The following is a 243,793-nucleotide window of genomic DNA, read 5'->3' as shown; positions in this document are numbered from 1 at the left end:
GGGAGAAAGGGAAAGATAGCATGGGGTAAATTATCTCACATAAAAGTGGCAAGAAATAGCAGTTCTGTTGAGAGGGAAGAGGGTGCAGGTGAGGGTGGAATGAGTGAATCTTGCTCTCATCATATTTGACATGAGGATGGAATAACATACACACTCAATTTGGTATCTTACCCCACAGGAAAGAAGGAATAAGGAGATGAAAAAGGGGGGGATGATAGAAGGGGCGGCAGATAGAAGGAGGAGGTAATCAAAAGCAAACACTTTCGAAAAGGGACAGGGTCAAGGGAGAAAACTGGATAAAGGGTGATAGGATAGGAAGGAGCAAAATATAGTTAGTCTTTCACAACATGAGTATTGTGGAAGGGTTTTGCATAGTGATACATTTGTGACCTATGTTGAATTGCTTGCCTTCTTAGGGAGGGTGGGTGGGGAGGGAAAAGGGGAGAGAATTTGGAACTCAAAGTTTTAAAAGAAGATGTTCAAAAAAGAAGTTTTTGCATGTAACTAGGAAATAAGATATACAGGCAATGGGGCATAGAAATCTATCTTGCCCTACAAGAAAGTAAGGGAAAAGGGGATGGGGGGAGTGGGGTGACAGAAGGAAGGGCTGACTGGGGAATGGGGCTATCAGAATATAAGTCATCTTAGAGTGGGGGGAGGGTAGAAATGGGGAGAAAATTTGTAATTCAAACTCTTGTGAAAATCAATGCTGAAAACTAAAAATATTAAATAAATAAATAATGAAGAAAAAAAATCAACTCTGGGTTCTGCATACCAGAACCTAAGCAGACAAGAATTGATTTATGTTATGGTCAAAGAAGATGAAAGTGAGTCCAAATCCGTGAGACTATAAACCTTAAAAAAGAGTCACCTACTGAGTCAGTTGATATTTACAGTATTGACCCAAGCAATTCAAGAACATTTGAGGAGTTGACCTTTACTGTTCATTGGGGAAGGCATTTCTAATGGTTGGTGAGGTAAAGGGAAGGGCCTACATCTTTATGTTCATTGGTAGAGTGCCTAGGCTTAGAGATGCTGGAGGAGCTGGATAAGCAAACAAGGAATATGATTTCAGTGATCGTGATTTTGCCCCCTCTGCACCATAGGAATCAAGCAGGAGGGCTGCTTCCTAGGCTGGAGGATGTATTGTGTTTATTTAGGGCAGCCTAGATTCTACAGCAAAAATAACCTACCATTGGAGTTCTGTTGCTTATCTAGGGATGGAGAATTCCACAGCAACTGGTAGCTTAATTATGTGATTCACAAGCATTTTAAAATGAATTCACCGAGACCTCAGCATGGTACAGAAAGAAGCAGGTGGTATCCTTATATTTTTAAGGCTGGGGAAACATTTAATCAGCTCCTAGGCCCAGAAGTTAATATGATTGGAATGGAATGGAAAGTCATCTATTAGGCACTCAACCATGTGGCTTTCAAACACTCTGCTAAGCTCTGGGGATATGAATAGAAAACTGAGAGTCTTTACTCTCAAGGAACTGTAATATCAATTAAGTTAGGTGTCTTTGATTGAGTCTTACTAGGTGCTAAACCCCAGGCCCAAACCCCTATCCACTAGGTGCTAAGCCTGTGTGGGTGTGAAGCCCTCAGGGTCCTAAGAGGAGTTGCTAAGACCAGAGCCAATAGTAGAAGCCTGACTTCTGGTCACTCAGATGACATTTGATGACGGCTAAAGAGTGTATAAAAAGAGAGAGCAGAGCTATTTGCTTAGAGCTCACACTCTTGGCAGTGTGCTGACGTGGAGACTCTGGGCAGCTGTAGTTAAGAACCCTCCAGCTTGTAAACTCGGATGTTCAGACTTTGTTAAACTCTGGTAACCATGCATTGAGATTTGAATAAGACAAGGTCTGTCTGTTGATGTTTGTAATTTGTTTATATTTGCTCTGAAGTTCAGGGTACTGGCTTTTTCCCCTGAACTAAGTGAATGATATTTGTATGCTGGATTAAGATTGTTAACCCCTTAACGTTGCTTTCCTTAGTAAAGCAGATCAAAAGAACCTGTGCTGGCAGCTTTCTGTTTGCTGGTTGTTGGTGGGTCTTACACCTCTTCAGCAGCTGCTAGCAGATTGTTGCAACAGGAACTCACATTCTAATTTGGGGAGAGGGAGTGGAACACATATAGTTATGTTTCTCTTCAGTTCATGATAGGTAGAAAAGCTAAGTAGTACTTAGGCAGAAGTAGCTGGGCAGATAGTAAGGGATTTGAGGCATAATGGTAGGGCAAATGGTCTCCTTCAAGAGGACAGTGGGTTTAACAATGAGAATGGAGTGGAACTGTGGGAAACCCCCATCAGAGATTGGTACGAGTCAGCATCTAGAGACAGTGGACATCTAGTAGGAACTAGGGCGATGAGGGTCACTTGGGATTTTTAGTTAGTTGGTTTAACAATTTTTTTCAACAAACAGAAATCTATTTTCTCTCTCCCACCTTCATCCATTGGAAAAACAAAAACAAACCCATTGTAACAAGAAGACACAGTAAAAATAAATTCTTACATTGTCCATGTCAAAAAACCAACTTATTAAGCACACTGAATCTGTCATCTCTGTCAGAAGGTGGGTCCTATTCTTCTTCACTGTTCCTCCACAATCAGGGGTGGTCGTTGCATTGATCACAATTCTTAGGTTGTTCAAAGTCAGTTCCAATTCCAGTGGTGTAGTTATTGTCCTCCTGGATCTGCTTATTCACTCTGTATCAGTTCATACAAGTCTTTCCAGACTTCTCTGAAACCATCCCTTTTAGCATTTTTATGATATGCCAGTATTTCATTCCATCCATATGCCACAATTTGTTCAGCTATTCCATAATTAATTGGCATCCCTTTGGTTTCTAGCTCTTAGCCACTACAAAAAAGAGTTACTATAAATACTTTTGAGCATATGGGTCCTTTTTTGGGGATGAATGAATGAGGAAAAACCAACATTCATTAAGCTTCACTTTGTACCAAGCAGCTGAGCATATAAATACAAAAGTGAAGACAATTTATATTCTAATAGAGGGCTTCAGGGAGGGATGCTTTGGTCCTCAAAGTTACAGGGATGCTGGGCCTAGCCTAGTGCAGGGAACACCATAGTTATTCCTAAATAGTTGGGAAATGCAACTGCTTTCTCTCTCTTCCTTCACAATCCTGTTCAGCACATTCCCTCCTTGAAACTTTGCCTGATTTATTTCACCTGTCTGGCCTCATTCCTTTACTCAATCAGTCAGAAAACATTTATTAAGCACTTACTATGTGTTAGGTACTCCACCTATCACTTAGTAATCTGATTTACAGGAAAATTTAGTGTCCTTATGGTTAAGTGGTCTTTCTTTTTTTCCAAGTGTATACTATGTCACCCCATGTAGACTGTAATATCTTTTAGAGCAGGGATCCATAACCAGACTATTCCTTCTGGTCAGTAAATACTCTTGTCTATCTGCTTTTGCTTTTAAGATGCTGCTTCAGACTCACCAGGCCTTCAGAATAGAGGTTGTCTTCAGTAAAGAAATCCAGTCAAGGTCAGTAGAAGACAAGTGAACTTAGTTGAACAATCCCTTTTTATTGGTAATATTTACTTTTAGGATTAGGAGGATGTATTTCCCCTCCCAGGCAAGCTGGGTTGTCGCCACTAAAAAAATGTGAACAAGTAACAATGTCAAATGGAAAACAGATGTAAAACATAGGTTCATATCTTTGAACTTGTGCCTCCTAGGGAGTGTTATTGGAGTTGTTTCAGAGCGATTGATTGTTCCTCTTAGTTCTTGGAGAAAAACCCTAAGACCTCTTCCAAATTGCATTTAAAAACTTCCTTAAAATTCTGGTAGTTTCTTCCTGTCCATAAGTCTTTGTTTTACCCTGTATGAGGAGAGATAAAGAGCGTCTTCTCCTTCCAACTTATCTCACTCAGCCTATAGCATCATTGATTTACAGCTGGAAGGAAATTTAAGGCCACTTGGTCCAACCCTCTCACTTTACAGTGAGGAAGTAGGCCCAGAGAGGTTAGGTCACTTGCCTCACAAGATGTAGGTAGAATAGCTGGGACTCCACTTACAGGCTTCTTTCCATTTCACCAAGCTGGCAGTCTTTAGCCAATTAGCAAGCATTTATTAAGTACCAATTGTATGCCAGTCACTGTATTCAGTTCTGGGGATACAAACACAAAATGGTATAGTCACAAACTTCAAGGAGTATATATTCTATGGTAACATCCCACAGAAGGAACAGCAAGAAGGCTTGTTTGGGTCAACCACACAGTGCAGGGAAAAGGAACAATGTGTAGAAGTTCATATTTTATCCCAGAGCTACCGAAATTTATTGATTTGGAGTTGACATGGTGTTATAACACACAGGAGGCACTGGAGGTTCTGGATTCCAGCCTCTAACAGGTTTATTCTTGATCTGGCCAGAAAGGAAAACAGCATCAAAGGTGTTCATAATCAGCTTTATTCTAGTCTAGTCTTCTCTAATCTCTATTGCGAGGTAATGGAAGCACCACAAACTCCTACAACATTCTCTAATCACCCTTCTCACAACTACCCCTATGTCTCGATGGGGTCAATCGAGATAGGCACAACTTGTGCATTCAACCCTAAAGGGTTCCCCTAAATCCCCTCAAGCCTCAATGGGGGCCAGTTGAGGCAAACACAGATTCCCCCCTCCCAAGCCTTGATGGGGTCTTTCAACCATAAATGTTCCCCAACTCACTGACCAATGCCCACCTGTTTTATGGGGCATCAGACAAAGAAGGCATATTGCCAGCAATAGCTCACAAGTTTACATCACCTCATCCCTGTATCTCACTGTGCAGTCGCAGTGGATATTTACAATTTCAGCACACATATTTATATTATTTATCATTATATAATGCTGCGCAAGCATGGTCGAGATGTTTTGAACTCTGAGCCTGGGAAACAGATTGTTATGGTCACGGATCCTGGGAAACTGAACCTTAAGAAATAATAACAAAAAAAATCCACCTTATACACACTAAAATCCACCTTACTTACACTAAAATTCATCTTACTGACACTTGGCTAGTCCTGCACTTAAGTAAAATCACTTTGGCCCTGTGTGGCAGATGGATTGGAGTGGAGAAAGACTTAAGGAAGGGAGAATCAATTAAAAGGTAGGCCAGCCAGGTGCCGTGAGGGCCTGAACGAGGTCCAAGAAAGAGGTGAAAAAGGGAAGATTTTAAAAATGTCATTAAAATAAACAAGATTTAGTGATGGATTTCCAGTGTTTAGCAAAATGCCTGTCAGATAGAAAACACTTACTAAATGTTTGTTGACTTACTGACTGACTGATTGGATATGTGGAGTGAAAGTGGAAATCAGAAGGATGGTGTGCCATAGACATAAATAGGAAAGTTTGGAAGAGAAGTGACTTGTATTTTGGACATGTTGAGTTTGAGATGCTTGTGAGACAATAAGCATTTGATGATGTTGGGCCTGAACCTCAGGAGGGAAACTAAGACTAGATGTATAGTCTGGATTCATTTGCTTAGAGCTAGTAATTAAACACTTGGGAGCTATATCAAAGTGTAGAGAAAGAAGAAAAGAGGGTCCAAGACAGAGCTTTGGGGTGCTTCCACAGTTAGGCACTGTGATATGGGTGATGACCCAGCATAGGATGGAAGTCAGATAAAGGAATGGGAAGAGAGGAGGGTCATCAGTAATGTCAGATGCTGCAGAGGCCAAGAAAGATGAGGACTGAGAAAAGAAGAGATCATCAGTAACTCTGGAGAAAGCAGTAGCAGCTGAATGATGAGGTCAGAGCCACATTGCAAAGACTGAGAAGTGAATGAAAGCAGAAGTAGAGGCAATCAGTGTAGAGGATTTTTTTCTAGGAATTTAGCTCAGAAAATGAGAGATAGGAAAATGGTAGGAGATAGTAGGGCTTAGTGAATATTTTTTAAGGAGGAGCAACCTGGAGTATTTTTAGGCAGCAGGGAAGGAACCATTATATAAGGAGAGATTGACAATTATCAAGAGAAAGATGTAATTGAGGGGCTCTTTGCTGGAGGTCAGCGGGAATGGGGTCAAGAGCATACATAAAGAGGTTATCCTTGGTGAGAAGATAGGCCATCTCATTTTCAGAGACTGGAGTAGAAGACAAAAAAGTGGAGAGAAGTGAATAGGTTTTAGAATTCAGCAAAGTGGAGAAAAGGGAGCTCAAAAAAGAGAAAATAGCCTCTATAGTCTTGGTTAATTATGAGGCAAACATCTTTACCTGAGAAGGTGGTGGAGGTGGTTTGAGGTGAGAGATGCAAATCTGGAACAAATTCTGTGGGGAGTGGACTAGAGAATTAGAGAGGAGGAGAAGTATAGCCTCATTGCAGAGTGCCTGGCTGAGATGAAATGGGTGGCAGACCCAGTGAGCTCCATTTCAAGACTTCTTCGTGCGCCATTCAGCAGCATGTTGGTAGCAGTAGAGGTGGCAGCTGGTGGGAGTAATCCAGAGTTAAGGTTAGGCAAGTCGTGAGCAGAGATGGGGAGGGGGGGTGGGCAGCAAGGTATTTGAGAGCAGAGGACAGTATGTTGTTGAACTAGTTCACTTTAAGATTGAAACTAGAAAGTGAGCAAAGTGAAATTGGAGGAGACTAATGGTCTGAGAAAATATGGAAGAGAGGAGGGATTGGCGGTACCACTGAGGACAAAATAGGTTTGGGAAGGTGAGTCATAGGGAAAGATGCAATGATATATAACTCCGAGTCTCTTGCTTGGTAGGCTTGGACACTCAGACCATTCATGTTTTCATTTTCTGTCAATGGTCACACTTTTGTTCTGTGGAGTCCCCAGCACCAGGATCTGGCAGTCCTTCCCAATGCCTTTTCCAAACAACCTTTGAAATCACTTGCCAGTGGTGCAGTGCCAGGAAAGGTCCAGGAGCTAATTACTTTCCGTGCTTTCTTGGCAAGAAACCGCAGAAGACCGGGCAGACACACAGGTAATGCATTGACCCCAAACTGCAGGAAGTGCCTGTAACAATATTCAACTGTCTTATTATTTTGTCTTTAATTGCTAACTAACTGTGTGACCTTGGCCAGGTCCCTTATCCTTTGGAATTTATTTTCTTTAACAGTAAAGGAAGGAGATAGGGTAGAAGGGTAAATGGTCTCTTTATCCTATAACACTCTGTAATCCCTTGGTTTCTGTGACTGCAGTGTCAATTCAGAAATATTAGGTTGGGAACCACCCAATGCAAACCAATTAGCTGGAAAATCTAGGCTGCTTCTTTGAAGGCTTTAATGCTATGTAAACAAACAGCTTCTTTACTTGTTCACCTTCAATTTCCCTTAGGCATGCAAACAAATTGCTGTTTTCTAGTCCATTTTTCCATGCTCTTAGCGGTAGATGGGATTGCCTATGCTATTGGTGCAAGACCATCTTACTGAGAAAATGAGATTATACAAAGATTTCTTCCATAGTTTGTGGTTGTTGCCATCACAAAAAGGGAGCTAACTGGAAAGATTGCAGCAAAATTCATCAATGCACTCATTTTCACCTTTATTATTGCTAGCAAGTACACCTGGAGCCCTTGCTAACATACTGCCCTGAGAGTTTGTTATGGGCTCAATGCACCTGAGATATGTATAGATGTAGATGTAGATAGATATAGATATATGAGATATATAAGATTTATATATATATATACACATATACATATATATGATATATGTGAGATCTCATGCTAAGGAGACCCTTTTACTTCTCTTGCTAGACTGGCAGGCTGAGAGTCTAGTGATTCCTTCCACAGACCTGGCTTGGGAATTGCCCAACCCAACCTTTGGCTCACCACGCTGTGATTTGTTTGAGTTGGTCACTGGATCTTTCTGTTATCTTTTTTTCCCCAACACCTTCCATTTTTCTCTCTCTGTTCTCTGCTTCATTCCATGTAGTGTTAAAGTTGCCTTCCTGTCTCCCTCTTCCCCAACCCCTAGTATCTCCTCCCTGACATTACCCCTCCACTTCTCCTGTAAGCATCGCCTATGTATTTTCCAAGTTGTCTCTCCATTGAAATATGAGTTCTTCGAGATCATTGGACGATGTTTTTGCCTTGCTTTGTATCTTGCTCCCTCAACACAGTCCCAAGTGTAAAGTGCTGATTATTTAATCAGCTCATTAACTAACATAGAGTTAAGTGACTTGACCAGGGTCATGCAGTCAGAAACAGGGTGTGAATCCAGATCTTCCTAACTCTGAGACCAGCTTTCTATTCATGATACCATTCTGCCTCTAATGCTCACTGTTAAACTAAAACCTGAAAACTGTATTTCAAGAGAAGACTAGTGGTCTTATCAATGTGGATAATCCCTACATTGGTACAAATTCCAACCTCTCCTGGCCTTCTCAGCTTGTGCAGTTCTTTCATAAATTTTCCATAGAATATCTACTCGTTTTGATGTAGATCTCTCTCTGGCCTCTTTAATATTTTGTGCAGCACTGGTAAGGATCCAATGTCTTTAGGTGTTATTTCTTGCTCACAAAACATAAAAGGCCCACCTTTCCTTTCTGGTGAAGTTATTGGTGAGTTTTTAATGCCAAATCCTGCACACGTCATTATTGGCAGTATGCTTTGGTTGGCTTATGAGCACTATTCAATTAACATTTCTTAAGCAGGTTCTATGTACAGTACTAGGCCTGGGGAACATAAACTTAATAACAAATGCTGGTCTTTGCTCTCAGGGAGTTTATATTTCTATTGAGCACAAGAAACACACCAATAAAGTATAATCCAGGGACAAAGGAGAGACTGAAACAAAATGCCCTAAAAAATTTGAGAAGGAACATCTTCAACAGGGAAAATGGGAAAGCTTCCCAATGGAGGTGACATCTGAGGTAAGCTTAAAAGGAAGAGAAGGATTTTCTGAGATGTAGAAAAGTGAGGGAAGATTTATACATGGCTGAGGGTTTCAAGCCTAGCTAAGAGAGAAGGTGGTCCTGTCAACAAGAACAGCCAAAATGGGAAGAGAGGTGGGTTTTGGTTTTTTTTTTGGAGGGTCAGGGGAAGGCAAGAGGATGAGTTTTGTGTAATCTGAACTTCAGGTGTTGTTAGAAAATCCTGGTGATGTCTATGAGGAAGTAGAATTGCAGAAATAGAATTGAAGTGAGAGATAAGGAACAAGTATAGAGATACTTTTAGTGATTTGCATAGAGGTGAACAGATAAGATCACTGTGTGAGAGAAGAGAGAAAAATCCAGAACTAACCCTTGGAGAACACCCAAATTTAAGGTATGGGAAATAAACAAGGAAGTAGAGAATTGGGCAAAGAGGTCAATAGAGAGACAAGGACATAAGTGTCAGAGTAGGCAAAGAAGAAGAGTGTATTGAGGAGAGGGTGGTGAATAGTGTCCAACACTTTAGAAATGTCAAGGAGGATGAAGAACGGACTTTGGATTTTACAATTAAGCTGTCGGTGATGAAGTGTGAATGTGTGAGAGAGAGGTTTCTGTAGAGGCACATGGCAAGCTACTGAGGAGAAAATGAGGGTGTGGAGGCAGGGAGTAAAGGAATAATGTTTCTAGGAGTTTAAAAATAGAAAAGAGAGATAAGAGAGGTTGCAGGAATGATAGGGTCAAGTGAAAGATTTTTCAGGTTAGAGGAGACTGGAATATATTCATGGAACAGCTAGGTGGCACAGTGGATAGAGTGCTGGGCCTGGAGTCTGGAAGGCTCATCTTCCTGAGTTCACATCTGGCCACAGACACTTCCTAGCTGTGTGACCCTGGGTAAGTCACTTAACGCTGTTTGCCTTCATTTCCTCATCTGTAAAATGAGCTGGAGAAGGAAATGGCAAGCCACTCCAATATCTTTGTGAAGTAATCTCCAACTAGGGTCATGAAGAGTCAGACAAACTGAAACAACTGACCAAACAACAATAGACCATGTTTGTGGGCAGAAGGGAAGGAGGTAGTAGATAAAGAGAAATGGGGTCAGCTCCTAAAGAAAATGGGAATCAGAGGCACAAGTGGAGAGGTTTGTTTTGGCAAGGAGAAAGGCTACATCATCCTATGGAGATTACAGTAAATCAAGAGGTGAATGGGTGAAAGAGCTGAGGAACTTCTTGATGGATAGCCTCAAAGGTACTGCAAAACAGACAAGGCCATTTGCTGAAAGTTGGAATTGTGAGTTGTGAGGAGTAGAAGGAAGGTTTAATGAAAGAAAGGTCGTAATGGTTGCTGTGGAGAGTTTGAGAGTCCATCAGAGACAAACATACTCTTTATGTAGCCTTTTGAGTCATTTCCAACTTAAAGACTGTGAAGACTTTAGGAACATAAAATCACAGCTTTAGAACTGAAAGAGAAAAAAGAGATCATATTGGCGAACTCCCTATTTTCCAGAGATGGCTATGAATCATCCAGTTGCAGATGCCTCCAAAAGCAATTGGTGATGCAGGACTATACCTAGGGAGAGAGACAAGGGCAGGATAGGAAACTTGGGAATCATTTTCAGTTCCCAACCAATTTCTTTTAGAAATACTCACAGAATGATCTGCATTACATCACAAACCAGGTTTTCTACAAGTCTATTTTTCCCATTCTTTAATTTTTAAAAATATACTTTATTGATATCTTTTTATTATATCATCATAGTTTCCCCCAGGATACTTCTTCCTTCACCTTCCAGAGAGCCAATCTATATAGCAGTAGTATTTTTTTTTTCTTGGAGGGGGGAAGGCAGGGCAGTTGGAGTTAAGTGACTTGCCCAAGGTCACACAACTAGTAAGTGTATCAAGTGTCTGAGGCTGGATTTGAACTCAGGTCCTCCTGACTCCAGGGCTGGTGCTCTACTCACTGCACCTCCTAGCTGCCCCAACAAGTAGTATTTTTTAAAAGAGAAAAAAGGAAGAGGAAGAAATGAGCATATCAGATCTATAAATTGGAAAAGTCTGAAAACATGTGTAATGTATAAGGCTTGTATTGGGAATATCCTCTTATGTCTTCTTTTGAGTCATGTTTATTCTTTATAAGTTTGCAATTGAACAATGTAAATAAAAAGAACAACCAACCATACAAAAAAATCAAAATGTTCTTTTGGTTGTTCTTTCCATATACATTTTTCCAAATATTACAATTTTTTTGAGATTTTTTTTTTTCAATTTTACTTTTAGTTCCAAATTCTCTACCACTATCCTTCCCTGCCCCACCCATTAATGAGGCAAGAAAGATAAAATGCATTAAAGATATGTATAGGCATGCAAAGCAAAAACCCACATAGTCATTTTCCAAAACAAAAAAAAAATAAAAAAGAAAGAAATAGAAGAAAATATATTTCAGTCTATACTCTGAACCCGTCAGTTCTGTATCTGGAGGTACATAGCGTGTTTCACCATGAGTCCAGTGGAATTGTCGTTGGTTATTATGTTGATCGGTGTTACTAAGTCTTTCAAAGTTGATTGCTGTTATAATATTGCTGTTATTGTATAAATTATTACCCTGGTTCTGTTCACATCACTTTGCATCAGCTCATACAAGTTTTCCTAGGTTTTTCTGCAACTATTCCCTTCATCATGGCTTTTTCTTTCTTCCTTCCTTCCTTTCTTTCTTTTTCTTTCTTTCTTTTTTTTAAACTATATTAGCTCAGCCTACCCATGAGCAACTGATATTTTTCCCACAGGCACTTTTTTTATTATTTTTTTTTGGGGGGGGAAGGTAGGGCAATTGGGGTTAAGTGACTTGCCCAAGGTCACACAGCTAGTAAGTGTGTTAAGTGTCTGAGGCCAGATTTGAACTCAAGTCTTCCTGACTCCAGGGCTGGTGCTCTACTCACTGCGCCACCTAGCTGCCCGCCTTGATCATTTCTTGCAGCACAATCATATTCATAAACTATAACTTGTTCATTCATACTTCAACTGATAGGTATCCTCATCAGTTTCCATTTTTTGGCATCACAAAAAGAGCTGCTATAAATACTTTTTATGCATGTGGGTCCTTTTTCTCTTCCAAAGAAAAAAAACCCCAACTCTTTGGAGTGTATACCTAGTAGCAGTATCACTGGGTAGAAAGGTAAATAGCTTTTTGTACGTAGTTCCAAATTGATTTCCAGAATGATCGGACTACTTCGCAACTCTAACAGAAGTGTATCCATCTACCTATTTTCCTCTGGCATTTGTCATTTACCTTTTTTGTCACCCTAGCCAATCTGAGGGGTGTTAGATGGTACCTCAGAATGGTTTTCATTTGCATTTATTTAATTATTAGTGATTTAGAGCAGTTTGTCACGTGGTGATTGATAGCTTTGATTTCTTCATTTGAAAACTACCTATTTATATCCTTTGACCATTTACTAATTAGGAATATTTACATTGTTGTAGTCATTATATATATTGTTTTCTAGGCTCTTCTTATTTTGCTCTGCATCAGTACATGAATATCTTCCCATGCTTCTCTGTATTCATAACATTGATGATTTCTTCCAGTATAGTAACATTCCATTGCATTCACACTCACAGTTTGTTAAGCTATTTCCCAATCTATAGGCATCTATTTTATTTCCTTTTTTTTCCTGCTAAATGTATTTTGGTGTATGTGGGAACTTTCTTCTTATCAATGGCTTCCTTGAGGTATAAACCCAGTATAGAATCTCTGGTTCAAAGAAAATAGACATTTTAATCACTTTATTTACATAATTTTACATTGCTTTCCAAAAAGGGTTGTATCAATTCACAGCTCTACCAACAATGCATCAGCGTGCTTATCTTTCTACAATACCTCCAACACTGACTACTAATCTAAGTGCATTAAATTTTGTCTGTGTAGAAGTTTTAAGTGTCAAGTTTCACATGATTAATGTTATCTGTTTCATCTTTTGTAATTGCTTCTTTCCCTTGTTGGTTAAGAATACATCTCCTACCCTGAACTATGAGATATAAGTGCAATCTGCTTCTCATCTAAATTTTATATAGCATAATCTTTATTGTTAAAGTTATGTATTCATTTTGAACTTCTAGTGGAATATTGTATAAGGTTAAGGTGTTCATCTAAGTCTAATTTCTTCCAGGCTGCATTAGTTTTCCCTGGATTTTTTTAAATCAACTACGGAATCCTTTATTAAGAAATAGAAGTTTTTTCTTTATCTAACACTGGGCTATTGAGTTCCATTGTTTCTAAATCTCATTTGTCTAGTCTGTTCCATTGGCCTTTCATTTGTAATTTTTTAACCGATCAAAGCAAAACCAGACGATTTTGATGATTTCTGTTTTATAATGCAGTTTGAGGTCTAGAAGTACTGTTCCTCCTTTATCCCTACCTCATTGCATTGATATTGTAGATCTTTTGTTTTTCTAAATGCATTTTGTCATTATTTTATCAAATTCTATAAAGTATCTCTTTGATAATTTTATATAGTATTAAAAGTGTAAATTGCCTTTGGTAGGATTGTCATTTTTATTATGTTGGCATGATTGAGCCATGAGCACTGAATATTCCTCCAGCCACTTAAATTGTTCTTTATTTTCTTAAGGAGCACTTTGTAATTGCATCATAAAATTCTTTTGTGTGTTTTGGTGGATTGTGTAAGGGCAAGCAAAGTGGGACTTTTTGCTTTATGTTTGTATTTTCTCTGAAGTTCAGGGTGCTGACTTTTTCCCCTGAACTAAGTGAATGATATATGTATGTTTAACTAAAGTAAGATTGTAAACCCCCTAAAGTTGCTTTCCTTAAAAAAGCAGATCGAAGAACCTGTGCTAGCAGCCCTCCTGTGTGCTGGTGTTATTGGTCTTACACAGCCACAGTAGTGGCAAGTATCATTGTTGTTACACCAGATTCCTTCTTGCATGAGCACTTCTACTTTTGATTTTGGCAAGAATTAGTGATCTCTACAGATATTCATTTGGTTTCATAAAGCTGAAGGATCCTTCATTTCCAGACAGGTCTTTTTTTTTCTTCTGTAGACATATAAGTATTACACTTCAGTGTCCATAACATTAAATGGACCAGGTTCATCCCATATATTAGTATTTTAACTACTTTATTTTGCTCCCAATGGAAATGGAGCAAAGCCCAAAGTCATTGTAGTAGCTAGAAGTCTGATGATGTCTCTAATCTGCCCCTAAAGTCTGTGTGAGCATATAAAAATCACTGACCCTCTCTGGGACTCAGTTGTCGAAACTATAAGATAAAAAATAGATCTAGCAGGGATAATGTGAGCATCCACTTTGTAACAAACCAAGTTGGCCCTGGACAGATGGGGAAGTAGATACTTCTGAACTTAAGAAGGCATTGGCCTGTTCTGAGACAGAAGAAAAAAAAGTACTCCCTCCCCCAACTGACATGACTTCCCAACAGTCTTCTTTACACAAAGGATTATGTGGTACTGTAATATCCTCCAAGTACATTAGGCAAATATTAGCTTGAACACAAGAGTTAGTTAGTGTAAATTATTTATAAGATTAAATGAGGTATCACTCAATTTTTTAAGACTTCAAAGTGAAAGAGAAAAGAAGATGATGTCCCACTGCTGTAGGAATCTGGCAAAGATCCCTGTGATCTTACTTTTGGAGAAAACTCGTGGTTAGTTGGTTGAGTACCCACTAGAGATATGGCAGAGGGTGTTGGAATAGTGGTGGTGTTCATTTACTGCATGGATGGCTAACGAAAGTGGTAGTGGTGGAGGAGACTGAGTCTTGCTTCCAGTGCAGATAGTCAAGGAAATAGAAAAAGAGTCCTGGGTCTGTCTTCCAAATCTGCCTCCTTACTCTGTTCCCCCCACCTCCCTCAGTGTTTTCAGATCCTGTATATTGCATGTCTGAGAAAAAGGTTAAAGTTAGATCTATTTCCATGCCCTTGACATGGAAAATAGGTGGCCCATTGGATAGAACATTGGACCTAGAATCAAGGAGACCTGAGTTTGAATGTAGCTTCTAGACAATTGGTAGTTGTGAGACCCTGGGCAATTCACTTAACCTCTCAGTCTACCTCAGTTTCCTCCTCTGTAAAATGAAGATAATAAGAGCCCTTTTCTTTCCAGAGTTGTTATGAGGATAAAATGAGATGGTAACTATAAAGCAGTTTGCAAAGCTCAAAGTGGTATATAAGTGTTAGCTGCTATTATGCTAGCTGTTGTATCTTGACACCCTTGCTGGAAGCTAGCTGTCCAGCTAGCTCTTTAGCCATTCTGTGAAAGGTCTTGATTGTTGTGACACCTGAGAAAGGGAAACTATTAGGCCAAGCTGGGAACTACTCCTAAGCCGGACTCCTGGCATTGGCCATGGCGCATTGTCCTTGTTCTGACAGAAAAGACGCTCCCTGATTAATAATGTTCTGGCCCATTGGTGTTGTCTCTCAAAAGCTTCTTAGTCTCAGAGGGTTCTCAGGCTGTTTGTGTTCCCTTGCCTTTAGTAAACAGCTTGGTGAAATCTGTAAATGAAGCCAGCATCTTCCTCCTCCTTGGTATTTGAGCTTTGAGTTATCAGCTAGCTTCAGGGGCAGTTGTAGAGGAAACCGGGCAAGAGGCAGGTAGAGACAGGAGCGGCTCACAGAGCAAAGAGTAGCAGGCAGAGCAGGGGGAATAAGAGTCCACCTGTCTCGATAGGGCCATGTTTAGTGGAGGTGAGACGTCAGATAGCTGATGAACAACAGTTCCTCCCAAAGATGCTGGGTGCAAATGTCTCAGTGACGCAACCCCAAATGATGAACCAGGGAAAACCTTGAGGAGGATAAGAGACAGGGATTGGCAAAGGTCTCAAGGGGTTGCAGCCACAGGTTAGCAGTACCTGCCTGGCTTTCCTGGTCTTCGTGGTTTTCCACTGTGGAAAACATGTAAACTTGAAGTATGGCACCAAGACCCAGACCACATCTTAGACACTGATGCTCTAAGGGACCATAGGGATAGAGTCTTGTCAGTTTTTTCTTCTGAAATATCTTTCTTATCTTTTTTCTTCTGTACTTTCACCTACTATTAGGTTTACTAAAAAAGGGATAGGGGCCTAGGACAAATTGTAGCATATGGCCTAATTTACAAAAAAAATGACAATGTTTCACATTTCTATTATATTTTGAGGCTCATAAAGCTCTTTTCTTAAAACCATGAAAAAGGGCATGGATTAGGCACTCCATTTCACAGATGAGAAAATTTGAGATTCAGAGGTGAAGGTGTCGTAAGAGAATTAGGCAACTAGGTGGAGCAGGGGAAGGAGTGATGGATCAGAGTCAGGAACACCCAAATTCAAAACTGCCCTCCTATACTTACTAGCTGTGTGACCTCGGGCAAGTCACTTAATCTCATCTGTAAAATGGGGTTAATAATTGCACCTACCTACCAGGGTTTTTGTAAGGATCAAATGATAAAGTGTTTTGCAAACCTCGAAGTGCTATTTTAAATGCTAGCCTATTCCTGTTCCCAGGGGTTGGCCAGCCAGAAGGCAGAACTGCTGGCATTCAAACCCCAAGCCTTTCCTGATGCCAAGTCTAGTTCTCTTTCTCTTATATCATATTATCCCTTATCATCCCTCCTCTACTCAAAATGATACCATGGAAAGAGTCCTGAATTTGGAATCTGAGGACCTGGATTCAAATTTTGATTTGGTTCGAATTTACAAGTGGTACGTCCCTGGTACATCACCAAACCTCTCTGGGTTTTGATTCTTTCATTTGTAACATGAGAATGATAATGCTTGTGAGTACATATTCTCATCAGGCATAATTGCCAAATTCTCAGCTAAAACTTTCTTCAGCTACCCCCAAAAGCCACAGATTAACCACAAGTGGGTATAGTACAGTGCCTGGCACATAGTAAGAGCTATATAAATGTTAGCTCCTTTTTTATATTAGATTTTTTATATTAGCTCTTTTTTTAATGTTGGGCTTCTTTCTCCCTCCCCTCTCCCCCACTTTATGTACTTCTCTCTTCCTCTTTTAAATAACCCTGTCTATTGTCTCCATTGAGACCCCCCTTGACTGCCTGGGGTCCCCTGACTCAGCACCAGTACTACCCAGGTTGCTGATTCAGACCTTTCTAGAACCTTCCTCTCCCCTAAAGCTTATTTTCCCTTTTCCAGTTCTCTTAGGTCTCTGGATGGTGAGAGGCAGAATGTGACAAGAACAAGCACACTTCAATGATGCACTTAGTAATTGTGGGTACTTCCTTCATGTCTAGGCCTTATGAGAGAACTTTAACAAAGTGCTGTGGAAAAGCAAAAAAAAATTCTTCTGCCCAACCTGGTGAAGAGCTTCTCTGAATTTAGCTAGGTTGGTAGCTGGATAAAACATTCAGTCTCTCATGGGGAGCTACCCTGGAAATTTTTCCAGTTGCTGGGTCTCAGCAAAACTTCAGCTCCCCAGAAGTCTTGCAGACCCCAGGGATGCTTCCACTCTTTTGGTGAAGCATTATAGGAGGATTTGAGTGGAAGTGTTAGGGGGTGACTGGCTACACTGTTTGGTTGTGGGTGTTCAGTCGTTTTCAGTTGAATCCCACTCTTTGTGACCCCATTTAGGGTTTTCTTGGCAAAGATACTAGAGTGGTTTGCCACTTCCTTCTCTAGCTTATTTCACACATGAGGAAACTGAGGCAAACAGGGTTAAGTGACTTGTGGAGGGTGTGGCGGTTAATTAATAATAACCGAGGAAACAAGGGCCATACAGCTAGTTAGGTGTCTGAAGCCATATTTGAACTTGAAGATGTTTCTTCCTGACTCCAGGCCGGGCACCCTCTCCACAGTGCCACCTAGCTGCCCCTTACCACTATTTACTGCATTTCTATGTCCTTAACACATTTACATTTTCACAAAAGCTTCACTTACCCAGACAGTTGAATAGGAGAGATGAGTTAAGGCACAAAGGTCCTTTCCCATAGCCACTGAAATCTCATCACACACATGATCATATCATTTCCTATTCTCAAGGCCAAGCTTGGATGTAGCACTCACATGTCCAATAGAGGGAGGATTTTTCTTAGTCTGGGCTTTCAGGGCTGTTACCTCCCTGGTCAGCTTTTATTAGTGTGTCTTTTCAAACACAAAGAGAAAAGGATTCAGGGAACAGTTCTGAAAATTTTGGGAGAAAGGCAACTGACAGTGGGATCTGCAAGGCAAGTTTGTTTGGCAAAGCTGATGCTGGTTCTGCTTAAAAAAATTTTCAATGAAAATATTATTATATTTGGACTTAAACACCCCCTGAAGGATTTGTGAGGCAGACACTGAGGCATTGTCTGGACTCTCCACCACCAGGAAGTCTGGGGCCCTGAAAACAAAAGGGACTTGATCAGTCTGTTTTCACTACCCAAAAAGAGTGAAGTGCCCAAAATATATGAAATGATACCGGGGGGGCAGTGCCAGGTTTTGAACCGGGATGGTTGGCTAGGTATCCCTTCGCTACATTTCCGATTCAAGAGAACCAACCAGATTCCTCTAATTCCTCCTGAATTAGAGTGGAAGTCAGGTGTGGCACACCATTGTCCTAAATACACAGACCATGTGTATTCCTTAGGTAAGAGGCAAGAAATGCCCAAGCTGAACAATAGGCTCTTGTCCACCCCATCTTCGTAGGATCTGGAATCCCTGTGAGAAGAGAGTCAGTGCTTGTCAGCCTCAGTTCTACAGACCTAGCAAACTCCAATTTCCCCAGTTACTGCTGCTTATTTGGGTAGGATTGAGCATTAAAAACACCTTTATAGAAAACGATTTGAATTGTCTGAATGATTTGAGAAATGATGGTCTCATGATCCAGAAGGAGATAAAGATTTTTGCAAATTTGCCTAGCTTGACTATGTCTATTTATAAGGATTTCCTTTTCTTTTTTTTTTTTTTTAAGGAGGGTGTAATTGTGAGAGGCGAGAGAAATTAAATGCTTATTAATTGAAAAAAATGTAAAAGATACCCTTCCTCCTTGCTAGAGGTGTGGGACTAATGTCTTGACAATTGAAAAGCCTTCAAACATAGGCAGCTGGACAGTACAGTGGATAGAGCATAGAGTTCAGTTCTGGCCTCAGACACTTAATACCACTGTGATCCAGAGTAAAATGATTTAACCATTTGCCTCAGTTCCTCATCTCAGGAAATGGCAAACCACTCCATTATCTTTGCCAAGAAAACCCCAAATGGGGTCACAAAGAGTTCGGCACGATCAGAAAAATGCCAAAACAAGAATTTCTTTCCAGCATAAAATTTTGAAGCTACTTTCTAAAGATTCTTTTTAACTAGTCTTCCAAATTTTATGAGAACAGGAATAAAGTCTCAGGTTAAACTCTTCATAGTTTTAATACTTTCTTGAACACCTGCTATTTTTAATAAGGAGGTCCTGTTCTCTCCCTGAAGGCAGCAGATAAATTAGAGTAACAGAAAGAGGAAACAGCAAATATTCAAAATGGAAAATACTGAACCTCAAAATGCTTTCTAATAGGTTTTTCCTATAATGACGAATTTCTCTGTTCTGTACACATTAAATAAATATTTGTTTGTCATAATTAGATGCCATTGCCAAATATCAGTGAAGGAGGCTGAGAAAATCTTTTGATAGTTCTGATAATTATTATTTTCTTTTTAAAGAAAGTGAATGAGCAGTCCTGTGGGATGGGAAGGGGACTGAACTCGATAGCCTATTGAGGCATCTCCATGCATGTTATTCCATTATAAAAATTTTATTTGGTGTTGTGGGTAAAAGGCCAACCTTGGGGTAGGGAAAACTAAGGCCTCACCTTGGGCCCAAGATATTTCTCTAAAAGTAAATTGCTAAAAGTTGCCCATTTGGGTGCAAGAGTTTATATATTGGGAGTTCCCTATACCATTATGTGGACAGGCAGATCCCCAATAGTTGCTATATATAACTATGTATATGTGCAGATACAGAATTTACTATAGGTGATCGCTTTGTACCTTGAAAACAGTAGATTTTATTGTATTACTACTCCTGCAGCCTAAATGCATCAAAGACCCATAGCTTTGCCTAAGGGCCAAATATTAATTTTAGTCACTAACATTATTCTGAAATGTGATTATGTGTCTGTGAATTCCTAGAGAAGTGCCAGTGCCATGTTTACCAAAATATATTGGTTGCTTGGTTTGGATAAAGATGCCAAGTTTTAACTAAAAGTGCTTTCTCTTGTGGTAGCATCTGAAGGATATATGTGCTCTGGAACACATGGATCCCTTTACTTACACCAAGGGGGATGCCACCCCTGAACTTTAGGTCCTCCCCAACACTTCATCTCTCTTTTTGCCCTGTTCCATAGCCTTTGCCAGAAGGTGAGGCTATGTACCTCACCCTTATTTTTACATACTGGTGAGGCTTCAATAACTGAATTGCCGAGGTGGTACTTCTGGGCCCAAAGGGAGATCCCTTTTTGCTTCAACTTTTTTTGTTGAACACTTAAAGTACATGTTTTTACCAGATGCATGGGTAATGATTCTTTGTAGAGGTCAATCCAATATTGGTGAAGCTACATGTGTTTAAATATAAACCTATGCTTTTCATCCATATTAACATTCCAAGAATAACCTGACAGTACAGTTCATTATTCCTACATATGTTTCAGACTTAATTTTATAAAGGAAATGGAGAAACCAAGTATGAGAAAATAAATTAGGCATGAGATTTCCATTTGCACAGAAAACAGAAAAATATATGGTTACTACTAAAACTGTGAACATGTTAAGTGCAAATAGGTTTTAAGTACTTCTGACCAAATGCATCAATCAGAACAGGAAATTGAATGTTTCCTAGTAAATAAGTATAGAATTATGAAAGAACGTGGTTTGCCTTCTACATTTTATATTCAGAGTTAATAGCTATTGGAAGAAAGCCACTGGAAAGCTGTTCTAAGAGAAGGCATAAAAACCCAGGCAAAAGAAGGAAATTCACTTCTCCATTTGTCTGTCTCCTGAATGGCTAATGAAGTACCATTAGAAGAGCGCAAAGAGAAATAATAAAAATAATAGAAGTAATAAGAACTTGTGTTTATATGGTGTTCAAAAGTCTGCAAAGGGCTTTACAACTATCATCTCCTTTTATCTTCACAACAAACCTGAAAGGTAAGCATTTTTATTATCCCCCTTTTACCAAGCAGGGAGAGGTTAAGTGACTTACCCCGGGTCACTCAACTAGTAAATGTCTCAGGCTAGATTCGAACTTGGATCTTCCTGCCTTGAAGTCCCAGGCTTTATTTACTGTGCCACCTAGCTCCCTCAATATAAATACAAATAGGTACAAAGGGTTTTACATGTGTTAACTTACCGGCAGAAAAGTAAAGCTTGGTATGAAATGGGCCAAGATGAGAAGTTAATTATCTGTCTTGGGAACAAACATAATCATGTGCAATACATTTTTGTATTTCTCATTGCTGATGCTAAAAAAAAACCTTGTTGAATAAATGAACTAAGAGCAGCATGTTTAAAGTAGGAAAATAATTTAACTTAATGAATGGATATGGGTAAAACATTTATTTTAATTTTTGTGCAATAGATATTTCATTAGGAATTCCAGAAGAAAAAAAAACTAGCATATTTTCTTTAAGTTGTCATTAGCTTTCCTTTTACTAGACCTAATGTAGATACTGAAGATACTTCCTAGAGTTATTAAATTGCTTTTTAAATATACTGGGGAAATATAGGCATTTTCGTATCCATTGGAGAGCAGAAATTTTATAAAAAAGATAACATATTTATTGCATTAGAATTTCATTCTTTACAGGAGTCATAATGCAAACTTATAGCATTAATATACATGATGCAACCAAATAGCAATATAAGAAAAACACAAAACCAGAATTTAACAGGCAGAGTTTGTGATTAATCAAAATATTTAATATGGCTTGTAATGGAAAGAAATTGTATTTTCAAATAGTTTGTTATTGCCACATTCCATTCACTCCCCATCAAGTGAAGATAAAATCATCATCTCCACCTTTAAATTGCATGTACATTTGCTCTACACTAATGCTATACATATTTTGCACCACATAGTATGCAATGATATATGAACTTCATTGAGTATGTATATACAGTATACAGATAATTCTGTGGCAATACCCCTGAATATCTTCAATTTAAGCGATTACAATTTTCATAATAGAAAACTACTTGAAAAGTTGGTGTAACTTCTTGATATTGAAGTTCAATCCTATCAGAATTTCCAGAAAAAAAGCAATAAAACATTGGTTATAAACAAGTTCTTTACATAAAAATTGAATTGTGGTCCCATACGCATACAATATGTTACAACAAAGCAGTTTGTTAAAAAGCTATTTACATCTATTTTCCTTGGTTTTTATATGAAATATACAGAGTAAGTAAATGGTGAGAAAATTGTAGGCAGATCTATTTGTTTGTTTTTTCTATTTGCACACTTTTGCGTAAGTTCCAAATTTCTTCTTTTGAGTTGTTATTTACTTCTATTTGCCTTGTATTACTGCTGCTGCTGCTGTTTCTTTTGGTGTTCTGAGAACATTGGGTGACTTTATTTCTAGGTACAGGGAGAAAAGATTTTACTCTTGAAACACCCAACTCAGTTTTTGGTTTGCTGTTGCTGCATTCTACAGTTGGACTGCTGCTGAGAGGACAGACATCCTATGAGGAAGAGAAGAAAATGAAACAGGTCTTAGTGACAGTAGAAACTCAGTTGTGAACAGGTACAGATTAGAGGGAGGAAAAATTAACCAGAATTCACCAGAAGCATTTTTTTTTTTACTTTTAAATTTATTTTTCAGTTTCTGATTTCTTCACTTCTTCCTCCCCCCTTCGAGAAAGCAAGGGAAACAAAACCCATTACAAATTGGTATAGTCAAGCAAAACAAATTCCAATGTGTCCAAGAAAAAAAAAGCCTCAGTTCACTCCGAGTCCATCACCTCTTGAGCTGGAGGTAGAGAGCGTGCTTCATCATGAGTCCTCTGGTACTATGGTTGGTCATTGTACTGATCAGAGCTCCTAAGTCTTTCCAAGTTTTTTTGTCTCTATAATATTGTTGTTATTGTATAAACCGTGCTCCTGGTTCTACTCTTTTCCTTTTCACTTTTCACAACTTCATGGGCAGCCCCTAAATTTCCAGGTCTTTGCCACCACAAAAAGAACTGCTATTTTTATACATGTGGGTCCTTTCTTTTTTTTTCTTTGTTCTCTTTGGAGCTATAGTTACTCAAGCATTTGTCATTTTCCTCTTTTGTAATCTTAGCCAATTGGATGGGTATGAGGTGGTACCAGGTACTTATTGTCTGGTACCTCAGGTACCATTTCATCTCTCTAATTATTAGTGATACAGAACATTTTTTTCATATGGCTATTGATAACTAGGATTTATTTCTCTAAAAATTGCCTATTCATATCCTTTGACTATTTCACATTTGGGAAATGGCTCTTATATTCTTACAAATTTGACTTGGTTCCTTATACATCTTAGAAATGAGACCTTTATCAGAGAAACTTCATATAAAGACTCCCTGGCCTCACACACACCAACTTCCTGCTTCTCTTCTAATTTTAGCTTTAGTGGTTTTGTTTGTGCAAACATTTTAAAATCTTATATAACAGAAACTGTCCATTTTACCTCTTGTGAACCTTTCGATTCTTCCCTTATCCATAGATCTGACAGGTAATTTCTTCCATGATCCTTTAATGCTGTCACCCTTTATGCCTAAATCAATGTAAGCACTTGGACTTTATCTTGGTATATATGGTATAAGGTGTTGGTCTATACCTAGTTTCTTCTGGACTGTTTTCTAATTTTCCCAACAGTTTTTATCAAATAATGAGTTCTTGTATCAACAGCTGGGACCTTTGGGTTTATGAAACACTAAAGCTACTATGCACATTTGTTTCTGTATACTGTGGACCTTCCTATGCCATTCCATTGATCAACCTCTCTATTTTTTACCCAGTACTGAACTGTTTGAGGATTGTAGTATAGTTTGAGATCTGGTACTGCCAGGACCCCCTCCTTCTTACTTTAAAATATCCATTCCCTTGATATTCTTGATCTTTGTTAGAGATTCATCCATATCACACCTGCTAAACGTAGGTGTCCTACAGAGCGTTTCAACAATCTGGCTAGCAGCTCTTGTGGGGGTGAAAGACCAACAGAAGCCCAACAACAAGCACGCTACCAGTATGCTGCAAAAGCACAGGTTCTTTTGATCTGCTTTAGTAAGGAAAGCAACATTAAGGTGTTGACAAGCTTACTTTAATTCAGCATACAAATACCATTCACTTAGCTCGTAACAAGGGCTGGCCCAGAGTCACGCATGCCACCACTGCTGTGGGTAAGAGCTCCGAAAATGAGAAAGCCAACCTCTGGTTTTATATCTTTTTCAGGCTCAAGGGTGAGTCACACATGTGACTCACCCATGTGACCTAGAATCATCACAAAGAGGCAACTTAAACCCACGTGGTCTAAAAGCCTCTGATGTCCCAAACATGTCACTCAAACTCATGTGTAAACTAGATCCTCCCCTGAGGCAAGGAGGTCATCAAGGACTCCCAAATCTAATCAAGGAAACAAAGGCCAAACTCTTCAAGGGCACTTGGTTGAACTGAGTGCTAAGAGCCCATTTTGTTTACCAACACACAGAATTTTCTTTTCTCTTCTCTTACTACATTACTTCACTTGGTCAACAGCTCACATGCATTTAATTACCATTTCTATAATGATGATTTTCAAATTTATCTAACCTTCCTTGACTTCTCTGTTGATGTCCAATCTCACATCTTCATCTGCCTTTCAGACACTGGAGCTGGTTGCCTTGTATACATCTTATTCTCAACATGACCAAAAATGAACTCATCACATTTTCCCCTAACACCCCTCCTAATTTCTCTATTACTGTCAACACCATCTTCTCAGTCCCTTGGGCTCACAAGGGAGGTGTCATCTTTGACTCCTCACTATCTCTCATCCCCCATATCCAATCTGTCGCCAAGGCCCGCCAATTTCACCTTTTCAACATCTTTCCAATATGTCCCTTTCTCTCTTCTGATGCTGCAACCACCCTAGTGCAGACTCTCATCACACCCTGTAGCCTACTGGTGGGTTTGCCTGCTTCAAGTTTCTCCCTACTCTAGTCCTACACATCCTCCATTCAGCCACAAAGTGATTTTCCTAAAGACCATGTCACCTTCCCTACTCAGTAAACTCCATTGGCTCCATATAACCCCCATTATCAAATACAAAATCTTATGGCACTCAAAACCCAATATAACCTTCTCTCAAACTCCCCCCACCCCTGCCAAACACACATTAAGCACATAGTAGGTGCTTAATAAATACTTGTTTTCTTCTTTCTTCCACCAGACTCTAACCATGTCTTCATTAGACTACTGTAATGTGTTTCCTGCTTCAATTCTTTTTGCCCTTCCAATCCAACCTCAATGCAGCTACCAAAATATCCTTCCTAACACAGAGATCAGTTCTGAACATGTCACTCCCTATTCAAATACTTTTAATGGCTCCTTTTGGTTTCTTGGATTAAATAACCACTTCATCAGCATAGCATTTACGACCTTCCATAATCCATATTACCTTTCCAGCCTGTTCCATTCAAGTGTACTATTTTTCAACCAAACTGGACCATTCTGTCTCCCACCTCCACAAATTTGTACAGACCATTGCGTATAGGGCCCAAGAGGACTGACACCTTAGTCCCTGCTACATACTCTTTGATCAATGACACTGGACTCTTGATGTTCCTAGAACAAGACATTCCATCTCTCTCATCTCTGGGTACCCCCCATGCCTGGAATGCTCTCTCTCTCTACATCTCTGCCTCCTAGCTTCCTTCAAGTCATGTCACCAGGAAGCTAGGCTATACTTCTTCCTGATATTCTGCCATTTGGACTATACCTCCTCTAGTAGTGTTTTAGATGAGCATCTCTTCCTAGGGACTCAAAAGGAGAAATTTTTTGCTATGCATGAAAAGTCTATATAGTCTTTGCTTCTAGCAAATGTAGATTGAGTATTAAGATGGAGATTTTAACTTAAGCTGGTAACAGGACCTAAAAACTGTTCTAACATTTGCCATCCTTCCCCTCCCTGATTAGCCCTGTTTCCTTTCCTGAAATAGGCTAATAAGCAATAGCTTAAAATATACTTACATAGTATGTTAAGGCTTACAAATCACTTAAAAATAACACTCTGATGTATGTAGCGCACATATGTCTGTCTCTCTATGTTACAAGTAAAAAAGAAATGACATTTAGGGAGGCTGAATTGTCTAGGTTCATCAAGCTGGTAAAGTTCTAGAACTGGGATTCTGAAGCAGGTTTCCTGATTCCAAGCCTAAGGTTAAACGTTTACCTGCATCATCCTGCCTGGCCATAAACACTGTTGCAAGGAAACCAAAATAAAATGGGAACACAAAGAAGTATGGCATCTGAGAACCCCTTTATACATACCACTTGCTTTCATTAGGGCCAAACTGTTTTCATCTCTCCAGGCATCCATACTTATGTGTTGAGAACAGATATGCTTTGTTCACTACCAAGGTGGTGAGGAGAAGAGGAAAACAAATGAGTTCCTTTCCTCAGCACTAATATTTTACAAGAAAGATTCAATCTGTGCACAAATGATCCTGATTTAAGGTAGCTAGAGGAGAGAGTACTTCAAGGAGCTACTGCCACCCAAGCTAAGCCTGAAAAAGACAAATATTAAGAGGCAGGGGTGACAGAATGCATGCCATGCATGGGCAATGGTCTATATAAATGCATGGAGGTGGGAGACAGAATGGTCCATCTGGGGAACTAGTGGCCTAGTTTGGTTGAAATATAGCACACTTGAATGGAATAGGTTGGAAAGGTAATATGGATTATGGAAGATCTTAAGTGCTATGCTGATGAGGTAGTATTTCATCCACGAAACAAAAAAGAGCCATTAAAAGTATTTGAATAGAGAGTGACGTGTTCAGAACTGATATCTGTATTAGGAAGGATATTTTGATAGCTGCATTGAGGTTGGATTGGAAGGTGTTTCAACAATTTGGCTAGCAGCTACTGTGGCTGTGTAAAACCAGCAACAACCAGCACACAGAATGCTGCAAGCCCAGGTTCTTTTGATCTGCTTTACTAAGGAAAGCAACATTAAGGAGTTAACAAGCTTACTTTAATCCAGCATACAAATATCATTCACTTAGTTCAGGGGGAAGAGCCAGCACCTTGAACTTCAGAGCAAATACAAATAAATTACAAACATCAACAGACAGACCTTGTCTGATTCAAATCTCAACGCATAGTTACCAGAGCTTAACAAAGTCCGAACATCCGGGTTTACAAGCTGGAGGGCTCTTAACCTACAGCTGCCCAGAGTCTCCACATAAGCACACTGCCAAGAGTGAGAGCCCTAAGCAAATAGCTCTGTCTTCCTTTTTTATGCACTCTTTTTTTTTGTTTCTTTTTTTAAAATTTATTTAATATATTTAGTTTTCAGCATTGTTTTTCACAAAAGTTTGAATTACGAAATTTTTCCCCATTTCTACCCTCCCCCCACTCCAAGATGGCGTATATTCTGGTTGCCCCGTTCACCCCACTCCCCTCCCATTCCCCTTTCCCTTCTTCTCTTGTAGGGCAAGATAAATTTCTATGCCCCATTGCCTGTGTATCTTATTTCCTAGTTGCATGTAAAAACTTTTTTGTTGTTGTTTTTGAACGTCTGTTTTTAAAACTTTGAGTTCCAAATTCTCTCCCCTCTTCCCTCTCTACCCACCCTCCCTAAGAAGGCAAGCAATTCAACATAGGCCACATGCGTATCATTATGTAAAACCCTTCCACAATACTCATGTTGTGAAAGATTAACTATGTTTTGCTCCTTCCTAACCTATCCCCCTTTATTGAATTTTCTCCCTTGACCCTGTCCCTTTTTGAAAGTATTCGTTTTTGATTACCTCCTCCCCCTGTCTGCCCTCCCTTCTATCATCCCCCCTTTTTTCAGAGCCATTTTTATAGGTTTTTGGAGGGATGTGGTGGGGAGCTCACGCAAGTCCCTGCTTTCCAGCCGCCATCTTGGTTCCACCCCCCTTTTTATGCACTCTTTAGCTGTCATCAAACATCATCTGAGGGACCAGAAATTAAGCTCTTACTATTGGCTCTGGTCTTAGCAATTCCCCTTAGGATCCTGAGGGCTTCACGTCCACACAGGCTTAGCACCTAGTAGCTAGGGGTTTTGGGCCTACTTGGGAGTGAAGATATAATCTGACCTCCCTTCATTGGCCCCACCTGGAGCCCCACCTTAGTTACCAATGCAGAAGGGCAAAAAGAATTGAATCAGGAAACACAGTAAGAGGCTATTACAGTAGTCTAAGAAAGATGGTAGAAGAAGAAAGGAAACAGATATTAAACAACTACTCTATGTTTACCCTACACTGTGCTAAGCACTTTACAAATATCTCATTTTGTCCTAACAACAACCCTAGGAGGAAGGTGCTATTTTTATCCCCATTTTACAGTTGAGGAAACAGAGGATAAGTGAGAGTCACATAGTTACTAGATGTTTGAGGCCAGATTTGAACTGGGGTCTTATTGACTTCAGCTTTAGGCACTGCTCTACCTAGATGCCTCTCTTGAATGCTGTGTGAGTGGAGAGGAAAGAGATGGAAGAAATGTGGAGGAAGAATCCATAAGGTGTTCCTGACTGGTTGTGGGGTCATCGAGGGAGAAGAAAGAAGCCAAGACGACTGTGAGGTTATGAATCTGGATGGTGAGGAGGTGGGTGATGACCACAAAAGAGAGAGAGAAGGATGAAGAAGGGACAGCCTTATTGGGGAAGATAACCAGTTCCATTTGGGATGTTAACATACCTACTCTGCTGGCTTCAAATAAGCTTAGATCCTGGAGAAATCCCTTGAGGTCTTTTAGTCTGTCAATTCCTAGGCAAATGATGTAACCTTGAATGTCTCTTAATTTCTCAGGTTCCCTCATGTGTAAAATGATGGGATGAAACCAGATGCGCTAAAAGATCATCTTTTCCCCTACCTCCTCAAAATAATATAAATTCCATAAGGGCATCATAGTCTTTTTTTGGGGGGGGGGATAATCAATGAGAATTAAGTGACTTGCTCAGGGTCACACAGCTAGTAAGTATCTGAGGCAGGATTTGAACTCAGGTCCTCCTGACTCCACAGCTGGTGCTCTATCCATTGCACCACCTAGCTGCCCAGGCTATTTGTCTTTGTATTTCCAGAACCTACCACAGTGCCTGGCATATTATAAGCAATTAGTAAATAATTACCTCTTGACTGACTGAAGGTCCTTTCCAGCTCTAAAATCCTATGATTGGACAATTATATTTTACATTTATTAGCTCTCTGATGATATGGTAAAAGTTCTTCAGTGATAGAAAGTCAATGACCTTCTGGTTTTGGGTTCTCAGTGACCCTGACTGTAATGTACCTGTAATCACAAGGTCTAGGTTTAAATCCTGACCCTGCTGTTTACTTCCTGGGTGACTAAGCAAATCACTTTTCTCAGCCCCCATGTGCTCATCTGTAAAATGAAGGCATTGGCCTAGCTGTCTCAGTCCTTGTTCACCTCTGTGATTCTATCTACGAGTGCCCGACATAGGTCATCCTGAAAGATGATGGGGGGATGCTCTTCCTGAGATCCCTTCCAGAGGTAAAGATTCCTCCTTGCTTTCCTTACGTAAATGGATTCAGGAAGGACACCAACCTAAGGCTCCTTGAATTGACACAGAGCTTGCATTTGCCTCAATCTCAACTAGGTTAAAAATGCATTATCTTTTGGAGGCACTGCTTTGGAAAAGAATAGATAGGTAAATGAATGAATGACACCTTCCTACCCACCCCATCCCCTACCTCCCCATGCAAGTATTTAATAAGCACCTAATATGTGCCAGGCACTGCACTTTACAAATATTATTTCATTTTGTTTTAACAACAATCCTTGGAGGTAGGTATCATTGTATGCCCTATTTCACAGTTAAGAAACACAAGGCATACAGAGGTTTGCCCAGTCTCATGCAGCTAATGATTTGTCTTAGGCCAGATTTTAACTTGGGTTTTCCTGATGCCAAGCCCAGTACTCTATCCGCTGTGCTGCTTGGTGGACTTTTTGTATTGCTCCCTTCTTCCTATATTGGATCAAATGCAATTTTCCTTACCTAGCTCATCACCAACAAGGAAGCTTTCAGCAGAATAGAATCTAGGCTTTTTATGTTCACCATTTTGTGAATGCAATTTGTTATCTTTAAGGAGAAACCTCCTTCTTCAATTGATGAATATAAACAAGGTTTTTTGGGTTGTTATTGTTATCGTATTCTGTGAAACAGGGACCTAAATGAGGCTTGCCACCTCTTTGAAGGTAGGAGCTGTTTTATTGTAGTTTCTGAATCTCGAACATCTAGCCCAGTACCTACTACACAGGAGTGGAATAAATACTTGTTTGTTCATTGGCCAATTTTCTGGACACTTTTAGGTGAAAACTGAGTTGTATATACATTTGCACAAAATGTTATGGTAAACCAGAAGCTGACATGGATAAGAATTGCCTTATGTTTTAGGAGAAAATTGCCTCTAGCTGGAGACACCCACTATGCTTCAAGAGTTCCACATGGTAGAGGGGAAAAAATCACTGGCTTTGGCATCAGAAACATGGGTATCCTGCCTACGATCCATGTGTTACTCTGGGCCAGTCACTTCACTGCCAGAGGTCTCAAATTCCTTATCTGTAAAATGAGGCAGTTAAATCAGGTGGCCTCTGAGGTCTCTCCCAACACTAGGGTGACACAGTGGAAAGGACACTGGACTTGGAATTAAGAATATCTGAGTTGGCTGGGTAACCCTACTGGGTAAGTCACTTAACTGCACTCTGACTCAGTTTCCTCATCTGTAAAATGAGGATAGTACCTATGTCACAAGGTTATCGGGAGACTCAAATGAGATTATACACACACACACACACACACACACACACACATGCGCGCGGGCGCGCGCACGTCTATCTCACTGCAAACTTCAAACTGCTACATAAATGTTAGTTATTCTTATCATTATCTGATTCAAAAAAGAAAAAAAAATACCTTGGATCAAAATCGGGGTAATTTCTCCTAAAGAAAAGCAAAGCATATTTATGTGGAAGTTCTAGCAACCCTTAAAAGTCTGCCCCATAAAGGCAGGGAGCAGTCTAGTCAGCACATTCCTCAAAGGGAGCTCTAGAGCAAGTAGAGTTCTAAGTTCTGGAGTGGAGCCCAAATCAGTCAATGCTCACTAAAAAGTTAAAGAGTTCCTCTCCAGGGCAGGGCTAAGGAGGAGATGGGTGGGAGGGCTCCAGACGGTGAATCTAGGAAGAAGGTCATATATACTGTGGAGTACCTTGGCTGAAGCAGGCCCTTTGCCCAGAAGGAGCACACCCCATGCAAATAAACAGCTTTCAGAACAATACCCAGGAAGGACTGATTATCTTCTCAGAGGCATAAAGTTGTGAAAATTGGGCAGCCGTTGTAATACAAAAGTGCATTATTGCTTTCAATCTCTTGCCAGTTCTGGCCAATTGAGTTTCAAAGTTCAGGAGATAGTGTTAATACCGTTCCCCTTAAATTTGTACAGTGACTTAGAGGTTTCCAAAGCATTTTTATAAACAATTTCTCATTTTTTTTTCCTCATAGCAATCCTATGAAGTAGACAGGGCACATACTTACAATCTCTAGTTACAGCCAATAACACTGTTATCATATGTGACTTATCCAAAGCTATATAGCTAACTAGGACTAAAAAATGCACCAAGGTCGGGAAGGGATAGGCTTTGCTGGTCACATGACATGGAGTATTGTATTCAGTTCTGGGAACTATCTGAAGGGAGTACTAAGTTGAAGTTTGCTGAGAAGGAAACAAGCATAATGACAAAAGCTTTAGAATGCATTCCATATGAGGAATTGGGGATGTTTAGTCTGCGGAGAATAGCACTTAAGGTAGAACATGATTATTCAGTCGTTTCAGTCATGTCTGACTCTGTGATCTCATTCAGGGTTTTCTTTGCAAAGATACTGGAGTGGTTTGACATTTTCTTCTCCAGCTCATTTTACAGATGAGGAAACCGAGGCAAACAAGGTTAAGTGATTTGCCTGGTAGTAGTCACCCAGCTAGGCTGGATTTGAATTTAAGCTCTTTGGGGCCTCAGTTTCTTCATCTGTAAAATGAGGGGATTAGATTATTCCTTCTAGATGTAGACCTATAATGACCCTCCAGTGATACAGATCACAACCAACCCATGCCTGCCCTTCCTGGTTACTCTTGCTCACATCTTCTTATAAATGTACCACAGGAGGTTGTTCGACCAAGCTAAGGACTTTACATAAGAACCCTTCAACTTGGGTGGAAACCAATGTAGCACAGCTCCCAGGCTGTGCAAGGATCATCTCTATCTTGCTATGTGACTGACCCATCTTTTTTTCCCTAATCTCCAGAAAGGCAGTCCCATGAGAGCTACAAAGAAGAAATGCTATCCCTATCTTAATATTCCTAATATCTAGCGGGCAGAATAAAAGAAGCCTGGCACAGATTATCTGATAAAGGAGATTTTGCCTTAAATCTACTTGAAAACAGCTATCATGTTCTAGGAGCAGATAGGTGGCACAGTGGATAGAGTGCAGGGCCTGGAGTCAGGAAGACTCATCTTCCTGAGTTCAAATCTGGCCTCAGGGACTTACTAACTGTGTCACCCTGGGCAAGTCATTTTATAGTTGAAGAAACTGAGGCCCCAGAAAGCTTAAGTGATGACCAAGGTCACACAGCTAGCGAGTACTAGAGACAGTATTTGAATCCCTGTCTTATAGAACCCAAGTTTGGTTTTTGTTGACTACATTAAACTTCCTCTTGAAGGGGTGGATGGAATGACATAGTCATGGGATTACTGGAATAATGGGGAGCTTCATACAACACAATTAGTACTCAGGGATGGAAGTTACAAGAAGGCAAATTGGATTAGACTGAGCCCCTGAGGCCCTAGATACTTGCTTCCTAAAACCAGTCCAGGACCAGAGAGTCAGAGAGACACCTGGGGACCTCATCTGTAGGGCTGCTGGAGCCATACATATGTACATAAGTGATAGAGAACTGCTGGCTATTTAAATGAAAACCACGGCCTCCCCCCTTCCTGATGCTCTCTTACTCAAAACCATATCAGTCATACCTCTTCCCAGGATCCATCTGGCTCTTTGCTCCCCTGTTCCATTTAATTACAGAATTTCACTTTATCCTAGACTATTTCTTCTTGCACATCTTCCATCGCCTTTCACTTATACAGATCCAGCTCCCACAGAAGACATTACTTCTCAGCTCATCCTGTCCTGGATGCACATTCGTGCATGCCACCTCAACACACTGGCCTTAGAAGAGGACAAGGCACACTCCTTTCCCTCCATTGCCACTTCTAGATCCTCAGCTGCTATCACTCAACAATCTTTCCTTCTTGTCCAAGTTTTAATGGAGTGGAGATGTTCAGAGAGTAGTGTCCAGGGGATCGCAATCTTCCTCTCCATCCCAACCCCTGCCTGTGTGCTGCAGGACATCAGTTTTCATGTTAATGTCCCCTCAGTCACTTTGGACTTCCTGTTCATCAACTTCATCTCCATTCACCTAATCCCTCACTCCACCTCAGCCACACACAAGGGACAGTCAGGACTTTGTTCTCATCATTGTATTCTACTTCCAGGATGAAGAACTCTAAAATTCTTTTAACTATAACCTCCTCTCCATCCATCTCTCTGTCTTTTATTTCTACTTAATAACTTTCTGTCCTCACCATGACCTTCACTCCCTCTGGCTTTTAGTACTGTTCCAGTCTCTGCTCTGGCTTCCTTCTTCTCCCCTCCCAAGCTTCAATTATACCATTGTCCTCTGTGCTCAAAGCACTTTGTAACTTTGTCTTATCATTTAGTCATGGCTTGCCAAATCCTCACCTTGGAATACTCTTACCATTTGCTTTTTCCATTCTTACTGGTATGTTGCTGAATGGTACTGGAGGAAATCGTAATCATGCTGATTGAATCTATTAAACATGTACATTATATAACCCCAGCACAGTCCTTATTTCCACCAGGCCTCTCTTTCCCAATTAACTTTCTAATATAGAAGTGTCAAACATAGTGCCTGATATCCAAATGTGTCCCAAACCAGATTAAAATGTAACCGGAAAATATTTAACAAAATAAATAAAAATACAGCAACAAAGATAATATTACATTCAATTCTGGGAACCATTTTAAAAGGAACATTGAGCTGGAGTTTGTCCCTGGTATATAAATCCAGCCTTAATCTCTCTCCTGATGGACATTTCAAACCAGAGGCTCTACTGACATCTTCAACTCAGCACATATAAACCAGAACTCATCTTTCCCCCAAAACTCTTCCCTCTTTCTAACTTCTCTATTTCTGCTGAGCGTAGCACCAAACACCCAGCTTCCCAGTCTCCAAAGCATCCTCCACACTTCCCTGTGCCTTATTTCCTCCCCATATCAAACCAGATGCCCAATATCCTTGAGCCTGTCACACCTATACATAGAGTATGGCCTGCTCCACATTCACTGCATGCCTGTCTACACCCATCTCCATAACATTTCTTGCATCAGTCACCTTAGTTTCCACATCTTTCCTAGTTGAGCTCCTTGTCCTGTCTAGCTCCTTGTCCTGCAGCAGCCTTTTAATTGGTATTTGTATGCCAAGTTTCTCCTCCATCCCCTATACAGCTGGCAAACTGATATTCTTAAACTACAGGTCTGACAATGGAACTTGACTACTCAGGAAGCTCCCAATTGCCTCTAATATAAAATAAACAATCCTGCGTTTGACACCAAAAGCCCTTAGAAAGGCTCCAGCTTCCCTTTTCACACTTACTGCGCCTAATTGCTGTTTTTTTTGTATATTTTTTCTCCTTTTTCCAGGCCTTTTCCAGGTCACAAATACCCACTGTTGTTTTTGTGTTTATTTGCTTTGTTTTTAAGCCTTGCGCCACCCCTGCCCCCCCCAAATCTTAGCTGCCTTCAAAGTTCTGCTTGATTGTCATGTCCTACACGCAGGTCTTTCTGGATTTCCCACAGCAACTGGTGCCTCTGCAAATTACTTTCTATTTTACATGGCATATATTTAAATTTGCTTATTTGCATCTGTTACCTCCCAACAGAATGTAAGCTTTTTGAGAGTGAGGGCTATTTCATTTTTGTCTTTGTATACTCACTGCCTAACATGGTGCCTGGGGCAGATGCTTAAAAATGTTTACTGAATGAATTTCTAGCCATTAGAGCTGATTATAAATCAAGGAGGTAAGCACCACATCACCAGAAATATTCTAGAGATTCCTGAATAATGATCTGTCAGAGATGTTTTGGAGAAGTCTCCTCCATAGGGGGCAAGGTGTAATAAGGTTCATTTAAAAAACTGATTTATAAACCAACATATTTGTTTTTTTTTCTAACATTCTCAAGCTACATGGTTTCTATAACTTTCTGATTAAATAAATATTAAGTATCTCTTATGTATAATGCATTTTTTCCAGCCTCAGACAGTTACTGGCTGTGTGACCATGAACAAGTCACTTAAGCTGGGATAATAGGAACAGATATCTCTCAGAGTTTTTATGAGGATCAAATGATAACATATTTAAAATGTCTTGTGAGTTTTAAAATGCTATGTAAATTACAGCTATTATTATTTCTAAGGAATGTTTCATTTTGCTTAAACAGAAAAAGTTAGGCACAGCAGCTTCCAAACTAAGGGGAAAGGCCGCTATATCCCTCAAGCTGTGTATCGTCCACCACAGGAAAGTCATTAAACACTCGTCATCCCAGCTCTTCCTTCAATTATGAGACCAGCCAAGGAAAATAACCAGATTGCATCAAACTTCTGGAAAAAAATTGGGCTCTGACCTTACCCAAACCTACACTATTGGAAACGTGAGCTGGCATGAACATCTAACTAGAAAGCTCCTGAGGGCTGACCTGACATATTGGATAGCCAAGATGGAGAGATCAATCAACACAATACATGGCAGATCCAGAAGGGAAGGGGAAAAAAATCTAAGGGCAGACTTGAGCATACTTACACCTCTTTCTGTCTCCCTGACAGGGAACAAAAGGGAAAACAACAGATGGAAGTTTTGTTAACGAAAATACAGGGCATCTGGTACTGCCCTAGGTATTGTAAAGAATGCTCCTACGTCAAGAATGAGGCAAGTACTTTCCCCCAAGAAGTTTATTATCCAGATAGAGAGACCAAATTGATACAAAGGAATAATTGGAGAAGGATGAAGCCGTAGACTGGATGGTACTGTGAGATTTCAGGAGAAGGAGAGAACCACTGCCGCCCTAAGTGGTCAAGGTCCTTCATAGAGGGCTAAAACTTGCCTTTGGATGCCAGGAGTTACATAAGGGGGAGCCATGAAGGAAGTGTATTCTTGGCAGATAAGAAGCAGCTGCAGAAATACAAGTGTGAGTTGAGGAGGAACTTCTCTGGCTCTTTGACAACAGGTTGGGAATATAAAAAAAACCTAAAGGCATCTAGAAAGTCTTACAAAGCCCAGGATGTCTTTGCCTAAGAGCAAAGAAAGGGAGATTGCTCCCTGGTACTGTGAAAACAGTGAAGTTAGAACACTTTGAGGGAGGCAAGAATCCATGGACTGGCTAAGCCAGTTGGTGGCTAGTTTTGCCTAGGACCCATGACATTTCAGGTAAAAGAAGGAGGCCCCCTTTTTGCGTGTCAATTTTAAGAAGAAGGAGCATCTTCATTTCCATCCTAGCCCAGGATTGGGGAACCTGCGGCCTTGAGGCCTCCTATGTCCTTGGATGGGGGCCTTTGAACTAAGTCCAACTTTTACAAAACAAATCCTTTCTTAAGGAGATTTGTTCTGTGGAGTTTGGATTCAGTCAAAGGGGCACCCTTGAGGACCTAGAGGGCCACATGTGGCCTTGAGGCCAAAGGTTCCCCACCCCTATAGCCCCTTTCACAATATCTAACCCAAGGGAAGTGGCAACTCTTGGATTTGCAGTTAAGATGGCAGGTGAATTTACTTTCCACTCTTAGTTTCTTTAGCTTGCCATAGTTTCTCATTTGTAAAGAAGACATGTTGCACTAAATTAAGTTATAGAGGAGGTGTGATCTGCATTACTGGAGAAAATATCTAGAAATTACAGATAATGGAAGTATTAAAGAAATGTACTAGGTAGTTAGATAAACCAGGAATGAACAAGACATTGAATTCCTTTGCCCAAATAAAACACAGGATTACTAATTCCACAATCAGTAGATGAGATTAAAAAGAAGGGTTTGGTGGCAGCTAGGTGGCACAGTGAGTAGAGTCAGGAGGACCTGAGTTCAAATCCAGCCTTAGACACTTGACACACTTACTAGCTGTGTGACCTTGGGCAAGTCACTTAACCCCAATTGCCCTGCCTTCCCCCCGCAAAAAAAAGAAGGGTTTGAAGATTTACCCATTGTAAATCCCAGCTCTTTTGCTCCTGCCTAGGTGATCTGAGTACGTTATTCAACGTCTTTGGCACTCATGCCTAAGATGAGAGTCTTCAACACTTGATCTCTGAGGTCCCTCCAGCTCTCAGTCTTATGATCTGGTTAAAGATCTGGTGTTTAATGATCTTGGAAGGATGGGTGCTCCGATATCTATGTTAGAGTTAGAGTAAAGGCTATTTCTATGAATGCTCACCGCCACTCCAGCAGAAATGAACATATTCTGAGTGAATTGCTTTAGGCAGAGGAAAGGTAAGCCTCTGGTCAAAAGGAATTCTACTCGTAAAAAAAAAACCAACAAAATGATTTTTAGCTTCAAATAGTTAAAAGAAATTTAGTGATAGACACATAAATACGCTTCCTTTATCTAGAACAGAGGTTCTTAGTTTGGAGTCGGTGAACTTGTTTTTATAAATATTTTGGTAACCATTTCAATAAAATTCATCTTTGTTGTAATCTATGTATTTTGCTTTATATGCTTAAAAACCATTATTCTAAAAATGAGTCTTCAGGCTTTACCAGATGGCCAATGAGGTCTATCATATAAACGAATTTAAAAACCACTGATCTTGAGGGCACTTTCTGTGTCTTGAATGTAACACAATTTTTTATGCACAGTGAAAAGGCTAATAACTTCCATGCGCACTGAGATTGCTGAGTAGTTCTCACTGAGGATAGAGGAGTCCAATGATAACTCATGGAAGACAAAGTTCCCAGTCATTAACAGCTGTGAGTTTAAAGGGAGAAGATAGTATACAAGATCACAGGATTTAGAGTTATAAAAACCTTATGAGTAATTTAGTGCCACCCTACTTACCCTGCTTCCTCCCCCCCAGCCCACCTTCTTTTATAGTTAAGAAAACGGAGACCTAAGAAGGCAAGGTGATTTACCCAGTGGCTTAGAGGTATGGGCAAAGTCTAGTGAAATTTAAGAAAAAAATATCTTAAAGGGACTGCCAATACTGAGAGAATATAAATCAAAAGAAATTAGGTAGGCTATTTTGGAATACAGAAAAGAAGCAGAAAAAGTGGATGGACTTTAGAAAGCTGGAGGTTATAGAAAAGGATAGAAGGGATCCAGGGGATGGCTATGGGATTCAGCTGTGGGTGGCGGAGAACATGCAAAGCACCTGGATTCAAATCCTGCCTTCCTCCCAACTTGTGTGACCTTGGGAAAGTCATATGATTTCCCAGGGAGTCAGTTTCCTTGTCTTTAAAATGGAGGAGTTGTACTAGGTCTCTCCTGGAGATCCCCTGCATCCGTAGATCAATGCCTTTCAGTTAATAAGGTGCACACACACAGACTTCAGCTGTGATCAGCTTCTATTCGTCTTGATCTTTGTTAGGAAAGTGTTCATTGCTCACCAAAAACAGGTCATCAAGCTAGTCACCCTGCGCAAGAAAAGGTGTAAAGACTGCTGTGAATCAAGTCTCACTTAGATTCCCCATGAGGCAGTGTCTGGTCTGAGAGTTTGGAAACAAGAGCTAACCCAAAGGAACACCGGAGGACTTGAGCCACCATGGAGGCTAGACCTGTTCTGAGTAGAAGATGACATCTGTAAAAGAAAGGGGCTGGCCCTGATGACCTCTACGGTCACCTTTAGCTCTAAATCTATGATCACATGATCGGATGTTTGCCTTTCAGTTATTGCCAAGTAACTTCTATGCTTACACAAGGTCATGCAAGAGGAAGAAGAAGGGTAAAGGAAGACATCACCGCTTTATCAAAGAGAATGAAATGTTTCTTGAAAATATGGAAAAGCTTCAAGGTAAACACAAAGAAAAAGGAGGATCTTAAGAGGCAGAAGGGAATCCTGACCTGTCGGAAGGTTAAGTAGTAGAAGAATATGATGATACACAGTGGATGACAGGGGAATAAGGTCCACTGAGCAGCTGGAGGTAGCTATACCAGCATTTGGGCAATGCAATGTCTATACTTCTTGCTGTTGTTTTTCAGTTGTGTTCTATTCTATGACTGGATTTGGGGTTTTCTTGAAAAAGAGACTGGAGTCATTTGCCATTTCCTTTTCCAGCTCATTTTTACAGATGAGGAAACTGAGGCAAATAGGGTTAAATGACTTGCTCAGGGTCATATACCTAGTAAGTATCTGAGGCCAGATTTGAACTCAAGTCTTCCAGACTCCAGGCCTGCCACTCTATCCACTGTGCCACCTATACAGCATTCACTAATACAGCCAACAGTATATAAATGTTCAATGAATCAACAAATGAAAAAGCATTCAAAAAACATCTCCAAAAGAACTGAGGGCAGTGAACACTGGGGAAAGCAACAACAATAAATCCAGCTGTATATTTACAGCTCTAGTGGATTGAAAAACAAAACATCCCTCCAAAGTAACATCAGCCATGAGGGGTTAATCTTTAAGTCCAATCAGACAACCAGTGCAGAATTTGCTGAAGGTGGAGAATTATTCCAGGAGGTCCCTATGAGTGCAAAAGGCCCAATTCTAGTATAGACAAGTCCCTACATGTTGTGAGTATTCTGGCCTCATTCTCCCAGAGACTGAGGTAGTGTAGGGGATATTGTGTCCCTGGGTATTAGAAGTAGGAAATGCTGGCATTTCTGTTCTTTCTATATCTTTGAACTAAATATCCTATTGCGAAAGATAACATGGTTCAATGGAATTAGTTTGATAATCACTGGCAGTTAGTAGGGGAAACAAAACAGGGGTTCTATGGAGAAATACATCGCATTCTCTTAGGTATATCCCTAGATAGCTGAGTTCTTAGACAGTATTTTGTTTTAATGTGGCTTAGTGAAATAGGGAAACCAAATGAACAATGGTTTTGGAGTCAGGAGAACTGGGTTCAAATCTCTGCACTCATGTGCTATCCTCATGACCCTGGGTAAGTTATAACCTCTCTGGGCTTCAGTTTCCCCATTTGTATAACCAGAGCATTGGACTACATGACCTCTCAAGTCCCTTCCCACCTTTAGACCTGCCTCGATTTCAATAAAGCATCTGGCAAAATCTCTCGCTATTTCCTTCTGGACAAAATGGAGACATATGCTAAGAAAGTTAGGTGAATTCTGGGATAAATTTACTGATGATAGTCATAATATGCTTAGTCCAATTTGTCTGTTTTTCCATTCTTTGTTATTTTTTAATGTCAATTCTCTTTATGTACCCATGAGGCTGTGATGTTAGAATTAAAGTGTGGTTCTACCACCACTGTTAAAATGATTTTTGCGAATGTCTTCCATTTTTCTTGTGTTGGTAATTCTCTGTTTTCCTTCTTGATTGCCCTTGGGATGGCTTTGCAAGGGTATCATGCCAAGCTTTCTTTAAACTTGTTTTACCCTCCATTGCTTCTATCTGCTTTATGAGTCAGTACTACTAAGAACCATCCATCACCCTTCATAAGATTATAGAGAAGTTTATGTAGCATTGTCTTTGGCAGTCATCTCTTTCTGTTGGGCAAGTTTACTGACTAAGGCACTGTCTGGGTTTTTCTGATGACCTTGTTGTGACAGTTAATTTATATTAGTTTAACTTCTGGATGAAATTATTAGTATTACTGTTGTGATTTCTGTTGTCCATATCTAACTTTTGATTTTCAATAACTTTTAAAAATAATTCAAGATTAAATTGTTTGGCTATACGGAGAACCATGTTTGAGATGATACACTTGCGAGGGCGTTGACTGACATAAAAGGTATCTGAAAGAAGATAAGACACTAAAGGCATATGAAAAATCTTGAATCTCATAAAAAAACCCAACTGACTCAGAGGACATCAGTAACTACCAACCTACATACTTATTCTTTGACCTGTTCAAACTCTTTGTGACAATTATATATACATTTAGGGCAACTTTGATGAGGGTGTTAGTAGGGAACAAGGAAGAACTTGCAAGAAATATTCAACAATAGTCCACATCTTTACCACTTCACAATTAATGGAAAAAGGTAGAGAATATAAGATCTTTGATTACAAAAAAGAAACAAACAAAATCCCACCTTGATTTGGTAGAACAAAATACTATCTACAGAGTCTTTTATAGCAAGGCATCTCCCACCTAAAGATCATGATAATTCAGAATTTCTTTGAAGATGTGACATCAGAAATTACCTTGTTCAATAATCCTCTGATTCCAAGCAAGGGATAAAACAGGGAAATATATGCGTGCCAAAGCTTTGTGTCAGTGTGGAGGAAAGCCAGCATAGATTCTAGGGCAAGGAGGGATTCCCTAGGTGAGGTCCTCCAGATACTTGCATTTATAAATGACATTCTGTTGGTTACATCAAGCCTCAAGACACTAAAGAGAATTTGGAAGAAATCTATAATTATTCCAAGGAATTCAACCTCTCCATCCCAAAGGGAAAGGCCAAATGGATGATGGATACCTATTGTCCAAATTTCAACATGTATTTAGAAGACCATTCTCCAGAGCCCATCCAAATATGTCTATGGGGAGAGATAGCACAGATGGAGAATGAGGTGGGCCCAGAGTTGAAAATGATGGGCAAAATGGGTTGGATTGTTTTCAGGAAATCACATAGTTTTTATTAACCTCAAGCTTTCTATGAAAGTAAAACTCCATCTTTACATTACTAATATCTTATCAGTTTTACTATATAGCAAAGAAACATGGCAAAGGAACAGTATTACTCTTGATGAACAACTAAAAATGAGTCCACACACTCAGAGGGGCTCATGGTAGGTTTCAACACATAAATGATAAGTAATTCATTAGAAGAATAGAAGTAAAAGACATCATACCCATCATTCCCATCATATGATGGGAAGACAAGACAGGCTGGTCACATGACAAGAGCAAAGGATGACAAAGTGTACAACTGGGATGCTCTATAAGCACTCGCAAGATTTTGGGAAGGATACTTCTGACATGATGCCAACTGATGAACTTTTCCAGGAATACAGACAGGAGTCAAAGAGGATGGATTGTTATTTGTGTCACTGGCAAATCAATGAGAACCATAAGGAAATTATCCATTGGTAGAGTAATTTATAAATGATGATGTCAAATATCTCATAACCTTTTACCTTTTCTTAAATTAGGAACCAACTATAAAAGATAGTTTTATCTGGAGTGTTAAAAACAAAAGGCACCAGGCCCTTTGTGAGTAGGACAAAACAAGCTGAAACTAAAGCACCAATTAGGAGAAAAAGAGCTAAACTCTGGCCTTTCATGTTCAAACGAAAATAAAATCATGAATTTAGATCTACAGGGGACCTTATTAGAGATAATCTAGTCTCACCCTCTCATTTTATAGATAAAGAAACCAAGGCCCAAAAGGTAAAATGACTCTCCTGGAGGCAAACTTAGTAGTAGGTAGCAGTAGCAGTGGTAGAAGTGGCAGCAGTGGCAGCAGCGGCAGCGGCAGCAGCAGCAGCAGCAGCAGCAGTAAAGCATCAGCTCAAGTTGTTAGACTGCAAATCCATTGCTCTTTCTGAGGTAATACATTGCTTCAACATACTTCTGCTAACTTAGAGCAAAGTCTGCCAGGGTGTGGCTGGGATGCCCTCTGATATGTACGGTAACTAAGATGAAAACTGATAATGGGGATGGAACGATGCGGAAAAATGAAGTGTTTAACCACTAGCTATTTAATGTGTTTATATGGCCACAAGAAAGATACTTATAAACATAAAGGCAAGAACTACATGATATAAAATGCCAGATACCCATTGAAGCTTTTTTTTTAAAGGATGATATTCATTACTTCATTTCACTATAACTCACTGAACAGCACAAAACATGACTTATGGGTCTTCTGAATGTTTCTCAAATATCTAAAAAAAACCAGACCAGCTGAATGAAAAAAAGGGAATTAATTTGTTGTAGTTTTATTTTGCAGGCAGACATTATGGAGGGGGTTGGGTCACAGCAATGAAAATATATGAAAGGAGGTAATTATTATGTGTCTTGTGATTATCTGGACATAGTGAATAATAAAGTTAAAGTGAAGGGAATGACCCATCTGCTAAGGCATTATTGAGAAACAGATGGTACAGAAACTGAGACCAATTAAATTCCCTCCATGCTTGAATTCCCATAAGAAATTACAGCTTCTTAAAATGTAACTAGCCTCTTGGACTTAGCAGTATCACCCCAACTTGGAGTTCTATTGGGAAAAGCCGCAAATAAAAATGATTATAAAACACTTTAAAAATATGATGGGCCACAAAATGACAGGCTGAAGTGGGGGTTCATCACTGGGAGCAACAGGAAGGAAGCATGGTGAGTCTTGGGTAAAGAATCCTGCCATTATCTTTATATGTCCTCAGGAAATTGGTATTGGTGATGACAAGGAAATGTATCAAAGAAAGGAAAATAATTGCTCTGTGCAGTCTGTACATATTATTCCTCAGGGCAGAAACTGTATGAGGTAAAGCACACAAAAATCCCTCTCCTTCAATGGATCAACTATCCCTTCAATGTAGGTATTCCCTGTTCTGGGGCATGTTTCAACAACCCATCCACGCCTTCCCGTCCTGGGTAATTTGTGTCCATGTCTCCAACAAATCCTCCACAGAAGGTCCACCTAAAAGGCTACGGGCTTTTTGTATTTCGTGGGTACAATGTAGCATTCAGGCTGTCCACTGGTCATCCCTTTTTCCTCAAATGAATGGCTCCAAAGCTAGTGTATGTGTCTATATTCCTGAGTCAGATTTATAAGGTCTGAAGATAATGATGAGTAAAAGGCTGTCACCCCTCTGCCTGGAATACATTCTCCTTTCACTTGTTTTGTTTCTTTGTTTCATTTCAATCCTTTGTTTCATTGTTACTCAATGCTCAGATCAGATAATATCTCCAAATGAAGTCTTTCTTGATCCTCCAGCTTCAATTTTCCTATGCCCTGCAATAATTACCTTATATTTACTCTGTATATATTTTGCATACACTTAAATGTATGCATGTTGTTTCCCCCACGGGAAGTAAGCTCCTGGAAGGTAGGGACTGTTCCCTTTTCATTATGGCTTCTGTATCCCCTGGGCTAAACATACTGTAGGTGACTGAAAATGCCTCCTGACTGATAACAATGGAAATAAACTAGGCCTAGGTCAGTGAGGGACAGCAGCAGTGAAAAGAAGTACAGAATATGACTGGTGCACTGTCCATTAAATATGAAGGAGAACTACTTACTGAAAAGTAAAACACATTTGGAATAGTGTATCATTAGAAAACCCAGAAATGGGAAAGTTAAATAATAATGCTTCTTAAAATTCCTAATACTCCTTAGACCTAAGACTCAAATGTTACCAGAAACATAAGATCATAGATTAAGAGCCTGGAGATCTTCTTGATTAGAGGTTTCAACCTCCCAAGTACAGCTGGAACCAGTTGAAAATGTAAGTGAGAGATGTTTAACTCAATAAATAAAAATATTATACAATACAGTTCATGGTAATTAGTGGTTTTCTAAGTCAATATGCAGCCCTCATGAGGTTTCTGTTTCTATTTGACACCATTGATCTAGACTAACCTCTTCATTTTGCAGACTAGGAAACGGAGACCCAGAGAGTTAATGACTAGTTCAAGGTCAAACAGATTGTGGCAGAGCTGAGAGATAAACTTAGGTTGTTTGATTCTAAATCCAGTGTGTTTCTTTTATTCTTTGCTATTTTTTGCAGGGGGTGGCAGGGAATAAACTCATGATTTTGGTGGTGGAGAACACTCTAAAAGAGGAAGCTCCTTCTAATAAGTGAATGAAAAAACATTTATCTTAAGTGTTTACTATGGGAAATCATTGTGTGAAACACCAGGAAACACAAAAGAAAAACAAAAGAAGGAGCTCACATTCTGCTCAGACACTTACTAGTCTGAGAGAGTTGCTTAGGGACATTGCAAGGGGGAATGACTTTGATCAGAGTCACACAGCCATTATCTTGGACTTGAACACAGGACTTCCTAACTCTGAGGAAGGCTTTCTGTCCAGAATGCTGCACCCACCTCTCTCCTTTCCTAATACACTGTTTAACAGTTGTATGATTACTGTCAATCATTTATATTTATGAAATCAGAAACATGTAGATAGTGGATATCTAAGTGGATTGTGGATAGTGGAATATAAGAGGCAAAGAGGGAGTGAGTTCAGCAGCAGCTTGTGCTAAGAAATGTAGATAGGAGATAGAATTCTATGTAGGAGGAACAGCAAACAGGCCAGACTGGCTAAAACATAGTATGTGAAAGGAAGTAATAACATGTGATAGGTCTAGAAAGGTAGGCTAGTGCCAACCAATCTATGGGGACAGTCAAAATGGGCAGGGTGTCAGGACAAGGTATGAGATTCAAGGATCTCTCATATAAGAGTATGAACATTTATAGTATCTGAACATTTTTGTAAATACTGACCATGGTGTACAGACAGTTTAGGTAGAGAGTCAAAGAAATTCAGAAAGGGACCACCAAATTTGAAGACTACAATGATGAAGGGACTAAAGGTTACTATGAAAAGAGAAAGCAGATATACTAAGAACGAGAATGTAGAAAAGTGGAAATATTGTGATTAAAGGGAAATTTCAGTTTGATTATCTTGAATGCAAAATATTTCTGAGTGATAAATTCTCAGGTTTGGCTATGTCTATGAATGACTAATGTGAAAAGTAGATGGAGGTCATTGGAGCTGAAGAGGTTTAGGAATTGATGATGATCTTATAAAAGATGATGGTAGAAGATGAAGTTGAGAAAAGAAATGTGAGCCAGGTGTTATAATTACTGAGGAAACTGGAAGACTGTCCTAGAAGATGCTGGACAGTAGAAGCAGAAAGGAGAGTATCATTTTAGTCTATCATCCATAGTGTGATACTTACAAACACTGCCCCTCTCCAAAAACACCCCTGTGACTTGAATTTTAAGGTTTTCTTCCAGCCCTAAAAAAACTAGGTTTATAAGCAGGGAGGACAAGGAAACTGAATTCCTCTTTTTGAAGTCTACTAGTGGCTCCATAATCATTTTCTAGTCAAGAACATAAAGGAAGAGAAAATAATTTCAATGAAATCAAAAATCTTTTATCCCTGAAGAGGAAGGACAAAAGAAAAAAAAAGGCATTCAACCAAGAAGACGCTGGTTTAGTCAGAGTCACCTCGACTTTCTAGAAGAAAGGAAAACAAAGGTGTAATAGCTAGTGCCCTTACACACACCCACACACACCCACACACACACACACACACACATTGATGACAAAAGAGTGTCACTTTGCCACCTGCTGGCTGGTGATATTATATGTTCCAAAGCCTGGACTAAAGCATAGGGGAAAACCCATGCTATAATCTTTTCTGGAAATTTTTTAAAATTTTTTTTTGGGGGAGGGAGGAATAAAATGGATATTTGTTCATTAATTATTGTCTTAGTTTACATTCTTTCAATTTCCCCCTTAAAATAGCCATGATGGTAAAGTGATGGGCTGATTGCCAGCAGGTAAAAGGCTATTATTATAAATTTCCTTTTAAGGCAAAGTAAGTTGTCCTGACCTGCACTGGGTTTAGCCTACCTCCAATAATATCCTATTTAGATAACACCTTATTGTAGCAATTCCATGATAAAGCTCAAAAGGAACTTGAATACCTTAGATTGTCCAATGAGGTCATCCACAATCAATTCTGTATGTGGGGCCCTGTAGTAGGTACAGAAATCAAAGGTCTACAAAGAACTGTCTTAGACTAATCTGTGGCCTTCAAAGCTAGGGCCTTAGACACTGCCATTTCAAGCTACCACTTTGCTTATATTTAGATCACAGTATCATGGAGCTAAAAGGGACTTGAGAAATCATCAAGCCCAACTGCCTTAATTTACAGGTGAGGAAACAGGATCAAAGAAACTTGCCTATGGTCCCATTGCAAGTTGGGGGGCATGGTTAGTACTAGAACTTAGGTTATTCTCTGCTGCCCCGAGTGGACATCTCACATAGGGTAAGTCTATTCCAAATACTGGAAGGAGACTCTGGAATTTTCATATTCTCTGAAATCACCTCGTCCAATTTACTTCATTTTTATTGTGTCCTTAGTCAAAATTTTGCTAACACAAAGTATGATAGAACATCACGGAACATCACATTCCTACTCACCAAATAGCATTTAAAGAAGGAAAAAGAAGTCTACATTTTAAATAAAACAACACGGGGGGAAAAAAAACCTCTTCACGCTTTGATGCTAAAAATAACTCACTGAAATCATTTCAGTTGCATCCTACTGGGACTTAAGCCTAATGAAGGAGTGAGAAAGCATGGTGCTTTGGAGTCATGGTGATGTTATGGGAACAGATAAGCATTAATAAATGATTATTCTCTCAATGACCAGTTCATAGTCAATTCTACTCTTCTATATTGTTCTTTGTGTGACCTATGGGGACGTAAAAGAATAGAACAAGAAGTAAACTGAAACTAGCAAAACCCAGTGTGCAATCTGAGCATACCGAATGACTCTTAAGGCTACGCTCCCACAAGTGATTTTGTGCCACGTTCATTCATGGTTTCTATAAGAAATCACATCTAACCTTTCAGTAACTAAATCCAAAAGCTTCCCAGTAGCCCAGTCACGGAAACTACCTGAAGTTAACTCTACTTAAATCCTTACTTTGCCTGCTTTTCATTCAAGCCTCCATTATTAGTGCATGTTAACATATGCTTTGATATTGAGTGATTTCAGTGTAAAATTGTGGGCAGGTGTGTGAGAGGATGTGAAATGTGTAGGAAAATATGGTTCAGAAGTAATAAACAAGAGGGCTTAAAGGCTTGTATATCATGAATACATCTAGAAAAGGTTGAGAATGGGTTGGACATGGCAAAGACCAAATAACTAACGTGAAATCAATATATTTGAATAGAAAGGAAATAACTTATTACTGATGTGGGAATCATTCCTGAATAAACTGTCCACTTACAGTCAGACGACCAATGTGTTAGAACAAAGATCAGAATTAATAACCAAACTTGAAGAAAGAACAAAAATGGCTAAGAAATGAGATAATGAATAAGGGGGGAAAAGGCAAGGAATGAGAATAAAATGAAAATTAGATATTTCATGAATGTAAATGGAAAACAATGATCTCACTCTTAAGTATGTTTTTTGTTGTTGCGGTCATTATCTCTAATCTCACCTAATTCTAAGAAGCAGGACAGTACATTCCAAAAAAGAAGCAGGTGAGAACATGATGATGGCTACAATACATCCCTCTCTAAAGTCTATCACTCAATCCACAAGCCCATTTGACTTTTTAAGCTCCATTAAATGCATCCCTAAAACATCAGAAAAAAATTATCCAAAATAAAAACACATAAACATAAACCAAAGTTCTCTCTCCTTCTTTTGATTTCATAGCACTTTGCAATCGGATACATTGTTTTACTGGTTCTGCTCACAACACTTTGCATCATCAGTTCATGTAAGTCTTTCCCGCTATAAATATTTTTTAATACATATGGATCCCTTTCCTTTTTCTCTGCTCTCTCCAGGGTCCAGGCCTAATAGTGCTGTTAATGGATAAAAGAGTATGCACAGATATGGGGGTGGGGAAAGTGTTCCAAATTGCTTTCTAGAATGGCTGGACCAAGTCACAGCTCCATTGACAAGGCATTAATTAGGGTGCTTGTACTACATTCCCTCAAACAATTGTCACTTTCCTTTTCTTTGCCAATATAATGGGGGGAGGGGACCTTAGAGTTGTTTTAATTTGAATTTCGATAATTATTAGTGATTTGGACTATTTAAAAAATAAAGTTGTCGATAGTTTTGATTTCTTCCTTTGAGAAGGACTTGGAGATATCCTTTGATTGTTTAGTGGGGAATGGGCCTTGTTCTAATATATCTGAATCAGTTCCTTTTATATATCTTGGATAGGAAATATTTACTACAGAAAATAATTTTAAAACTTCCTGCAAAGACTTTTTCATAGTTGACTGTTTCCCTTCTAATTTTAGCTGCATTTCTTTTGTTTGTGTTAAAATGTTTTAATATCATATAGTTAAAATTGTCTATTTTATCCTCAGTGATCTCTGCTAGCTCTATCACTGACTGCATAGAGCATTGGGCCCGGAGACAGGAAAACCTGAGGTCAGGTTTAGACACTAGCTGTGATGGATGGTGGCCAATCACAGCTGAACTATTCTTATTCCTATCCCTTTCAGCTGGGTGCAATCGGTGCCCATTCCTAAGCATTTAACTTTACTTTGCTTTACTTAACTAGTTTTATTTCTCATAAACACTTGTGATAGGCTCAGATGTGTATTTCCTCATATTAGTGGAGAGTGTGCTGGACCTGGAGTGAGGAAAACCTGAAGGTTCAACTCCAGCCTCAGACACTCACTGGTTGTGTAACCCTGGACAAGTAACTAATCTGAGTTTGCCTCAGTTTCCTCAACTATAAATGGGGATAATAATAGCACCACCTTCCTCCAGGGTTGTTGTGAGGGTCAAATGAGAAGTACTGAGTATAGCACCTGATGCATAATTAGGTATTTAAATGTTTGTTCCCTTCCCTCCCCTTCTATAGCTCATGTTTGGTCATGAACTCTTCCCTTTCCATAGCTGTGAATAGTATTTCCTTTTTCATTCCTTTAATTTGTTCACTTTGTGACCTTTTATATCTATCTCCTGCCTCTGAGCATTCAGTTAAGCAGCCCTTTCTCGAACTAAACTGTCAAGCATTCAAAGTCTATTCCAGAGAACGCAACTCCCATGGGCTGGCCACATTGTTTGAATGCAAAATGTATGCTTGCCTAAAAGACTATTCTATGGAGAACTCACACAGGGCAAACCCTCACATGGTGGTCAGAAGAAGCAATACAAGGACACTCTTAAGGTCTCTTTTAAGAAATTTGGAATTATTGTGTGACATAGGAGACACTGGCATAGGACTGCTCAGCACAGCCTGCCCTCATAAAAGAAGGTGCTGTGCTCTATGAGCAAAGCAGAATTGAAGTAGCTCAAAAGAAATATGAGATGTGCAAATTTAAAGAATCCACCTCAAATGTTCACATGGACTGTTTGTGCCCGACCTGTGGTAGAGCATCCCGAACTCATATTGGTCTGATCGGCCACAGTCGAGTGCACTGTAACTTCACTCTAACATAGTGATGTCATTTTGGTCCTCTTTGAGAACATAGGACAACCACCACCCCTACCCCCAGGTCTGGAATACATTTCCTTCTCAACCCTGCCTCTTGGACTCCTTATCTTTCTTCAAAGATAGTTCAGGAGCAGTCTCTTTTGAAGACTGCCCAGACCTCCCTAGTCTTCTTCCATTTTTGCCTTTGTTTTTCCAGTACCTAACAAAATAAAACTTGGGCATTCTATGTGTACGATAAATTTTATTTTTCTGAATTAAACTGAAATTCTTAGTCTTTTTTCATTTCTCCTCCCTATCCCCTACCCCCAGGGTAGGCAGTATATATAGGAATAGAATGCCAGACTTAGAAATAGGAAGAGCCGCCTATGAATCTTACTATAGATATTTTTGTAGTTGTGGGACTCAGCCTCAGTTTCCTCATCTGTAAAAAAAGATAACAACAGCACTTGCCTCAAAGGGTTCTTGTGAAGACCAAATGAGATGATGTACGTGAAGGTTTTTTCGCAAACCTTTAAGGGGCTATAAACTTCAGGCATTATTTTTGTTATTATCCTATCTTGCATATATATATGTGTGTGTGTGTGTGTGTGTGTGTGTGTATACATATGTGTCTATATATATAGACACATATGTGTATGTATATATACACATATGTGTATATATATATATATAGTTAATTATTTTGAGATGTATACATCTGCATATGTATTTATATTGTCTTCTCTCATTAGATCTTCCTCATGGCTCTAGCCCACTCACATCTTTTTGTATTCTGTTTCTGTCAGCCAACGTCATAGCTCTCCATTAGAGATCCAAGTCATCCACAATTTCAGTAAGCATGACAACTATAAATTCACTTCTTTCAGCTATCTGTAGCTTCCATTCTTAGTCATGTCTGTTCTACTTTTTTTCCAATCTGAAGACCACTCTCGGAGAGAAGGTGGAATTGAAATAGCTATTGATTTGTTCTGATTTCTCTGTCATCTGTTAACATTGAAGTTACACTTACATCCCACAACTGTTGGGTTATTATTCTTTCTAAGAGAACAGTGCATAGAGAATTGGCCTGTAGCCAGGAAAAGCTGAGATCAAATTCTGCCTCTGATATATACTGGTTCTATAACCTAGGTATGTCACTTAACTTTTCTGTGTTCTAAGCAACTGTCTAAGACTAATAGTACTAGTAAATGTGCTGGCCTGAATGGGTAGCAGGAGTTGTTTCCTCTGGGAATGCCCTTATACCAAGGTAATGACAGGTACAGTACCTATCCACTGTTCTCTCTGAACACAGTTTTCATTTAAAACTAATTTACAGATTGTAGGGGTCTCTAAAACTACCCTAGCAACCTTTCCATGAGATACTAAGAATATATGATGCCATCAGGTCAAAAGCTTGGATAATAAATAATAAATATGTAATATAATAATAAATCACAAGACTTAAGATTTCATTGGGATAGGGAACTTCCAGGAGAGGCAATGTCCTCTACCAGTGCAGCCTGACAGCTTCTCTGTAACGTATAGCTTTAGAAAATTGTCCAGAACACTCGGAGGTTAAGTGACTTGTCTAGGATTACTCAGCTTGTACGTGTCAGAGAGGCAGGGGGTAAAACCAGCTCCAAGGCCGTCAGATCTTTATGTACTATACAACGCTCCCACTGCTGTGTCAAAGGAAAACATGTAAAATGTCCTACTGCTTTCTATGTGAAACGTGACTCAAGCCATCACCCAGAAAGTGATTACAGTACAATGATGTTTCCTGACAAGTTGGTCTCTTGTGGTATAGCATTGTTTCAACCTCCTTCCTAAAGCTTCCAGAGAGTTTTTTTTTCGGTCACACAATCAACAAGCATGAATTATATGCTTACTGTGTGTCAGGTACTGGGATATGTGATGGAGATATAAAGTAAGGGAAAAACAGTTTCTGCCCTCAATGAACTCATTTCCTAAAAGAGGACACAACATGTAATTAGTAAATCTCTAGAGTAAATGGAACACTGTTGTTGTTTGTAATTTGAATTGAAGAGGACCATGACATCAGAAAGGTGATTCCATGACTTGCAAGTGAACTGGATTTAAGTGTAGGAGGGCTGTGCAAAGTCATCTCCTGCAAAGCCATCTGGGTCCAGTGGCAAGATATAGATCAGGATGACTGGAGATGGCCCCAAATGAAACGTAATTTCAGAACTGAAGGCACTAGAAGCTGGGGGGATTGAGAAAAAATTCACAAAGAAAGCAGAACTTGAGCTGAGTGTTGAAGGAAGCCAAGGACACAAAGAGACAGAGGTGAGGAAGTAGAGAATTCCAGGCAAGGGGGACAGTCTGGAGCAAAGACAGGAGATGAAATATTGTATGTAAGGAACAGTAAGGAGGCTGGTATAGCTAGTTCAAAGAGTTTGTGGTGGGGAGTAAATTGTAAAAAGACTGGAAAGGTAGGAATAGGTCAGAGTGTGAACAAATTTAAATATCAGAAGACTTTATATTAAATGCTGGATGTAAGAGGGAGCTGCCCAAGTTGATTGTGTGGGTGGGGGTGGGGTGGGGTGGGAGATGACATGGTCAGAGCTGCACTTTAAGAAAAACACTTTGGCAGTTGAGTGGGGAGAGACCAATTAGGAGGCTATTGTGACAGCTCAAGTGAAAGATGATCAGTGCCTTACTGGGAGGTTGTGTGAATGAGAAGAATAGGATGTTTATGAAAAACATCGTGAAGAAGACAGAAAGGACAAGGTTTGGAAAACACATGCAAACCTGGTATTATGGGGATGCAGTGATGTATGCTGTGTAACTATTCTGAGGAATGCTATAAGATATACTGAATGATATGTTTTCTTTAAGACTATGTGGCCACCTTAGTAATAAGTTATGTTATGTTGTTGTGAATGTTATGCTCTAGTTTTCTGAATAAGGTTTGGTTCTGAATACATACAGAGTTCATTATACTGTGTGATTAAACCCTTGAAATTATTCACAGCAGCAGTTCTCAGGTGTGCTGCCGTGATTGGCGTTACACCTGGGTGACTGGCAATATGGTGGTGCCTTCAGCAGTAATAGAGAAGATGGGAAGAAGATTTAGAGGGAAAAGACAATGAATTCTGTTTTGGACATGTTGAGTTTAAGATGTCTATACATCACCCCTTTCAAGATTGTGACACAAAGCTAATGATAACTTTTCAAACCATTCCCAAGGTTTCCTACTAAGGGGTGGTGGTGGTAGGGACAAAGGGGTCCTTACCTTTTGTGACACTGGCCTGCTTGGCTTAGTAATGGCTGCTGAAAATCCAGGGTTATTTCGTGAGCAACCAAATATCCGTAAATCATCCCTGGAATCTGCAATCTGGAAAAAGTATACTACCAGTTAAAATACACCCTTATGTAAATACAATGTACATGCCTCATTATAAAATAGCTGAGTTAAAAGAAGGGTAATTGACCTGATCCAGCTAGATTATGCAGTGGATAGAGTACTGTGTCTGGGATCAAGAAGATCTGAGTTCAAATCCAGGCTCTGACACTTACTAGCTATGTGACCTTGGGCAAGTCAGTTCAACTGTTTCAGTTTCTTTAACTGCAAAATGGGGATAATAACGGCACCTACCTCCCAGGTTCTTATGAAGATGAAATGAGAGACTTTGTAAAGTTTCTAGTATAGTAGCAGCACATAGTAGAGGCATGTGAATGCTAGCTATTATTACTACTCACTATTACTAATTCCCTAATGCCCTTGGCATTCTTCTGTACATAGAAAGTGTATTTGGATCCATGAAAATTTTATTTTAATGACTTTAAGGCTCAATGAGAATTAAAGGAATGAACTGAAGACTTTACAAATGGCATTCTCCATGGAAAGATTCTGATTTAAATGGAAGACAATAGATTTATAGTTAGAAGGGATCCCAGAAGCCATTTTACAGATGAGAAAACTGGAGCCCTCAATACCTTGCCCACAGTCACATAGTTAGCAAAGATTGGAGTTGGGATGTGAACTCAGGACTTGAACGTCATCACTCTTTCCACTCTTCTACATGGCTACTTTACATGAAAGATTAAAATTCACTTAGTAGATACTGAAGGTGGTAAATTGCAAGGTTATTTAACAAAAGCTTTTCTCCCCATTAGATTCTTTTGCTTTGGTTAAACTCATATAACATTTCCAATAAGGACTACTCTGGTTTGCACTAGAGATTGCATCTATCAGAAAGAAATAGCTACTTTTGTGTAACCCAGCAAAGTCATTTTATCTCAGCTCTACCTGCTTACATTCCCTCCCTGGCTTAAAGACTTTTTCTTGATAGGCTGGCAGATGGAAAATCTTAATCCCTAGAAACAATGGGTGAATGTGGAACTTATATACCTTTGTGAGATTCCAGGATTAAGAATGACAATTTTTGTATGTCAAATTTTGTGTTGATTAAAAAGGTTACAGAGACACAGTTTCTGGGTAATTTAATCATTTTATTAATAAGACCAGCAGGGTGTTAATAACAGGATGGTCATTTGGCCATCTCTCTTAGACCAAAGATAATCATGGAAGTGGGTTCACAGCTTACATACCTTTGCAATATGAGCTGATGTCACCCTATCACTATGTTACCCATGGACAGAGAAAATATCTCTATACTAGATGATTCCCAGCTGTACCAGACCACTCCCAGCTATCTAGACAAAAGGCTCTGTCTCCACCCAAGCTAGAATGGAACATAATGAGGTTCCTCACCCTAGATTAAATTCATTACAAGGCTGGGTAGGGTCAGACCAAGACCTGGAGAGTCAATGCAATCTTATTATCAATACAGTCCTTCAAAAAAACTGAACTTTTAAAAATGAGATATTTAGAAAAAGGAGAGACCTCTGGATCTCTCCAAGACACTGGTTATTAATAATAATTTCTCTTATTCCTCCACTTGATTCTTGAGAAGAGTGGCCTTCTCAGTGAGTCACCAACTGATATGACAAACACTTCATCAAGGGTTTCTAACTATGGGACTTATAAGGGGAGACAATGTGAGGGGAAAAATGGGGAGAAACTGATTGATGCATTGACAAAACCAAAGGGGGCAGTCCCCTTTAGTAAGCAGATCTTACAGATAAAAGCCGCAAAGGGAAAAAGTAAACAGTAAAAAAAATCATAGATATAAAATTATGCTTACTGGAATATGGCTGATGTTCCATCACATGATGTTCCACACATCCATTAATCTTTTAGGTACACAAAACCTCAGCAACTCAAATCCATTCATGACCTACCTTGCTGATATCAGATTCAGATTTGCTGGAACACATACTCTGAAGTTCTCTCACAAGGTCTACCTCATCATCTGAGCTAAGAGACAATCGCTGATCCAGATTCAATCCTTGTGGTTGGTCATTCTCTAAAGAGCTATAAGAAATTTAAAAATTAAAAAAAAATTTTAAAGTGAGAAGCTTTGTTTTCCAATACAAGTCATGAAAAATGGTACCACTTTTCTGTATTAGGTGGGAAACTTTTATAAGTAATTTATAATAATCTTACAAATTCTATCCATCACCTTTCAACCTATTCCTAAGCCTTTAGGCTCATCCAAGAAAATCAGCAAGAAGTCAGAACAAAATCAAGGAGGATGGTGGTCTTACAGATCTATCACTTGTCCTTGGTAGCAGTATCAACTGAATTCCAAACTGGTTTGGACACAGAGTTCAATTTGAAGACAATGTAAAAGTAGGTTTTTTAATGGAATGCCTCAAGAATCTATTATTGGCCTTGTGTTAACCTTTTTATTAGTGGCTCAGATAAAGGCAAAAATAGCATACTTACTGAATTTTCAGATTAAACAAAGCTAGGAGGGACAGGCAGTAAGTTATATGATGGAGTCAGGATCTAAAAAGCTAACGTGTTACTTTATTTTCTTTTACTATTTGTTACAAAGTATTCCAAAAGAAAGTTAATACAAATCTTAAGCTTCATCAAGAAGCATAGTGTCCAAAACAAGGGAGACTATAATCATTCTGTACTCTGCCCTTGTCAGACCACATCTAGAGGACCGTGTTCAGTTCTGGATGCCACATTTCAAGAACATCAATAAGCTGAAGAGAACCCACAGAAGGGTGATCAGGACTGTGAACATCCCCAAGATCATTCATAGTAGGATTTTTCAAGGGAATTTAGGATGTCAACTGGGAGCAGAGAATTTAAGGAAGAACATTAAAGCTACCTTAAAATATTTAAAGGATTGTTAAAGAGGGATTAGACTTATTCTACTTGGCCTAGTAAGGCAGAACTAGTCATACTGTGTCTGAATTGTAGAGAAGCAGATTTAGGATTGATAAAAGGAACCTTACTGGACAATTAGGGCTACCCCAAAATGGAATGGACACGAAGTTAGACCTCAAAAGTCATCTTTGACTAAGGCCTGCATGATCACTTGTTGCAGCTGTGCAGGAGATTTTGTTTCAAACACTTTCTTACTCAGATTCCATAATTGAGGTTCTTCCTTTCATAACTGATTCCAATTAAAATTTTTTCCCCTATAGACATTCCTGTTACAACAGCCTCTACTTTCTTCTATTCTGAGTTGTCCTTTGTGGCCTCTTGTGGAACAAACAATAAATACATCTGCTCTCTAAAGCTGATCATAACAAAAAAGGAAAATGTTGGATGTTGGAGCGATTGTGGGAAAACTAGGACACTAATGCATTGTTGGTGAAGTTGTAAACTGATGCAACCATTCTGGAGAACAATTTGGAACTGTGCTGAAAGGGCTATAAAACTATGCATGCCCTTTGATCTAGCAATACCAAAGACATCCGAAAAAGGGGAAAGGACTTATTTGTACAAAAATATTTATAGCAGCTCTTTTTGTGGTGACAAAGAATTAGAAATGAAAGGGATACTCATCAGTTGAAGAATGGCTGAGCAAGTCATGGTATATGATTGTAACAAAATACCATTGTGCTGTTGCAAATGACAAACAGGATGATTTCAGAAAAACATGGAAAGACTTGCATGAACTGATGCATAATGAAATGAACAGAACCAGGAGAACATTGTACACAGTAACAGCAATATTGTTTGATGAACTGTGAATGACTTTGCTATTCTCAGTAATACAATGATCCAAGACAAATGCAAAGGACTAATGATGAAGCATACTATCCACCTCCCGAGAAAGAACTGATATTGATTGAATTCAGACTGAAGCAGGCTATTTTTTACTTTCTTTGATTTTTTTTCTTTTATTCAAGTCTTCTAGTACAAAATGACCAATATGGAAATGTTTTACATAATTGTACATCTTTTACCTATATCTAATTGCTTACCATCTCAGGGAGAGGAAAGGGAAGGGAGTGAGGAATAGAACTTGAAACTCCAAACTTTAAATAAAAATGTTTAAAAAATTGGGAAAAATAAAATTCATCATAATCCAAAATTATATCTACTATGTGACATGGAATCAAAATGACCAGTATAAGGTGGTACAATAACTTGCTTGTAAAAGGTCCACATTTTAGGTTGCAATATACATACTCCCCAACACAGAGGCTTTGTAATCCATTTTGTAGGCTTTGAGAAATCAGAGGTCCTGTAAAGACAGCTCCTTTTCCTAAATTCTGAACTTTCTGCTTGGCATGAGAAAAACAAGAGGACCACATACCTCTATACCTTCAGGAAAATAACAGCAAAAAAAAAAAGAACAACCCTGACACAAAACCAAACAACCCACCTACTCCAAAACTACTTTAAATCTTAGGTAAATATAACACAATTCTATATCATCATTTAAAAATGCATTAAGAATCTTTCCCAAATTTGATATTAAAAAATGAAGCCAATGCTAATTCACATAGCTCCAGGAAACTAACAACAAGAAAACCATTGCCCAAAACCTACTTTAACTCTTAAGTAATGGTAACACAATTCTTATATTATCCCTTAAAAATGCATTAAGAATATATCTCAAATTTGGAGTAAAAAAATAAAGCCAAAGCCATTTCTGACCTGGTTGAAATGGACTAAATACAGTAACACTTGATTATATTAAGTATAACAAATTTCTGAATGCTTCACACTGCATTTTTACTAACACAGAATTATTAGGTTAATGAAATATAGTCACAGCATAAATTAGTAACAAGAAAGAACAGCCTCTCCATCTATGCTATCTTTTTTCTTTTTCATCTTGCAAACAGACTCTATGACAAACCAGGTTAATCTTTCATCTTTGCTAAAGGCCTGCAATTTTGACAATGTACTCACTTTTGTTTCATTAGAGAAGCAATTCGGTTGCAATTTGGCTGCAATGTGTTCTTACTCTTTGTACCTGTGAAGGGGAAAAAGCCATTTACCAATCTTCAACAGCATTTCACTGTTTGTCTCCACCACCAAAAATAGATCACGGTGACCTTGGCACTTAAGAAAGAGCTCACAGAACTTGCCGTGCCTCCTGCTCATTGTCATATGAACAGCCTCTTCTTTTAAGTTTCCTCTCAAGACAGAGGATTTCAATAGAAATTGTAAATTACTGGGTATAGGTATTACATGTGATGGGCTCACCATAATTTATCACTTATTTTTGATTATTATAAAAAAAAACAGGACAACAAAAGCCTATGAAGATAGGCTAGAGAAATGACTTTTTTTGTTCCTGATCAAATAATTTTTGTTAGTTAAGTGCCCATTTTCTAACCAACAGCTATTTTTAGTATGACCATGACATCATTAACATGTTTTTAACAAAATTTTTTATGACGTCAATCTTTCTTTCTCTGGTGGTTGACCTAATGGCCAATGAAATCTGTTGGCTCTCTAAGATTGCTACAAGATCTCTTCAATTGAATTAGATCACCCAATCTCTTTGTGGTTTTCATCCCAAAAAGAGCCTCTTAAAATAATCTGCGTCTAGAAAAAAATTGGTCTTAACCAATTTTTTAGGAAAATGTTCACCTGTGAGGTTTTTTTTCTCTCTCTCTGCCACTGCAGAGACTGTCCCTCCATGCCTGGAATGCACTCCTTTCTTAGAATCTCTAGTTACCTTCATGTATCCCAACATCATAGGTTTAGATGAAGAACTTAAGTGACTTGTCCATAACTATTAGTCTGGCTCAGGAATTAGATTAGATTGACAGTATTATGAAGAATGGATTGGAGAAGGAATAGAGTGGCAGAAAACACTTTCCTCTTAAAGTCCCCCAAACTCTCTGGGCATCCTGTACTGACCTGAACTAAAAAGGACAAAACAAAAATAGCTAATAGGGACGCTGATATCCAAGATTCATTTCAATTATCACATATTGCCTTTTCTAATCTTTTAAGCTGCTAATGCTTAATACTTAAAATTTTTTTTACCTTATGTTTTCTTTGTATGTACTTATACATGTACATATTTTCATTCTAGATAGAATGTAAGCTCCCCAAAGGCAGGAACAACTTTATTTATCTATTTCTTTATTGGTCTTCCCAGTACCTTGGCTGATTGAGCTTCCTAGTCTGGTCAAGAAGTTTAAGGATGTTAAAGATGGAAGATAGCTATGATTGACTGAAATGACTAAAAATATTATTAAACATAAAAGAGAAGAAACTGATACCTGGGTCACTATTCTGACAACACCAAGAAAATACTGAGATTGTCTGAAAACTGTTAGGAATTCTGGGTGCAACCCTTTTCCTTCCAGGTCAGCAGGGAACATGGGATCATTAGGACATAATAAGAAAGGGGCATGAGAAGAGGCACTAGATGTGTGTGTTGGTAAGCAAAATGGGCTTTTAGCATTCAGTTCAACCAAGTGCCCTTGAAGAGTTTGGCTTTTGTTTCCTTTGATTAATTCAGTGTATTTCATTGAGTCTTACTAGGTGGTAAGCCCCAGGCCCAAACCCCTACTAGGTGCTTAGCCCATGTGGGTGTGAAGCTCCCAGGGTACTAAGGGGAAGTGCTAACTCAAGAGCCAATCATAGGAGCCTAAGTTCTGGTCATTCAGATGATGTTTGATGACATCTGAAAAGGTATAAGAAGAGAAGACAGAGCTATTTGTGCAGGGCTCTAACTCTTGGTGGCATGTAGACTCCAGGCAGCTGTAGCTAAGAGCCCTCCAGCTTGTAACCCAGATGTTGGGACTTTGTTAAACTCTGGTAACTATGTATTGGGATTTGAATGAAACAAGCTCTGTCCGTCGATGTTTGTAATTTGTATTTTGCTCTGAAGTTCAGGGTGCTGGCTTTTTCCGCCTGAACTAAGTGAATGATGTTTGTATGCTGGATTAGAGTAAACTTGTCAACCCCTTAACGTTGCTTTCCTTAGTAAAGCAGATCAAAAGAACCTGGACTTTGGCAGCGTGCATGTTGCTGGGCTTGTGTTGGTCTTTCACCCCCACAACAGCTGCTAGCCAGACTGTTGAAACAATGTGAAGCAAGAAGCCATGGCCTTGAATTTGAACACTGCTACGTGAACCTTTCCTAATCTTTTTGGCTGCTAAATATCCTAAGTTATTCATAATTATTTTGTTTATATTATGTATATTTGATGTTTCTCCCAATAGGATATAAGCTTCTTGAGGGCAGGGACAGTTTCATTTATATCTTTGTATCCTCAACACCTAGACTGGTGCCTGGCACATAGGAGATATTGAAAAATGTACAAGTTGTTTCAACTCTCTTAACCTCAGTCTCCCTATATGTAAAATGGGAGTGATAGAATAGACAAAAAAAAGACAAACATTAAGAACCTCTGTGTCAAGCACTATTATATACTGTGGAAATCAAGATGTAATCCATTCCCTGAAGGACCTTACAATGAGAAGGGAATGAAAAGTTTTAATAGAAATAGTTAATAATACATGTTATTATAAGTCAAGAATATTAAAGAGTTAGGAGACTGAGTTAAGTCATAATAGGAAGAAATGTTAAGTTAGTTCTGAGGTTTTGTTTACAGTTCTATCATTCTTGGGTTCTATGGCTCTAAGCTTATCTTCAAAGAGATTATATGACAAAAACCTCCATAGAACATGCAAATCCGTCATTTTGGTTTTCAAATCTAATAATCTACCCCCTTACCAAAGTTGTTAAGAAAGGATTCTTAAACTATAAAGCATTATATACATGTCAGCTATTATTACATAATCAATATTCAAGTTTTATGATAATTAATATTTCACAGCTCATGTATCAATTTTAGTGTGAGCAGGTGGTAAGAACCATTTTTCATCAACAGAAATGTCTAAATTAATGATGCATTAGAGGAGTTTTAATATTTTAAAAGCATCACACTATTGTAGCTGTTTTAACATGACCTACATGTTTTTTAAAATGAAATAACTGCCTAGAATTTATACGGAATGTTTTAGGGTTTTTTTATTTCATATTTGGCAACCAGTGTGTTGTTTTGAATCCTCTCAATTTACATGTCTATTTAATGTAATTTTCTTATGATTTGTGTTTTTTTACTTCTCTTTTTTATTCTGTTACCCTTTACACCAATGTGTTACAGTAAGTAAGATCAGCTATTACTGTAAAGCCCAATATACATTTGAAACGACTTTAGTAACTTCTTAATGAATGTACCTATGTAGTGCTTTGGCTAGCACAGTCCCTTGTACCTCCCATGTGCCTAAATTACTAGTCTATATGCTCTTGCTCAGAGGAGTAAAAAAGTTATTCAGGGAAGCTAAGAAATTATGAAAATTGCACACCATAGCTAGTAGTCAGGTTTTTTTTTTCCTAAGAACATGATTGAAGGCAAAAAACATCATTTACATTTTTAACCCCTGCTGCCCATCCTAGGTAGCAAAGTCTCTGAAATTTCAAAGTAGTTAAACAATAGCATGTCTGCAAGGATAAGAAATCTCTACCCTGTTATGGAAGCTTAAGACACAGCATCCAATATTTCAGTATATCACATTGTAGATTTTTATGAAAATTTATGAAACATGTTTGATCATAAACTCCTTAAGGGCAGGCACTGTTTTGCCTCTATGTGTATGACCAGCACACTGCCTGCACATAGTAGGCATTTAATAAACATTTATTGATCAACTGACTGAAAATGGCTATTTTGAATGCATTATAAAGACTACATCTTCATTTGGATATGAAAAGAAATCAACTTATTTACTATCATTTTTTTCTTGTCAAGCTTCCATTTTCACCCAGGAATATATGTTCAAGTATAGAGCTGGACACTATTTAAAAAGGTATATTTAGGAGTAGTAAATTTAAAAAAAAATAAGATAAGACAATATTCTGACAACCTCAGAGTCAATAGGGAGCCTGCCCCAAGAGTTTAAAAAGAGAATGACATGGTCAGATCTATACTTTAAGAAAATCTCTGGTGGCTGTATGGAACATGGCTTGGAGAGAGGAGAAACTTTTGAAAGGGAGACCAGTTAGTCTAAATGAGAGGAGATAAGCTCCTTAACTAGGGCAGTGACTATGTCAGCAGAGAAGGGGATCGATGTAAGAAATGTGGAGGAAGAAGCACCAACTCTGAAAACATGGGATAATGTGGAAGTGGGTGAGGGAGCGTGGAGTGGCAAAGATGACATGGAGGTTGTGATGAGAAAGATGGTGATGCTTTTAACAACAAGGAAGATTTGAAGAACGGTGGGTTTAGAGGAAAAGAGAATGTAATGAGTTCTGCAAATCCTTTCCTGCCTGACCATGCTGTTTGTCTTACTCTGTCCCACCCAAAAGAAAAAAGTGAGGAGGCAGGCAGGACTCTTACTCATAGGCCACTGCCCAGAAAGCCAAGGGCACCTACCACAGACACAAGAGAGTGGCTGTGGAGTTTTTCCAATGGCACCTACACAGATGCTGTGGCCAGTAGTTTGCATTATATCTGCCTTTAGGGGCTGGCAATTAGGTGGTACAATTGATAGAATGCTGGGCCTGGAGTCAGGAAGTCCTAAGTTCAAATCTGGCCTCAGACACTTACTGGTTATGTGACCTCAAGTCATTTAACCTCTATCTTCCTCAGTTTCCTCATCTGTAACATGGGGATCATAATAGCACTACCCCTCAGGGTTGTGAGGATCAAATTAGATAATATTTATAAAGTGTCTGGCACATATTAAGCTCTTAATAAATGTTTCTTCCCTTTCCCCTCCTCCTTCTTTTGACACCTAACTCAGAAATGAGAGGGAGGAAGGAAAGCAGCATAGGAGAGTGCTGGGGATTAAGGGTAGATAAAATTGTGTTGTTGATAAGCCCTACAATTAACTCGCTATTCTAGTGAGGCTAAGATGCTGCCAGTCTTCCCACCATGCAGTTGGTTGATTACACTCTGCCACAATGGCTTCTACTGCTGTAGTCAATGAATCCACTGAAGCTTCAAAGACAAGGTGGCATCTGAGTTGAGTCCTGAAGGAAGATGGGGATCCTGAAGGTCACAGATTAGGAGGGAGTACATTCCAGGAACAGGGAACAGCTTTATGAATGTACAGAGACAAGAGACAGAACGTCAAACTCATATGATGAAGTCTTCTCTAGGAAACCAGAATTTTAGGAAAATCACTTTGGAAGCTATGTGGAGGTTATTTATTCCAACCCTATTATTTTTCAGAGAAGCATCATGGAATGGTGGAGAGAGCTAGCTTTGAATTATCAAGATCTGAGTTCAAGTCTTTCTTCTGACAAATAGTAGCTGTGTGACTCTGAAACTTTATCTCAGTCATCTAGGCAACTTTCTAAGACTACAAAATGGAAAGTAGGTGCTGGCCTCAACTGGTAAAGCAAGCTTCCTCACCTGGCACTTACCAATACGAATGAAATCACAGCTCTGCTGTCTATCCTTCTCCCTAATTCTAGAGATAAAGCAATGGAGACCCAGAGAATTTCAGGGATTGACTTCAGGTCACAGAATAGAGCTAAGACTAGAAGCCAAGTCTCCTGCATATCAGGCTAGTGTTCTTTCTACATTTCATTTATCTATTTCATAATTTTGATATTATATGCACTAAGAAAATATAAATGGTTAAGAACAGAGAAGATAGTTAACAAAAACAAAGATAAAATTTAGGCTTCTAAATACCAGAATGAATGTGATATTTTCTAATACTTAGATTACTAAATAGCATTTTAAAAAATGCTGTATATTAAATTGAGGGGATGCCCATCAATTGGGGAATGGCTGAACAAGTTGTGGTATATGATTGTAATGGAATATAGCTGTGCTATAACAAATGATGAGCAGGTGGATTTCAGGAAAACCTGGAAAGACTTATATGAACTGATGCAAAGTGAGATAAGCAGAACCAGGAGAACACTAAACATGGTAACAGCGATACTGTACAATGATCAACTGTGAATGACTTAGCTATTCTCAGCAATACAATGATCCAAGACAATTCCAAAGGACTCATGATGAATGCTATCCACCTCTAGAGAAAGAATTGATGGAGTCTAAATGTAGATCAAAGTGTACTATTTTTTGCTTTCTGTATTTTTTCTGTTTTTTCTCCCCTTTGAGTCTGTGTTTTCTTTCACAACATGACTAATATGGTAATATATTTTGCATAATTGAACATGTATAACCTAAATCAAATTGCTTACTGCTTCAGGGAGGGGGGACATGAAGGAGGGAGAGAGAAAATTTGGAACTCAAACATTTAAAAAATGAATGTTAAAAATTGTCTTTACGTGTAACTGGGGAAAAATAAAATATTATCAAGATTTAAAAAGAATGTAAGAATACTGTATAATAAAAGCTCTATATGTAAGATGAGAATTCAAGAAAATGAGGATGGGAAATTGTAGAAGTTTTTCTAAGTTGGCATGTAACTATAATAACAAAGGAATATTTTTATATAGAGAAAAGAAGCTCTTTGCAACACATCATGTCACATTCCCTGAGGAAGCTCCTTACCTTCTGGATTTATCTCTTGTTTGCTCCAGGCTTGTGACACGGAATGGCCAGACTTCTTTCGGGGACTAGTGTTCACCTTTCTCCAAGAGTTGCTATCCCCTTTCTTCTTGGTACAATTGTAACTTGAAACCATGGAGAGAGGGAAGCTTCCTCCTTTGAAATCAGCTATATACTGATCTAGCTCTGAAACAACATATTTTGCAATGTGAAGGACTCTTCATAACATACGTACAGAATTCTGGAACATTTCCCAAAGAACTTGATTCCCCAAAGCATAGGTACAGATATTACCCAAACAGTAAGAGGTCCCTGGGAGTACATGAGAGGGAAGTGATTTAGAAATAGGCAAAATGGATAAAGAATATAAGGATGTTGAAAGGCAAAGATTAGAAAAGAGTTCGTTCCCTCCTAATACAGGACAGTTTGCAAAATTTTGCTTTTATGTCTAGAAGCTAAATTAAATTTCTGTCACCAGTCAAAAATGCTGTTTCTTTATAATTAACTGGCTGACCGCGAAGACAAACAACAATATCAAAGAGCGATGGAAATGGTGAGCACAAGTACTTCCGCGATCATATTTGGTAACTGGGAACTGTTGTGTCCTGTGATTCATTTAGTAGGAACAAATAAATGAGAACTTGTACCTGTTCTGGGGAGAGGACAGCCATGCAGAACTGCCTTATTTAGCAAAATACTGAGAGCAGCCTTCACTACAGCTTGCTGTCCTTGGCTGGGATGCTTTCGAGCAGCTGTCTGTCCCAGGCCAATCTGCCTTTTCACAGATGCTCTTGACAATATCGCTTCTTGAACTCTGGGAGCAATGACAGCATTCCACAATTTGGACATCCACCTGGGAAAGCAGAGAGAAGTCACCATTTGGCTTTGGCTAAGACAGCAACCACAGTTTTTTATTCACATGGTTATGATTGTTCCATACCACAGTGGTAAAAAGGTTAACTCGTAAGGAACCAGAAGTGTTGTTCTGGAGATTTCGTTACCTTTTCCAGTGTTGCTTTCATTTTGGAGTAAGTGGGCATATTTAATACTTCAAATTGCAGAAGTGGTATTTTTTTATCGGTGTGCAGCCAGGAAGACAATGGCATAATGAGCTGTTGATTTCCATAATTTCAAATAACATGTTGATGTCAAATATTAATTATGTTTGCTTAAGTGCCAATATTTCCCGGAATGTTAAAATGCTGTGTCTGTATTTTTACTTATGGATGAATGTGACAGACAATCACTTCATGATAAATTTTCTTCTTCAGCCCATCAGTGAGAAGAAAGGCTTGCTCTTATTCATGAGGCATTTAGGTGGCTCAGTGGATAGAGCTATGGGGCCGGAGTCAGGAAGACCTGAGTTCACATCCCTCCTCAGACACTTAATACCTGTGTGACTTAGGGTAAGTCACTTGACATCTGTTTGCCTCAACTTACTTAACTGTCAAATGGGGATAATAATATCACCTACCTCTTAGGGTATCAAATAAGATCAGGACAAGATGAGATAATATTTGTAGATATCAGCACAGTGTCTAGCACATAATAGATGCTATGTGAACGTTAACTATTACCGTTGTTCTTGCTGTTTCTCAAATATTCTACATGTAAGTAGGCTGAACAGTGTTTTACACCATACAGAATTACATTATGGTGCACAAATGTAGGCTTGAAAAACTGTGTAAATAATGCCATAGAAAGAGCATTTATCAAACACTTCCTATGTGCCAGGCACCATAAACATTCACATAATTGTTAAATAAATGAATCAAACTGGGAACTTACTTGCAGACCAAAGCCCGTTTAAAAAAAACCCAAACAACAAAACCATGAATCTTTTTGCAAGGTTAATTAGTCATCCTATAATTTCCTTTTCTGTTTCTCTAAGTTGGATTTTCACATATCTGATTTTATAAATGTAGGATATGCTTATGGTTATTGTCATAAGTAGGGAATGGAAGATGTAGCTTCTCCTTAGGGTGCTAAATTTAGAGGGTACCAAAGTACAGAAATAACTGTCTTAGCAAAAACAATTAGTTCAGAAGTAGGAAGCTACTGGTGAGCCTACCCATCACCACCCAGCAGTGTTCTCACACCAGCATCCCAGCATCTGTGTCTCTGCCATCACAGGTCTCTTACTCCATGACCCTTCACAGAGGGTGCATTTTGTGCATTTCCCATAAGAGCAGCAGATGATGATTCCCCAAAGCATAACAAATTTTAGTTATGGTTCTGCACATACCAAAGAATTAGAACATATCTTGCTTCAATTGTCCATAGTAATGAGGGACAGGGAAATAATGAATAAATTAAGCCCATAGATCATTTACAGCTTCATTTTAGCCAATAATTTCTATCTCCTTCTCAACCAAATGTCTTAGGAGAGTCTTTCATAACCGACTAATATGAATTTTGCTTTCTATAATTTTTCTGTCCACACTCAAAGCTGGAGATGTTCACGAGTAGGCGGAAAACAGAAGAGAGGAAGTGAAGAGGGGTCCATACATTGAGATTTTAATTAGTGGGTTTTAAAAAAATAATGTAAATATCTTCAACCTTAACTACAGTTAGAGGAGAAGACCTTTTCTGAGACTTAAGATTATCTGAACTGTATTTTCCAAGCATGAAAAAACTATGTCATTTATATTTATTAATAAATATTCTTTCAATATTTAAATGCAAACTGAATGGCTTGTCAAAGCCACAGAGGATCTGGACACAAAACACAATTAGACCTTTAATTATAATAAGGAACTCAGAGGAAGTTTTTTGAGAGACAGTTTAGGGAACTAGATAGAATGCTAGACTTGGAATCAGGGCAACCGGGGGTTGAATCCCATATCAGCCACTTAGAGCTCTTTGACCCTAGGTAAACCACATTACCTGTCTAGGCTTCATCAGTAAAATAAGGGGGCTGGGGCTAAATGCCCTCTAAGGTCCCTCCTACTTCTATCTCCAGCTCCCATGACTGTTGTCAATTCAGATATAAAAGAAGTAGGTTCCCGCTGACACATTTCCTCTAAGTTCCTCGATAAGAAAAAAAAAAACATTTCTCCTCATTAAAATGATTCTGTTTTTTATATATGAAGAGTCTGAAATTCTAAATTCAGCAAGAAAAGTAAAAAGTGAGTACTGATGATTCCCACATAAATACATCTCAACATAGGCCTACAGTTCCCCACCCACCTCAAATATCACAATTTCTCTCTAGAAGCATCCATATCCACACCTTTGAACTTGAAAACAAAGAAAAAAGTCACTTACCTCACTGTTGCCTGGGCATGTCCTGGAACTACTGGACAAGACAGGAAATATTTTGGCCCAATCAGTGCTTCAGGTGTGCCTAACCGAGACAAGCAGGAGTTCAGCTGGTGCCAGACAGTGAGAGTCCAGTCTATGACCTTGCACACGGGGTCACAGGGTGAGGGCACTTTACCTCTGAACTAGAAAGAGAAGAAAACAACTCAGGTTTTAGCCTAGTATTGGCTTTGGAAGGTCCCTTTCACTTATTTGTGAAGAAATTTGTAAAACTATTAGTTAACAAGACTCAACCAATAAAAATGTGACTAATACCCTTTGATTGATATAGTTATATCTTTATTGGGCCCATGCCTAGAAGAGGAAGAAAGACCCATGTGTATAAAAATATTCAAAGCATCTTTTTTTTGTAGTAGCAAAGAAGTGGAGACCAAAGGTGTCTCTATCAATTGGGGGATGGCTGAAAAGATTATGGTATATGAATATAATGGAATAATATTATGCTATTTAAAAAAGACAAAAAAGTTCAGAGAAACATGGGAAGACTTACATGAATTGATATAAAGTAAAGTGAGCAGAACCAGAACAATTTATACCATAATAAGACTGAAAGACAAACAACTTTTAAAGACTTCGGAACTTTGATCAATGCAATGGCCAGCCACAATTCCAGGGGGCTGGGGATGATGTATGCTACAGATTTTGTAACAGAGAAATTTTGGATTCAAGATGGAGAATGAGACATGTTTTTGAACATGTCCAATGTGGGAATTTTATTATATATGTATATATATATATATATATACACACACACACACACACACACACACACATACATACATACACATATACATATATATATATACATATATATGTTAAAGGTTAAAGGTTTTGTGGGGTTTTGTTTTGTTTCTTTTTAAATTGAAGGTAGGGCAGGGTTGGAGAGAGGGAGGGAAAATAAATATCTGTTAATTGAAAAAAATAAAAACAAAACAAAATGAAATAAAAACATGGCTGAGTTTCAACTTGTCTATCACCAGACTGAAAGTGGATTGGGTACAGCAGGCATGAGAAGGATGGTAGGAGGGAGTCAATGATTAACATTTATTAAGTCCCCACTGGGTCTAGAACTTGGTGCTAGGTACAGAGGGAGCTATAAATTTTAAATAAGACATGGTCCCTGTCTTCTTGGAACTTAAAGAGTCTAGAAGGGATGGATAGGAAAACAAGTATAGAACAATAATGCAAAAATATTACATGATAAGATTATTAGAGAAGTACAGAATGAAAGATACAGAATGAAGTTTTATGGGAGGTCTTGGAAGGCCCTTCCCTTTCAGTCTGAAATGAATGATATTAAGTGATGATCCTTCTCCCAACAATAATGAACTACTGGTGGAGGAGGCAGGAAGGATAAAGTACTCTAAAGACTCTCAAGCTCCTCCTTAAACCAAAACCCTAGCTTTCTGACTAAATAAGGCCCTAGAAAAAGTAAGTGAGAGAGACATTATAGTGTTTCTTTCTCTTTTGTGTTCAGGAAACACCACACATTTCCTAGCATGATTGCGGAGACTGGATTGAGTGTAACTCCCGTTTAATTTTTTAAAAATTATCTTTTAATTTCTAAAAATTTTCTTTATTACATATTTGACAAACATGAACATTACCTTATACTAAAAAAAAGAAAAAAACAGAAAAATATTATATACGATACGGTGAAACTCTTGTCTTTTTCCCCTTCTGAACTTCATTCTGATTGATCTTTTTAATGTATTTTTAATGTTTCATTGATGTTATTTTTTCTTCTTTTTTCGTATCACTATCATGATCCCCCCCCCCCAAATCTCTCTCCTTCCTCAATAAAAAAAGCTTTTCATTGTACCAAATAAGTGTTCTAGGCAAAACAAATCTATACATTGGTCATGTCTGAAAACACATGCCTCATTTGGCACCTCTAGTCCACCACCTTTATTAGGAGGTGGAAAGCGGGATTCTTCATGGGTTTTCAGGACTCATGATTGGTGTTCTTATAAATCGATCATAGTTGTCTTCCTTTATAATATTGTTGTCATGGTATAAATAGTTTTGCTCATTTTACTCTGAATTCATTCATATTCCTAGGTTACTATGAATTCATTCATTTTGCCATTTCATACAGCATAGTTTCATTCCATTACATTCATTTACCAACACTTGTACAGTTATTTCCCAGCTGACAAGCACTCATTTTCCAGTTCTTTGCTATAACAAAATAGTTGCTATAAATATTTTTGTGCATATTCATCCCTTCCCTCTTTCCTTGGTCTTGTTGAGGTATCTCCAGTAATGGCATCACTGGGTCAAAGGATATGCACAGTTTAATTTACATCTTTGGGTACAGTGCCAAGTTGTTTTGGAGCAATTCACAATTCTACCAACAGGACATGCCTATCTCCTCCCAACAACTGTCCTTTTTCTTTTCTGTCATCTTTGTCTACCTGACATGAGTAAGGTAGAACTTCAAATTCATTTTAATTTGCATTTGTATTATTAGTAGTAATCTGGAGCATTCTAAATTGTGATTGTTGATCGCTTCTGTTTTTTCTTTTGAGAAATCACCTTTAACCATTTCTTCTACTAAGGAATAGCTGTTCTACTCTCATACCTTACTGTGATTTGGAGGTAACCCTGGGCTCCTAAAAGATCTGTCTGGAATGTGTAAAGCTCTGAAAAGGTTTACCAAGATGGAAAAGATCAACATGCAGGGACAGAGATGTCTCAGCTGAGTACCAACCCATCTAAGTTCAAAGAAGCTCATTAATAGAGGGTGTAGTAGCAATTTTGATTTGAAGATTTTTTTCCAGCCCATTAATAGGCCATGTGACCTGCTTACCAGGAAGCCTAAGACACATGTGGTGGGAGGAGCTTCCTGACAGAAAGAAGAAGTTATGTCACAGGAAATGGAGAGAGAGAGATGTCACGGCTGCTGGTGGCTGCCCTCATGATTGTTAGAACTGAACTGAACAGGCTGACTTAGCTGTACTGTGTGTTTGTTCTGGGGAGGACCCCAGCATGGGGTTGGAGGATGTTGAGACTCCATGTTATGATATTCTGTTTTGAATATTTTGGGTTCCTTGCTTTTATGGTCAAGTGGACTGACTGGCTGTGGAGTTGAGCATTTGGTTATGGGATATGGTTCTCTGGCGTCTGAATAAATGTTTTACGTCTTCTACCCTCTACGTGGGGAGTCTCATATACTTTGTGATACAGAACTACATAGGCATTTTGACAATTATCACCTACATTGTTATTATTGCCTTACTGTTTCAGAGGGTTAGCTATCAAGTGGATAACATTTTTGGCCCAAGAAATGAATAAAAGCTGTCTTCTATTTACAGTTTATTCCAATGTATCATGTACATTTTTTGTACCTAATTATCTGCATATTGTCTTTCCCACTAGACTGTGAACTGTTTGAGAGCAGGGACTATCCTTTACCTTCCTTTGCGTCCTCAGTGCTTAGCACATAGTAACCACTAAATAAATGTTTACTAATATGAAGGATTTGTGATTTTTATCAATGGAAGTAATGCCCATGTGGACAAAACCTCAGTTTTTTTGGAGTACTGGGAGTTCAAGGAAGGAGAAGTTACTGTAGGATTGGCAGGGTAAGTTTGACGTAACATGTTGAATTTGGAATAACCTGACCTTAATATAGATTTACAGATTTACAACACAATGAATTCAGGAAATCTTATTTTTTTTCTTAAATAGGGAAACATTTAAATTAATGGATTCAAAGTAGAAATAATAACATTGAATATTCCTGAGTACCTGTAATATGTTGGCCTTAGATTACAGTTACTGGTTAAGCTTTTTAAAAAAATGATCTAAAGTAGTGATATCTATAAATTTAAGGAGTTAAGAATGAATAAGAATGCAAAGCAGCTCTTCTAGATTGAAGGGACTTATATTCACTTGGAAAAAATGTGCTAATTTTCAGTAATATTCCACATAATCCTTATGGTGGTACCACAATATTCAGTAATATACCACATAATCTTTATGGTAGTACCATTTTTTTTGGAAATTGTATTGGTTGAGATTCAATTTTTTTCCTATATCTTGTTCCGCTAAGGTCATGAATTAGACTATTCATTGTTTAAAGAACTCCAAACTTTTAAACTGTTGTGAAATATGATATAGTAGCTGCCTTTTCTTTCATTTTTGATGAAATGAAATCTCTACAATGCCAAGTAACTAGGATTAAATTTTGAGAAGGAAATGTGAAATGTAGTTATGGCAAAGCAAATTAAGAGACCTGGGAGGTGAGGGGAGGAACATGGCTACCATGAAAACTCAGGTTTTTTTTTATAGTTAAATACTTTTGTTTCTAAATATAACTTCTACCTACAGCTACCCTATTTTTATAATCTTTCCCATGGAAATGTTCCCATATGAATTCTGAGATCAAGGCCTATAAATGATGAATATTATAGTATCTAGACATTGATGAAAATCAATTTATGGTTTTAAGTCACACTCCATGGTGTGGAGGTGACCTGGGATTCCCAGAGGCCAAGCCAGCAGAGTAACAACTCTGGCAGATAGTCAGCCAGTAACAGACCCAGAAATGGACTCTGTCAGCTTTAGAAAAACACATCACCAAAAAGTTGGCTACCAAGTGATTTTTTTGGAGGAATCATAACAACTCATGAAGCCATCTACCAAGGTGCAGAAATAATAATGATGATGACGATAATGATAAACATTTATGTAGCACTTTAAGTTTTATAAAGCTCTTTACAAATATTATCTCATTGTATGGTCACAACAACCCATAAGGTATATATTCTTATTATCCTCATAATTATCGAGATAAGGAAAATGAGACAGGCAGAAGTTAAGTGACTTTCCCAGGCTCACACAGTTAATAAATGTTTGAGGCTTCATTTGAACTCAGGTCTTCCTGACTCCATGTCTACTGCTCTATTGATCTGCATGGCTGAAAGGAATTCCAGAAATCAATGAGATTAAAAACCATGTGTAGTATCAAATTATGCAAACAGTTAAAGTGAAAAATTTAAAAGAATTACAGGGAAAAATTATCTTTTTTAAAACCCCAGCTTTCTTACATGATGGTGAGAGAGTGAAAAAAGAAATTAATACCAAGAAGCAGTTAAATGCCATTAAGTTTTGTTCTGTTTACCTTAATGTAGAGTTCTTAATCTGAGGTCTATGAACTTTTAAAAAAATTTTGATAATTGTATTTCAATATAATTGGCTTCCTTTGTAATACTATATGTTTTATTTTATGCAGTTAAAAACATGAATCTGAGAAGGGCTCCACAGACTTTGCCAGACTGCCAATGGGGTCCAGGACCCAGAAAAGTTTAAGCCCCCTCCCCACTTCCACCCCATATCACCATCTAAGGTTGCTGATATGCTATAGTTGCCTTTCATTCTTATATGTTTTCCTCCAGAATGAATTTTTATTAATCTATCTGATATGCTTCTTTTGTAAATGAAAAACCCTTCTGGTCTCTCTCTTGCCCCTTCTTCCCCCCTTTCATCCTCCAATCATTCAGACACAAGGGAAAAGAGAGCAGTATTATGAAGCATGGAGCTGTCTTTTCCTAAAAAAAGGCCAGCACTTCGCTTATTGCCTGAAATAATGCCAACGCTGCAGGATGAAATCTGGCCTATTCCATATGTGGGCATGTGACTTGAAGCAATGTAATTCATATTTTAATCATGATGAGGCTGTATGACTATCAATAATAGGGGGAGCTCAGACACATGCTACTAATCTCTGCCCACCTGGTTGGTAGGCTTGCAATGCCTTTGGTCATAAGCAATAAAATCCTCATTGGGCAATCAATCTTCTGGTGGGAAGAACTTTTTAATAAAAATGCTAATTTTCGAGGAGTAACTGTATCTTTTTCATGATGCCTAAGACTAAGAGAACTGCAGAACTCTTAGCTCACATAACAAAATCTTACTTTCATTGTTGATATAGCAGAATCCTGCCCTGTACCCTCAGGCTATATATCCTCCAAGGATATATAGCCCCTTCCTATAACATTCAGTGTCATTTTTTATGGAATGCTAAAATATGACATTTTATAAAAATGGATTTCATTGAGGGGGCTATATAATTTCTGTTCATATTACTGCAGATCACAAAACAAACTGAATGGTGATCAAATATAACAAAACTAGCTGGCTTAAATAGTAATTTCAAATTCACAGCCAAGAGGACATGATAAAAATGCTACTCAAAACTTAATGTACACATGTAATGTGTATTTTTAAATTTTTACTTTTTGGTCCAAATCTGTGATTTTTATCAATGTAGGGAACTCTATCAAGAGACGCAGAGAAGTAATCTCTTTGCAACTTCTAGTCCAGGGCTGGGGGATCTTCAGCCCTTAGGCTGAATCTGAACTTCACAGAACAAATCCCCTTAATAAAAGGATTTGTTCTGTAAAACTTGGACTCAGTCAAAAGGCCCCACCCAAGGACCTAGAAGACCACATGTGGCCTCCAGGTCCTAGGTTCCCCATCCTTGTCTAGTCTAACAAATCTACCTGAAGCACTGAGGAGTTAAGTGAATAGTAAGTGCCCATAGTTATCAGAACCTGAATTTGAATCCATGTCTTCTTGCCTCTAAGACTGGCTCCCTAACAACAATGCTATGATGCTTCTCAAGTAGTGTGTGTGTGCATGTGGGTTAGGTGGGTGTGTAAGTTACTTACATCATTTCTGTATATGTATAGAAATGTATTTTATACACATGTATAAATCTATACACATGCATGTATATACATGGTGCAATTCACATATTAAAATAAAGGAAATATAGTACAACCTTTCTTATGATTTGGTCAATTAGAGATCACGGGCCTCATTAAGCTTCATTCAGAAATCTGGACAGATAGGCCAATGTGTTAGCTGCTCCTTCTCTGTTACCTTATTTATAACTTTCCTTCTTAAAAACCTCTGTAGCAAGCCATGCATTGGCTCTCCATCCCATCTTAGCTGAACCCAGCGGAAATGTTGCTGGACCAACAAATCAGAGCCCTGGAGACGGGATTTGGCAATTGTCCCCATCAGAAAGCAGTTCTCATGAAAGTAATAGGACTCAGAGGTTCCATTTCCTAAAAATGAACCAAAAGTAACAGGGATATGACAATCAAGTTTCACACAGGCCACGATATGTAACAAATGCAAGCTTAGCCATTAAAATAAGAATAGGCATTTAAATTTTCACACGGACTGTTAAGAGCCAAATACAAGGAGATGCAGGCTTCCTGATTTGTTCTCCCTTTACCTTTTAAAAAAGTACAGGGGTTTTCAGTGCTACGATTTTCAAGTGGTGCCAGAAAGTCTCCCAATAGCTCAGATAATGAAGCTTTTTCCAAATTCTCCAAGACAATGATGACTTTCTTACTTAGAGGAGGCTGTTTCACTGGGATAAGACAAGCTATGAGAGAAGGAACAATGGAGGAATTAAAGATTTAATAAATTGGAGAGCAAAAAAAAGTATATAAGAGAAAAAAAAAACGATGCAAAAATACAATTGTTTGACCTCCCCCCACCCCACATAGAATAAACAAATACTATGGTAGAGTAAGAGGCACAGGGCATAGAGCACTTGCCTTGGAGTCAAGAAGACTCATCTTTCTGAGTTCAAATCCGGGCTCAGACACTTACTAGCTGTGTGACCCTGGGCAAATCACTTAACCATGTTTGTTTCAGCTCTTCATCCGTAAAATGAGCTGGAAAAGGAAATGGCAAACCACTCCAGCATCTCTGCCAAGAAAACCCCAAATGGGGTCACAAAGAGTTGGATACTACTGAAATGACTCAACAACAACATGGTGTAGTAGGAAGAGCATTCGGTTTTAAATCACAAGACTTAAGTTCATTACCCAATTCTGCTGCTATATATGTGACATGAGACTCTGAGAAATCTCATAATCGGGCTGGTGTCAATTTCCTTATCTGTAAAATGAATGGAGTTCAGAGCCAATTAATAAAAAAAAAATATTAAGGATTTACTATGTTCTAGGGACTGTGCTTTATAAAGATGATCTCATTTAATCCTTCCAATCACCCTGGGAGGTAGGGAATGTTATTATCTTCATTTTACAGTGGAAGAAACTGAGGCAAACACAGGTTAAGTGACTTGCTGAGGTTCGCAGAGCTGGTGTCTGACACTGGATTTGATCTCAGGTGGTACTGACTCCAGGCCCAGCACTGTGTTATCTAGCGGCCTAGGTGTGGGTGGGGAAACATGACAGTGTATGAGATACCATCAGATCTGTGCTTTAGGAAAACCACCTTGGCAGCTGAGTGGAGCATAGTTCGAGGAGGGGAAATATTTGGTGCAGGCAGACCAATAAAGAGGTTACTGCAACGATCCAGGTGAGAGGTGATGAGGGCTGGTACCACTAGGGTAATGCCCATGTGAGTGGAGAAATGGGGACACATATGAAAACTGCAGATTTAGAGCTGGAAGGGGCCTCTGAGGTCACCTACTTCTGTCTCATTTTACAAATGATGAAATGGAGACTTGGGGTGGAGAATTAAGTGATTTTTTTTTCAAACTCTTATTGATAGTAAGAGGCAGAGGTAGGATTGAAATCCCAGCAGATCCTCTGACTTCTAATCCATCACTGAGTTGAATAAGATGAAATCCATTTTAATTTATAATCTTTTCAATACATTCAGTTAAATTTACCATGCACTGACTAAGGGAAAGGCACTGTGCTAAGCACTGAGGGTACAAAGTATCAAGGCAGAAATAAAACAGTACTCGGAATTTAAGTTTCTTGAAGCCAGAAGCTGTTTGGTTTTTGTCTTTGTACTTTGTATCCCAGGGAACTAAGAATCAGAGAAACTAAGAGATCACCATTAAGCCATACAACTAGTTTTGGTAGAGGCAGGATTAGATTTTGCATTCCAATGGTATTTTTGCTATTGTATGCATTAATAAACATATATGCTTATGCATGTATGTACGTACATGTATATATGTAATTCATCAGAAAGAGGGAAGAAAACCTGATACATATTAATTCAAAATGAGACTGTTAAATAATTTCAAAATTAATACTTTATGTAGGAAACAGATTAGCTGAAAATACAACATGTAAGTTTATTATTTATGTAATAAAACAGCTTTCTTATCAGTGAAGATTCTGAAAAAAAAATTAAAAATTTTGTTTTGAAACTTGAGAGCCTAATGCTCTCTAATAAAAAGAAAAGAAAGACCCATTTGAAGATGTGAAGGATCATCCTGCATTATCTCAAGAAGCCAATAACCACCTATTCTCTATTCTTGATATTGTGCTAATAATTCACTTTCACATTCAGAAGAACTCCTTGGGCCTGAGCCTGAAATAGCTTTTTGAATTTTATCAAATTCCCAGAAAAAAATCTTCCACAATCTCAAAAAAATGCTTGGCTGCTTCCAAATTTGATTTGTATTCTGCAGTGGGCCATCACATGAGTATCTGCTATGCTCCTGACGAAATTATTTTCATCATAAACACTACAGCAGTGAGGCTGCTGTAAGGTTCTAATTCTCAAGAGACCATGATATTTTCCAAAGATAACATTCATTACAAAGGTGCAATGAACCTGTAGGTATAAATAAGCTATTAATTTTAATTAATTTTAAGCACACACATACTGTTTTTTAAACCTCCTAGTGACAAAACAAATCGACTAGACTCAAGGGATATGATATTTGTTCATTTTGCCATTTATTTACTTGTTCCTGGCAGATCTCAGCTTGGTTTCCTCTCTCTGTACAAATGTATGTGTCCAGTTCTCCTGGCTTATTTTCAAAGGAGAATGGAGCTGCTAGAAGTTAGGTGAATAGACCCATCTGGAACATGTCTATAGAAGTCATAGAAATGGATGATTCATTCTAATGGTGCCCACAATAAATCAAGAAGCATCTATGGCTTGCTATGTGCCAAGTGCTAGAGATACAAAGAAAGGCAAAAGCACAAAAAAGTCTTTGCCCTCAAGGTGCTTATATGCTAATGGTGGAGACAACCTATAAATAAATAGGTGCAGATGCAATAAATATAGGATAGAAAGCAGATAACCTTAGATCAAGGAGTTTTTATTTGTGTCATGGATACAAATTGGGTCATTCTTTATTTGTGTCATGGTCCCCTTTGGCAGCTTGTGATACCCACAGACCCATTCTCCAAAGAAGGCTTTAAATGCACTAAATAAAATACATAGGGGATTACTAAGGAAATCAGTTATACTGAAAGAGTTATCAATCTAAAAAAAACAGCTTACAGACCCCCAGGTTAAGAACCCCTGCCTTACAGCAATGCCAATGACCTACAAGCTTAATCCAAAAATTCTAAATTAAAATTGTTCTCCTCTCTTCCTCAGGATCCCACCCCAACCTCACATTCTTATAGGAGATGACATCTTATTTAAGAAAACACTGAGGCTATATGACCTGAACACCCTCAGCTCCTCAATGCCTTCTTCTCCCTCTTTTTTGCTAGTCTCAAAAGAGATAACCTCTATGCAGGCAGTCTTGAAGCTACTTTTTCTTCCTGGGCCCTTCCTTGCCCTCACTCCCTTTTCCTGGGTCATGCTCCAGCAATCAAATAAATCATCCCCCTGCTCTCCAGCTTCTTTATTTTCTTTCTTTTATTTGGCTTTTTTTCAGCTGATTTATAAACACCTTGGTGACCCCAACCCAAAATAAATGAATAAAAGCCTTCTCTTGACCCTTCTACCACTCCTAGACAATGTATTATCTAAACTTCTCGAAAAAGATGTCTATACCCCATGTCTCCATGCCATTACTAGCCTCTTTTCCCTTTTAACACCTTACATTTGGGTGTTATCTCCACCTTCAACCCCCCTCCAACTCCCAGCACTCAACTGAAATCAAATTTTCAAAGATCAGCAAACTTAATGACATTTGATCTCCATGTAGCTTTTGACAATATCTATCACTACTTTCTTGGCTTGAGAAAAGCTACCCTCCTGGTTCTCCTCTTGTCTTTTTTAACTGGTTCCAAGGTTCTGTCAGTGTCTGTCTCTTTCTCTTCTTTTCCTCAGCAATCTCACTGACTTCCAGCACTTCAGTGATCATCTATGCAAATGCCTCCCAAGTCTCTATTCTTGGAGCTGACTTCTCCACCAAGCTGAAGGCCTGTGTCTTTACCTGCCTATAGGTTATCTCTACCTGACTGTGTAAAGGGACCCCAAAATATAAGTTTATAATCTTTCCTCCTAAAGATGTTCTTCTTTATTACTTCATTATTTGCCTGTGGTACCTGTTTTTAACCTGTTTCTCTTTCTTAACTTTGGAGTTATCTTTTACATTTCCTTCTCTCTCACCCCTCATATCTAATGGATTATCAAGTCCTACCTACTTCTAAACATCTTTCCCTATGTTGCCTCCTCCTTTCCCCCAATACTACAAACCTAGAAGAGATCCTCATTACCATCTGCCTGGATTTGGCCAGGTCTTCATGCTTTGACTCTCTCCTTTCCAATTCATCTTTGAAACTTGTGTTAGCTTTAACTTTCTCACACAGAGATCTGGTCATATCAGTCCTCTGCTAAAAAATCTTCAATTGCTACCTACTGTGTCAAGAGTTCTGCTTGATATTCAAGGTCCTTCATTAATATTTGGTTATTCCGTCTTTTTAAACATCATCTCAAATTACTCTATGCTCAAATGAACTGACTACTTTCCTGTCCTAATCTCCCACTTTGGTACCTTTTGAGGTTTTCTTCCTGAATCCCTAGGATTATATAATTCAGATCCAGAAGAGATCTCAGAGATCAAATAACCTAAGCTTCTAATTTTACACATCAAAAATCTGATGCTTAAGAAGGTGAAGACAACTTGTTCAAGATGAGAGAGGAAAGAATGGCAGAGCTGAGGTTCTAATCCAGGTCTTCTGACTCCAAATACACAGATCTTTACCTGTGCAACCCATAACTGCTTTTGGATTGTGACAAAGATTTCTGTTAGACTGCCTCCTTAGCCTGTTCTATTTTTCCTGTCAAATTTTCAGACTTCCACAGGCCCCACTTTATCCATTTCACAATGGGCAACACTCCCTCCTAGTTCTGTGACCTAGACTCATAAGTGATGCATATCAGTTCCATGCACACCATATATTTAAATGTTTTCTTTATGACATCTCCCTAATAATTTACATCTTGATATTTCAAAAACAACTTTTATTGGGTTGGTGGTACCTTCAAAAGTATGGATGATGGCATACTTACTGGTGAAGAGAAAACTCTGCCCCACTTTTGTCTGTGGGGGAAGGGAGTGTCAAGTCCATCTGAAGCTCCACTAGCCTTGGGGGAATGGACTTTTTTAAAATCACACTCTAGAAATGGAGTCACTGAATTTAGGGTGCTAAGAATTTTTGAGGGATAAACTTAAAAAATTAAAGAGAATCAAACATCCATTTTAGACTAAAAAAAAGACCAGTACAATATTTCCTTTCCTTACCCAGTGAAGCAGGGAGAGAAGCCTCAAGGGATTCTCATTTCAGATGCTAAGATCCCAGCATGCTTGCATTCCTACAAGCTCTCCCCCATACCTGGAATGTACTTCCTCCTCATATCTACCTGTCAGTCCTTGTCTTTCTCCAAAGCTCAGCAGAGTCCATCTGAAGCTCCAGTAGCACTGGGGGAGTGGCCGTTTTTTTAAAATCACACTCCAGAAATGGAGTCGCTGAATTTAGGGTGATAAGAATTTTTGAGGGATAAACTTAAAAAATTAAAGAGAATCAAGCATCTATTGATGCAGGATCAAAAAATGTAGTTTCACTCTAAGTTGATTCTAATAATATAATTATATATAATTACTAAAACATTAACTATTCTCACAAAATTTGGTTATTTCATAATTTCAAATTCAAATTTTTATTCTCTTTCCCCTTCTCTTTTTCTCCCTATTTCCACATGTGCCCTACTCTACATGCACACAGTTAGCATTTCAACAAAATAACTTAGTTATCATTCACTTCATGCTGTTGTGCAGGCATTCAGTCATGTTGGACACTTTCTGACCCCACAGACCATTCTGTCTATTAATGGAGTTTTCTTGGCAAAGATGCTGGAGTGGTTTGCTATTTCCTTCTCCAGTGGATTAAGGCAAACAGAGGTTAAGTCATTTGCCCAGGTCACACAGCTAGTAAGTGTCTGAGGCCAGATTTGAATTCTGACTCCCAGCTCTCTAGCCACTGAACCACCTAGCTGCCCCTTTATCATTTACTGTTGTATTTGATTAAGAAAAAGTATCATTAACTGTTGCATTTTATTTTTTTTTAAATCTGCCCTACTAACCTAATTCCTTTCTTAGCCTTGGGTAGAAATCTGACTCAACTCTATCATGTTAGCATCTTACCCAAAATGACAGAGCCATATTATTATCTCCAGACAATAGCAATGTGAGAAACCAGATGTATTAAAAAACTGAATCTTATTAGCTTAAATGCTGTTTTACATTTTCCTAGAGTTTATCTTTTCCATTTTTAGTTTTCCCCCCTCACTTTCTCAATTTTTCACTCCATCCATTTTAGATTAAAAAAAAAAAGACCAGTACAATATTCTCTTTCCTTACCCAGTGAAGCAGGGAGACAAGCCTCAAGGGGTTCTCATTTCAGTCACTAAGATCCCAGCATGCTTGCATTCCTACAAGCTGTCCCCCATACCTGGCATGTACTCCCTCCTCATATCTACCTGTCAGTCCTTGTCCTTCTCCAAAGCTAAGCTGAGGTCCTATCAATTTCATGATGTCTTCTCCATTCTTCATTACTAGTGCTCATGCCTTCGAATATATGTATATTTATCCCTATGCCCATTAAAATTAAGATCCTTGATTTTTGTCTGTGTCTCCAATATATTGAGCATGATAGATACAATGTTGAAATGAATTCCTGAAATACTGTTATTACCTGTTTTTTCCCCATCCTAATCTTCTTCTCCCAGTCACTTTCCTTCCTTTCTTCTAGGTTCTTCCTTTCTCCTTTCTTCCTTACTCATTCCCTTTCTCTCCCTCCTTTCATGCCTAAGGCACTCTCTTTAGATGAATTAAGAATAAAGGCCAGATGTTTCTGATACAAATAGGTTTCAAATACACCCATTTGTATTCATGCTTCCAACTACGTTGGGTATCACTATGACTAAGTGAGATTGGACTAGCTCTTCCTCCAGAGTGCAATTTAAGACCAAAATGAAAAGGATTTCTAAGTCAATTCTCAGTGTTTCACCACTGCCTCCCAATAAATACACCCGATGGAGACATAAAGTTTAAGATAAATCAAGTCCACTAGCATTTACTAAGTGCCTACTAGGTGCTAGGCATTTTACTGAGCATAAGCCAGCAGTCGATCAGTAGAGGGTAATACTTAGTGGGTGCCTACAGAATCACAAGATCACAGGAAGGGAAGGAACAAATACACGCAGCCAAATGAACTGACTTTAAGTAATCAATCAATCAATATTTATTAGGCAACTACTATGTTCCAGGCACTGTGCTAAGCACTGTAAATAGTGCAGATTTCTAGAAAAATTATAGTAGGATTCTTTTTTTTCCCTTTAAGATCCTGTTCAAATGCCACCCTTCTAGATGAATTCTTTTTTGATCCATCTAAATGGATAGATTCCCTCCACCTGAAATTGTCATGTATCTATTTTACATAATCCTGCAGTGTATATTCATAAATATTGTCTTCTCTAATAGAATGTAAGCTCCTTGAGGGCAGGGACTGTCTATTGACTTTGTATCCCAATATTTGACCCAGAGCAGGCACATAATAAATGCTTGCTGAATTGTCTGAAACTTAGTTGGGCTCTGGCTTACCATAGGATTTGATCACTTATTATAATGCTGAGAAAAAAAAATTAAAATAGGGCAATCCAATGAGGTTTTCCTAGCTCTGTTATTACACAGAGTGGGTTAGGAAATCTGGAGTTCCCCTTTCTCAGGAAGACCTAAAAAAGCCTGTCCTGAGTTCAAATTCTACCTCAGATGTGCCCTGAGCCCATCATTTAACTTCACCTTCCTCATCTGTAAAATGAGGCTAATAACAGATAATAAAGGAGATAATAAAAGCACTTCACAGAGTGGTTGTCAAGATGAAAGGAAATAACATGTAAGGCAGTTTGCCAACTTTAAAGCTCCATGTAAATTCTACCTATTATTATTATTATTGTTATTTTATTTTCATTATGCAGCCTTAAGAAATTCATTTTTACCATCAGGCTGACATTATTTTTTAGTGTGTTGCTATCCTACACTTTGAGCCTGTGCTCAACAGGATCTAGGAGGAAGAAGGCAATTCCAATTCTCTTACTGGTTTTGAACTTAGCTTCTACCGAATAGTCCCTCAAATTTAACTGGCTTGCAATACTCCTAAGACTCCTGCCTTTAGCATTTGTTTCTTGCTAACAGCAATGAGTCCCTGACACCTACTCTTGTGGCTCACTTAATAAAGCAAGAGAGTCAATGATCCATTCCTGCATCTCATAGCCCTTGGAAGTACTTTACCAATTTATTCCCTTTTCCCTTCAGCGTAGGAAGGTAAAGAAAGGTATACTAAGAATTTCATCAAGTCTGTGCTAGAGCCTCAATTAAAATTTATAGCCCCTAAAATTCCAGTCTGTGGTTTCATCACTCTCAGTTTCTGTGAAACTTTCTTTACTCTGCAGTTAACTTTACTGCACAAAAGACTGACTTGAAGTTTCCTTTATAGACAGAAAAAAGAATGGTGATGTTTGGCACCTGTTATATTGCTGAGATAAATATAGAATGTTGGACTTGGAGTCATGAAAGACCAGAGTTCAAATCATATCTTCAACATTCATCAGTTACGATGCTTAGCAAGTCACTTAACCTCCATCAACCTCAGTTTCTTTATTTGTAAAAAGGGGATAACAGTTGTACCTGTTATCAGGTAATAGCAAACAGGATTGCTGTGAAGTTCAGATGAGATAATGTATATAAAGTGCTTTACACATCTTACAGACCTATAAAAATATTCTCCATTATTATTAATAAAACACCTATATCCTATCCTTGTGTGTAAAATCTATAATTTTGCTGCACAAATAATGAAATCAAAGGTTGGAGATTTTTTCCATTATGTTACCCCTCTCCTCCCCCCACCAAAATTCACTAGATCCAATTCATGAAGGTCTGCCAAGGCCTCCAGGCTTTGCATCAGCGTTTCTATGAGAAGCAGCATGGTTCATTGGAAAGGAAACTGGACTTGGAATCTGATGCCCATCTCTGCCATTTAACTAGTTGTGTGACCTTGGGCAAGTGACATAACCTCTTTGGGCCTTAATTCATTATCTGTAAAATGAAAAGGGTTAAACTAGATGGCCTCTGAAGGCCATTGCAGCTCTCCTAGACTTCTCCAATATTATTTCTCAATATCCTTCCATATGGTTTCTTTGTTCTAGTGAGGCTTACTGTCCCAAACACCATGAGCTGATGCTTTTTCTGGAAAGTCTTTCTTCCATTGTCTTTACTAATATTGTCCATTGAATCCTTTAAAGTTTAGCTTATTCATCATATATCCCAGGAAACTGTCCCCAATTAACTCTATCCCAAAGAAATACCATTCAATTAATTTGCATATTCTGTTTTGTTTTACTTTGTAATAGTTCTTAAGTTCATAGGATCATAGCTAGAGAGCTAGAAAGGCCCTTAGAGACATCAGACTCATTTTCTAGGATTTATTAGCAGAATGGTTTCACGATCTCATCATTCAACAAGCATTTATTGAGTGCCTACTATATGCCAAGCACTAAAAAAAAACCAGGTGCTGGGGATACAACAACAACAAAAATAATCCCATCAAAATGAGTAGTCCTTCCAACAGGTCATTTCACAATGTCTTTATGTATTCCATCTCAACCATGTGACTCTTACTACGTGGCCTTCTCAATGTACTTGAGGTCTTCCTCTAGTTCTTTTAACATAGGGCTACCAGTATACCATTAGGGTAGTGTATTTATTATTGATCATTCTCAAGACATGATCAACCTCCTCTTCCAATCACAAATTTCTTGGATCCTATCTTTCATATTACTTCTTACGCAGAAGTTGTCATTGGTCATATATTTCAGGTTGATCCCACGATACTTTTCTCTAATTACCTTTGGATCTCCTGCATTTTGATTCTTGGTCTAACTATCATGTACCATAATTAGTAGCCATATAAAATCATCCAAAGAATACTGGTGTTAAAAAGATAGGTTCTGCTTTGAAGAAGCAACTTAAGATTGTTGGCAGCTACTATGTCATTTCTAATCTCTCTTCCACCTGTCCAGAGGAGGGAGCAAGATGTAGAAGAAAGAACACTCAAATTCTGAGTCAGAGAAACTATGAATCCTGCCTCTGCTATCTATTATCTATGTGACCTTGGGCAAGTTACTTAATCTCTTTAGGCCTCAGTTCCCACATTTGTAAAACCGTATTGCTAATTTTCCTTCTAATGCTAGATTTATGATCCCATTCAATATTGCCCACCTGAAGTGTCTTTTCAAGATTCATGTATCAGTGAACCAGCTTAGTGGACATCCTCATCCAACTGCATATCCTAGACTGGACAGTAAGAATGCAAGTCAAAGCATATTATTTTCACTTTCTTTATTTTTTTCTTTTGGTCTGTTTCTTCTTCCACAATATGATTCATATGGAAACATGCTTTACATGATTGTACATCTATAACCTATATCAGTGAAGGATGGAGGGAGAAAATTTGGAATTCAATTTTTTAAATGAACATTAAAATTGTCTTTACATGTAATTGAAAAAATTAAATACTATTTAAAAAGAAAAAAATATAGTATTGTTTTTGCTTAATACTGTTAAACTACTAGAAGAGCTTATGGAAGGCTCAACTTGGTAGAAATTGTGGGGAGAGATATGGAATAAAAGCTGAATACTTAGTAAGGGATGACAAGTGTGAAAGTGATTCAAAAAGTGGTTAGATCATGAAAAAAAGACTGTGGTACCAATGGCCAAATTGTGCTAAAGAGTATTGGTTCAGTGGAAGTTGAGGGAGAATTAAATTTAATAATCTACAGAAAACAGAGCTCCCATTTGAAGTAGGGTCTTTGTCTGTTTTTGCTAAGTTTGCTTGGACTTTTTGAACTTTCAGGTGAAGTTAACATATATTATGTGCAGATGACCATTCCCAATGGCATTAGCACAAATTGGTGAGAAGTTAACTGTGATGGGATATATACGAGGATGAAAGACAAAGTGCTGTGCTAGATTGAGACATGAGGAGGGTTTTTAGATTCAAATTCATCTTGGGGAAGGTACTTCCCTCTGGATGGCATGCAGAGGATGGTGATCGAGATGTTGAAGGGCTTTGAAATCACACATAAGAAGACTATTTGAAGTAATTGGGGATGTTCAACCTAGGGAATAGAAGACTTAGATGGACAAATGCCAGCATCTTAAAGTATTGAAAGGACTATGAATGAGAGATCATTAGTTTGTTGTATTTGGCCCCAGACAGCAGAATTAGAGCGATGGATGAATGTTGGAAAGAGGCAAGTTTAAGAAAAAGCAAAACAAAATACAATTACTCCATACTAATCTAAGCAGAGTAGGCTCCTCCTCACTGGAGTTCTTTTGAGCAAAGGTTGGATGGGCATTCATTACGAATGTTAGAGTGTGGGATTCTTATTCAGATTTCAGTTGGACTAGATTTCTTCTGAAGTCCTTTTCAACTTGGACTGTGATTTACTCTCCTATCTACTTGAAACGTACTGGACAAGTATGATGTTATGCATTTTCCTTAAAAAGTATCAGGAATATAAAGGCACATCTTTCCCATTTAGGAATTAAAACACATTTTTAAAAACAATTGAGACTTACAATTTTACTCTCTTATTCTACCACCAGTCATATCGAATGGTAGTATAATCCCAGATTAAGTAGCTCTTCTCATAAAGATACTAGATTTTTTTTACTGTATCTTTAAAAAAATGGAATCTAGGGATTGACAATTATATGTCATCTTTGGGGGGATCTGTATGAGTCACTGAGAGAGAAAAACAATTAGTTCTTGAAGAGACCTAGACAGTTAATTGTCATGAAGAAAGAATATGTGAGAGACTTGGACAGTTAACTCTTAAAAAGAGTTTGTGAGAGACTGGTGGTTAACTGACATTGGAGAAAGAGTGACTTGGAAAGTTTATTGCCATCCCTGAAAGAGTCCGAAGAGGAAAGTGAATGCAACATTTTCATTTCTGCTGAGAATTGAACTGTGCTAATTTTTATTCTTTAGAGGAGGAAGATATTTTTATGGGGAAGACATTCTGAGGGGGATTTCTGAGGGAAACCAAGACATATTAACTTCCATTCAAACCCAAACAAACCCAAGTGCTGTATTCTTAGGAGAAATGAGTAGTTAACTGACAATTCTAAGCAAAACTGAGTATGATGACATTTTGAGAAGACATGCATTAACTATATTTTAAAGAGAATGAATTATATGACTGCAGTGCCAATATTTTGGAGTCAGCAGTGATAGCCAATGGTGAGAGAATTCTAGTTAACAACTTCTTTCACTTACTTTTCGAAGGCACAAAAGTGACTCTGGCTGTGACTTTTCTCACAGGCGCTAAATGATTTCAATATTTATTTCTGCCTTTGCATTATTTATAATCATTAACATGGCACTGTTAAAATCAAACTATGCATACCAGTACTAGCTCTATATTCCAAAGAGATCATAAAAAACATAAAAGAACCTAAATGTACAAAGATATTTATAGCAGCTCTTATCGTGGTGCAAAGAATTGGAAATTGGGAAATGGCTGATCAAGTTGTAACCTATGAATGTAATGGAATACTAATGTCCTATAAGAAATAATGAGCAGGTGGATTTCAGAAAAACCTGGAAAAATTTACACGAACTGATGCAAAGTGAGCAGAACGAGGAGAACATTGTACATAGGAGTAGCGACATTGTGTCATGATCGACTATGAATGACTTAGCTCTTCTCAGCAAGACGATGATCCCCAACAATTCCAAGGGACTCATCATGGAAAATGCCATCCACCTCCAAAGAACTGATGGAGTCTGAATGCAGGTTGAAGCATACTCTTTTCATTTTTTTTATTTTCTTCATGTTTTTTCCTTTTGGTCTTTTTCTTTTTTCACAACATGACTAATATAGAAATATGCTTTACATGATTGCTCATATATAACCTATTTCAAGTTGCTTATCACTCACAGAGGAGGAAAGTAAGGGAAGGAGAAAATTTTGAACTCAAATTTTAAAAAAAAATGAACATTAAAATTGTCTTTACATGTAATTGGAAAAATTAAATACTATTTTTAAAATGGTATTGTTTTTACTTTTTCTTCATATCCCTAGCACTTAGCCCAAAGTCTTTCACATACTAAGTACTTCATAAATGTTTGCTGATCGATGTTTATCTAAGCCTAGGCATTTTTAGTTTGGGTTTGAGAAAGGGAGACACTTTATGGGAAAAGAAGTTTCTATAGTTTTATGAGGGTAGTAACATGGAGCTGATTACTTAATGAGAGTTTTAAAGAAATATCTGATTTTTATTATCATATATTAATATTATCAATAATAATATAATTGTATTATCATAAATGATATAGATCACATTCACTAAAAATTCATTGAGAGAAAAAAGATGCAGAAAGTAGTAAGTCAGTAGCAGAATGAAGGGAAGGTATTTGGCATATTTGTCCCAGAGAATAATGGAGAGGTTTTGGTCATACTCTATATCACAATATCCCCATACCTACAAAAAAGCTCTCATCTATGGAATTGATAGATGTTAATATTAAGTATGTCTGCTATGACAGCTTTGCAAATACTTTAATTATCCACGAAGTGTTAAATAAAAGAATTAAGGGACTGACGAGAGAATAAATGAAGCATTTTTCTTCACAGAAAGGAATCCAAGTTCAATTTTCAAATAAATAGCCTACTTTGGAAGCCAAATGCAATAGTGAGTATTATTATAAAAATAGTATTCAGAGTGACTGGGCTTATGAAGCAACATTATGCAGGGGGAAAAGCACTGGTTTTGAAGTAGGAAGATGTGAGTTTGAATTCTAGCTTGGTTACTTAATAAGGACCCACTGGAGCCTTAGTCTCTTCAATTTTAAAATGGCGTTCATATGCTTGTCCAACATGTGTTACAGTGTTATTTATCAAATAAGATAAATAATGTAACATTTCAATGGAATGGAAAATCCCATGGGAAAACCTGCCACCCAAACCTGAATGAGATTAATCTGCAAAATCTGAAAAGGCCAAAAAAAAAAAAGAAAAGGCAAACAGGTGTGTAACTGGTAAAGAAAATTATATGTACACAGATCTAGTCTGTTATTTTTCTTAAGAGCTCACATGACACAGGCTGAAGGGCCTCTGAATAGCTAAAAACGTTATTAAAATCTTCTGGGGGCTACAGAAGGTTTTTCTGTCAGTCATTAAAAAAACCCCAAAACATTGAAATCTACTGAAATGGTCTTACCACTGCTGATGAATAATTCTACTAGCCGATGCTTGGAGAAATCAGCATCCACTTCAGCTCTCACTATTTCACAGGTGAATCCTGCTGCTGTTTGTTTTTGCTATGTTCAAAAACAAAAGACAAATTGAGTTTCACTAATGCTGCATACCTTCTAATTTCTGAAGGAAGATGGACTAGTATGTGAATTGTCATTACCTTCATGCAGAGTGCAATCTGATGTGCTATGTAGTCTTGTAAGCTTCCTTCTGGGCCATGAAAGATAACATTATGATATTGCTCAACCTGTTAAGAAAATTAAGGGAAGACCACTTATTAAAATTCCACATTGGAAGCAAATACATATGTATGTAAACAAAACACTTATTATACATAGATTTATAGATATCTATTTTTATGTGTAATATTGGCCCTTTGTAGTCTTTAGATATGGAGGAGGATAGAAAGAAAAGTAGAGCCTGCCTCATTTTTCCTTTCCTACCCTATTTTTAAGACCAAAATGTAAGTCCTGGTTCAGTCCCTTTCGGGCACCAAACAGATGTTTGTTGACTTAATCTCAAATTATGATAAAGAAATTCTACTTTGGTATCCTACAAGTATAAGGCAGACACAGTGAAAATAATGTCAACAAGTGAAATCAGGGACAGGTTTCCAAGATTTGCTATACAGCTTACCCCTGAGATTTACAAATATATTGCTTAGTTTATCTTGGTTGCCCTTTATCTGAATTGATGAGGGTGTCTCAGTAGAGAAAACAAGAGTGTTCCATTCATTATCGCCATCCTGTCACATTGCTTTCAGAGGCTGAAGATTGATGCTGGGATGATATAACAGCAAGGCATCCAATCTCAGAGATAAGATGTCTTCAATTTCAACACCTCATTTGTTCTCAGATTGTAGGTTGGCTGGCATTGCAGGCTGACAACATTCAATTCGGATTTTCAATAAAAGGGTCATTGAGGAACAGCAAGCCCTTTGTGTTTACATAAAGGGTGTACACTTTCAGAATACTCACTAAGTCATACAAGCTATTATTGGACACTCTCTTCAACTCACACAATTGTTATACAGAACAGTGCCTTCTCTCTTATCAAACATCTATGTATGTATGTTGAACAGGGTTCAAGATCTCACACAGAGCCCTCAGTTTACTAGTGGGCAGTTACTTTCCTGCAACAAAAATGGTCCTCAATTATATTTCCCTGACCAGGGAACAGATCTACAATTACCACATTACTTCCGAAGGGTTGATATACTGGGCACACGGAATGCAAACAGTTCATGCAGCCAGCAGGGGGAATCTTATGATTAAGCATCTGAATGCCTTAATTGCATGCCCAAATCGATTTATATCTCTGTACAAATGATCACGTCAAAAAATCTGAATTCCTGTTGTTCAATTGTCCTATCATCTGTCTGATGACATGCTTCTATGTCTGTAACACACTGCATGTGTTTTCCATTATTCTGTGCATTATTGCTAGATTCACTGTCATGATCTGTACTGATTACTTTTATTTGGATATCTTTAGAGTCTATTCACAAACACTTTATCTCATTTCAATCGGTTTTGTGAGTCAAATGGCTTCTGGAATAAAAGGAACAGGTTGACACCAACACTATGTTCTCTTCGGTTTTGTTTTCCCTCTTTCCCTGCAATCAATGGCTTCCTTTTGAATAGATGCTATTAGAGAACATAACACATTTGCAACTCTTTTGGATTTCGTGTTCACAATGTTTCAGGACTCCAAATATTTTTGAACAAAACCTTGCTGTTCAAGAGGCAGAATTAGGTTGAATTTTGAAGACTAAGAAAGCTCGAAAAATAAGAACAGAAAATGGATTTTTCAAAGCCAATAAAAGTGAGACAATAACCTAATGTCTCATGTTTTATATATAGCAATTTCATTCCAAACATGTCTGACATTCCAATTTAAAGAACTAATTTATTCATTACTTGAAATCTACACAGAAACAAAAAATACAATGGATTCATGTAAAATTCCCCTATAAAAAATTCAAACAGCTAGAGTTTAGGAAACAAACAAGCAGAATGCCTTACATTTGAAAACGCTGAAGCCACATTTCTGCTGCTGAGAATCTAATTTCATCCAACAAACATTTATTAAGTATCTATCCCTATAAGGCGCTATTCTAGGTCTCTGAGATACAAAGACAAATGCTGAATGATCCATGCCTTCAAGAAGCTTACAATTTATGAAGCAATCACAAAGGCAAACTACTGTGACTGGACACTGGAGTTTTAACGTGGGAAGGGAGTTTCTGCCTTGATAGCCTAGGCCTTTGAATCATGGGGATTTGAAGATAAGACCACAACTTGCTAGCCAAATAATGGTAGATTGTCTCACCTTTTGCCACCTCACACCTCCCCTCCCTGTCAAATGCATTTGCCACAGGTACCAAAATGTCTAGTTACAGCACTGCTAACAGAACTGCCCTTCTAAGTTCTAAAAAGGCAAAACAAAATTGTCAATTAAAAGTTTTACAATTATTGTGGCTAGCGTATCACTCTTTGAAACAGTTAGGTGGCACGGTGGATAGAGTGCTGGGCCTAGAGTCAGGCAGACTCATCTCCCTGAGTTCAAATCTGGCCTCAGACACTTACTAGCTTTGCAAGTCACTTAAGCCTTCGCCTCAGTTTCCTCATCTGTAAAATGAGCTAGAGAAGGAAATGGCAAACCACTCTAGGGGTCAGGAAGACTGAACTGAAATGACTGAACAACAATTACTCTTTAATATGTCACTTTTTTAAAAGGTGTTTTCTGTCCTATATGTCCATTTTATATAGACCCAGAGTGGCACTGTGAATAAAGTGCTATCACCAGAGCTTCTACAGAAAGCCTTTCCGGATTCCTCTTAATTCTAATGCCTTGTTTCTGTTGATAGCTTCCAATTTATCCTCTCTATAACTTGTTTGTACATAGCTGTTCCCTCCCCCATTAGAGTGTGAGGTAGGGACTGCCTTTTGCTTTTCTTTGTATCCCAGCCGCTTAACACAGTGCCTGGAACACAGTATGGAACACCTTTAATGCTTATTGACTGACCGTGCAACAGCAGCGTGAAAATAACAATTTCCATTTTTGCAACACTTTAAAGTTTATCAAGCGCTTCCCTTAAAATAACCCTGTGAGGTAGGCCATCCAAGTCTTAATCTGCCCATTTTACAGATGAGGAAACTGAGGCTCTGGCCTTAGATCACACAGCTACTAAATGTTGGTGCTGAAATTCAACACCAGGCCATCCGACCCCAAGATGCTTTCTGTTCGCCTCATCAACAGAGTTAACGCATTGCAGCAGACGCTGAGCACAAGAACTGCGTACGGGACATTGTGCAGCACACCTACCAATCGGAGGTAGTTCTGTAGCATCTGGAGAGGGATCGTGGATGCATAAGTCACACTGCAGAGGCAGCCTTCTTGAGGTCCTTTGGGAAATAATACATAGCAGGGATATCAACTCTTTCTTGATAGGGAAAAAAATTATGAGGAGAAGCACAAAAGATTTTAAATCTTTTCTAATGACAAAAGTGGTACCCAACTATATATCTATATCTATGTATGCCTACAGATATAGATATATAGAGATACATAGGGGCAGCTAGGTGGCACAGGGAATAGAGCACTGGCCCTGGAGTCAGGAGGACCTGAGTTCAAATCCGGCCTCAGACACTTGACACACTAGCTGTGTGACCTTGGGCAAGTCACTTAACCCACAACTGCCTGGCCTCCTCTGCAAAAAAAAAAAAAGAAAAAAAGATATATAGATATGTATATATCTATATCTATAATATACAAGAATTTTATCAGCATAACATTACAAAGCACTTTGCATACATTCTCTCATGTGAGCCCACAGCAACCCTGTGGTATAGGTGCTACTGTTAACCCCATTTTATAGGGTAGGGAAACTGAGAGAAAGGGAAGGTGATTTACTTGTCCAGAGTCCTACAGCCAGTAATTTTCTGAGGCCAGGTTTGAAATAAAGTCACTCCAATTCAAAGTCCAGCATTCAGTCTACAAAGCTATGTAACTTCCTTATATCAGACAATGCCAATTTTATAACAAACATTGCTTCCCTACTAGGAGGTCTGAGTTCAGGATCTGCCACATACGTGGGGAGCTCAGCGTTAATTTTCCTCATGGTTTTCACGAGGTACTTCTACTCCTTTCATGTAAGAGCTCAAGGTAAGTACCAAATCTATTTCACCTTAGGACAGTCTTACAGAATATTTGTTTATTTCAGTGATTTTTTAAAAAAATATATTAAAATTTCACTAAGTAGAACTCTGAAATTTACAATAAATCTGAGGTATTTCTGATTCTTTGACTACTTAAGGTTTTAGTGAGGAATATACTCTGAAATGAGCTGCTTTAAGTCTCAAGAAATTCATGATTTTATCAGTGTGTTTTCACTTGCAGTCTAGTAATTAATGCTTATTGCTTACCAGTCAACAGTTATCAAATACCTACCTACTACATGCCATGTACCTTAGACATAGACAAAAGCAACTGACTGTGGAATATTATTGTGAATTGCATTTCTAAAAATTAACTTGTGAATAATACTACAAAGTATTATATTTGGAAATGTTATTAACTTGAGTACAGATATGTAGGCTTTAGTTTATAACATGGTATATACTTGGAGGTAAAAACAAACGGTATTTTTAAGAATATGTTCTATGATTCGTTCTTCACGAGGTCCTATTGGCCTTCCTCTAATTATCCCAAATGAAGGAGGTTTTACTGTAATGAGAGACTAAAGAGTAAAGCATCATGCAAAGTCTCAGGACTGCAGGCTTTTCCTTTTTGCTTTCTTTTAACTAAATATCTTAGATGCCCCCTTTCCATAGCAGAACCATAAGAAACATGTCAGGTATAATATAAAAACTCAGATTAAAATCTTTTTTACAGAGTGTAAGCCATTCAAGGGCAGGGACTGTCTCACTTCCATATTTGTAGCCCCACTCAATTCCAAGTATATAACTGGCAATTAATGAATGCTTTTTGATTTACTAACAAATTGCTGCAAAAAAAAGTCACGTAGGAAACATTTTTCAACCATTTGATCTGTATCAAGAAACTTTACCTGACAAAAACACAGTTATATGGTCAGTTTTATTTTTCCTCATAAAATCCCATGGTGACTGGGGCAAAATCTGGCCTGGTGACCATGACATATTTCCTGGTTGAAAAATAAAATAAAATAAATGTTGAAGAGAAAATGTATTATTGTTATCATCATAAATTATTATTATTATTCACAATGTAGTCAAATTTATGAATCCATTTAACATTTAAAGGTAGGTTAATGATCAAATTCTCAGTCATACAAAAGTAAGCTATGTTAAGTGCCAGGCAAATGGTGTCCCCACCTAACAAGGTGATGCCATTGTCACTAAGTTTGGCTCCTTCAGCTTCCTAATAATTCAAGACTCATTATTCACTGAATGAGCTGCCCCCTCAAGTCTTAGATAGTGCTTAGAGTAACACACTACATTTTCTGCCCCATCAACCACTTCTGGGTGGGGGACGCTAAAAATGGTGGCTCCATACCTTCAGTCAGATGGGGCATAACTCAAAATGGCTGTGGCTACAGTTAATAACCAGAGGTATAGGGCTCAGAAGAGCACTCACTCTGGTCCGAGAGTCCGAGAACATGGGCAAACCAAAAGAGGAGCTCAGAGGCAGATTTTGAACCTAGGTCTTCCTGACTCCAGTTTGAGAAACCTATTTCCACCATGAGCCTCCTCAAAAATCTGGAATTGGAGCTAGATTTTGAGACTTTGTTTTCAGGTTTATAAGATAGCACCTGTAACGTGATCACTCGGTTTATAATAAACTAGAAAAGCAAATACATTGCAAAGCCTCAAAAGTATTACTTTTTAAGTATCATTGGAGGCATAACAACATCTTTAATAGGAAGAACCTACTTTATGTAACAGACATATCATACAAGCTCAAACTGCTCAGAGCCAGCAGCTGCCCTAAACAGGCACTGAATGTATTTAATTAACAAATTATGCACTATACTTCACACCCCACAGATACAAAAGAGGCCCTAGATTTAACTTTTTTTTTCTTCTTGCAAGACTTCAGCTACCTAGTTTGATGGATTGGATGCTGCTCAGATTTAGGCCGATGCTGGATTCAGTAGTGTTATTAAGTGTCAAGTCCTCCAGACTTCTCCATCCATCAGAAGAGATTGCCTGGAAATGGTTTGTCAGAGCCTGACTCACTGCTTTTGAAAGATCATCCCATGTTGTCTGTTTGCGGATATTTAAAGCGCATATTGTGTTTTCTGTTTCAAAGTCATCGGATTCATAGTTGGCTGGCTGTTTTTCACTAATTGAGATCCTTAAAGGTATTTTAAGAGCATCTGTTAAGACAATCAGAGAATGTAAAGACAAAATATGACAGGAAAAAAATAACAGTGAAAAAGATTAAGTCTTAATAAAATTGGTTATTCAAAAAAATTCAGCTATCACGAAGTTTTAAATACTGTTCAGTTTATTTATTATTCAATTTTAATTCATTTATTTACTGTTCAATTAATTTATATGGAACTGTGTGTACTGTTTGCCTCCTTCCCTTTAAATTGGACTTTCTCTCTAGAGTTACTTCTCCTACACTGAAATCTGCCGGGCACACTATTACTTATACATAGATGACTCTCATCTATATTCTCATCCTCATCGTTTCACCTGCATTCCAGTAACAAAATCATAGATCTTAGAGCTAGAAGGGGTTTCAAAAGAGAATCTACCATAGGTCTTAGCATTCAGACATGTATTACTCACATGTTTTTAGATGCGAGTTTAAACTGCTTGCCAAGATTGCACAAATAAGAAATAGAGGAAAGGAACAAGCACTCAAGTCTCCTGCTTCCTTGTATAGTTTTCTCTGTCATTACAACCCCTCTTTGTTATTCCCAAGCCCTCTTAATTCTAGTGCTTTCCCTCTGGTAATTATTTTCTATTTATCCTGTATATGGCTTGTTTTATATATTTGTTTGCATGTTGTATTGCAAGCTCCTTGAAGGCAAGGACTGTCTTTTTCCTCCTTTGGTATCTCTTGCTTTTAGCACAGTGTCTAGCACATAGTAGGTACTTAATATTTATTGATTGATTATACTGTTATTTAACTTACAGTTGCCTACAACTACATATGAATTATCTTGCCAATATCTCCAAAGGTGATCATCATCTTTCACAATTTCATACTCATTTTCTGTATTAACACCCATCCTTTTGATCTCAAAGATTTCATAAATTTAGGGATTCATATGACTCCTTTCTTGCTGTAGCCAAAGGCATTATTCATACAGCTTTTTTTCCTCCCAGATTTGCTTTTTTTTACTTTACCCCCTAAGTTGAGTGCTCTATAACCTCATACCCAAATTGCTTATAATAGCTTCTTGATAATCTCTCTTGGCTTCCAATCTCTCCCCATTCCAATCCATCCTATAGAGGTACCTAAATAATTTTCTTCTAACGCCATCTTCATCATATACTTCTCCCATTCAATACATAATCTACAATGGTTTCCTTTGGTGATCATATTAAATCTAGGATTCAAAACCTGCAATTCTCACTCTTCCATCAACTGGCCCCCTCGCACCTCTCTGACTTCATATCACTTTATTATTCTTCAACAGCCCTTCAACAACTCCCTTTCTCCTATACCCTAAGCCAAATCACCTGCCACCTTCTATACAAACAACTAGCTAATAGCTTTCTTTGCTCACTCTTGTTTCCTCACTCACAATTCACTTTCTCCTCTGTTCCATTGACCCAGTTGTATGACCTCATTCAAAACCCACTTTTCCCAGAAATCCTGGATTCATTCTACCACAGCCTTGGATCAACGCTTCTCTCTGCCATCTCCTCAGTCTTAATTTAGTTTTCACTGTACTGTTGTAACAATGCTATGGAGGTGTAAGGCTAATAACACCAGCATACAGGAGGGCTGCTAGCACAGGTTCTTTGATCTGCTCTTCTAAGGAAAGCAACTTTAAGGGGTTTACAATCTTGCTTTAATTAAAGATACATATATCATTCACTTAGTTCAGGGGAAAAAGTCAGCACCCTGAACTTCAGAGAAAACACAAACAGAAATTATACCAACAGAGAAAATAACACATATCAGCAGACAGGGCTTCTAGCTCTTTGTCCATAGTAATACACAGTTACCAGAGAGAGAAGCACCAACATCTGGGTTTTCAAAGCCAGGGGCTACCCAAAGTCTCTGGCCAAATCACAGGAATACTTTTCCAATGAGTGAGCCCCAAAGCAAAATGCTAACCTCAGAGTACATATATACTTCTTCAGGGTCGGTCCACAGAGGGCGTCACAACCATGTGACTCAAACTCATGTGACATAAGCTTTCTTGTGACTTAAGCAGGTCATCAAAGACTCTTGATTCAAGGCAAGACTCAATCAAAGGCACTTAATTGCCTTAGTGCTGAGAAGCACTCCAAAAGAAAAAACAGCAAAAAGTCTCATTTGCTTGCCATTACAACCACACTGTAGGTACTGACTGTTGTTTGCTTTATGTTTTAGTTGTTGCATGTTGATTATTCCCAAATGGATTGTATGCTTTGAGGTCCAAAGATTCCTGACTTTTGCTTTTCCTTTGTAATTCTCCCATAATACGGTACAATGCACATGGGAAGTGCTCAGCAAATACTTGCTGACTTAATTTGTTCTTCATATGGCATAATTTAAATAATGAATTTTTAAAGTATCAAGAATAAGTTATTAGATAGTCACATGGTGGTTTCCCTATTTTTCATTTTCTTTCTTGGGTGAGCTTTAGACTACACTTGCTAAAAAGCTGACATCTGAATAGGAGAATCATTGCTTCTGAATAGAGGTTACTATTTATATAAAAGGCTTACTCAGCTTCTAAAGATGAACAATGGCATAAATGTGTAGGACCTAGAAATCTAGATTTCAAAAACATTTTTAAAGAAAGCTTTTCTAATAGCAAAACTAAAAATTTAAAAAAAGAGAATCTTGCATTCTTTCCCTATTATTAGTCCCCAAGTAAAGTAGTTTATTTTTATGTATTCTGTACTTTCTCTTTAATAAGACAAAATCCTCTTGTCTTGAAATGTTTTATTACATACTTAACGTTGGAACATAAACCTTGAAAAACAAGTAAAAGATTAAAGAACTATATTTAAAATCTAACTTCTACCATTTATAGCTTAATAAAATTGTGAAAATTAACTTCAGCAAATATCAAACTCATTTGTTTATATGTCCTCTTATTTTCTGAATATTTTATCGATTTTGTTAGTCACTGTGGTCATTATTTATATGGTTATAATTTGTAAATTTTGAATGTGCTTTCCTCATTCGACATTACTTTGTATAGCTCTAAACTTATCACCTTGAATAGGTTTGACCTCATCTTTTACTCACTAAAAGAACAAAAGAATAAAAACCTTATGCTTACTTAGGGTGAAGATGAGAACATGGGCTCATTAGTTTTGCCTGCTGCTAAATTACAGAAATTAGAGAAATATTACAGATACTTATGATTGACAGGGATATGACAAACATTGGGAGGGCAATTACAAAAGATTAAGATATTCTTCCATATTGTGCAGATTAAAGGAAAAAAAAGAACCAAGTGATCCAGAAAATAACCATGTATTGGTATGCAAGTATAATGCTGGTACCAAAGAGCCTAAATAAACATGTTAAATAAAATTAAATAATTAAAATAAGTAATTAAATAAATAAATGTTGAGGACTGAGAGACCCTGGTCAAATCACTTAACTCCTCACCTTTGAAGGCAATTCCCTAGGATATATTTACTAAATCAAAGACTGGTTCGGAGGTACATAGGAGGAGGGAGTTTCCACACTGGGACTCTGCTGAACACAGGGTTTCTTAATGTATTCCTATTAGGGACTTTATAGATTATGTAGTCCAGCCCTTTCATTCTAAAGATAAGGAAACTGAGGCTTGGAAGAGCAACTTGGCCAAGGTTATTCAGTGAGTCAGTGGCAAGCTGCTCAGCCGTTGTTGCTGTCATACTACAGATCTGAACATTTATTAAGAAACCTGAATAGGAACAAGGAATAAAATATGTTGAGGTCAAATTTTGGATTACTGAAAAAATTACCCAGCCCTGCACGAATAGCAGGAACGTATCCTAATAGAGTCATTTCATAATATTCTAATAGAGTCATTTTATAATTTCAGAATGGAAAGTGATTGCCATATTTAAAAATCAACAAGAAGCAAATGAGACAACTGTGGTTAAATCAATATCCTTTCCATTCTTCCCTAGGCTCCAGGATTGTAAATATTTTATCGTCAGAAAGAAATAAAGTGTCACTCACTCAAGTTCTCTAGGAGATGTTTGCAGTCATCAGTAGCAACATCATGCACAGTCCGATTGCACTTATCTCTCTTTTCAGCCTCAAGTCCACCGTGGCTACATAAGATTTCTAGGCAGTTCTGCAATTATAAGAGCTCAATTACTTGCTAGTCTAATGAAATTAGCTTGACCTACGTTCCTAATAGAAATGCTAATTGCTTGCGAGAAGTCACTGATAATCTCTTATTTTCAGCTTGCCAAAATAAGCAGAATAAGTCGGCGTCAACAAAGGCTAGGGGTGAAAAGGCAAGGGGTACTTCGTTGGGATATGAATTATTGGATCAAATGAATTACTCAAGAAAAGTCTCTCAGGTTTCAAGTGATTAAAAAAAAGATTAAGTGAGAATAGGTAATAATTTATTTATGAGAAAACTTAAGTGAAGAAAGCAAGCAAAGACTCCAGGCAGAACTCTCTAGATCTGTGGTACTGTAGCAATGCAAAGCTGAAGGCTGGAGGCAGCAGCATACGCCTCTACTGCCACTGTCCCTGCTACCTGGTCGTGGTGGTTCTCTATACAACTACTATAAAAATATCTACATTTGTCAGACAAAACCCAACAACACTATGTTTCAGATTCACATGCCTTCTGAAAGCTACCACAGACCGGGAAACAAGATGTTGCTTGTACTCATGAAGGTATAAACTATGGCTTACTGAATTGGCTGTGCTCCCCCCATCACTTATAAGGATGTTCTCTGTATATTGTCTTGATATTGCTCAGTCGTTTCAGTTGTGTCTGACTCTTCATGACCCTATTTGGGGTGTTCTTGGCAAAGAGCTGGAGTTATTTGCCATTTCCTTCTCTAGCTCATTTCACAGATAAGAAGGCAGTTAAATTTGATAAACATTTTAAAATCTCATAACTTTTGGATCGATGACACCAGCATGCTATTATCATGAATTTCACATTTACTCTGAATGTTTGGTGAATTATAATGAATTATATTATCTTTCTCTTGTATGATGCCTGAAGCAACAGCAAAAGTTTAATCTTATGCATAGGCCAAGTAAAGGACTACCTGTATGGTGGCATTTTAAGGCTGTGCACTCCGCCCCCCTCCAAAAGGTCCCTCTTCAAGGGACTAGATGATCATTGGAATTTCTCCATCGATGGACCACAATCTCTATGGTTAAAAAGGCTTGTAAGTGTATGGCAATTTGGGGAACTCATGAACTTTTTTGAGATTCTAGTGAAGAATTTTCTTTTCCATATGTTTTGTTCCCTTTAGAAATCATAGGGTCTCAGTTTTAGCGCAGGAAGATATCCTAGATATCATGTAGAACAATACTAATAATAATAGCTAATATTGATTGATTGGCCAACAATGGCCCCCAGGCCAACCCACACTTGGTCACTGTCTGGGCCCTGATTGTCTCAGAGTGAATGTAAATAGAAATTGTTTCTGTTTTAGCCAGGAACCCTGAGGGTCTTTCCCTAGCAGATTGATTTTGGCTGTGGGGTGGGGGGTGGAATAAGAGGGGACTGGGTAAAGGGGCCATTCTCTGCTTCATTTCTTACCTAGCCTTAAGCAATGAATTTCCTCAGTTAAACTGAGATCAGTTAAAGACTTTCGCTTAAAAAAGCCAAGGTCTTCCACTGTAACCAGGGCCATCTCCAGTCATCCTGATCTATATTTCGCCCCTGGACCCAGATGGCTCTGGAGGAGAAAGCAAGGCTAGTGACTTTGCTCTCTCCCTGATGTCATCATGGTCCTCTTTGAGAACAAAGGACAAACAACAACAACAGATGGGACAGGGTCACATAACTAGTAAGTGTCTGAGGCCAGATTTGAACTCAGGCAGATGAGTGTTCCTGTCTCCAGACTCAGTACTCTATCCACTGCACCACCTGGGTGCGCAAAGGTATTGGAGCGGTTCATCATTTCCTTCTCTAGCTCATTTTACAGATGAGGAAACTGAAGCAAACAGGGTAAAGTGACTTGCCCAGGGTCAAACAGGAGCATCTGTAGTCACATTTGAATTCAGGTCATCCTAACTCAGGCCTGGTGCTATATTCACTGTGCCACCTAGTTGCCCATCTCAATATCGTAAGTTGCTTAATTAACATTTAAGGCTGAAGATAGTCCTGAGTGGTGTCCCTTCAAATGTGAACAGAAAGGATAGAAGATGAATCTCTATATGAAGACTAACATCTTTAAGTTCCAAGTGGTTAACTTTCTTTTTTATAAAATTCTAGTAGGTTGAAGAGATCTCATTACAAGCTAAGAAACAGTCAGAGAGGTATAAATATCTTGATCTCTCCCAGCTGCTAAATCCTTACCCTCTAAGTTTATATTTTATCTACTCTATTTATCTTTTATGTGCCTTTTATTTAGTGTTGTCTCTCTCATTAGAATCTAAATTCTTTGAGGGCAAGGGGCTGTTTTTGCCTTCCTTTGTACCTCCAGAGCTTAGTTCTGGCACATAATAAGTTAATTCATAATAAGTTGCTTGTTAATTTATTAACCGATTAGATACAGCTTAAAAAGTCAGTGGTAGAGATGGAAACACATCTAAATTTCAAAACCTGTTATCATCATCAACTGTCCTCTACCGATTGTGCTTCAGCCATGTCCAACTCCTGATGACTTCATTTGAGGTGTTCGTGGCAAGGATACTAAAGTGGTTTCCATTTCCTTCTCCAGGTCATTTTACAAATGAGGAAACTGAGGTCAACAGGGTTAAGTGACTTGCCCAGGGTCACTCAGCTAGTAAGTGTCTGAAACCAGTTTGAACTCAGGAAGATGAGCCTTCCTGACTCCAAGCCCAGCGCTCTATCTACTGTATCACCTCACTGCTGAACAAATATTTCTTGATTGATGTAGCACTAATGTATCCATCACCTCTCCTGGCTCTATTGGATGTACAAAAATACCACAAAGTGTCTATCCACCCTCACAATATTATGATCTAGTTGGAAAAACAATGCTTACACATGAAAAAGAAAAAAAAACGCAGGCTAAATTTCAGACACTGATTCATAACAGGAGTTTAAGGAAGAGAGAGGAAGTCAGTATGGACTCAAATAGTTGGTGACTGATATATAGAGAGGCAGAATTTGAGTTACAGGTAGGACTTCAGTGGCCAGATAGGAAGGGCATAGCATTCCAGGGGGTGACAGATTCTAAAGCAAAAATGTGGATATGGAAATGAGCATAACATGCAGAGAAGACCGTTTTTTAAAAATGTAGATTCTTCTTTTCTTTCTTTCCTCAGTAGAGATGTGTCATTGTGTTAGGATCACTGCCAATTACAAGTCGTACGAGCTGCTATGTGCGAATCAGTCAGAAATACTTTACACTTAAGAATGCAGGGTGATGACGATAATATTAATCATCATCGTCATCATCATCATCATCTTTGTCACCAGTTTTATATAGTGCTTAAAGTTTGGAAAGTCCTTTCTAGCCACTATTTCATCTTATTCTCACAACTGCTCTGGGTGGTAGCTATGGTTATTATCCCTATTTTTACATTAGAGGAGACTTACCCAGGGTCACTCTGAAGACTGTAACTCAGATCTTCCCGACTCTAGGTATAACTTTCTATCCACTGTGCAGGAGTGGCAAATAAATTTAGATAAGATAGTATGGGGACAAATTACAGAGGAGTTTTGAAGACCACACAAAGAAGTATGAATTCAGTACACAAGGCAACAGGGAACAACCACAGACTCAATTCAAAAACACATTTATTGAGCACTAGCTCTACGTAAGGTAATGTGTCAGGAGCTGGTTCGAGAAGAGAAGAGCAACACGATGAAAACAATGGTTAATAAATCTTAGGTTATCAGTGATCTGGAGGATGGGTTGGGAGGGAGAAGAGAAAAAAAAACTGTGATGTCGGCTAGGGGACTGCTCTAGCAAGTTAGACATGCAGTGAAAGGCTGGTCTAAGTTGGTTCAATTCAATTTGATAAGCATCTGACAAGTATTTATTAAATGCCTACTATGTGCCAAGCACTGTCCTAGGTTCTGCGGATAGAAAGACAAAAAGAAAATAAAGACCAGCCCCTGCCGTCAGCAACTTTGCATTCTACTAGGAGATAGAAGATAGAAAAAAGATCCAGAATAGAAAGGGAGAAATGGGTCCAAGATATATATTGGGAGGGAAAGGTAAGAACAATTGAAGTCGAGGTTGAATGTAAAGGATAAGAGAAAGGGGAAAGTCAAAAGAGAGGGAGCTATAGTACAGTAGAAACAGCATTGGCTGTGGAGTTCAAAAATCTGGGTTTGGATCCTGCCTCTGCCCTTACTGGTCACATCGATTTTTCAAGGCATTTCATCTCTTCCCATCATTAAGCATTCATTAAACACCTACTACTGCATCTGCCAGGTACTGGGGATACATCAGTGAAACACTCCCTGCTCTTAAGGAGCTTACATTCTATATAAAATCTATGCATGTGGTAATATGTGGTAATTTTTTTTAGAGGAACATGCCAGCAGCTGGAGAGAATCAGGGAAGACTTCATGTAGAACATACCACCCAAATCCTCTTTTCAAGGAAATTAGAGAACCTAAGAGGTGGCGATGAGGAGGGAATGCATTCTAGGCATAGAACCTCTCTGTGCCTCAGTTTCCATAACTGCAAAATCCAAAAATACAGATTCATAGCTTTTTAGAGCTGCAAAGCACCTTACAGTGATGTAGTCTAACCTCTTGGTTTTTCATAAAAGTAAACTGGTATGCAAAGAAGTCACAGACAGCTAGTTAGTAGCAGAGCCAAAATTCAAACTCAAGTCTCCACAACCTTAGCTTGGCTATTCTATCTCCCATATTCCATTACTTATACTCACAGAACTGAATGAAATGAAATAATTAATGTAAGGCACTCTAAAAATGCCAACTGTTATTAGTCTTTCAAGGTATCTTACTTGGAAGGCTGGAAAAAACAATCACCCCTCTGGCAGAAAGCTGGAGTTAAGTTAGGGCTCTGCCTCGATGGATTGGGGTTCTGAAAAATGATGGATTTTGTTTGGGGCACATCGAGTCTGAGGTAGCAACAGGCTAAGCCTAGAGTTCTCTCTAGACAACTGGAAATGTGTGTTTGAAGCATGAATCAGATTTTAGTTCTAGAGATACAAAGATCTGAGACTCATTAGCACTGAGCAGCTAACTGAAACCACAGGAGTGGAAAGATCTCTCTGCAAAGGAGTGATAGGTGAGATGGAGAAAATCATGGAATTGAGAAGAGTACCCATGGAGGCAAGCTGAGTAAGGAAGTCAGAGGAAGAAGAGCAAAAGGAATGGAATATGTTCAGAGATGAGAGAATTTTTTAAATTGTTATGTAAAGCTAAAAAAAAGTGAGCTTAAAAGAGTAAGTGCTCAATAGAAACAAGAAGGGAATGAAGAAGGAAGAAAGGAAGGAAACAAGCATTTATTAAGTGACTACTGTGTGTTACATGCTTTACAAATATTATCTAATTTGATCCCCAAAATAACCCTGGGAGATAAGTGCTATTTTTATCCACATTTTTACAGTTGAGGAAACTGAAGCAGGCAAAGTTTAAGTGACTTGCTCAGGGTCATACAGCTAGTGATTGTCTAAGGATAGATTTGATCTCATGTCTTCCCAACTCCAAGCCCACTGTTCTATCTAGCATGTCTCTGAGGCACTAAAAGACTGAAGACCCAAGACTGAGAAGAGGCAAGTGAATTTGGCAAAATGAAATCCTGAGGACTCCATTCCAATGGTTTGACATCAGGAAACACATAAACAAACCAGAAGGTACAGAATGTACTGTAACTTCCTCAAGGGAGAAGTTAAAACTCTAAAGCATCTGCCCAATCTGCTTCTCTTACTAGAAATGATATTATCAGAGTGCTGGTAATTAAACATATAATCATATAGCTATGCCTGCTTTCCATTTAAGTGAGGCGAAGGATTGCCATTACCAGATCTCTCTACAATAGTAATGGTACAGTTATTACCAAACATCATGTTATTTGGTATATCCAAATATAATTTGGTATATCCATACCCCAAGAAATGCAAACAATGGCTCGAAAATGAGGAGAGTAACTAGCAACTAAATCACCTGAAAATCTGGTTCTTGGGTTTATAGCATAAAACCTGATAGATATGAAAGAATGCACGTTATACAGAAGAATAATGTTTTCAACTTGCCATGCTATCCAACTAAGATATTTTAGTTATGTCCAGCCAGAAATGTAAGATATTTAATTTTCCAGAAGAGTGGCACTTAGTTCTAGATAAATTATTCTTGAGCTGCTAAAGCTTTCTTACTTCAGCCCAATCAGAATTTTTTCCTAGGAGAGGCAGTGTGTTGGTACTTTTCTGTTAAATCAACATGGAAGGCGGTGGGAATCCATGGAAATAGTTCTAGAAAGAGCCAAGATTTTAGCTCCTTCTCTGCCACTCTCTGTGATCTCAGGCAAGTTAGAACCTTGTTGGACTTTCCCTTTTTGTTTGTGAAACAATCATCAAGGTTCCTGCCAACTCTGAAATTTTATGATGCTTCAAGCTTTTAGGCTCTATGGTGTTCAAATTCTACCATTTACATCCCTCCTTTCTCTCTCTTACAAAGTTGTATAACATAGCTATTTCAAGGTAGATGTATTTTATAATCCTATGTATTTTATTTTATAATCCTATGAATTTAAAAACATTGTTCTGAGAAAGGGCTCAGAGTTTTCAGCAGACTATGAAATGGGTTCAGAACCCACCCCCTCCACCCCCCAAAAGAATAAGAACCTCTGATGTTGAAGGGGAAATATTTTCACAGTAAAAGAGTTATTATGTATCACCATCACAAGATTTATGCAATAGTAAAGGGAATTTAGGTGGCACAGTGGATAGAATGCTGGGCCTGAGTTCAAATGTGACTCCAGACACTAGCTGTGTGACCCTGGACAAATCACTTAACCCTGCTTGCCTCAGTTTCCTCAACTGTAAAATGAACTGGAGAAGGAAACAGCAAACCATTCCAGTTATGTCTATCAAGAAACCACCAAATAGAGTCACAAAGAGTCAGATAAGACAAAAACTACTGAACAACAACAATAGTTTAAAAATTCTGCTCCCAAAACTACAAATATGGTAACCTTCTAATGAACCTCACAGACTTGTGGAAAATGCTACACAGGAGTAGAACTGATCATCATTATTGAATCAGTATGTATTTTCATACTAATTCCCTCCTCCCAAAACATCACTTGGATCTTCTGACACTTACACAACTGAATTATTCTACATTCAATTATGTGGGCATCTACTGATGACCTACCATTTTCATGACTTTTGGTCTTAAAGAATGACTAAAGAATGGACTGCTGTCAACTAATACCAACACCTTAAACCAAACCACTGCTTTTCTTCCACATTGCTCATGGAACTTCTCATAATAACAACCAACTCACCTGGGAAGAGAGATCATCTGCATTTTTACTGAATCCCTGTAAAGATATGTAACTAGGCTCAGAAACACACAACCAGAGAGTGATGGAATGAGAAGGAAGGAAAACAGCCTCCAATCCAGGTGGAATCCTTCTATTCAGCCACATCATAATCCTATTGTCAGGAATCTCAACTTCTAAAAACCAATCTCAGTCTGATTTGGATATTTTTTCCTATGTTACGAACATTAGGAAATATTTCCAAATAGCCCATACATTTCCTACTGAAAACTCTACCCACAAATTCCAAGAAGAGGAGGAGATTTAAGAAAAGGCTCTGCTTCTTATTCCCTTTCCTCCATGTTCCCACCTCCATAAATGTCTGTTGGATGCCAAGAAGGGAAATTTTCTTTAACTCCTAATAGTAACCTGCAAAAACACCCTCTCTAATTATTCAACATAAACATGTAAAAATATTTTATCTCCAAGTCACCTTAGTCTAAGAGAAGAAGGTTTAAATGAACACACCTTAAAGCCTTTTGATGCAGCAATGTGGGCAGCAGTCCAGCCTTCTTTGTCAGCATGGTTGATGAGATCTGTAGGAACAACAGGCTTGGCTCGACAGTTGGAATTCTCCTCTCTGCAATCCAAGTCAAAAAAGCCTGAATCGGGCTCCATATCACTCATAAGGTTTCCATTATCAGGTACCCTATAGTACATAAGGAGCTTCAAGCCATCCACATTACCAGAATCCACAGCAGCATGAATTGGGGTCCAACCATCCTGCAAATTCAAGGTGAAGAAAATTTACAAAATAGTGTATTATATTATTTATAACAGCCCTGTTCCAAGTTCACCTTTAATGAGCTTTTAGGATGAGTTTGCAAGCTGGAAAAGGCACAAATTCCAATCACATCTAGCAGGATGGGTTGAAGGAAAGTGATTTGACCTTGGTTAGTTGTATTTCCCATTTTGCTATGATACAAATTGTCTACTACTTCCACTTCAGACAAAGAGGCCTATTATAGAACAATTTGATAAGCAAAGGCATTTTTCTGACACTGAGTTTGTCTGGTATATGTTGCATATGGCATACTGGAATCTCACCCTATTTAAAAAGCAAAATTTGGTATTAAGACTGGATTATTAGGTTCTATCCAAGGGGTATTTGTATCATTTACTCATGGATGAAAATTCTCCATTGTTATAAGCTAGTTTCTTCTATAAATAATGAGTGACAGGATATCCCAAAGATAGTTTTATAGTAAAGTTCCAAGACACTTGATTTATTTATGGCTATATGTACATATATTCCATTTGCAAAGTAAAGATAAATTTCACAACTGAAACTAATTGCAACACAAAGGGCAAGGGAGAGATGCACCATATTGTCAATGATTACTTGTATGTGAGAACTGGAATAGAATATTTCATTGAGGCAAGTATGGCAAGAAAAGGAGGTGGGCTTCCAATAAAAGTAAAGGATTACAGTCAGTCTGCTTATTTAAGTAATATGCGCAAAATGTTAAAAGGCCTAGGTGAAGGACACTAGGAGCATATTAGGTGGACCCTCTTTGGAAGCTTGAGCAAAGGATGTGGACAATAATTACACAGGAATAGAAGACATCCTTCTCATGGGCTTTGATATTGCTTCACTAGTGGAGAGAACACCCATATAAGATTATACACTTGACATGTCAAACCCCAGGGGATGGTGATTGGATTGCTTTCTCACAACACTCTAAGTATGAAGAACCCTTGACATGGTATGCTAGAATTTAAGAGGATAATGTACCTATACAAGAAAAATAATACCCTCTCTGAGAGAGAGAGAGAGAGAGAGAGAGAGAGAGAGAGAGAGAGAGAGAGAGAGAGAGAGAGAGAGAGAACAATGAATCTGAATTAGCCCTGATGTACTGAGTTGAGGGTAGCTATGTGGCACAAGGGATAGAAAGCTGAGCCAGGAGTCAGGAAGGCCCGTCTTCCTAAATTCTAATCCAGCCTCAGACACTTACTAGCTGTGTGACCCTTAGAAAGTCACTCAATCCTCTTTGCCTCAATTTCCTCATCTGTAAAATGAGCTGGAGAAAGAAATGGCAAAGCAGTCCAGTATCTTTGCCAAGGAAACCCCATAAATGAGGTCACGAAGAGTTGGACACAACTGAAATGACTCAACAACAACTGTGTTCAGTTCTAAGTGCCGCAAATATTTTCAAATGAGAACACAACCAGAGGAATGCAACCGGGATGCTGAAGGGATTGGAAACCATACAGCCTAAGAAGCAGTTGAAGGAACTGTGGAAGTTTAGCCTGAACAAAAGACGGTATTGATGTGCGGTGGGGGGATCAAATATCAAATAGTTGTCTTCAAATATCTGAAGGGTAATTAAGGATTGGGCTGATTTTATTTGGCCCCAAAAGACAGAATTAAGAGCAATAAATATACTTTTTTTTAACATAAGGAAAATCTCCCTAAGAATGAGAACTATATACAAATGGAATGAGCAGCTGGAATGAAGGACTTTTCTATCTCTGAATGTCTTCAAGAAGAAGATTTCTGTTCAGGTATAGGTTAGATTTGATGACCTCTGAGGCCCCTTCCAAGACTCTAAAACACTGTGATCCACCTTCACTTCTTCATTCATAATATCTTCTTATTATTTATCTGGGCACATCTTGTATTCTTCCCCAAAGTAGAATCTAAGCTCTTTGAGGGAGGGAACTGTTTTTTCTTTAAGTCTCTATCAGCCAGTACAGCACCTGGCACATATTAGGTGATTAATAAATGCTCATTAATAAAAACTGAAAATGGATGTTTTTATCTCTCGGGTCCTTTCAGCTGATAATCCCTGATGAAGTCAGCAGATAAGAAAAGATCAAAGCAAAAGGGAACTAAATAAATGAGTCAACATCCCTCATGCTCCAGGCAATTAATAAAACTTGGTGACTCAGTCACTGTTCTCAGAAGTGTGGCACAGTGCACAGAGCATTTGGAGTGACCCGGTCTCGAGGCTTACACTTATGGCAGTGTGAGTTGCATCCTTTCTGCGAGCCTCAGTTTCCACATCTATATATAAGATGTAGGTAGTATCTGCAGGATCTACCTTAGCAGAGAGTTATATGAATGAAATAGTGTACACCAAGTGTTTTGTAAATCCTCGAGATTTATAGAAATATAATCTATTATTTTTTGGGGGAGGGGTGAGAGATCCTTATTCATTAGCAGTTTTCTTTCAAAAAGGTACTATGTTAACTCTGCCTTGAAGGTAACACAGCTGCTCCTACAAAATATTCCATCTTCCAACATCCTTTGATGTCCTTATATTAAAAGGCCAAAGTAAGAGCTCATTGCTTCCTTCAGCCCCATTGCTTACACTGCCTCATGTCTCTGGACGCTTCAGCTTCTTTACCTTCAAGCTGCCCAACACCTCATTAATATCTTATGTGATTGTATAGGTTGACCCCTTGCTTTCCAAAACTAAGAGAGCTTGATAATGGATAATTTTTCACATAATCATCATATCATTAATTTACTTTTCTTTTGCAAAGCAGAATTAACAGGGCAGGTAGGTGATGCAGTAGATAGAGTCGTTGCTTGTTGGGAGTTGTTTTTCAGTCATGTCCGACTCTGTGACCCCATTTGGATTTTCTTGGCAAAGATACTTGAGTGAGGCAAACAGGATTAAGTGACCTGCCCAAGGGCACACAGCTAGCTGAGTGCCAGGCCTGAAATCAAGAAGACTCATCATTCAGACACTAGTTATGTGACCCTGGCAATACTACTCTATGTATCTCTCTTAACCCTATTTGCCTCAGTTCCTCATCTGTAAAATAAGCTGGAGAAGGAAACTGCAAACCACTCCAGTATCTCTGCTAAGGGCAACCCCAAACAGGGTCACAAAGACTGAAATGACTGAACAGCAAAAGCAACCTCCTGAAGTAAACATCACAGACTAGATCACAAAAGAAAAAGAATAAAATGAAGTGAGATCACCAAAATCCTAAAAATCCTATTCAAAGACATGTACAGAATATGTGAATATACAGTTCAGCCCTGACTTCTCCCCCTAGCACCACCCACTTCCCATTAGCTTAGAACTTGATACCACATAATCACTTGGGACTTTTCTTTATCCCTCACTTCCCACATTCAATCAATTATCAAGACCCATTAATTCTACCTCTAATGTTTCATCTCTGCTCCACTCCTCATCTCCCTTCGCTACTTCATTAGCTTAGGGTCTCATCACTTGTACTATTGCAATAGTTTGCTAATTAGCCGCCCTTTCTTTAGTTCATCCTTTACAACACAGTTACCAAAATAATCTCCTAAATGTACATGCGTGACCATGTAACCTCACAGGATCACAGATTTAGAGCTGGAAGGGATAGAAGAGAACACTGAGTCCAATTCTCTCATTTTACAGGTAAGAAAATTGAAGCCCAGAAAGATTAAATAACTTGCTCAGGGTCATGCATCTAGCAAGTATCTGACACAGGATTTTAATCCAGGTCTTCTCAACTCTATATCCAGTGTTTTAACCATTACATGCCATGCTCACGCATTCTACCTTTGGTTTCCTTTGGGGCCACGAACAAAATCCCTAAGTTAATGTTTAAGCACAGTTTTTAGTCTCTTCTGTCAACGATCCAGCTTTATTTCACAAACTTTGTGCACTGTTCATTCCAGTAATAGTGAACTTCTGGTAGCTGCCCCAACATATCATTCTGTCTCCTCTTTTCTTTGTGCATTCAGGGAAGTTAAGCCTCATACCTGGAAATTACCCCTTCCCTCTCTCTAGCTTCTGTTCCTTAAAAGGACAGGTCAGACCAGCTCCTTCATGAAATCTTCCCTGATTACCCCAGCTGAAGAGGATCTGTCCTTCACTGAATTTTCCCAGAACAATTAACAACAACAACAATACTGTTCCATGTATCTCTCTTTCGCTTCTATTATATTTTACCTTGTTTCATACTTAGATTTCTTCATGTTGCATTCTCACTAGAGGTTCCCACGTTTATTTGGCCTACCTCCCCCTTTTCAAAAAAAATTACTCAGCACCTCCCTGCTCGAAATTTACTTTTTTTAAAACTGTTTAGCAGTTTTTTTTTTGAAATTTGCATCATTTTCAAAAAATATCATTTTTTTAAAATGATGCATCTTAAATCTAATAATTTATTATAAATTTGTGGGTTTTTTTTCCTGCATTGAAATTCTGATGACACAATATTGCATCACATAACCATACAGTATTGTATTGTAAAGAAGTCATTACACGCACATATTCCTGCCAATGCATGCTGATCTTGCTGACAACCTGACCTGCTTGCCTGCCAACAACTGCTTGTTGAGACCTGCTGGCAGACTTGACCACTGATCAGTTATAATTTGCATTTTGTGTTTATTTGGAAAATAATGTAATCACTACTACTTTAACTCTGTTACACAACAGATGAAACATGTATGAAAGGTTTTTTAAAATTTTCTTATCTTCTTTCTTTCCTTATGCTTCTACTACCCCCTTATTTTTATTCAACATTCCTCAATTGCACTTGAGTCTACTACTGAACCCCCTCCTCCAACAGATCCACCACCTCCCCAGGGGGTGGTATCGCCCACTTTGGGAACCTAAGGGACTGTCAGTTTTGTTAAAGGGGGACGGGGGGGACAGTGGAATATTGTTTGATCTTTGTGCACATTGCCTTGCACATACAAGGTATCCAATAAATATTTTCTTATTTGAATTAGTATGGCACAATGACATCCTCCAAGGTGCCCAAGACACATCACTAAACTCTTGGTAAGGAGGCGTGGTGATGCATCCTACAATTCAAAATTTTTTATAACACTCATCCCAGGGACAGCTAGGTGATGTAGTGGATAGAGAGCTGGGCCTGGAGTCAGGGAGACCTGAATTCAAATCCAACCTCAGACACTTACTAGCTGCGTAGACCCTAGGCAAATCACTTCTACTCGCCTCGGTTGCCTCATTTGTAAAATGAGGAGAATAATATATGTACTACTCACCTTATTAGGAAAGAACTTTGTAAACCCTATGTAAATGAGAAGAGTAATAATGATTTTTACTTACACTGGTTTTTACATTTCGGTCTGTTCCAGCTTCCAACAACACTTTAATACATTCATTATTTCCATTTCTACAGGCCAGGTATAGAGGTGTTTGTCCTCCTTCAGCAGCATGGTTAATGTCAGCATGATATGCAATTAGTAATTCTGCACACCTAAACACAAAAATGGAATGAAAAAAAATTCTGTCTTTGAAAGCAAATGCATCATATGGTAAGGGCATTAAAATGAAAAAGCAATGGCAAATAATGGTGTATTAAAATGTATTCATTATTAATATGATGCTTATGGTGAGATATACCATGTGATCAAATCCATACTACCAGTTAATAGGCACACAATAATTATAAACAGAAATGAAACTGAAGAATGTACTTTATTCAAGCTTGGGAAAAAAATCTCAAAAAAATTAGAGTTGTAAAAGTTTAAAAAAAAAACCAACCTGTGAAATTAGTAGCTTTGATAAAGTGTGATGATCTGGCCAAAAACTTTAGGATCATAACTTTTTGTAATTTCTTCCAATACTTAAAACAGTAGTCTTTGGAGGAAAAAATCTTTTCATGTTCAATTTGTGATTATTATGTGAAATAGTTTATGGTTTGTAATTCAAAATAATAAAGCCTCTAAAGAAGTCAGTGTGCTGATTATATCACTTGAGAGATGGGGATGGGGGATAAGGAGTGACACCATATGACTGCACTATAAAAGGGAAAGGACATTTGCTCCATAATGATTAGGGCTGAGTTCTTAGAATCAAGAGAAAATAAGACCAAGTAAATTCTAGATGGGGTGCCTCTTATAAAGTCGAAAAGACATGCACTAAACCTTTTTGGTACCAACACTACCTCCAGCCAAACCTCTTTACTTGGCATTGTTTAGTTTATTGATTAATGCTTGACACATAAGCTGTTTAATGTCCTACTGTTATAAATATATTTATTTTCGTAACACAATAGGGTGGGCATTTTTTGCCCTAGTCCTAAATATAACTGCACCAAGGCTTCTGTGCCTGCTACAGAGATCACAGGCCACCTGGAGGCAGTAACTAAATCTAAAATCACATTCTGGAGGAGATTAGAAAGTCCCATTTGGGACAGAAATCACTAGCTTCTTTTCAAACACAGATCAGATGACACCTTCCTAATGGTCTTTTCCTAGATCTGCCTAATTATTAGTACTCTTTCTCTTTGAAAATTGCTTTCTACTTACTGTAACCCCCTTCAGTAGAAGGTACAATCTTTGAAGGTAGGAGCCATTTTAGTTTTTGCCTTTGTACTCCCAGAGACCTAGAAGTATCTTGCACATAGTAGGAAATTAATAAATGTTTGTTAAGTGAGTTGACTTTTTATGTCCCCAACATCCCAGTGACCTTTCTCTGTGACTGATTTTCAAAGTCTCTGTAAGGTCAATTTCAATAAGGCAGGATATATTAGAAGGGCTGAAAAATAACTCAAGATAGACCTTAAAGGAACTACCTTTTGAAATCTTCATGAAGTTAAAAATATTAGTTAATACACACAGGAAATAAGAATTTGTACATCAAATTCAAAATTTCAAATTGCACAAATAAAATGGTTCTAAAGCAATCTTTAGCAAACTTAAAGAACAGAAAAGTTTATGTTCCCATTATTTCTCATAATAAGGAGCATCAGTTTTAGAACCAGAATATACAGAAAAAGCTGGGTGAATAACTGTATTCTATTTTCAACATGAAAATATTGTACCCTAAATTATACCAGTTATTCAACTGGCCTAATAAGCTTACAGAGGCAATCACTCCTAAGGTCATATGTATTTTGGGGAATGCATAATTATTGCTTCTGGCTTTATGCTGACCCCCTTTCAGAACAGTCAAGTTCCTGTTTCATGGTTTAAAAATAAAAGCTCAAAATAGGGTGAGTATTTGGGATGTAATTCTGAATAAAATATCTATTACCATAAGTTCTCATCAACTGCTGCCCCACAATCACAAGTTCTTTGAAGGTCAAGTTAAGTGCAAATAAATATCTTTCTTTTCCTTAAAAAAAAGATGACACTGCAAGTGATTTTAACCTGACAAGTCCTTTCAATATCTTTCAGTGCTTACTATAAAACAGAAAATACTAAGATAAAATACTTATGGTAGGAATGACTCTAGAAATGTTCAATTCATATTAAATTCTGAACTAAGACATCTATGTACTCTGTACATAACACTATTATTCAAATACTACAGTAGAAGGAGTTTCGGTTCCTTTCGGTACATATCTTTGAATTTAAGCCCTCATTTAGTTAACATATTTGTTTGGTATTGACTCACATTTGGCCAGAACTCAAATGTGTATGTAAATTGAAGGAAGGGGCTCTTTTCATAAAAGAGAGAAATCTTAGAATATCACTTACTTGAAATGTCCCTGAGCAGCTGCTGAACACAAGGGTGTGAAGCCATTTTTATCAGCAGTATTAACTTGTGCTTCTGCATTCAGCAGCAATCTCACACAGTCTAAGGATTTTAACAGAAAACCGCTTTAATGCTTCTAATTTGGTAGTTAAAAAGAAAATTCCCCCCACCCCCAAAGATATCCAAGCTAAGGATATTTTTCTAAAGCCCACAGGGCCTGTGGATAAGCTGTTAGTCTGATAAACATGTCATGATGGATTTCTCATAACCTACTTAGCAGTAGTTTCCAGGGACACCCAAATTCTCTTCCCCAATGTAAGGACAGACTTGAGCATTAAATCAAAATGGGAGTATTCTGTTTAAATCTGAAACAATTCCCTCTGGTTTTAATTACTTTTCTTAAAGATTATGATGATAGTTGAAAGTACTAAGGACTCAAAAATAAAGGCTCAACTAAAAACCCTGCCTCCCCCATCCCTACCTCCCACCCTCATCTTGACATATTTTTCTGGTTGCTTCAGCTGTCACCTAAACTGAAAAGTCCTCCTTTCACATAATGGTTTAATAGATTTTTATCACAATCATCTCATCAAAAATGTCTTAGTGTACACAAGTAAACCTCTTCACTAAGTATAAGTACTTGTGTTGTGGCATTCCTTGAAGTATTTGACATTTATCTAGAAAACATTTAGAGTTGTTTCTTATATTTGTTTATATTGTGTCTTGTTTCCCTAGCAGACTAAGAGTTCCCTAAAGTCAAGGACTGGCCTCTTAAATTTCTAATTCCCTCAGTGCCCAGCACAGCACACTACACAGAGTGAACACTTAATAAATACTTGTTGCCACATGCATATCCTCTATCAAAGTGCTTGCCTTCTCAAGGTGGGGGGAGGACATGGAGGGAGAGAATATTGAACTCAAAAAAATACAAAAAAAACCCAAATGTTAAAAATTGTTTTTACATGTAATTGAGGAAAAAAATAAAACCATTTTAAAAAATAATTACTTGTTGACTATTGTATTGCAACAAAGTCCTAGGCACTGTAAAAATAGTTCGACATCAGAGGCCGATATGATTTTATCAGTGGAAATGACACTAAAGAAGGATTAATATCTACTTTGTCACTGTACCCTAAGGACCCTGAGACCTTTCCATCTGACTTTTAGCTGAAACCTTCTTTCTATGTTTTCTCCCTTAAGAGCAGAGACTGTCTTGCTTTTCTATCATCAGTGCCTAGCACACTGTAAATGCTTCATAACTGCTTTATTCATTAATTTGTTCATAACAAGAGCTTACTAAAGATCACCTGGGTCAGGCACAACTAAAAAGTCAGGTGTCTTGCTCCTCCAGTTTAAAGCTCTGTTTAGTAACAACAGCCTTATTTATTCTGAGAAGTCTCTTGAATGAGTTTATGATGCACAGATGAGCTCCAACATTATTAAAAACTCTTTCCTGGTTGGATGCCCTAAAATACTGGGGTGAAAAAAAGCTTAAAAAAACCCTTCCCAGTTATCTGAATTATATTGTAATCCTTTGAACTGGATAGTTAATGTTAATTTAAATGGCCATGAATGCAGCATCAGTAGCCAAATACTATTTTACCCCCACACTAACACAGTATAGTGTGATATACTTGACTATGGGATTCTTATTTTAAGAACAAAAATAATTCACAGATTTTATCACTATGCCATTTTGACTAATCATCACATTCAATCCTCTTTAAAAAAACCAAACCAAACATCTAATTAACCATCCCCTTTGCCAAGCTGCTCTAAGACTCTAGGTCTAAGATGTTTTCTAACCTTTAAAAATGATATAATTGAATCAGAAGTTAGTGAGGGCCTAAAGCCTCTTCTTTAGTATGCATCAGTTGCTTGTTGTGTAAATTCTGGCTGTTTATCCATGCCAAATCAAAGACATCACTGATAGAATGATTTACTGAACTAGAAACATACTTTGCATTGATAAGTAACTAAAGTTAGTCATACAGAATTCATTGGTGTTGGGAATTAAGAGGACAGAACTTGTTTTTCATTAATTGAGAAATATCCTCATCAGGAAAGGCATTTGGGGATATGTATATACATGTATACACACATATACATATGCATACATATGTAATATATAGATACTTAATTTGATTCTCTTCCACAGAATTTGTTACAATGTTCAAGTGTTTAAAAGTACTCTAAACTAACAATATGAGAGTAGTAACAAAAAGTGCTCTTTTATATCTAAGTTGTTCCATTCCTTTGAGATGTGCCAGAGGGAAGCATTGAGATATCGCATTCTTTACCTGTATGTCCATTCTTAGCAGCAGAATACAAGGCAGAAGAGCCATCTTCACAGGAGTAATTAATGTCCAGTCCTTCTTCATTAAGCAGCATTGATAATAAAGTGACATTTCCCTGGGCAGCAGCTTGCTGAAGAAGGGTGGACCTGCCAGCCAGGGAGGCAGGACCACCACTCATTAGCAAAGGGGTTAGGGAGGGTGACCAGCCTGTGAGTTAAAGTGACCCAAGTTAGATGGGGAGGTGAAAGAAAATGAATATTATCCTCTTCTCTTTTAATCATACATACACACTCATTCACACACACACACACACACCATGGGGGTACACAATTTCTAACACTAATTGGTCTGTTAAGATTTAGTCTCTATTGTTATTTCACTCCTTTCTATCAGTCATTAATTTAATCTGCACACAGTGGTGATAGGTTATTTTTAGTTAAGACAGTCGCTCAGTTTATTATCACAGGTTAATGTAATGAGCAATTTTAGAAACCATCACAGATGCTAATTCTAAAATTCCTTTTCCAAATTCCAGTGCTAATCAAATATAAAAAACTGTATGTTTGTGTCTGTTCTATTTTTTTAATTCAAGATTTTAAAATAAAGTGATATTGCAGATATCAAAAATATAATTGCAATATGAAATTGAAGGGCCTTTTCCTCCCTTTGCCTTAGCCCCTCATAATAATTGAGAAATGTGACATTATCCACGAAAAGGCACCATGCACTGCTAAGGACTTCAAATATATGCTTTTAAATTCTCAGTTTGGAAATAAGATCTAATTAAGGTAGGACATGATACCATAGCAATCATCAATGGAATACATGTGATCTACAACTTAATAAAACATACGTTCACTGTATCTCAAAAATATATAAAAAGAATTACTTTGTCAGCTGATCACTGTCTGGAAAAAGCTTACGTCACCCAACAAAACAGGACAGAGTATAGAAAAGAGTTTTAATAGAAATTTCAAGAGTTATCTTAGTTAGGTAGTCTTTATCAGTATTTTGCCGCCTTAGAAAAGAATTTGTTGAGTATGTGAAGTCTGCTATAAATGCTATGGAAAACTTTCTGAACTCTTCCTTGGTCAAAAGGCTGTAAAAAAAAAGGAAAGTATAAATGCTTAATGTGAAACTAGTATTTATTAACTCAGTGCAAACTTCCAAATGAATAATTTTACAGTTATTCTCCTAGAAAACTCAATGAACCACACCCCTAACCAATGTGTGTATGTGTTATTTTCATATGTATGACTGAGATTCCCTGACAAAATACAAAATATACTATTGAATTTTATGCTTCCATTATATTAACACTAGGATAATGGTATGCCTATGTATGCAGACATTGTATCTATTTGGTTCTTACACTTGACTAGTTGATTTAATGAGCTTCCCACGTGGGATTTTTTTTAAACATAGTTTCTATTTTCAACAGAATTTAGTAAAACTGAAACTAATTTATTTTCCTAGCTAGAAAACACAAAGAAACAGAAGCTATATGTATAATTTAAGCTACTGTACTACCTCAAATTTAAAATCTGGGTATTAATGTAGGTACATTAATTATGTATGGCTTTAATCTTTACTAGATTACAATGCCCATACACAACTTATGTATTTGTGAAATTAAATATTTATGAAAACACTATAGTCCTTTCTCCATATTTATACCTTAACAATTTTGCCCCTCCAGAATTCTCCTCTTTGTGGAGTTATCTATTTATGTATTTTTTAAAAGCCACAAAATTAAATCAGGTAGAACTTTTACTGATTCACAAACTTTGCAGAGATTAAAGTTATGCACTAGAGACATTAACTATGAAACAGGATACAAACAATAGCAGGAGTACCTTGGCCTCAAACCAGATTCCTTGGACTATCTCACTATAATCATCTTTAATAAACTGTAGAATTTAGTCCAAGCTCTCTTGGACCTAATCCCAGGGGCTTTCGTTACTAAAGTCCTGTTATGAACCCGAAGGCTCCTCTAGAGCACTAACATTATGCCAAGCTTTTTTTTGAACTACTACAAAATAAACATTTTAACAACGGCCTTTTAATGTAAACTACTCTGAACCTTTTAGTTGTGGTTTCTGGGGAAGACAGTGCATTTCAAATGTAAGCATCAGAAAGATAAAAGGGGATTTTTTTTGTTTTGTTTTAAGAAGCAGTGTTTTTTATGAGTCTTTGGATAAATGAACAGTCTCACAATTAGCAGCCAGGCAGGTTTGAAAGATGAATATATTTTAATCATACTCTCTAATTTTTTTGAAGGCAGAAGCACATTTTCAAAACCTTTTTACAAAGTAATTAAAAAATATCCAGGCTGACTATTATGTTTTAACAGAAGGTGAAATTTCATACCTTTACTATTTTTTTGAGAAAGTGGATAAATGTTTAAGTTATTTAATGAAACCCACTGAAACATAATAGATGGAACCCTTCTAAAGAATAAAGTAAAAGACCACCACAGAAAGTTTATTTTCCACTTAAAATTCCTATACATTGTAAAAAAATGGTAGGCCTTAACTGATTTGTAAATAATATCTAGGAAATGACAGAACAGGACTGTGTTCATCCAGGATATTTTAGTAGTGTTAGGAAAGGTCAGTTTCATACTGGAAAGTTAGTAAACGTGAAGCCACTGTGAAAGCTTGCAAAGCATGCAATGAGGAAGGGCATGAGGACAGAAAACAGCTTCTGGCACCAGCTTCAGAATGTGGAGGTGGTTAATTCCATAGCCCACACTGATTCCCCTTTTTTCTGATTTAGTCCCTAAGCCAATCACATACAAAGAATAAATTATAATGAACTAAATCGAGATACAGAAGAATACCAAACAAAGAAAATGGAAAGGAAAAAAAATGCCAAGGGTATGGAAATTCAGCTGCCTGCAGTAATTTCTATTTTAAACATTTGTTCATCTGTCAAATCAAACATGATTATTGGAGGAGGGGGGGGTGCTGAACCATAAGAACTTTCATTCTCCTCACAAATGTTTCAACTATTTTCCCCCTGAGAATATTGTTGATAAAGAATTACATTAATTTGCAGTAAACTGTGTTCATTATGAATGCTGTAGTTTTATTTCATCTGGCCATATGATAAATATGACTGTATATCCTATTGTAAAATGACCTTCTGGGGCTAAAAAATACTAATTAGGGTCAAAATATAATGGAGTATAGTGGAATAGCTGTTCTCAGTAATGATTTCATAAGCAGTATTTAGCAGGCTCCCATCTGGGGAAGGGAGGGAGAAAAGGCAGAATGTTCCCTAGTTAAAACAGTAGGCTGGAGGAAGCTAGCTATGCTGCCTTGTTTCTTGGAGCAGTAAGAAAGGGACTGAACTATTTGGGTAGCATATGAGAAAACCTAGATTTCATACAGAAAATTTCAAATAAGCTTACGTGCAGGGATGATTTCTATCCTATAATGCATGGTGGCAAGGAGAGTAATTCCCATCCTTTCATTACTAAACACAACAAAAGAGTGCCATTCTCTGCCTTGCAATCCTGTCCTTCTGGGAATACCAAAAAAAAAGGAGGGCATCGATGGAGAAACTAGTTTGGCTAATCTTGAGCTGCTGCTGCTGCTGTTCTGGCCCTCTCCCTCCTAAGTTCTGTTCTTAAGCTCTAAGTGAGGCAGTTTTTCAAAGGCTGGAGAATTGAAGCCCTGCAGGTGACGTCTGCAGTCCAGTGCTGCACCCTATCATTTACAAAAGCCATTCTTAGAGCCTAATGCCCACTTGGTGAAAGTCATCACTTTGAGAGAACAAACACTCAAAGACTTATAGCTCTTGAGACCTCGCTAAAAAAAAAAAACAACAACACTTCTACAACGTGAGGTCAGATCACAGACAGCTTGGGCCACCTATCCTCCAGGGCCACAGGAATAACATCGGAGAGACCAGGCAAAAGTGCAAAATCTGGCTAGAGCAATGAGATTACCTATATGGCACAATAGAGAGAACACTGGGTTTTATTCCAGGCTATGACACTTAATACCTGTGTAACCCTGGGAAGTCAGCTAACCTCTAAAGACCCTATGTCCTTCCTGTATCATGTCATTGTTGGACTAGATGCTTCCTTAGACACCTATAATGTTAAACATATAAGAGTATTATCCTTTAAAGTAATAACCTTGGGAAGCTAAGTAATTTTTCTAGGGGTGAGGGGTGCCAGAAATAAAAAAATATTATAAATGTAACTGTTCACAAATACAAACATTTTAATGTACAAAGAACACAAAGAGCAGTTCCATTACCACCTGGCTAAATAAATTGAGTAGATATATAGGATCATAATTCTAAAGCTGGATAGGATCCCAAGCCTTCTAGATTACCTGTGCTATTTTACAGATCAATACACTGAGGCCTAGGGAAGTAAGATGACTTGCCTTAGGTCAAACAGCTAATGACTGTCAGATACAGAATTTGAACCCAGGTCCTTTGACTCTTACAACAGTGTTCTTTCCACTACATCATGCTGCTTCTTAAGAAGCTATACACTTCTTCCAAAAACGCTACCTACCATGGCTCAAAGTATTTTCAGAATGTCTCTTGGGAACCTGCCCCTACAGTCTTAGGATCTTATTTTGCATATCTCATTGGTGGCAAACTTTCATAATCAAGGCCTGGGGGGATGGGGGTGGGAGGTGGGTGGGTTTAGATATTGAGAAACACCAAAGTGGTGCCTAGAACCATGTTTGACACACACTATAGATCAATCCAGGGAATGAAAAACTGGGGCCAAAAATGGGATACACTATCATAAAAAGAGACAGATTTTCTCTGTGGATCATCACTAACTAGCAGATATTTCTTCCAAAGAGTCAGTCGCAAAAGTACTGTGAACAATGGCATCAATGCATTAAATCCATTACCGCCCGTGATCTGAAAGGGGTAATACTCATTTGGATATACAAATTCTGATATACTTTTTGAAATCCTATCTCACCACCTTCTCATTTCTTAAAGGAGCAATACAGGACAATGTAGACCTAGACCAAGAAGGGCCTTGGAAGTAACTGAATCTAACTCCCTCATTTTACAGACTAGAAACAGGCCCAGAGAGGCTAACCTATCTGCTTAAGACCAAACAAACTCAGCTAGAGAGGGTCTGAGGAAAGATTTAGACGTACATCTTTCTAGTTCCAAGGCCAGCGCTGCATCTGGTTACTCCTAAGCTTTTCCCCGAGTCCCCATAATATTATATAATGAGTTTGGAAGGGACTAGATAGAATTTTAACTTTCCTTCAATCCCACAAATTGCCCAGAAATGGTGATTTTTCTTGATATATTCCCAAATATCAGGAAGTCTATCTGTCACGAATTATTAGGAAGAATGCAGTGCCAAGTTAGATAAACAGCATTTGAAATAATCTAAACTTAAACCAAAGGTGTGCGAATATACTATACTTCCCTTTAAAAATATAAAAATTACAATAAAGGAGAAATAAATAGTGAAACTTAAATGTTCAAAGACATTAATACTGCCCCATAAATAAATGAATTATGGAGTATTGGCCTCAGAATCTGGGAAAACTGGGTTTACACCCTGCCTTTAACATAAGCTATGAGACCCTGGACAATCTCTAACCTCTCATTTCTGCCGTATAACGTTTTAGTATTATTACTTGTTGATCTGCATTGGTAGAAGGAGTTTTCTAACCACGAGCTCTCTAAAGTGATAAAATTAAAGACTTAGGCAAAAATAAATAAATAAAAACAGAACTAGTCAAATTTCTAAACAAATCTAGTTGATATTTTCTAGTTGGTAATAGTGGAAAGTGCCGTTATAATCCACTTTTAGAATTCAAAGACATGTCAATATATTAACTTAAGGTATCCTACTAAAATTCAAGGCTTGCAAAATAAATATTTGTTAAGGAAAACTTTTCATCTTTCCTGCTGTCTGAAGTACCCAAAACAAACATCTCTGTGCACTCCAAACCACTATTTTTAGATCTTTGTTTTTAAAGAAAAAGTTTATGAGAAAGCTAGATTTTATTTGGCATGATGAATCACCATATCCTTGAACCTTCAAGGAATAAAAGAAATAAGAAAAAGTAAGAAAGAAGGAAAAAGGAAGAAAAGAAAAAATGTCACAAATGTCAACTTAAATCAAAAAGGAAAGATTTCAAGACATTGTAAAGGAAGTTGAAGCAACTGAGAGACCAATTGTACAGGACAGAAAACATTCTCAGGAGAGGTTGCAACATTTCAATCCCTTTACCTGATGCTGTTACCAGGAGGCTGTCTGAGGCACATGGTCTACAGGATGAGGCACTAACGGGGTTTATGGAGGAGCTACAGGCAATGGTGGTGGGAATGACAAGGGGATTTTCTGAACATGCAGGTTGGCTCAGTCCAGGGGTTTCGGAAGGCCAGGCACCCACCTGAGAAGTGGCCATGGCTGAAATGGCACAGCCTGCAGGTGCCACAGTTAAATCTATGGTTGGTTTTGGTGGCAGCTGAGGGGTGGGTGACTTAGAGAGATTTTCCTCATTGATTACCCTAATTCCTTGTGGTGAACTGGAAGGAGATGAAGCCGTGGTTTTGTTATCAACTTTGGCCCCAGAGTTAGAGGATCTGCTGCTATCCATAATAACTTTGATTTGAGGGTGTGGTGGTGAAGGAGTTTGGGAGAGCCCTGGCTTTTTTGGAGGGATGGGAGGAGGATTTCCTCGGTCAACTCTTGGTACACTGGGAGTCTTTAAACTCATTCTACCAACAGGGGGACAGGTGCCAGCATCTACTGGATGGGGTGCTCCAGGTCTCACTGGAGTCCCTGCTTGAGGGCTTGTAAATCTTGACAGTGCTTGGGTTACAGTATTTCGAGCTAGCTGTTTGGCTACTAGGTTGTCGCGACTCGTGGGAGAGACATCTCTTGATGGAGGGCTTTGGGTAGTATTTCCATTTTGGTCCTGGTCATTGGCATTGCCCTGAAACCTAAATCTAGCTGCTTGGACACGTGGGTTTGGACCTGGATGCAAAGATGTATTGGCACATGGTGAATGTGAACTGTGCATAGATGAAGCTAGTGAATAGTTCTGAGAAGCTATGCTTGGTGCTGGAGAAGTGGGAGGGGCAGCATTACTGGGAAGGGGGGATGTGCTACTTGGTAAAACTGGTGTTGAGCCAGTACTTGGTCCATTTTCCTCCATTCTGTTTGGACTTGGAGGTGGGATAGTAGGTGTAGGGGGAGCAATCAAATCACCGTAGGAAGACTGCCTGTCAATAACTGGCTTTACAAAAGCTGCATTGGTGCAAACACTCCCTTTTGCACTGCCAGAAACGAGAGGACTTGCTGTTGAAGGCTTTATGGGTACAGTCAAAGGCACCTTCTTAACAGGGTCAGTACTATCCACCACTGTGTCGGTCTGACAAGCAACCGACCTTGACGTAGATCCTTCCGTCCCCACAGATATAGAAACCAAACGTTTGTCCTTTGTCTTGCGGGGAAGAGAAAGGCTTGGTTTGCTATCACTCCCCCTCTTCAGCTGCTCGATCATTCTTTTCATCTTGTCAATCTCTTCTTTGAGGTCAGTTGTGTGTGCTTCTTCTCGATTCAGCTTGGCTCGCAGTTGTTCCCTCTCTGTGTCAAATTCGGAGAGTTGTTTCTCCATCTGTGCTTCCATCTCGGCACTTCTTTGTTTCTCTGCAGAAAGTGCTTCCTCTAATTGATTTGTCTTTTTCTTTTCCTCTTCAAGACTGGCCATGACTTCTTCCAGCTTCTGGGCTTCCTCTATGATTTTGCCGGATAACTGTTTGCACTCCTTGACCAGCATTAAGACGACATGCTTATTTTTGCCACGTTCATCCTCGAGGCGAGCAGATAACTTCTTGTGCTCCTGCTCCAGTGTCTGTAATTGCAGCTTTTCCATTTCCAGCTGAAAGAGAAGGAGAAAAGTAGACTTTTAGTTAAGGCATAGAAAATTATGGAGCTGAATGTGTAGGAAGGACTATATACTTGCATATGTGTGTACTGTACATGAATTTATTTTTACATGGTATGAGTGATTTTTGGTAGACTGGAGGTTTTTTTGTTGTTGTTGTTTTTTGGCTACAGGAGTAACTCCTGAAAAACTGACAATATTAATTGGCAACTTCAAAGCAAAAAATTGAGGTCAGGAATATATTTCTCATTCCTAACTTAAAAAAGTGGCTGTAAATAAAGGATTTTTCTGCCTTACTTTGACATATCTGATATTGCCTAGTATAGGTGAAGGCTGTTTCACTGTATTAAGATACTGTAATAGGACATTAGGACATGCAAACAAACAACTGATTCAAAGGTAAACATTTTAAAGCAAAAATGACATATAAAAAGGAGAGTTTCCCTGTTAACTACATGTAGGTGCCTGAAATGTATTATGTGGAATTTATTTTCTAGCCAACTCTAGAGGAAAATATTGGTATTAAAAAGGGTAAACAGTCCACCCAGCTGGTTCAGAGTATAGCTCTATGATCAGCAACAGCAAAAATAAAGAAGCTCTCACATTTCCTTAGCACTTTAAAATTTACAAAGGATTTTCTTCACAACATGCCTGCTAGGGAAGTGGCATAGATGTTATTATCCCATTTTATGGATGAAGAAACATGCTCAGGGAGCTCTTAACTGAATCACACATCATCACATGGCAAGGAAATGTAAAATCTGGGAAGAAAACCCAGATCCTCTGAAACTGTTTATTCTTTCCACCACACTGCAAATCTAAGTCAGTATTATGGTAGCTGATTGCTAATTCAACCACAAAGAATGTTAGATATACTCAAAAGGTAATAATTAATGATTTAATGTCAACATTTTAGGGAAAAAGTCCTCAGTGGAGTGCACCAGCAACCTATGCTTGGCCCTGTGTGGTTTTAAAATTTTTATCAATTTTGTGGATAAAAACAAAGATGGCACACTTATCAAAAGTCTGTAGACAACACAAAAGTAGGAGGGATAGCTAACACCCTGAAGGACAAAGCCTGGACACAAAAAGATCACTGAGCTAGATCTTATAGAGTTCTATTTAACAGGGACAAATGAAAGGTCTTGAATTAAACTAAGGTTTAACTTGAGTTTTAAAAATTAACTAAAGTGTAAGATGGAAGAAACATGGCTTGAGAAGTTTGTCTAAAAATATGAGGCAGGTGAGGAGGGGGGCAAGATTATGGAATTTTATATTCATTATGTATTAACTTTGTGCATCAACAGTTGAAGAAGCCAATGTGTTCTTGGGCTTACAGTCAATCTGATTAATTCAATTCAACCCAATAAGCACCTATTTGTTGTTGTGGTTTGGTTGTTATTCAGTTGTGTCTGACTCTTTGTGAACCCATTTGGGGTTTTCTTGGCAAAGATACTGGAGTGGTTTGCCATTTCCTTCTCCAGCTCATTTTACAAGTGAGGAAACTGAGGCAAACAGGGTTAAGTGAATTGCCCAGAGTCCTATAGCTAGTAAATGTCCAAGGGCACATTTAAACTCAGGAAGATGAGTCTTCCTGACTCCAGGTGCAGTACTCTATCCACTGTGCCACCTGGCTGCCCCAGGAATTTTACAAGCCACAAATAAAAATAATCTTCCTTATCCTTTCAAAAAGAAAAAAAAAAGACAGAAATTGTACAGCACATTTAAAGAAGACATTTAACTCACGGAAAAGTATATCTACAGTACATGTAGAGAACAAAGTACATATTTTTTTCCTTTAAAGGATGCTATAAAATCTATATTTATTTATTTTTTACAGAGACAGTCTATCTTTGATTTATTTGATCGTGATGACAATCATAGTAGTAGTAGCTAGAATTTATGTAGAACTTCAAGGTTTACAAAGCACATTACAAATATCATCTCATTTTATCCTCACAAAAACTCTGGGAGGTAGGTGATATTTTGTCTGTGTTTTTTCTTAACAGTATTTTTCTCCCAATTACATGAGATAGTTTTCAACAGTCATTTTTTTTGTTTGTTTTTTTAATTTAAATTTATTTATTTAACATATTTGGTTTTCAGCATTGATTTTCACAACAGTTTGAATTACAAATTTTCTCCCCATTTCTACCCTCCCCCCCACTCCAAGATGGCTTATATTCTGGTTGCCCTGTTCCCCAGTCAGCCCTCCCCTCTATCACCCCGCTCCCCTCTCATCCCCTTTTCCCTTCCTTTCTTGTAGGGCAAGATAAATTTCTACCCCCCATTGCCTGTGTATCTTATTTTTTAGTTGCATGCAAAAACTTTTTTTTGTTTTTGAACATCTGATTTTAAAACTTTGAGTTCCAAATTCTCTCCCCTCTTCCCTTCCCACCCACCCTCCCTAAGAAGTCGAGCAATTCAACCTAGGCCACACATGTATCATTATGTATAACCCTTCCACAATACTCATGTTGTAAAAGAGAGAGAGCAGACACAGGGTGAGTTGAAGATGAAGGGAAGATATCTAAAAGAAATAAAATGAAATTAAGGGATGAGAGAGCAACATACTGAGAGAGGGAGATAGGGAGAGATAGAATGGGGTGGATTATCTCGCATAAAGGTGGCAAGAGGAAGCAGTTCTGTGGGAGGAGGGGAGAGGGCAGGTGAGGGGGGAATGAGTGAACCTTGCTCCCATCAGATCTGGCCTGAGGGGGAATACCATACATACTCAGTTGGGTATCTTACCCCACAGGAAAGAAGAGGGAGGAAGATAAAAGAAAATAAAAGGGGGGGGATGATGGAGGGGAGGGCAGATGGGGGTGGAGGTAATCAAAACAAACACTTTGGAAAGGGGACAGGGTCAAGGGAGAAAATTCAATAAAGCGGGATGGGTTGGGAAGGAGCAAAATGTAGTTAGCCTTTCACAACAGTCATTTTTTGTAACATTTTAAGCTCCAAATTTTTTTCCCTCCTTCGCTTCCCAAGCCAGCAAGCAATCTGATATAGGTTATACAGGTGCAATCATGTTAAACATATTTCCACATTAGTCATGCTATGAAGGAGAATCAGAATAAAAGGAGGAAAACCACAAGAAAGAAAAAAAAGTGAAAATAGTATGCTTCGATCTGTATTCAGACTCCATAGTTCTTTCTCCGGATGTGGATAGCATTTTCCATCACCAGTCTCTTGGAATTGTCTTAGATCATTGTATTGCTAAGAAGAGCTAAGTCTATCATAGTTAATCATCGCACAATGTTGCTGTTACGCTGTTACTGTGTACAGTGTTACTGTGTACATTACTTCATGTAAATCTATCCCAGCTTTTCTGAAATTCACCTGCTAATCATTTCTTATAGTGCAATGGCATTCCATTACATTCATATACCACAACTTGTTGGTATTGATGGGCATCCCCTCAATTTCCAATTCTTGGCCACCACAAAAAGCACTGCTATAAATATCTTTGAACATGTAGATCCTTTTTCCCTTTTTATGATCTCTTTAGGATACAGACTTAGTAGTGGAGTGGTATTACTGGATCAAAGGGCTTCATAGCTCTTTGGGCATAGTTCCAAATTACTCTCCAGAATGGCTGGATCAGTTCACAACTCCACCAACAATGCATTGGTGTTCCCATTTTCCCACATCTCCAACATTTATCATTTTCCTTTTCCATCATATTAACCAATGTGATAGGTATGAGGTGGTACATCAGAGTTGTTTTGATTTGCATTTCTCTAATCAATAGTGATTTAGAGCATTTTTTTATATGCCTATATATAGCTTTAACTTCTTCATCTGAAAACTGCCTATTTATATCCTGTGACCATTTATCGATCAGGGAATGACTTGTATTCTTATAAATTTGACCCAGTTTTCCATGTTTTCTAGAAATGAAGCCTTTATCAGAAACACTGGCTATAAAAATTGTTTCCCAGCTTTCTGAATTCCGAAGTACGTATTTTTAAATTGTTGTGTAAAAAGCAACACCCTGATCTGGAAACTATTTGGAAGTAGGAGGGAAGGGGAGGCACAGAAGGAGACAGTATATTTGTAGGACAGAGATTTTGGCTACAGTCAAGTGCTGATAATAGATTCGCCTATTTTGACACAGCAGCTAATTTCCTGTATGTTTGTCTTCCACAGCACTATGCATATATTAGTCTTTTAACAGTTTCCAGTGTCACTATTTCTAGCACTGTTTTTTAAAGTGCATCTACTTCTCTTTTCCTGAATGCTAGAAGTCACCGTTTTAAGGTACTATTTATATATGGTCTAATTAATAGAGGCCAATTTTCCTGCTAAAGGCTGTTTAAGGAAACGATCCCTCAAAATGCACCTTAGGAGAGTTTTTAATATATTTTAACTTTTCTAAAATTCCAATGGCTAATTTGATTGTAGAGAAATGAAAGAACAGGCAAAAACCTCAAGTCATGCAGCACAGAGCAAGCATTTAAAGAAATAGCTTGGTTTGTTAAGTAGAAAAGTATATATTATTCATGTATTCTTTTCACTTTTTCTAGCATTAAGGTTACAGAAAAAGGCTGGGAGAGAGCAGACCAGAGCTCTAGTTCTGGTTCTAATATTAATTAGCTGTATAATTTAGACAAGTGAATTTACTCCTTTGGGCTTCAGTTCCCACTTCTGTAAAAGGATGAGGTTGGCCTACATAATCAATAAGGTTTCCTTCAATTCTCAAAGCCCATGACCAGGTGACTGCTAAGATCTCTTCTACCTCCAACATTCAATGATTTCATGAACTGTCATTTCGTCTTTCCTAAAAATAATTAACCAGCATTCAAGTCAACCAATGTGTGTTAAATGCCTATGTGTAAACTGGCACTGAAGATTTCAAAATCAAAATGTCATACAGTTTCTACCTCCAAATAACTTGAATTGGGGGAGGTGTGGGGATGGAGAAGAGGGCCCAGAGAGAACAAATGGTAGCACAAAGAACTTGATAAAGGTAGCGAGCATAGGAGGCAAAAGATCAAAGTATCCTCATTTCACAGTTGTCATGAACACATTTCTTTGTTGTACTGTTCAGGTAAAATATTAGGAGGCTATCTACATTTGGTTCAGATATCTAGATTTGGTTCAAAATAATTTCAGTATTCTGTTTGTATATACTCTCTAAACAATGTTTAAAAGGAGTAATTTCTCCATTTATTCAATTTGGAATTCCTCATTAAAAAGAATAATTTCTCCATTCATTCAGTACCTATTTCCTTATCTTAAGGAAGTCAGGGGATTTCATTTCAATTCAGCAAGCATGAGCGATAATGATGACAACGAAGTTGATGTTAACAACTAGCATTTAAAGAGCATTTTAAAATTTGCGAAATGCTTCATAAATATTATCTCACTTGACCCTCGTAACAACCCTGGAAGGCAGATGCTATTATTATCTTCATTTTACAGATAAAGTGACTGAGGCAGAGTTTTGTAAAGTGACTTGCCATGGGTGATACAACTAGCAAATCTGAGGACAGATCTGAACTCATCTTCCTTCTTCCAAGTCTAGTAGCCTATCCACTGTCCACCATGTGCAAAGTGAAAGGCAGTATAGCATAGTGGAGAGAGAACTGGCCACAGAGAGGTTCCACAGATCTGGGTTCAAGTCCCACCTTTGGCATCTACTGGGTGTGTGACCCTGGGAAAGTCATTTAAGTCTTTTCAATGCTCAGATAACCCACTAGGACTTTAAATTATGGAGAAGGTGCAGATTGGTATTGGTAGAGGGAGTTACTCATCAGGCACTCTCTACACTGGTCTAATCACAGGACTAATTTTTTTTTAATTGTGCAAAGCACTTTTGGCACTGGGTAAACACAAACGTAAAAATGAACAATGATACTGGGATAAAGTGATGAATAAAACATGGTCAGTGCCCTCCAGGGGTAATAAAATCTAGGTGGGGGAACGAAACATATATTTGAGTACAGACCAATGTGGTATGTGAATGACAGAGTATAGGGCTATATTTGAAAGAGATGGTAAAGGGGATTTTGGAAGAACTAGCTTTCTTTTCAAATGTGCTTACTATTCTATTTTCAAAGAGCCAGAACTATCAACCTTGGTATGGCTTACTGCTAACAGCTCTCCCTCAATATAGTATCCTTCTGTATAGTTTATGCTATCCCACAGATCTGTCAAATGTGCAGCCTGTGGGCCACATGCAGCACTCAACACTCCTGAGTGCAGTCTGAACTAGATTAAACTGTAATTGGGAAATATTTAACAAAATAAATAAAAATTTAATACAACACAGATAACATTAGTAAATTAATATGTGGCATGCAAGGATCCTTATGTATAGATGAAGGGTCGCTTTTTCTATTTGAGTTTGACACTACTGCTATGAAGTGTTTCTAAAAAACTTGTCACCATAGAAGGATGCTTGGCTAGAGAGAGGGAGCAAGGAAAGTTATGACACTGACAGTGGGAAGCACTGGTTCTTAATGAATTAAAAACATTCTTTCCTACAGTTGCAGAACGTCATTCGGTATAGGTATAATGAGACTATAGCTTAGACATATGATTGCCTTCAATGTCAGGTCAAAGCAACAAACATTTATTAAGCACCTACTTTATGCCAGGCACTGTACAAAGAACTGGCGATAAAAAGATAGGCAAAAAAACCAGTCCCTGTTCTCAAGGAATTCACAGTTTAATGGAGGACACAACGTAAAAAAGCTACATACAGACAAGATACACACACAGACATACATACACACATATATACAAATATACAAATATACATACAAGATAAACTGGAAATAATCTGAGAAGGAAGACACTACCATTAGAAGGGAAGGGGAGGGAAAAGCTTATTTTAGAGAATGGGATATTAAGAGGGATTTGAAAGAAGTCAGGAGATGGAAATGAAAATTGCCTTTGTTACACTGTACTGTTAATGTCTCACTGAGGTATGTCTACCCACAACTACTTCTAGGTAGTGGTTTAGGGTGGTTTTTGTGGTATGGGCCTTCACAAAAGAAAGAGATTTTGCAGAAGGATTTGTGAGAATAAATGTTAAGTAGGTTGGAAGGAACGAAGTGGGTGGTTGTTTCAAGAATAGCTCACAAAGCCAAAGTGGGAGAAATGAATGAAGAGGAACACTGAACACATGCTGTTGCAAAACCAAGAAAGAAAACTACGTAGGTGGATATATAGCAGTAAATGCAAAGCCAATTAATTTCAACTCAATGTGGAATACAAAGGAGAAGCTATAGACAAACTAAAGAAAGTGAAATGATGTGGCCATTTATAGACTAAGAAAACATGAAGAATATTCTTAAAAGTAAGTCATAACTGTAAAAGAGTCTTAATAATAATTGCACAAACTTATTTTATTATTTGCATGTGTTTATGTTATAAGTTGCTCTCTCCTGCCACCCAACAATTTTCCAGTTGTTTGCATAGGTCTTATGGCCAATCAGGTCAGAATTAAGCCTTCCCACACTGTGTATTGCTATTATTGAGGAATTTCAGCGATGGAAAGGAGAGATACAGGAGAAAGGGTCAGGAGGTAGAAGAAGTGTTTCCTTTCTTCATTTATACAGCACGTAACTGTTTAGAGCTAAATGTCGGTGTCTCTACTGTATCCTCAAAGGAACTCTAACAAGCCCCTTGGGGTTCCAATCTTCAATTTAACAAAGGCTGATTTAAAACAATGAATTGCACAAAAAAGTCTTGAGAATGAGCTAAAAACAATTGCAAATGTAAAAAATGGCACAATTACTTTTGCAAAAAAATGTCATTTTACACAAGGTTCTATGTCATGCTATTTATCCATATAAACCTCCATGGTAATCTTTATAAGATGTCATGAGGTGAATACTATAAGAAGGTAGACTACAATGAATACAAATCAATATAATGGAATAAAGAATACTTATTTAAATGAGGTGGCAAAAATGTGCTGTATAAATGAAAAACAAAATTGAATCTCTGTCATGCAACTGACCTAATTACACAGAGCTATCACTGAGGAAAAGCTGTATCTGATACACTAAGCTATTGTTAGCTCTTTCTCTGCAGAAAAAGAATGTTGGTTTTGGCTTTTTATTTTAAAATATTGCTTTCAAGGCCCTTTAGTTCCTACAAGATAAAAAGGAGGCTAGGTATTTTTCACATATTTTGGAAAAATGCATAGCCCAGCTTTAACTGCAAATTAAAGTAACAAAATCTATTTGAGAAGATGAAAAAGACAAATGGAAAAGCTTTAGGTTACTGTCAAATCCCTAGAAGGCTAAGAGGGACAAAGTTCCTAGGTAATTAACAGTCTTGGTTCATTTCCAAATTGACTGCTGTACAAATTTCAGCACTACACACAAAAAACCCCCAAATCATTAATCTTCTTAGGAGTCTCAGCAGAAATGAGTACATGGATGATCATGCCTTAAGGCTACATAGCCAAGTCAGAGTTCAAGGTAAAAGTTCTGAAATTATAGCAGAAGAATTCAAAGCTTCAGCTAAGAAGACTTCATTAGGAGTCATTCATTTTGTTATTGGCTGCAAGGAAGGAATTAATGTACAATCACATACTCCTAATTCAAGTATTCTAGAACAGTAAGTAAACATTTTTAACTAGAATTTTTTAAAAAAATGAAAATGTATAGGTTAGGGATTTGCTTTCTGGCAACAATGAGCAGGCAAATTTGGTTTTTAGAGAAGACTTCTCCCTACCCCTACCCAATCCGTTCCTGTCTTCCAGCTCTCCTAGTTTTCCAGCTATTGTTTCATATCCTCTTCCTTTCTCTAGAAAGGATATTTCATTCTTCTTGGCTCTACATCTTCACCATCCAAACCAGTCTTCAACTCACTGCAGTTTGGCATTGGTCCCCACTACTCTACTGAAATTTCTCTCTCCAAGGTCACCAATGATCTGTTCTCAGTCCTTACCTTCTGTGATAATCCTGTAATGTTTGTCACAGATCACCCCCACTTTCTACTGGTTGTTCTCTTTTCCATTGCCTTCTGACACTTCTCTCTTGGTTGTCCTTCTACATAAACTGCTACTCAGCCTCCTTTGCTGTCATCTGAAATGTGTGTGCTTTAATGCCCTATCAATCTTTTCCTCTTCTTGCTATACTTTCTCCTTTGGTAATTTTATCCATTTTCAAATAAAATTTCTATGCAGGTGATTCCCACATCTATGTAGGAAGCCCAGTTTATTTCCATTCAGCTCAAATCCCCCATCTCTAACTCAGCCAGGATGTCCTGGTGTGACATCAAACTTAGTCCAAAACCATACTCATCATCTCCCTCTTTCCCACCTCCAAACCTACCTCTTTTCTTAATATCTTTATGTTTCTTGAGGGTAGCACCATATTCCTGGCCATACAGATGTGAAACATTAGCATCATCTCTAATTCTTCAAATCGCTTCCTGTTCAATCATACTATAGCACAATGCTTTGGGCCCTTCTCATCTCTCACTTAGGCTATTGCGAGGACATCCTATGTGGTCTCCTTACCTCCAGTCTCTTCCCTCTTCGATCTACATTTCGCTTCAATGGATTTGTGATCTCATCAGCGTAGGTATGCTTTCCACTAGTACCAAGCAAACCTCGTCTATGTATTTTTTTATTGTTGTCCATGTCTTTCAATAAATCCTCCACAGAAAACCTATCTACTCAGTGTAATAAAAGCTGTCTTCAAAGTTTTTTTGTATTTTATAGATATGTTATTCATCATTCACTTTCACTACATGATTGGCCCACCTTCTTTTAGTTCTTCAGAGGTAACAATATTCCACTATTGCATCCACACAGGACCACAAGGAAGATACCAGTGTTAAAAAGATGGATTTTTGGAGCAGAGAACAACTTGGGATTACTAAAAGTAGGTGCAATTTTCCAAATGAAAACCAATCACATAATTTCCTCCAAAGCCTGGTCCTACCTAACAGCCAAAATGGTGTGCTTTTCCAAGATACATGGACTAAATCAATAAACGGGTTGTCCATGAATCTGCATGCCATAATCTCAGCAACATAAAATCTTCTATTTGGTTTTACTGGGGCCAGAGGAGAAATGGATGTATTGTTTTCAGCAGCATCTATTTCTTGCCAGAATCTTTAATCATCCCCTGGTAAAGCCAAGGATCATCAACATAAAAATTATTTTAAAAATGAAGATGTCATAACAACATAAATATTTGGTAGAACTTGTATCCTAGGGTTCAATATGATCAGCAAGATGTCATTTGTAAACAGGAACCTCATCACCTCGTCCTACAGCCATCCTTCCATTTAGAATTTGCACAGGGTAGCAATCAAATGATAAACTTTAGTAAGCACCTACTATATATCAGGTACTATGGTAGGCAAACAATGACAGCAGTCAACAACTTTGGCAAGAACATGTCTATTTTGTGCCCTACTCAATACTGATAATCAGAGGATCTTTGAATAAAGTCATCTCTCCATTTGCAAAGCTCTAGGAATCTCGAAAAACCTTAACATATACCCGGGAGACACCTTTTTGGAGCAGACAATTTAAAGTCTCATTGTCCCCTGTTCATTCAAAACCAAAATGACTTGGCCAAAACAAACAAACCAACAAAGAGTGAGAACTTTCATTTACTACATGTTTTATTAGCTATGTGACTGTGAGGACAATAGTTTTAAGAACCTCCTCAACACATGCATAGATTATTCTTATTAAAATTTTTATATGGATGGGAAAAAGGGCACAAGGGTAAGTGTTTACTGATATTGTGTAGGTGAACTTATTCTTCCCAGATACAACTTTATTTTAAATCTTTACTTCTGATTTAAAATCGTGTTGCTTTCTAGAATTTATTTATTCTACATGTATATGATCTGGTCTAGCCACTTTTCTTGAACTGAATGCCATTTCCACTTACTCATATATCCTTACAGCATCAGTTATAGAGTTGAAGGAGTACAAATTTGATGATCCCGTTCTCATTAGTGAGTTTAAAAAAGTTGATATGGAAATACTGGTAGAACTGTTTGATTTTATATCTATTTGTTGTTCTTCTATAAATGCTCTCAGGATAATCTAGTTTTATTAGATCTTGTGCCAAACAGCTTTAAGGCTTGTCATCTCCACTACTTTCTCCATTTTGTGAAATGCTGCTATTTGTAATCTTCAACAATCTTCTTCCTTAATGTTTTTTTTTTTCAAAATGGGCATATACTCTAAAGCATCATTGTACTAAACGGCTCTGTCTCTCCTCTTGACCAAGAGATCAAATGTTGGTTGTATGTTTCTGGGCTCATTTGATGACCTTGTGGTAACAGTTGTTTTACATGCCAAAGAAATGGAAAAAGTCAGAGTCAATGTCTTTAAAATTATATACACTTGTCACCTGTCAGGGCTAACAACTAATTCAAATAGTAGCAAGAGTTAGAGCTATAACTAAGCTACAGTTATAACTTTCCTATAGTGTCATTTTCTTGAAAAAATATTAATGCTTTTTTGTTTTGTTTTACATCACCATTATTTCCCAATAACATCTTCTACTACCAAGGAATCCTCTCTGATAATACAGAGAAATAGTTCAGCAAAAGAAATGAACACCATCAATCCCATATGACAGCAGATACAACATTCCATTCTTTGCCAACAACACATCTAGAGAAGTGAAATTTTTCATCACAAGTCCTGTGAAATCAAGATTAGTCATTAGTCTGAATTATGATGTCTCTTAGTGTTGTTTTCCTTTATATTGTTATGATCTGTGAGTAGATTATTCTCTTGGTTTTCCTTTCTTCACTCTGTATCAGTCTCTAAGCACAAGTCTCTAAGCATCTTTTTTCCACTGAATTTGCCACTTAAAGATCCTATCCAGCTCTCTTTTATTCAAAAGTAATATGTGGAAGGCATCAAATCTCTCAAAAATTAGCCTCCCGCCCATTTGTATATTACAATTTGGTTTAAAGGATAAGTTATTCTTGGATGTAGATCCTTTGCCTTTATTTTTCTTTGTCCATTCTTTACTTGCTGGTATTTGATGCATAGTCCTACAGCTTCTTCCATTTGTAGTTTTTGTTCTCCAACCTGGAGTACCCTGCAGTTTGTCAATCATGTTTCTAAACACTTTACTTTTGGGGGGTTTTCTCTCTGGTGACCTTGGAAACTCATCAATTTAACGTAGCTTCTGGTTCTGACAATTGTCTTTTATGATTATTTGAACAATTTTATCTGGTTATTTAGTTTCACCATACCTTTCAGGCAGCTTGATGATAATACAGTAACTCAATCTGCCTTGTTTCCCATTTTATTTTTAAACTAAGCTTCAATACATCTAGTTGTATCACTGAAATTCTGAGATTGAGTTCCTCCCTTCTTTTTTTCAGGATCTACACTATTATGTTAATGTTTTTTCCAGTTTCTGTTTTTCCAGCAAGACCTCTCATTCTATTCTTTATCTCTTCTTTCAAAGAGTGAGGGAGAGAGAGAGAGAAAGAGAGGAAGAGAGAGAGAGAGAGAGAGAGAGAGAGAGAGAGAGAGAGAGAGAGAGTGTGTGTGTGTGTGTGTGTGTGTGTGTGTGTGTGTTCTGCCCTTTTACCCTAGAGCTTCTTGCAGACCATCCATTCTATTTTCTGGGGTTCTACAAATACTTAATCTATACTTTTTCTCTTCTGGAGTTTAATCCTGGGATTTTCTTAACAGCTAGGATACTGAAATGAGTAGCAGGCACTTAGTAAATGTTTATTCCTTTTTCTTCCCACTGAACAAGAGAAAAAGGAGATAGGTCAGTCATTTCAATTCTTTTTATGACATCCTTTATTCTTTTTATTGTGAATTCCTTATTGGTTGTATGCTACAGCCTTTTCTTACCCAGCATATATCTTTCCACTGCCCTTTGTATATTTAACATATCAAAGGCAGTAGTGTTTTAGGTCTCACTGCCATAAACTAAAACTGGTAAAAATGACTATATATTTTTTAAATGGCCTATGATGTTTTAAGAAAAATGTGAGGTTCATTAAAGTGCTTTCCCATTTCTGGGAAAAAATCCAGGTTGCTCACCTCCTTCTTTTCAACTCTGGGCCCACATCACTAACCATCTATTGGAAAACTCTGGAAGATATCCATTCAGATGTATGTGGAATATGGACAAGAGACATTCTTCATTCATTTGGTCTTTCTTGTGTGGATGGACAGAGAGGCCAAACTATTTTTGAATGATAATAGATATCTTCCAAGTGGTTTTTACAATATCCTGGTGCTTGATGCTATCAGCACAATGTCATCTACAATTAAGAACAGTTAGAGAACCTCACAATACACTGGAAATACCTCCTTGTTTTGAACTTGACACTGGGTTGCCATCATCTCAGTGATAAGCACCCTTGCTGAGTAAATGTCTTTCCATTTTATGCCTCACCTGACTTAAGGCAGGAGGAACAATGTCCTTTTTCCATTTCTGGATCCTTAGTTCCTGACACAATACTTTGTATAACTTAGAAAGCCAGGAAAAATAAGTTATCACAAAATAGTACATTTAAAATTTTAAGAACATAATTGAAATGCACTATATCCAAGAAATACAAAGTAAGTTTCAGTGACATCAGCTGAAATGCACTGGATCTTGTCGATGTGGTTTGTGGGTTTGTTTTTCTTAAAACCTCTGGAGACTTTAGTGGTTTTCTACAAGGCTTTGTAGAGGTTTTGAAAAGTCTAGAGTAAAATTTGTATGAATTTGCCAAACTTCATTAGATAGCACTTCATGATACCACTGCATTATATGGTTCTTTTAAGTTCCCAGGATACTCCCTATGTCATAAGTGTACCCTTTGTTACCTTTATTCAGTCCTAAACTAAATGAAAATTGGCCCTGTCCCCTAAAATATATTTCTGTATGTTTTGGTATATGTGCAAACATGCCATTGGAAGCTAAAAGAAACAAAGTCCTTAATATTCAATGTAGTGTTTAAGTCAATCTTTTCCTAGATGTTAAATGTGAAATATTAAAGTCCTCTGAAAAGGAAAAACAGAAGAATTATTTCCATTGTACTTTAATTATGGATGAAAGAAGGAAGGAAATAAACATTGATTAAGCACCTAGTATGTGCCAGGCACTGTGCTAAACATTTTATAGTTGTCTCATTTTATCCTCACAACCACCCTGGGAGGTAGGTGCTACTATGATGTCCATTTATAGCTAAGGAAACTGAGGCAGATGAAGGTTAAGTGACTTGTCAGGTGTCGCACAGCTATTAAGGGCCTAAGATCACATTTGAAATCACATCTTCCTGACCTCAGGTCCAATGCTCTATCCATTATGCTTACCAAGCTGCCATTAGCAGGCTTCATAGTAATAGCTTGGTGATTTTTAAATAAAAAGAAGCTCATTTAGTTTTTCTGACCTTATTACATTACTGAGGCAGCTAGATGGCACAAAGACCCAAGTCCAAATCCTACCTCAGACATTTACCAGCTGTGTAACATATTTACCAGGCAAGTCAATTAACCCCTAAGCCTCACTTTTCTCATTTGTGAAAGGGAGATAATCTAAGTATCTATCCCACAGTAGTATTCTGGGAATAAAATTAAACAACATAGGTGAAGTACTCTGCAAAGTGTAAACCAATGTTTCAATATTAACTAAGATTATTTCTTCTCATAAAGGAAGGTCAATGAATATTCAGCAGCCAACCACAATGCCAAAACCTGTTTTCTTAGGCTGTAGAATAATTCAAGGGGCAACTAGGTGGCACAGTGGATAGAGTGCTGGTATTAGAATCAGGAAGACCCATTTTCATTTGTTCAAATCCGACCTCAGACACTCTACTAGCTGTAGGACCCTGGGCAAGTCACTTAATCCTGCTTACCTCAGTTCCTCATCTGTAAAATGAGCTGCAGAAGGAAACGGCAAACCACTCTAGTATCTCTGCCATGAAAACCCCAAGAGGGATCACAAAGAGTCAGACACAACTGAAACAACTGAACAGCAAGAGCAAAACAATTCAAGTTTTGTATATGTAATAAGTTCATAGGCCACAAAGAAGACCATGTCCAAAAACTCAAGCAAATGGAAAAAAAGACAAAGATATCAAAGTTAAAGAAAAAAAGAAAGTGTAAGGATAAAGTTTTAACAAGGCCCAGATGTAATTCAGCTATCTTTTCCTTTCAAGTTTCCTTGAAGTATCATTTTCTTTTCATTAATGATCTTATTACTGAAATTTAAAACAAAGTATTTTCCATTATTGTTCTTTTGTGTGTTTTTGTGCTACATTAAATTTACTCTCTGTTCTAAATAAGTGCCACTGCTGATCACTGACCTTAGAATATCTGCTTAGGAATCAGAGCAAAGCCCAATGGAGTATCACACAACTGTCAACCAAAAACTTAATTTCAGTGGGCAGAAAAGGCTACAGACTACGGTAGCAACCAAATCTTACCAGGAAACTATAATATATTAATATAGTGTATCACATTAACACATTAGCATGATATATACAATATAATAATTCCAAACTTTTCCAAGCAGTCAACGACAGCCTTGACTGAACACTGGCTATGTATAAAGTATTATATCAGATTCTCTGAAAGTGATGAAGGAATTTGAATACTTGGTCCTTATACTTGGAGGAATTTAACCATTTAATAAGAATGATACATCGAATAGATCTAAAATTTACATAACAAATATTCATATATTAATATTTGTAGTCCAAAATGCACAATTATATAGGAGGACTAGAGATTTTCTGCCATGATAGTGTGGTTAATATGAGATTTAGTAAAGAGGGGGAGGGTAGTGCATGAAGGAAGAGAATAGTATTGTCTTGGTGCCATATTAGCAGACAAGCAGTGGCAGGGAGGCCATGTTTGGCAATGTGGCATAGTAGACGATACAACAGAAGGGCATTGTACCAAATCCATCACTTTTATCTGTGAAATATTAAGCAAGTCATTTAACTTCTGCTCATCTATAAAATGATCATTTTGTTATTTGCCTGAAGGGGGAGGATGGACTGGATGATTTAGTTAATCAAGAAAGCAAATGGAGGTCAGAAGAATGTTTTTCCTAATTTGAGGAGAAATGAGAGAGCCAGACAATCATGAGGTTAACAAGAACTTTTAGTTTGTACTTATATATGTTAGATTGATAATTACACAGCAGTGAGAAAATACTTTCTGGATGAAAGAATTTTTTTCATTTCCTTAAACATGGGATAAGAGAGCAGACCTCTCTATTACCTGTAGAAGCCTTTTACCTTATTTGAAAGGTAACTGAGAGCCATAGAGCAGTTAGGTGGTGCAGTGGATAGAGTGGCAGGCCTGGAGTCAGAAAGATTCATCTTCATGAATTCAAATCTGGTTCTTTTTCATTTTACTTGTAAAATGGGATAACAGTACCTTCAGAGGCTTGGTATGAGGTTTACATGATACTGTGTATACATAATTGCAAGCTTTAATTTGCTATGTAGATAGATCCCAGTGAGGTGGTAGATTGTAGTAGATACAGAGCCAACCCCTGAGGTCCATGTTCCAGTCCTGTTTCTGACACATCCCAGGTTGGGTGATCACTGGGTAAGTCAATTAGTCTCTTATTACCCCAGGAATCTCTCTTTAATACTTTAAGCTGCAGAGAAGGTGTTGATCTGCCCTGGTAGAGGAAACTCTTCACTGCAAGACCTCTACATTAGTGAAATCTCAAGTCTAGTGAAAAATAAAAATGCCTACTAACACTGCAACAATGCAGAGAAACGGAGAAGAGGAAACTATCACCAAATTTGGGCACAGATTGGTGAAAGCCTAGGTGACAGGTATGGAAATGGAAAGAAAAAAAAGATGCCAAAAATCCATAACTTTGCCAATGTAGGTACTCCCTCCACCTTCTATCCTTTAATATAAGGTCTTTATGAATTATAGAGGACAAAAAAGGGATGGGCTTCTCTGAATCTAGCAAATATTGTCCTTGACTGGCCATCATGTGTAATCTATCACTGGATCGATACCCAGAAGTTTTTGCTAGCTCAGTAGGACTCCTTAGTAGAGCTTAAATTCTGTTGGCATATTCTTTAGGAGACCAGAGTTACTATCCATGCTGTGACTGGACACTGGAGTAGGACTTTATTGGAGTGCCATAAATATTATGAAAGAAAAATGTCAGAAATTGAAAATAGAAGAAGTGATGAACGAGGGGGAATGGGAAGACAAAAATCACAATAATTTAAGACTAGAAAGCAATAGCTGAAAAAGCATATGGAACAATAGAGAAGTTAGAGAGGTGATTACGGAGGAAGTTGAAAGGTATAGTGCCACACAAACCTTCTAAGGTCCCTTCTAGCTCAAAGTCTATGATCCAACGATGCTGTTAGTGGGGATGTCCTCCAGGTAGCAATAAGTACAGGAATGAAGAGTGGCTGACTGATCAGCAGAGAAAATTGGGATCATCCACCATAGCCAGTAGCTAAAACTGTTGTTGTGTCCTTCGTTCTAGAAGAAGACCATGACATCAGGAAGGTGATGTCATGTTACTATGCAAGCAGATGAGCTACCATTAGAAGTGTGTCAAGAGAGAAAAGAATTCAAAACTAAATCACAGAGATTCAAAGTTTATCATTAGAAAAAGAGGAGAATCCAACAAATGAAAGAAGAATAAATATATTTGAAACCAAGACACAAAAGGGTTTAAAGGAGAAAAAGTGACCAAGGGTATGAAAGGTCTAGCCAAAAGCAGAGAATTCAATGGATTTGTCTAGGAGTGATTAAGTGATAACTTTCATGAAAGGAAGAGAGGGAAGAAATGGGAGTGAAAAGAAGCCATAAATGGTTGGGGTGGAGGGAAGGGAGGAAAAAGAGACATTCAGAATTGGGGATACATCCTTAGAGGAATAAGTCTGAAAAAACAATGTAAGTTGATAAGGCCAGGGAACATAAAGATAAAGTAGGACATGAGTTCTCTCAGGTGACAGAAAACACATTTTTAGAGCTATAACTATTGAGTGTTCCCATGAAGGTAATGAAAGAAATATCCTGACTTGAAACTCCTGGGAAATAAGACTGGATGGTACAAGGCGATGGGGGTGGGGAAGGAAGAAGATGAGAATACAGAGACTTCAAGCCAGGGGAATGTACATCTCAAGGTCTCCATCTTTTCCAAGGATTAGTAACCAGATGTGAAAGAAATGACTTTAAAAGCAATTATAAAGCAGTTAGGGTGAACTGTAGACTAGAGAATTAATGATAGAGAAATGGTAGTGGTTCAAGGCAGAGTCTATATTCAAGAGTATCATGAGTATTTAGTTCAGCAAATGTTAAACATGGGCAAGACATATATGAACTGGGGAAACAGAAATGGAAGAAGACTCCAAATCTTCCTGCTAGGAGCTTAAAAATCAAATAAGTAGGATAAATCTTCATCTTATCATGATACGTAGCAGAGAGTGATAAGTACAAAGAAAAGGCTGTCAAATACTAATGTTCTTATCAGATCCCATCCAGTGATCCACCGCAGGTACCATGATACCTCCTGCTACTTTTCCCCTTTCCTCCCCATTCAAATCAGCGATACTTCAGATCAGATTTCTTGAGACTTACTACTTACTACTGCAGTCCACTAGCTTTGATGCTCTTCTCCAGGAGTACAACATCCTGAAGGAGTATAAACTCATCCAACCCACTTTGTCTAGCTCACCCCAGACTATGCTTCACATTCCACCCATCCAACCTAAATATCTTGTCATCCTCTCTGCTACTGACACCTAACCTCCAACCCCCTTTTTTCCACTTTTTGCTTTGAGTGGTAATAGAATAAATACCATCATTGCTTCTACTTTATGTATTTATTCACCATTCATATAATTCCCCAGACTGAAACTCCTTTCTCTATCACCATTCTTCTATATGTATTGTCTCGCCTTATTAGAATATATATGTTCTAAATTAAGGGATTGCTTCATTTTTGCATTTATATACTACCACTACTACTACCACCACCACCACCACCACCACCACCACCATCACCTACAGTTGCTAGCACAATGTTTGGTATATTATAGGTACTTAATAATTGCTTTCTATTCATTCATATATTGTAATCCATATGAGTAATCATTCAGTCAGTCACATATCATGATGAGAAAGCATTTTCTTGGATTTGTCCTCTAACACAGCAGGGACAGGAATAGAAGCAGCAAATGGGAGACGGGAAGGATCCAGAATTGAAAACTAGGATAGAAGGTGGGTGGTGAGTCCAGGAGCCTAACTAGGTACTATGATGCTAAGTTATTTAAATCAGAAAGGCAGGGCAAAGAAAGTAGTAAGGAATAGAACTGCAACTCAGAATATAACTACTTCAGCAGTTATATAATTTCTGTATAAAAAAAGGCACTTCACAAAATTTGAAATTGCAAAAATGTCTCCAGGATTTCTATTTCACTCTTACCGTTTATCTAAAAATACATACTGCTTGCTTTCAGTTTTAGTTACCTCAGGGAATAGACCAGGAGGGGCCTAAAATTGATCTTAATGAACAATACTAAAGAAACTTTCAAGGCCTTGGCTGCCAGTATTTGTCAGTTAACAAGAAAAACTATCAGCAGCTGTACTATACCTTAAATATTACTGGAGTATTTGGGCATAAAGCAGAACTTACTCCGGCCTATTACATATTTCTTTCCACATGAATAAATACAACTAAGGTAAGAAATTGCATTCAGATGGCAGATCAGCAGCAGGGTTTAGAAGATAAGGGTCAATGCTTCCACATCTACATGAAAGCTTTGCATATTGTAGCTTTTTAAATCAGAGTTTCTTCTATTCTAATATTATTATAATTCATAAATGCATTTTTGTAATATGCTCATTTAAAAAAAAACAACAGAAATCCTCTAGAAACATCGTGAATTATGGATTTTGTCATTAGGTGACATTTATGAAAATAAACCAAATGAAAACTATGTGAAACTATTTTCTAACACATCGACTAAAGCAAAGAGAGATCACTTAAGAATCAGTTTTGAAAACAAAACACACCTCTAGGAGGTCGCTCGATCCTGATGCAAATGCTACATCTGAACTACAAAAATGATGGTATGAGAGGGTTCAGTTTCATTTAATCGATGCTTACCCTCACTGCCTAGACACACAATACCACCATCTGTTACCTTTTAGGAGTGTTAATGCTTGGAGTCTATTATCTCTACCACTTTTGCTTTGCTAGAGCAGACCTGGAAAGACACTCAGCTGCATGGAGACAAGAGAACCAGTAGTTGAAAGTGATTGTTTAGACTAAGGAGCACTGGGGTGGGGGGGGGAATGGAAATAGAAATTTTTAAAGAGTTACTTAGCAGCTAAAGTACCTTCTTTTGTCTGTTTTCAGCAGCAGCCAGCTGTGTGGACATTCTCGCCTGCATTTTCCTGCAATGAGCCATGACAGCATCCAAAATGGAGAGAGGGTTGGTACAAACTGGCTTCTCTGCATCACCAGCACCTGCTTCATAGTCCCTCTGCAGAGCCAGGAATGGGTCATTTAGATTAAACCTTCCATATCGTTCCTGAATAAACACCTCCTTCCTTCGTGCCTGAAAGAAAAATAGGATCAACTTCATATACCAGTTGTTTTCTGTTAAAGATCATTAATGAAGAGACTACTGATGGCTTCCCTCTCCCATCTCCAAATGCTATTCAAAACAAATGCTGTTGGTAGTATCAATGAGCTTCGTCCCTGACACATTCAAGGCCTCCTGCATGCTCTAGGTCCAGTGTTCCTGGAAAATATGGCAACTCAAAGAGACAAGTTCAGGGGACCCCTTAATAGCTCTTAATATCATTTCTGAATTACCCCAGAGGGAAACTAAGAGAAATGTTATATCAGGTGCTGAGGATTTGGGGATATTATCTTACTTATTCTGTCCTTGAGTTTTATTTACTTAAAAAATCATTATTTAAATTGTACAGAAATGTTTTATTTCTGCCTGGATGCCTAGCTTTTTCATAACCCTCTGGTACTCTTTAAAGAGGATACTCTAGTCTTAATTGATAAGCACTTATTAAGGGCTTACTATGTGCCAGGCACTGTGATAAGTATGAAGACACAAAGAAAGGCAAAAATAGCTGCTGCCCTTAGAATTAGTCAAAAATACCAATATTAAATATTGGGGTTCGTAAAGGACTTTTTAAAGCAAATGTTTCTTTGAAATTAATAGCAAAGTAAAAACAAAAACACATTAATCGCAAAGCAAAATGAGGTGCATACTTAATACACAAAGACATAAAGTTACTTGAGAATACTTTGAATACTTTGAAGTTTTCTAAGATAATTTAAACAAAGCTCAAAACAAATTGTCTGCAATGACTTGAAATAAACCCAGACAGAGATTCCAAGCACTTTCATTTTTCCCAAAGAAGAAAGATGTTTATAAAAATACAGTTCATGATGGGAAACCACACTATGCATATTCACTAGTTCAGTACTTCCAAGAATGTCAAGATTCTGTGATGAAGTTCTCTAAATCAAAGGAAAGAACACAATCTCTGTCTGACTCGAAAGGTAGCAAGCTATCAGTGTCAAAGTCCATTTCATGGCCAGTAAATGGCTACCAAATGCAATATTCTGTAGTTAGTCCAGAATAACTACTGCATAAAATGTGCATTAGAGATTAGCAGCTAGGTGGTGCAGCAGATAGAGTACAGGGCCTGGAGTTAGGAAGACTCATCTTTGTAAGTTCAAATCTGGGATCAGACACACAGTAGCTGTGGGACCCTAGGCAAGTCACTTAACCCTGTTTGCCTCAGTTTCCTTATCTGTAAAATGACCTGTAGAATGAAATGGCAAACCACTCCAGTATCTTTGCCAAGAAAACCCCAAATGGGGACATGAAGAGTCAGACATGACTGAAACCACTGAACTACAACAAGAGATTAGCTGATAGCAGTAGGAATAGAATTAAAAGTTAGCAACATTTTCCTGGTCCAAGCAATTCCAGAATAGCCATATAAAGTTAGGCACCAATTAGTGTGAATAATTAATCCTATGAAGTGGCTGCACTATTTGAAGTTATAATTATATAAAATAGGAAAACTTGTTCTAGCCCAATGGAAATATGCATCTCGAATTCCAGTAATAGGAGTGCTTCATGGGATTCATTATTCCCACTAATCAGGACCTAACTATTAGAAGTAAATTCAATTCTCTATATCAAAATGACAATTTTGTGTTGTCATCTCTAGTAGAAAAACTACTCCAACATCAAAACCAAATAAAACTCAATTTTTTTTGTTGTTCAAAATGTTAAATAATAGTTGTTGTGAAAATATATTGGGCATTTTATTAGCATTTGTATTGAACAAATTATACTTCTTTTTTTAAGCCAAGATCAGAAAGCCAATAATTAGCCACTTTCACATTCCATATAACAAATGGGAAAATCTAATACTTTTTTCTTTAACCATTACCAACTGTGTAACAAAAAAGAGAGAGACAAATTCTGCTGACTTTAAAAGGCTGAATCAACTGAGTTACAAGCCAGCGTTCTTAAATCCTCTGACCTTAATTACCATAGACGTCTACTGACAACCAACAACATATTTTCTAATATGCCGTATTAACATAACTAAAACAGGCTACTTTATGTTTCAGAGTTCACAAAATAATTAGAAAAGTGTAATATGCTACAACTGATGAATTCACAGATTAAAATATTTGTTGTTCTGATGTAAAATGCAGGCATACACACACATATATTGTATTACATCTTATGAGGTCACATCCAATCCACTGAAGAGCTGATAATTTTATTCACACCATATAATCTTTATGTAATTATTACTGCACTTTTTTGACTCCTGTGAAATAACCATCCTAACTTCTCTCATCTGGAGTCTCTCCTTATCCACTGGGCTCCTTTCTCTATTGCTTACCAAAAACACCCAGCTCTCATCCTTCCTTTAAATGCTTACTTGATCTTGCTGTTGCTTTAAGCTATTATCCTACATCTCTTCTCCCTTTCAAAGCCCAATTTTTAGCTAGGTTGTCTATACTCTTTGCTTTCATTTCCATCCCAGAGAAGACTCTGGCTTCACTCTTGGCTTCTCCCCACTATGAAAGGAATAATATAGTAACTTACTATCTGATAAGCTTCTCTGTTTCTGCCAGGAACCATGCCTCCATGATATTTCCTTATCATGCTTCCCACATAGGTATCCTTCTTCTCCTTTCAACAACTCTCTTTATGTGCTGTCCTTCCCCCATTAAAACGTAAGCTCCTTGAGAGGAAGGCCTGCCTTGTTTGCTTGTATTTGTATTCCCAACATTTAGCACAGTCTGGCACATAGAAATTAATTAATAAAGGTTCTATCTATCATCTCCCTTGCAAACTGGCTTCTGATACCATCACTCAAGTGAAACTGCTCTCTCCAAGATGATGAATAATCTTTTAACTGCTAAATCCAATGGTTTTTTCTTAGTTCTCATTTTATTTTACTACTCTTTAGCTTTCAACACAGTCACCCTTGCCCCTACTGGATGTACTTTCCTCCTCCGGGTTCCATAACACTGTTCTTTCCTTAGTTCTCCTCTTACCTGTCTGACCACTCTTTCTCAGTATCCTCCTTGGGATCCTCCTCTTCCTGCCAACTAAGGATGAGCATCTCCCAAGGCTCTGTCCTGGGCCATTTTCTTTTGTCTCTCTATACTCTCTTGGTGTTTCTAAGTAAATTTCTTCCCAAAATGTAAACAGGGACTTACTTTATTACTGTGAAGAGGTTTTTTATATAAATCTTGTTTTTTTTTTCCTTCTTCAATTCATTACTTATTCAAAAGGTTCTGAGTTCATTTTGGGTCAAATAAGCATCTAAAACTTTGAAATAGTATCCAAACCACCTGACCCCAATGAATTGTATATTGTAATCTAAGATGAGGCATTTTCAACAATTTCATCTTTCATCTTTCTAGAGGGTTTCTGCCTGATAATACAGGATATTTTTAATAAGGACATTAATTTCACTGCCTCAACTTACTCTCTGGACATTTTTTGTTCCCTTATACCTGTAGCTTTATCACTCTGGAGGAGCCTTTCCCCTAAGACTCAGCTAAATTGATTGGTGACTCACTCTTCCAGACCACAACTTCAGAAAGGATCCCAGATGTTTCTTCTCATTCAAGACAACTCTCCATCCTTCTCCTTCTCCCTGCCATCTGTCAGTTCCCTTTTACCTGACATTTTCCTCCATTAAAATGTGATCTCCCTGAGGGCAGAGATTGTTTTGTTTGCTTATATTTCTTTCCCCAGCACTCAGCACAGTGCCTGGTACACAGTGAGTGCTTAATAAATGCTCTATGTCTCTAGTTCGATATTTGTGAGTTCGTTTGTCTCAAATCAAATGAGTTATTAATGCTGAGAAGTAATCATCTTGAGCACAAAGAAGATATTCCCTAAGGAAGTAGATAAATGAAATCACATATAACTTCTTGATTCATGAATCGAGAACAGGGCTGAGGATGAAATATTCATTAAGAAAAATAAGTCATTATGAAGGGGAGTTCTTTTATTTTAATGATTATAAAAATAAGTTCTTCAAGGTAACCTTATGTGTTTCTCAAACACTGTTTCTATCCATTAAAAAGGGAATTTTCATCACAATTAATGGTTTTCTAAAGACCTGTTATAAGACTTCACACACTACATGGAAATTATTCACTCATCATATGAAAGGATTTTCAGAGAGGCAGAGTTCTAGCCTTTAGTTTTTAAATTGTCTTTATTTAATAAAAACTATTTGGACAGGTTGGGAGAGCAATTATTGCTATTAAAGTAATACAATTAAAAACAACCCTCTATACTCAATTTTCTATTATGTAATTCTCCCCAAAGGCAAAAGCTCAAAAGCATATGCTAGCACATAATTCCATCCATATATGAAACCTCCTTTAAAATCTACATACATAAAATTCATGTTAATTTCTCTTGTGAAATGAAGGGAAAGGTACCATAATAAAATGACAGCATTTTAGAGTATTATTATGTCCCTATGAAGATAATCTGTAAATCAGAAATGACTACAATATTTCAGAAATTACTAATGAATTGAACAGATTTTTAAAAAGTTATTTCATTGAGTCCACTTCGTAGAGCTACAAATTAAAAAAGAGGGGGGGGTGATCATTTAGTCCTTTCATGCCCTTGGGTGAAGTATTTGATTTTCTCTGTAATTTCACCTTTTTAAACATTGTTTTGATCTAATTTTCTCAGACAAATGCAGACAGCTTTTTTCCCCTCGACTTTTCATCCAACAAAAAGTGTTAAAAATGAAACCTTGGTGATTTCCCTAAACAAAGTCTGACTTAGGGTAAGTCAAAGGTAGGGAAATAGAGAATAAATGTATTACAGAAAACTGTTAAAGATAGAAGCAAATATTATAACGATAATAATAGCAACAATAACTACCATTTATGTGGTGCTTTAAGGTTCACAAAGCATCTTACAAATATCATCTCATTTGATCCTCACAACAACCCTGTGAGGTAGGTGCTATTATTATTCGCATTATTTAGACAAAGATGCTGAGGCAAACAGAGGTTAAGTGACTTCCAGCTATTGAGTCTGCGAGGCTGAATGTGAACGCAGTCTAACTTGAGCCCAAGGCCAGCGCTCTACATACCATAGTGCCTAGTTTGTCAAATTCATTTAACATAGACCAATCTCTGGAATTATAACTCCATTCAACTGTGAGGAGATGGAGATTAATGAACAAGGACACCAAACTCCAAAATCTTCTGACACCAAGTTGGTCTGATCAAATCAAAATACACTATACGCCTTAATGTGTCCCCTACTTTGCCACCTGTCTTTTTTCAAGCCATTCTCTAAGCTTAGAAAGCCCTTTCTTCATCTCTCCCTTCTATGAAATCCTACTTGTCCTAAAGGGTTCAAGTTCAATGCCATTTTTTTCCCAACGAAGTCTCTGATGAGCCCCTATAATCCCAGCTCCAAGCAAAAGTGACTTTTCTTTCCTCTAGGCTCTCATAGCATTTTGTTTCTACCTTATCTTCCTATCATAGGATACATGTGCATGCGTCAGTATGTGTATGTGGAGATACGCACACACACACACACACACACACATACACACACATCTAAATGCATCTATTTGTTTACATCTTATCAATTCGGTGACTAAAACCAACAACAACAAAGAGAACAAAGGCGGCCTAGGAGGGGAGAACAGGATGAGCAAGAGTTGGAGAGTACACAAGTGGGAGTGGATGAGAGGAAAAGAGATTATCATCACCCATGAGAGAAGCACTAAACTCATGAGCTTACCAGTTTTCAAGACAATCTTGATGGGAATTTAGAAATTCCTGGATTTTCTCTATATTTTTAGTTAATTTTTACTACTGCCAAGGGAATGAAAAGAACACCCATCCTTTCCTCCCACATGCATATTTCAAAACCTCCTTTGTATGCTTAGAATTCAAAGCAAAGATGACAGAAATGAAAGGGAGTGCCAATGCTTAACCTGCTTGGCCACAGACCCTTTGATGTGCAGGCCCTCACCCAAAGGGCGGTACAGTAGAAGGTATGTCAAAAAAAGGGTGTTCTCCCTTCTATCGGTGGGAAGCTCCACTCTCTCCCAAGGTCACTCCCTCTTCCTCCCCAGGCAATACCTAGGCAGTCAGAATGCAATAATTTGCATGTCAGAAATAAACAAAGATTATACCAAGAGCTGTACATCAAGGCTGAGGGACATTCACTCAGACACTGGGCACAAAAAGTGGAACTTTTACTGAGATTAATCATCCAATTTTCACTCAGAAATGTGCCTGTATTATATTCAACAAATGGTTTATTTTCTCAGAAAAGGAGACTAAAAGCAAGAATAACTGGCTAAGTTATCTTGAACATGTCATTTGATCTTATTTGATGAGATGATATATTAAAAGGATTTTGCAAAACCTTAAAAGCACTGCATAGATGTTTGTTGCTATATCACATAGGATCATAGTCTTAGAGTTAGAAGGGATCATAGGAGGGATCAAGGGAGGTAAATCCAGGCTAATCCTCAAATTTTACAGATGAGGAAACTGAGTCCTAGAAAGGTTAAAGAGAGGTTAAAAAGATTAAGTGAAAAGGGCAGGATTTGAACCCTGATCTTCTGACAAACCATGTGACACTGGACAAATCACTTAACCTTGTTTGCCTCAGTTTCCTCATCTATAAAATCAGCTGATGAAGGGAACAGCAAACTACTTCAGAATTTTTGCCAAGTAAACCCCAAATGGGTTCATGAAGAGTCAGCCATGACTGAAACAACTGAACAGCAACCTCTAACTCCAAATCCGTGAATGGTCTTTTTGTTGTATCCCACAGATTTGCTCTAAGGATCTAAGGATCCAGTCACATTTAAAGAGTGCTTTGAATTTTATAAAAATGCTTTCTTCACAACCTTGTAAAATGAAGATTTAAAATACTTGCACTACTTGCCTCACAGGGTTGCTTTATGGTTTTAGAAACTATTTACTACAGTAAGGAAAGATCTCATGAATCTTATGCTTTTAATGTTTAAAAAGAATTTTTTTTGAACAGCAATAGATACTGAATTTTGTCAAAAGCTTTTCAGTATCTACTGATGGAATCATTTATTTTTTATTATTTTTGTTTTTATTATGGAACATTGGGTTTTAAGTCTTACTTATATTAAACCAATCCTGTATCCCTGATATAAAACCAAAACTGGTTGTTAAGTGAAATCTTTTAAATATGTTGTTATAGCCTCTATGTTTATATTTTATTATATTATATAATGTTTTATGTTGAACTTCTTAAGGGATATTAGGTTTTAGTTTTCTTTCTCTGCTTTGTTTCTCTCTGGCTTGGGTATCAAAATCATATTTGTATTATTGACGGTGTTTGTAAGTATCCCTTGTTTTCCCATCATTCCAATGTTTATGTAATATTGGAATTAACTGTTATTTGAATAACATAATTCACTTTTAAATCTATTTGATCCTGTGTTTTTTTTTCCTTAGCAATTCATTTATGGCCTGTTTAATTTCTTTTACTAAAGTTGAGTTTTCTACTTCTGTTAATATTTTTGTAAACATTCATAAATCACTAAAGTGATCATTTCTATTTGCATATAATTTAGTAAAATAGTTTCTGAGAACCTTTATTTCTTCAATTGTGAATTACTTTCCCCCCTCAATTTTGATACAATTTTTCTTCTCTTTTTAAAAAATCGTATTTTTAAAACTCCTAGTTTTATTTATCAATTCTTTTTTTCTTTCAATTTTCTTTGAATTTGATTTTCAGAATTTGTAATTTGGAATTTTCTGATTTGCTATTTATCTAGGTGGAGAGAGGGGGAACCTGTGGCCTCAAGACCACATGTGGCCCTCTAAGTCCTCAAGTGTGGCCCTTTGACTGAATCCAAACTTCACAGAACAAATCCCCTTAATAAAAAGATTTGTTCTGTAAAACTTGGACTCAGTCAAAAGGCCACAGCCCAAGGACTTAGAAGGCCACATGTGACCTTGAGGCTGCAGATTCCCCATCCCTGATCTAAGCTTTTTTGATTGTGTGCCCAATTCATTGATTTCTCTCTCTCTCTCTCTCTCTCGATCTCTCTCTCTCGCTCTCGCTCTTGCTCTTGCTCTCTCTTTCCCTGATGAAAGCATTTAGATATATAAATCTTCCCCATAACTGTTTTCACTGCATGGCAAAAATTTACACATGTTGTTATCATTATTTTTATTACTTCATATATTGTTTCTATGATTTTTTTTGACTCACAAATTCTTTAGGATTAAATTAATTCATTCCCAACTGATTTTAATCCTATCTTCAAAGGCCCTTTGTTGATTACAATTTTTATTATACTATGGTAAGTAATACTTTAATATTTCTGCTTTTCTATATTGGTTTGAAAGCTTTTTATGTCCCCAAACATGGTGCATTTCTGTCAAAGTGTCACTTGTAGTTGAGAAATGTGTATATTCCTTTTTGTTCCCACTCAATAATTGCCAGGAATCCATTATATCTAATTTTTTCTAAAATTCTATTCAGGTCCTAAATTTTCTTGTAATTTATCTTACTTTGAGCCTCCCTTTGCCTCCTACCCCAGGTCTAAAAGGGTTGCACCAAGAGCCTCTACTATGACAGCTTCATTACTTATTTTCCCTAGTAACTTGATCAACTTTTCCTTTAAGTATTTCAATTCTGACATCAAGTACATATATGTTAAATACTGATTTTCACTGTCCATGGTATTTTTAAGTATATTATAGTTTCCATGTTTATCTCTTTTATTCATGTCTATTTTTACTGTTGCTTTATCCAAGATCATAATTTCTACTTCTGAGTTTTCTTAGCTTACCTAATGCATGACAGAATTTGCTACAGCCTCTTACTTTAATTGTGTGAATCTTTATTTTTCAAGCATTTCTTCAATGATGCTCTGATCTCACTTCATATCCATCCATTAAATATTTGAACACCTACTGTATGCAATGGACTAAGCTGGGGTTAGGAAAGATATAAAAATAAGCAGAATACAATCCCTATCTTCAAGGGATTGATGATAAGATTCAGATGACAGGGAGAGACACAAAACTAATAGGGATAGGGACTGAGTGTCTCTGTTTTCATTTGTATAGGACACTCTCAGATTTAAAAAGTTCCTGATACCACTGCAGATTCACATATTCTCTGCCATTTGTAGTCTTAGAGAGATGCCTAGAACACTGACAAGTTAGGTGATGTGGCCGGTATGTCACAGCCAATATGTGTCAGGGATGGGGCATGAGTAATTCAATAACAGTTAGAATAGAAGTTTTTAAGAGAAAAATAGTGAACTATGGAATCAGCCAGGAAAGATGGGATCAAGGAAGGCTTAACAGAGAAGGCAGCATTTGAGCCAGGCCTTGAAGAATGGTTGTCAATAAATGAAAATAGGGGCACAGGGCTGCCTTCCAGGCAGAATGATGTGAGCAAAGGTACAGTTGCAGGAAACCATAAGAATGCTCAGGTAACAGCAAATAGATGAGTTTGGGTAGTACATCAAATATGAAAGAGATACTTCAAGGCAAGACTGGAGAACTAGTTGGCAGTTAGATTGTAGAGGGCTTTGAAAGCCAAATTAAGGAGTGTGAACTTTATTCAGCATGCAACCAGGAGTGAACTGAAGATTTCTGAACAGTAAAATGGCATGATTAGAGCTCTACCTTCCGATTAATGTGGCAGGAATGTATAAAGTAAGATGGAGGTAGGTGAGGGTGGTAGTGGGGGAATGGAAGAGTGAAGACATTTTTAGAAGGTAAAAGGTCATCCTCTTAAGAAACAAGATCCATAAACATAGACGTTTTAAAATGATAATTTCTCCTAAACACTGATAATCTGTGATTAGTAAATGATTCCCCTGGATGCAAGAACGTAAACTGATGAAATGGAATCAAACCTCCCTCCCAAGTTTAATGGAATAAGATTATTTGCAAAAGTGTAAGCACTCCCATTACATTCTCCTTAGCTCGGTGCTTCTTTGAACTGGAAAAGATAACTATCAAAAGATTTAATTAAACATACAAATGATTTTCCCAAAGAAGTTGCAAAATGATAACAAAAACAAGGCTAACTTTTTCCTAAAGTTATTACCACTAGTTATGTGTCACAAACATTCCATCCAACAGGGCTTTCTTGTTTTTCTTATATTCTCCAGTTAAAAGATGCTATCTTTGATTTGAATAGGTGCCCACAATTTACACACCCATATTGCAAAATAAATCAATAAATCCCCAAACACTATTGCTCCAAGTATGAAAGGGTTGTTTTCTTGTGTCTCTTGGCTTTTGTCTTCTTAACTGAAGCCTAAGGTAAAAAGTGAGTATTACTAAATTTCTAAACTAAATAAAATCTAGACTAGCACCATCAGGAAAGCTTGACTCTTCATATTTTTAATAAAATAGCACATAAACATACATATCCTAAGGTGGCATTTCAATCTTATTAAAATTTAAAATAATTTTAAATCTTATTAAACTATTACATGTACCAAAGCTTTGAAAAATTATTATAAAACACACCTATTCCAATCAAGATAATCAGTCTATCATGAGGAATAAGATATCATCTTTCTTATCCTTTGACATTCCCTCTTAATACATTTGCCTCTTTCTTTAAAACTCTATTTAAACTGTCTTTTTCCAAAAAGCCTTCCCAGAACAACCCCATCTAATCAATCCTTTATGCTTATAGTCAACCTGGATACTAATTTACATTCACTTACATACTGGTTTGAATTTTTTTTAACTGTGGTCTGTGTGTTTCATTTCTCTAAGTCTTTAAGCTTTTAACTTATTCTATAGTCCCTGTAACACTTGTAAAGTTTTCTCTCGTGTTCAATAAGTGCAGATTGAGAAAAGCACATGACCAATATATGTTTGTCATATTACATAGTATTATTCTAACATAATATATAAAAATTACATTTAAGAACGTTGAACAAAATTTATATTATTTAATTATCCTTTGGAAAAATACTGATTAATGTTCTTTCTACTGCACCATGCACAAATGCCTTAATTTTTCTGATATTCACAGTTCTAAGAGTTACATATGACAGACAGGTACTATAATATATCACTAGAAAAGATACAGAATGATTTGACATTACACTGAGAAAGAAAAAAATATATTCCTCCTGTTGTATGTAGTCTGGAAAAAAACCCAACAACTCTGCTTTTTCTGATCTAGTCTTTCTCTGTCCAATAAGTCTCATCTTCTTCTGCTGGGTAACCCCTTCCTGCTGTTCCTTTTCAGGAACTCTCCTTTGGAATCTTCCAGGCTTGGAACCATCCAAGCTAGAAATTTACAGTTTCCTAGGTGACTGACACCTCCCTTCAGTCATGAGTGGGAAATAAACCAACCTTCCCTATAAAATGTCCTGATCCTGGAGCTGCACTGGTGCATGGAATGATGACTGGCCCAGAAGTCCTAGCAAAAGCCAGTTCATAGGAGCAATATGTCGAAACATCATCATGAATTTCCTTTTGTCACACAGTGGCCTGAAGAACACTGTGATCAAGGCTCCCTGGCAATATCCCTGGTGGTTTCCCTTCCTTGCTCTTCCTTAGCCCTTCTTTTGAAGTTTCAGTTCAGGTACCAATATGTGGGAGGTCGATGAGTTGCCTTAAGGTGGAAATGTCAGCTGATGGTTCTAGTTTTGGAGGTGGTAGCTGCTCTTTCCATTTAGAGATGAAGACCACTCTAAAGCTTTTTCTTTGTTGACCCTTCTCTTCCTCCATGTTTCATTAAGTATTTTTGTTTTTATTACATGGCTTTCTTTTTAAATGCCCTACGTAAAAGAAACGATGGCATTTGGCACCAACTGGCTCCTTGAATTTGCTTTTTATACCAGCAACCGACCCCAACCATTAAAATGCTGGTGCTTGTCCAGCTAACTACATAACACTTCTGTAAGCAAAATAAATCAGTTCCTATTAGGCATTATATTGTTATTTAACAAATACAATTCAGCATTTACTGAAAGTCATCTATGTGCAAAGCACTATGCTAGACACTATCTTTTCAAAAAGCCATAAATACTACCATATTACTTGGAAGTGGGATGACAGTGATTAAATGACTTTCCATTTGAATGAACAGTACTTAACAATGAATGGGTGAATTCTCTAAGATACGAAATTTAGAGTTTTCTTGGAAAAAAATGTGGTTGTGTGGTATGTATTTATGTAAGAACAAACTCATAAAAGCCTATAATCTAAAAACAATGCACTATAAAGAACATTCAAACACAGTTTACAATAAGGAATTGCTCCAGGAACATGGTACTTTCCTTGAATTAGGTCTGAAATCAGTAACAACTTGATAAGTATAGATGGTACATGTGTACCTCCTTCATGAAACCCTTCCAGACTAAATCAATATTGACCCAGGCACTTACATAACTTTACTTTTCTTCAACTCAAACATTTCTCTGTAGCTCTATTCAGCTTTAGTATCTTTCAATATCAACATTTAAGTATTACTTAACATGTTTAAGGGAATGTACTAGGCACTAATGCTCTACAGGAATGCATAGAGACTTAAATAGCTAATAATCAGTAAACTTTTATTAAGTACCCACTATGTGTCAGACACTGTGCTAAGTGTAGGTGATACACATACACAGAAGAAAGATGGTCCTTGCCCTTGAGAAACTGACAGACAACGCAAAAAAGAAAGCTGAAAAGGGATGTAGGGGCATGGGTAGCAAGACTAATAATTAGATCTTGCAAGACGCATGTTTATTCAGTCTCTTCCACCAGGCCACAAGCCCCTTAGGGACAAGAACAGATCCTCCTAAGTCCTACGTAACTCTCCAGAGAGACCAACACAGTGTTGAGTACACAGCAGGGAGACTCAAATTAACTTTTAATGGTCTAAATACCTATCCAAATATGACAAATGTAAGTCTATTATAATCCTTCATTACATCTTATGAATCCATACAAATATGGTACTGTAGAGGTAATTATGAGTAATAAGGATCTGTGATTTCATTTATGTGGGTAGTCGCTCCACTGACAAAGTCTAAAACCACCCCCCTTTAGTACATGCCTTTGTGAATTACTGTACCCCCAAAACAATTGAGTAATGGTCAATCCTTTGGCAATTTGCTTCTCCAAAACATCAGATTAATCTGTGGGTGACTGCCATACAATATGCCACTGGCCCATATAGGAAACGTTTTCTCTTTGGTAGAATCTTCAAAGATTTATCTTCTGCTGACATGGCCAGAGAGAACCCAGGGTCATCCCCATGCCACAGTGAAGCATGCCATTGAAACAAATATAATAAAAATTCAATATATGCCTTTAAAGAAATACTTTTTTTGGAAAATAAAGGATGAGACTGCAAAGCAGAAAAAAGACTTTTGAAAAGTCATACTTATACATAGATCAAGATACATTAGAGGTAAAAATTCATATAGCTTAAAACTTTGAGGGGGAAATTTTTAAGGAGCCTGCTGTTGGTGATATAGATATAATCAGACAAAAAGAGAGGTACAGAGTTGTTGAGATCCTCAGAGTCCCTGGGTACCAATGATGCAACATAGAAGGGACAGGAAAGGTTGCCATAAACTAAACACCACTTCTTGCTTATATACAGAAAAGGCCTGATTAACTTTGGAAACCAGCATTACAAAATAGACCCTAGGTAATTAAAGTACTACCTGTTCTTAGACATTATTAAGTAAATACCTTGATTTGCTTTGAGAAGAAATAAAAAGATCTTCTTCTAACTAAAACAACAAATTTCCTCAGATCCTGTGTCAGTTCCAAACCAAAGTCTTGAGTTGGTTAGTTCTCCTAAATTCTCCACTAAAGCCCTACTTTGTTGCCTTCTCATGGCATGAAGGCAACATGAGTTCTTGAACTTTGTCAGCAGAGCCTAAGCAATTACAGTTAGTCCCAAGCTAAGTATCAGTCTTGATAAGATCAGTAAGTCTTATTACCAAAAAGTTGGCCAAAAGGAGATGATTTCTTCCTTTTTTTTTTCTTTTTAAGCCTCAGCCATTCAGGAATGTTACAGGACCATAGAATCACCCATTTGAAGTCAAGGAGGACTTTTGAGGTCATCAACTATAAACTTTCATTCTACAGATGAGAAACCTGGGGCACAGAGAGGTGAAGTGATTTGGCCAGGGACACACAACTAGTAAGTGTCTCAGGCAGGCTTCAAACCCAAGTTTTCCTCACTCTAAATCCAGCATTCTATGTCACAGAGGAATTGGGTTCCATATGAATACAGAGAGTATCCACCTTGATTAAATCACTGAGACATATCAAACAAATGGCATGCAAATGGAATAAAACACAAATCCTACCACAATACCAAACACAATCCTACCCATAGACAATTATTTTTGTTAAACTAAATCAATAAAAATTACTATAGAGGCAACTAGGTGGCACAGTGTAATATTCGGTTGGAGCCAGGAAGAATGGATGCCAAATTTCTGCCTTGGACACTAGGTGGGTACTCCTGAGCAAATTATTTAACATTTCTAGATCATAAGTTTTCTCAGACCTAAAATGAAGGGGTTGACCTTGATGTCCTCACAGGTCCCTTCTTATTCTATGTCTCAGATCCTATGACCTGGCAAAGGAACAAATCTTCAGCATTTATTGAACTCAACAATTTAATAATAATTGATCAGGAAATGAACCTGAGGGATTTGATTCTAAAATGTAAAAACTTTTTGAATAATATTCTAATGGATGTGTGATCTGACTGATGGCAATAGTTTCTCCAATAATGCTTACCACTACTTTTCCACTACCTGCCTATTTGGGGTTTTTTTGGAGATTTTTTTTTATTTTTAGTTTACAACACTCGGTCCTTTTCCCACTTGTGTGATCTCTTTGGGATACAACCCTAGAAGTGGTATTGCTGGGTCAAAGGCTATGATTGCCTATTTGAATAAGAGGGTTTGGGGAGAAAAGGTAGTTTTATATCGCCGATGGCAGACCTTAGATTATTCCTTTTGGTGAAATCTCAAGCCAAAAGCTTCTTACAGGTGTTAAAAAACAAAACCATTTCTTATTTTACTAAAGGGACCAGAATTTAATAATACCTTGAGGGACTCAGATTAAGTCAGTTGATGCAGTGTATTTTCTTTTTTACCCATAAAGCAAACAGAAATCATAGGATGAAAAATTTTATTTCAAAGTAAAATTATGATATTTTTGCATCAATTAAGGTGACTGGCCCTTCTAGAATTTAAAACTCTATCTATTTGTGATGCTTTTTTAACCTCTGACAAGCTTCTCAGCCTAGATGAGGTATCTTGAGTATAGTACAATAGAATCTCAAAGGAATGAGAAGTATTTTTTCTGGGAATATGTCAATCTTTCAGGGCTAAACAGAGTTCATCAGGGGATAATTCTGGAAAGCCCTGTCTATTTATGACATAAGAAAATGAATGTGAAAATTACAGGGATGTGGGAACAGTGATGACATAAGTCTCTCCACATTGAAATGAAAAACCGAGAATGTCAAGATGGTATCTAATCCATTGAGGATAATATAGCAGATAATCTCTGTGGGTAGAAGTTGTCATTAATCCTGATGAAAATCTAAACCCATGGTGTCTTTTAGTTGTCTCAGGAAATACAACTTTTAAAAATTAGATGTGGACTTAAAAGTAAGAGTGGGTTAGATGGTTTTTACTCTTGGTAATTTTCCTTACCGAAGCCAGCCATCATTACCAAGGAATAATTCACCAATGACAAGAATTGCTGAGCAGCTGGAAAAATAAACAGAGTTTAAAGTGTTCTCCATCTACCAGCTGAAGATGACTCATTCTGCATCAAAACAATGAGGAGAAAAGGAAAGTCAATGATTTCAGTGCAGTTTTTATTCAACCCCTGCCAGAGATTTTATCACCACCACTTCCTTCCCCCTTCTTGAAAAGAATCCACACCTTGTGCCACACTGTATATCACAGCATAGAATTTGTAGCTCCTATGAAGGGTTCTGGGCCATGCACTGACAGCAGGGTCACTCGAGGAGAAAATACTCACTGTATTAAATGACTACATTGAGGGGGATGAATACTTCACACAGACTGGGTGAATGACCCAATTATTGGAGTGACTATGGCTGCAGTTCTCTTAAAAAATGAAGGCAGTGTTGGGGGGGAGGGAGAAGAGAATGGGCAGGACATTTCCATGGGTGGAAGATACGGCAAGAGTTAAATATCATCTGTTGATATCTGAAGTTTTGTTTTTCCCCCATTGTTTTTACTGATCAATAGGTTACATTTGACTAATCTGTCAGTATCTAGTCACATCGATGGGATTAGATCATAAAATAATAGAATGTTAAAGGTGGAAAGAATTTTTTTAAAATCATCTAAGGAAAACTTCATTTTACAGAAGAAAGTAAGGCCCAGGGAAGAAAAGTGACTTGCCCAAGGTCAGAGAGCTAAATAGTTGTTCTTTACCTATAGTTTCTCAATAAACAATTCTTACATATCAGCTACTTCCAAAATTAACTGTGTGTGGTTTTTTCCCTGCCCCTTCCTTCATCCGGGGATTCTTCTTTAATTTAATTTTAGATGTACTGGAAAGATGTTGCTGATGGGGGAGGAACAACACAGGTACAGATCAGTCCTCCCCTTTCCACCACTGTCCTGGGATTCAAACTTTTCCCTATCTTCCTACTTCCTTACCCACCCATTTTTCAGGGTCCTGCCTTCTCTCAGCACTAAATTAAGCAGCTAATAGCCAGGAAGATAACTAAATGAATGGTTGTAACTAAATCTAGCTTCCCTTTATCAACAAAAAATATATAATCCATATGAAATAAAACAACATTAAAGAGAAGGAAAAGGAAAAAAATCCTCACAAGGAAAAAAAAGCCCAACAGAGAGACTGAAGAAAATAAGAAGGCAAAAAGGACACACATTATAGGGTAAAGATAACTAAGCAAAAGAGTCAGAAGAAAGGAATAATAATAAAAATGAATAATGAAAATATATTAGGTAAACAATTACTATAATTAATAACAAAAACAAAGTCACACCATCAGGAACACAACTGCCCCCCCCCAACATCTATACATAATACAGCAATCACTTATTTTTAAAATGGTAAAGAGCAAAGTGTTTGAAAGGAACTTTCCTTAATATGATCAAAAGTATTCAAAAGCAAGAATTAGTATTATTGGCAATGTAGAAATATTGGAAGCTTTCCCAATAAGATCAGGGGTAAAGTGAGGATGCTCACTCTCCTCCACAGTTATTTGATATAGCATTAGAAGTGCTATTTATAACAACTTAAGACAATAAGGACAGTCAAGTTAGAGGCAAATTTCTCTCTGTTTGTAGATGACAGGAAAGAGAAGCTTAGAAAGTGAACAAAAATATTAGCCTAGGAAATAGCTAGAGCAAGGAAAATGATACAAAATAAATCCACAAAAATTATCACCATATTGCTAGGAAAAAATTAGAAAGAAATAATAAAAGGAGAAATTATATTTAAATTAATGTAAAATTCATTAAATATCTGGAAGTTAACCTTGCAACATATCCACAGGCCTTTTTAAAAGACAACTACAAAATAATTTTAAAGGAAGAAAAGGAAGACCTAGATACTTGAAGAGATAGTAAAATATTCATAACAGGATCACAGTAATACAGTAAAATGACTCTGCTACCCAAATTAATTTATTAGGGCTATGGCAATCAAATTACTAAGAAGATATGCTACAGAATTAGACAAAATAATACAATTTATATGGATAAATAAAAAGTCAAGAATATCAAGGATAAAAATAATATAAAGGAAAATGATATCAAAAAGTAAAATGGAAGATGGTTTGCAATTACTATATTTAAAATTATGTTAAGTTAGTAATTATAAAACCAATCTGATACTGAATCAAAAAATTAAAATCCCACAAGTGAAACAGATTAGATAAGCAAGATATAGGCACAGATGTATAATGAATCCAACTCTCTAATTACCTCAACAACACTTTGACAAAAATTGATTAGAAAACCAAATAATTTTTGCCACAAGATGAGTTAATAAAAGTATACCCAAAATATTATAAAATGTTCCAAATGGATAAAAAATTCTGATCTTCTTTTAAATTATAGCATTAAAAAGTGAGATGAGAATGTTATCTTCTATTATTCTATTATTTCTATTCTCTATTTCAGTAGCAATATTCTCTATGTTCAACTCTGAATAGGGAAAAATTCATAATCAAATGAGAAGGTAGAAATTATAAAAGACAAAACAGATAATTTATTATATTAAAATGAAAAAGACTTTGCACAAAAAAAATCAATGCAGCTACAATAAGAAGGAAAGGGGAAAATTGATTAGGGGAAAATCTTTTCATTAAACATCATTGATAATAGTGTGATATAAAATCAATAATGAATTTATATAATTATATAAAACTAAGATTTATTCCTCACTAGATACAGTAAAAAATATGAATAGTTTTGAAAAAAAAACTTTCGATGACCAGATGAAAAAATATTTAAAGTAGAGAAAATCAAATTTGAAGTAGTACCTCAAACCCATCAAATTAGTAACATGGAAAAATACTGATCTTTTTTTAAAGTTAGAGGACATGTTAGGAGAAATGGGAAACTGATTCATGGCTCACAAAAATGTAAATTTTGGTAAAAATTTTTTAATTAATATGATGTCACTCTCTTGTTTATGCCTTTTGAGTCAGGAATTTCACTATTCATGGAGGTCAATGAAAGCCAAAAAAAATTCATGTACAAAAAATATTCACTGCGGTACCTGTAATAGCAAAATGCTAGAAACAATATTTGAGAAATGGCTTAACATATTGTGGTATATGAATGTAATATCACTGCCCTATAAAGAATAATGACATAAAGACCTGACAGAAACATGAGAAGATATTAAGTGATGCAGACTGAAAGGTGCTCAGTGGTTATTGTTGTTCATCCTTCATTCTTAAAGAGGACCAATGACATCAAGAGACATCATGTCGTCTTGACTTGCATGTGAATTGGATCTGAGTGAGCTAGAACTGAGTACAATACATACAATAATGTTAACATTGTAAGTGAAAATGCCAAAGCCATGTCAGATATGATAGACGAGGATACCATTGATCCGTTGTTTCTTTCAACCGAAGGCAAAATATGGAAACAGAAAATTACATATACTGTCATTGGCAATCAATTATTCTGATGAGTGGTTCTGCTTAGCTGTTTTTTTCCGAAACTTTTTTGGAGAGTGGATATTTGGATGCGAGTTGGGAAGTGATTGCTCTGTACAGAAAAACCAAAACATCAAAATGCTACTATTGATAGCTTGTGGAGTACAATGTAGAACAAGGAAAGGTAATGATAATAATAGTATAATAAGAATAGTACTATTGTGGAGCTGGAAAAAGTTGTGTGGTTCAATTCCCTCGTATCTTTGGAAGTGAGGAAACTGGGGCTCAGGAAGGCTAGGTGATTTGCTCAGGTTCAGAAATCTAGTGAGTAGCAAAGCCAAGATTCAAATTCAGATCTTCTGAATTTTCCTACAGAAGAGGTTCTTAACCTTTTTGCATCATGGACCCCCTCTGACAGTCTGATGAAGCCTCTCAGAATGACGTTTTTAAATACATAGGGTTAAAAAGAAAACCAATTACACTGAAACAGTTATCAAATTTTTAAAAAGAGGTCACAGAACCCAGATTAAGAACGCCTGTCTTATGGTATTCTTTACACTAAGTGACAGCTACCTACCACTTCCACAGAATTTACATTGTTAGAAAATATTTAACCTTTCCTTTGAATCTTTTCCTCAGAAATATTAATGGCTATACATTTCTGGAGAGAGAAAAAAAACAACCCTGAATAGAGAACTTTTTTTAGCCTTACGAGCAAGAATCTGTTTTTAATTCTTCAAGTTCTGCCACCCACTTTATAATAGAAAGTAGAGTGCAAAGTCTGAAAGCATTGGTGGCATCAGCCCAGATGACAGCATTTTCTCCGTGTAGGTGGCACATTACAGCTCTCACTGGAATCCTATGCAGGAAGTTCAGGATTCTTCCATTTCCTCCCCCACTATCCTGGATCAGCTATTCCCTAGAATGGAGGCATCTGTTTTTGTATTTGGATATCCTCAGACTCCCAGTAAGAGTCCTGTTTCACAAAAATGGAGTAAAAAATAGAACCAAGATCATCCCAAAAATAGTGCAAGGGGTCTGTTGCATATATCTCAGATGATAAGAAGAATCATAGGTAGTTTGCAATGAACTTTACCAATATCTCAGCAGAATGGTTCTAGAGGGGTCATTTAAGGGAAAAAAAAGAATATTTCCAGAAAATCAGTGCTCATATTTCTATGCCTAATTCCATTGTCTATACCATTGTGGAGATAGTATCGGTTTGTCTTATTTGTGGTCTGAGAGTTGTCCTATACATAAAGAAAAATGTTGATACTAACTCTTCTCTTAAGATATATACACTTGTGTTGTTTCTCCAGCAATGCTGAAAAGGAATCTAAACATTTCTGCCCATTCGACTAATGAGCAGAGCCACACATGCACAGGAAGGCTAGGCAGAGTTAGGGGAGTAATCCATGACTGTTAAAAGTGTTTATTGGTTCATATGACTCCATACAAACATAACACAGCAAACAAATCTACCAGCTCAGCCTTCTTAGGACCGTCCTCACATTGGGTTTGAAAAGGTTTTTTTTGTTTGTTTCTTTTTTATTTTGTTTTGTGTTGTTTGAGACTGGGTCTCCCTATCTCACTCAGGTTTAAAGTACTGCTAGCAGCCAATTATGGGATGACTCCACTGTTGATCAACTTGGAAGCTTTTAACTGTTCCTTTTTTTGCCCTGATCTAGCTCTCCCCTTCTTAGGCAGCCTGGGCCCAGATTTATTGTGGACATCCAATAGACTTTACCTTAGTGCAGCTCAGAAACCTCCTGCAGCAGGGATTATAGGTGTACACCACAGTAACTAGGGCTTTCAAGTACAGAAATGGCCCAAGTATGTTGCATGTTTATTTGTGGCAATCTGACCGGAGGTGATACACACCGTATTTAGAAGCCCATCTTTTAACATTATTGCTGCCAATGGAAGCCCTAGACATCTTCACCCGTCTATGTTCTTCCATTTTCAGGTGTAAGTACTGTGCAGATGCAAATTCCTACTGTCTTGCAGCTGTGTAGAAGTTTAATGGAGTGTACAGCTTAGAGTTGACTTAAGATAAATCCTACTCCTCTCTATTGAGAAAGCAAACAAACTAAAGATTTCAAACTCCAACACACACACACACACACACAAGCTAAAATATAAATGCTTTCTTGCTTCCTTCTTAGTTTTTAACCATAATAGAAGCCAATAAAGTACCAGCAGATAGACCTGTGACTTTTAACAGGCCTACTGGCTTGCATATTCTTCATAAACTGTTTGCTAGTATACATCATGATTCTTTTCTTAAAGTAATGCATACACACACAGAAACATACCACACACACACACACACACACCAAGCAATCCTTTTCTCCAGGGAAAATTCTCGGCAGCTACATAAGTACAATTGTAGAAAGATCAGTGAAGCTTAAGTCAAAGAACTGGTTCAAGTGCAAGCTCTGGCAATGACTAGTTACATGACAAATGACTAGAAACTTGGCCTCTCTGATCCTTTGCTTTCACACCTATCAAGTGGAGTAACACCTGCACTCTCTACATAGGGTTATTGTGAGGAAATGGATCTAAAAACAGAAGATGGATATGTGTCTCCAATGACACTGGCAATTCCCCAATGAAGATATTCCTTCTACCAATGCATATCAGCATATTTCTTACAACACAGCAATTCTTAACATTTTTGTACCATGGACCCCTTTGGTGGTCTAGTGTGAAGTCTATGGACCCCCTCTCAGAATAACATTTCTAAATGTATAAAATAAAGCTTACAAAGGAAACCAAAAATATGTGGAAAAACGGTTAGCAAACTATTTTTAAAAATCAAGTTCATAGTTAAGAAAGACCTTTCTCAGGAAGGTGTCATACAGTAATAAGAGGTTAACTAAGTTATCTAGGGTCACAAAGACAATATGTGTCAGAGGCAGGACACAAACCCAGGTCTTCCTAACACCAAGACCAGCTTTCTATCCACTATCCCATAGTGGATAGGAAAAAGCACTAAATAAATGAGTTACTCAACAAATATACTTGAACTTTAATAACCCCCATCCTCTAAATTTGCTTTGGCTGTGTTAATTACATTATACGTTCTGTTAAGCCAGAGGGCCATACCAGAGGTCTGGCTTGAGAGATTTTAATACTGCTCCGCCAACAACAAAACTCTGCTGCTGAGGAAGGACCATGTTGGTACCACCATACAAAGCACAGCACAGAAGCTAAACTAGGATTAACCAAATTAGTTAGTATCTGAGTCAAACACAGCAGGGAGAGACCGAAGCCCAACATGTATTTGGCATTCTCATTTCTTTCCACTCACTTTCTTAGTGTAAAGATTGGATTTGGGAATGAGAGCATAGAATTAGACAGCCAGAATACTACCACTCTGAGAAATTTTTTTCCACAGAACAGCTACATTATTTAGAAAGAGAGAATCAAGGGAGGCATTAGATTTACTAAATAGCTGATTGTTTTGCTACAGCATTTGCTTTTTATTTCTCCAGTATGAATGTCCCCTCAGTTGAATAAACACTGTCCTTCCTTGGCTATATGACACTGTAGGCTCTATCTACATAGGAAGTTAAAAGACCTCTCAGTCTGAATTGGTGAAAATTTCACAACCGGTTTTGCTTCACAAGATTACAATCTGAATTTATATTCCAATTTTCTTCTTGAGGTAAGCCACTGGGACATCCTAATAGTCCAAGGATCTGACTGGCTAGAGATAGGGTAATGACGGCTCCATATGCAAATTGTATTTTGTCAAAATAAAAAAGCTTCTGGGTAGGTAATGGTATATTAATCCCAGCTATGATTAAAAAAATCATTTATGCTTATTACTGGTTTTATTCAAATACAGAGAGGCAATTATAAGAACTTCCAAATAAAATTAGCATTATATGAGATACTTTCCATAAATTGAAATGCTTGTGATTAATACCAGGTTCAGTGGTGAAAAAGGCTCTCCTCAGAGTTTTAGAAAAGGACTTTCAAATGAACTTTTTTTTGTTGAAAAACATTCTAATCTATTGTGAACGAAAAGAACTAATAGCACAATCAATGTTCAATTACATGTTAAGACAGAAAATCAGAGACCTAGATAATCCCCAATAGCAGATAATCACTTATCTATTACATGTTAAGATAGAAAATCAGAGACCTAGATAATCCCCAATAGCAGATAATCACTTATCTATTACATGTTAAGATAGAAAATCAGAGACCTAGATAATCCCCAATAGCAGAAAATCACTTATCTATTACATGTTAAGATAGAAAATCAGAGACCTAGATAATCCCCAATAGCAGATAATCACTTATCTATCACTCATACTTGACTCTGAAACATCCTTTTACACTTATGTTTAAATATCTTTCTGATAGCTACTTACATTTGCATAACTAGTGCTTCCAGGTGTACAGGGCATTCTCCTCATAACTGCTCTATGAGGTAGGTAGTGTTCCATTTGCTGGATTGAATAGGATTATTTACATTTTACAGATAAGAAAATTAAGGATCAGTGATTAGGCCATGGTCACATGGCAGGTAAAATGTCAGAACCAGGATTTAAGACCCAAAATCTATGGATTCAAAATCCAGTACTTTCTATTACTAAAATAAAATTCCTCTCTAGGATAAAGGAATGCAAAATATTAGACCTCTGAAGACACAAAAAGAAAGTACACAATTAATACCTAATAGGCAGAAATGAGAAGCTGTGCAGTTTTCCATCCTACCTTCCTGATCTACTCCTCCCATAACCTGTTATGTGCCAGGAATAAGCAGCATCAAATTGTCAAAATGAATGAAAGCACCAATACAAGCAAAGCTACCTTTCCTAGAATAGAGACCTGTTGTTCAGGTTTCAAAGTATTACAGTCTGCTGGCCTTCTAGCTGAGTAAAAATTTTAAAGAAGAAAAATGAACTTTAAGGTACCAATTTAATCCTCTGCAACATAAGTTGGTTTATAAGCTATAACTATTTTAAAGAACTATGCACATATGGCAGTGTGGATAGAGTGTCGGGTTTGAACAAGAAATGGGTCATGAAAACCTGGGTTCAAATACTGCCTTTAACACTTACCAGCTGTCCCTGTGGACAAGCCACTTAATCTCCCTACACCTCCGTTTCCAAATATGTCAAGATGGGATCGATAATGTCAATGAATACACCAATAAACATTTGGAAAGTGACTATTTTGTGCCAGGCACTGGGCTAGGTGCTAAGGTTGCAGGGAAGCAATTCCTAACTTCCCCAATGGGTCTTCTCAGGCTCAAGTGATAAAATAAAAATAAATCTTAAAGTGCAACATAAATGTCATATATCAGCAGAGTAGTTACTTGGTTATCATTTATTATAAGCAAAGAAGGGGAGATGAACAAGTATCCTATGAAATGATATTTCATGTTGTTTCAGGACATGATGAAACTCATTTTGGGAACAAATGCATTTGCTTCTCCAAAGAGACCTAGTGAACCTTCTTTCCATTTAGCTGCATCTTCCCGATGACTTTCAGATTAATTTGCAACAAGATTAACTGATTCAGTTGTATATCTTCTCATTTTCCTCAGTCAACAAAGCATTTGTTAAATGCTCCTTATGCGCCAGGCACTATACTGAGTGATGAGGATACAAAGGAAGGTAAAAAAGATGGATAAAAGTCACATTTAAAATACTAAGTTAAATTAATATGTACAGCTGATCTAAAAACTATGCTTTTAGCACTCAACCATACCTACAGCTTTAAAGTGAGACATAATTTGAGAAAATTCAACCTGAACTATCCTACCTTTATTGAAATAAAAGAAAACTTTCGCACAAATACTTTTTCAAGAAACAAAGATAATTTCCAGTTTTCTTTAATTCAGCTTTGATTGTGAGAAAAGAAAATACAGGTAGCACAATGCTTATTGAAGAGGCAAGGCTGGATTTGTTTGTCCCCTCAAAAACAAATAAGGTGATACTGGCTTTTCAAAAGCTTATTCAAGAAAACCAGAACAGGTCTGACTTGTTTCTCAAGAAGCAGCTTTCTCAACTCCCTTCAGATATATGACTGTGTTTCAACTTTCTTCTACTAAATGGAGCATTCTTTGAGCTTGTCTGCTTTGCTAGTTTATAAACAGAAAGTAGTTTATAATATTGGTGCTCTGAGCTGAAGTGCTTTTCCTAACGAAGCATGCCCACTACATAAATTAGTTGAAAATGTTATTACCCTCAATGAGACAGCTGAGACATGAACATCTTTCAAGTGTTTCTGACTCAGTCCCCTCCTTCTATGATTTGAAGACAACATGACAGGCCACTAGTCTGTCTTGTCCACATGTCACATCTTGAAAAACACGCATTATTTCTGTTTACTCATTATCTTATAGCTTAAGGCAGAATTCATGTGAGGGACAACTGTGAAGGAAACTAGAGAATTTAAGGATGGAAAGCTACATATTTCAGGTGGGTTGTTTTTAGGAAACAGGTGCGGGGATGGATCTACTAGTGAATTAAAATTTCTGGGTAGTGTGGGGCTAAAGCACCATAACAAATTTTTATTTATAAGTTCTTTTGTATATTAATTCTTGCTAAGCATAAACTATTATAATTAAAAGTAACTGACTTTTATTTTCTTGCTCTCTGCACACACTTTTCTCATTACATCTTTCAAAAAAAACTCTATATAAATTGTCTTTGATGCAAATAATTATAGTTGTATCAAATGAATAAGGCAGTCAGATGGTCTTTATAATGCCATGTCTTTCAAGAGGACTCTGCTCTACTCTTTCATATAAAGTTAAATATTTGCTTACTAATAAGTGCCTGAAAAAAATTAAATGATTTATAATTACTAAAATTCCCTGCTTCTCACATCCTTTTACCTCTAGTCTTACCTGTTGATAATCCTATCCATCCTTCAAAATCTAAGTTAAAACCACTTTCTCTATGTAACTCTTCCCGATTTCTTCAGATATAAGTGACTGCTCTCTCGTCTAAGTATTTTGTGCTCCTAAATGCATAATCTGGGTTATATTTATCTGTATACATGTTTTATCTCTCTCATTAAGTTGTAAGTTCCTTGAGGGCAGATTTATTGTTCTATCTACCCCAAAACCCAGCATAGTGCATTCTCTCATGCTCTGTGTATGTATGTATGCGTATATCTATTGATATATACATATATATATGTATACACACACACACACATATATGTATGTGTGTGTGTGTGTGTGTGTTTGATTAAAGTGAGATTGTAAACCCCTTAAAGTTGCTTTCATTAGAAAAGCACATCAAAGAACTAGAACTAGCAGCTCTCTTGTGTGCTGGTGTTATAGGTCTTACACAGCCACAGCAGTGGTAAGCAGCATTGTTGTTACAGATATATATGTGTGTGTGTGTGTGTGTGTGTGTGTGTGTGTATATATATATATATATATATATATATATATATATATATCAGTAGATCAAATAATACAAACCAGTAGACAGGCTTCTAGCTTTCTGTCCAATATTTAAGTACACAGTTCCCCAGGAAGCACCAATAGCTGGGTTTTTAAACTGGGCGGGGTGGGGGGCACTCCTTAACAAAGGCTACCCAGAGTCTCATCTGGTCAAATCACACAACATTCTTCCAATGAGTGAGAGTCCCAAACAAAACACTAACCTCTGAGTTTATATACCCTGTTCAGAGTCAAAGGGCTTCACAACCACGTGACTCAAACCTAAGTGAACCAGGCTTTCCCTTGACTTAAGCAGGTCATCAAAGACTCTGGATTTAATCAAACAAACAAAGGCCAGACTCATCAAAGGCACTTGATTACCTAAGGGCTCCAAAAGAGAAAACAGTAAAAAAGAGTCCTGCCCTGATCACCATTAGACTCTCATGAAAAATTATACCTAGTAGGTGCTTAATAAATGGTGAATTAATGTTGTGAATGCTTGCATTCATCTCTAATATCCTTTCTCATTTCCCTTCTATTTTCTATGCTGGCTTCTCCATACCATGTTACTCAGCTCCCATTCATTTGACATATCATCTTTATCAGCTGCCTATTGATAACTGATTTGGAAATCCAGGGTAGGCAAGATGGCCTCATGGACCATGTTCAACCTCCACATCTAGGTAAGATACTCATAGTCAAAATTAACCTAAGTACACCATCACCAGTATGTAGGATCATTTCTATTCCTAAATCTAATTATTTTAATACCCTTTTTGCAACAATTCTAAACAACCTAGACTCTGAAATTCTCAGTTTTTCCCTGTCGGGTTATCTAGTGCACATTAGAAGAAATTCAAATAATATTCTTTCAAAAGAGCAAAATCAACCTAGAAGGACTAGTAACACTCTTGAAGACCTTACACATGGTTTTTACAGGTTTATAGCTCTGAATATGGCCCATAAATGTGAGTCCATTGAGGACAGAAGGTGGTTTTCCTTTTCATTGTATCCTCTGGCACACAGCACAGTACCTAGTCCATAGTAAGCACTTAATAAAATGCTTATTGACTGAAGGACATCTAATGAAGAAATCTATCAAATGCCAATCATGACATATTCTAGAAAGACAGATTCAGAAATCTGCCTTTTTATATGTTTTAAGGAGCTCTATTTTAAAAATCTTCTATTTCCTATTGTTGGTTGAAACGTCTTCACAGAAAAATCTGGACATTTTACGTTTTTTAAGTATGTGAAGGATAAGGATTCCACATCTTATTACAGTTTATCTTCAATTTCAAGTGACAAAATGTCTTTTATGGTTGGTATTTCTTTAGCAGCTGGTAATCATGTGCTCTACCTATTATTTAGCATCTAACATTTCTCTTCCTTCCACTTTGGTCAATAATGTGTGTGCCCCAAGTAGGAGTCAAGAACAAATTTTCATGATTCAGGGAGAGATCAACAGGATTTAGAGTTGAAAAGAACCTTATAAATCATCTAGCCAATCTTCTTGTTTTAAAGATGAGGAAACCAAGGCCCAGAGAAGTCAGAGAAATTGCTTAAGTCACATAAATATGTGGTGGAACTGAGATTTCAACCATGATCTTCTGGACCCAAGTCTGGTCTTCTTTGTGCTTCTCTTAGAAGTGGCCTAGATGGCCTCTAATGTCCCTTACATTTCAGGATTCTGTAAGTTCTAATAACTAACAAATATTCACTCTCCATGAGACATTTAGTAATATTCAGACTACAGAAACATTTTGTGACGTAAAACTAATTCTTGGTTAATTTAAAAGGATTCTGAAGACCTGCTCCTCCTCCTCTCTTAAGCCTTGGCATGGCCATGCTCCACCTCCCCAGCTCTTCAGACCCACAGACAGAGTGGCTTCACTGCCAGAGAGGCTTCAGTGCCTGGAGCAAGGACCCCTGGCACAGGGCTATAGCCCCCAGCCACAGGAGAGAACATTTGTGTAATGTGGATTTGCATAAAACAACAACTGTGTTATTACTCAACCATTTTCTCAACTTACTAAATGCCTAAGTATGCATGTTTCTGTGTTAGGCTCTACTTGAATTCTTCTAGTCCTATATTTGAGAATTCAATTCTCCTATAGATAAATACGGGGGGTGGGGGGGACTCCCACCACACAAGCATTTTAAGGGTAATTAAACACAAGCTTTAATGGCACTAATAAAAGACACCTAGATTCAAAAAACATATATCCTCTTAAAAGTTCTGAAAAAACCCCACAGAATTTACTTAACATTATGTCTTTTCTAAGAAAAACAACAAAAGATTCTCCATGTGGTTAAAGTCATCAAGAATAAACTAAAATGAAATTGGATATGGATGTAATTTGAAGAAACATTTTCTTAGGTCATTTTAACCTTAGTTACTTTCATTCTTCTTAATACAATCCACAACCATTCAACAAATGTGTATCAAGCTTCTATCTTACAAACATTAAAATTAGCTACCACTTCCATTGCTGTTGTCTTGTTGTTCAATCTTGTCCAACTCTTTGTGACTCTATCTGGGGTTTTCTTTGGCAAAGATACCAGAGCAGTTTACCATTTCCTTCTCCAGCTCATTTTACAGATGAGGCCAGCGTTACATAGTTAGTAAGTGTCTGAGGCCATATTTGAACTCACAAAGATGAGTCTTCTTGACTTCAGGCCCGGCACTAACCATTTGCTGACCTGCTACCATTTCCACAATTATGTTATAGGCACAAAGCCAGGTATCACGAGGAGTCCTAACCTTTAGGAGATTATAACCTAAATGATGTGGATGAAGTAACAAAAAATTGTTACTTCTCAAAGTTATTTCTTCTCAAAGAAATATACTCTAAATTTAATAACCAGCAAGGCATGGTGGAAAGAACTGGACTAGCCCTGAGGAACACAAGTCCTAGTCATTGTTTGATTGCTATGAATTCTGGGGAAGTTTCACAACTCTTCTTGGTTTCAGTTTCCTAGTTTGTCAAATGGTGAGCTTGGCTTTGATAATCCTTTTTATCTCTACAATTCTCTGGGCTCTACAACTCTACAATTTTGAATCAAAGATAGCCTACGGAAAATTAAAATGAGGTCTTACATAGCACTGAATTTGTGAAATGCTTTGATACCTACTAGCAATTCTTCATAAAACACTTAGTCAATAGTCCAGCATTAACGAATTGAATTTCCAACTTTGACAAATAGGTAAAATGATTGTAAAGCAACAAGGGCTTTTAGTCTGATTCTTATAGACATTACGGAATTTTATTTAAGAATTTTTAAATCTTTAAAAATTTACATTAAATTTTTAAAAATATTTAAAGATTTTAAAACAGCATATTCTGGAATAGTTCTAAGTCTGAAAGTAGCCAAAAAAAGTATATAAATAAGCTTCTGGGAGTGGAGCAGTAGCTTCTGAGCACTCACAAATGAGCATAGATGAGAAAAGTCAAGGGCTGAAAGCTCACATAGGACCATATAGCTACTTTCTCCCATTTTGTAAATAAGTGCTACTAAGCTGACATCAGAGACATTTCCAATTAACCTATGGCTTGTGGGTTTGTCATGGGAAAAGCAAATAGTTGGATATGTCTATAAAATACCAGTAATTTTTTTCTGGATCCCAAGAAGCTTAGGAGAAGCAACCAGGAAAGAGGCTAGGGCAGAATTTATTTAGCTGCAGCTGAGGTAAAAAAAAAAAGGCAAGGGGTAGAAATCATGGTCTCAGACAAAGCAAAAGCAAAAATTGACCTAATTAAAGGAGATAAACAGGGAAATTACATTTTGCTAAAAGGTATCATAGAAAGTGAAATAATACCTTTACTAAACATATATGTACCAAACGGCATAGCATCCAAATTCTTAAAGGAAATGTTAAATGAGTTATAGGAGGAAATAGACAGTAAAACTATACTGGGGGGGGACCTTAACTTTCCCCTCTCAGAGCTAGATAAATCTGACAAAAAATAAATAAGGAAGAAGTAAAAAAGAATAGAATATTAGAAAAGTTAGATATGATAGACCTCTGGAGAAAACTGAATAGGAATAAAAGGGAGAAGCAACCAGGAGACAGAGACACAAAAATGAAGAAAAGTATAGGAACCCACAGTAGCAGTGGTGGTGGTGATGATCAGAAAAGGTGACAGAAAGTAAGCAGCAAAAAAATCTGACAGTAGAAGAAAGACAATGATGAAGAGACAGAAGACTGAACAGCTCTGCAGTCTGCCTGGGGGAAAGAAAGAGCCACCTACGTACATTTCAGTGCTCTAACCCTTGAAGGGAAAGGATAATTGTGTATGTGGCTGCGGAAAGGAGTGTGGAGGGAACTGTAGTTTTGCCTTGGTATCGGCAGCCCAAAGTTGCCAATATGCCCTCCCAGAGGCACACCAACCAATACAGTCTGGGATGTTTTTGCCTCATAATATAACAAAGTGGTTTAGCCTCTAAGATAGCATACACGAAAGCAACACAACAAAACTACCTATGTTATTGAAGCCATTTTTGTGACAAAGATTCTAATCAGCCTCTTTGGTAACACAAAGAGCAAAATAATTAAAAGTTGATATTAATCACAAATAAAAAGAAGGTAGATGGCCCATACATGACTTGAAATGGAAGAACATAGGGAAATGTAAAAGAAACCATACACTCTCTCCTATGAAAAGACAACTGTTGGAAAACCAATTCAGGATTTGGAAAATATGAAAGTATAGATCAGCCCCTCTTGCTGATTCGGCCCAAAATATTTAGAAATAGTTCTCAGTGAAACGATATGAGGGCACCCCTATCTCAATGTTCATTACAAGACGAAAAGTTGCTGGGGGGTTTTAAATCAAATTCAGTTGACTGAGGCGCATTTCTATAAGGGTGGCTTTAGTATTTCAAAGTGAAAAAAAAGGCATTAACAGGCTTCACAGAGCTAATGAAAGAAATTTGCAAATCATGAGTGGTTTTTACATGGAAGTTATTTCTTACTATCACTATCCTCGGAATATTTTTGCTATAATAATAGAATTGGTCTAAATTGATGTTTGCCAATTTCTACCCTGCCAAGTGACAGAAAATCAAATCTCCTTGGGTAGAGGGAGAATGAGAACAACATATGCCTTTTTCATATATGCTAACAATACAGATTCTCACGAATAAAACCTTTGTTCAATAGAAAATTGCTTTTCCCAAGAGCTCTTAAAAGGTGTCACATATCTACCAGTTGTTTAAGGCATATAAGTGATAAAGATATGCTGCTTGGTCCTTTCTATAGCTTCCGCAAAAGATCATGTTAGAACCACAAGTTTATCTAAGGAGAAGAGCATCATCATTCTATTGCTGGACAACTGTCAAAACGCAATTTGTAGAGCAACTTTTTATTCAAAACACAAAATGTTATTACAGAAGAAATCTCATGATAAAGTTGACCCTACTGGCACTTTTCAACACTTTAAAATCTTACTATTATACATACAGTTTAATTCCGCTTATGTCTCAAATTCTGTTCAAAATCAAACACCACAGAGAGCTTGAAGAAAACCAATGCCTGGTGATAGAGCCATAAGAGTGAATTGACAAGGAAGAGCCAAAGGCCTGCTCTGCTAATGAGGCACAAATCCTACATGTTATTCTGAATGGGCAAGGAATGCTGGGGGCAATGTTGGAAAGGATGCCAGTTCTGTGCAGAGCAAGAAAACTATTTGGGGAAAAGAAGCCTTTGGCCCATATAGTGCTAATTAATTTTGTTGAAAGGCAGCTATCTCACACTGCACTGGAGGTTGTGAAATTACATTTCACCTTTATGAAAAAGGTATAGATCAATCACCACCAGGAAAAGATTAGGGGAGACAAAGAGGAATCATCAGTACGTACCTGGAGAACACTCCAGATTGTGAAAGAAGCATCTCCTTAACCCTGAGCACTGGAGGGTAAGATGAACTATTTCAAAGAACAACTTGGAAAATCTATTTGGGAAATTATTTTATCAGAATCTGCAGGCACATACACAATATACAGCTAGATATTTAAGGCATGTAATGTTTCAGTAGCACTGTGGTAGCTAATTGAATCAGGAAGTATTTATGCTAAGTGATGGGAACATAAAATAATGCAAAAACTGACATTTTTCAAATGTGGGAAAATTGTAATCAAGTATCCATTCACTTGTATTTGTACTATCCAGTTTCATCTACTATGGGCCTGGTTTTATTTTTTTCTTTTGAAATCAGTTTGTTGTAATGTCTTTCCTGTGGGGTGCCTCTAATGTATTTTTTATGAACCAAAGATGCTTTAAGATGGCTCAAACACTTTTCTTATAATGAAAAGTGTATTGATTTTTGGAGAATGTTGTTGCTTCTCTTAAAAAGATAATTAGGTTGGGCCAGCTAGGTGGCACAGTGAGTACAGCACTGGCCCTGGAGTCAGGAGGACCTGAGTTCAAATCCAACCTCAGACACTTGACACACTTACTAGCTATGTGACCTTGGCCAAGTCACTTACCCCAATTGCCCTGCCTTCCCCCCTCAAAAAGAGATAATTAGGTGGCTCAGAAGATTAGGGTGCTAGACTTGGAGTCAGAAAGACCTGAGTTTGAATCCTGTCACTTCCTAGCTATGTGAAGCTGGGCAATTAATTCACTTGATCTCTCTAACTAAGCCTCAGTTTTGTCCTCTGTAAAATATGGACAGTAACACCTAGGTCACAGAGCAAGAGACAAGCGAACTAATATCAGGGCTCTTGAAAGGAAGTAAGTTTGAAGATTACTGATTAGACTAGTAACTATTGACTCCAGCTCCACCTTGGGACTTGCCTTCAGTATGTTGTAATATTTGAGGCTTACAGTGCTAATCATAAGGGCAGCTAGGTGGCACAGAGGGGAGGGCTTAGAATCAGGAAGACTCATCTTCATGAGATCAAATCTGGCCTAAGACATCTACTAGCTGTGGTCCTGGGTAAGTCACTAAACCCTGTTTGCCTCAGTTCCTCATCTATAAAATGAGGGGAGAAGAAAATGGCAAACCACTCCAGTATCTTTACCAAGAAAAGCTCAAATGGAGTCACATAGAGTTGTGTATGACTAAAACAACTAAAAGACAAAAATGATGATCATTGCTACTTTTAAAGAGCTAAAATATATCCAATATATTCATTCTATCTAAGAAGGAAGGGAAGTGAATAAGATGTTTTTGAAGATTTTAAATTTTTTTAAAAGTTATAAGTCAGGTACTAAGGTAACTGAAATACTTGGCTATACAAATTGTCTCATTCCCCATGGTTTCTGGAAAGATACTTATATATTCCTGAAGACCAATTACAGCCTTATTCCTATATAACACATGCAATGTAAAAACTGTTGTAAAACTGTGATTTCAAAACTTCTCACAAATCACCTAAGCAGTCAGACTAAAATGTTAAAAAAATGTGATTGATAAAAACCACTCTAGAAGATCTGTACATGTTATAAAGCTGTCATTCAAAATCAATCCCTATGAAGTACTAAAATCTTATTAATTTGCTAAGAAAGTAATCTAAGAAGCTGAAAAACCATTACTGCTATTTTGAAACACTACTCTTAATCCCAAAGTAACAACCATAACACAATATGTCATGAACAATCTGACATTTTAAATGTAATTTTATAGGGGTAGCCAAATCTACTAGGAAACCATAGTAACTGGGTACTGACCAAAGTGTATACTAGGCCAGTTATTATTTGCAGACCAACTCTCTCATAAAAGGACATTCCCTAAAAACAGTAATAATAGCTAGCATTGATTTAGCACATTAAGGTTTGCAAAGTGTTTTACATAGGCTGTCTTAGTTGATCTTCACAAAAATTCTGGGATTTTTTTGTGGTGTTTTGTTTTTTGTACAGATAATGAAACTGAGGCTGAGAGAGGTTAAGTGAATTCATTGCCCAGTCTCATAGCTAGGAAGTGACAGGATTCAAACTCAGTTCTTTCTGATTCCAAGTCCAGCACCCTAATCCTCTGAGGCACCTATCTTTTTAAAAGAAGCGACAAAGTTCTCCAAAATCAATACCCTCTTCATTATAAGACAGGTGCTTGAGTTATCTTAAACCATTTTTGGTTCATAAAAAATACATCAGAGGCACCCCACAGGTAAGACATTATAACAAACTGATTTCAAAAGAAAAAAAAACAGGCCCATAATAGATGCAGCTGGATAGTACAAAGACAAGTGAATGGAAAGTGGAGCATACACTTGATAAAATTACAATTTTTCCACATTTGAAAAATGAGTTTTTGCATTATCTTTGTGTTCCCATCTCTTGGCACAAATGCTTTACAAATATTTTTTGATAGGTCGAATTAGCTACTACTGTGCTACTGAAAAATTATATGCCTTAAATGTCTGCCTGGACATTGTCATAAAATAATTTCCTAAGTTGTTCTTTGAAATAGGTCATCTTATCTACCAGAGCCCAGGTTTAAGGAGATGCTCCTCCCATAGCTTGGGGAGTTCTCCAGGTGTATACTAATGACTCCTCTTGGTTCCCCAGGTCTTTTCCTGGTAGTGCTATATGTCCCTTATAATGATTCAAACACCGTTTCTCAGGATTTTTGGTTATTTTCATTATTTAAAACAAACAAAAAACCCACAGATGGTTGAAGGCAAGTGTCACATTCATTTGAGTAGGGCATAACAAAGCAGTTTCTTGGTGATGAGAGTGAACTTATGGTTGTTGCAGGTAAGGAAAACAATATGGGAGAAAAGACTGTGATAGTCAAATTATAAATTCGGAGTATTTCTAGGTGGAAGGGACCTGGAGGTCATCTAGTTCCATTTTACACATGAGGAAACGGAGTCCCTGAAAGGTTATCTAACTTGCTCAGTATCATGAGATGAGATTTGAATCCCCATTGTCAGGCTCCATATCCAATGCTACTTCCAAGCAATTTTGGCATTGCCATATTGAGTATGTTTTAGAAGTTCCCCTTATAGGTATATTCTGATACAATCATAAATGAAAAATCCTCTATGTCTTGACAGAGAAATTTACCTCTACAATTTGGTACTGATTTTCTCTGGAATTTGATAGTATTTTCTGAAAATCTGATGGAAAAAGAAGTAAAGAAACAGATACACTATACAGTGTCCTATAGAGGCACTTTAGTCATGGTTGGTTACGTTCCTGTAATAAGCAGTGAGTGCTACATTTCAAAAGAATATCTAACCTGATTTTCCCAGAGAAACAATGTACAGGCAATCTCTCACTTTCATATAACTAATGAGCTCCATCTTTGACTCTGGAGATGACCACTGCCACAGGGATGCCTCATTCCTCCTTCACAGGCCATTCATTGCTTGGGATTTTTCTTCCTCCTTAACCTCCTATTCTATTGGCTACTTCTGTTCAAGTCCACATAAACACATAAACTCAGTCCATAGATACTCCTTGCTTTATTAGGGCTACCTCTAACAGGCTTGGAATTTTGCGGTAGAGTCCCAGTAATTCAACAGCTACTCATTTTGTTTCAAGATACATCCATTTCCTTGTTAAAAAGAAAAAAAGATTTCATGCTACACACACTGGCAGTCACATACATGTGCACACATTTTTATGTGTGTGTGTATGTGTATGTACACACATATATATACAGACGTACACGTTGTTGTTCAGTTGTTTCAATCATGTATGATTCTTTGTGACCCCATCTGGGGATTTCTTGGCAAAGATACTGTAGTGGTTTGCATTTCTTTCTGGAGTTCATTTTACAGATGAGGAAGCTAAGGCAAACAGAGTTAAGTCATCTGCCCAGGGTCAAACTCAGAGAGAAGTATCTTTCTGACTCCAGGCCTGGCATTCTACCCACTATACCACCTAGCTATGCTGTCTCTCTCTCTCCCCCTGGATGTATGTGTATGTATGTGTGTGTGCATGTGCACAGGCATAGACATTAACACATACACACACACACACACACTTTTAAAAACTGGGCCAAATTTCTTTATATGTTTGTAATAGGTTTTTAATTTTACTTGCTTTCTCAATGGAAGGAGGATTGCGAGAAGACAGGAGAAAATTAGAACTAAAAACAAAATAAAATCCAGTTGAGAGAGAGAGAGAGACAGAGAGAGAGAGAGAGAGAGAAAGAGAGAGAGAGAGAGAGAGAGAGAGAGAGAGAGAGAGAAAGACTGGGCCTCCCAGTGACACCCAGCCTAGAAACGCAAGGGCTATTCACATGTTCAATCCCACTGCTGATTTGCACATAAACTCTGACCTGAGCTATTTCACCACTTTTTAGGCAGCCTGCTATCCCCTCCTTACTCTTGGTGGCTCACCATTTTGGTACTTTACTTAGTGTGGATACTGGGTCAGCATAGTCCACTACAGCTCAGAACTCCCAAACTTAGGAGATCTGCCAGCCTCAGCTTCTCCTGTAGCTGCAATTACAGGCATGTACCATCGTGCCTTTCTTTTTATAGTAAGGATCAATCCACTTCTTTTGCGATAGTATAAAATAGTTGGGGCAGAGTGGGAGCGGAAAACAGAGAACTAAAGATACTGATGCTTCTCTTCATCATGATAATGGGTTTCAAACATATCCATAATCAATGTTAAACATAAAGAACCCTTTTAAAGCAACATTAAAATGACACTGTAGATTATATGCCATTTTGAATTATCCTTTGCACTGTTCCTCCCCTACCCTCTTTGGCTGGAGCTGATTGCACATGAAAGGAGCATCCTAGTACATTAGATTACCCTTATAAAATGACATTTTCAAGTTTTATATCAAATTGTTCAAGAATTCATTATGACAATTCTAGGTGATATAAAAATGGCAGTAAGATCATAGATTTAGTTTTAGATGAGCCCTTAAAAGTTATCTAGTTCAGTCCCATCATGGAATATTTAAACATCCATGTAACTCATCATCAGAAACATTTTGTACAGATGGGAAATTAGGCATATGGCTAAATAATTACTACTATCCTCTTGGTCACTTTTTTATTTGGGGGAGAGGAATAAGGTTTGAAACTTTTTAATGTCTTTGGTGTCTTCTCCTCTTCCCTAGAATTGGAGACTCTAAACCTCAATGATCTCAAAATTGTGTTGCCTCCAGCACCAAACTCTTCTCCATATATACTTGGTCTAGTTCAACTATTTTTCTCATTTGTTTTCCATGATGTCATCTCCACTTGCTCAAGCAGTACATCCAGAAATACAAACGTAGAGGACCCACTGTATTAAATAATGAAATGCTTGTTACAAACATATTTATAGATCATATCTGTTTTTCGTCTACTTGGTCTATTTTTCCAGCTTCATCTTTAAATATCCTTTGAATGACTTGGCTTCATTGAGTTTCTTCCCAACCTTTAAATATTTTTTTTCTACACAATGTTTCATTTTTTTTTCATGAAATAGTCTTGCTCAGAATTACCTACTATCCTTCTCCATTATTTGGTTTTGCCCTTCCCTGCCAATTGGGGCAGCTAGGTGGCACAGTGGATAGAGCACCAGGCTTGGCATCTTCCTGGGTTCAGGTTGTGTTTGTCCTTCATTTTCAAAGAGGACCATGACATCAGGGAAATGATGACATGACTTGCAGTTGACTTTGATTTGAGTGAGGGAATGCTGTGCAAGGTGACCTCACTTTCACCTCCATCTGGATGCTGTGACCAGATATTCATCAGGATGACTGGAGATGACCCAGGATGCAATGGGAGACCCTGGCCCTTTTAGGCTCAGGCCTTTGCATGTACTCACTTAGAGTGAGGTAAGGCCCCTTGAGCAAATAGGGCTCTTTAAGAAGTGAGTCAAGAGATGGCCCCTTTAATTAGAAAAAAAAAGAAAAAAATTGAGCTGGAAGGAGAAGACCCTCAGGGTTGATGGTCCAAAGAGAAACAGTTACTATTGACATTCACTATAAGGCTAGAGGGCCCAAAATACGGCCATTAAGTGGACCTTGGGCAGGTACATATTGTGATCCAATCTATGAGCTTCAGAGTGAACTTGGAGGGAGGAAGGAGGAAGGAGGAAGGGAGGAACTTACTAGCTGTGTGACCCCCAGCAAGTCACTTAACACTGTTTGCCTCAGTTCCTCATCTGTAAAATGAACTGGAGAAGGAAATGAAGGAAATGAAAAACCACTCCAGTGTCTTTGCAAAGAAAAACCCAAATGGGGTCATAAAGAGTTGGACGTGACTGAAAAAAGACTGAACTCTATCTGGAGGAGATTAAGTGTTCCATGATGAGGTAGTCACTTGGATCTTTCCCCACCCCTTTACTGACAATCTATATTTGTTCAGCTTCAATAAATTATTACCATCAGTGTCAATGTCTATTCATCTATCCATTTCCCGTTTTTTGTCATAAAAAATTAAACATGTTGGATTGGAGTTATTTTAAATGCACACCACATATTTTCTTATTTTTATTTTCTCTTCTTAGCACAGTGCCTGGCACATAGTAGGTGCTTCATAAATGTTTACTGATTGGTTGTTCAGCATTAATTTTGATCTTGTTGTTTGTCAGACAGACAGTTAATTCAGGAATGCCTCTCACAACAAGTAATGAATCATTTTGGCCAATTAAAATATTTTTTCAGATATTTCGTGCTTGTTATGTCCAGTACATCATAACTCTTTTCTTGAATAAAATGTTAACAGTATATATGCATCAAGCTTCTTTTCAGTGTTTAAGCCTTTGGTTTTTCCAGTTTGTTCCTGCTGAATTATATTTTCCCACTTTTCCTATTCCTTACTCCTGAAACATATTTTTCAACTTTTTTGCCTTATTCCTCATGCCCACCTCTGTACTGAAATCACCAAGCATCAAAATCCTACTCTGAAACATCACTATCATGGCGGGGGACCCTTGGTTCTCAAAGGTTATAAAAACCAAGAACAAGTCCAGCATGTCTTCCTACAGTGGGGCTCTGAGTAAGGTGTTGGCAATAAACTGTGTCTGCTTTCCATTTGCAGAAGCCCCACTATTCTTAATAGTGCTGGCAAGCACCACCCAGGTAAATATAAACAGGTTTGGCACCACTAGGCCAGACACTTGGTGATGAGTTCTTTGGCCATGACAACTCATGAAAAAAAAAGATGCAGACTACTTCCTTTTCTATAGTTGTAGAATGTCAAAAAGGGGCATAAAAGGTATTGAGAACAATAGTTTTTCAACTATCTATATACCTTAACTTAGCTGTTAGTAATCTAATTTGTCCAATGAAAAGTGAAGTCATATGATTAGAAGAAATGAATCATACCAATCTTGATATTAAACTAGAAGAGAAAAAGTTATAGTTAAATGGAAGAATGGCTCACAAGTTCTTCGCAGAGAAGGCAAATAAAGGGGAATTTGGTTTTTATTATAGACTCCAAAATAACAAGAAATACGATTTCATTGGACATTTTGTACTATAGTGTTCATGATAAGTATTGGAAAAAAACAGGAAATAATTTCAGCTTATGTGCCAATATTGTTTATCAATAACAAGAAAGTAAAGAAATTCTAGGAAAAACACATTAAGACTCTCCAAATTAAATCTTCCTTAAAACCATTTGAAAAAAGTTCAAAATTAATTTAGACCACCAAAATTTGATAGACCATTTAAAAGCTTCATTAGTCCTAGGACTATTTGCCACCGCTACCTTCCTTCCATCCCAGACAGACAGTAAGATAACATTTTAAATAGCATGCAACCTAGCAGAAGCCATCAAACTCAGGAATCCTCCAATAAACAGATTTCCATTCAGGACAAACCAAAGAGGAAAAAGGAAGGGAAAGTGGTGGATGGCAAACCTGAGCCAGCTGCCTGAATTTCAATAGGTTTTACTCCTATTGCATTTAGGCCCTGGACTATTCTATGCCTGTCACAAAGGTCACTGGTGAATGCCTATCTATATTCATCATGTGCCAATGTAGATGCCAAATTTTAATAGACTATAAAAGAGGATTAAGTTCAAGAACTTTAAGAATGGGGAGGGTATGCACAGTCTTTGACTTTCCAGAGTCATCATTTCTCCATTTTACTGAGTTCTTTTTAAAGTTCTTTATTTGCCTTTGGACTTGCTGAGTCCTGTGCTGCTAGACATTGCTAGATCCTATCTTTTTTTTTCCTTAACAAGAAGTAATTAGGTGAACTTCAGCACTGTAGCTATCCATTTAAAATGTGCCATCATGAGGCTATTAGAGTAGAATGACTTCGGTTGTCACTGAGTTATGTTTTTTGATGTTATCAGGCCATTTAAAAACTATGTATGTCCTATTTTTGCTATCTCAACCCATCATACTTGAAATAAAATGAGAAATGAACTTGGTTATTAAATTTAAACTGTTGCAAAACATAGTAACTATTTTAAACCTGATTTTCAACATCTATACAAGTAAATTTGCTTAGCAAATATATTTAAATTTTAATGCATAACATTTATCTTTTCAGTCACTCCCCCTAGGTCTCCATTGGTATTATTTATCCATTCATTCTCTTTCACTTTTCTTCTTATATGATTGTATTTATAGCGTGTACTTTGTCCTTTTCAGGAAACTGTAAAGCTCTTTTAATGACTCCAAACTTCTCTTAGAAACAAATGCTCATATTTTAAAAACCAAAATCCTACTACTGTTTTTATGGTTTTGAGTCATGAAATACTACAGTGTGTAAATGCATGCAATAGTGAATAAGGCACTGGATTTGGAGTCAAAAAGATCTGAGTTCAAATGCTCCCCTCATTTACTTACTAGCTATAGGACCCTGAGAAAGTTATTTAATCTCTCTCTCAGACTAAAGTTTCTTCATTTGCAAAATGATTTAAAAAAACAGGCCCATAATAGATTAAACTGGATAGTACAAAGACAAGTGAATGGAAAGTGGAGCATATACTTGATGAAATTACAATTTTCCACATTTGAAAAATGACAGTTTTTGCATTATTTTGTGTTCCCATCGCTTGGCATAAATGCTTCCTGATAGCCTGAATTAGCTACCCCGGTGCTACTGAAACATTATATGCCTTAAATGTCTAGCTGTATATTGTGTATGTGCCTATAGATTCTGATAAAATAATGGATCCCTTCCAGTTCTACATCTATGATTCTAGGATACAGAGGATAATGGAAAAGTACATGATGGGTGTGACTAGATTATAATATATCTATGTGATTATATGTGTGTGTCTACATATCTATGCTTCTCTGTATGCATATATAACATTTTAGATAATCATATATATAAAACATAGATAAGGTTACTATATACAACATATACACATATATTTATTTATTTCAAAGATAAACTAGAGTAAAGGATATCACTGGAGAAAAGGCTGATTAAAAAAGAAGATGGGTTGGTAACAAAGCATGGGTAAGAGATAATAAAAGGATCCTCAGTACTACAGTGGCATCCTCTCCATGTCAGCAAAAATTAAAGAAGTTTACTAGCATGGGTGCCCATGGTATAGGGAAACACGAGTCAAAAGTCAAACAGCATGGACAGGCATATATGGGTTATGATCCACTTAGTAGAGTATATCTAAATTGATGAGCTGACAGACTGATTTGGGTATTGTATCATAAAATCTTTCCAGATTTCTTTAAACTACTCAATCAATATACCACAACTTATTTACATTATTTACATTTAATTTAAATTATTAAAAACAGGATTCTGTTTCTGGTCTTCCTGTCTCTAAGTCCAGTGCATTGTGCCACCAAATTGAGACTAGCTATATATAAAGCCACTATGAATTTTTTTATGGACAGCTTTTGTTGTTGTTTTTGGTAACATATTCAGCAAATTCTTCTCAAACAGATTACTGGGTCAAAAACTACTATTATTTTTTTAACTTCTACTAATTACAGCCAAAGTGCTTTCTAAAGAAGACTTCATAAATCCAAAATATCACCAGCACTGAATGAGTATGCCTGTTTCTCCACAGCACAGCCAATACTTAGGCTCATTATTTTTAGTTTGTCAAAGATATTCAATAAAGTAAACACTTCCTTTCATGTTCTAAAAGTATGAAACTCTTAAATTGAAGGACTTATGTTAACATAAAGAAATGAACTTGAGTGGAAGGAAAAAAGACATGATACATTTTATGGCCCTTTCCATATGATTTTAAATTAAAATTTTACTTTGTGATAGGATAACAACTTTTTAAACAATACATAATTTCTCAATGTATCTGATTACATAATATTTAATCTTAAGCTGAATAGTGCTTTTTATTACAGATTCTTTTCTTTGTCATAGCAAACTAACTGGAGTATGAAAGCTGAGTAAACATGCTTTTCTCTATACAACTAATCATTGATTTCTTCCTTGCTCCCTATTAAAGCATTATTTTATTCAAAATAGGAGGAATTCACATTTTTCATAAATATTCTATTTTTACAAGAATTACTATTGAAGTTAATGACAAAGTTATCCCCTAAGCTTTCAGCACATAGGCAAAAAAAGGAAGAAAGAAAAAGAAAAGAGGAAGCATATGTTTCAAGTAATAAAAGAAATATATAGCTAATTTATAAATGGAGAAATTTTGCACAAATAAAATCAATGCATCTAGAATACAAAAGGAAGATGTCAATTGGGGAAAAAATTTATGTTAAATCCTTATGACGCGACTCCAATATGAAAAATACATGAGGATCTAACGCAAACATATAAGACAAAGATTCATGTTTCAACGAATAGGGTCAAAAACTATGAACAAACAATTTTTGAAATGAAATTGTTTTATCAAACTGGTGTAACATTCCCCCCACTTTTTTCAAGGTTCAATGGGTATAGGGAGCAGGTAGGGAGAAGTAGATTTGAAAATTACATCAAAAAGATCTATAAAACTTGTTAAAAGAGAGAAAGAAAAGAAAGAATTGCAAACACAACCATATGAAATCATGTTCCAAACCACTAACAATGAAAGAAATGAAAATCAAAACCAACTCAAGTAGCAAAGATAATAAATGATAGAAATGTTGGAGGGCTGAGTAAAGACAAGTAAGTGGTGCCTTCTTGATGCAGCTGTGAATAAGTCTTAACAGTTCTGAAAAGAAATTTGTAATTATGGTTTTTAAAAGTTATTGTAATATCCACACGCTTTTAAGCAGATAATCCAACTGCTAAGCATTTAACCCAAGAAGACAAAAGACAAAAAGAAAAGCCCCAAATACACCATGGTATAATTTATATCATCACTTTTTGTGGTAGCAAAGCTCTGGAAACAAAGTAGATGTCCATCAATTGTGGAATGGATATTATTATACTATAAGAAATGATGAATATAAAAAAAATTAAAAACCAACATTAATTGATGAAAATAAGTTAAGCAGAACCAAAAAAACCAATATACATTAAAACTACAATGTGAAATGAAAAACAAAAACAGAAAATGAACACTGTATAATTTATGATAAAAGTTTCTCTGATAAAAGATTCATTTCCAAGATATATAAGGAATTGATTCAAATGTGTAACACTAATAGTCATTCCCCAACTGATAAATGGTGAAAGGATATGAATAAGCAGTTTTCCAAGGAAGAAATTCAAGCTAATAATAGCCACATGAAAAAATGCTTCAAATCACTAATAAAGAAATGCAAAGTCTGAGTTCCAATTTACATTCATCAGATTGACAAAGCTAACAAAAAAGGAAAGTGGTAAATACTGAAGAGGCTGTGAACAGACCTATTAATGCACTAATGGTAGAGCTATAAAATGGTACAACCATTCTGGAAAGCAATCTGGTACCACACTCAAGAAGCTCCTAACTGTGCATTGCTCTTTGACCCAGCAATAACACTAGTAGGTCCATATCCCAAAGATGTCAAAGGAAGAGGAAAAAGATTCACACGGACAAAAATATTTACAGCATCTACTTGTGTAGAGCCAAAGAACCAGAAACAAAAGGGGATATGGTTGAACAAGTTATCATATATAAAAGTAATGGAATTCTATTGTGCTATAAGAGTGACAAAAGACAGTTTCAAAGAAACCTGAAAGACTTGTACAAACTGGTACAGAAGGAACTGAGCAGAACCAGGAGAACAATTAATACAATGACAACAATATTATAAAGACAAATAACTTAGAAAAACTTTAGAACTCTGATCAATGCAATAGCCAACCATGATGCTAGAGGATCAAGTGATGAAGAATGGTAACCACCTCCTGACAGAGAGGTAGTGGACTCAGAGTACAGACTGGGACATATTTTCAGACATGGGCAATGTGGGGTTTTACTTGACAATGCCTATTTGTTACAAGAGTTTTGTTTTTCATTTTTTTCTTCTTGGGGGCTGAGTTGGAAGGAGGGAAAGAAAATGTTTTTATTAATTCAAAATAAATTTAATTTTAAAAATTATAATCCATTTTGACTTTATTTTGGTATATGGTGTAAGATATTGGTCTATGCCCAGTTTCTGCCCTACCATTTTCCAATTTTCCCAACAGTTTTTGTGAAATAGTGAATTATTAGCCCAGAAGCTGGCCTCTTTGGGTTTATCAAAGAGTAGATTGCTAAACTTGTTGATTTCCCCTACTTGTGTACCTATCCTATTCCACTGATCCACACCCCTGTTTCTTAACCAGTACCAGGCAGTTTTGATGACTGCTACTCTGTAGTACAGTTTAATATCTGGTATGGCTAGACCATCTTCTCTAGCATTTCTTTTCATTAATACCCTAGATATTCTAGACCTCTTGTTTTTCCAGATGAATTTTGTTATTATTTTGTCCAGCTCAGTAAAATAATTTTTGGTAGTTTGATTGGTATGGCACTGAATACATAGATTAATTTAGGTAAAATTGTCATTTTTATTATATTAGCTCAGCCTAACCATGAGCAACTGATATTTTTCCATTTATTTAGATCTGATTTTATTCGCATGAAAAGTGTGTCATAGTTATGTTCATATAGGCCCTGGGTTTGTCTTGGCAAATAGACTCCCAAATATTTTATAGTGTCTACAGTAACTTTGAATGGAATTTCTCTTTCTATCTCTTGCTGTTGGGCTTTGTCAGTAATGTATAGGAATGCTGAGGATTTATGTGGGTTTATTTTATATCCTGCAACTTTGCTAAAGTTGTTTATTATTTCAAGTAGTTTTTTACTTGATTCTCTAGGATTCTCTAGATAAATCATCATATCATCTGCAAAAAGTGATAATTTAGTTTCTTCTTTTCCTATTCTAATTCCTTCAATTTCTTTTTCTTCTCTTATTGCTACAGCTAATGTTTCTAGTACCAAATTGAATAATAGGGGTGATAATGGACATCCTTGTTTCACCCCTGATCTTATTGGGAATGCATCTAGCTTATCCCCATTACAAATAATGCTTGTCGATGGTTTTAGGTAGATGCTATTTATAATTTTAAGGAAGCATGATTTAGGAGTAAAATCTGATACTATAAGTAATTTGGGAAGGCAAGGAATAGTTTACTTATCAGATTTATGGAAAAGTAAAGAATTCGTGACCCAACAAGAAATAGAGAGCATTACAAAATGCAAAATGGATAATTTTGATTATGTCAAATTGAAATGTTTTTGTACAAAAAAAGCCAATGCAACAAAAATTAGGAGGGAAGCAGAAAACTGGGAGAAAATCTTTGCAACTAGTATCTCTGATAAAGGCCTCATTTCTAAAATATACAGGGAACTGAGCCAAATATATAGGAATACAAGCCATTCCCCAACTGAGGAATGGTCAAAGGATATGAACAGGCAGTTTTCAGAGGAAGAAATTAAAGCTATCTACAGGCATATGAAAAAATGCTCTGGATCACTACTGATTAGAGAAATGCAAATCAAAACAACTCTTAGATACCACATCTCTCCTGTCAGATTGGCTAAAATAACAAAACAGGAAAACGATAAATGATGGAAAGGATGTGGGGAAATTGGAACATTGTTACATTGCTGGTGGAGTTGTGAGCTGATCCAGCCATTTTGGAGAGCAATTTGGAACTATGCCCAAAGGGCTATAAAAATGTTCATACCCTTTGACCCAGCAATACCACTTCTAGGGTTGTATCCCAAAGAAATCACACAAGTGGGAAAGGGACCCATATGTACAAGGATATTTATAGCGGCTCTTTTTGTGGTAGCCAAGAATTGGAAATCAAAGGGATGCCCATCAATTGGGGAATGGCTGAACAAGCTGTGGTATACGAAGGTAATGGAATATTATTGTGCCATAAGAAATGGGGATGATACAGACTTCGTAACAACCTGGAAAAACCTACACGACATAATGCTGAGTGAGTGGAGCAGAGCCAGGAGAACATTGTACACAACCACAGATATATGGATTCCGTGAGGACCAACCCTGACATACTTTGCTCTTCTCAGCAACGTAAGGTGCAAGGACAACTCCAGGGGACTCACAATGGAGAACGCTATTCTCATCCAGAGAAAGAACTGTGAAGTTTGAATGCAGATTGAGGCGCACTTCATGCTCGCCTTTTTTCTTCTCTTTTGTTTTTGTTTTTGAGGTTTTTTTTGGTTCTGCCTCTTCTTTCTCATGATTCATTCCATTGGTCATGATTCTTCTCCACAACTTGACTAACGTATAAATTAATTCAATGTGAAGTTATACATGGTGGTTATATAAGATTCCATGCCGTCTTGGGGAGGGAGGGGAGAAAATCTGGAACTCAAAATTATGTAGAACCATGTGTTGTAAACTAAAAATAAAAAAAATGTATTAAAATATTATAATGATCAAACTTGGCTAGAGGGAAAACATGATTAATTTACCTCCTTCCCTTCTAGAAAAAGGATGGAGAGGTAGAGGTATGGAACACTGTATATATGGCCAGACTATTGATTTGTTGGCTGATCTTGCTGAATGGCTTTTCCTCCCCCTTCCCAATTTATTCTTTCTTACAATAAACAAAAAGGGATATTTTTGTTACTCTGGAATAGTGGAAGAATACATTTTTAATTGAACATAATTTTAAAAACTGGGATGGTAGAATTCAAAGAATATTGATCAAAGACCCGAGTTTAAGACCCAATTCTGTCAAGTTCTAGCTATGTGACCTTGCACAAATTGCTTAAATTATGTAAACTTTGGTTTCCCAACTTGCCAATTAGAATAATTATACTTTCAGTAGAGGTACACAATGCAAAGGAAATGGAAGGAAAGTATTTTGCAAATTCTAAAGCATTTCATCAATAACAGTCTTTGGTGATTATTGTTGTGTAGGCTGAAGGGTTAGATCTAGAAGGGGTGGTACATTCAACCCCTCTGAACCCATTTATTTTATGTGGGAGAAAACCAGTTCCCCAGTGAGGGCAAATGTTGTATCAAGTTAACACATTAAAAGGAGGGGATATAGGGGTTCTTTCTGGGCTCAGGGCTTCCTACTCATGGGCATACACTGCAAGGCAACCTAGGCTGCTCCTATGTGGGTACCTACAGCAATCTCTGTATAAAAGCCTATCCACTTAGCCTTGAGGTAGAACTAATCATTCTAACCACTGTAAATACAGTGATTAAAAGCATCCAAGTCCTTTAGAATTGTGCAATCTCTTCTTTTTTAATATTTCTTTTTAATTTTTTTCAACAATCTTTTTGTGAGATTTTGAATTCCAAATTTTTCTCCCTCCCTCCCTTTCCTTTCCAAGATGGCAAGCAATCTGATATAGTTTATACATGCGTAATCATGTAAAATATATTTCCATATTAGTTATGTTATGAAAGAAAAAAAAGAACAAAAGAGAAAAACCATGAAACAAGAAACAAAGAAATTGAAGAGTATGCTTTGATCCTCATTCAGACTCCATCAGTTCTTTCTCTGGATATGGATAGCATTTTCCATCATGAGTCTTTTGGAATTGTCTTAGATCATTGTATTGCTGAAAAAAGCTAAGTCAATCATAGTTGATCACTGCACAATGTTGTTGTTACTGTGTACAATGTTCTCCTGGTTGCGCTCAATTCACTTTGCATTAGTTCATGTAAGTCTTTCCAGGTTTCTCTGAAATCTGCCTGCTCATCATTTCTTATAGCACAATACTGTTCCATTACATTCATATACCAAAACTTGTTCAATCATTCCCCCACTGATGGGCATCCCCTCAATTTCTGATTCTTGGCCACCACAAAAAGAGCTGCTATAAATATTTTTGTACATATAGATCCTTTTCCCTTTTTTATGATCTCTTTTTGGAATATAGACCTAGTAGTGGTATTGTGGATCAAAGGGTAGCCTCAGTTTGACTGACCTTTGGGTATAGTTCCAAATTGGGCAATTTTTTTTCTAAAAATCACACAATAAAAGTTAAAGAGACTATTTTCCAATATATCATATAGATATAGATATCTTGTTTGTACATAGTTGTTAGCAAGTTGTCTCCTGCATCAGATCATCACACTTTGGAGGGAAGAGACTGGTTTTTTGCCTTTCTTTATATTCCCATTGCTTAGTACAATGCCTGGCACATAGTAGACATTCAATAAATACTAGTTGATTTAATTTGACTAACACTACTCAATTGTGCAAATGTACCCTCCACATTTTTATTCTGTTGGAGACCTTAGCTTATCTCATGATCAAGTGTAGGTGAGTATATAACTGAATGTCTCGATGGAAAAGACTATTTGCAAAGTATATTTTGGGGAAAAAGTCCAGTTCTAGACAAGCACTGCCCTAGGGACTTTCTAAGGTTTTTTAATCATTTTGAGAAAAAGGATTCAGATGCTCAGGAGTTCCACTTACTACATGATCTAATAGAGAATTGAAATCTTCTCAGGATGAAGGTTTTGGGGGAAAAAGAGATACTTTTCATTTCACCAGAACCTGGAAGTCAGGAAGCCGGATAAAATCAAAGGTCCTTAAGTGTAACAGGGGAGGAGTCATCATGCTAACCATGCTTTAAATATCACTGGGATTACAGGACAACTGAAAAAAAGGATGAAAGTGGCCTTTGGTTTAGAGCTCTACCAATAGATTCTAATCTTCTTATTAGTGCTCTTGTTCCTAGGGTAATTTTAAATAGAAGGACAGATCTCCCTAAAGGCTATACAAATGAAAATAAATATGTTGACTGGTCTACAATCAGCCAAAGGACTAGTGTGAATCTAAATGACATTTGCCATCATAGTTATATGTCATGTACCTAAGACGCTCTAGGATACCAGATAACAAATGTCATTCAGCTGGAAAAAAATGACTTCCATAGTTTGCCCTCTTCACAGACATCCTGCTAATGGTGAGATTTGTCAAGAATGGCCAAAAGGAAAATGCTGGTAAAATTCAGTTATCGTCCGGGCTCCAGAGAAGAAGGATAGCAACATTTACACCAACAAGCCCAAAATGGCAGGACCAATTACCAGTTTTAATGGGGTTATCAGTTTCATTTCACTAGGATTGATGTAGCAACTATTCTGCCTTCTACTTACTTACTTCTAAAAGCAAAAATAACAATCATAATTGCTTCACATTTACAGAGTGCTTTAAGCTTTGCGAACTTTGCAAAATCAAATTCCTTGATGCTGAGGAAGGATCAGAATGAATGCTCACTCCCTGTATTCAAATGGGCTGCCAAGTAGGAGAACTTAAGACCATTTTCAAAAATCAGCTCCTGACATTTTGGGAAACACTAGTTTGTTTCTGTGAAACAATGGAGCAGCCAGCTTTGACACTCCTTTTCCCTTCCTCAAAAAGAGAACAAAGGGGCCATCAGAGCTGAGAAGCAGACTTGAGCAATTTACGTTTCTGTAAATTCAGATCTGTTCAGCAAAAAATGATTTCTTCTGAAGCTATAAGAGAATTTCAGCATTACAAAATGGCTTCATATTTCTCAATTCAATCCAGTAAATATTTATTAATCCACTACTGTGTGTGAGGCACTGTGTGAGGTGCTGGGGAAACAGAAATAAAATGAAAAAAGAATTTCTGCCTTCAAGGAACTTAAGTTAGTTTTGCTGGGAGAATACAACAACCACATAATAATAATAATACATTTTATTATGATATATCATATTAATTGTAATTATAACATATCATAATGGAACAATGTACTATTATTGAATTTATGTAGTCCATTAATGTTTTCAAAGTGTTTTACACATGTTATTTCATTTCAGCCTCACAACAGTCTTGAGAAATTAGTGCTATTATAATGCCCATTTTGCAGATGAAACTAAGATGAGGACAACATATAAATATATAAGACTATACATGATAACTGGGGGAAGTGGAGAGAGCATTAATAAGGAAAGGGATAAGGAAAGGCTTACAATTGGAGGTAGCACATAAATTGAGCCTTAAAGAGAGAGATTCTAAGGTTTATATAAAAAGGGTAACCAGGGAACCTGGGGCCTCAAGGCCACATATGGCCCTTTAGGTCCTCAAGTGTGGCCCTTTGACTGAATCCATTAACCACATGTGGCCTCAAGGCTGCAAGTTCCCCACACCTGGCACCATAAAACTGCCATACTTTTCAATAAGCAGCTTAACCAAAAGGTTAACAATAAAAACAATGGAATGCTATATCATTTTATAGCTACTCAGGAGACATGACCGTAAGAGAAAAAATATATATTTAATTCTCTGCAGGTGACCTGTTATGTGAGATACAGTAAACTTTCCAAGATGACCTTTTTGTTCTGTCAGATCCTGAGAAAATGACTTTTGGGGTTTTTTAAGTTTTAAGTGAAAGATGAGAAAGTCAAGTGTTTCCTAGCTCTTCATTGCTACTTAAATGCTAAAAAATTTTGCTTTTACTGAAAAATATGTGAAAACTGATAACATGAAGAGTCTTGAATTGCTAAATTTGAGAATGCAACTGAAGGAAGCAAGCAATATTCCTTAAGCGGAAATGATGACTTGTGTTGTCAGCATCATAAAATTGTGCCAGATTTATTAATTTAGTGGGAAGATGTGCCTGTCTTTGAATGACATTATCTTGAAATGAAGTCATAACCTTTTTTCTTTGTTTAAACTTTAAAAAAACAGTTCAGAATTTGCAAGTAGGAAAGAAAAAGATATATTCACATGAATATTTAAAAGCATTGTTTTAGGGAAAGAGTCTAAACCCAGTAAGTAAATCTGAATTAACTCAAGATTAAAGCATCCATTCAAAACAATTTGTTTTAAATGCATAAAAAATTTTAATGGCCATAATTTGAATTCAGTAATAAATTACAGCCATTTAAGTTTCAACAAAGCTTTACTATAAATTTGTCTTCTGGGTACACAATGTTACACAACAGAGATTGTGAGATAACAAGATCTCTTAAGTACTTGGAGTAATGAAAGCCCTTAGAAGTCAGAAAAAGTAAACTCATACATGCAAATCTAGCATAATTCTGGAATTTGATATTTTCAAAGGGAATCATCATTACTACAAATGCCCAGTTTTCATTTGTGCCATTACTGGGATCAACACAGTTTTTTGTTTTAAAATAAAAAGTGAATCTTTGGTGCAATTTTCCATGTCTGAATTGCTAGTCCACTTATTTATCCTACTTTAGTATATAGTTTAAAATCTGACAAGTGAAAATACCAGTATTTGCACAAGTACAGAATGGTCTGAGCATTTTAAGAGAATTTATTAATGATTTTAAAAATATGTAACTCTTTTTTCATTCCTATCAGACAAAAACAGTTCTTTATAGAGCTGGTTGGTGACTGATTAGAAATCAGAATATTTCAATTCTTACTTTAGAGATTTTATCTATTTTCTCATAATGCTAAACAAGACTAAAGGTTAGCAGCATTCTTCCTTTCTCCAGAGACATCACTTTCTCTCTAAATGGCATTCTTCCCCTAAGAAAAAAAGGCCATTAAAAATGACATACAGCAAGTATTTTTTGCTGGCTCCAAGTATCCTCAATAGTAAAGAATCAATTACTAATGAAAAACAAAGTCATTAAATCATAAAACTGAATTTTCTGTAACTATCACTTATATTTTTCCAAATACTGATGATATAAAGATCCTCCTTTTAGATAAGGTTTGATCAAAAGGTTCCTTAAACCTCTAAAATCCTCTTTTCTTAAGTAAGCATTTACTTCATAAATCAATCAACAAGAATTTATTAGCAGTTAATAACTATCAGACATTGTACCAAGGATACTAATACAAAAGCTGACAGTTCTTGCCCTCAAAGAGCTCACATTATGCTGAGGAAAAGATGTTCATAGATAGGTAAATTTACATCTATTTATATATGTATTTATATGTATCTTATATATACATATATATACATATTTTACACAGAGAGCACATATAGATGCTCTCTCCACACACACGTGTCTGTATAAGACGCACACACACGTATAGAGCATATGTATGCATATCTATTGTGCATATAAGTACACAATACGTAAGATTTATTAAACACCTAAAAATACAAAGTATTTTGGAGAAGGTAGGAAAAGGTTAAAAGGAGCAATTATTTCATGAAAACTGGACATGAAGGGAAGAACTAATACAGGAAGCAGGTGGGGGTGGAGGGTTGGTAATACTGTCATCTCAGTTGAAGAGGAAACAACGTGTACAACTGGAAGGGCATAGAAGTCTTCTGAACTTGTAGAGAGGTGAGAAAACTGGGGGACAGGATGGGGGAGGGACTTTTAGTGTATAGATTATAATATAGGAGGGGGGAGAAGATAAGGGAGAGATTGTTAGAGGGGTGGGTAAAATAAGGACATGATAACTTTATTGTATATTTAAAAGGAATAGCAAGTTGGATGTAATAGATTTGCAGTTTAATGTGCAATCAACTTTTTTATTATATCATGTCAGGGAAAAAAACCCTAAGGGAAAAGGAAAGGCCTCTGGAAGGAACTAGAATTTGGGCTGGCCCCTGAAGGGAGATTGGAGTTCCCAGAGGAAGAAGTGGGAAGGGAAGTCATTTTAGAAATGGCGGACAGCCTGTGTAAAGGGATGGAAGTGGGATATGGAACATCATATATGGAAATCAGGAAGTGGGCCAGAAAAAACACACAGTGCATGAAGGGTAGTGTAGGCTGGGGATAAAGGACAAAGCTGTACTGTGAAGGGCTTTACATTTTAAACAGATGCATGTATTTTTTTATCCTAGAGACAATAGGGAGCCACTAAAGTTTCCTGAACAGGGGAATGAGATAGGCCTGTTCTTTAAGAAGATCAATTTATCAGCTATATGGAGGGTGGACTGAAGAGGAGATACTGGAGACCAATTAGGAAGCTGCTGTAATAGTACAAATGACTGGTAACGACAATCTGAACTAGGGAGGGGTCATGTGAGTGATGGGGTAGTGGCCAAGTACATGAAAAGAAAGAAATGCGGGAGAAAGATGTTGGAGGAATAAAATCAAGAAGATCTGGCAACAGAGTGGATATGGGAGGTTATGTGACAAAGAAGAGATAAGGATAATTCCCAGCTTGCAAACCTCAGTGACTGGAAGGATGGTATTGCCTTAGAGAGAAATAGGGAAGCTAGAAAGAGAGGTAGATTTGGGAACAAAGCTAATGGATTCTGTTTTCGATAACTTAAGTTTGAAAGGACATTGAGGTGAAGATACCCATCAAGCAGTCTGCAATGTGAGACTGGAGTTCAGCTGAGAAATAAGGGCTGGCTAAACAGATTTGGAAGTCATCTCCATAGAGGTGAGAGTTGGACCCTTGGAAGCTGATATGCTCAACAAGCAACAGAATATAATGGAGAGAATAGAGGAGAAAGTGCACAATGTATAAACATCTATTCAAATACCTAGAATCACATCATTTAGAAAAATCAGCATCATTCAGAAGCAGCTGCATGCACACTGAAAATAAAATCCAACTAGCCCCAGTTTCAGTTGCAAGTGTGCTACTAACCAGTTATTTAATCACTCTGGGTCTCCCACTTCCTTATCTGTAACATGGATAGGTAAGACTAGAAGATCTCCCAGGTCCCTGAGCATGTTAATCATGCTCTTCCCTCTACTGCTATTTGTATATGACAACATTGCCCTTTAAACTCTACCAAAAATTACATATAGTTGCTTACAAAACGCATGAATACACAAACCCCATTAAGTTCCCTTAAGGTTTGTATGCCAGGTACAGAAATAAGTTATCACGAGGAGTTAGTTACACACTAGACAGCATCTCCCAGGATAATTGTGAAAAGGATAGAGAAAAGACTAGCCTACAGACAGATTATTCCATTGTTGTTTGGTCAGAACAAATGACTCAATCAGCCTCAGTAGGAAGCTGTGCATTTGTACCCTCTCCAATCTAATCTATGATGGTTATTTGGATGGTCATCATTCTGTTCTGTGCCCACATGGGGGCACAAGGTGGAACTTTAACTGAAACTTGAAGAAATCCAAAGAAACCAGGAGGCAGAGGCAAGGAAGGAGAGAATTCTATGTGTGGGGACAGCCAATTAAAAGTTTTGGGGACTAATTACTCAAGAAATGAAAAATTATCAAACATCCTGCTGCCTGCTTAGGTATAATGTCACAAATGACAATAAAGCACTATTTTAAAACTTACTGTGTGCTTATAATAATATAACAATAATAAGCAACAGGGGGCATTGATGAAAGTGACCAGCTGAGCTCTCAATCATTTAAACTGATTGAGCCAGCTTTCCTCCCTTTCAGACTTTGTCAAGCATAGCAGGGGCTTTCAGGACTCATTTTTCCTAGGCTCATACAGGCTAGGGGAATTGGGTCTCAGGGGCTATTCCCTTTTCCTCCACAAATTATCCCTGCAAATGTACAAAATATCTATACGCTTTGAGCAATGCCATTGCTAGGAATCTAATTCCAAGGAGGTCAAAGACATAAACAAAGAGTTCATCTAAAATACTCATTGCAACACATTTTGTGGTAGCAAAGAACTGGAAATGAAGTGGAGGCCCATTCATTTGGGAATGGATAGATGATTTTTGGTATAAGAATATAATGGAATATTCTTGTGCCATAATAAAAACCAACAAATATAAGGAATTCAGAGAAACATAGAAAGATGTATATACACTGATATGGAGTGACAGAAGCCAAACCAAGAAAACAGCATACACAATTACACGTATGTAAATAGAAAGAACAGTAATGGTCAATCTTGGCCAAAGAAGCGATGAGAAAATGGACCATGCTCCTTTCACTGAAGAGGTAAAAGACTGTAGGCATGGAGTATTTCATATGCTATCAGAGCCAATGTGTTGGGTGGTTTTGCTGGATTTAAAAAAAAAATCTTTGTTACAAGGAGAGGTTCTTTGGGTAGGTTAAGGGAGGGACACATTAAGAAATGAATGTGATGTGAAAACAAAAGTCATCAATAAAACTTTTTACCCAAAAAACCCTCAAAACCACTGTAGATGGAATATGACACTTGGAGCTGTTTGAACAAATAAAAATCAAAGAACCTTGGAAGCTACCACTTGGTAGAAAGATTAATTATACCTGGATTTTAACAAGGCAATAGAATCTGAAAAGCAACTTACCCTCAAAGCCTCTATGACAAGGTCTCTAGCTTCCAGTTCTCCTTCCATTACACTGAGTAGCATTCGCAGCTCTGGTTTACTGAGTGTGTCCACATCGAATTCTTTTTTCTGGAAAGGAGAAATAAAGTGTTGAAAACAACACTTTTTACAACAAATATGTAGCTCAGCTCAACATTTCCATTCTCCAAATGTTATAAAAATAGCCTAGCAGTATTTATTCCAATTGTTTGGCACATCCATGGCTGAACTATCCCACCAGGCATTTGGATATTTGCCCGGTGGCAGCTGGGTAGTCCTCATCCTTCAGGAATGGAAGGTGGAAACGGAATGGCCAGCAGCCAAACTCCATCTCTGCCCTTAAATCCATCAACCATCATCAAAAGCTCTCTCTCCAAGGAGCTTCCCCAGCATATGGACAATATTTTCCAAATAGAATTATTTGGACGACATCAGCATACATTCACCACTCAGGCACATTCAAGGGTCCCAGAGCTCAAGCTAGTACTGAGGTCCACTGAGCCTAACTATAGTAACTCACATTCTCACATCACTTTAATTAAGGCTTACAAAGTCATTTCCTCACAACAACCCTGTGAGGCAAATTTTGCAAGTATTATTAACCTCATTTTTACAAATGAAGAAACTAAATCTCTTAAAGACTAAGTGACTTGTCAAGTCTTCTTGTTAGAAGATGGAGGTAGAGTAGCCTGGAGTACATAAAGAGCAGGCACATTTCATTCCAAGGAAGATGGAGTTTAATTTCCAGAACGAACCCAATATGAAAGACCCTCAAGATTATGCAATCCTTGGATCTTCCATGATCTGAACAAAACCTGCCACCCAGTAATACAATACATATGTTCCTGTAGAGCAGTGTATAATTTGAATAATGGGAAATCAGACCAATACTCTCTCAATTTTATGCCATCAGTTCATTTTCTAACCACATGCTGTCTAAAAGTGGCAAGCATATTTTTAACAACGATAATTATAGCTAGCATTTATGTAGCATTTTAAGGTTTTCAAAGTGCTTTACAAAGATTAGCATGCTATTATTACCCTCATTTTACAGGTGAGGAAACTGGAAAAAAACAGAGGTTAAGTGACTTTCCCAGCCTCATACTGTTATTAAGTGCCTAAGGAGGGATTTGAACTCAGGTCTTCCTGACTGTAGGTTCACCACACCATCTAGCTGCCTATTCTAATGGAACTACTTAGAGCATCTTCTCTACAGAAGCCATATTTCAGGTCATCAAATTCATTCCATTGATGCTCTTACATAAAATTTTTAAGGACAGGAATAAATAGAGCTCTTAAGCTCCCAAGGGAGTGTTTCTATCAGCCAACAACTGACTGCTCTAAAACATAGCATTGTGCTATGGTGGAACACGATACAGTTCCCAGCTGACAAGTGGATTCTGATCTAACCTTAGTATCTTTCTGGACCCTTCCTGCCATCTATACACGAAACTACTGTCATAGGATCACAAATATAGAGTTGTAAAAGATACTATAATGAACCAAATCCACATATGATCCTTGTAGACTTAAGTCATAGAGAGGTTATAGGACTTGACCAAGGTCACACAAGTAATGGGAAACAGAGGCAGAATTTGCACCCAGGTCTCCTGATTCCATTCTCAGCACTCTCTGCACTAAACCATGCTGTAGCAAGGAAATATTTAAAGTAAAAGAGAGGAGCACAAGCTACTAATCTGCAGTGGTGGTGGTGGGGTGACTAGTTGTTGTTAACGTCCTTAAGGTAAGTGTGGGTCATTTTTTCATTGTTCTTAGATCAACAATAGGTATTTGGAAAAATGAGAAGAGGAAAAGAAGTACTGTTGGCAAAAACAAAAAGAATGTGTAGCCTTAGTGATCATCTATTTCCAAATCTACCTTAGAGCCTTGCTCTATGTACATGAAAATAGCTAAAATAAGGAGAATGTATGTTTCTAATAGGTAAAGACAGGATGTATTTCATAAGAGCCAATTCTTTGGAAATCTTTTAACCCTGGTCCAATAACCTTAAGATACTGACCATAATAAAAGACAGATGCTTGCTTTTCCCATTAAACTGAGAGAGGGAGCTGTTATTTATATGTTGTTTAGAGTGCCGTGTTTAATTAACGTTGCTTCGGCTTCTTTTCAAGACTTGATTATTTTCCAAAGCTTCATAAACCAAATGCTCTATCTTACCAATACACTCACTTCTCATACTCTCTATGCCAGCTGAACGAGCCTACCACTAGCTGCTCTATGTACAAGACATTAAATACCCCTCCTCCATGTCATTCCACCAAGTGATCTACCATATCTGGAATATAATCCCTCCTCACCTCAGTCTCATAGAATCTCTGCCTTCCTGGAGCCACATCCTACCCAAGGCCTTTCCTGATCTCCCTACTTATTTGCATTCTCTCTTGAAATTATTTTGCATTACTTCGCATATACATTGGTTTTACTTATTTGTTTATATGTTGTATCTTGCAGAGGACAGAGGCTATTTTAATTCGGGTCTTTGTGCCCTCAGCACCTAGCATCATGCCTTACACAGAATTGACAAACAATATAATGTACTACAAGGATTCTAATTTGTATTGGAGATCAAGGCATCTGACCTGGTTATGTCATCTCATGTGATCAAGGGTAATAAAAACATATCTGTGTATCTAGTTTCCTATCAATAAGATAGAACATCAATAGAATCATAGCATAATAAACCTCGATACACCACAAGTTCACACATGCTACATATCCAATGCCTATGGACAAAGTGATATACTACGTCTATCCCAAGAATAAACCACCACTGTAGACCTTGTCTTTTCAAGGACATGATCACATTACAATAAAGTATATGATATTAAATAAGGTATATAATTTTAAAACTCTTTATTCCCACCCCCACAGAAATGCTATCAATATTAACAAGCATGTATATGAAAACAACTAAAAGTTTCAAGTTACTCTACAAATAAATTCAATGTATTTTGACCAAACTGGAAGGAAAGGAATGAGGGAATAATCATCTATATAGCACCTACAACATGCCAGACACTGTGTTAAGTGTTTTCAAAAACATTATCTCATTTGATCCTGAAAACAGCCCTTTGATATAGGTGCTAATATTATTTCCATTTTAGAGGTGATGAAATGAAGGCAAATAGGTTAAGTGATTTGCCAAAGGTCACACAGAGAGAAAGATGGCTGAAGTCAGATTTGAACTCAGGTCTTCCTGACTCCACAGCCAGCACTCTATCCCCTGTGCTACAAACTATCAGCAAGAAACTTAACTTTACAGCTCTTTTTGTGGTGGCCAAGGATTGGAAATTGAGGGGATGTCCATCAATTGGGGAATGGCTGAACAAGTTGTGGCATCTGAATGTAATGGAATACTATTGTTCCCTAAGAAATGATGAGCAGGTAGGCTTCGGAAAACCTGGAAAGATTTAGATGAACTGATGCTGAGCAGAACCAGGAGAGCACTGTACACAGTGACAGCAACATTGTATGATGACCAACTCTGATGGACTGAGCTCTTCTGAGCAATGCAAAGATCTAAGACAATGCTATCCACATCTAGACAAAGAACTAGGAAGTCTGAATGCATATCAAAGCATGCTATTTTCTCTCTTTTTTGTTTCTTCTTTCTCGTGTTTTTTTCATTTGGTTCTAACTCTTCTTTACATACAATATGACTAATGTGGAAATATGTTTTTTAAAAAAAAGAAATATAACTTTAAATTTTTTCTTGGACCTGGGCTTTATCAGTGTAGACAGGTAATGGTGAGGAAATATCCTCTACCAATCAATCAACAAACTTTTATTAAGCACCTTCTGTGTTCCACAACAACCTTACATTTTATCCAGAGAGATAATATGTACATAGAAAACTATATACAAAATAGACAAAACAAATAATTGGGAGGAGGGGGAAAGAGGGAAGGAAAAGAGACACACATACTGCCAAGCTTGGCAGGGTCAGAAACGACTTCATGTAGGAAGTGGAAGTGGAACTGAATTTTGAAGGAAATTAAGGATTTTAAAGGCAGAGATGGAGATATTCCAGGCAGGAGGTTAGCCCATGCAGATACACAGAGATGGGACATAGAAAGTTGTGTCTGAAGAGAAGCAAGAAGGCTAGACTGTAGAGCGTAAGAAGGGACATAATGTAGGATAAATCTGGAAAGGCAGGTGGGAGCCACGTTGTGAAGTGTTAGTATTTGGTCCTAAAAGTAGCAGGGCGCCACTGAGGTTTACTGAGTAGAGAAATAATATAATCAGACCTTAGGAAAATCCCTTTGGCAAGTTCAGAAGGTTGACTGGGGAAGGGATTTGAGGCAAGAAAGTCCAATGAGGAAACTATTGCAATAGCCTAAGTGAAAGGTGATGAGGGCACAAAATAGGGCTGAGGCCGTGAGGAAAGATATGAGAGAAGTTGTGGATGTAAAACTGACAAGACTTAAAAGTTTAGTGTTCGATACTGCCTGGGACTTTAGCACAAGAAGGATAAGTGTCTTGTCCAGTGTCACAAACTCAACGCATATGGGGAGTCAGACTTAAACTCAGGCCTTCGTGATAATGAAGCCAGCCCTCCACCCACTGTCCTGCTGGTCCTTTTACTTTTGCACAAATAGAATTGCCAGATAAAGAAATTTTGAGGTTATAAAGAAGAAAAATTTGTTGTAATCTGTTTTTACTGTTACCATTAAATCTGGGAGTTTTCTTCCCCAACTTTATTTTGCAAATTATATATTTTTGTGTTCCTCAAGAAAAAAGTGTTAAGACATTCAGAAAAGAACAAAGAAAAGTTCAAATAAAAAATGAAATTTTCTGCATCTTAGGATAAGAAAGGCTGTCTAACCTCATTTCCCTCAAGCATTCTCAAAAGAATTTTCTCCACATAGGAAGAGATATAAGAAAAGAGTAATTGTATAATGTTGTCTATAATTTAGAGGGGAAAAAGCATTATACATTGTCCTCATTTCTCCCCATCTTAAAAAAGACTCTTTACTTGATGCTACCCCTCTTAAACTATTATTTTATCCTATCTTCCTTCAACAAAGAGCTGGGAAAAGCTATTTTCTCAATCCTTAGCAATCTGCCTTCTCACCTTATCACTCATCAAACTGCTCTCTACAATACCAATGATCTATTAATTGCAATAGTTCACAGCATCTTACACAATCCTCTTTCATGCTGCCTTTTTTGTACACTGAAATGTTTGTCAGTAGGTTTATAATAAAAGATTGTTTTTAAGGGAATGGCCTTTTCACAGTGCTTACCCTTTTGGAGCTCTCATGAGCATCTGACACTTGCAACTACCTCCTCCTCCTAAATAAACTCTCCTTCTGGAGTTTTCATGACATGGCTTTCTCCTGCTTATCCTGCCTATCTGGCTACTTCTCATCCCTCTTCCACATCCCTGTTTTGAGTTCCCCAGAAACCTGCCCTTTCTAGGACAGCTCATCAACTCCCATGTTTTTAATGATTGCCTCTATGCAGATAACTCCCAGAACTGTATCTCTCCAGCTCATATCCCTCCTGAACTCCCTTCCTGCATAAACAACTGCCTGTTGGACATCTCCAACTGTATGCCCTGTAAGACATTCTCAAACTCACCACTGAGTAGTACCTCTTTCAGGTATGCTATATTCAATATGATCTAGCCAAACTGAACAATTTGCTGTTCCCCATTCACTTCATTCGATCTTCCATCCTAGTCCTTTGCACAAGCTATCTCACAGACCTGAAATGTGCTCTCTCCTCACCTCTAATTCATAGGATCCCTCACTTCCACCAGAGCTACAGTCCAGGAGCCAACCTCCTTCCTTAAATGTACCCCCACCTGGGCCTCCTGCAGCTTCTAGCACAGTTAGAAATTTCTACATGTTTCCTCCCAACAAACCCCCCCCCTTTCTTTTAAATATCAGGAACTATTTAATTTTGGGGTTTTTTTTACACTGACATCTAGCATAGTGCCTGGCATATTGATCCTTAATCTTAATTGGATTTGCTGCATTAATTAAAACACAATGCTCACTAAATCATTCAAAATGGTATTGATCAGTAGAACCAAGATAACATTTTTTTTGATGATCATAATGACTGTAAAAGAAAATCACACTCAAATGCCCCACAACTCTGATGAATGCAATGTCCAATTATGACTTGGGCAGGCTGATGGTAAAGCATGGCTCCCACTTCCTGACAATGAGGTGGTGGATTATATGGGCAGAATGAAGCATATATTTTCAATCACAGTCAAGGTATTGATTTGTTTTGCTAGACTGTATTTATTTGTTACCAGGGAGGTGGGGGGGAATGGGAAAGAGGGAGGGAGTGATCATTGGAAGGTGATAGTGATATTAGAAAAAAAAGAGGCTTTAGTGAAACATTAAAGGTAATCTCAGTGGAAAGTCTTAAAGAATAAGCTTTATAAACAGTGCTTGATTCTCCCACTTCCTTTCAATTAAAAAAACATTACTTCTCAATTCTACAGAGGCCTGAAAAGCCCTCACACATTTCAGCTCTATACTCTATTTCCTAGCCTGTGACATCTACCAAAAAAAAAATCCTCAGGGCAGTGAAAGGGGAAGAGCTTTTATTTTATCACCTAGTTGTAAAGGCTGTGTGTAAGTAAACTAAAGCTACTCTGGCAGCTGGCCTCAGGACAAGGAGCAGGGGACACAGTGCACCCACAGAGCACAGCACTTATGTACAAAAGTACATCCTTAAGAAAAGGCAGTCCATTAAATCCACAGAAACCATTCAGTATAGTTCTGTTTTCAATTGCTCCGGATCATTTGGGAAGGAAAAAATAACCTCTGTTTTGGCTTTCTCTGGGTAGGAACATATCAAGGGCAGATTGACAAAAACCATCACTGAGCTAAGTGTGTTCTAATTGCCTGCCACTGCCGAAATTCTGCAAAGGCCAAGCTGACACCTCCCAGGCAAAAACGAAGTACTAACTGTGCCAGCAGAGGCAACGGGACCAGCCAACTGCTCCGGCCACATGGCGTCAGAGGATGAGAGATCATGGGTCTGCAGACAGCAATGACCTAAGAAACCACATTGTCTAATCCCTTCATTTTACCTCTGAGGAAGTGAAGCTCTAGGGAAACTAAATGGTCAAAGCCCTTCTGAACACTGCTCCCTCCGCACTGCCCACACACCTTTCCAACCCTCTTACACACTTGACATAGCACCCTACACACTCTTCAAACCAGTGACAAAGGCCCCCTTGCTGTTCCTTGAGCAAAACACTCCCTTTCCTTTCCTGGCTTCCCGGTCTTCTTTCAAATCCTAGTTTAAGTCCTACCTTCTACAGGAAGGCTTTCCTCAAATATCTCAATTGTAGCACTTTCCCTCAGTTATTTCCTATTTATCCTGCTTATATATAGCCTGTTTGTACATGGCTGTTTGCATGTTGTCTCCCCCACTAGAAACTGAGCTGCCGGAGGGTAGGGCCTGTCTTTTGCCTTTCTCTGTATTGCCAGAACTTAGCAGAAGGCCTGACACACTGGAGTAGTTGAATAAATGTTTCCTGACTTGCTGTGTTGTCCAAGGTCACAAAGACAGTGACAGCCTCAGAGGTAGGATCTGAAGCCATGTACACTGACTGCAAAGTCAGGGATCTTCACCCAAAACCACAACTGCCTCTTTACTTTGGGAAGCATTTTGTTAGACATAGCAGGGCAAGACTGAACTTAGCCAGTTGAGAGACCAACTGGTCCTAAAGTGCAGTTATAAGGCAGTACAATAAGAGGATCTCCTCTTAGGTCTACTCCTAGGAGGAAATACTGGGGGTAAAAATAGAAACCGCTTCAAAGCAAAAGAATGAGCTGCATCTTTCTAGATGCTGCAACAGTGAATTCTCCAATAAGCAATTCAAAACCCAGTTAGTTGTTCTAGAAAGTCAACACAGGAAACATCATGTTGTAGTGGAAAGGATAATGGATGGAACTTAGGAGACATGGGTTCTAGTACCAGGCCTGCTAATCCTGGGTGTGTCACACCCACTCTAAATCTCAATTTCTTCATCTGTAAAACGAGAACAGGTTGAGCCCGATCAGGGACATCCAATTTTTTTTTCCACGTGATCAGAAATCCATGTGTGCAGCCTGCATCCTTTTAAACATGGCTAATACTGACACACAGCCCATTAGTAGTTTTAAAATATGGATTTCCCTGCCTCCCCCCAACCCCCAACACTGCACCAGTAATACAAAAGCAACACACAAGAGAATTTGAGTGGCAGCTGACCTCTAGAACATTCCTTGGGGCTACTGTCCCAGATAGACCACTAGATTGCAGGAAACTTCTTACATAATTATCTGTGCCTAAAACATTGTTCTAAAGGGCCTAGAAAATTCATTTAAGTCACTTTCTACGACTTATATTTTCATCTTAGTACATAATACTTCGGTAGTAAATATTCATTATTTTTAAGTAAAGAGTATGGGGTAGTGGAAGACCACTAGATCTGGAGTCAGAAGACCTGGGTTTGAATCCTAGTACTGTCATGTAAAATCTGTGTGATCTTAGGCAAATCACTTCATCTTTCTATGGCCCAATTTTGTCATCTGTAAAATGAGAATGATCACTACTAAGGTTCTTTCCTTCTGGCTCTAAAATTCCACGATCTGTGATTGTATGATGGGCAATAATTATTACAACATTTAGAAATTGCCCACATTATTTTCTTCTGGCTGATTCAATGTTTTTATCTAAGGATATGTGGTTTTGCAGCAACTGGGGAGAACTGATGGGAAAAAGAGAAGAAAGCAATAGTGAGTCTTCTGAAATTTGTGGGCAAAGATCAAATTTTGAATACTCTGAATAAGGACAAACACTAACATCCTAAAATTCATCCTTCCAGTTGAGATCAAGAATACATTTTCTCAAGATTTACATTGTATCCAAGTACAGTGCTCTAGCAGAATTAATCTTTCAAGAAAAATGCAAGGGGAAAACAGTACTGAATATTTATTTCTAAAATGCTGGATCTTTCAAAGCACTTTCAAACCACACGATCCCTCTTCACATCAACACTGCTTCATTGGTTAATACTTCTATCCTCTGTTTTTTTAAGTTTAAGAAACTGGAGCACAAGAAAACTAACGACTTAATTGTTGATATACAGTTGAGTAAGGTAAAAGGCTGAATTAGAACCTATGTCTTCAGGGTTTACAGATTATTAGTTAGTCCATTCAAACTGTTACTGCTTCCTTTGTGTGAGGTAAGGTACAATTATCTATCTGCCTTGGTATAAAGCAAGAGCCTATGCAAACAGAGAGAACAGCATGGCAGTCTTCATAGTCTTCTAAGCCACACTCATAGTTTCATGGATCATTCTTAGAAGCATCTAAGTGGTCAACCTCTATTACTACAAACTGATGAAAACTGTGATTAGGAGTTAGTACAATCAACATAAGTTTACTGGTTAAAAGTAATGCATCTGAACATTTCAAGTTTGCCCATTTTAGTTCTTCTCTGATCTCCTTCTCTGAATCTCCTCTTTCTGATAAAATACATATACATACACAAATACATGGAGATGTACAATTTGCACTTATATTTAAGATGGCAAAGCAGCACATTATACGTAATCAGGACAAAATCATGAAGCAATAAAACTGACTAGGAAACAGAAAGCAACCAGAGCCTGCTACTGGTCCAATTAAATTTGACTAAGAGAAAACTAAAATGAAAACCAGAAAACAAGCAAATGATGGAGACAGTCTCAGATACATAACCACGGCTACTTACTCCTTTCTCCATAAGCTCATCACTCATTTAGAAAATGACACCTCATATAGTACAAAGCAAGGTTTCCTATTTTTATTTTTTGTCTTTCAATGTTACAAGAGCCCTGCAGAGGGTCTTTGTTTAAAATAATCTGCAGGAGCTAACAATCAGATGAAATAAATATTGTTTATTAAGAAGCTCAAATTGCATTTATAAATATTCTCTCCAAGATCCGGCTTGAGATGGCAAATCCCAACACTAATATTCAAAGTTGTAATGTGATACACAGAGAGATTAAATGATGTGCTTTCAGCTGGAACTCAGACCTTCTAAAGAAATTCTGCTGTTGTTTAAATACAACATTAAAATTTCAAAACAAAGGCACTCGGGAAACAAACATCCAGTTCTCACAGCAATATTAACTTGGCTATATTGCATTTGCTGGACGTAACATTTTAACTGGCACTTAGCCTACTGAATGGATGCAAATATTTAATACATTCAGTGTGAGCAAATAAAGAGAATTAAAAGGCTACCTACGGAAAATCACATGGCATTAAAATGGTTCTCAATATTTGTATGTATAAGTCTTACTAACATCAACAGTCATGTCAGGGTCACAATTATGACAGCGGAATGACTACTCTTAACACACTTTTTTAACTTATATCTCCAGTGCCTAGAGCATGGTAGGTACTTAATAAATAATCCTTGACTGATAGATTGTGCTACCTACTTTTTGGTGTAACTTTATAATACTCAGCAATAACAAAGTTATCTTTTCTGCTGTTGCCCATTTCCAAAAAAGTATCCAGTACTGGAAAAGTAATGTTATGTCAGCCTTGTTTAAGGTATTCAGTTAGAGAAATACAGATTCTGAACTAGTACTTGTGATAAGGAAGAAACAGGGAAACACATGAAGGAAAGCGTTATTCGAATTCTTCTTTGAGTGCATTTAATTATTTCAATTTGCCCCACTATGGATTAGAACATAGGATCATAGATCAAGTATTTCTGAAAGGGACCTCACAAGCCACCTAGTAATCCAACCTCCCTCAACTTACAGGGGAGACAAAGTGGTTAGGTGACTTCTACAAGGTTATATAGGTAGTAAGCCACAGAGATATTATTTGAACCCAGGTCTTCTGAATTCAGTCGATTCACAATCCAATCTTTCTACTGGACCACAATGTCTCCTGAATGATTCATACCAGTCTTTCCTGCCTTCTCTCCACCTCTCATTATTTTGTATTTTTCCCAAATCTCAACATCTCAGTGACAATCATGACCCACCAAAAGGCCTACCAAGACCGAAATGAGAGCTCAGGACCCTGGGGAGTCGATGTGGGAAGAGGGTGAAAAGGAAGAATTGTCATTCCCACATATCAATCCCTGTTCTTAATAAAAGGGGAAAACTGGTAGTCGTGTAAATGCAAACGAAAAGGGGGGCAGAAGGCAGACAGAAAGCAACCAAGTGAAAAGGGAAGAAATAAAGTTAGACATGGGAAAGGGGAAGTTTTAAATATAAGAGAGTCTCTTGGGGAAAGGCAGGGAAAGATCAATGAAGATGTTCACTGAATGAGCTGCAATGAGCTACAACGTTAACCCACTGGTCTACATTTCTCTTAATCTTAACGTACACATAAACACACAGTTAAACTAAGACGCTTCAGTAGGAATGCACAATCCCTGTTTTCTATGATCAGGTGCATTGCACTAATTCATCCAGTATTCATCCATTCTGTGCTTTTGTAGAACAGTGTGTACTTTTCAAATGGCTGATAAGGATCTTTGACTGTGAACCATATTCACTGTGGAAAATGAATTGGCCTCTACCAGGACTAAACCTTAGCTTCCATAGTACTATATCTACACAGCTGTATAGATACATAACCAGACCTATGACTGCATTGCTGTAGGGAGCTCCAGTGAAGAATTCCTTCAAACAATGCAGATCAACGCCTACCCTGCAATGTATAGTGGCAGGGGGGCGGGAGGGGTGGCATTGAGAGATTGAGTGACATGTAATTCCAGCTCTTTGACAATTTAGGGCAATAGCGGCAAACTCAAATAGAAAGGGATCCTGCTGGGCAGCATACTGACTTAGAAAACCACAAATTAACTTTATCTATGTTGTACTGCACTTTTACTTACTTTAGTAAGCATTTTCCAATTATATTTTAATCTGGTTTGGCTCCACTTGGAATTTTTGGGTAGCTTGTGGGCTGAAAGTCTGACACTTCTGGTTTAAGGTACAGGACAGTAGCATTTTTAACAAAACAGCAACACATAATACAGGGAATAACAATAAGGGGGAAGAGAATTAGCAATTTTTAAAAAAATTATTATCAGAGTGAAGGGGAAAGGTGACTGAGAAGATGTTGGTAAAGCTGACAGGTATGCCTACTACATTCTGACGTCCATAAAATCTTTATGAGAATGATTGGTGTCTCTACAAATGATATCCTTGTTTAAAATATGAGAAGGGAAGAAAGAGGCTTTTGCAAATAATTCTGTGCAGCAGACCACATGTTGCCAATCATTAAGTAGACTGGCAGGTGCAGAGAACACAAGATGTATTTATCATCTGCTGATTACAAAAAGCATTTGATTTGGTAGGGCAAAATATAGCCTGACAGCCCCTATTTCAACAAGGTGTCCTTCGTGCATATTTTGAGATGATACAAGAAGCCTTGATAGTTGCAACCACAGTGATAATTTTGCTCAGCGATGCCCTGATTATCCATGACAAACAAGTCAGAGATGAGGGACACACTAACACCTTTACATGCTCACCAAGGTTTACACTACTGTCATGGAGTTCATCCTGCAAAGGGTCCAAATAAAACAGATTTCCTCTAGATGGCAAGGCGTCATCCACATGCTACTGTTTGCAGATGATAGTGCACTGATGGCACCATCTCAGAAAACTATAGGTCTCCTCCTCAATAAGACCTATGATGATTCAAAAGAGATTAGTCTTGAAAGTCACACAATAAAAAACAAGCTGATAAAGAATATATATTGTCCAGATGAGGACAGGTGGTTAGCTGGACAGCCCACTGCATTAGCCCACGAATATATTAGGCAAGCATTGCAGCTCAGCAAGGAGCCAGGCCCAGGACAGAATACAAGGAAGAGTATGGCCTGAGCTGTATTTGAAAAATTAAGCAGCATTTTCAATGATCCCCTAAGAGGATCCATAACCTAAAAACTCATTTTTTAAAACACACTGATATTTCCCCCGTACTACTAGATGGCTTCAAATCAAGGATGGCTGAAGAATCAAAATGCAGAGTGTTTTAAAAGGCAGTGGAGAGATGAATGGTGGATATAAGTAGGCAAAAGCAACTTCAGATTACTTGAGGATATCAAAGAGCAATAAAGATGTAATCAGGGCGGTGTGATATTGGAAAAGGTGGGTCTGTCAAGTATGAAGAGTCAGGGGTGATGATAATATGTGGCCAGCCTAAGTGCTAGGCTAGTATTCATGAAATGTCAAAAATCAAGAGTAGGATGTTAATTAAATTTTTTACAGAGAATTTATAGGAGGGTACGGACAAAAATCACACAAGATTAAGAAAGCATTGAAGGGCTGTGATTTCTTCCTGTGGAGGAATTATTAGCAAGAGATCATGGAGGCACTAAGGTATGCATAAAGATACTTATGTAACCAAATTTTTAATGCTGGACTGGAGTTCTATTGTTTAAACTTCTCAGCAGATCATACATTTAGAGTGTTAAGGACAGTTCAGCTCATCTAGTCCAACACCCTTAAAGATGAGGATATTAGCCCGAAGCCATTAGACGACTTGCCTAAGGTCATACAGTTGATAAGTATCAGAGGTAAGATTTGAACCCATGTGTTCTCTGACTCTAATCCTCTAAACTCCAGCCCTCATTCCACTGCACCATGCTGCCTACCTACTGCCACTCTGTTATGCTGGTAAAGGTTATAGAGCTCGAAAACAATTCTGATCTGGGTTCAAGTTATACAAACTAAGGATACTTACAACATCCCAGACTTTCCACTAATTGTGTGACTTTGACCAAATTGGACACATAGGGCCTTAGTTTCCTTACCTATGCAATTATTTCTAAGACCTCTTCAAGCAGTAAAACATGACTATGTCAACTGAGCATTTCTCCTTTTCTCTAGCATACATGGTTCCAGATTACAGGTGTTTTCACTGACTATTTCCCATGCTTGGAAGGCTCTATTTCATCTCTACCACCTGGCTTCCTACAAGTCCCAGCAAAAATCCATTTTCTACAGGAATCCTAGGTGATTCCCTTAATTTTAGTGCCTTCCATTGCTGATTAATTCCAATTTATCCTGTATGCATCTTGTTTGTAGATAGTTTTTTGTATGAACAACTTGAGAGCAGGGACTGCCTTTTGTCATCTTGGTATCCCTAGACCTTCGCACAGTGCCTGGTATATAGTAGGCACTTAAATGTTTACTGCCTGAAAAGGAGATGATACATCCTGTAGAGCACTTTTCAAACTTTAAAATGCTATAGAAGTGTCAAGGATGATTATTAAAGAGAAAAATGTCAAACCTTTAAAAATGCTAAATACCATGCCTTTACCATCTTTGGGCAAGACTGTATGTCAGTAATTTCACAGCTTTTAATCCAGTATATCTTTGTTTTCCTCTTTGAAAAAAGAGTTAAGGCAAGGCATCCATCACATGCAGCTACTTCATAACTACATTTTTGCTGTATTTTGAAAGAAAATGGCTTAGCAATAATTTTCATTTCAGTTAAGACAGATCTTTTCATTGTTGGCTCTACCCCAAAACTCACCTGCAAGACATCAGGAAAATTTATAAAATGTGACAGCTTTTTTTTATTAATACTGTCATTGCAGGCACAAGTCATTCAGTGATATTTAGCACTTTTTAACGAAATCGCTGCCTAAGTTTTCCCCTGGCACTATCGCTATGACAACAAAGAACATACACTAAATCTTTTGCACACACACTGACTCCTGCATATGGTCCAGGAAAGCCCAGAATGATCTCTATCTTTCCTGCTTCTCAAATTCTTTGGTGATAATAAAAAAAGCATTTTTCCATGCTATCCTATACATTGGGAGTTATTTCCACTGTGGAATGATAATATGAATTCCCAGAATCACAATATTTGGCTAAGGAATTGAAAACACCACTAGACTCCTGGAATGGTTGACAGCACTTGATAATTGATACGATAGCACCAATAGTACTGACAGTCTTAATTGTTACCATCCCTTTCATTGCACTGGCTAGGCTTTTGGGATTTAAATAGCTAAACAAAACTTTCACAACCTGAATTAAAAACACTCCCCTGAAAATCATATTAAACTGAAAAACTATAAATTCAACTTGTTTCCAGGCAACCATCCAAATAGATCAACTTTCAGAAAAAAACCCAACTTCCAAAAAATAACCTAATTTGCTTTTAAGGATCATTTAAATCATCATTAGTAAAAGAAAAACACACCCAATTTGAAATAGAATGAAGCTATGTTTAAAAAAAAGATATAAAAAGCCATACTTTCCAAAATAAACAGAATTCAAAACGTAGCAAGAAGGACTCAATCAGCCAAGAATATGTAGGAGTGTGAAAATATCTCTTGCTTTTAAACACTGGGTGATAAATTGCATTTGTGTGAAAATATCACCTCTCCAGCTCCTCTTACTTTAATTTAAAATTAGCCTTCAGGGCATCAACTAAACTGACAAAGGCGAGTGGCTGACATAATAAGTAAACAAACCTTAAAAAAAACATTTTAAAGGAAAAAAGCTTTCCCAGCTATTAAAAAAAATGAAAGGGTTACTTAAAAGATAAGCTGTAAAACGCTAAAAGATTAATCTCACCAAAATATATCTAGTCTAAAGGAATCTCTGGAAACAAAAAGCAGGTTAAGATTTTCTCTGGCTAGCCTCAAGATTAAACCTCAATCACACACACACACACACACACACACCGACTCCTGGGATTTTATGAATTACTAAACAATAAAAAAAAGAGAACTAATATCACCATCACAAAAATCAACCTAACAATCCCCATCTGGATATATGGCCTAAACAAATATATAAATCAGATAGAGTCCATAAATCAATTGTTTATATTTTGCTTTATGTTCAGTAGGTGATTAAAGTCCTGAGGGTCATAACAAAGAAGCCCATTCTAAGTATGCAATGACACCTACAAAGTAAACCTTTTTTTTTTTTTTAAGAAAAAGAAAAAAAATCGTTTTCACCTTCACTACCTCACCTTATCCATCATCCCACCAGGAAGATTCCCGGTCATTTTCAGTAACACATAATTGCTTTCTGGCTTAATAGTGGTCTCGATTGTGTTTCACAAGGGGCTACTGGTTTTCTTTCCACATCATGAACTGGACTATTTCATTTGCGATCTTAATGCCTTTTAAAAAAGATTCCAATGTCAATAAAAGGATTCTTCTAAAAACCTAGAAACCAAAATCTAGCTATCACAGAAGTAGAAATCAATAGCTCTCCTACTCCTCTCGTGAATCCTCACTTCTCTTGTATATTTCTCATTTCTGTCCTTGTTAGGACCATGCCCGCACTACCTCCCTGGCCCCAGCTACCCCCACCCACCCCTTCCTTCTTCCCTCCCTACACCAGTGGTAAGGTTCTCAGGGAGTGAAACAACATTAAGCAGGCTAGCTAGGGAAAGTTGAAAAGATTTTAGCTGTTTACTCTTGGCTCTGTCCCCTGTTTCTGACTGAAATGTAAGCTCAGTTTAAGCAGTAAGAATCAAGAAGGAAGAGTGTATGGTACAAGACGGAAGAGTTGACAGAAATTCTCATTTCCTTCCCTTCCTCAGAACCCCACACTGGAAATAACTAAAGTAAGAGAGAGGCCAAAGGCAGGCAGGCAGAGCCGTCCTCTTTTTTTTTTTTTTAAACAGACTCCACGCTGCTCTAAACAGCCAGGCTGTTTCTTAAATATTGAAAACATTTTCCACCTATTACGTGGAGTTCAGCTCTATTCAACAGCAGGGGCTTGTCACCTGCTCTGATTTCCACCCACAAGGTAAAAAGATGCAGGCGGGGGGGGGAGGGGAGGAGGAGGAGAGGGGCACATAGAAAAAAGAAAGCGATTTAATGTCAAAACCTCGTCCTGAACCGGTCTCTGTTGGTCTCCCTCCTCTCCCCCCACCCCCCGCCCAGCTTCTGTCATCATAACCCTAAAAAGGGGGAACAGGGAGGCGTGAGGAGGGGGTTTCAAGGAGTCAAAGGAAGTGCCAATGCCCGGTCACTGGCAGCCCCGAGCCCAACCCACCCGTGGATTTCTGTGGTGACTTTCCCCAGAGGCATCCCCAAGCATCCTCAAATACACAATAGGCAGCTGCACACCTGTCCTATACCTAACCAAAGATCATCCTCTTCCCCATCCCCTTTCCCGTAGATTTCTTAGATCCCTGGCCAGGTGACAAGCGCCCAGCACTAAGGCTCACCCATACACATACATATATACACACATACACACACACACACACACACACACACACACACACACACACACACACACACACCACAAACACGCGCTACAGAGATGCAAACAATAGGGGGTCAAGTTCGCTGGGAAACATCACAATTCACCCTCGGCCAAACCAGCAGGGGTTGGGGCTAGTAGGAAGGGTTGGGGAAAGAGGAGGAGGGCGTGCAAAGAGGGTGGGACCGGGAAAAGCAAGCTCAGGGAAAGGGAGCGGGCTGCTAGAGAGGCGGGCTCCAGAGAGGTGCCCCGCAGGAAAGGCTTGCCAAGGAAGGCAGAAGGAAAGGACTGGGTGCTTTCCAGCTGTAGGGGAAGATAGGGGGCAACCCCCGGCCACCTCCCGCCCCACCCCTCCAGTTGCAGGGGTGTGGCGCGGGGGACGAAAGGTATTCCCGGGAGGGAAGAAGGTTGCAGAGCCTGGTGGACCGCGGAACCCGCCACCTTAAGCCCCAGCACCCCGAACCACCGCCTGCAACGCGCCGGCCCCAAGAGCTTGGTTACCGCCGCCGCCGCCGCCGCTGCCGCTGCCGGGGCTCCCGCCGGGTCCTCCGGGGTGCGGGAGAAGTCGGGCTCGCAGCTGGCCCCGTCCGTCGCCATCTTCCTGCTCTAGCGGATCCGAATGCGAGCACCGAGCTGCAGCTCCCCAGCTCAGCCCCCTCGCTCTGCACGGGAGGCGCTTAACCCCCTGCGCGCCGGAGAGCCGGGCACACTGCCTAGTCAAGAGGAGAGGAAGGAGTCGGGAGCGCCGCGCTCTGCACACCTCCCCAGCTCCGAACCCCCAGCCCGCAAAGCACAGCACACTCCTCCCCTCGCCTGCCCGCCCCCGCCGCGCTTTAACCCGCTGCGCGCTGGAGCCCAGCCCAGCGCGGCGCCCCGGTGCCAGGGAGGGGCCCTCGGCAGGACGCCGGCGGGCACCCCCGCTTTCTGGTGCTGCAAGCCTCACTTCTTTCCGGCTCCAGGAACCCACGCCGCCAGGCGTCCGGGTGGAAGGGTCTCCGTGGAGGGTGGGTGACCTTGATCGTATACCCGCCTCCTCAGTTTGAAAGACAACCCAAGTCTTTCCACAGCACACCCCCACTCCTTTCTCTTTGCAGTGAAATAGACTAAAGATAAGCCGGGCTCTGGGGTTTGGGGTTTGGACCCTAGGCAGATGCGGGAATCTGAGGCACCGAACAAAAACTGTCAATACACCTCTACGAGACAACCGTACAGAGGTAAAACTCAACCTCAGGTCTCCCAAATCTTAACTCTGAGCTAGGTCAAGAGTAATTGCCTTCCCTCCCCAGCTGGGCACTACACAAAAGATAAAGCATTGTTTTCATCTTCGGAAATTTCCTCGTAAACCTCTGACAAAAGTCACTTGTCAAACCCCGTATCTCTCAAACGATCGACTCTTTCCCTCCTCCAAATGACCACCGATTCTAAACAGAAGATTTTCTTTCCTGGTCTCCTATTCATAATATCGGGATTTAAAGCTGTAAGGACCGTCAGAGAGCATCTATTCCAACACCCTCATTTTACAGGGCCCAGAGATGCAGTGACTTGTCCAAGGTCACACTGGTAGTAAATGAAGAAAAATTGGAACCATGGTCCTTAGACTTTAAATCCAGGACTGCATTGATTAGCCATTCCTCTGCTGCCCATCCCACTTCCTTCTTGACCGTGCCGTAGTCACTCAGACTTTAGAGAGAGCTTCAGACCGAGCACTCGAACTAACTTATGTGTCCTTGGACAAACACTTCCCTGGATCTGTTTCCTCATCTGAAAAATGACCTCTAAAATCTTTTCCATTTCTATCATTCTGCAGTGAGTAGAGTGCTAGATTTGATGCCAAGAACATCTGGGTTCTGGTTCTGCCTCAGACACTTACTAGTTTCTACTACACTTTTGCTTGCTAGTTTTTGGCCTCTATTTTCCCAATTGTAAAATGGGATAATAATATTGTGGGGTGTGACCATCAGTGCTGGTTAAATAGAAAATGAGATAATTAGCTTTCTAAACCTTACTGTGTTATATGAATGTTAATTTTTGGTTTTGTTTTTTTTTTTTAACGATGAGGGTGATTCTAGACCTAGCCAAGGAGTCCTCCTATGGGGACAAGACAGTGGTTTACCTCACTTCTTAAACATTTCTTAGAGTAAGTGTGATATTGTGGGAAGAGCTCTAAATCTGGAGTCAGAAAATTTGGATTCTAATCCCAGTTCTGCTTCGTAGTAAACTGAGTGATCTTGGGCAAGTCACAACCTGTACTGCCCTCAATTTTCTTATCTACAGAATTAAGAGATTTAGCCTCTCTATAACTATGCTCCTATTGACTTTCCCTGGGGATGATGGTGTACCTTTTTAACACTCCAGTCAACCAACCAATTAACAGACATCTATGAAGCTCCAATCTTGTGCCAGGTACTAGTCTCTCTATTCGGATCACTAAATGAGTAGCCCTGAAAAAAGCCTGGGGAATTAACTTTGTAGTCTGAAATACTAACAATTTGGGGGGGAGATAATTTTTATGAAATTTTTCTAATGTGAATTTACAAAATATTTTTAAAAGATCACTTTTTTCTATATAATTCACAAGGGATCTTGCGTAACATTGGAGAGTTTGCCCCATACTCCTTTGTCCCCATCCACACCTGATTCAGTTCATGCCCTTTCCTGCCAACTACCATGTCATGCAAATCTATCCCTTTATCAGGACCATCTGGTACAAACCCTTCCAGAATTGCTAGATATCCTAAAAACATGTTGAAAGCATGAAATCAAATGCAAGCATCCAAGCTGTGTCTCAGTAAAGTAGCAATGAACTAGTATTTATTGACTCCTTAGGAAAAAAATAGACTTGAAATTCTAAGAGATCATTAGATTATAATTTCCAACCCTGGGCTCTGACTAACTGGGACCAGTGTTCCTTTTTTAGACAGGTACATATCCATATTGGGACTTCTAATTATAGGTTCTTCACACTCTAATCACTCAATTTACAAATTGGGCCCAAATCTGACACAAACCAGGGCAGGGAAAAATCTATCCTGTAGGGTCTTGAACTGGAGTTGATTCATTGCCTAAGAAATGTTAACTCTTTAATTTCAACCTTCTGGAAGATTCTCAAACCAAATTTCAGGGCTAATGATCAGTCAAATGGTCTGGGTACTTTCTTAGAGAAGAGATTGAGGCATAATTAATTCTTGAATAAACACAAATTATTTTTCTTTGAGGCATTAGCTCTGTGGATTTACCATCTCTATTTCTCAAGAAAAAAAATCTGCTTCTGAAATTGATGCCTTCCCCTAGAATCCTGCTGACAAAATAATACAACAGTACCTAATAAGTAAAAGTAATATACTGAAGAACTTGGAATTAAGAGAAATGAAAGAAGTTTCCTCTGTCTTTTCAAGAAACATTCTGTTGCAAAACAAAGCAGTGAGTTTTCTTGTATTGCTGTTGGATTATAATCCAGAGAGTTAACTGTCTCACTGCTGAAATGGAAAACCTTCAATGAGAAGTTAAGAACTAGAGATAGCCTAATGTTGTGACATGGTTTCTTCAGGAAGTAGCATCTGAAGAGTTTATGTTGTTATTGAGACTAAATGTTTTCAGGTTCACTGGTGACCCTGATGATAATGTTCACTGTCATGGATCAGACTCATTAGCTCTAAGGCTGTAAAAACAGAATCGTCCCCAAAATGATAGTTCAAAAGGCTTAACTTGATCAGAGGAGAGGAGAGGACTTACAAATAAAGGTAATTTCACTTCTAAAATCCCACTTGTACACTGGTTACTTGACAACTTTTTTGCTCTGCTTTAACCTTCCTGTTCTTGAGATTTAAAGTATTTTGCAAGGATTTTGCTCTGTTCACCCAGTAGTCAGACCACTATGAGTTAAGTCCCTTCCTACTAAAATGGCCTAGACAGTGCAGCATCACCACTAGGACGCTAGCTAGTTTGAACTCTCTTCTGAGAATCAGCTTGTGTGGAGACTGAAAATTAACCCTTTCTCAGAGTCTTTGCACAAAGCGCAACTTCCATTAACGTGAGGTAGCACAGAACCAAAAACAACAGCTACCAGCCAGTTCTGTAAATTAAATCGTCTGAAGCTTCATTAAATACTTAAATAGAAAATTCATCCCAATGATAAGGAAGTAAATTTTCCATTGGCAAATTTGGAAAGATAGCAGGGCAAAGATGGAGGGGGAGGAGAAGGCAATGAATAAGAATGAATCTTATTTTTAAATCAGTTATATTTAACATTTAAATGGCAAGATCATGAATTCTATTTATCATACTGGAAAACCAACTAATCTTTCTTGTATGTGAATCCTAACATGACTGGGATTTGTTGTTTGGATTTGTTTTTGCAGTAGTGATGAGTTTCTATTGAGCCAGTCCTCCTTTTGACCTGTGAGATTACAGGCTGGAATCAAGAATTCAGTCTGTGACTGAGGAAGTTTTTTTTTGTTATTTTTCCCTGAACCTATAACCTTGGCCTAATTGCATTATTCTCCAACTAAATGAGCTGAACAACCCAGATAGTTCTATATTATGAAGCCATTAGGATTCTTAATATCCTATGCTGAGATAAAGACCTTCCACTGATCTTCGAGTAGTTTTCCTCCCTGCATAAAGAAGACTGTAATCATTGTGGTCTCTGCTACACTAAATTGGGGGAGGGGAGGTACTGTTAGCTCTATAGATCAAACTATTTTTTACCCAGGCTTTGTGCTTGTCAAAGGACAAAATTACCGATTATCAAATCAACTCTGGCTGAATCATCAAGGCTTTAGTAATAAAATTTAGAAAGTACCAGATCACTGTCATTCCTCTCTACTCCCTGGCATCTGACATGATAGAGCCCCACTCCTTTTCTCACAAACACTAAAAAAGAAAGCATCAGAGACCTGAGCTCCTTAGATCTGCTTTATGAAAGCAAAACCCAAAGCCCTAGGAATTAACACACATATATTTATACATACACACATTTCTCTTAGTAGAAAATATAAAGTTCCTTCCCCCACTTTCATTTTTATGACACGTCATAATTCTATAATAGTCAACCATTGGTTATCCACATATGGTTTAGATGTTTGGTAAATTTTACTTAGTAAATTTGTAAGTCCTGTCTCATTTACCCTTGCTACCCAGTATGGTATGGTTTGGGGAAAGTCTTCCACAACAAATATGGTTGGGTGTATTCACAGGGAATACAAAATACTCTTAATATTAGCTTAAGCAAAACATAATTGGAAAAGTAAATCCCCAGCATACAATGCAAGCCAGAGTTAATTACAAATGACTTTTGGATGATCTATTATTTTCGCCAATGCTGCTTTCTGTTCAATTGTCAAAATGGTGGACAAGAAGAACACAGTGTCACATGTACTCTGATACAGTGATAGAACTGCTTCCATGGTCTGTCCATTCTTTTTCTCTTTTAATAGATTTTTATTGGTAGCTTTTGTTTTAAATTACCTAGATTTCCTATGTATTTGTCTCCTTCCTCCCCCTAGAAGGTCATCCTGAATAACAAAGAATTTCATTAAAAAAGAAAATAAAAAGATGAAAAAAATTGGCAAAACCATCAATACATTAAAAATGCTGAACTTATATTAATGTTGTGGGATATCTTCTCTTAGCTCTTCTTTGGAACCAAGCTTGTTCTTTCTCATTTCACACCATTCATTTTCACCTGTTTTATAGTAGTATTTTTTTCCATTTTCATTGTTGCAATCATTGTGTATAATAAAATATAAAATATAAAAATTTGCTTCCCTGGCTGTTTTTACTTTACCTTGCATCAGTTCATCTAAGTCTTTCCACGTTTCTCTGTACTCATCATGTCCTTTCTTTTAGCTTAGTAATACCTCATGTACCATAATTTGTTTAGCCTTTCCTAAATCAGTTAGTACCTACTTTGGTACCATAAAGAATGCTGCTATAAATATCTGGGGGTATATGGAGCTTTTCTTTTTGTCAGCGACCTCCTTGAGGTGTGTGCTTAGGCATAAAATCGATAGGTTAAAGGATATAGACTTTTTAGCTCCTTTGTATGTATAATTTCAAATTGTTTTCCAAAATAGTTATACTAATTCGCATTTCCACCAATAATATGTTATTATGCCAGTCTTTCCACAACCCATCCAATATTGCCTATTTCTATTTTTTATCACCTGTGCCAATATTCTGGGTGTGGGTGTGGCCATTCCTACCAGAGAAACAGTTAGCATGTTGAAAAACTATTGTAACGGGGTAGAAGGATCAGAGTACGTGGCCCACTCACATGACTTTGCCACATCTGGTGACCCAAATGTTCTGGCCCCTTCATCCTTGTTACATAATCAAGTTCATAACACATTGGAGAATTTGGGGGCATTGCCTAATCTGGGAATGCCTAGATTCCCTGCTCAAACACCCTACTTGCAATTTTATGTGTCCCACAACATTTCTGGGATTTTATTAATAGAAAAGTCTTTCCTATGGTCCCGAATACATTGGTTTGTTCAATGTCATCATGCACATTTTCTGAATTGTATTCTAATGCTTTTTTGGTTTTCTCTATTTAAGTTGTTTAAAAGTAATAGACCACAAGGGATATTTATTTTAATGTGAGACAAGTACAATCTTGAACTTAAAAAATAAATATAAAAATTTAACACAGTAGTCTGGCCCAGAATTGTCTCTCATCCACCTGAATTTGAAATTAATCTACATCGCTTCATTTATTTGGGTCTGTTTAGCAATCCAACAGACCTGCAGTATGTTAGTTGCTAGGCAACTACTAAAGCAATGGTGTTTATACCATTAGACATTAATTATACCTTTTTTTCCTTAGAAAGTTTAAAAACTATATAAATAGGTCATAAGATAAGGCATTCTTCCTCCTTGGTGAGACAGTTCAGTCTTTTAAAAAAATGTCAGATACCAAGATTTTGCCTTTCAGGTTAAAAGATATATATTTTTTTAATTACAAGAGGAAGTATAATGTTTGAGGAGTTAGTGAGGAAAACTAGAACTGGGCCCTTCAATCTCAATGGCCAAGCAGACAGTCTTTAAGATTGTCTCACTGAGGATTTATTTCTATTACAACTGAAAGGAGATTGGCCATAAATGTGTGTCCCTCCAGTCTAAAATTGTGAAATAAAGTTAATGTATCAGCATCAACCAGCCCAACACAAGCAATAACAATACATCAGAAACCACCTCTCAAAGCCTGACATGCCTCTGTTCCACTTGAGCCCACTTATTATCATTTTACATAACCCCAAACTTCACCTGTGACAAATTCTTTTATAAGGGCCAGAACATTTTGGTGTCAGTTCGATAAAACTGCAATCATTTAATATCAACTAGAAATTCTGATTCTTGCTTCAAATATCACTCTAAAATATCACAGGCAGCACATTATATGAATCAATTTGCCAGTTAGATATACACTTTACTCTCATCTTCTCACTTTAGCTGCCCATTTTATACATTCAAGAATTCTGCAAAACAAAGACTTGAACAGCCTCAAAGGATTAATTTCCTTTTTATGATTAGAAAATAGAAAGAAGTGTGATGGCTTCTGTTATGTCATTTTCATTCTGAGCAAGATCAAGTTGCTTACTGAGGAACTAGTATCAAAATGTTTGTGGCAAATTAATTTTATGGTTAATATTAAGAAGTCTGCCCTGTACTATGATACTCTGGCATTACTGAGGACATATATAACTTTTTGTTCAAATAGTTTTGTGTTGAGCTCACATTATTTTTCACTCCCTACGGGAGAACTACCAGCCAGAATCATAGCTACATATCAGTCATCATTTTCAGCACAGTTATGTTCTTCCTAATTGTGGTGCCACAGGCCTGGACTTAGTGAGACGGGAAGTCAGGACACTTCCCTAATAACTTCTGCCTTCCAACAACCATTCAACTAATAAGCATTTACTAAGTATTAAGTACCCACTATGTGCTAGTCACTTTTCAAAGTGCTAGAGATACAAAGACAAAAATAGATATTCCATGTGTTTAGATTGTAGCATGCATGACAAGGAGGGATAATGTAACAAGACTGGAAATGTAGGAGCAGAGTTGTAAACGCCAAACCTCTAGAGTAGTTCACATCTGATCCTAGAAGGAAGATGAAGCCCCTAAAGTTTATTGAGTAGGCAGAAAGGCATGGAGAGACTTGAACTTTGGGAAGATCACTTTGGCAGTGATCTGGAGGATGGGCTGGAACAGGAGAGACTTAAGGCAAGGAGAGCAAACAGGAAGCTACAGCAATAGCCCAGGTGAGAGGTGCCTTTATTGATACTTGTCTTCTTGTGGCACTTGACTCCAGGACCTTGATTGTTCCTAGATCTGCCCTCTAGGTCAAAGTTTGATCCCTCTTCCACATTTCAACCTTTACTATCACCTTCCCATCCTACACCTGTCTTCTCTTCTCCCATTCCTTCAACTGATCCTCAGGTGAGATGACCTTAAGAGTTCACTATTCAGATTGCTCTCTTCTGGATGTTCTCCATCTTAGCAACATCCTTCCTAAAATGTGGTGCCCAGAATGAAACCCAATAAATCAGATGTAATTTGACCAAGAAATAGTGCAGTGGGACTCTTACGTCGCACCCCCCTTGCTCTGGACACCAGGTCTTTCTTAATGTAGACTAAGATGTTAATAGCTTTTGTAGCTGCCATATTACATTGTTGACTCATATTGAATATGCAGTCCAGCAACAGCCCTAGACCTTTTTTCTTTTTTTTCCTTTTTTTTGCAGGGAGGAAGGCAGGGCAATTGGGGTTAAGTGACTTGCCCAAGGTCACGCAGCTAGTAAGTGTGTCAAGTGTCTGAGGCCGAATTTGAACTCAGGTCCTCCTGACTCCAGGGACTGTGCTCTACTCACTGCACCAACTAGCTGTCCCTTCTAGACCCTTTTTCAAATGAATTACTGTATAGCCATATTCCAATCCTGCCCCTCAAATAAGCTGATTTTGAAGCTAAGTGTAAGACTTTACCTTTATAGCCATTTTATTGGATGCTATTACATTTATTCCAATTAATCAATAAGCATTTATTTATGCTTACTCCCTGTGGATTGTTTTTTAGATCCTGACTTTGTAATCCAAAGTTAGCAATTCCTTCCATAAACTTGATACTTATATTTATAGCTTTATCCACAAAAGCACATATCCCTAGGGAAGTCTACTGGAAACTTCCTAAATTGACATAGAATTCTTTGTTGAGCTCAATTGTTCCAACAATCCCAAATCTACCAAACTGTATGATTTTCTAGATCACATCTTTCATCTTTTGCACAAGAATAGCACTTTAAAAAAAACCCTAGTCAAGCACTTTGCTAAAATCTGGGTAAGCTACAAAGTGTTCCCACAATCTACCAGCACAATCACCCTATTAAAAAAGGAAATGAGATCATTCTGGCATGATCTATTCTTGATGAAGCCATGCTAGCTCTCTGTGATCACCACTTTCTTTTCTAGACGTTCACTAATCAGGCCTTTCATGCTGTTCTCTAGAATTTTCCCCTCCCAATCAAGGTCAAATTCACTGGCCTATAGTTTTTAGAGTCCTTTCTCTTCCTTTTTCTTCTTAAATTAAGATAACATTTGTCCTCAATTCCATAATTCTATCTTTTTTTCCAGAAAAAGTTGGGAAGCTGACTTATTTATCAGTATTAAGCTTATTTCTTGGTGATCCACACATAGCATGTTGAAGGGTGAGGGAGGAGAATGAATCAATGGATCAGTTAATTATGCTCACTTTACTTAAAGTAACTAACAACATTCTCTAGACCTGGTATCTTTATCAAGTGAGAAAGGTCTTGATTGAAACAATTAATTAATCAATCAGGGATATGAAGCTATGTGCAAAAAGTCTTTGGAAGCCATTGGATGGAATTGGATTGGAAATGGAATCAAGGTGTACAGGGGTTATTTTGGGATCAGCTAAAGAAACTCATCCAGTGAGGATAAAATAACAATCCATTTCAGAACTGCTTTGCTGGCATCCTAGCAGTGTCCCAGGAATGGCATCAATAGATTTGACTTCTAATGCAGCAGTGCTTACATTGGGAGCCAAAGACAAACAGACACACTGGAGAAAGGCAGTTTCAAGACTCTACAAGGAGCCCAGGAGAGAAGATATGCTATGCCTAAGGAGAGCTTCATGAGTACCTCACAATGAGGAGAAAGGGGCTTCCAACATCCAGGGTCTGTCAGTTGCCCCTTTGCCACATGTGGTCTCTAAGCTTGAACCTACTTTGTCCTAGACTTTGTATATACTGTAGAAGAGTAAGTCACAGAGTTTGGGAGGGGCAGAGGGAGGATGTTTTTGTATCAACTGTTCTTCCTTAATAAGTACCCCCTTCTCAAAGCTTATTAAGTACATTTAACTAATTAACTGGTAATCATGGGCGTTGAGGTGAAAAACACACCTCATGAGCTACAGTAGTAGGAACCCCTCTCCTACCTCTTAGAGTCCCCTAAGACTTGAAGGAGAGAAGTAGCTACCAGACCTCCAAGGACCTAATCTGCCAGTTTCTGGGAGGTGGGGGTAGAAATTGACTACATACTCCATACTTTAGACCTTTACTATTTTAGGATCCTAGATTTAGAGGAGGAAGGGAATTTAGAGGCCACCAATTTCCACCCCTTCATTTTTCAGATGAGAAAAGTGAGAGAAGTTAAGTGACCTGCCCAGAGTCATACAAGTACTTCCTACAGGATTTGTGCTAAGAACATTTCTGTCTAGCAGATATCTAAAAAAAAACTTCCTAACCTGTGCTGAGTTTTTGGTTTCCAGTAGATACACAGTTCCCTTTTGCTGACCTTTCCTGTTTGAGAGAGACTTCCATTTCTTAGTAGCACTTTGAAAAGTAACTACTCTCTTTATAAAAAACCTGGAGAAACTTGAATTTGTAATAGGCACAAAGCACATTTCCTAGAAATTTGGCCTTCACATTATTTGGTGAATGAGTAGCCCTGGCCTGCTCAATAAATACCACAGAGATTCTCCTAAGGCTGCCATTTTGCTTGTTCACAAATCCACAATTCCTGATCTCTTAGATTTTCCTTGACTAGAATACCAAGCTACATTCTAACTCCCTATGTAATGAGGTTAATACCTTCTTTTGAGCAGCTTCTGTCACTTGAGATTCTGGCTTGAACTGTAAGAACATCTGCCTTCATATATCTTCCAAATCTCAAAATGCCTTGCTCATCCTCACCAAAATTATAAGCATCAACTTCCTTTCTCTTTAGTCCCTGTGCTTATGCCAAGGAATGAATCTCAAGGTTTGAGTATCTGCTATTACTCCTTACCACCACCATCCCCAAAGCTGTTATAGCAGCTCCACTATTTCCACTTGAAGAGGGGCAAGGAGTTGCAAGATGAGCAGGAGGCCTCAGGAAGCATAACCCACAGAAGGGACCACAGAGAGTTCCCATCACACTTGGGCCTCACTCTCTGAAAACTAGCAAGTCCCTCCCCTGGCACCAGGACCAGTCAGTATCATAGTTATAGAACTGAAATGGACCTTAGAGGTCACTGAGTGTGGCGCTAATGTGATCAAAGATCATCCCTGCCCATTCAATAGTCCTCTGGTGGAGCTAGTTAAGGGAAGCTTGATTAGGAGAGGCTTGTTTGTAGGCAGTAGTGAAACTGGGTAAAGTTTACAAATCTCAAAGGCTCTTAAAACCTTAATCCTCATCCAATGTCTTAACAACAGGGAACAAGGTCAATTTTTCTTTGTTTCCTTTTCCCTCCTCATCGACCTCTTTCTGCAAGTTCTTGTCCTTGATATTAGCTAAGTTCTAGTCCTCTTTTTATTCAGCTGTCAAAGTTAATGGGCCTAAATCTTAGGGAATCTGTTTCCAGAGCCCTCAACGCTGAAAGTGGGAGCCAAAGGCTGCCACCTTTTTCTTCTAGCCCTACCACTTTGATATTTTCACATGTAGTATTCCCTGCATACATATACACACAGTTCCCTAACTTCCACTGGCACTGGCAGGTTGAGTTCTCAGAGAGTGCTTAAGTATAACTACCTTCAAGGTTCTAGAGATAACCCTAAAGAGTTAAATCTTCCAACACTGTAGCTCCTAAGCCCCCATTGGTATGCTCCCTATTATTAATTAGAATTGGTTGAACTCCATTAAGCTTTTAGAAAAGGGATTTACTGAGTTGTACCAATAAAAGTAGTTATAAAAACATTCTTTACCTTCAAACTTTGGGTATACTCTCCCGCTGAACACACAAGGTCCCTGGAGAAAACAGGCTTAAATTTAAAGTATAATGGTAGAGAGGGACATATGTAAGAGAAAATTGGCAAATTGACTCTTAACACAAGAAATTCTTTTGTTCTTTCATGGAGTTCTCCTAAAGTTTCCCTGAACTCTCGGAAGCTGCCCCAATCTTCATGTGACTGCCTTTCCATATCCTTCTTCAGGTATTTCCTCAGTCATCAGCCATCATTACTCCATGGCCACTGCCTACTGCCTCTGGTAGACTCTGCTACCTAACTCTAGTTGACAGTGGGATTCTTATGGTGCTGATGGATCACCTTAACACACAAGGTTACTACTAGACAATTCTGCTTCTGGATGCCTCGTTGCCTTAGATGAGAGAATAACAAACACAAAAGAAACAAGGTAGGGAAATATCTGTGCGTGCTTCACGTACTGAGCCCTCCTTCCTTCCACCCTTCATTACATTCTTCCCTACCCCTCCCTTGTTAAAAATGTCCTGTACTCAGCGTATGAGCTGGGATACAGTTTGAACTAGTTGTCCATATTCCCAATCCAGAACAGGTCTCTGAGGTCCCATGAAGACTCAAGAATTCAAACCTTATTGAACACTTTCCCCCATACTATACTAAAGAAACTCAGTAAAGTCCATGTGGTACAGATCTTATACTGATGCAAAGTGACAAGCTGGAATTACAATCATTCACAAGTACAGAGTTGGGAAAATTCAACAAAGAATATTTTACAAAACTTATCAAAGGTCGTTGCTTGCCTAGTACTCATAATGGGTCCGTCTTGGTACTTGAAAGACTACACATAGAATACCTCACCCTATAGAACTGAAAATATCTCCCTTTTCTCCTAGCTCTCTGATAAGAACGACTCTTTCCACTATGAGAGAGCTTAGTCCAAGTGCGTTCTTTGCTTACGCCCCTCCCCAGATACTAGTGTCTGCTCCCCTTCAAAAACTACCAAGGAATTAGCTTTTATTTACTTTTTTTTATAAATTTTATGTTTATTTATACAAGTGTATGGGCTTGAGTATGGGATAGGCTATATATGCCCCCAGAAGCCCTCTCATTGGAGGGTTGCACCACAAAGATGGACATAGCTTTCCAAATCTCTGGAGGTTCTGGAGAATGGAGCCATCAACTACTTCCATCATGCCCACTTCCTTTTTCTGTTTCCCACTTACTTTCCACACTGCTTCCACAGGGCTATAGTAGGGAAGGAAGAAGGAGATGCCTCTGGTGACTTGATTACCTCTACAATCCAATGCCCTTCTATGACATCCTTTTCAATACTAGATATTCTCTACAATGCTGCTTTGGCTATTTTGGGGTACCTTTTCTTGGTAGTTGGAGGAAGCAGTTCCTGTCAGGGTCAGGTAGGCTCTTTATCCTTTTTCATTCACATGCCTATAAGCACCTGCTTTTGCCCAGGACTCTATTAGGCTGCAAGAAGAAAAAAAAATCAGTGTTAAGGCAATCAGTATGTGAGAAGCTCTTTCCTGCCCATTTGAATAGGCTTAAGGTGGGGCCCCAGGTGGGGCTAACTAAGGGGGGGGCAGCTAAGAAGTTCTGATTAGATCTTTGCTCCTAAGTTTGCCCCGAACCCCTAATTACTAGGTGCTAAGCCCATGTGGGTGTGAAGCTCCTGGGGTCCTAAGGGGAGGTGCTAAGACCAGAGCCAATCATAGGAGCTTAAGTTCTGGTAGCTCAGACAATGCTTGATGACGTCTGAAACTGTATAAAAGGAAAGAACACAGCTTGGAGACTGAGACGTGTAAGAGCCAGCAGTAGTGACAGCAACAGCTACAGCCATAGCCAAAGCTGAAGCCAAAGGAGCTGAAGCAGCAGGGGCTGCTGGTAGCAGGGCTGACCCAAGTGCAGACTGGAGAGTGCTGAGCAAGGGCTTGAGGCCAGTGGGTAATCTTCTTACCGGAGAGTGGAAGCACGAGTATGATTTGGTTTAATGTCATCATGTTTTTCTGTAACCTCCTGGTTACTCTTGTGAGGTGGACTTATTGGGCCCGGAAGCTTTTGGGAAGTATATCAAAGTGGGGACACTGGTTCGTGGGTCTTCTACTTTGGAGCTTGAATAAATGCTTTAATTCTTCTGCCTTCTACTTAGAGAATTCCTTATATCCTGTGGTTCTGAACCATTCAGGCATACATATGATTTTCTTTGAAATCATGAATTCTGCCTTCATAATATAATCAGCTAGACACTTTTTCCCCTCAGACTCTTCTGGGAAATTATTTTTCATAGCTCAGCCCATAGTATGAGTCCCTGGGGCTCTAGTAGATACATCCAAGAGAGGAAAACAATTTAAATTTTAAAAGAATTCACTTATCCTTACTAGTCTTTAAACTCCTTTATTGGTCCTTCATTGAAAAGTGCAGGGTCCAAAAAGAAAAATCTTTTATCAGCTAAGAAGATGAGGCTTAAAAGTTGCTCTATATTTGAAGGGAAGGGAAGGGAAGGAGGGAATTCAATTAAAAGGAGTTCCTTGAAAAGTTTGTATTTTTAAATAAAGTTTAGTTGTTCATTTTATAAGAGTTTGTCTTGGTTTCTTTACTCTAGATTCTGAGTTTCTCAATCTAAGACAGAAGTGGGTCACTGCACATCAGCAGGCCCTGATTTTAGGCAGGAAAGTCAATAAGAAGCCAAAATTTGAAAAGCCAGCTGAGAAGATTCCAAGAAACTTATTAAAGACTCAGATAAGAAAAGCTGATGAGATGACAGAAGCCAATGAAACTGAGAAGCTTAGAGGATCTAAAGACAACTAATACCAGCTTGATTGGAGTCAGGTAGGCTGTGATGTGGGGAGCTGATCTGATTGGAGGAAAGCATCAATATTAGAAACTGTTTGGGAAAAGCAGCATCCTATGCTGTGTGAGGAGCTCTTTGGGGAAGGTCTGCCTTGTCCTCTAATGCCATCTATAACTGGAGAGGAGAAACCCTTCAGAGGCTTGCCTTACTTCAGTCTATTAAAATCCTATCTTCCTTCAAAGCTCAGCGCAAATGGGACTACCTCCATGCAACTTTTCCATATTTCAGCCTTCCACAAGTTATTCTGGTTTCCTGAAATTACTTTGTATATATTTTATATTTTACAAGTTTTTGAAACAGATATAAATTGAATAGGTCATGAAGATTATCAGAATTTTGTTATCACCATCTGTCCCTCTAAAATAGTTAGTTATTTTAGCTAATGATCAATAATTAATAATGGTTGATTTTTACTACATATAGTACTTTAGTTTGCAAAGGTTTTTATGTACATATGTGTATATGTATACATTTGATTCTAATGACTATCCTATGACTTAGATCCTCCTGGTATTATATTACATTTCACAGATATGGAAACTGAAAGTCAGAGAAAATAAATGACTTGTCCAAGGTCACCCAGCTTATAAGTTTCATAATTAGGATTTGAAGCCAGGTCTCTGCTGACTCTAAGTCCAGTTTGTTATCTACTACTCTGTTACTTCCCTAAGCTCTAGTTCACATCTGTATCCCCAGTATTTAGCACAGTGTTTGGCATGGTAAAGGCAGCTAGGTGACTCAACGGATAGAGCACTGGGTCTGGAGTCAGGAAGACCTGAGTTCAAATTCTACCTCAGACACTTACAAGCCATGTGACTCTGAGCAAGTCATTTAACTGTGTTTGCCTCAATTTCCTCATATGGAAAATGAGTTGAAGAAGGAAATGGCAAACAACTCCAGTGTCTTTGCCAAGAAAACCTCAAATAGAGTCAGGAAGAGTCAGATACAATGGAAATGACTCAACAACAACAAAATTTCCATGGTGAATACTTAATGGGGCACAGTGGATAAAATATTGGGTCCAGAGTCAGGAAGACTCATTTTCATGAATTTGAATCTGGCCTTAGATACTTATTAGCTGTGTGAGCCTGGGCAAATGACTTAACTCTGTTTGGATCAGTTTCCTCATCTATAAAATGAGCTGGAGAAGAAAATGGCAAACCACTTCAGTATCTTTGCCAAGAAAATCCCAAATGGGGTCACAAAGAGTTGGGCATGACCAAGCAACAACAATAATGGCAACAAAATCGCTTAGTAAATCCTTTTAAATTCATTCATTCATAACCAGTTACTACATTTTGTGCTCCCTGGCACTGAGACACTACACTAGACCACTACAAAATTCAATATTGATATAACAGGGGCACAGAGGTTGTAACATCCATCCCACCTCATTATTTATGATGGCTGAACGAAAGAGCTACCATTCATGAGGAAGCCCCGGGGTATCTGAATCCACAAGATCTATACCTAGACACAGAGCTTTGACTGGAAGGAACTGACAGTTGGCAAGAAAAAGCCTCATTCAGAGAAAGCATTCATGAAGTATCCCAAGTTCCCCTCAGAGCTCTCTTACTGACAGCCAGAAATAAATTGAGGTACCTGAGAGATGCAAATAATCTCCTGAAATGATCAAGACTATTCCTTACCAAGGGCCATAGTGAGAAGAAGGAAGAAGGACCCTATGGATGAGTTTCAGTTGATCTCTAAACTCAAGAATGCAGACAGAATCCTGAAAATCCTGGAGCAAGAAAATCAAATGACTAGACAGGAGTTATGTGCAAAACTTCATGCTGACCATGCTGAGAGGGGATGGAGAATGCTTGAATTTTTCTCCAGATCGGGTCTTCCAGATCCCAATTCTGGCTCTTTATCTGCTAAGTCAAGCCACTTCTCATGAGTAAATATTAAAAACCTTAAAAACCTTTATTGGGGATATGTAAAAGTCACAGCATTAGCAACAGATGGTTGAAGTGGATTGAAAATTCTAATTGCCTTCTACTACATGGACAGAAATATATTTCTCCACTCCCAGTGGAATAAAAATTTTAACTTGCAGCATCCCACATCAACCCTAACAACAGCATGGGAATGGCTTATCTATTGCCTTTCTAATTGCTCAACTGGTAAAACATAACTCAGCTCTATAAGATAAGAAATCTCTTATCTAATTTAAAGAAAAGTTGTAGAGGCTCATTTCCTCAAACATCCCAGATTCCTACAAAGAGCAGGACTCTACTGGCTCCTTCTGTCTTCAAAATCCATGTCAACAATTCAGTCCAAGGCTAAATTCAATAGAACCTTCAATATCATAAACATTGGATTCTGTCAGACCTTGCCTCCTCTAAGTGACTTTATATCACCCAGTAATAGCAAATATGAATTGAAATGAACATAAATCAGAACCAAAGCACAAAAGACCTTGAGTTCTCTTCAAATTCCAGGATTCTATGAATCCTTCAGCTGAGGTCAGCAGGTAGGACACATTACCATTGTCAACTTGAATTCAGGGGAAAACAGCCAATGTAGCAAAATGGAGGTTTTTAATGGGGGCAAGTGAGCTGCTTCTCGGGTGCCACACAGCAAGTGCAGGGGCACCCAAGGAGGGGACTGGGAACAAAGTTTATAGAAGGTACTAAGGCAGAGGGAATGGCCAGACTGCAGGTGGGAGGAGTTAAGTGCATCTTGTAGTTTTGCCAGGTAAGTTGTTTTGCATAGCAAGTGAAAGTCCATAGAGAAAGCTTGGGAATCTGTGGAGGGGAGAGTTTGGGGCATTTACAAAGTAGGCAGAGGCTGCGAGTAATGATGTCTGGTCAGCCTCAGGCAATTCACGAGTCTGGGAATGGGGACAAGGTCAGATCCAGTCTGCAGAGTTTGTAACCACTAACCTTAATCCTAATAGGCAAATCATCAGGAAAATACTTATCTCTTGATTAGAATTGCCACTTAATCTGCATCCCCAAATCTGGGAACTTCTATCCAATACATATTTTAGATTCTGACCTCTTCACTCAATGAAGCCCCTCTTTAGGTTAAAGTATAGGAGACAAATTATACACAGAGGTTATGTATATATATATATGCATGTATATATGTATGTATGTATAGATATACATATATTACAGAGGACCCTTAAACACACACACACATATATACATACACACATTAAAAAAAAGAAAAGGAAGCCCCTCAGGTTGAGTGGGATATATGTGTGTATCTATATCTGTATATCTATATCTACATCTATCTATATGAATGTGTATAAATATGTATGTACACATGTGTATGTTTATGTAGCATATATGCATGTACATATATGTGCATATATTGCATGCATATGTATATATTTGAGAAGGACTTTCTCTTATAGTATATACCTATATTGCATGTGTGTGTTTTTGTGTGTGTGTGTGTGTGTGTGTATTTCTGTTAGATAAGCTCTCTAGAAATGTTAGATTTAGAAAATGTTTCAGCTGGTTTCAATCCCATAGTGTCTACTGAACTGAGTAAAGCTACAGTGATAGTCCTATTCTGCATATAACATCCCTGGAAAGACACTAAGAGGACCCCTGTCCCAAAATATCACCACCACTGCCCTGCCCTGATGGCTAAAATTCGTATGATTAGTTTTACCCCTCAAGAGTTTGAAGAACTGTTCATATTATATACTTGAGGGACAATCCGGCATAGAAGAACATAGACCTTAGATTAAAAGTCTTCAAGGATTCAAAACCCATAGACGTGGGCTTTGACTTCCACCCCCAATATACTACTTAGATGTATAACCAAGCGTTAGTCACTTCAGTTCTATAAATGCCATCCTGTAGGTTATCTCATCTTTGTTAGACCAATCTATCATTGTTACCCAGCAGATTGCTAGGGGAGAAAATAAGACAGACTCCACACTTCATCTAGGGGCAGGGCAAGGGCCATAGCTGAGGTCCTATGAGTGGTGAACACAGCTGCCCTCAATGCTGGGTATTGATCCTGTAAAAGAGGAAGTTAATATTCTGAACCATGAAACAATAAAAAATAATACTATGTGTTTAGAAAAACAGAGATGATTGTCCTTTATGCCAACAGAGTCCATATACAAATTAATTAAAAATACTGAAAAGAATTGAAATTTAAGTACAAAATCTTAAGTTATTAATAGGGAGACAGGCAGAACAGGATTAATGGGCAGGGATTTCTGAGTTCATTAGCCCTGGTCACTATGCTTTTTTAAAGTTGTGACTGGGAAGCTGATAGATAGGTGCTGATACTTGCCATAGCCTGCCACTGAGATGAACTAATATAGCTAATAAAGTTCAGGGTAGACACTGATGTTGTAGCATTTCCCAGGGAGGGAAAGTTGTGCGGTCCTTACGTTAAAGGTCTCTAAATATCTTGGAACCATGAAGAGGGTCCCAATCCTCTCAATATTTACTAAGGGTTGCCTTCGTTGAAGACTCATTAGTTCTTTATCCTGGTTAAGGGTGGGAAATTATTAGGATGTGCAACTTCAGTAATTCACATTTCTCTACAAGTCAGGTCAAGATGCAATTTATTGAGCACTTACTATGTACTAGTCACTGTGCTAAGTTCTGTGGATACAAATACAAGAAAAAATAAAACCAATCCCTCCAGAAACATATTCTAATTGGAAAGCCAAAACATAATGGGATTGAGGAGTATCCAACAGTAGAGAAAGAAGTTTGGAGAGTCAGGAGTAAAGTCCAGAGAGGAACTTAGGAATGAACATGGTGGCCTGAGCATTTTCCTGGAGGAGCTGGCCAATCAGAGGAAGTGACTGCAGAGGTGGTGTGATCTTCCAGGATGAAAGGCTGCTAGGTCATGGTGAAGAAAGAAATCCAGAGATTTGCCCAAGCCAACTGTTCTAGATCTGAAGAATGAAGTTCAAGCTCAGAGGAATGAAGGAGTGAAAGTCCATAGACGTTCTTGGTCAGATTAATGTTGCATAGTTTAATATTCCAATATTGTACTTGATCTATGACCTCATTCATGTAGGAACTCAATCAATCAATCAATCAATCAACAAGCATATGATAAGTATGAACTATAAGCCAGGAACTGTGTTTGGCCTTAAGAGTGCGAATACAAAGAATGAAAAAATACCTACTAATAAGGAGCTTACATTCTAACGGGGAAGGTGTGAATATATAAGTAAACACAAAATAGTTAAATACCAGTGCCATAAAAGTCTTAGTTTAAAGTTAAAGCTTCCAATGCGTAGAATTGCACTAAGACTTATGACACCATGTACAAGGTATTTTGGGAGGGAAGGTACCGGGAGCTGGAGGGATTAGTCAGTTAAGTCATGCAACAAGCATTTATTAAGCACGTAATACATACTAGGCTCAATGGCTTCAAAGAAAGACAAAATCAGTACCTTCCCTCAAGGAACTCACATTATGATGGGGATGGTGCATGGCATAAAGGACAACATGGAAATAACTCATGTACATGTACGCCAAGTAGATGAAAGGTAATCTCAGGGGAATTGATTGATTAAAAATCATGAGGTTCCTTGAAAAATTTAGCAAAGATAACTTTGTATGAAGACCCTCTAATTATTAGTATCAAGGAAAGCATAAAGTATGGAGACATGCTCACAAAATGTGTTTGCTTCTCTTATAGGAGGGGTATAATGAGGAGAATAAGGCAAACAGGGATTCCTAATAGACAGGGAGGTCCCCCAGATGTTTCTGTTTAGGGTTAACATCTTAAAGATTGGTTTTGTGGGGAAGGAGGAGTAGAAAGTACCTTTTGACTTTACTTGTTTTATACCTTTCGTTTTTACATCTCATTCATGTTCAAATATACCCCTCTCCTTCTCTTACCCATTAAAATTTTCCTTCCTTAAAAAAAGATTTAAAAATAAAAACAAGTTTAGCAAAACCAATCTACACATCAAAACACAACATTCCAGACCCATAATCCCCCACCTCTCCAATGAAAGGAAGAAGGTACATTTTCTCATCTCTTTTCCAGGACCAAGACTTAGCATTATTCTTTCTGTTTGCATTGTTGTAGTCCTAGTGTTTACAGTTTTCCTGGTGCTAATTATTCAATACCTATTCAGTTCATATGTCTTTCCATGTATTTTCCAAATTCTTCATATTTTCATATTTCATATGGCACATTAATAATCCATTATGTTCATGTACTACAGTTTGTTGTTACCATCCCCAACTGATGGACACCCACTTGTTTCTAGTTCTTAGCCACCAGAGTGCTGCAATGAATATTGTGGTATATATGAGACTTTTACTTCTATCCTTCACCTCCTTGAGGCATATGACTAGCAGTAGGAACTCTGAGTTGAAGGGCATAGACATTTTATTCATTTACTTAACATAATTCCAAAATGTTTTTCAGAACAGTTAGACCAATTAATAACCTCACCAACATAGTATCAGTATCTCTGTCTTTCCCCAACCCTTCCAGTATTGACCATTTCTATCCTTTTCTATCTTTGTCAATTTTCAGAGTAAAAGGTAAAAACTCAATTATTTGAATTATCTTATTATTAATGATTTGGAGTATTTTTCACATGGTTGTTAATAATTTGTGATTATTTTAAGAACTGTTTGTTATCTCCTTTGATCATTTATTTAATCAATCAGCAAATTTACTGAGCACATCCTATCTGCCTGGCATTGTGTGTACTGGTGATACAGCCTACTTTCTAATGAAGAATCCTCTATTTTGAACATTGAAGAACCTCCTGAATGATACTTCTAATCATTCACAACGCTTGAATACCCAATTCCCTATTCTCTCTTTTCTCTCTCTGGGTTTTGGCTTAATGACCCCAACCTACCCTTACATGCTGGTAGTTTGGGGGTTCTCAGCAAGTAGAAGCATGTCCAGCAAGGGTGGACATACTACCATTGCTTACTCTCAGTGCTCTTAGAGTAACCCTGATTCGGAGGGAGACCTATAATTTTACTGCTAACAGCTGTAGCTCTGAGTCCTCACTGGTATGTTTCCTATCTAACAAATAAGTCAATATACCATTAATTCAATCAGAAATATTTATTAAAGTAAAGGCAATGCAAGAATAATTAAAACATAACATTTTACCCATAAACTAGGATTGAGCCCCCTTCCTCCCACCCTCACCCCAGTGCACACAAAGTCTGTGTGGCAGAATGGACACAAACTTATAAATACATAGAACAGAGGCATATACATAGGGAGCACATGTGTTCTGGGTAACTCACAAATTTGTACCGCAGGTCTTGATGTATTCGGTTTCTTTCAGGAACAGTCTGCACTCCAATTTACTGACAAGGCAGGGTTGCTCTTCTTCTGGACCTGTTCTCACGTTGGGTAAGGCTGTTTCCCGGCTTGGAAACTTCATCTGAAATCTGTAGAGGTTTTCCACGTCTATCCTCTTGGTTGAGCTCTGATGGGTTTTTGCCTCTCACGTAGTAAATCACAGAGCAGAGAAAGGCAAAGATAGAACATTCCCCCCTCTAATAAGCTCTGCCAAGCACCAAAGCCTTTCCTTCAATTATCTGTTCCTAGCAGCAAAGCTTTTCTTTCAAGCAGCCAGTTGGCAGGGTAAGCTCTCTAGTCTTGTTGTGACCCAGATCTGAAGTTGCTTCTTGAACCCAGATCTGTAGACTATTTTCAGACTCATGGGAAAATCTGGTGTTATCCCTCGGGATACAGTCTTGCTCAACTCTACTACTCTATAGTAGGATCTTTTATGGGAAATGGCTTACTTCTATCCTATGGTTAAAAAAGCAAAATCTACATTCTGTCAGCCATAACACAAACAGGCAATTTACAGTTGTCCCATAGTCACCAAACTGGTCTAGGTATCAGGGTTTCCCTAGCTTTCCATTTTAAAGTCTTCATATGTATCACATACAAATTGGAGGTTGGAAAACTTTGGTCACCTTCATTCTGAAAGAGTATCTTTTCTCTGTGGAATTACTTTTTCAGTGTTTCTTACACAGTTGTCTTTGTTTCTGTTCCTTTGTATAAATAAAACTGTCCAAATAATAAAAGGTTACCACTTTTTTATATCTCAATGGAAAAATAAATGTAAAAAGCCTATTGTCAGTAGAATCCATTTATGAAATAATTGCAATATGTCTCTATCAAAATGCAATAAACACTGACTGACTCTGCATTAACTTTTCTACCTTAATTTATCTTGCAATGCCACTAATTGCCTTAATATTGAATCACAAATTTTCAGTTATTAAAAATGTTTTGCATTAATACCACATGCTTCTATGGGGAAAAAACTCATTAATGTTCATTTTTAGGGCTTCATTCCAAGAGTATTCTGAATTATCAAGTCTCTTCTGAGCAATGGAAGTTAGGGGACTATGTGGTCAAAAATCAATGAAGAAAACAGAATAATATATAACAAGTAATTGTTTCAGCTTGTTTTGCCCCCAGTATATATTTTCCCCTTTCTTATGCATAAAGAAAAGCTGAAGAAAGGCTGAGACTTTGAACATGATGC

General features: G+C 37.8%; 1 protein-coding gene across 1 annotated transcript; it reads right to left on the bottom strand.

The window, feature by feature from the left end:
- Window positions 1–21,454: 21,454 nt before the first annotated feature.
- CTTNBP2 (cortactin binding protein 2) lies at window positions 21,455–220,838 on the bottom strand. The gene is made up of 23 exons (XM_036761077.1): window positions 220,738–220,838; window positions 202,971–203,078; window positions 146,801–147,022; window positions 124,837–126,493; window positions 118,599–118,802; window positions 116,301–116,400; window positions 113,923–114,073; window positions 108,359–108,613; window positions 100,434–100,551; window positions 96,178–96,453; window positions 95,164–95,259; window positions 93,420–93,499; window positions 90,253–90,339; window positions 90,058–90,157; window positions 75,823–75,975; window positions 75,462–75,649; window positions 68,517–68,695; window positions 65,897–66,102; window positions 65,253–65,435; window positions 58,658–58,721; window positions 55,672–55,804; window positions 53,660–53,761; window positions 21,455–22,494 (listed from the first exon to the last, which is right to left on the bottom strand). Exons 1-23 carry the CDS (start codon window positions 220,831–220,833, stop codon window positions 22,246–22,248), a joined length of 5,007 nt encoding a protein of 1,668 aa, XP_036616972.1. The 5' UTR covers window positions 220,834–220,838; the 3' UTR covers window positions 21,455–22,245.
- Window positions 220,839–243,793: the final 22,955 nt, after the last annotated feature.

Source organism: Trichosurus vulpecula, chromosome 5, assembly GCF_011100635.1.
Source record: "Trichosurus vulpecula isolate mTriVul1 chromosome 5, mTriVul1.pri, whole genome shotgun sequence".
NCBI classification, from domain to species: Eukaryota; Metazoa; Chordata; class Mammalia; order Diprotodontia; family Phalangeridae; genus Trichosurus; species Trichosurus vulpecula.
The sequence above is the reverse complement of the archived record's forward strand: the minus strand, read 5'-3'. Positions and strand labels throughout refer to the sequence as shown.

Coding starts and splice junctions, on each gene's coding strand:
- CTTNBP2 (XM_036761077.1), bottom strand. CDS start 220,833: ATGGCGACGGACGGGGCCAGCTGCGAGCCCGACTTCTCCCGCACCCCG. Junction 96,454..100,433: donor ACATCTCCTAGAGAACTTGA/GTGAGTGACACT, acceptor TTGTCTTAACAG/ATGCTCTTAAAATACCTTTA. Junction 68,696..75,461: donor GAAGGAAAGTTATAAATAAG/GTAACAGAGAAG, acceptor TTCTCTTTCTAG/TTCAGAGGTAAAGTGCCCTC.